The sequence below is a fragment of the Patagioenas fasciata genome, chromosome 1 (genome assembly GCF_037038585.1).
Source record: "Patagioenas fasciata isolate bPatFas1 chromosome 1, bPatFas1.hap1, whole genome shotgun sequence".
Taxonomy (NCBI): Eukaryota; Metazoa; Chordata; class Aves; order Columbiformes; family Columbidae; genus Patagioenas; species Patagioenas fasciata.
The window spans coordinates 19,058,250-19,346,607 of record NC_092520.1 but is presented as its reverse complement, the minus strand read 5'-3'; the positions used below and the strand labels follow the sequence as shown (position 1 = coordinate 19,346,607).

The 288,358-nt window shown below is 40.6% G+C and overlaps 1 protein-coding gene and 1 long non-coding RNA gene across 3 annotated transcripts; one reads left to right on the top strand and one right to left on the bottom strand.

Annotated features, from left to right (window-relative positions):
* Positions 1–97,809: 97,809 nt before the first annotated feature.
* DDX10 (DEAD-box helicase 10) lies at positions 97,810–278,170 on the bottom strand. Its single transcript, XM_065831453.2, has 18 exons — positions 277,941–278,170; positions 270,514–270,574; positions 270,165–270,295; positions 268,348–268,506; positions 266,679–266,799; positions 265,396–265,585; positions 263,889–264,015; positions 262,523–262,685; positions 260,874–260,958; positions 245,750–245,851; positions 238,699–238,786; positions 231,451–231,539; positions 222,008–222,482; positions 168,260–168,373; positions 166,048–166,209; positions 150,657–150,713; positions 112,123–112,256; positions 97,810–98,480 (listed from the first exon to the last, which is right to left on the bottom strand). Exons 1-18 carry the CDS (start codon positions 278,139–278,141, stop codon positions 98,288–98,290), a joined length of 2,652 nt encoding a protein of 883 aa, XP_065687525.2. The 5' UTR covers positions 278,142–278,170; the 3' UTR covers positions 97,810–98,287.
* Positions 278,171–278,431: 261 nt separating this feature from the next.
* On the top strand, positions 278,432–282,143 carry LOC139827131 (uncharacterized). Of its 2 annotated transcripts, XR_011737352.1 has the most exons (4): positions 278,432–278,610; positions 280,387–280,612; positions 280,706–280,975; positions 282,034–282,143. It is a non-coding gene; the product is annotated as an uncharacterized lncRNA (long non-coding RNA). The 2 variants fall into 2 exon arrangements; XR_011737351.1 differs by lacking the exon at positions 282,034–282,143 and having other exon boundaries at positions 280,706–281,162.
* The last annotated feature ends 6,215 nt before the right edge of the window (positions 282,144–288,358 follow it).

Genomic DNA, 288,358 nt, shown 5'->3' with positions numbered 1-288,358 from the left:
TATATGATTTGGTGCAGGTGAAAATGTCCCTTAATGGACAGCTGAAATGCTTTCTTAGCCTCTTGCCAGGTATGGATGCCAGCTGCCGGCAGCCCTCCTGAGCCTCCAGTGCAGTGCTGCTCTTGCACTTTTAATTGCCATTGCTGCTTCTACAGAAAAGCCTTTTGACAAATTTCTGCCAAAGCAAATAAGGGCTCCAAGGATATTCATTCATTCTTCATCTCTAACAACTTTCTTTATTCTCTGAAAACTAACTTATAATGGCCTCAAGTTGCACCAGGGGAGGTTTAGATTGGAAATTACGAAAAAGGTCTTCATGGAGAGGGTTGTCAGGCATTGAAGAGGCTGCCCAGGAAAGTGGTTGAGTCACCATCCCTAGAGGTGTTTAAAGGACGTGTAGATGAGACATGGTTTAGTGGTGGACTTGGCAGTGTTAGCTTAATGGTTGGACTTGATGATCTTAAAGGTCTTTTCCAACCTAAATGAGATTCTATGATTATTTCTCCTCTTTTCAGCTCTTTGCAAATGTTTTTTGATGAACAGTTTGGGCTTGGGCTTTCTTCCTTCAGTGTACATACCGAGTGATCCCTCTGGTTTCTGAGCCACTTACCTGCAACAAGATCAAGATTTTAAATGAGCAAGTCAATAGAGTTTACACCACCATATTCTGGTCTCTCCATCTTGCTTTGCACTGCCTGCTTATCCCTCCTATCCTAAACATACGGCAGATTTCTCTGCATCTTGGACTTACTTCCCTATGGATGGTATTTCTCAGGTTGTCAGTTCCACATCATCTCCAAACCCGCACATCTTGTTCTACATTTCCTTCTGTATGATAACTGCTCTTTCCTATATATAGCAGAAACAGAACAGGCTCGACATATTCCTACTTGTCACTCTTATCCTACTGTCTCTCTCTACGTCTCTGCCCCATTTACCATCTCTGGTTTCTGTTAGCAAACCAACTGAGCATTTCAACATTGGTGTTCATTTATCACCCTTACAGATGACTCTCTCAGTGGGCATTGAAAGCTATCCAGAAGTCCTTGTGAAGGATGCCCACACATTCACCCTGTTTAGCTTCTCCACCTGGGAGAGATTAATAGAGATGGCTAAGTCTGAACTAATTTTCTCTGCCTGTGCTGAGACTCTCTAACTAATCTGTTGCTGTCCAAGTATTCACTGTTTGCCCCTTACTGGCTTTCCCAAGTCTTAGAATGAAAGCCAGAAAAGGGATCTGTAGTTACCACTTCTTTTGAACTGTTTTTAATTCGAGAAGCCAAAGTAGATATCTCTGTTCTCTAAGTGCAGTAGGCTCAAACTTCTGCTGGCATCAGATCAATAGACCTGCACTGGTTTTAGCCCACTGAAAGTTTTCTGCATCTTCAGCTTCTAGTACACCTGTCGCTGTACAATCTGAGATCTGTGAACAGCTCAGAGCACTTTGCCAAGGTACCACTTGTTACTGAGCATACACATGCTTCTTGCTGAGCTGAAAACCAACATGCACTAGCTTCAATTCTGTCAAGGTGGTTTAAGTTAACACATTTTTTATCTTACAGGCAGGGAGGGCTAAGAGCATGCACACACACACACTTGTGAAGGCTCAGCAGATGAACTGCAATTTATGAAGTGGCAGAACCCAATCACATTCAATTAGTGCCTGTAGTTCATAAGCAAAGTACTGTCTCTTCAAATTCTATTGGGAAATTTAAGTCCTGTACTCAAGTGTCTTCTTGGAGTTCAGGTTGACTCTGATCTGGCTGTATTGCTAATCCTTCAGTCTTCATAGATTTTTAACCATTATAGGCTTCTTGAAGAACATGTCAGACAGCATGAATCCTTTGTTTTGCTTTATTTTTAACTGTTCTCATGCAGTTTTCTTAGTAAAATCTTTTACTTTTGGCTACTGGAAGACACAAATGAATGCTCTCTCTGAAGTGCTAAAGTCTACGCTTGATGGTGATGCAGAGGTGACAGGAACACAGTAAGTGCTTTAGTTTCCTTTTTTGTCTACAAATGTCAAAAAATCCACAGGTGATTGTTTTTAAGGGAATCAAAAAACGTGTTCGTTGGGTGTCAATTAACACGGGTACTTACATTATGTTTTTTTTCTCCTATTGTAGATGAGGCCTTATTTAGCTCCCAGGACATGTTGGAAGTGCTCCAGACAATATAGGAAACCTTCCTCTCTGCACCTGCTCATCCCGAGTGCAGTCTGAAGGAGACTGCTTGGGAAACACACAACATCATATTTTGGATGCCTACAGAATATACTGTGAACAGGATCCTCTTCATGATGGGAATGCAAGTCAGACCATAGCCCATGGACAGACAGAGGGAGAAGGACACTTTTTTGGCCTCTCCAAGTCTGACCTCGCTGGAGACAAACCTGATCTCAGGCATCTAAGTGTGAGATGCGACCACTCAGAACAGAGCCTGGGCACCATCTCCATCTACACCAGAGGGCAAATGGTTGGCAAATGGTTGGCAAATGGTTGGCAAATGGTTGAATGATTGCTGACTCAGCTCAAACTAGCATTTCTGGGAAATTTAAGCTGTGCAACATTTACTTTATGTCAAGATACAGGATTTTCACCTTCCTTGTTCTGTAAACATTAACTCTCCTGGTAATGCTCTGGTCTGTTTTCTGATAGTCTTTTTACATGAAGCAGGTTTTATCCTTTTTCTAGTCACTGGCCTTTATTAGATTTCAGAAGTTTGATGATCTACTGCGAAATATAATCCTTTCAGGAGACCATGCCGCCTGTTGATTTTCCCTAAAGAATTTTTGGGTTCTCACCATACATATGTACATGTGATTTCAGTCGTCTACATTTAAAGCAGCTTCTGGAGGCCCTTCATTTACTTGCAATCCTCTAGCTATTTTCTTAACTGGTTGAATCAGTCTTCATATTTGTGCAGCTTGAAATATTTTTACCACTTTTGTTTCCACTTCTGAAGATAATTTGGAATTTACTTCCTAATGTTCATTTTATAAGCTGCTGTTACACGTTCATCTTAAGATATATCCTGTTTTATGTGTTTTTGTTTATAACCTCTTTGGAAACCTAAACTTCAATATATTTGCTGACCAAAATACATTTCTTCCTGATTACAAAATACATATTGCTTTACGATGCTAGGATTACTCATATCTGTTGGGTTCCAAGCAACTTAGCAAGATTAAAGGAGGAATCAGATTTTTATTTGCACAAGAATTACATCCAGAGCTATAACAGTTAATGTTAAAAACATTAGCGGGGGGGGGATGTTAAATGTCATGTCTTAAAACAATCTAGCTTTCAGAGATTAGAATAATACCAAATGTGTGGGCCATATGATCTGCCTACTACATAGTTCATAATGCTTACAACTGAATCACCTCGTACCGCCGACTGCAGGAGGCTGACAATAGATCTGATCCCTCTTCCCACCATTTGCTAGGATCCAGCTACCTCTTCAGAGAAAGTAGTACATGCAAAAACACAGAAGTAGTGCAAGCAACTTCTGCTCTTGTTGCTCTTTGCTCCTACCCTGCTGTTCAATCCACTTAACTGGGAGTCTGATGACACAGATGGGCCAGAAAAAAAACTCCCAGGCAGACTATGAGACTGAGGTAGGGTCTGTGTATGAATCTATTTCTGACTAAAATTATTTTGTGAAGATGCTGGCAATTAACATGCCCTGTGGTAGCAAAGAGAGTTTACTTCTGATTTAGGAGGATACCTTTGAACTACCAATTGAAAATGCAAAAGAAACATTATAGCCAGTTGGTTAACTTCCTTTGACCTGAGTTGCAACACAGAGGAAAATACCTGGGTCTCATCAGCCAAAAATTACACAGCCTAAAATCAGATTATCCTTTGATGTTCCTTTGACCATACACTTCCCAGAAAAAATGAACTCACTTGTATTTAGGGTTTGACTGCAGAATGGTGTAACAGACATGATGAACCAGAGGTGGAAAACACATTTGATTAATTCTAATTAATAAGCAGTTCAGTTCAGATAAATAAATATATATATAGGTGTGAGTGGAAATAAACATGCAATTTGAAAGACCATAGATACAAAAAGGATATTTTCTATTATTTTTGAAAGCCAAGGCTCTAGTCTGCCTTGGTTCACAGTGATATTTTTAGATAGCGTTGTCACAGTGGGTACTTTCCTTAGCTGTATAGCCAGTCCTTCCCACATCAGGGTACAACTGAGCAACGTATAAATCCACCTCTGAATGATCACACTTTATAATGCAAAGTAAAGCCATCACTTCTCCATCCTAGCTAAATCCACTGTCAAATGTGACTTCTCATCCTGAGATTACCAGTGAGCTCAGTAGTGGCTAAATGCATTTTTTGCTGTTACAGTTCTTACTTTGTGGGGCACTGGAAAGGAAAATTAACTTAGTAATAGCAGTAGGTTTTCAAGGTTGGATGGTGAAGTAAATGAGAAACCATGGTTCAGAAAACATCTGTCCTGTCTAGAACCCACAAACCCAGAAGAAAATATGACAGAATCGCAGATAGAGGACCCCAGTAAAAACTTTGCCCTCCTCCTTTCCCAGCTGCAGGTTGTACAGCTGTAGACAGCAGTGTAAAGCTCTACTCAGCACCACTAAGTAAGAACAATGAAAGAGATGGGTAAGTTTCTTACATCAGGGGTTATTGTGGGGGATAAACCTAGTTTTCCAAAGTACATCTTTCTTTTTCAGAGGGGTACTCAGATGATTACATAATATCCCAGATTAGGATTCTAGGAAATGTAGCTCTGGCTGAGCTTGCTCTCTAGGCCTTTCAGTATTTTTCTTAGGAGGGGAGAAAGGTGCTGTCCCAAATGTGTTGGATCACATACTAGTCCAAACCAGTTCAGGGACTCAACTGTGCCTCTTAGGCAGCTTCACCTCCCCACCTCAAGGCAACCTTATCTTACTTTCTAAATGGCTGGGCTAAGATCTTACATGGAAAATAATGTTTTATGTGCTGATGTCTGGTAGTAGCCAAATGTGCAGTGTAGCAGAGGAACTGAAAAATCAGTCGTGTTGCTCTTGTGATAATATGATTCAAAGTAATGTCAGAATCATTACTTAATTTCTATTTCAAACTTGCACAACACTGCAAAATATGTCAGTAATAAATTATGGGGCAAATCTAGCAGTGTTTAACTAAGTGTACCCTAATAGTTTGTATCTGCATCTTCTGCCGTAGGCTTAGGACATCCACGCTTTGGTAGAACATCTTTTGGGGACCTTTGTCACTTCATCTGACAAAAATCAATTGGTCATGACAAACTGAAGTCATAGACACTTAGAAAATGAACATGTGATACAACTAATTCTTCCTGGATTCTCCAAAATCTGTTATAATAGTCACCATAAATTATTTAGCAAAATCTCGAGATTTAGAAGTAGCAGTGATGGCCACACTGCACCACATCGCCTGCACCATCATGTGGCTGGAATCACACACCACACGTAGAGGTGCTAAAGAGGGGAAGGAGACAACTGCTCCCTTATCTGTCCTTCTTCCAACACTGAACAGAAAAGCAAATGTGGCACTGTCTCAGAATTCATAAAAGGAAGATCTTACTAATTACAATGCTATACATTTAGCTTCTAACCCTGGTAAAAACAATAGGCAAAGTCTTAAGAAACAGTCACTCCATTTACAGAGAATAAGGCAATGATGAGCAATAAGAGGCAGGATTTATAAAGAATAGATCTTGCCTGACAAAGCTAGCACGCTTTTATGAAATTACTGAATTAATGGATGAATGGAGCAGAATAAATGTAATACTCTTGGATTTAAGCCATATTTTTGAACAATTGGTCTGATTATCCTCTCCCTCAAAGCCAGGCACCTACGTTGACACAAAACTGGAAGCGCGAGAATAGAAGGTTGCTTCCTGCATTTCACAAAAATATCCTTAAAAATCTCAACTGAATGTGCTTATGCAAAAACTCATTTGGTCTGAAGTCTGGAATGAAAGACCAAAACAAGGCTAATGAACACATGGCAGAATACCTATTTATAGAAAGAACAGGTAAATATTTAAGGATCTGTCTTGGGTCTTGCCTTATTTGTTACTTCCAGTAATGAGCCAGAAAGAGGAGTAAACAACATATTAATGAAATTCAAGGTTGACTAAATTGAGAAGAGACAAGAAAAACAGGGGGCCAGAGATACAGGACAGAAGAATTAGAGTAATTAGTAACACAGGCCAAAAATAACTAAACAAGAATCACCTTGGAAGAATACAGTGAAGGACATCAGCACAAGAGAAAGGAAAATTAGCATGGAAAATGGTTTCTATAAGTGGGAGGTTCTTGGATGACAGAAACTTGATAAGGACTAAGAGGACAAAACCCAGCAAGATACTTTCAAGGTTCTAAAAATATGGTGGCAGAAATGGTTGATGTAATTTGTACGTGTATGTGCAGCAACACAGAGCAGCAAGAACCCTTCTCTGCGAGACTGAGGTGTAACATGTGCGAACTGTTGCTTCATTTCTGGTGAGATTTTCACAGATCACAGGGGAGTTCAAAGAACCATGGCACAAATGAGAGTGCTAGAGGAGCTGGCCCCCAAGGAATGATTAAATTAGAAATCCATAGGGTGAGCAGTGACCATGAATGTGACACAAACATTGAAAAGGTACAATCAGCAAGGAAGAAAATAGTGGAAATAGAGGCAGGAATAGGAACAAAAAGGCATTACTAAAAGCTTTGTGAGCAGGACCTAGAGGCCTTTTATCTCTGGACCAATCTCATGATAGGTATAATAGATATAACAGCTATACAGCTTGGACTTGGCTAGAGATCCATGCCAGTCGTGGGTTGCTGAGTCTTGCTATTTCCTTCAGTCTTCTGATTGTACCTTGGCATCAGTTCTTAGTGTCCTGGCTCTTCCTCCAATTGCCCTGGCCTTGTTCCCAGCCAGCTCTCTTGGCTTTGAGCCAGGTGTGCATATTCTTTATTTGAGATACTATGCTATAATGTGAAGGTCAAATCTCACTCCCAGCAGGACCTGTTTCCACAGGATCTATTCCCCTCATAGCAGTAGAGTACTTATAGTAATTTCTGCATCAGAGTTATTTCAAGCTCTCAAGAGACTTTTCTGGATATTTCTCACATAGACCTCATTGAGGTTCTCTCTAAACATATTTCCAGCATGAAAGAAGATGCAGAATTTACAGGTAAAGTTGTGTTCTTAATGAAATAAGGAATGGGAGTCTGGTGAAAATAAATGGATGAAACCTCAGAATGATATTAAAATCTATCAGAGAAAGTGCTGGTGGAAAAGGGAAATTATACATATAGAGGAATCCTATGGAGTGTTTGGCACAAGTCAGTAAGCATAAGGGATGGCACATGAGAAAAGGTGACCGAAGTATCTAGATGGAGCCAGGGTCAAAGTAGACACAGAGAATTTTCTAAAGGGTTAGGACTAACATTGGCAGGGTATGTTAGGAAAGATGAAAAAAATTGTTTTTTTTCATCCGAAAATGCTAAAACAATATCCTATCTTGCTCCCTTTCTCTTGAGAGGCAAACTTAAGGTCACAGGACACATGAAGGGTCAGATATTTCATCCACTGCAGAAAACCCAAGAAGCTTCTCTCTAACATTTTCTCACTGGAAATAGCTCTCTACATTCCCAATCTTGCTTTTACAGAGTGAATTTTAATAAGTATCCTTTTTCCTTTTGTTCCCCCTGATTGTTTCAGGTTTATTGTGGCTTTGCCTTTGTTTTCATTTCACATTCTTTCCATTCTACTGCGTTATGCCTTCTCATTTTACTTGCTGAAAGTTAGAGCTACTGTACATATATTTAGAATATATGGGGGTGTATGTGGTTACAGATATTAATAGATACATGAGCATCACATAGCTCTCATTACTGTTCCAATATTATCAATTTTATTTGCCATATGTCATGCTATACAGTTCTCACCTTCACTGGCTTTAGATGGCTGTTTGTACGTGGTCCATTAAATATTGACATACAAATGGCCAGTATTCAGGACAATCTTTGATTATATTTGTTGGCTCAAATGTGATACAAAGAAACTGGTATGAGAAGAATCTCAACCTAATGTGACTGAAGTTTGCCTTGACAAGGAGATTTTGTGATAACTAAAACAGTAACAGCCTAAAGCTGTTTTGTCACTTTTATATGAGCAAAGACATTGGCATGGGCAATCCGAAAAAAAAAAAGTCACATCCTACTAATCAGAGAGAATTCATGTTCATTTTCATTCTACAGCATTTGTCCTTGTTTGTACATCTTAAGATAAAGAAAAAAAATGGTCCACAGTCATCTAGTACTTTGTAAATCATAGCGTTTGAACACTTTGTTCTGTATGCACGACTGATGTCCATAAAACCAGAACATCTTGCATTTTAAAACTTCATTTTACATGAAAACACTGAACAAAACACAACATACTGCCATAATAAGTAGGAACTAATGTTTCCAGAGTTCAGCTCTGTAAGTAACAAGAAGTTAAAAGACAGGAATAAATTCCCTTTTTGATATAACTCAAAATCTCAGAACCAGATACTATGTTTCATTTTTATCTCTATGCACTGCACTTTCAGCTTCATTTTCTAAGGTATTATAATCATTCATCCATTAATATTTATCATCCCTTTCTAAACCTCACACCAGATAAAATCAGTCCTGGGGAACATCTCCAGAAAAGGGGTTATGGTGGATGCATAGAGCAAAGACGGTTCCCTGGACCATCATGTAGGATCATAAAAGGAGAGAGAAATGAGCACATTTTAACCCGTATCCTCCAGCACCAGCATATACACATAATTGCTCCACAGGATGCAATCACAGCCATGTATCTTCCCCATTAAGATCCAGGCTGCATATCTCTGATTGTCATGGAGACTGTTTCAGAGTCTTGCTGTGCTTCAGCAGCAGCAGCAGCAGCAAAGAGGACAATAGTGCTTGGTCTTAAAAGGCTGTAAAGAAAGCAACAAAGTACAGTGGCAAAGAGAAGGAGCTGTGACTGAAAGGGATACGAGTACAGCAAGACACACTTCAAACTGTTGCAGAGGGCTAGAAGTATAAGTTAGAGAAACCAACCAGCCACTCTGATACAATTATGCCCTTGTATTTCTGCATAGATTCAAATAATTGTGCCTTCAAGATAAACACAGGAAGAGCATTTTCAAGGATAGCACATTCCTCCTTCCTCTTTCTTCCCCTAAGCTGAGATACTGGAGTGTTTTAGATTAAATGTGTTAATTAGGAAACTATTTGGTTTACGACGTCTTGTCTGGTTTTCCATTCCTGTGGGCATTACAAACACACAGAGTATTGAAGCAAGTGATATACAATGACTTTGAACAAGAGACAGGCAGAGACCCAGATAAGTAGAAGGTGTTAATAGAGTTGATTTTTTTCAAGACCTGAGGCAAATAAGTGATTTGCAGTAGAATGAGGAGACAGTCTTGTGTCAAATAGCAAAATGGCTAAGAATTGCAGTTTATGGTCCACTGTAAGTTATTCTCAATTCAGGTCAATTCTTACAAGAAATGGGAGTAAAAGTTAAAATTAGCAACATAGAATACAAATTAGTACAAAACATCTGGTTTTAATCACATCTCAGGAAAAGGAGTCATCAGACTAAACTTTCGCTGCAAGTATAGTTAATAACACAGTTAGAAGTATAAGCCTCCAAAAAATTTGCTGGTGACCTGCAAGTCAAGATTTATGCTCATATTACCACAAAAATCACAGCACCTCTCCAAGGTCTGAGCAAACACATTAAGAGTGATACCAAGGTTGTGATCTGAATCAGTACTTTGAAAATGTGAAGGACACAAAAAGATTACAATGAAATCTGAGAAATAGTAGAGCAAAAGATACTTCCATAAGCTTCTTTCAACAGCATTTGGAGCAGACTTCCTGTAGGAAGGAGATGGGCTGTGGAACAGACCAGTACGCTGGAAAATCATGCTCAGAGTAGAAATGAAATATTTTCCTTTGAAAATGAAGAGGGTGAGTTTGGTGAGTACATATGCAATCTCATGGTAACAAGTAAATCAGGTCCCAGACCTCTTGGGAACATCCTAGGTAAACTTCTGCAACATGAAAACTTCACTGCTTGATCTTTGTACAACTCTTTGAGGGGAGAAAATTCCTGTAACAGATCTATTCTGAAGGAAGACTTGGAGGAACAGAAGCATGTGATAAAACAGTTGTTCATGTCTGCTAAAAGAAAAAACTACCAGGAATCATGAGGGACTAACAACATAGGGAGGTTTCTAAAGAAAAACAGTATGGTCAAGGCAGCCTGCACAAAAACAACTTCCAGGTGATACCTGTGACCTGGAAAAACTGTTGACTGTGGACAAAGCACACGGAAAATCAGAGAAAATTAGTTTAGGTGCTGTTTAGGAGTCTAGGAACCATATGGATTTAGGAGCCACATGGGACATGTGTAAGCTGCTTAGCTTGGGACAGTGGAACAGTCTGGAGAGAAAGCACTGTTTTGGCTCCCTGTGACCACCAGAACTGGCAGAACATCACCTAGGCCAGCACAAACACCAGGTGACACTATACAGCACCTGTGGATAATGTGCAATACTTAATTCAGCTGAGAGAGAAAATTCCACCTAATGAACAGACGGCTCATGATAAGGTCTACTGCCTCGAGCAGAAAGGCTCTAGTTGGTATCTGCAGACTTCTGCTGTTCAGAGGACAAGTATGTTCTATTTGCACACAGACAAAAAGAGAGAAAAAATAGGTTAAAAGGGGTTCTAGGATGCTGGATTTTGCACTCTCCATTTTCCTTTCTCCATGCTAGGCCAAGCAGCTGAAAGTGGTTGTCATGTTTGAAAATTCAGAAGATTGCTTATTTAATGCTTTGCTGTGTGGGTTTCCATCCCTGGGAGCACTGCCTTTGAAGACACGGCAGATCTCAGAGTGAGAGGGTCAGATTTTCCACATGAGATATTTCATTTAATTCTGAGAGATTTCACTCTGTGGGCCCCTTCCCAAGATGCCATTTTCTACATATAACAGATCACAAATCCCTCTAGTTTCTCTCATACGTACAAGACACCCAGTAAAACAAATAGCAGTTTTATTTTTAAGAGTCAAATCATGTGCTACAGCTTACACAGAAAATTACCTTTAATATATTGTGCACAACATTTTTTTTCATCCAGGCAATTTACTTGGTTTCATGTAGAGAAAATTAGTAGCAGTATAATTTGCCCTGTCTCTCATGGACATAATTACACTGTTTTACATGTCAGATACCTGTGTGGTGGAGGACGCCCAGGAATGCTGTGAAGCTTTTGATGCCTGTGTACTTACTTGCCTGTTCCCAATCTTTCTGATCCAGCAGAGAGGCTGCAGCCATTTTGTCCCCAAACGTCACTGCAGCTTGTCAGGCAGAGGACGCATCTCCCACATGGGAGGGGAGAGGGCTGGTTGCAGCTTTCATTAATATAAAATAAAAGCTGCTTTAAGACCAAAAATGTAAATTTTGTTCTCTCTATTCATAGAGCATAACTGCTCAGACAGAAGGTGATTGTGTTAATAAACATTTTTGGCACATCTAATGTAATGGTGATAAAGTTGTTATTCCTGGGAAAGGCTCACGAGGCTTGACAGCTCAACAAATGACCTCCTCATGCAAACTTGTAGCTAACATCTGCTCCTAGGACAGGTCTAATAGATACATGGCATAGGAAAAATCAGTACTGACTTTCTGTCTGCATATGTCCCACAGTACCGTTAGGACCTCAGAAGCATCATTACCAGCATTTAATCCCAAGATCATTCTGTGAAATAAAATCTCTGAAGGACAACAGAAGAAGGCTGCTAGAGCCCAAGTAAATCCACGCGGAGAAGGCATTGACAGCAAGACACTTGAAAAAGACAACATAAAGCTGATCAAAATGAGATTTGTACATGAGTAATGTGAGAAACTTCTTGCCAGTGATTAGGTACCAAAAATACTGAGGATTTTATGTATTTTGCCTTGAATTTCTCTGAGAAGCTCAGTCTTCAGAAAAATAATTTTTCTTACACATTTAAAACGCTACTTTTCCAGGCACAGCAAAGCTCAGGCCCCACTTGGCTCTGAGATTTCCTCAGATAAGGATAATGTATTTCTCTCCCTCAGTCAAATTCTTAAAAAAAAAAAAATATAATAATAATAAACTTAGCTTTATCCCAAAAGTGAACAGTTTTGAGCAAGTTCTCTTCAGGTGTTTACACAGCCTGGAGGTGCCCCCTACAGTCTGCGCCAGGTGAGCCTGCCCAGGCTTGCTGTACTTTCATGCATACAGCTAAATGCACACACATTCCAGGAAAGAGCGATGACTGAATCAAGTGACAGGGATGTAGAAGGAGATGCATTAATCATCAGCCTAGAGAGACACACACCATTGTTCCCAGAAATGGAAAAGCTTTTAGAAGATTTTTCGTTCTGAAGGCAACAGTAATTACATTCCTACTTCCAGCACACTTTGGAAAGGGACTGATTCTCCACTGTAGTGTCTTGGGGTAAGACAACAAAAGCAAATAAACTTGAAGAATCCTGATTCTCCTCTTCAACATGCATCACACACACTGGCTGCTCAGGACTTGGCACAATTCCTTTCCAAACCAATGGAAGGTCTTCCAATTGACTTGGGAAGGACAAGGATCAGTGTTTTTTTCTATAAAACATCCACGGCAGATAAATGTCACTATCCATGGCCAGCAGAATTGGAGATGAGCAAGGCAAGGGATGGCATAGTGCCATGGGAGTCAGCAAGGCTAGGGATGGAAAGCAAAACCCTCTCGAATCTGGGCAAGCTGGGGACCAGTGACTGTTGCTGGGGACCGGTGCCCTCTCCCTACAGCCGGGCTGTCTCTAGCACTTTCACTTTCCTGGCTGCTGTCACCAGGTTTGCATGATTCCTCCTTGGCTCTAACATCAATAGATGGTTGCTTGGTTTGGACGAGCAAGTCATGGCTCACTGGTAGAAGCCAGACTTTCCTTGCCATAGTCTGCACAACAAATTATTGAAAGCAAAACTGAAACAATGCTTTGCAAAGTAACTTTTCAAACCCACAATACCTTTTTTTTTTTTTTTAATCCTCAGCACATTTCACCTCTCTAAGCCTCACAATATTTTAAAGACACAGTGATTATGTGATTTCACCACACACACTGACTCTTATCTTGTTCCTGCAAATACATAGATTTATGATGAAACACAGCAGCTGTTAAAACGTTATGCACTATTAGCAATATTGGAAGCTTGTTTTCTATCATATCTCAAATCAGCTGAGATACAGGACAGGAGAGATTCCTCGGTTGTTGATAGACTGGCTGTAATACCAGGAAAAAAATATTATTATTAATTCAGGCAGAATTTTTTGTTTGGTTTTGCAGTTCTGATCGTCAGTGAAAATAACACATACGCTCTACAGCCTCCATAACCTAATGCCATTAAGTAAACCAACAGAGCATCTTTTCATTATCTACTACTTTCAACTCTGGCCAGCTCTAGCTCAAAAATCACGTGGAAAGTGAATTGAGTGACAGAGAGACAACAAAAGGATTAGAGACAAGGAAAAGCTTTAGGACTTTTTAATTTCTCTTGAGGAGAGATTAATAGTATCAAGACCTTCTGGGGAGTGCCTCTGCTACAGGCAGCACATGGAAAGAGGCACTGCTGGCAGGCAGCCCCCAGGCCAGTTAGGATTTATAGCATAGGTCAAACCAAACACTGTAAACACCAGGAAACTAATAAGTAGACAGCACAGGTCTGTGCAGCAGTGGTGTCTTGGTTTTGATTAGATTATTTCCTCAGTATGTGAGCTGCTGTTCTGAACCCAATTTTTCCTTCAGGTGGAAACCTGAAGAAAGAAGTTTGGGCGCAGCGAAAAGGCGCATGTCCCAAAGCAAAAGACGTGGCCACAAGGCATGAGCAGAGCACAGAGACGGCAGCCTCCCGGGGTGCTCCTTCTGTACAACCAGGCAAGGGACCATGTCATGTCCCCAAGCTGGAGCTCTGCTGACAGCCAGTGGGATCCTGTCCCCCACCACATGGCCGGACTGAGAACCCCACCACATCTCCCAGAGGCCACTTCAAGCTGAGCCATAGACTGGGATGGGGAGCTCTAAAGCACACGTTTTGATGGGGGGGTAAAACAGTTTAAATAACCAGGTCAAATTTCCTTGATACAGTTGACATTTACCCAAAGTGTGAAGCATTTAATTTTTTTTTCATGTTGTTTCACTTTGTGCTGAAACCAGAAGGAATTGGCAACATGTGAGGGTGCTTTGATATGTAGAAAGACTAGCAGAGGTTCCTGGGGCCCAAGGGCATGCTAGTCAGTCAAAATGGCTGGAGTCTCCACCACTGGTAGCCATTGGGGCACCACGCTACCACAAGGCTATACTGTTTATGAGCATCTCTTGCCTTTTCACATTTGCATTTTAAACCCACTGTGAAAAGAACTGATAGAGGTGGGAAACATCCGCACAGTTCCCCAGCCCAAATGTGTCACCAAGCAGCAGGGTTGGCCAGTGCCTGGGCAAGGGGCCAGATCCAGTCAAATCCAGATACAAAGCTCTGAAGAAATACCCAGGCCTTATACTTGAAAGAGTTCAAATGAAATTTCAGTTTTCTTAATTTCTAAGATTTTTGTTTCCTATTCCCTCTCTAAAAAAGCTCTAAGACCACTGATATGAATGTTGACTGTCACTTAATTTACTTCTGTAATTGCTTAGAAGTTCATTTCCAGCATCTGCAGCTATTTGTGGCGATTGTTTGCTGCTGGCTTCACGGATGATTTTTTTTCTCTCATGTTCATTTTTTTCCCCAGTTCCACTTCATAGTCACAGTCTAATGGCAGGATTTGTCTTCTCCAGACTCTGCCTTTGCTCCCATCTTGTTCGTTATTATTTCACAGCATCACAAATCCTGCTTTTGCGTCTTGCAGGCAATGAGATTGTTATGGATAACTGGCTTCTCTGCTCTGCAGACAGAACTTCATTTAACTGCTCTTTTCTCTTTCGGTTCTGCCATGCAGACAACACGTCTTTTAAGACTCTCTTTCTAGTCTTCCTGACTGTGAATAAGTAAACTCTTGTTTGAGCTTAGGATTACCATGGTGACAGGTTTATTATCTACACATTTGGATGCAGGTTATCCTTCTTGCAATTTTTGGCAGGTATTAGTCAGTCTGTGCTGATGTTAATTGCTGTTTTGTTGGGATACATTTGGAAGCTCAACATCCATGGGGAAATGTGGAAAATAATGTCAATTTGTAGCAGCAAAAAATGCAGACAGATCTAGCTTTTAACAAATGCATTGCAGGGTAGTCAAGTCATGGAGGCTGAATCTCTGAGTTGATCTGCTGTCTGTGATACAAATTGTGTGGACAGGATTTTTCTCTGTCTGCTTCTTCATCATTCCACATCAAATAGAGATGGTGATGGCAGGATTGAAATCTGTGTTGTTATTATTACCACACAGAAAACACCAGTATTATCACACTTCATATCATCCAATATTTTCTTTACTGGGCCTCCCTTATATTCCAAGAGCAACAGACTGAATGCTCTTAGCATCCCTCTCTTCAGTCAGTTGGGTTCATTTTACAAGAGGATCGATTGATACATTATGACTTACCCAAACCCAAATTCACACCAGGGATATGCAGAAGCTCTGAGTCACACAACAGCCAGTCTGAGGCTGCAAATATGTTATCAGCCCTTCTTTGCAGTTCTGCTCTGGGTCTGTGAGGATGCCCAGCTGATCCTCTGCTGTTTTACCACATCTTCCGCATCACTCACATTCCCTGGTTGGTCTTATCCACCTCTGGGAAGTTTCTGTGGTGACGTTACAGCCCAGAGGCTCTGCTGTCCTGTAAATATACATATAACCAGTCTTGATCACAAATAAAATATGAAGAATGCAGAGTCCTTGTTCTGACCCCCTCTGCCACAGTAGCCCCAAGAGGTGTCAGCTTCCTTCTTCAGCTGGGTGGGATGTTACTGCACCAGGTAAAATGCTGAGCACCACCTCTTTGGGTTTTTATTGTTAATGTTTTTCTCGGTGAGGCCATTCAAGCCTAAGGTCTGTGCTTAAATGTGTCTAGATATAAAAGCAATGGTCCAATGAATGAGAGTACCACATTGTCCTCTTATGATCCATCAGATTGTATGTCCCCATGGAGGTTACTTATGTTTGCAAGTTCTCGCATTGTCTGAAACTGGTCTCAGGCATTTCCCTCTGGCTTGTGTACCTCACTCTCTATCCACTGCTGACAAAGTCAACAGGTTTTCCCTCCTTATGGCCTGCCAGCTGCAGTCACAGTCTAAGAGCCTGTGCTTACTCTGCAACTAAAAGACACTGAGGAATGTTTTGAATGGGAGAAGAATATGCCTTTCCCTGAATATTATGAATAATCCTGAAGATATTTATCTTTACCAATAGCCTTTGTGCATTTTACCCTTTGACTTAGGATGGTGGGAAGTAAAAATCCTCTGGGGTGAAATGAAAACAAATTGAAACCGTTTAGAGACTTTTCTTTAACAAAATCTTAACAAGATCTTGCTTTCCAAAATTTCTGAACAGTCTTTCCATTATTTGATAATTGCAATTACAGTATGGGAATTGATTAGATGTAGAAAAATAATTATACATCCAACAAAAGCAAATTGAAATAGACTTAAATTGTTGGCATCCATTCCTGCTGTCCCCAACAGGAAGAATTAATTTGACCAGGAAGGTTATATCGCCAAAATGTTTGACTTCAGATAAAGAACTACATTTCATTTTTTGGCATTGCAACAATTAATTTTAATGAACGACTTGATTGTGGGGCAGTGCTGACTGGACAAAAGGCCACACGTGGTATTTGATTGCAAAAATCAATAGTTAGAAATAGAACAAAAATTAATAAATGCTGGGAAAGATCATTTGGTCCTGATTCCATTTACACAGCTCAAACCGGAGTTAGTGCTGCTTAGATCTGGCAAGCAAATCTGGACCTCAGGATGAAGCCCCAGAATGGGAAAGTTTTTTTTATTAAAGGTGTTGCCCCCTTCCCAGAGCAGTGTTTTTTTGCAGGTGTCGCTCTGGGCTGGCACAAGAGATGTTCAATGCATTTTCATTTGAACAGGAACAGCGTAGTGTGATCAAAGTAAGGTATGTGGGAATTAAACAGAAAGAGGCCAAAGAAATGTCAGTCAGATCACACACTAGCCAATTCCAGACACAAACTCCTCCAGGCTGCAGAGTCTGGTGTCTTAAAAGTAGCCCCTCTGACCCTGTCAAGGACCTTTTGTCAGATTTGTGCCAGATGAAAGGACATGAAAAGCACAAAGGAGAAATCCTTAACTCTTCCTTCGGATACTTGCCGTCAGCCACTATAAAGTATGGTTCCATCTCATCAGTACTTCCTATTACCAAACACACCAGTGCTGGGGGCCAGAGCATCTTGGAGACAGCTTACCCCACATGTTGACACACAACAGTGATGCAGTGATGAGGGTTTCTGAGGCATGAGTCAAGTGACAAATACCGGCTTGAGAGCTGGTGTCTTTCACAAGAAATCAGCAGACACTCCATCACTGCAGTACAATCCAGTCGCTCAGAAAAGCGACTTGCAATCTGACTGCTGGGCAGAAACTGCTTAAAAACAAGCAGTGAGGTAATATGCAATGATTGCCTGATGCAAACGTGAACAGTGGTGCTCGCATGGAGAACCTCAACCTGTCCTCTCCTGCACAGAACTGTGGGGCAGCAGCAGCACCAGCATTTTCCCTTTCCAGCTTGCAGTCTGCCACACAAATGGGGGACAGTACCTTTTTATCAAATATCACTTTTTGTTCATGTTTTTGTCTGAATAAAGCAATTAGACGAGGTTTTTAGTCACGTGGTCTATTACTAGAGTTAAGTTAGGTTGTGCTTGGACTCAATGATCCTGAAGGTTTCTGCCAACTGAAATGATTCTATGATTCTATGAATAAAGAAAAAGGTCCCAGCTGCAGCTTTCCTTTCACACCTCCTATCCTCCTCCCAGATAAATACATAAAATTTTGCACCAAGGCTCCCTTTCTGTTAAGCACCTTGGCAGATCTTGCCATACTATCATAGGAATATTGCACTGTCCTAAGTTCTTCTTCTTCCATTATTAGCTGCAAAATCACGAAACAGTTCTGTACACACCAAACTGTTTCAGTCCACTAAATTTTAGAGGATGTTCAGAGTAATGGGTGAAACGGTCCCAGTGAATTAGCTAAGCTATAGATGCCTAAAGAACAACAGTGACCACTGCTCAAAGCACCAACAAAACAGTTGTATAATCACTACTCTCTGAACTAAAACCAAATGTTGTTTCAGCTCTGGTTTATCAGCCATTAAAATAAGTGATTACAGAAATCAAAAAAACCATTCAAACCTCCAATGTGTTTGGAGCCTTTGACGGATTAATTTTATTAGTTCATCACAAATACAGCAAAGAACACCTGCAAATTAGAGCTACTTTGAATTGCTAGATGCCAGCAGAAAAAAATCCACATGGGAACATTAACTTATTAAAGGATGCTATTAAATGTCAAGGAGAATATCATAAAAACCTTTAACTTATTGAATAACTATTTGCGCTGAAGGGCATCAATGTGTTAGCATTAGTGTTTTATACAAAATTAATCCTGCAATACAGTAACTTTACCTCTAAAGCCTATTATAGCTCTATTCCCTCAGGCAGAGTCTGGAGAACTGTCATTTAATTGTCAATGCTATAAATTAGGGGAGTGCTTGAGTCAGATGTCATACAGAGCTTACAGACCCAGCAGAGTGCATAAGAAATGCTGACAGGGAGTATCAGCCTGGTGAGAACCTTCCCAATGGCTCTCCCAGCACTCCAAGCATAATTAATCCTGCTGATCTTTTATGTGCTTCTGCATTTGCATTGTGTTTAAATTAAATACAGCTACGTGCACTGAGTTTGGCAAAGTCTGGAGAGCTAGGAAAGGAAAAGCATGAAGGAAAAACAGTGATTCTGTTTTCTCAGCTATTGTTTAGCACAGTACAGAGGAAAATGTAAGTCAAATAGCTTACAGAATGCTACAATTCCCCCAAGTGTTAAAAATTATGTTACAACCCAAAGAAAAGAATCATTTCTAGGAAATTTTTGAAGACATGATTGCCCGACATCTGAAAGTCAAAATCCTAATTGACAGGAGAAGTAAAATAAATCAAATTCCCTACTAAAGTCAGAAATCATTGTTGAATGGCAGCACTGTATCTCTTTTCTGTAAAGCACAGGTAATAGTAACAAGCTGAAGGTACTGAGTAGAGCCCATCAATTCACCCTCAGAAACCACTACATTCACACTCAGCTGCCTGCTCCTACGATTTGAGCTGTTTGCTTGCTTTTTTCACCAAGATCTATCAAAAAGTGAAAAGGAAAAAAAAAAAAGCACAGTCTAGTCACTGCAGCCCCAACTTTGTATTTTCAGATTACGATCAGAGTGGCAGAGTTAATAAACACAGATTTCCCACTGCAGATGTCACCTCACCTTTGTCTTCTCACGTAAAATCTTGTCTTAACATGAACTTCTTACCCTCTATTTTGTAAAAAAATACAGTTTTAATCTAACAGATTACTCACACTGCAAGCCTATGGATAGAAATCAGGGTTTGCCAGTGGTGAGTGTTGATCCTGGATTCGGGCCTCTCATTTTGTTTCTTGGCTAAGATGAAATGACAGCACCTAAGTGTGCAGCCGTGGCCATCTAACATTCAGTTACTTTCATTTGTTAGTTATGTGTTCCTGGTGCTGGTGGCCAAGTTCACAGGGGAGCTATGTTCCAGCAAGGCTGAAGGTTCCCTCAGAGCAGGATATTTTATGCTGAGAGTGTGTCATCAGTGAGAGTTATTTAAAAAATTTCCCATTTATTTCCCGAACTGATAATTACAATTTTATTTCCAAGAATCAAATACAAGATCTAAGAGCTTCCTTCCATTCAAGTTCACCTAAGCTACTTGCAGAAAACAGCCATAAATCAACGTTAAAAAAAAAATCTGAATCATTATCATGAGTAGAGGCAAATGATACGGAAACACTTGAAATTCAGCGTGGCTGTGAGAAAGCTGCCTACACTTCCTACTGGGTTTGTGGGAAGTGGATGCAAAATAGAAGTTGAACATGCACAGATTTACATGAACACAAAAATAAAAGCTATCATGCATTTAAATTAAGCTGCATGGGGAAAAAAAAAAAACCCTACATAATTAAATTCACATAAGTTCTAAGGGCTGTTCCTACAGAAGGACTTCGGCACTGCCACATTCCTCTTTGCCACGCCTAAATACAAGGCATCTGCAGTCAGGAGTGACCAATAGAGGAGGTAGAGGAGCCTGCAAGGGACTCCCATGAGCTCCTGACATGTGGGATGGCTAAATCAACCAAAGAGGAATACTGCTGAGAACCAGGCCTGGTATTTCTGTTCTCTCCAGAGCTGAGACCCCATCCTTGCGCCCTGAGTGAGGTATGTATGGGAGACCAGGTGTCACAATCTACAGCCCCAAACTAGACCAAGGCAATCATAACATTCCCTATGGGAAAAAGGCTCAGCAATTAGGGTGAAAAAGGCTCAGCAATTAGGGTGAAAAAGGCTCAGCAATTAGGGTGATGGAGACAAGAGAACATGTCCTCTTTGGTCTGAGAGATTCAAACCCTCAGTTCTCCTCACAGCAACAGCTCTGGGATGGCCCAGATGGAGCACAATGACATAAAAGTTACCTGGAGTGCCCGAGAGCTGTTGATCCATGCCTGGTATATCTCTGATCACACTGGAAAATATGCAGGTTTGCAAAAAAAAAAAAAAATCAAGGAATTCTTACACAGCCAAGATTAACAATTAGGGTCAGCCTTGCTGTTGCTTGCACTTTTTGATGGGCAGGGTGAGCTGGCACATGGCAAACTCTTCATTTCACTAATCCTTGAACAATAAAAAGACCAAAACATCTCCCAGTATTCTAATAATTTGGTAAAGCTTGCCAAGGGAAGATATGATTTTCCGTGGCAGGACATCCTAAGTGACCTTCAGTTAACTGATGGCAGGGCATTCTTTTTTCTGATTTCTTGTTCAAAGAGTGCAATGGTATAATCAGTACAAAAAGTTACTGACAAATGTAGGCTATTTCCAAAAGCATCAAATCAAATAACTCAATAATTAAAAACAAGATGCAAACAAATATAGTAATAGAAAAAGGTAGAGAGTATATTTTCATTCAATATTCAGAAACAGAAATTATATTTCTTTCAGCAAGGAAGCTGACCCAGAGAAATTAGGAAAGAATGAAGGAACCCTGTCTTCCTTCATCAAAGTCTGGAAAAACTTGCTGTATCACAAAATATGCAAAGGTACTGAAAGCTTCATTTTTTCCACAACAACCAGAGGATATGAATCATGGGAAATCAACGGTGCGGACAGTAAGAAAATTGAAGTTTTTGCACTGTGGTAAAGACAAAGATTCCTGTATCTCCTAGGCAGAAAGAACAATGATTGTTTGTAATAGATATATTACTAATGCTAGCGTGGAAATGCAGACTATGTTTGAGATCAGTATAAAAAGATCCACACTTTTCGTTTATATCTATCAAAGACAAAGTGTAAGTACACGGAAACCAGAAAATGCTGAGAAAGCAGAGGTGCGAGGAGAAGATATTGTAACAGATGTTGTGTGGAGTGGCATCCAGTGTGCAGAGTTAGTAATGGGACACGGAGCTTTCTAAAAGTTTAGCTGAGATATCCCTGGTGCTTCATTGTGGGCAAATGGATTTTGACTAGCAAGTGCTGATCTAAGTTTTGCTGTTTGCTTTCTTGCAGGAGATAGCAAGGATCACTCTGAGCATGTTCATTGCTGAGATACACTGTAGGATGCATCCCTTACAGTCCCCCAGCCATCAAAAAGCAGCTTCAGTAGTCTGGTCACAAGCATTTCCCGCCACTGTAGGCACTGCAGGTTGTCCTCTGGTGACCAACTGCTGCTCGTAAAGGCTGTGGCCCTACCCTAGACCCCACATCACATCTGCTGAGCCCATGCAGATGTTTTGAGCACGCTGGGGAAAATGACTCTAAATTCCTGGGAACCACTCCCTAGACCAACGTGAACGCTTTTTGTAGGCTCTGAAGCAACCTTGGTATCGCTAACAAATTTGCCCATGGTAGGAGAGAGGCTAACGTACCATAACGCTGCCATCTGCATCTCAGCTTCATCAGCCCCTCAGAGAGAGCAGGAGGCAATCTGAAGGGGGAGATGGTCCCTCTTCTGTCTCCTCTGGATCAAAACCAGGGCAGCCAGCACCTGAATGCAAAATCGCTTTTATAGGCATTAATGTACACTTATGTCTGCTAACATGGACACAAATGGGATTTTGCTAATAGGATGAAAGCTGTTTTGTTTCCCTTTGTGGAGAAGGGTTCTACTGCACACAAGACTATTACTCTTCATTTGTTATTCACAATTTACCTGTTTAAAATCTTTCAATTGTCTAGTCAGGGAATAGGAACACTGTCGTCTAACAGCTCAGTTACACCATCTGAATAATGAATTGTTGAGGCTTACCAGCCATCAGCAGGTTCCTCCAAACTATCTAGAAATCACTTATAAATACCAGACACACTTGCAGAAATCCCTGCTGATTCAAAACTATTTTCAAATAGAAGCTGGCACATTCATCAGATTATATATTTCAAATAAATAATTTAGTCAGTTCCAGCACCTGCCAAACAACAGAAGACTACTAAGAAGTCATCAGAAGGGAAAAGAATTGTAAAAACCTCAGTTTTTTCAAGAATCATTGAAAAGATGAGGCAACAAAAGACATATTGGGTAGCCAAAAGATATTGTTACTTGCTGAAAGGTATTTCATTAACCAGCAACAATGATTTGCATTTCTATAGCACTTCTTGCAAAATAACCACCCCAAAGAATTTCAATGAGCTGCTTCTCTGTGCTGAGCAGCAAAGAAAAGTGATGAACAGCTCAGTGCTGTTTTATCAATCAAAAGGAAGGGACCCAGCTGGCAGAAGCAAGTTTAATTTCTGATTGAGAGAAATCAGAGAGCTGGAACCTGTACTGGCATTTTTACTGTGCTTAGCTAGACAAGGTAACTAAGAGACTCCACAACTAAATAAACTGTAGGCCATACTCTACCTTTGCTCCATTTCTTCCTCATCCATAAAAGTGCAAAGTACAAACCTGAATGTACAAGTTTCTAGCTATTGCAGTAAGAGTGTCTCAAAAAAATAATCACTAAGGAATGGGTTCTCACTGCTGTCCTCATTAGACAGCAGCAAGTATTTTCAGTATTTTCATAGGGACTGAAGAAAAGCAGACTGGAAGAGGTTTAGAGGTCATCTGGCTCATCATGATGCACAAGGTAGGATCAGCTCAGCTCTGTCTGTGCCAGCCTTGTATCAGTTCGTTTGTTCTTAAAAGGCTCTGGTGATGAAGAAACCCCAGGCTCCCCAACAGTCAGCTCCAGAGCTTAGCTAGCTGCACTGATAGCAAATGTAGCCTAATGTTTAAGTTAAATCTCCCTTGTTGGAATTTAAGCCAATTACTTCATCTTTGTAATGGATACGGAGAACATTCAACTGCCTTCTGTGCAGTTCTGTTTTACATATTTTAAGATTATTGTGTCTCACTTCAGTAACTTCTCTAATTCCTTCCATCCAACTTGGTTCTTTCAGCCTTCCCTTCGAGTCTGCAGATTAAGGTTTCTGGCATTTTTGTACTTCTCCCTTGACTTCTTTCCAGCTGTTCTACCTCAAAGTTGTGGAATGGTATCTGAGAGAGGACACAGTGCTGCAACAGACATCTCAGTGAGGCTGAGCAAAGTTTTGCTTCATATGCCCTTTGGTATTCTGTTCAAATATCATAGTTTGATGTGTTCTGTCTTATTGCAGTTTCAACAACATAATATTTTTGACTTATATTTAAATTCAGATGCAGTTAGGGCAGATCAATTTATTTATTTATTTGTTTGTTTGTTTACTGCAAGAATGCAACTTATCACTTGCACATGTGATCATTTTTACCTGTTTGAGGATAGCAATTCAGACGTATATTACACACCTGAGAATATAAATCCTAGCCTCCCTCCCTCAGTGTACACCGGTGTCATTATAGGACTTTATTTTCAGATATAGCTCAATAGACACCATTAGATGAACTCTCAAAGCTCAGACAATCAAAAGAATGGAAATATTCAGGTTATTGAGTTTGTCTGCCTGAATAAAGCTTGAACACAAGACCTACTGACAAAATGTTCATGAAAGACCTGGAAGTCTGCTTAAAGAATGGAAAGTTCAAGCTGTCACGTGACTGACATCACAATACAACAGTTAGTAAAAAATGGAACAAAAATACAGAAAATATGATGGTGCAATCATGTAAGCCAATGGAAGAGCAGAAATTCTCAGCTCATCTCAGTCCAGCTCAAGAATAGCAGAAATTGTAGGTTTATTTGGAAATAACAAGCAATTATTTTAAGTTTAAAAGTATACATATTCAATGTCCATTCCCCAAAGTGACAATTTTGATACGAGGTAAAATACAAAGTCAATGAACAGAGCATTTTCCAGGGTAGTAAAGTTTTAGTTCAGTCAGCTTATTATAGAGAAAAAAGCATTTGACAATGCTCTCACACTCCCAGTTCTGTCCTGCAGTAAGTGCCTTCCTAGAGAAGTGTATTAGCAAATTCTCTCACGTAGTCCCAGCAAACAATTCTGCTCTGATATTTTTTGCAGAGGTGCCATTACAGTGCTGGGAGTGAGCTGCCGATGCCCTCAAGTGCTGTTTGCTGTGGTAGTGCCAGGGCACTGCAGGAACGATTTGCGTCTCCTTGTTCAGAGCGTAGTGAGTGATGCAGAGTAATGAGACATGACACTGAATAAATTGATGGAATGAGATACAACAGAAAGCGTGGGACTGAGTCCTACAGAGGAGACCTTTGTGTTGGTTAATCTGAACCTTTAATTTAATTAGATTTATGTGCAATGACAGCAGGGCATGAGGCTTTAATGCACAAGTCAATCTCTAAGCTACTTTCTGGAAGACACAGTTCTCACAAGATGAAATAAAATACTGTAAAAAAGTCTTTTATGTAGGGCATGTAGCAAGTTCTCATATTAGGCTTTTTTTTTAATATTATATATCCTGTTCCTAATGAATACAGAGCCTCAATCTGGGAAGTAGAAGAGGACAACTCCCAGCCTAGGGCCAAGCAAGAATATCACCTTGATTTGTCAGAGGCACAGAAATTAAGGGTTGCATTTGATCCAGCCACTACAGAGCCTAAAATAGACATTGGTATCTGGGTTCAAATGAGTGGCCAGCAATTGCATCTGTGCAGCAGGCAGCACAGCCAGGCCCTGGCTCTGCCTTGGGACAGCGGGGACACTTGCTGTCCGTGCTCCAACCACAAGCAGCAGTAGCTACCAAAGACAGCCCTGCCTACAAGACAGACTGAAGCACTTGTCTCTGGTTTTGAGCTTCAAGCCCATAGCAGGCACTGAAATGGCTCACATAGGGTCCCACAGTACCTGTCACACCTGGATAATGGGTCAGGAACTGAACATCTGACATCTATTCCTCCTGTCTCCTACTTTTTTCTCCTTGGCCAACCAAAGATGAGGTGGCTTGCCGCTATTGTGAATCATGTTGTAATTATCTTTTTACTTCTATTTAAATAAAGGTTTTTAAAGATGAATGTGAATCCAAATAACTTATGTTCTTTTGCGCAGCAAACAGACACCCCCACTGCACTGGTGGAACCTTGGAGCAGCTCTGAGGCTGTCCCCAGCTGCTGTTGCCTGGTACCATCTGGAGCTGAACTGCAGCACATGAAGACTGCACAGACCTGGTAGCCTGTCTGCAGAGTAATGGATAAAAGGAGATGCAAACAAAAAATCCCAGTTTGACACCAGTTCTTGATTGCAGTAATGACAGAAACATCCTACTTCATTGATTTTTAAACCAAAGTCAAAAAATATGCAATGACACTCTGCTGATACAGGGTAGAAAAAGAGCTCACTTCTGTTTTTATTCCCTGCTAATGCTCGTTTGTGGTCCAGGTCAGGCCCAGGCCTGATAAACTGCAATGCCACATCAGCAGTGTGCTCAGCCAGATTCCTCTGGAGAGCAGGTTTGCTGACCTTGGCTGACTGGAGGGTGGAAGACAACTGGACTTGTGAAGACAGTGCATTAAAAAAGAGGATAAAATCCAGCACTACTCAGTTAGAGAGATCCTGGAACTGTAAGGTGGGGAGGACAATCGAGATGAGATCTTCACCACCACTTGGGGAGTGCTCACATCCAGTGTGTAGATTCTCTCCTTATGATGAAAGCGAGCACAAAGTCTGTACAGTTGTGGAGCATTTGGATTTGAGGTTTTAGTTTGGATCTCTTGCTCATTTGCTCTTTGCATTGCTCTTGAAACAACTGCACTGACTCTGACAGGCTGGAATTTGGTCTTGCTGGTGCTACATTGGATCCTTTCAGCTCACTCCTCTTGAACCTTCATAGACAAGCACCTGCTTTCACCCCCAAGACACCACAATGCAAGGCTTGTACCGAAGTGCAATTGCTGTGGAGCATTTGAGCAGTTTGCAGAAATGTGTCAGCAGGCAAGATGCACAGCTCTCACATTATCCCAGTAAAGCTCCATTCCAAACTCCAACACAGATTTCCCATGAACCAGCACATAAGAATATAAGAGTCTTGACCCCAGCTCTTTCCATCACAAAGCAGGGCAGGTGAATTGCCATTTCAATCTTTCCTTGGCACTCATTTCTACAGAGATCAAGCAATTTTTCCCCTACTTTTCTGAATTCTCTTCAATTCATACACAGCTTCTGCTCTTGCAGATCACTGGCCTTTGTATTTACTACTTAGTATTTCTTGAGTTTTATTTTAATTTGGTTTTCTCTGCTCAGGTTTCTGTTGGTCTAGATCCCTTTGTAGCATTTATTTTCTGCATGTATTCTCCCATCTCAGTAATGCTGCTAGTTTCATTATCATGCAGCTTCCTCCCTCTTCAAGATCATTAAGGAAAATATTTAATAAAATTGGATCAAATAAAATCCCATACAAGCTTCTCAATAACTCAATCCATTTTGAGTCATTAGGGGACACGTGTTTATTTTCGTATTATGCCATAATCTTTATAATAAAGATGATGCAAACTACTTTTTAACTGTAAAAAAACCCATGACATATTGCATGAAATTATTTCAATCCAAATATATTGCATGTATTGCTCATTTATCCACTAATTTTACAACTACTTAAAAATAAATGAGATTGTGCATTGTAACTGCAGGTTACTAATTGTTCATAGGTCTATTATTGTCTAAATGTTTCATGAAAGTTAATTAAGTTCCCATTTTCTGCCAGGTCTGGTTTTATCACCAGAGAGACCTAATTAGCATAGAGCAAGATGGATTCAATAATTTAGGAAGAATGTCATAACAAATCTGTATCACCCAGGTTGCCATACCACACCCCTCACCACTGTCTCTGAGCACATCAGTAAGAGGATCTGTTCATTCGTATTTAAATCATAAAATGCAAATATGTCAGGATACTCGTTGACGTTAATGTGAGCTTGCAGCTCTGCAAAGAAGAATCGCAGAATAAGCAATTGCAGAAAATGTCTGTGCACAAGCCAGAACACTCGAGCACATGTGCAACAGGGTCATAAAAAGCCAAGTACATGCTGCAAACGACAAAAGGGAAAAAAAAAATTGGAAACCTAATGGCAAACAAACTTAATTAAAACCCATTGCAGCATTGTGGAACATATGGTAGAAGCCTTTCTTTCAGGAAAAACTGGAAATGCTCAGGCACCTTGACATACTCTGTGTCACTCGCTCAGAGATTTCGCCTCTGCACTTCACAAGGATCAGCGGAAGGTTTCCTCATGCAGACTCATTTTGGCACTGAAGACACCCCATTTCCCCCATCTCTTTTGCCTCATGTGACACCACCGAGGTGGCCGGCACGTTTCCTGTTCCAGTAGCATCTCCCGGGCTGCTGGGGGTAGGAGAAGCGGAGGTGGTGGCAGGGACAGGTCATGCTTGGGACTGACAGCCTCACCTGGGAGCACTCTGTGTTTGGAGAGGAAGAGATTCCTGTTGTCTTGGTGTTTGGTGTCAAAGAAATAACATTTTATCTTGTAATTAATGAGTTCGGTTATATATTCTGATAATGTTATATAAATATAGTTTCATAGTTTAATAACTTTGCTTTAAAATAACAAAGTTTCTTTGAATGGCAGCGAGACTTGGCCAGACCAGACTTCTCTGTCCTTCCAAATAGATCTCCATCCTTCTTTCTGACCCAGATATGAACTGCACATCAAAAGAAGACAGAAGTTCAAAAGCTAACAGCTGTCTTGGGGAGTCAGACATCCAGGAGTGAGCAAAATGAACTTTCCACAATGTAAGGCAAAGAAGGCATTAAAGGGGGATTAGATATGCATTCAGCGTGCTTTACTGTCCTGAAGATGCTCTTCTTTGGAAGTGCACTCATCCTAAACAACAAATACAAGGCTTTAAGGATGTTATTTGGCGACATTGTTACTATTTTTGCCTTTGATGGAAAAGAATTGCATATTTGAACGTAAGTTTAACCAACTCTGGCATGAACTGAGGGAAAATTGCCTGCCTGCACAGCACAGAAGGAGAGAGCTGAAATAGGTGTGCCAGGCACTGAGCAGCACATGCAGTACCATGTCATGCATTTGCCCCTTGCTAGACAGATATTACTGTTCCAGGTCAGAGGTTCACTCGCCTTCCTAATAAATTAAACCAAAAAAAATCTGTGTGATGGCCTAAAGCATCTGTAATCTCTTACCTTAGCATTAACTTCAGCAGCCCAACTGTACAAAAAAATAAAAAATAGAGATGAGTCCATATCAGTAGAAGCTCTTACATAACATTTTTACCTCTGCCTGTGCTGTTTAGAGACCAAAGTACCATAAAGCGCTGTAATCCAGAAGAAGAAATACGGGATGTGTATGAATCACTACTGTATCATTGCAGTTACAGGGTCCAATATTGAAGAGGATAAAATTAGCTAAACTTCATCATGAGTGAATAAACAGCCAAAGCCTCAGTGAAGGGGGCCAGCTCACAACACCTATAAATTACTGCTCCTGAGAAACATCGCAGAATAAGCATAAAAATAACTGAGGGTTGTTCTGCTGATCTCGCTCACTCATATTGCCCCAGCACAGAAAAAAAAAGAAAAAAAAAAAAGAAAAAAATCTGTTTGCAAAGCCTTTGACAAACTGCACAGTAGCACGTTTACAGTAAGTGATTTGCTTATAATTGGAACTTCGCACAGAAATTCCAGCTTCTTAGATGGATTTACAAAGCAACACGCATTCAAGCACAGCAAGTGTACTATGCAACAGCAGGAAAAAGGTTAAACCTTCATTTTTTTTATTTAGATAAATGGCCAGGTGCTTTTCTGCGCTCTCTCAACAAGAGGTTACAAAATGGAGGAAAGTCTTGCCCATTGACTTTTCAGCATCACTTGAGTCCAGTTGAGATAGACGTAAGCTGACTGTACATGTTCCCCCTCTCTGTATTTTAGCAAATCAAATTCTGTTTGTGCCTAAATGCAAAAATCAAAACCACTGAGGAAGATATATGTCTGTGTATTTTTCTCATCTGTTTCTAGGTCCAGCATGATTTCAGAATCCTGGGGTATTGGGAATTATTTTGTTTACCTCTAGTTATTTTTGCAGGAAGATTCAGAGGTTTATTGTTTATTTCTGTTTTTCCTCTCTTTTATGAAAACAAGAGACTTCTTAATGATGATAATGTGTAATAAAGACATCTCTCTTTCAGGAAAGGTGACACTTTTCCCTTTTCTCTTATCTAAATAGCCTCTCTAACATTGCTCTTTATTGAGTACTAGCTGCTCATGGTTGAATCTCTCTTTATTTCTCCCCTTAAATTCCAGGACAGAGTGCTCTCCACAGCTTGGTTGCCATTTCAGTTGCTGGGCCCAGTGGGCATGTTAGGTCAATACAGTGATATTTGCAGTCTGCTCTATGTGTATGTGTTTTACTGAACAATTTTATATCAATTGCACAAGTTAGGCCTCTTTGACTTATGAATGTTTTATTTTCCATCTCCCACCAAGTGATATAACCTTTAGATTACAGAATTAACACATCCTGTGATATTTTTGTTATACGTTTCGCATGTCCTTTCTAGCTGAACAAAGAGGAGGAAGCTTTTGGAGAAGCAAGTTTAATTCCTGGCTCTGCCAAAACCATTCTCTGGTTTTATCTGCCCTGCTCAACAGCCTGTGATGCAGAAGTTCTTGATTTACTGGTCATTGATCAAGCTAATTCTTAAAGCAAACCTCAGGAGCTGGCCCAGGACAACAGTGGTGCTCTATTCGCAGGCCACTGTGGCTGCATCATGCTGTGTTGAGCAGCTGAAGGTGCTGGCTGAGATATCTCTGTGTGTCCTGTCATACTTTCTCTGACTCAGTCCCAGGTTCATTCTGGTCCTTATTCACAAGTAAGACAACACATTTTTACTGTGAGGGTGACCGAGCACTGGCACAGGTTGCTCAGGGAGGTTGTGGAGTATCTGTGGTTGAAGATATTAAAAAGTCACCTGGGCATGGCCCTAGGCCACTGTCTCTAGGTGGCCCTGCTTGAGTCGAGGGGCTGGACAAGATGACCTGCAGAGGTCATTTCCACTCTCAACTATTCTATGATGCAATGCGAAGCCACTGGATATCACCTGAGGGCCAGGACAATTGAACTCCAGGCTCTGTGGACTAGGTCCCCATCAGCTATAACAGGAGCTTAGATATCTTGCATACATGTCAGCATCTAAATATCCGTCTTTGAATCCAGAGCTGAAATTCACCTCATGTCTCTCAGTGTCACATCAGTAACATGATGACAACACACTGTCCCTTTCTGAGAGAAGTGTTAGAGAAAAGACGTTTAGTATTGGAAGAGGTGTATAGATAATACTGGTAAAGGAGTTCATGACATTTACCTTACATTGGCTAATAGCTGATTAAGTCCCATCATTTCTAACTAATTCCAAACAATTTGAGGGGACAACTTGTCAAATATACATATGCAAAGCCAACATAGATGTGGTTTTGTGTAATGTGGAACAGGTGGTAAACCTGTCTCCACAATGTCATTTAGAAGGGCTCAAGAGAAACCAAATAAAACCAGACATGGTGTAATTAATGTGGACAAGTAATACTTGGGCCCTTAGTCAAGACAGAGTGAAGTCAATGGGAGGCTTCAAAATGCAGCTCTTTCTTTCTGGACAAGTTTTTAATTTAAAATGACAAGATCAGCGTGCAGCCTGGGCAATCCTCGTGTCAGCAGTGCTATCTCCTTTTATTTTCTACACATGATGAAAGATAGGGCTTCTCCAAAGATTAATATTACTTTGTTAATTAACTAATATATGAGCAGATGTTAACTGCTCCAGGAGTGTCAAACATTTCTGTTGTTATTCACTGCACAGTCAGATGTTTCTAGATTTTTTTTTCAGAGCAATGAGCAGGGTTTGAAAGCTTAGTGACACAAATGTCATTGGCTTGAACTGCAACTGTGTGGTTAAATCTCCATACCAGGATTCAAAAACTGCCCTCAAGGCAGGGCTCTATTCTGCCACTTCTATGAGTAAGAAGAAAGGCAACATTCACAGAGTGCTGCAGAATATGGCCCATAGCTAATTAACATTTCCTCATTTATCTCTTCTAGATGAGAAGTGGGACCATTTCCTGTCACATTTTCAAGCGATGTCCAATAGCTACAAGTCATCAATAGGGGACTGAAGATGCAGTATTTGAAAGGCTGTGTCTGATGTAAGCTGAAGCCCCAGAATCAAATGCCACTTACAGAAAAATGAAAATCTGAGGCTTACTGAGCAGATGAAAGGAAGAAAACTTTGCAAGCATCATGCTAACAAGGCTGCATTTTGTAAATTGCTGTCAGTTCGGTCTGAAAGGATTAAGCCTGAGTCCTCACTTCAAGGGATGACAGTACCACAGAGCTCCATTTTGTTGGATGATTTCCGAAAAAAGTCCTTCCCTCTAATCAAACACTGCTGTAAACAGCAGTCTCTGACCTACTGCTTCTGCAGTTTGAATACCAATCTCCACATGCAGATCTGAAGTGCCATGTGATGTTTATCTAATTTGTCATTCCTTTATAAAATGTTCCGCACAAAAGAAGCATGTAAAAGACCAAGGAGGAAAGAATCTAGTACAAAGCAATCAATTACAGCCTCCCCACCCCTTGACTTCTATTTGTGCTGCTGAGAGAAGAAATGTTAAACATGAATTTTGATAGGCAACCACCCAAAGTATCCTACAAAGTTTTTAACTCTAGTGCAGAGAAGCTGTGAAGTCAGTGCAAGTCCTGCTGCTCCACTCCCACAGGCTGTATTCTTGCTGCCTGTGATAAGCTCAGTAACACTGTGTGTACTGAGGTTGAGACTTGCTATTAAAACCCAGTTTCTTTAAAAAACTGTAACAGTTTTAACATTGCAAGATGAGCTGTGCCTCTTTCCAAAAAGAGAAATAGAAATGAGGTTCTAACAAAACTCTTCTCTTTCTTAAAGATGCTGCATCACTCTGTAGTAGTTGCACTGCTCAGACTCCAAATGGAGAATGTGAATTCTGCCTAATGAAGTTTTCCCTCTGGAGCTGTGTGTACTGTGCTGTGTGGTTTTGTAAAACCCCAGTTCCTAATTCAAGAATTTGCTATGTGTCACTGCTGTCTCCATGTCTTTGAAAAACACTTGGGCATTTTCTAGAGAAAAAAAATAGTAAGTGCCGTAAGTATATGCCAGACCAGTGATTTGTAAATCTGTATCATCAAGCAGTGCATGATCTGTGCAGCCTACAGTAAAAATGTATGTGAGGAACATTCCCAGGCCTAAAAATCAGCTTGAACACAGCTGAAGATAAGAAATTTATATTTACTCAGGTCTTAGATGACCTACTCCTGAATTTCTTACCAGGTGAGCCACCCCTCTCTCACCAAGGAAAAGAAAAAATTTAAAAAAAAAAAGGAGAAAAATAAATAATTTCCAAAACATTTTCAGGACACTGTGATCAACAAGTGCATAATGCCTACTAAAAAAAACAAAGTGGGGACAGGGGGGAGGAGGGCAGAAACAAAACAAAACGCAAAACAAGATCACACTCAACCAGATGTCACTTCCAGAAAGCTGAAAGTTTAAGGCTGCATCTGAGTTTCCTGGCTCACAAACCAGCTGCCAAATCGAATCCCAGAGGCTTGCCCAGATGCAGCACAACGAAGCACAGAAACTAATGGGGACCCATCAATTTTCAATCAAGATTTTCCCTCATCTGCTATCTATCACAGACTATCATTGTTATTATCTCAATTGCCAATATGCTCTGTAACTCCTAAAGCTGTGTCCAGAGATTTTCAAGTGTTTTTTATCCTGCTACAATATTGAGCTGCTGCAATATATGGAAGATTAATGACCCTTTTTAGCTCTTCCTAATAATCTTTTTCTTCTGACCTGTAGCCAGCAACATGCTCAGTATAACTTTGTTTTTCCAAATTTACGAATCTGTAGTGGTTTTTAGAAATGTAGCCCAGCAGTGTGTTTGAAATGCATGGTGCAGCAGTGTTCAGAAAAGCTGAGTATGACAGTGCTCAAGATCCCAAAACAGTCGTGTATTTTTTTATGAAACAAACCTCAAATTAATGAAATCTTGAGAGACACCCTGGCTTTCTTGAAACGCAGAACATACGTCAGCCTGCCACAAGGCTAGGGAACATCCAGATTAATAAACATCAGGTTTTAACCTAAATTTCTGGGATTTTCTTTATGTTATGGTAGAATCAGAATGTACTAGCTACTAGTGACACTCACGAGACAAGTCAGTTCTTGCCCTTAAGGCATTAGAAAAGTTTCCTCTTCAAAGAAACTTTGGAATTATTACCACATAAGAAGTTGCTGCATGTGAAGCTACCAGGAATCTGGTGCTGGAGGCAGAGATCGCTGTCAGGAGCACAAGTATTGAGTTGTACTGACTGCTTATTTATTTCCCAGAAGAGTTCAATCTTTAAAGCTCTCTTTTGCCAAACACCTGCACATCCAAACGACCACTTTTATATCATCTTCCCCCATTCCCTGAACAGCCAGAGGTCCCTCAGCCTTGGCCTTCTAAATCTGAATGGAGCTGGAAATATTCCCTGACTGGGGCACAAAATCTCAGGTAAGCTTTGTGAAAGAATAACAACAACAACAACGATTCCTGATGGATGCCTGAAATAAACTGAAACAACATCTGTCGTGACCTCTAATTTTTTATGTATGTCACGTTGTTCCTGAACTTTCAATCCTAGAGAGTTAAATTCAGTCCTGATCAGGCAGCCTAGGTATTAGATTAACTGACTTAGGTTCTCAGAAATAGCGCTAGCCATATGCCATGGAGACACAGTCTGGTTCCACCTCACTACCTTTTAGGAAATAGCTCCTCCGGATCTCTTGGACCTTTCTTCACAGAGCCAGCTGGCTCCTTCTTGCTTCAGAGTCTCTCAAGACCTTCTGAACTAACCATTGCTCACAGCTGCTCCAGTTTTCCCTGCCAGACCCCACGCAGTGTGGCAGTGACCAGTGAGGTGTCACAGACATATCAGCATCCTGAAATACTCCTCTCCCACTTCATCCATCATCACCCAGAGTAAATGCCCAAGAACCACTCTTCTTGCTCAGGGGAATCATGCTGCTCTTACCCAAAGCTGTCTACTTGCGCAGAAGATCTCCCCAAATGTCTCTAAGTCAATAATTAGAAATACCAGTGTTTCTAGCAAAAGCTTACCATGAACTCATAATCATCAGTTCATTCTTCCACAAACCTTACCCTAATCACTGGCGATCAGTGATGCCTATTATATTTCTATTAGCAAACCAAGCAGTCCCAGCAAATGGAATCACTGAAACTAAATCATTTGGACTGTTGAATTCTCACTGCAGCTCCTGACAGAGTTTTGGTCCAGGTCATCTAGGAGCCTCCCAAACATTCCTCAGCAAGGCACAGGAAAGAGGAACACCAAGAACTACAGCCACCAACTGGCCATTCTGTGCTGGAGGGATGAGAGTTTGACGTCACGGACCTGGACAACCCTCTCTCGGGAACAGCCCCGGGCATCACAGAATGTTTCATTTCCTAACACAGACATAGCTCCAGGGTCTCCCAAAAAAGCCACAGAAAAATATATGAGATTCAAAAGTAAACATAATAGGAGACATGCAGGGTAAGACAAAAATAAGAGTGAAAAATTTGGTGAAGAGGGATGCAAAGTCTTTTACATTTAAAACCAACACTTTGAATTGCATCCAGAACCAAACCAAAAGCCAGAAAAACTCAAGACCATATATGTTATCAAGTCCCCTGAGGACAGCACAGCTGAGCTGAGAAGCAGCTGTGTCCTTCCCCAGGCAGAGAGCATTGCAGAGGTTGATACTCATAAGAACCGCCTGGATCACTGCAGCAATGCTTGCATCTAATAAATTGGTCAGAATTTTCTAGCTAAGGACAGGTAGAAAAATGGAAGAGGCCTGTTCTATTCTACCTCAAGAAGTGGTCAAGGACTCATCTTGCCTCCCATTTAGGGAATTTTCTTTCAAGAGAGGAACTGACTCTCAGTTGTTTCCTTACTTACGTTGTTTCTTTTCTATTTTTGCCCATAAGTTGTTTTAATTTTACCTCATTTAAGCTGAGTATGAGCCTGGTCACTCTTGCCTTATTAAGACCCCAGGGAAGCCTGGCTTGCTGCTCCATTCCTTTCTCCAGGAAGCGAGAAGTGAGGGTTATGTTTGCACCCTGCTTGGTGGGCAAAGGTGCTCATGCTGGGTGAGCTGCTACAATGAGAGACTGTGGACACTGAGGAGGCGTGAAGAGAGACTGTTTCAGGCTGGGTCCCCAAATGCAGCTGCACACAGTGCCAGTAAGCTCTCAGCACTGTGCTGACATGTTCCTGGCGGCTTAGCTAGCCAGCAGTTCTGCACCACACCAGCAAACTCTGCAGCCGTGACCTCCTCATCATGCTGAACTATAAGCTACAAATCACAACCCACCTCACCTCACTAGCTTAATAAGAAAAATCAAACCCTTTTTCTGCAATTATTTGTAATGGCACTTTGGAATTCAGTGCCACAGGACATTCTGGAGGCTGAAGTGTTAAGCAGGTTTGAGGAGGGCTTAGACAAATTCCAGGAAGATTAGCCATTCATGGCCATTGAACACCGGGGTATGGATTGGATCTCTCAGAAAGTCCCTAAACCATTGAGTGCTGGGGGCATGGGTATTACTCTCAGGCAATTATCACTCTTACCTTCTTCATGCACTGTTGGTTCTTGGTGGAGACAAGATGGACTGAGGTAGCATGGCCACTGTGTACACTGATACAGCCTGGTACAAAGGACTGAGATAACCCACAGGGAGCACTAAGGATAGCTGAGCATCTACCAAACATTATTGCACGAGTAGCCCCAGAAAGAGCAACCCCTTCTCTCCTTGATCATTTCGGAGGTATCCAAGTGCCAGATCCTTTCTTAAGAAACAGCAAAAATAGTCAATAGATGCAGCCAGAAAGCAGTTCAGATCTGGCCTTCCTTTTATTTGAACTATCTGAATGCTCCCACTCACAAGAAGAAATTTCCTGTGTTGAGAGACAAAACTTTCCAGTGCTACTACAAACTCAGTCCACTTTCTTACTCCAAACAGTAACTAAACAGGGCTGTAGAAGTGTACTAGACTTGCGTTTGCCCAGTGAGATCAAACAGTTAGAAGGGGCTTCACAAACAAAACAATCTTTAATTCCACCTTAACGATTCTTAAGCCACAGCAAGTGCAGTTTGATCAACAGGCTACTCTTCTCATCTTGCTTGTGTCCTCCCCACAGGACACTCCGGACTCCAGCAGCCTCGTGCATGTGAGCGTCCTTCTGCACCCAGCTTAACCTGGCAATAAGGGGAAAGTGGACACTATGGCTGCCAGAGAGCACAGATCTCCCACACTCTTGTTAAAGGATCCCATTCATATGGTTGATTATGACAAAAATTTGAGAAATGGAGAAGTATTGCTTGTCACAGAAGCAAGCTTGATACAGACCAATGTCCACTGAAAAATCAAAGATGAATACTTGTCTAATTATACAACATCATAATTTATTACACCTAATTTTGACAATTACAGCAAGGTATGCAAAGGAAAAGTCTGAAGGAAGGGATCAGGGATATTGCAGCTACAATGAGGAATTATCATTTTTAAGGAATGGGCCCAGTTACTGCATATCAACTGCATATTGTTTGGTTTGCTGGAATTACATGGACTTTACCTCCTGTGACGGACAAACTATTTCATCAGCTTCTTACTAACAAAGCATGGCAAATTCATTTTAGTAGGGATATTAAAAGTGGACAGACCTCATCCACATTCAGCCTCAATGATTAGCTGTCTTCACCTAATCTCCTACCTCCAGACCATTTTCCAGTGCCCTTTTTAACCCAAAAGGCACACAATAAAATATTACTCAGAATAAAATGTGCTACTAAGAAAAATACTTTATAGCTAACTAAGCTTGTTTAACCTGCCTGAGAACTGTGAAAGGAACCTAGATCCAGCACCCACTGCAGTCAATTTACAAGCTTTCACTGACTTCAGCCATGCCTCAGGCATAAGATAATGTTCTTGTCTTACTCAAAAAATATGGATCTGCTGAGGAAGAGAAGTGCTACAGAAGAAACCTTGAAAAAGGAACTGAAAGACAACTGTACATGGCTCTATAATATAGCTTTGAGTTTTGCGGTGTTTTCTTTTACATATAAATATTTTTTTTCAAGCACATTTATCAGAATAAAAAAGCAGAATACGTGAAGACTTTTGGCACCTTCAAGTCCTAGGTGCTTACAAACAAAAACCAAAAAGAAGAGGAAAATAAACAACACAAACAGTCTTCCCTTCCTCAACATTAACTTGAAAGGAGCAGAAAGCTCCTTTTCACCCATGGTACCATTAGCATAAACAAGGCACCACAGTTAAAACAACACTGAGGATGCCTTGCTAGCTTAATAACCACAGCAGAAATTCTGAAAATAGTCTCAGAAAGAAAATAAATCTGGCAGTCAGGCCTCCTTTGTAGTTTGAGAGAATAAGAACTAATAGGGAAGAAAATCATGGTAGAGGTGCTGGAAACAGGAAAGGTCAGCTTCATTAGACTTGACCATCATCCACTAGTCCAGCCAAATTTACTCTGTGGAGAATCCTTGTGGTCTGAGTGACAATCAAATTCTTTAAAAATAATGCAACAAGATGTGAAAGAAAGTTCTCTTTATTTAGGTAACTGCTACTGGATCCATAATCGAAGGGAAACAGAGACAGCTGGAGGGTAATAGCAATCCTCTAAAATACAAGAGATAAGGAACATCTGCTAGGAAGGACCTGAATGAAAAAAGATCTGTCTGTGAATGGGCATAAAATACTAATATTCCCATATCTAAGTTCCTTTAGACAATGGAAGAAACAAAGTGTAAACCTTGAACAAACAAGATTTCTGCAGCAGATCTCTATTCTGTGAAATTTGAAGCCATATTTTGTAGTATGACATGATTCACAGGATGCTGCTTCACTGTTGCTCTTCCCAAGAGGAATCACAGCACACAACCCTGGAGACTGCGGCAGCACCAGTCCTGAGCATAAAGGACTAGACTTTAATGTTCTGATTTTGTGTTGGTTGCTTGCTAACTTGTTTTTGTTTCCCTGTGTAATTTAAATTTTGCCTGTAACATATGTACATATTACAATTAAGTGGTCAGCTCAGCAGAGGGCTCAGCAAGCCAGTGCATATGGTTACAGAAAGATTAATGGACCCCTTGCCACTTTGGTGATACACGCTCTGTGTGCATGCCATGTTTTCTTTATGGTGGCTACATTTCTTTGGAGAGGAAAATAACCGGCACTTAAAAGCAATTTTAACAAACAGATATACAAGAACAGACCTCCCGGTGACAGAGGTCTGCCACTGGCACCACAGTGTATGACGCTGTTTCATAGCCACACCAAGCTCATTCACTGTGTTTTGGTTGGAAGGCTCTTCCAGGCTGTAATAACGGGATGACACTTTTCCATTTCTAGCCTGAATTTGCTCCTGGCCCATTTATATACCTTCTTGTACCACATTTGCTATTTTCAGAACATTTCCATTTGTCCCAACATCATTTTCACAGAGAGCAGCTGTATCCCCTGCAGCCTCCATCTACCTAAGCTAAAAGAGTTCCTTTAGTGTTTTCAGATACAACATGCTCTTCCTTCTCTTGCTACCCACAGTAATCCTTCTGCATACATGATCCCAGACACTGTCAGAATAAGCCCTCGCAACAAATCCTACCGTCTTTCCACTGGAAATGAGGGGATATTATTCTCTTTTACATACCTGCACTGCTGCTAGCATCACACTGAAGTTTCCTCTGGAAAAGCAGCCCTGTCCTCAGCTCACAAAACAGCTGGCTCTGGTAGCTTCACTTCCCTGCAGTTCTGCCTATTGAAGGGGCTCAGGCAGGACACAGTAAAACTGTTCCTGGAGGGGAATTAATGCAACCTGCATTTTAAAGACCATGTACCAAGCCCTTCTTCTCAGAAATCGGAAGCTTTGATTTTGCTCTCAATCTCTACTACTAGTTCCACAGTATTCCTCAAAAACAAAAGCAAAAAAGTGTTATTTAAGTTTCATTATTAAGATACCTAATAGAGTGACCAAGCACCTGGATTGATCCACAGAGAGAGACTGAGTGCCTTTCCCCCTGCAGTGTGGACATGAGGCCAGATTGACTGGCAAGCTGGTTAGGGAGTCTGCGGGTATTCAGCATCCCTTTGGGTAGTTCACAAACACTGCAGATAATTTCAATGTGATCCACATGAAAAAATTCTTACCATTTTTCTTTTTAAATCAGAGCTCTCATTCACAAAGCCCAAGTAAAGGCAACAAACCATGAATAATCCCAGATTAACGATCAGCCATATGCACTTGCTCTGCCTTCCCTTTGTTAAGAGAAGACAGAGAGTATTTTGCACATGAAAGCAATTTCATGCAAACTTCTAAGTGCTGAAAAGGTCTGGTAAGTCAAATCCAACTTCAAATCTTCTCCTTATCTTGATTTATAACCACAATAATTTTCAGGCAAAGATAATTGTTTGATTTAGTTTCCCATCCATTTAAGCACAAGTCTCAGACAACGTCTGCATTATCAGAAGAGAGATGGGCAGAGCAAACTGTGACCACACACAGACCACACAGGGCTGGAAACCATCCTTTTATTGCACTGGGGAGGACAGGGACCTCCACATCATGTCAGTAGACAAGAACCAGCTACAAGAGCCATAGGCTGTTCTCCAGGCTGTGTTAGTGCTGAAATGCTTGGGGACCAATTCCACGTGGTTCATCACCCAAGGGTTCTGGGCCAGGGTGACACCAGCAAGCGCCCAGTTGAGGAGGAGGAGGGTGATGAGGAGCAGCTGCAGGGAGCACAGCCTGGGGCAGCAAGATAGGAGCTGTGCAGGCAGCAGGGGAGCAGAAGGGGCACTGCCAGCTTCTGCCCTGCCAGGATGAGGAGGCTGTTGCATTTCAACAAGGAAATGAGCTGGTGAGTGCTGGGTTGGTCACCACAGCTTTCCTGACTTGTTTGAACTAGCAGAAGCTCTGATCCATTTCTCAGTGGTCCTAGCTCTTGGGAAGGTATTTCATCAGGCTGAATGACCAAACATATGTTCCATATGGTTTATTAGCTAAAATTGATGGCAAATGTATTCAGCTGCCGGATATCAAGCCTGTGTTATCTACTTGGAGCAAAATCTGCATTGCCAATTTTTCTCAGTCTGTCTATTCACGTCTGGGTTCAGTTCTCACTCAGTCCAGCTGACACTTCATGAATCATCTCCCACCATAAGCTACTCAACAATTTAAGAGATACTGACTGAATTTTCAGCCACATAGGTGAAGATTTACAGGCATGCATGCTAGGTAAGCTAGAAGATTTGCAGTGTAATGCTTCTGACAGTAGAAAGCAAAGCTATGATAAAGCACCAATGTCTGGACAGTATGTGGGCCTGCAAATATAACTCAGACACATCAGCTTCTCGGCTAATGTGAGTCTCTGCACATCAACAGCCACTCCTCAGCACTTCCCTACAACCTGACAAAAGGTTTTTAATAGTGCACACGTGTCTACTTTTTGCGGTGTGATGGAGAGCTTAATGCAATGCACTGGCAGAGGTTTGAGCCATCATAGAAACAGTGAAGAAAGAAGGTCAGCTGCAGTGGGAATCTAGTGTACTCGGGCAGGAGCACCACCACACCCTGGTAGGTCCAACAGGGCGAATGAAGGGAAATGAGGCTCAGTGTCGGACTTCCCACTGAATTCACTGTGCTGCCTGCAAACAGCCTTTGTGCACAGGCTGCAAAAAAAAAAAAAAACAGCTGGAGATTTTGCAGATGTGCAAGGCTCTTCCCAGACTATATGAGAGGAAATAAAAGCCAATGTTGCTAGTCCTGGGTTTGGCTGGGTAATGACTCTGAATGCACAAAAGGGCAAGAAGAAACACCAAGGCCTTGTGTGGCTCAAGCATACTCACCTGAGGTACCTGGCATCAAAAGCCTGGCTGCAAAATGCCTGAGAGTGAGCTATGCCCGTGTGAGGGAGAGCAGCTCTTGGCAGGAGTGGTGAGCCTGTCTCCGCAGCCTTCCAGCAGCACTGCTTCCCAGGGGCTGCAGCAATGCCGAGCCCGTCTCAGGTGACAGAGCATATTTCATCAGTAGGCACCCAAAAGGCTGCACAGTAGACAGCACTGACACGTTAAGACATTTTCTTGACATAAAAAGTGCACAGACAACAACACAGGTGCCAAAACGATGTGGTCAAATCAACCACAGCAATTGTACTTATCAAACTTGTCACTGAGAACTGAGCAGCGAGGGCTACAATCTACACATCCACTACTCAGAAACCATGAGGGAGAAGTCCTCAGTGCTGTAGACTCCCTGTGCATTGCTCAGTACTCAGGCTCCTGGGATTGGAGCTATTTTTCTACTTATTTATCTTACAGCTCTGCAAAATTGCTCTACAGTACTTCACTTTGCCTTCTATTTTCCCACAGATGTTTCAATGTAAATTATAGTAATTATCCCTTGTGAAGAAATTAATTGGCATTAACAATTGCGTGAAATGTAATTGTTATCAATTTCATGGGATTTTTCTTTTCTTAGTAACATCTTACAAATGTGAGTTGCAGAGATCAATAACTTCAATTTTTAGAATTCACTTGTTCCATGAGCTGGCAGAAGCTGGTGTAATCCAAATGACACCTATTTAACTGAGTACTCTGGACTGAAGTTCACCCAGCTCATAAAGACATTGTATCACAGCATTTACTTTCTAACAATTTCCAGCAGCTGTTTAATATAAGTTAGATATTGCTACTTTTTGGTTGGTTGGTTCTTGGTTTATTTGGATATTTTTGTCCCTGACCTCTGGAAGTTTGTTAGCAAATGTGATTACTCTGATGGATAAATAACCACTTTTGACTTAAATTTCCCATCATCTATGACAAGCATAAACCCAGCTGTTATTGTGTGATCATGGCCTTTTGCAATAAATAGTTGCCCTCTCTCTGTGGTGCTTACACCTCACCTTCCAATACTGCATATGGTTTTTAGATAGAAGCCCTCTGAAAAGGATTGGCACTCTAGGACCCTTCTCACCTCAGTGACCCCTCTCTGCCCTCATTACAGCCTGACTCCATCTCCTGTGAATCACACAAGCACAAGCCAGCTGAGGTGGAAAAGCCCTTCTTGAGGTCCCCTACTCCAAACCCTGCTCAAAGCAGATTTACCTCAACTAGATTGCTCAGAGCCATGCTTGCTTGGGTTTTTAATACCTCCAAGGATGGAGACTCCACAGCCTCTCTGGGCAATCTGTTTTGTTGCTTAGTCATCCTCGCAGTAAAGAAGTTTTTTCTCACATTCAAATGGAATTTCCTGTGTTTCAGTTTGTGCCCTTTGCTTCTTGTCCCGTCACTAAACACCACTAAGAAAAGTCTGGCTCTACCTTCTTTACTCCCTCCATCAGGTATTATATACATTGATGAGATCCCCCTGAGCTTTCTCATCTTCAGGCTGAGCAGCCCCAGATCTCCCAGCCTCTCCTCGTATGTCAGACACTCCAAGCTCTTAACCATCTTTGTAGTCCTTTGCTGGACACACTCCAGCATGTCCATGTTTCTCTTGTACTGGGGAGCCCAGAACTGGACATAGCACTCCAGATGTGTCTCACCAAAGCTGAGCAGGGGGTCAGCTTGGTCTGCTGACAACATTTTGCCCAGTGCAGTCTGGGATGTTAGTGCTGGGATCAGTATTTCTAGCATTCCTCACATAATGGCACTGATATTCTCCTACCACCACTGCACACAGCTAGCCTACTTGAACAGTCTTTTCACAGACACATCATTTTGGATACTTACAGGCACTCTCTGATCTACCAGTGCTTCCAGAAGCTCTTCCTTCTCTGTCATTTACAGCTCATAAGATCCCAATTTGTAATAAAGGTTTTGTTATTAGCTAGCGAGTACCTGACCTTTCATTTTGTGCTGTTAAATTTCAGTCCCTTTCAATTACTGCAGTCCTCAAGGTCACTCAGTTCTTTCTGAAGATGGTATGAATATTTTACATTTGTCCAATGCATAACCTTTCTCTTTGGAAGTTCTCATTATCTTTTAAAAGTCTCTCTAGATGGAAGATCTCTGAGTTTTTACATTCCTTATTCATTTTGCTGCCCTTTTCTCAACTTCTTTTATTTCTGCTTTGTCCTTTATCTTATCTGCAGTCATGCAGCATGGCAAAGCCCCCCACCTTCCTCTGATATAAAGCGCAATGCTTGGCACCACCCATTAATTTTCTACTAGGCAGGCACAACTTGTATGCACCCTGCAGCAGGAATAGTGTAGGTAAGTAGCACAGGTACTTCTAAACTACCAACCCAGGTCAAACCAAACTCTTTTCAATTTGGGCTGTTAAACCTACTTAAGCAATAGCCTTGTGCTTATGGTGTACTTAGAGTTCAAAACTGGGGCAGATGGTTGATCCATATATCTGAAAAGCCAGCCTGGTTATGTCAATGTAAGACCTAGTATCTAAGCCACAGGTCGCATTAGCCTGAGAACTTCACTGAGCTACAAATGATGACTGAGTTTCTTCCTAGCCTTACAAATAAATCAGAACATAAAAATTCTGTATACAGAACTGAAAATGTTGTCTGCGATGGATATATTTTTGCTTATGGAATTGAAGCTGCTATTCTCTTATTTCTTTTAGGAACCTCTTCAATTAGACATTAGTATGTAGGATGTGTACAGTCTAAGAACAAAAGAAGAAAAGAGTATTCTTAACAAAGCTCTCCATCTAGATTATTTACTAAACATTCAAGACAATTCAAAACCTTTAAAAATCTCATTTATAATTAAGATCCTTGCCTTTGGCAAAAGCATGACTAGACTTCAGATAATATGACAAACATCATATATGCTCTTTGGGAGGGGGGCCAAATGGAGGCAGAGTTGTTAATAGCTATGCATTTTTAGATATTGAAATGGACATGGCATAGCCTTGCTTTAAGGTATTGTAGTACAGTTTTCTCTGCTTAAAGCTATTTGTAGCTCCATGATCAAGAGCTGCAAAATGGTCTTTCCCGAGTGGCTGATAAAATAAATGCATTTTTTTTCTCCAATTTTCCTTTGGTGTCTTTAGGTTTTGTTTGAAAAATTGAAAATCCCTTAACTCAAAAACATATCAGAGTACCAACAACTGAAAACATGTTTGGGTTCCAATCTGTTATCAAAAACGAATAAGTAAATCTGGATTTCTATATTAAAATAGAAAGGCATTAGTCTTGGCAGTCTTTTTTCAGGAAAAAAAAAAAAGGCGTGAAGGGAAACTTGTTTGGTTCTATGAAAGCTGAATACAGACATACTTTCTGAACTTGCAGGAGCCTCACAGTATGTCCACACTGAAAACAACAGCTCTGTTCCTCCTGCATAAAAACCCTTGTACAGAATCACACAGAATCAGAAAATGTTAGGGACTGGAAGGGACCTCGAAAGATCATCCAGTCCAATCCCCTGCCGGAGCAGGAACACCCAGATGAGGCTACACAGGAAGGTGTCCAGGTGGGTTTTGAACATCTCCAGAGTAGGAGACTCCACAACCTCCTTGGGCAGCCTGTTCCAGTGCTCTGTCACCCTCACTGTGAAGAAGTTTCTTCTCAAATTTAAATGGAACCTCCCGTGTTTCAGTTTATATCCATTGCCCCTTGTCTTTTCACTGGTTGTCACCGAGAAGAGCCTGACTCCATCTTCATGCCGCTCACCCTTTACATATTTATAAACATTAATGAGGTCACCCCTCAGTCTCCTCCAAGCTAAAGAGACCCAGCTCCCTCAGCCTTTTCTCATAAGGGAGATGCTCCACTCCCTTTTATGGTACATTCCTGATTTTTTAAGGACTCAAAGAATGAAAAGTAAAGAAAAACACGGCCCTCCTCATTACTGCAGAAGGAATTCCACACAGTCCTTTGTCTGTGAGCATCAAACACCATCAGCAATTACTGGGTTGGCGAGGGTGGAGCTGACGTTGTCTTCGCTGGCACAGCACTGCACATACACTCGCAGAGAACACGGGCACTGGCCACCAGAGACTCTGCATTAACTTCTACACTAGCAAATGTGATTAAAAATGCAAGACGTCGTGAAGCAAGCAGCAGCTGAATTTGCTCTTGTGGCAGCATGTTCTCGTGCCAGGCAGCTGAATGCAGCTTTCCTGGGCAGGGGGGAGGAGGTGAAGACACCCTGCCTGGCAACACGGCCCTGGATGATGGAAGGAGGGTGCACAGGAGATGTAACTAGAGATGAAGAGCCTGAGGCAAGCAGAGGAAAATAACTGAGGTGAAGGGAGGGAGGAGGGAAGACCTCCTTGAAAAGCCTTTGGAAAGGCCATCTTTGGAAAAATGAGTAAATAAATAAATGAACATACGATTATCCAGTCACCTCTGTCAGGAGTGCCAGAAACCTTGCAGATAGTCCCATCCTTACCACTGCTGGCTTATATTGTGTTTATTGGTTGGGAGGGGAGTGAGCAGAAGCTCGGGAGCCTGATGAAGCCTGGCTGGCAGACGTCTGCTGGCCTTGGGGAGGTAAAAGTGGGAGCGCTTGCCAAGGTCCCTGCAGGCTGAGCTGTGAACAGACATAATGTACCAGACACCTCTCAGACTTTGCCCACATGAAACATGGAAAGTACTGCTAAAAGAACCAAGTTAGCACACACCATCTGATCTGGAGGAGGTGCCTTTGTGTCCATTCTCGCTCCATAGCAAACAGGAGGTATCAAAGGTTAGTTACTGCTCCTAAAGAAGGAAAAAAGTGGACTGGTATTTACCTTGATATATCATGAGATAAGAACATGCTTATGGGTTTCAACCTTCCAGCAGCTCACACACACAAATACAAGATCACAGAAAATTTGTGGTGATCCTGTTTTTCAGATTTTTTTTTTTTTTTGGTGCACATGTTGCTGCCTAAATGATTGGCTTGTAGAGAAAAGTCTTCCTGGCCATACAGCTTCCCTGCAGCAGCTAAACAAACTGCTTACAGAGAAAGGCAACAGCAGGAATAAAATTTTAGATGTCCTCTTTAAATTACAGCTACTTGCCTGAGCCAAAGAGGAGGCAGCTGTTGCCAAACAAGCTGTCTGCTTTCTGCAGAGCAACATCAAGGATTTCACAAAACAGTTTGGGAACCTTTGAATTAACATCTTAGCCAGCGGGTCAGCAATGTGGAGAGCTGTAAAAAGAAAGAACAAAAGAACCCTCAGCATTCATTTCCAGATCACAAGTTTTCACATACGTAAACTAATACTTTCATGAGTACATTCGCTCTTTCCTCTAGCAAGGAGTGTTTCTATGGTGAACACAGATTTTCTACTCTAGAGAAAAAGCATAACTTTTCTGAAGACCAAAGTTCCTCAGAAATGTGAAAACTATTTATGACAATATTTATTTCTTTTGCAAAAAGTGCTAGAAATTTCGAGCACAGCTAAAAACAGCAACAAATATAAGCAGCCAGTGCTACCCACGTAAGATGCAGAACAGGCAGGTGTCTTCAGGCTACAGGTGACTGCTATCACTTCATTTTCATGGCTGGGCCTTGAAATTTTCCAACACGCACACTAGTACGCATTGTCCTTATACTGAGGTTGAAGAAATACATCTTCCAGGAGCTCTTCTCATGTGGCTCCCTTACTAGTTTGACGTTTAGGGCTAGAAAACCCTAAAGACAGCCCAGGTTTCATCTGTCAAGACATTATGGCATAGAGCAATTATTACAAATGGCCATGTGGCTTCAAAGAGTAATGATGGTCTAATGGGGTACATGATGAGTAGGTAACCTAGCTATTGCTGTTTAATAGAAGATGCTGTTTCACAGGAAAGAACCACTTGGTGAAGGATAGATATTAAAGAAAGCAAACTCAAAAGAACATAAGCAAAAAATATTGAGAAAATATAATATTAGAAAAAGCCTTGAAGATTAGAAATAAGTTGTGACACATACAAAGAGCTGAGGGAGGAGCTCATTTGCATCCACCACAACACATACATGATAAAAGCAGTAAAACAACAGCCTGGCAATAGCCACTTGCAGCACTGAGTGAGAACCAAACAGTGCAGGAGTGCAGGACATTTGCAGCAGGTACAGCATGTGCCATGGAAAGCGACATTGTGCCCAGCAGTGGAGGAGAAAGTCCTGAAGGACGCAAAGTGCAGCACATACAGTACATGCAACTGAAGGCCATCTCTTAGGAGACTTGGTCTCTCTGGCCACCCCAGAGAACAGGAAAAATGGTGGTCATGATCTCGATACAACTGTTCAGAAATACCCCCGGAAGATCAGAACTGACAGGCTGGACAGAAAGCTCATCATTTTAAGCACTTCCCGCTGCTGGAAAGACAGAGGTAATGCTGAGTGCCCTTTGGTATATCCTCCAAATATTAGTTATTCCATGAGGCCATGCTACAAGAAGTCATGAGACTCTGATAAGATTGACAAGAGGTGAGGTCACCCAGTGATGTTTTAGCAGCTGGCAGCACCAGAAAAAAAAGCACAATACAACCTAGAAGCGCTTCTCCCTAACTACAGACAACATGACCCAGAGGCAGACTAGAGCAGATGATTGAAAACCAACATGTAGCAAAGCAATTTTTAGGAAATGAAGGAATCCAATTCAAGTGGAAGTGACAGTAGTTAAAAATACCAACTCCCCAAAAGAACTGGGAAAGGGCACTGCTGGAATAGCAGTGTTAAATACAAAAGAGACAGTTACCCTCATAGAAAATTCACTTTACCACTTCAGTGATCTACTTTACAAGAACGGTTTGAGCAGAATTGCTGCAGGAGAGTGACCCAGTGGGGAAGAAATCCAAACAAAAGAGACCGTATCATACTCAGACTGAAAAGGAATTATTTTGTTTTGACCCTGGAAGTCAGGAGTTTGATAAACACATGCATGGCCCCACAGTAATGGTTGCAACAGGTAATGAATCTACTGGAAATACCCTTGGGATAAAAGACGTCTTGTAACAGATTCTTTCTCATAATGCTAAAGAGAGGGGAGACTTCAGAACAGGGACAAATGATATTTTAACAGTTGCTAGTGTTTGCAAATATGAAAACCAGCAAAAGCCATGAAAGAAAAAGTAAATTATGGTACAAGTGAAACTTCTAAGAAAACAGGTGTCATCAGGCCAGCCTGCAAAAGAACAAGCTTCCTGCAATGTCTATGAATTCTGGGATCGAAAAACAGTTTCCTGTGTACAATGAAAATGGCTAAAGCTGATTGACTGCAGCTGAGAAAATCTTAATTCTGAATAAAGCAAAAAACAAGAAAGATTCATAAGGAGATTTCTATTTAAAAAAATTGAGAAAACACGTATTTGTCTGGCCCTACATGAACTCAGAAAACAGAACACATGTTAAGAAATGTTTGTGTTTGTACAAAATGCCAGAGATAGAACTACAAGGACCTGCTGATAATTTGTGACACTCCTCACGGAGTCTGGCAGAAATTGGCAGCTGATTTATTTGAGCACAGGAAAGCTTTTTGTGATGATAGCTGATTATTACTGTCATTTTTTTCCAAGTAATTCAGCTAAGCTTCATGTTATGCTGCACAGTAGTGAATGACATAATATTTGCCAAACCTCCGATGAGCTTGAACAGAGCACAATACACAGGACACATCCAAGACTGCAGAGAATTACGCTTCATACAGAGAAGTTGCAATCTAACCAAAAACAGATGTAAAAAGACAAGAATGGGGGTTCCAAAAGTGCTGGTCGCAGGCCCCAAAGTCTTTGCATGTGCCCATGAAAGGGACTTTCGAACTGCAGTCATTCTCAGTGGAGCCAGCTGAGCTTGAGGCCACAGTGGCTACAGCCCCTTTCAGTTGTCCAGGACCCAGTGCTGCTCATTCAAAGACACTTCAGTGTTGACTACAGCCCCAAATCCCACTTCTGCAAAGCTGCCAGCCAGCGTGAGCTTGGAGATCCCCCAGCCACACTCACATTCTGAAAATGGCATGCACGCTCCCTTCATCATCAGCTGGAAATGTCTTCATCACAGGAAGCACCTTCTGCCATCTCCCAGTAAGGGATCATTTGAGGGAAATAAACTGCAATGTTAATTGCACAGCTTGCAAATGTTGCTGCAAACCTAAAACCACCTTGTAGAATAATGTTTTAGTTACTTTATTATATGGCCTCAAGAACTCTGCTGTATCTGCAAAACTTGGTTTGGTCTGGAAGATCAGGAGTGTCTTCTCTCCGTATCTGGATATATAAAGACCAACACAAAAGCATAACAGTGAGCAGGTGTAACACCCTGCACAGACAGAAAACTCCACTTGCCAAATGAGCATCTGCACAAGGACTGATCATCCCTTGATCTGGTCTTTTTCACAACTCAGCATATGAGCATATTAATGCACAAGGAAGCATTATCAAGAACTGCCTAGCACAAGGGAAGTGCTAGCAATTGTCAGTGTTTTTATTCAATTTTCTATAACGCAAGAAGCACTAGAAGTCAGTCCTTTTCTACCCTGCTTGCCCTGCCCCCGGTTGGGATTTCAAAGCAGTGCAAGCAGCTTTTTTCTTGTAACAAACCCCCAGTTCTTCCACACTGCAAAGCTGATGGGGAGTTTCAGCTGCAAATGAAAGAGGGGATGTAATCCTGAGCAGGGGGTGGGACTGGGATTCCTTATGTACAAGGGCTGTACATGTGTGATAGCAGATGATGCTTGTTACAGCTGTTGAATGTAGAGCAGTTCATTGCAACCTTGCCTGTTGGTAAATCATGAGCACCACTCACATGGATTTCGCTAACAAAAGGCTTCAGTCTAGAACAACTAAAAGAAATATCATTGTATTGACATGGTTACAAATCGCAACAAAATATGAACTCAGAATTTGGATTCATGAAGAAAAGAAAAAAAAGGGTTTCTTGTTACAATGTTTAAAAACACTGGAATATCATGACTTATCAGAGCTGATAGCTGACCCAGCAGCACAAACAAGGACCAGTGTCACACAGTCAGTGCATACACAGTTCTGTGGGACACATCCCAGGGAATAAGGGATCTCCTTCTGCAGCTGCTGACAAGGACAAAAATGCCACTGGTGACTTTGAAACAGGCATAAGAGTACCTGATGCCAGCAGGATTTTAAATGCCAGAGCAGGGAGCACCTCAAGCACAGTCATTAGAAAGACAGTGATCTATTTCAAGAGCTGGTGTAGAAACAGTAATAACTTTATCTGCCAGCTCCCTTTATTTGCAAGGAAGAATTGTATCCATGGCTAAATTTCAGAGTTTAGTACCTTCTTCCTTTAAATCCGTCATGGAAAGGGACAAAAGACACTACTTTTTGTCTCTTTCTCTTAAGTACTTATGTGAGCTACAAGGAGGAAAGAGTGATTTTCTGAATCTTTTTTAATTAGTTTGACTAGGTGATCATTTTAGGTCCCTTCCAGCTGAAACCAGTCTATTCTGTTCTAACACTGACATAGTTTTTACCATTCTGCTCCAGCTAAGTCATGATGATGCCACCAGGAATTTATAATATTGCTGGAAAACAAATAAAAAATGAAAATTATAATCCCACCAGTGTACAGTCTCCCAGTCCCTGAGGAAATGGGCATGAAAATGGATGTGCATCCCAGCAGGACATCTCTCTGATCACAGGAGACACACTGCAAAATTGCTATTGGGCTGGATAAAGAACAGAACAAGAGCAGTCTTCCTCCACCCTGCAATGGAGTAAGGCAGCCCCATGCCCCAGTAGCACCTGAATGTGGCAGCAGCAGGCCAAAAAAGAACCAAGGACCTTGAAACATGCTTCAAGATAATTTTTGTTCCCTTCTCACAATACCCCTATGGGAAAGAGGTCTTTCCACTCTGGTAACCACTGTATTGATACACAGCCAACCTGCACTAAACAGTGAGTTCACGCAACTCCCTGATTACCAGGGTAACCTCATCTGTGCTGAAGTAGGAGCAGGAGATAAAGTGCAGGCACCAAATGACAACACGTGGAGCCCAGGTCATTCCACTAGGAACAAAGCAGACATGGAGAACTAAGGAGGTGAAGTACAACAGCAGATCAAAAATATATTGGAATTGGTGTTACTGTAAATGTATTAAGAAGAGCAGAAAAGAAAATAAAAATGAACTATGGGAAAAGGGCAACTCTCAGAGCACCCAAAAGAGTATACTATCCCTACATACATTTTGACTACAAACCCCAGTTCATTACAGTGAGTTTCTTCATCACGGGCATATCACAGAATCATAGAATGGTTTGGGTTGGAAGGGACCTTCAAAGCTCATCTAGTCCAACACCCTGCAATGAGCAGGGACATCTTCAACTACATCACATTGCTCAGGGCCCCGTCCAGCCTGGCCATGACTGCTTTCAGGGATGGGGCACCTGCCACAACTCTGGGCAACCTGGGCCACGATTTCAACATCCTCATCATAGAAGATTTCTTCCTCATGTCCTGCCTGAATCTCTCCTCCTTTAGTTTAAAACCATCACCCCTTGTCCTGTCACAACAATCCCTGATAAAAACTCTGTCCCCATCTTTCTTATAGGCCCCTTTTAAGTACTGAAAAGCTACAATAAGATCTCCTCTGAGCCTTCTCCAGGTTGAACAACCCAACTGTCTCAGCCTGTCCTCACAGCAGAGCTGTTCCAGCCTCTGATCATTTCTGTGACTCCTCTGGCCCCTCTCCAACAAGTCCATGTCTTTCCTGTACTGAGGCTCCAGAGCTGGACACAGGACTCCAGGTGGGGTCTCACCAGAGCAGAGCAGAGGGGCAGAATCACCTCCCTTCACCTGCTGGCCACGCTGCTTTGGATGCAGCCCAAGACGTGATTGACCTTCTGGGCTGCAAGTGCACATTGCCAGCTCATGTCCAGCTCTACCATGTCATCATGAAAGTACAGATTATCAGAGCCAAAACAGCTATGACAAGGATTATGACAGTATTTATTACTGAAAGAGGAAAAAAAAAAAAAAGAAACAAAATTTTTAAAAATACCTACAAGTCACCCCAGAGCAGAGGAAGGCTGTCACACAAGCCTTTAGAAGCAGTCTCATGAAGTTTTCAGTTTCAAAATGTAGTCTTGCTTTTTAGCTTATAGACACAACAGCATTAGCAGTAAAGGAAGGACAGTTGTACCAAAAGGTAGAGACACCCAATGGCCAAAATATGTTGAAGCCAAAAGCCTTGCAGAACCGCCATCAGGGAGACTGTCTTGGGAAGAATCTCCTTCCTGAAAATGAGTTGTGGTAAGTACATGTATTTACCAGTTAATCCTCATTCCAATAACTGAGTAGTGGGTGGGCATACATTTCATTAAAATGGTAAAGGCATTCACTTACTGTAAACCAAAATTCTAACCATGAATATGAAAAGCCATGAATTATGCACTCTGCTATCTTTGATCATCAAGTAGGGAAGAGAGCTTGAAAAATTACTTACAGGAATCAGCTGAAGTTATCAGAACACCTCAACATCACAAGCATTAAGTAGGAGTCAATCTCATAGCTCATCATCAAAAGCTGATTTGTTGCCTGCCTTCACAAAAGATTTGCATTTGTACCACATCAAACTGCCTGTAAAGTGCACAGAGTATATTTCCCAGTAATCAGATACAAAGAACAGCTTTTTTGTACCTATAGAAAAAAAAACCTATAAATTCCCAATTAATTTCAGGCTTAATTAAAAAAATGTAATTACTGATAGAGAAGTGAAGAGACTAGAAGACCACTACATGCTGGTAATGATCTCAATGCATAAATCCCTCTACCATACCTGAACAACCGCACAAAACGACGCAAACACTTGGGTCCTCCTCTGCAAAGCAATGAGCCAGGCTCTCATATCCTGGGCCAGGCACTGCTCTGCTACTGCTGTATCACTTTTTTGTGCATTCAGCTCAGTCAGTATCAAAAGGCTTCTCCATTTGCCAATGGAAACATGCCCTTACACAGAGGCTGCTGGTTGTAAATGTGGAGGAAGGAGAGAAGCCCAGATGTCATGTAGCCTCTTACTTTAGGCTTGTACCTGAATACATACTATTCAGCTGGAGTGCTCCTCACATGCAGCCACATGGATGCCAGGGGATGCACTGGTGACACAAACCCTGCCCTCCTTCCTTCTCACCATCACCATAAACCACCATGAGGGAGAAAGCCTGAGAGCTTCCAAGCACTAAAGCGCCCTGCAAAGTCTGCTGAATTCCAGGACAGGCACAGCCATGCAGGCAATCGTCCACTGAACACATAAAGTGGGCAGCAGGACCACACATCAGCACTGGCTGTCAGCTGCCTGCGCTGGGACCTCCTGATGTGCCACCAGCCTCCTGTGCTCCCTGTTCACTCGTATCTACAGGTGCTTGCACAGGGCTGCTCTCAGCCATAGGCATTAGGGAACCATTAGTCCCCCCTGGAAAAGCAGAAAGGCTCTGATGTTCACATAGAGATAAACAGTTTTAGTGAGCAGCAACACAATGGTGATCGCAGGTGCTCAGACTGTTTAGAGTTAAGAAGGACCTGCTGGTCTTACTATTGGGCCGGCAACCACCATCACCGTCTCCTCACCTACCTCAGGGCAGAGGCTGCTCCTCCACTACGCCAACATGAAGTGATTCAAACACACAGTGCTGCTTCAATGTATGTAACGACCCAATGTTACCCACTTTTCATCTTTATAAGCGGGTCAGTTCCTTTATATTCCTTCTTATCCTCTTGCCATTGCTGGCTCCTGTCAGAGATAGGTGTTGATCTGAAAGAAGCGTTTTGCCTGACCCAGCCCATCAACAATGGAACAGACAGGGCACTGGAAAATCCAAAATGTTCCTCTTTGTCCTCTCTTTTCTTTCTTTTCCCCTTTGATCTAATGAAGGGAACTTTTCACAGAAATATATGTGGAAATGATAGTATGGTGTCAACTGGAACAAAATGGCTCATTTATGTGTTTATCAAATCCCAGGGGATTAACTCAATTGTGATAAATTCATGTTAGGGAAACAATTAAGATTTTCAGTTGAGAAAGTCAGGCCATTGCTCTAGACACGGAATCCAGCGGGCTTATGACCATGTCCATGTCTAAAGGTAACTCATAAGCAGAGCATGTAGAGCAAAGCACAGATGTGAAATGACAAAGAAAACCTAACAACATTTTGCAAAAGCAAGTTCAGAGGTGTTGGAGGAATGAGATGCAAAGGAAGACTTGTCCACCTGCTCCTTAACCCCACTTTCCTTGTCTTAAACAAAACAGTTCTTCTATAGGTCTGCACTGAACAAAGTCCAGGGACAGACCTCCTACATTTCCTCTCTTTGAAATAGTTCATCACCTAATCAAAAAAAGGTTGACTCCATCTGACATGATCTTTCCCCTCCTGCACTGAATGAGAGGCAGCCTCACAAGGAAACAGGCAAGGAACCTGCCACATTTGCTCCAGGACACAGACGATGATTTCATTGACACTACTATCATGATTCCATAACCCCAAGAGGGCTTCTGAACTACAGGCAGGGTTTGACTTTGACAGGAAGCTGATCTGGCACTAATGATGTGCAACACAGAAACATCATTTGGCCCAGCACAGACAGAAATTTCAATATATACCCTACATCAGAAGGCAAGATCAGGAAGACTATTAACTAAATTGGTAAATATAATACTTCTTCCATGTTTATTCCTGAAAAACTTAATTATGAGTGTTAGTTCTTATACCTACCCGGTTGTATGTTCACCGATACGTTGTACTGAATGTCTCTATAATGGCAGCAGAAGCCTAATGACCAACAACCATTAAATGAGGCAGCCCTCCATTGAAAATAAATTTCCTTAAACAATTATTTCGATCTCACCAAGCACATTGGTCTCTTGCAGGACACAGTGCTTTTGCTGCAAAGAAGCCCTGCAATCGTCAATGTCCCAAGCCTTGGAGCTGTCCCAGGGGCATGTGGTCAGATGTTGGCACACCAAGTGGACGGTGTCGCTCTCTGTGCCTCTCCCATTAGCCATGACGTGCAAACAACAGTGCTTTTACTGCAGCTCTGCATTGGCACACCAGGAACTTCCTCTGAGCCCTTTAACAGCCATGTGATGTTGACATAACAGTGAAGGAATAAGCTGTAATATCACTGCAAATTCAACTTCATTTAATTCACTTCTGTGGAAAAATTCAGCAAGGCTTTCAGTATTCGTCACAGGCTGAGGCAGCACATCTCAGGGTTCCTAAATAATGCATTAAAAGCAGAAGAGATAGGTTTCCCTTTAGTTTCTATGGCTCTTTTGTCAGCATCTAACATTACTGATCACAGGCTCTCTTTTTTCATTCATGGGAGGTATATTGTAGGATTCTCACATAGCAAGGACTGTGTCAGAGTTGTTCCAGGACAGACAGCCTTGATAGTCTGCAAGATGCTCCAGTGAGACCATACGGCAGAGACATTTAGCCTCTAGTGTGATGCCAGTTTTCCCCCTCTGGGACATGAGGAGCTTTCAGCACGACTGGAATGTGCTCCATATGCTGCTTTGTGCTCAGGGCATGTTCGTGACAAACTCATGTCAAGCAGAAACCTCCTTCGGACTGGGCATCTGAAACAACTCAAGTAGCATTATCTGCTTTGATACATCAGCCCTGTATCTAGACGTGAGTAATGAGCAGGAATATCTTCTTTCACCCTGACTCCTGTCATATCTTGTAACATCAAAGCAAAGGTCACTTAGCTTAGTTCCAGTGCCAGCCACCGCAGCCTTATCTTTTCTGGTTTTCCTTCTCATTGCTCTTCTTTTTATTTCAGCTGAACATAAGCAGGGTAACTCCATTTGCTTTTCCTATAAGATGATGAATTTTCATACCACTGTAGGAACCTGCAAGATGTATTCTTAACCAATCCTTACCCACTAAAGGAACCATCATCTTATTAGGCTGCTGTGACCATTTCCTTGTGGGAAGCACAGCTAACCCAACTTTTACTTGTACACACACCACTGTCCTTCATCAGTACCATACCAGAGTTTTTCCACCCTGGCAATGTCCTCCAGTGTATTTGTACTTTGGGGAAGGTTAATAGCGGTCATCACCAGGCAATGGTAACAAAGAGGACAATGGCCAGCATAGGGTCTGGAGACAGGTGTGTGAAGATTAGGTCAACCCCATAACATCCGTAACTCCTCTTTCAGAGCAGCAGCTTCTCCCTGGCCAGTCACTTCTTATTTGTAGGGAATTATTCAGTCCAGAGGAGTAGTTGGCCACCTGGAGTCTCTTGGCTGTTTCCACATCTTATTACTGGATACACATCAGAAATAGTTTAATCTCCTCAAAAAAAAAAAAAAAAAAAAAAAAAAAACAAAAAAACAAGATATAGGATTAATGTGATGTGGATTTGTTTTAGACACCACTTTTCCTCCAGAAACACTGACCTGAAAGGACAGAAATGATATAGAAATCATAGAAATTCTTCTGTCTTCAGTGAGCATATGCATGTGCATAACCAAGTTTTCGAACTAAATCAGCTTAAAAATTCCTGGGGTTGATTGTTTTCTTGGAAGGTAATTTCTAAAAGAGTGGTGGTAGGTTGATGTATACAAGACTCTGCTGCCTTCAGGCTCTCGGTGCCCCTGCATGGATGCCTCTGCAGGTCTGTGCATCTCAGGTTGCTCTGTGGAAGCCTGTAGTAACGCAAAATTTACTGACCTGCAAGTAGCTCAGAAATTCCAATTACAACCTTGGCAGTGGAGAAAAAACACCTAGTTCTCTTCAACTTCTGTGCTAAATCAAAAATCATAAAATTAATAAGAGGTGCCTGCTAAAGCTTATTCTTTTGTATCCATAATATTCTCTCCACAGAAACCTGCACTAACTACAGGAGATTTTTTTTCTGTTACATAAACCTGGGTGAGGGGAAAACCTATCAATCAAAAAGTGCATCTGCAGCATGGAGGATGGAGGAGTTGTTTGTCCAAAGCTTGTCTATGACTACTGCAGATCTGTTAGTTGGACACCTCTGGAAACAGATTTGGTTTAGCACTACAAGTTAACACTACAAGATATCAAGTGTGGTACCTGAGCTGTCTTGGAAAGACCATGTCCTTGCTGCAAGCTCTGCCTTTCCCTGATGCTCCACTTTACACAGAGATACTGGCCAGCTGCAGGCTCAGTACTTCTTTCTTTCAGTGCCCTCTGCATTGCTTGGATATGACTTTCCACACCACATTTCATCATGACAAACACAGGACTGACTTAAGCAAACTACAGAGAGATTTGAATAACATTAGCTTGCATTCCAGGCAAGCTCTGACATGGGCATCATTTCTTGTTTTACCGATAACAAAGAAGAACAGGTGGGACTGACCTTGTATTTGTGGGGGGGGAGGGGGGGAAACAGTCCACAACAAAAACAACCCAAAACCACCATCAAAACCAAACAAACCACAAACAAACAAATAAAAAACAACAACAAAAAATGGAGTGCTTGTGATAAATTATCCTCTTTTCATTCCTTATTGGGTAAGTTGTAAGAACACTCTCCTGCATCCTCAGGCCACATCGTGTTTCTGAGCTGCCCAGATGCCTGTGAGGACAGCACTGTAGACAACCTCATAAATAAATAATACACAGGTGCCCAGCCAGCTGCCCTGAGTGCCTGAACATCTGCTTACGGCTGTGCTGATCCCCAAAGGTCTTTCCAGGATAGAAAGTCCCTAGTGTGGCCTTCAGCCAGATAGTGAATCTCTAGGCAGGAGACAGAGGATCCATCAGGAAGACCCGAGGCTGTGGATGAACTCCAATGGGAAGCAGGTGCCATCACACACCTTGGCACCTTCCAAACTGTGGCAAAACAAGCAAAACTCACTTGCCTTGCCTTTCCCTTTTCTAGCATATGGCAGGACAAACAAGCCACTTTTTCCCTCTGTTGCGGGTTTAGATTGCGGGGTGACAATCAAACCCTGGCAGATACATTGTTAACCTCCTCTCACCCCCCCTCCCCCCTTTTGCCCCTTCCTCTCCCCTCTTCTCACTAAGAACAGGCAATCGGGAGGAAAAGAAGGACAGAGAGAAGAGAGTTGGAAAAATTAAAATGTTTTACTAATGCTACTAATAAGAATAACAAAAATAATACAAAATATACAAAACCGATCTTGAAAGTCTCAGCAACTGCAGAGTTGACACCCAAAGTCCTGGATTGGACTCTGCAGCCAACCGGAGCTGGATTCAGTCTCTCACTAGGCCTCACTTTGCAGGGACAACTAGCAAGGTCCTCTCCTAATGTCAGCCATAAGCAGAAGGGACAAGATCCTTGTGATCTCCCACTTTTATATGAAGTATTCACGTGAATGGAATGTTATACACAGTTGGTCAGTTTCTTGGTCACCAATTTCTCGTTGCCCCTCTCGCGAGATGTCCATCCATGCTTATCAATAAGTTTGCATTCCATTGCTAGGTTTACCAAAACATGTGTCGGGTTCTCCAGGAAAATGCAGCTAATATGAAGGCTTTAGCTGACAGGCAAATTCACTAAAAGAGAAACTTGTTTTTTAACAAAACCAGGACACCCTCATTCACCAAATCCCTAATTGCTGCACTGCAAACTGAGAGACAGAGCAAACATCATCCACCAGAGATTAATCAGGACTCACCATGTGCTGCTGCCATATTTCCAGGTGCTGTAAGGGGCCAGTGCAACAAAAGAACCTGCAGAAAACAGGGTATAATAGCCACCATAATCTTACTTTTCATGTCCTAGTGTTACTTCATGACAAACGTGGTCTGATCCTTTAGAGAGGCAATGTTTTAACACCAGTGAGAAATACCAAGTTGTATTTATTCTGAGGGTTACAAAAGAAACAAAATCCAGGAAGATATCTTGGCACAAAAGGACTCTTAAGTTATCCTATTTGGAATCAGAGTGAAAAATAAGAAAATTCTTTCCCTTTTATTGTCACAATCTGGTTACTACCAACCTTCCCCTTTCCACTGCCAGAGCTCCCCCAGATAAACTGGGGCTATCACTCTGCTCTCCTCCACAAGAAGCAAACCAGAGGTATCCCAATGGGGATTTGCCTATTTTTCATTCACAGGAACGTGGCACTTGACAGACATGACTATGAACCCATGAACAAGGGCATAAATCTGGGAAAGGACTTGGGTTTATTCTTGTCTGTGAGGTGGTAGCATGCACCTTGCTTGCTAGTGCCCCTGCCTCCCCTCTTGTCCTTTGCTCTGTGTCATTAGCATGGAGACTCCCCAAGCAGAGCCTCCTTATGTCCCAAAGACAACAGAAACAGTGGTCATGAGCAGGATTTTCAGTTACCTGCCTATCCAGTCCTCATGCTGTTTCTGCCTGTGCAATTCTTGTTGCCTTGACTCCTTCCCAGTTCCCTCTAATCTCAGCCTCTACTGCTACTCCTATGTCCCGAGGCTCAGCTTCACTTTTATGTCTCTATCCCTCTGTCCCCACAAGTCTTTTCCAAAGCCTTTTCATCTAGATCAGTCACTAATCTAAACTGTCCATTCCAGACTAGTGTGGACCTGAAATGAAGGGAGGGAACAGGGAAAGAGAAAGATGGAGATGTAAGACAAAGGAAGAAGGAGATATGTGTAAGATCTGAGGCTCGCCACAGCAGTTTTCTGCTGATCTCCACATGTTCATTGCCTCTCCAGAACATTTGTTCTTTCCAAATGGTCATTTAGTTTTTGTGCATAAAGTGGTGTGCAGTATTATGGTATCATGGAAATAATAATGAATAATGCAGTCTCTCACCTTCCCACTGGAATAAAATCATCATTTGATTTGTGAATAATTTTCTTAAACTCCCACTAAAAGATTTCTTCCAGAGATGAAATACATATTTTTTAATTATTAATGGTACTTCCCATTAAAATAAATAAAACAATAAGTTGAGTTTCTAAATGACCTGGTGATATTCAGAGAAAACTGCAGAGCAAATTATTTGATGAGGCTGGTAATAAAAAAAAAAATGTCAAATTTTCTTTTTATAAATTATAAACACTTACAAGGGAACACACCAGAAACATCTTAATTAAGAGTTTTAAGATCACAGTACAGCTGAAATTTCTTCACTCTCTCTCTCTGGTGTTTTTCTATATTGCCAAATATAAGAATCCTTGCCAAAAGATCCCAATTCAGTCCATACTGAAGTGAGTGAGAGTTTCCCTTCCATCTCAGCTGGTGTTGAATGAGACACAGTGTCCTCATACAGGCCACAGCAGGACCCCTCCGTGCCTTCGCTCTTCTTCCAGGAAACTGCCAGGACTCTGCTGATAGAACATGTGATTTCCTCCTCCTCTCCTCTCCTCTCCTCTCCTCTCCTCTCCTCTCCTCTCCTCTCCTCTCCTCTCCTCTCCTCTCCTCTCCTCTCCTCTCCTCTCCTCTCCTCTCCTCTCCTCTCCTCTCCTCTCCTCTCCTCTCCTCTCCTCTCCTCTCCTCTCCTCTCCTCTCCTCTCCTCTCCTCTCCTCTCCTCTCCTCTCCTCTCCTCTCCTCTCCTCTCCTCTCCTCTCCTCTCCTCTCCTCTCCTCTCCTCTCCTCTCCTCTCCTCTCCTCTCCTCTCCTCTCCTCTCCTCTCCTCTCCTCTCCTCTCCTCTCCTCTCCTCTCCTCTCCTCTCCTCTCCCCTCCTCTCCCCTCCTCTCCCCTCCTCTCCCCTCCTCTCCCCTCCTCTCCCCTCCTCTCCCCTCCTCTCCCCTCCTCTCCCCTCCCCTCCTCTCCCCTCCTCTCCCCTCCTCTCCCCTCCTCTCCCCTCCTCTCCCCTCCTCTCCCCTCCTCTCCCCTCCTCTCCCCTCCTCTCCCCTCCTCTCCCCTCCTCTCCCCTCCTCTCCCCTCCTCTCCCCTCCTCTCCCCTCCTCTCCCCTCCTCTCCCCTCCTCTCCCCTCCTCTCCCCTCCTCTCCCCTCCTCTCCCCTCCTCTCCCCTCCTCTCCCCTCCTCTCCCCTCCTCTCCTCTCCTCTCCTCTCCTCTCCTCTCCTCTCCTCTCCTCTCCTCTCCTCTCCTCTCCTCTCTTCTTTCCCTTTCCTTCCCTTTTCTCAATAATATAAATTTCCACTGTAAAACTTTGGTGGTAAAATTTTCAATGCAGTAAGCGAAAGGCGGTTCAGTCAGATGATAACTTCCAGTTGAGTTTATTAAGCTGGAAACCACAAAGAAGTAGAGACAGACAGAAAGCTGAAAGTAATCAGAGATGTTAAGCAGGATGGTGTGAGAGCATGTTATGGTTTTGATTAAATGGAGAAACAGCTAGAAATTAATAACAGAAGTTTCATTAGGACAAATATAAAGTTACTCACTTCAGAAAACATTTCCCTACACGCAGAAAGACTAATACTAGTAAGAGATCTTCAGAAATTTATTGGCAAGCCCTATTGGTAGTGCTCTCATGAGGATGATGTTGAGATAGCAAGGAACAGCTGTATAATCTGATCAGGTTTTTCATAATTTACTCTTAAAAAACACCCCTCAAAGTCCTCTCTGAACAGCGAAGGAAGGGCCATTTGCCTCACTGGTTTTCATTCTCCTTTATCTTGTCCCAGAGTGCTATAAAATCCACAGTAATCATATTTAAGTACCTCTAATCAAGAATTTTGAAGGAGGATATATGAGAGAGCATAAGCAGCAGTGACCCTGGTGCCATCACTGTGACAGCTGCAGGCAGAGAAGAGCCAGGGAAGGGGGAAGGAGAAAACTCCATTGCTCCCCCTCTGCACCCCTGCAAAGTGACCCCCAATGCCAAGGCCAGCTCTGGGGACTGATACCAAGAGGGCAGATTGCCAGTGTGAAACTTGACTCAGAAAGATGGCTTCTCCTGAAAAAGAACAAAGCAGCAGTTCATCCAGAGTGTGGTTCTCCAAAAACCTGATACTATACCTGAAACAATCTCTTAAACAAACTAAAGAACAGCTAAGAATGTGTACTCAGGACCATGTAAAATCAGAATATAACAGAAATTCAAGTGGTAATCTTACGGTATGAATCAAATTTTAGTACTAGTGACCCTCTTTTCCCCAGAGGGTTTGACACTCAAGTTTTGAAAACGTTGCTGAAAAGATCACAGGGATAAATCTGGAAATACATTTAAACTGTAGGAGAGCATTAATTTAAATTATGATAATATGACCTATTAAAGAAAGAAATTAAAATCTCCCAATTGATTATGTCAAAAAAATTAAACTCCAAAAGGGGCTGAAACCAGTTATGCCTGAGTTTTGAAGAGGCAGAGAGAATATGAATGTTTAATTCTCTGACTATTTACAGAAGCGATCTAGTGGCTTTCAACCTTCTGCAGTTTTCAGACCTCTAAAAATTTACAGGAGAGGATCCCATTAAAGAAAACACAAGACTAGTCACAAGAGGTTTGCTTTACTTGATTACTTTTACTGATCTCTTGGAAATTGTCTGTTGAAATTAAAAGCATAAAGAGCAGAGTCAAACCCCAATAAGGACAGATGCTGCTTCTGCAACTAATCGATACAAAGGCAGGTTGCTGTCAGCTTTCAGCATGCCCAAAGTGTGACTTGCATTTGGATTTCCAAGGCACATGCAGGCTCAGGTCCTGGCCAAGCCTGTGGATGGAATGAAGGGCTCGGCTGTGCTCACCAGCAGATGTAATTAGCAGAAGGCTTCACCCATACAAATTACCTAATGGCAGGATGAGGCAGCATGGGCTGCAAGAAAATGTTTGCTACCTAGGAAAAGGGCAAATGTGGTAAAAGGTAGTGGGGAGACCTGACTATGCTACAGCAGGACTGAACTGTAGGGTCATAATGCCCAGTTTCCTATAGACCCTCATCTGTATACATTTGCAATAACAAGTCCCATAAATCAAAGGTTTTTTGGAGAAGGAAGTCTAGACCCCTTGAGGAAGTCCAGACCCCTCTGCTGCTGACAGCTTGGCTGAGCACTGGCACCTTCTCTTTCCCTTCACCCTGTGCCAATGGATGGGGCAAGAAGAGCAGAGCAAACAGCCCCAGAGAGTCTCTTACTCCCACCTGAGCACTTAGTTTTACTTCACATATGCAGTTAAATATTTCATTGACTCCCTGGCACAAGGCAGCAGAGGCACAGGAGAGACAAGGGCCTGTACTGTGGAATCTGGGGACTCAGGTCCTTCTTTGACCCACCAAATCCACTCCAGGACACACAGTCAGCTTGGCCCTTCTCCAAAACTGTCAGCTGTTTCAGATGTTTTCTCCCTTTTCAGGTAAAATCTAAGGTTTGTTCATTTGTGAAATTTACACAACATCCAAAACCTTTGTAATTCTCACAAATCAGAATTTTTACATTCTAGGCAGATAAGGTCACCCAGATCTTCCTCTGCAGGGACCAGGACAAACAAAGTGACTTCATCACCATTGTTCTCATCCTTGCTACTTGTCTTCTCTTTTCTGGTCACCTTATGCGTTTATAGCAACTCAGCACCACTGAGAGCAGTATGTGCAATGTTCATCACCAGAACATCATGCCAGTTATTCTTCATCTCTCTTCTACAAAGAACAGGTAGAAAACAGAAGGAGTTAAAATTCTCCTATCCTCACTTTCACAGCTTCCTGAAACTTATTATTTGTTGTTGTATTTTTAAATGTTATATGATTATCTAAGACCTAGAAGGCCAGAACTAGAAATTTACATAGACATTATGCAAATAAAAAATACAATATCAAGTTAATAATTCAGACTAGTGAAAGTTGCCCAAAACTTGACCTTCAACTGAATAAATAAGTGTACCAGGAATGGCCCTGCTGCGTTGCTGTAAACACTTTATTTCCACAGCAGTGATATCAGCTGTGTCCTGTGTACCTCAAAATTAAAGGAACATATCCACTGGCATATGACTAGAAATTATCCAGCCAGGCCAGCACCACAAAAAGGAAGACGGTTATATAAAGAATTAGATCAGTACGACTCATCCTGAACATTGGCTATGAAGAATGTTAATAGTACTATTGTGGTATCAAGCTGGCTGCTACAGTTAAATTTGCACTTGGAATTTCCATTATAAATCCTATTTTCTAGGATTTATAACTTGGCTATAGTATAAATTCAATCACAACTGAAACTCAATATACAGATTCTCATCATTGGAAGTAAAAGGTTTTTCAAATAAATCTTTTAGTTTGTTTGAGGTCAAAAGAATGAAAAAAAAAAAAAAGAATCCTTTAGAGGAAGAGTTGACACTTTTCTGCCCTTCTGTAAACTACAAATGACCTCTGTATTTAAATTCAAGATTTCATAAGTCAGAGAGGATGCTATCTCTAGGTGTACGGAAACAAAACTCACCAAAAACTCCTGATCCATTACACTGAAAGAACTACTAGAAGTTACATTCAGCAACTTCTCCAAAGTTTCACTAGAAGTTCTGATATTCAGAGGACCAAATTTCAGCATTGGTATAAACTGCAGAGCTTCCATCAATTTCTGAGTGACTAATGACAACACATTCCAAGCTTGAAGTTGTCTCCGAGTACGTTCAGCAAAACTGTCCTGTTGACACCAGGATGGATCTTACAGGGATAGACAAACAATCCAGGTTTCCAAATGTCAGCTCAGGTACATGCATGTCGTCAAACTCTGGCTGCACCAGAGGCTTTGTGTGGTCCCTGTGCTTTCTGTTTAGGTCCACAGGACCTATTGCAGGTGGACAAACAGTGTTTTAGACATGGTCAGCGCCTCCTAGGTGTGAAACAACAGAATGCATCCCAATGAGGTTATCTTGTTCAATTCACCACTTACCTGGACTCTTGCCTACTCCCTTCCATATTCACACAGCTGGCTAATAATAAGCATTTAAGCCACCTGTTAATACTGCATTTTCAGTTCCCGAAGCACACACTTTAGTTGAGAAAAGACCACCACTTCCATCAGCTTCCAGGAGATACACCTTCCAGCTAGTCTTTGGGCTTTGGTCTTTGTTTCTACGCACCTTATATGCAAGGAAAAGAGTAGGAATCCATTAAATAACGATTCTGAGTACTCCAAATATGCAATATGCCACACGCTGACCAACTAAAGCACAGATCAACAGTGAGGAAAACCTCAGCCCACAGGGCTGGTATAAAATCGGAGGAGCCACCTTTGCATTTTAAAAGGGAGGTCATAGGAAGTATCCAAGGCTTCAACTATTTCTAAAAAGAGGGGACATTTGGGAGATACGGTACTGACGAAGCAGGAAGGGTGCAGCCATGCCGCAGGATGCAGCTCGGTGTAGGGAAGCCCACACCAGCCCTGGCAGAGTCTTTGTACCAGACCTGGCTGGTGGGGTCCCAAAAAGGCTCAGCAGCCCCAGCCCACAAGTGGGCTGAGCCCAGGCTGGTCCTGCTGACAGGGCAGAGCACTGCAACGTGCTGTTGTATGAATGATCTACATTAGAAAGGAGAAGAGTGTTCACATCGGCACCTAGCAAAAACATTTGTCATAGGTAAGCAGCTTTCATTTCAGCTCAAGCTGTTTACTCATTCCTAGTCAGATCTTTAATGTCAGTGGCAGTGGTTTGGAGGGTTAATGGCCCTTTAATGATACAGGTTGCAACCTATTTGGAAGCTTCTAATTGAGTGAGTCTAAATGGAAGGAATTAATTGAATCTATGAAAATTTGATGGGGCTCTTGTCAGGTGTCCATCTAGATTGGAAGTATTTCCCCAAAGCTACTGAGTTAATAAGCTTCTTAATTTCATTGAAGGAGATTTTTGTTTCATTAACTTTCCTCACCCGCATCTCTCTAGGCTTGTCAAAAGAATTTCACATGAACATCAGACCACCTCGATGCATCTCAGACACTTAACTGCTACAAGAAACCGGATCGCAAGCTCTTGAGACAAAATGTACAAAACCCTTAAATAATGGCTTTGATCTTCAAATTCACAATGTTCTTTCTTCCTTTTTTTTTTCCCCTTCACATGAAACACACATCATTGGCTAATGAACAACGCCTGCCAGCATCCACGGGAACCACAAGGTTCAGGCAGTGGGAGCAGCTGCTTGGCCCCTTGCAGGGACATCCCCAGGTGCTGGGACAGTTGGCACCCAGCAGGCTTCATCACAGCTCCGAATTCCTCTTTCTGCTTCAAATAACACCACTCAAAACATGTGGTTTTTTTTTTCCCCTGCATTAAAACAATGTTAAGTGGTTCCACAACATAGGATGGGATGGCAGGGCCTCCACTTCATCTCACCCCATTTGGTAAGTGGTATTTCTTCCCATACATTACGAAGCAGTGCAATGAAGCAGAAGGGTCCAAACCTGCAACATCATAAGAGTCTGTCTGAGAGGAACTTAATGATCCCTTTAAAAAAATGATGATGAGGAAAACATGTGGGGGGTAGTTTATCGGGAAATCGAGGAGCTTACTGCAGAAACTTGTATTGCTGGCAATATAGTGAAGGATTGCAGTACTCTCTCCTTGCACGTGAGACAAAGCATATGGACAAGCAGAAAATAATTTTTCTCAGTGTCTGTGTTGGTGAAAAAATACACTTTTAGGCATTTGCTGTAGCCTCAAAACCCAGGAGCTGGGACCTTAGCAGCTTTTATAAACTTCAACAGAAACACAGTGTGTCAACCTGGCTGCAAGGCCATCAACTTCAGACTAAGGCAAAGAGGTGAGGGAAAGGCACTACTGCTGTGGAGAAGCAAGAGCTTAAAAGCAGTGAGGGACAGGTTCAGTAAATGTCTTAGAGACCCAGCTAAGTCAGTTGGACCAAATTTTGGGTTCAACGTTCGAGATACAACACTGACAGCCACCGTGAGGCTGGGGATGTGAAAGAATCTCCAGTACAAAATGAGAACAGGTGAAAAAAAATGATTTTAGTCCAACATCCAAGCACTCTGCACTGGGAAAAGTGTATATGCAGTCTAGAGGTGAGGAATGCAAATCCCCACTCCTGGCCAAGGACCATCACCAGCAGCACCACCAGCAGTGCCAGAAAGAAAAAAAAAGGATTCAGTTTGGACCCCCAGTTCTCTAGAAACACCTTCCTACAGACAAAGGAGCAGAATGAAGGAGACAGCAAGTGTCTTTTTACTCTGAAGGAAGTAAGCATAATAGAAGAGAGTAAATAACATGTAAAAATGAGACTTTGTAAAGTGACAGCAAAGTTAAGCTACCAGTTATTAGTAAGCGAAGTAGGTTCATGATCAAAACTGTGGGGTGAAATATTTCTGCTTATTTAGGTTCATAGTCCATCATTTCCATAAGCTGAAATCAAGGTCTGGCAAGTGCCTCATGCAACTGTTTTGGCTCATGTAACAGCCATCAAATAATAGCCCCAGATCTTATAATCAGAGTGAATAACAATTTGCTGAACAAGCATGTCCCTCTGTCACAGTTTCAAGTAATTGAGCAGAGAAAGACAGTCAAATGCACAGAAGTGTGTTTATGGGTGTTTAGGAACAAAACCGCCTCATTTGCTTCAAACTAAAACTGCCATAAGCCTGCTGGTGGGAGGGAAGATGAGAGCTCATCTGGACTTCTGTCTTAAAATAGAAGGGGAAATCTCTAGGAAGCAAACCTACGCACTGAGCCACAAGGAGAGCTGAGCCTTGGGGATCTCCTGGTGGTTTTCCAGACCAGGACGGGTGCAGCTTTAGCAAAAGGTAAGCTTCAAAATTAGCCCAAACATGCCACAGACCCAAGAGGTGTCACTACCTGCAGGGATGCCCAGCAAACGAAGCTGGGGAGGGGTGGCCACATGGAGAAGAGCCAGTCATTGTAGGACACTGGTTTGCAATCTGTTGAGCCAGTGACATCAACAGAGTTGCTGAACTGGTAGAGAGAAAAGAGGCTTTGCTTTGACAGGGGATTACTTCTACACCAAAATATTAAAAAGGGAGGGGTGGCATATAACTTCAGAGCATTTGGATTGGTATTACTCCTGGTCACTTCCTCACTGCTCCTTCTCTGGCTGTGATGCTACTTGGTGAAAAAGTATGTTTCCAATCCTCAGCAGCGTGAAAGAACGTCACCTTCTGAACTGAGCCCCTGTCATGGGGGAGTAATTTTAGGGTTCTGCTTACTGCAGAACAATGTTTAGGTTTCTTAAAGAGCAGTGCAACTTAAAGGAGGTCAGTGGTAGGTTCACTGTATTATTTACTGCATGGGGGAAATATGCCAAGCCGAATGCTGCTTGTCTTGTCTCCAGATAACCTTCTTGTCCTCCCTCCCCGATAACCATTCACTCTGGAGTCTGTGTCCTGGGCCTCCAAAGGCAAACTTTCAGGCAAGGCCAGTATCTGTCGTGGTGCAAACTGTTGAGATTCTTCTTTCCCTGATAACCATTCACTCCTGAGTCTGTATTTTAGAACTCCAGTAGCAAGCTTTCAGGAGACAAAATTCTTAGAAAAACAAAAACTTAATGGAGTAGAAGAGCAGGAGGGCTGGCTCAAGCTGGATACCTGCACAGAGGTCTGCCCAAGCATAGAAAACTACAAACTTTTATATCTTTACAGACCATTCACACTGTGATTCAGTCCAACAGCAATATTTCACCAGCAGGTCCTTTTGCTCTCCATTGGACCTTTTTTCTCTGACTCCACATGGGCCTTTGTTTTGTTCAGTTATAGACGTTGGTTTTGGTCCATATCCTTGCAGCTGCTGTTTTGTCTGGATAAATCCTTTCTTCTCAGTGAAGTGCAAAATAGGCCCTGCTTTGCAGATATCTGTAATGTCTCTGCACTAGCCTTGGATCATTGTTTTCCCAGTCAGTTCCATCTTTCTCAGCAAAATGCAAGCTAGACTTCATCTTCCAAGTGTTTAGTGTAGTCTGAAGTTGCCCTTGGTAAAATTTTAGCAAATCTAGTCTACTAAGTAGCATGAATCAAAGAGTATATTAAAAATCCTACAAACTTTTATTTCTAAATAATCCATTACATTCAGTATGCATCTAATTAAGCTAAATGACTAATATTGAACTTAAATTGGGTTCATCCACTGACCTGTGAGTAGTAAAACCATTGCCATACAGCTCACTTATTCAGCAGGGAGAGCTCAAAGTGGGCTCATCCACGCTGTCGTATTTATAGAATGAAGTGGTTGACTCGTAGTCAAATTGCATACAGTAGGAAAAGTATGCACGAGACTCCCTGCACCCACAAGTCACCGGTGTTCAGTTCACCGGTGTTCAGTGTGCCGTTCTGCTTCCCTGTGGGTCTCCTGGAAGGAGTTCTTGGCCTGGCTGTGGCTCAGGCCTCTACCTCCTCTGGAGCCTGGACCAAACTGCTGCTGGTTTGGCTGGGGGCGGTGGGTCGAGTCCATCCACCACAGCCCCACACATGATCCTCTTCAAATTCATTTTGGTGGCAGCACATATGGAGTGGAGTACAGTGCTAATCAGTGTAAACAAGGTTATCAAAATAAAATAAAGAATTATAGACTGAGTTCTCAACATATATAAAAAAAAAAAAAAAAAAGAAATTGCTTCTCTTCAGACTCAAATACTTCAATTGTGCTTTATGCATCGTAAAATTCTTCTTATAAGCAGAAACACTTAATTAAAAAAAATAAACAAAGAGATGTTTTCAAAGGACTTTAAAAATGTTTTGTTATTCTCTCAGGGTAATTAAGCAAAAATAAAAATGATGTAACTGTTACACCCAAAACTAGACAGAAGGAATTCAGCTATCTATACAGGCAGTTGTAAAACAAAATGAATCAAAATTTTGCTATCCATTACAGAGAACACAGAGTGGTGAATCTATCTATATCAGAAATGCAACAACAACAACCAAAAAAGTGTTACACCTGAAAAATAAAACAATAAAAATCTATGCCAGCTGTGTGTTCAATGGCTGCTATAGCACATACATCACTATGTTCTTGTGGGCTGTTGCCTGAATGCATCCTTACTGTCCTGTGTGAATGCAAGGGCTTTAATGATGCACTAGGTAAGTGCCATAATACACAGACATGAAAATTTGCCCATAATTTTTGATTGCATAAGGATTTTTTAAATAGAAAACATCACTATCCTTTTTCCATCTGTGAAGCTATTCCAAACAAGGGAAAGTAAAATTTAATTAAACCTAATTCAAATCTATTCCCTATCTCCCAGTGGAAAAGCTTTATCTACAAGGATCCAGCTGCCAGGCTTGCTGAGAGGGGCATATTCAGGGTGGATTATGTCAAGCAGTCATTGCATTAATATATAAACTGTTCACACAGCCAAGGCTGGAACCTAAATTTTTCAAGTGAGAACACAAGTGCCACAGGCATTTACTTCCATGTTATCTCGTCCCATGATTTACTTTTTTTTTTCATGCATGGGGCAAAAATCTCTTATTTGATGATGAAATGAACTTAATTTCTTCAGGCAAGGAAAAGTTTGGCCTTGACCTTCTGCATGACAGAAAGAGCATCTCTCCCATCCTAACTATTGGATTGTAAACTGAAGGTTTGATACCTGCTCCTTTTTATCAGCAGTACTAACCTTCAAGAAAAGCTTCCAGCTGTAAATCTGGGCTGATGAAGGTGCTTCCCTTAGTTCTGAGAAAAGATCTGGGGCCCAGAGAAGGAAGTAAGTTAAATAATTTAAAACAAATCCCCATCTGAAGTGGTCTTTGTTAACTGGCATAGCTACTGCCTGTTCAGGGTGCTGCTTCCTGCCATCTGTGCTTAAATCTTCCCCTATGCCTTGCAGAGAGACAGGCCTCTCACCTGGGGCTCCGGAGTCTACTGCCAGGACATAGCGACTAACACCACAAAATGCTCCACATCGTGGTGCACAAGTCCTTTTTTGAGCGGCCATTCCTGTTTCACAAATCACAGGCAACACACATCTGGGCAGCAGTCCCATGAGCCTCATGTAGTCCAGCACTGAGGACCTGGGGCACAGGATGTCACTCTGACCAGTCCACGTGTAGGTTTGCGGATGACAGCTCCTGCGCTTTGTGGTTCCTCCCCTTGGGCTTCAGCTTCTACACAGTGTTGCACACAGTGTGTGCTGCCCCCACTTTCTCCCCTGCTGTCCAGTTGTTTTAAAAATTATTTTTCCCCGTGTTAATTAGCATGACTACCAATGGCTTCACTAGTCACACAGCCCAAGGCAAGGCAATAGTTGGCACCATGTGTCCAGCTGTGTCCCATCAAAATTTCTGTAAAAATGAAATGTTATCTTTGTTATCCAGCTCACAGAGGATTAATTGGGTCTATGCTGGCTGGGCAGAGGCAAACAGGTCTCACCTGCCCAGGAGGTGCCCCAAGGCAGGCTGTAGCCACAGGTGGATCTACTAAATTGATGCTTAGAGACTGAAAGACCCTTCAGACAAAAAAGAAATGCACACTAAAGAACTTTCTGGCTGGCACTGATAATCAGAAGGCTGATTCTTTAGCCAGAGAATCTTCTACACACAGATCCACATTCTGGTCACAATACCAAGAAGTGACACTTGAAAAATCAAAAGAGGAAAGGTCTTAATAATCTCTCCTCAGTCAGACACCATCTCAAGACCCTTCTGCATCACCTCAGAAACTTAAGCCTATAAAAATGTGTATATGTAGCAGAACCACGAAGCTACACCTACTTCTCATTATAAGACTTGACTTCCTTTGCCTTCTTTCCATGGTGTGTAGTGCTCTCACCCCTCTTCATACCTCCAGATTAGAGTATATGCTTTCTAGGACAAGGCATAGGTTGATATTGTTTATTTAATTATTTATTTGCACTATGAGGGGATCACCATGTTTTTGTTTCTTTATAAATAAGTAACAGACAATGAACTTGACTCATGTATCCTAAATTTGATAACGTTCCAGATAACTCTGCAAAGACACTCTGCAGGTAAGTGTTACAGCACATGGATCAAAATAGGTAGTGGAAATACCGATTTTATTAATGATCACACTGTAAGCTGGAATTTAAGATGAGTTTGTGGTGGTACTAATTCAATTTCATTCATTCAATTTATTTCATACAATCTAGTAAATATGAGGTAACAAATCCTTAATTATTTTTTTCTGCAGATTGCTTTGTCACCTTCCTCCCTCCTATCTCTGAGTACTCTGTAATAATTAAACACATTAAAACATGCCAAGGGGTTATATTTAAGGCAGTGCAAGCAGAATTTCTCTCACTGAAAAGCTGGAGTAGTTGCTATAACATATGCTGAAACCATGAATGTTTGCATTTATAGAAATAAATTAAAAATCAATACTCAACATTAAAACTGTGAATACATTTTTGTACCTCATGGGGATTCCTAAACGTCTGGAGGGAAAACTTCAAACACACAGATAACCTCCCATGGGAGCCTTCTGGTTTAAAGAAGGGACTTCACTGGACACAAAACTCATTAGATGGATTTTAATTTTAGTTCACATAACATCATTCAAACATTGGAGTGTTCATTTACGATCTGGGACAAAAAGCGCTTTTACCCTGACTGCGAATCTCCCAACTTCTATAAGTTTATTTTTCTAACCAACACTGAGAGATTTCCTGCTCATTCACTTGCATTCAGAGGTGATCTCTGGTTTCTCTCCATCCTGCCTGATCTAGTCTATTCAGTCCATCTGCAGTTGAGTATCTACAGCTGAGTCTACTGCAGGCCTTGGTAGAGAGCTGTAGATGTTCTCTAGATCTGCCTGGAATAAAATGTCGGCACTGCCAGAAAATAGAGTAAATCAGAACTCAAACTGGACAAAAGAACTGACCCTGCCCAGGCACACCGGCCTCCACCAAGCTCTGTTGTGGAACAGCACTGACTCAACAATGTCCGAGGAGCACAATATACTCACACAATAATATAACCCAGCACAGCAATGTATCCCAGCCAAGCACAAACAACATAATGGAGCTGGCTGAAAAATCTTTTTGGGATTTTATGGCATTTTTTCACCACTTCATTCGATCAGCTTGCCAGAAACTATGGGAAGCTGAAAGCCGTTAGAACAAGATGTTCAGGATGCAATGTAAGGCTGGAGAACAAGAGCAATTTACTCTATACCCAAAACAGGACAAACAGCTCAGTGTAACACAGAGGAATAAAGAGAGGGACATTTTTAAGCAAGCTGGGGATCTCACTTTCTGCATTTACTTTGCCTGCTGCCAGCAGGTCACCATTCCTGCGGGGCAGGCAGGTTTGTGGAGCCAGCCTGAGCGGCACCGAGTGCAGACTCAGCACAGGCAGCACGGTCTGTAACACAGAGCTGGCTGTGAGCTCCCTTTGTATCCACATGTGATGTACCCAGCAGCTTCCCCACAGCGTCAGAGGTGCAGGATACTTTGGAACAGAGTCTTTGGTCACTGCAGCCATGGTAGGAACTGAGACCAGCCTGCAGGGAGGCAGAGGAAGGCATGCTCATACCCCCTGTGCCAGGGAACAGCTCTGATGAAGGCAATCAATCACAACAGCACATCCGATTTCAGTGAAAGGATGGAGCAGGAGAAACTCAAAGTAAGTTCATCTTGCACCTCACGCTTAGCACTTCTAGATAAGAACCTGCACTTCACTCTTCTGGTTGAGACGGACTTCTGACTTACTCAGAAGATTTGCCAACCCACAAAACACATCGTACCAGACAGGAGAAACCCAGTGGGACTTGGAAAGCAGAAAGACGGGGTATAAAAACCAATGGCTCAGGGGACTAGTCTGTCAGTCCTAATCTCTCAACCTTTTGAAAGTCTCTGTGTGAGACTGGTACGCACCCAAGACTCCTCAAGTTACAATTGCCTTCATCCTTTTACCCAGTGTTTCAATTAACTGGAGGTGTATTAAAGTAAAAGGGACTTTGACCCCATCTTCAAAGGGTCCCTAACTTCACAGGAGTTATTGAAATTGAAAGGATATTTTGAGTCATTTCTTTTTGCTTAACTGCCTAATCAGACAGATACTTTCGCTGTCTGATTTGTGCCAATACCGAGATCGAACTTAAGATTCACATCTCATAGCTCCTAATTTTATCACATTAGGGCTCTAATGAGATACAGCAGCCCCCGCTCTTTCCAAGCGGTAGCCTGCAGGACTCCGTTATGAAGTGGGTTAAAAAAGACCTTTGATACTTTCCTAATAGATAGCCTTCATTATTTACAGATTTTAGAATGACAAAAAGATTCACTGCAGAGCTAGAGCAAGCTGACAGGCTACATTCAAGTTGCATCTAATAGATAAAGAGACATGCAGTACAATGGACTTCAAATATTTCTGCAGGTCTGCTTTTCAAACTGTTTTTAATACATGGAGAATTTGCCACCCTCCTCTGCTGGACTTTTGATCATAAGGAGGACATCTTCTGGGACAATTCCTTTCCTGGAGACCATGTGTTCCATTTAGACTGAGACATGATTTGGCTTAGTGTTGGGGTGTTTTAAAATAATTGACAAGGGGGAAAAAGGCATTTTGTGAGAATTTCTATTCTGATAGCTAACAAGGCAAGAATAAAGGGGGCTTTACAGCACTATTTTCTACTGAAACCTAGAGTATGGCATGTCCCGTCACAATCCAATGCTCTTTTGATACAACACAATATGCTATCCAATGGACTAAGAGCAAAGATCAGACCACAGGTTAGAGGACGACATTCTTTCTACTTTGTCTTTTTTAATCAGGAACAAAATAAGCGAGGAAGCTGGTGACTGATTCTATGCTATGAAGGGTTATCCATTTCCCTGGTCATTAGCTACAATTAACTGTGTAATTATACCATTTGCTGTTTTATGTTTCCTGGCAGTCTAATGTCATTTCATCTGAAGCGGAGGGTGCAATGTGGGAGATTTAATTGCTGGACCTTTCATCAAACAACTGTTGTCTCTTCCGTGTACACAGTATTTGGCATATTGTAAATCCAGTTAAATGAACAGGTGACATGTTTCCTCTCCATGTAAGACAGAAAATAATAGTAACCACTAGTATCTCTTTCAGTGCTGGCATAGAAAAATTAGAGCATGTGTTGCTACCTAAAAGATGAAGAGCACCTGGAAACTTCAGCCAAAGTGTGTGCCCCACTGAGTGAGATCCTCATCAAACAAATAAATAAAACCTAACCTCAGCCTTTAAGCATCTACAGCTTCAACACAGCCTGGACAGGGAACAGAGAGGAAACTGGGATCAGAAAGGGAACGTTGTTGCCCATTATGATGGTGAGGTAGATGATGTTTTTAACTCTCTATTCCATTTATGCTTCCAACAGTACAACTGATCCTGTTGTATTGATTTCTTGTTCATTAAACATGAAGGATAACACTTTCAAACATGTCCCTTTAGCTAAGGCTCCTGAGTCCCATTTACAAAGGTGATTTTTGAGACACCTGTGTCAGACAACTGTTTGCCCAAGTCGCTGAGACACTTCAGACATTTTTATGCAGATGCTTAACTAAACCAACAAGATGTGCAACACCAGCACTGCAGTCTTCCCCCATTCCACCCTAGCAATGGCCCTCAGGCTTTGCTTAGAGAAGACAGCAGGCCAGCCTGTGGCACAGGTCCATGACACTTGTGCAGCCTCAGAAATCATCTGTCATATGTGATAGGAAATATATTCATATGTGTGTAGACTCAAACAAGAGAGAGGACAGACAGTAAGGGCCAAGTCCTGTTTGCATTATTTACAGACACACACCTAGCTTTCACACAACAGCAAGTCTCAGAGTTGTGTCAGGGACACAATTCCACAAGTATCACCAAAGAAGTCCATGTTCAGACACTAGCAAGCACGTAGGAGGCCATTCAAAGGCAGCCTGAGGCCACAAGGGTTGATGGTAACCTAGGGAGCAGAGATCTGAAGAAAAAACAGAACTGATGCTCAGACAGCTCAGGTACTTGCTGATCTTCCTTTGCCTTTACTGGAGCAGGGCTCTTCTCAACATGAGGCAGCTACCACCTGTGTGCACACAATAGTGCTCTGACAGTGTTTCTTCTGAAATAGTCTTTGACACTATTTGTCCTAAATGCCTGATTATTTCTGTTTAACCACCAACACAGTAAAGAACTACATTAAGTCCCAGCAGCACTCATTCCATTGCCTAAGGTATGGTTTTAATGCAATATGCTTATGATCCTTCTATTCTTTTAATGCCCAAAGGGCATCAGGGTAGAGCACCAACACAAAATAAAAAGACCCTAACAGAGCATGCAGAAGGTGGCAAGACACCAGCTGAATATCGGCTATGTCTTTTTACGTGCTTCTGTAAGAGAAACCTTCAAGTAAACTCTGCCTCATCCATTCCTTTTGTGCCATTACCCAGGCAGCCTGGCCCACCAGAACAGGTCACATTTCCACCATTGTAATAATGCTCTGAATACTTGGGCATCACTGAGTCCAAACAGCAGGGAAAGAAAACAGTTAAATCCTTGTACATAAAGTCAGATACAGGATGAAATGGTCATCCTGTCAAAGGACGATGAAAAGTCCAACGAGAGCATGTATATGACTCAGTGCCATCTCGTTATCAGTTAACACAGTGTCCTCAGTGAACAGATTTAAATTAACTAAAATTAAACCAAAGATGCTAGTGCACAATGGAGATCTACTAAGAAGCAGGTTGAGGGGGTGGGTGGTGGTGATTCTGAGCAAAGAAATAAGAGCATTTCCAAAAACCAGGATGGGTCTCTGGTGCTGGCAGCTCTGCTCTGAAAATGCAGAGCGGTGGTTAATGTTGCAAGCAGATGCAGCAGGAAGATGTGGATAAAAGTACTTGTAACCTTCAGTTCCCATTGCTCCCCACATCTCAGATTGCTGACCTCCGCTGTTCTTTGAAGGAATCAAAAGAGCCATCTCATTCCTAACCTACGTGCCGCAGTTTAGCTCTTGCATACGTCATGGTGTTATCTGTCTCCTTGTAAAAGAACAGAGATAACATTGTCCTCCAGTTCATCAGCGTGTGCATCCCCAAATAAATTAAATACAGCTGCTGCTTTTGTTTTTCTCAAACTAATTCTTAAATTAGGCGACAGCAAAAACATGTACAGTACAGAGACAAAGAGATTACGGGCTTCATTCTCAGGTTACTTTTTTGCTGCTCTGCTCCAATGTCATTTCAGAGGATTTTGTCTCCATTTCCAACAACATGACAGTAATCAGAATCTCGATGTGCCCCAGTTCTCCTCCTGGAGAAGGTCAATGAGTTTCTGTTCTAACCTCCGCTACATAAGAAAGAAGATGATGCTTCACTCCTGTGATGATAAATTGCTCCCATAGACTCACTCAGGGTTTGATCTTCAAAGTCAGAGCTGGCATTAACTTCACCAGATACAGAGCATGACCCTCACCTTTAGTCTTGCAAACATGAGACCTCTACTTAACAAGAGACTGTGCAGTGGTTAAATATTTGAAGATAACTCCTAAATAAGGCTGCCTAAAGCTCTGAATTTTCCATGCCTTCCTGTTAGTTCAACAGCATATAAAAATCTTCTTGGATTAAATTGAGTGGTTTGTGTCACTAGGAAAAAGATATGCAAAATCTTCCTGGTGAATATTATTCAGTAGCTAAGCTGGAGGGCCGAGGTCACTGCCCACGGCACTGCCAGTCCTGGCCTAATGTCATGAGGTGTTTCCCAGCTCTGTGTATGTATGCTTTTGACTCCTTGAACAGACTTTAGGAAAGAGTTACTGCATGGTATATGAGGCAAAGCATACATTTCAGCATTATAGGGTTGAAATGATAAAAAGTAACGCTCTTAGAAGCAAGAAAATTATGAAGAGCTATGAAAATGGAGTTCATCTGCCAAAACCAATAATTTTGCTAGACACACCACCTACATCAGTAGACACTGTTCCCAGTTTTGCCAGCAGGCAAAACTTCACCCGAGTCAGAACATTGTGTCAGCACTGTAGGAAGTACCATGGGTCAATCAGTAAATGGCAATATTCCTCCAGGTGAATGTTGAGCTACAAACAATCTAATAAAAGCCCTGGATTATTCTTTTCACCTTTGTGCAGATGTCCTGTGGGTCCTTGGCACTCACTTAGACTGATTCAGCTCAGCAAACTTCAGGTATCTAAATTTAGTCACCTGCTTGTTTGGGCTCTTCCTGTAGCAAATGGAGAGCAAAACACCTCCAGATTCATCCCTCTTTCTTCGGACAGGTATCTCAGATTGGCTTCACTTTCCCTTTGGGGGTGCCTGTCTCCCACCCCTCACCCCTCCTTGTCTTTACAACGGGTAGAGAAGTTATCTGCTCACTTTGCCCATTGAGATTGCAGTTCTGTGTATTGGTTACTTCTTCTCCAGTTTCTTCACTGGACAAAGCAGGCAGACAGCACTGGCATGGCCAGGGGCAACAAACAAATGCTCAGCTCTATCAGCCAACAGCACATACCCCCCAAGAGAGGCACCAAGGAACTAGTGTGGGGAGGAGGCACACAGCCAACATCCCACTGCTGCCGGACCTGCACGCTCATGCAATAAAAGTGGAGAGCAAGCTAAATTTTGCTGGTAAAAAGACTGGTTTCATTCTATTTTGTGCTCAATTGCTTTGCAAGTAGAAGACATTTTGGTGTTCAACATGGAACAGTGCTTTATCATAAATTCCCTGCACAGTACCAGAAATGTATGATCTGCACTTTGAATAAATATTTAACACCTAAAATGGAGACTCCAACTTTGATCAGGGACCACATTTGGGAATAAATTGTCACTGCTTTTTAAATTGCTGCAGTTAAGTTACAGCAGGTTATATACAGCAGTTATATAAAGCTATATACAAAGAACAGTTTCTGTGCCACCACACCAGGAGCAGAGTATGAGTTATACAACACTTAGACTGAGAGACTCTGTCCATGGGAAACCATATTCCTCACTCTGAGATTTCATATTGGACATTTATACTCTGGGCAAGAAAATGGATTTTCATAAGAATACATACTTATTGCTCTTATTCAAACACAGCATTAAAAATGAGCAAAGTATTTTTAACTCCAGATTAGAATTGAATTGTCTTAACTGTTTAATGCCAGGTCTTCTTTTCCTCTGAACAAGACCATATTCAAGTTATTAGGGGGTTTAAAACGTTCTAATTAATCCACTGCTGTTCATTAAGAATATGCCACAGCAGCCATAGTGTCTGTTGTTTAAAGAACACTGACAATTGGTAACCAACACCGGCATCATGGTCACTGACTCTGGGTCCTTTCACAACAGTAAACCCCCAAAAAAACTTAGCATTCAACTCTGTTACATATATGTGAACATAATCAGTGGGGAGGAGAAAACAAAAAACTATGATGATTTCAGGACTGTTTTATGCCACATGCAGCACTACAGAACCATGTAACTGTTTCCAAACACCTGACAAACCTCTGCCAGGAGCACCAGTTCTTTCATCTTTTAGACTTCTTGCATGCTTACAAAATAAAAAAATCTTTCCTCTCCAGAGCCTTAAGTCATCACTACAATAAAGGCAGCTTGTCTGTGATAGAAATATTTTCAGTTTCCACCAGAGAGCCAGTGCAGCCAGCTGCTGTGTCCCCAGGATGGTGGTGAGAGTCTCCATGGTCTGGAGGGGGATAATGTGACAATGTCACCTAGTAAATCAGTGAGTTAGTATCCTGCAGCAAGCAGATGCTTTCCAGCTGTTTCTCAGGCAAGCTGAGCTGAGTTTCCAGGGTCGTACAGCAGCCCCCATGCATCTGCCTGCACCATGCATGCACAGCCCTTGGGCACGCAGTTGGTCAATGAGCTGTGGGTACGGAACCTCCCTGAGAATGTCCTGTCCAGAGCAGAAATCCCAGCCACAACCCTGCAAACCCAGGAGAAGGCAGTTCACCAGGGTAGGTGGGAGGCCCTGCAGGAACCAGTCACACAGCCCACCAGCAGATTTCACAGGACCTTGGGACCTCAGGTTTACATCCCATCCAGGCAGTGCTGGGCTGCCATGATATTTGGTTTTGCTTTGTTTTCTCTCCTCAGGACCAAGACACTGCTAAATATGTTGGCAGTTCTACCTACTACCCTGCCCCAGCACCATTTCTCCTGGGAAGGATCTAAGGGGAGAGAAAGCAATAAGTCAAACTGCTTTCCTCTGTCTCCTAACAGAAGACAACTACAGTCTCACTGTGCCATTTCAAAGAAAAAAATCCCGACAAAGTGTGTACCTGCAGCTGCTTCTCCAAAACCTTTCATCATCCACAACTCACAGCACTCCAAAGACCAAACTGGAGAGCTGAGATTCTGTCCATAATTCCCATGTCTTGAGAATTATCAAGGGTGATATCCTACTACTTTACTCAAGACAGCGTATCCTAGGCCTTCATCAGCTTTGAGAAACATTTCCATTCGTCCTGACTAAGGAAGTAGGCCCAGATCCAGAAAGGTTTTTACCTCCTACCTCTCACCAAAATCAACACCCTGTAGGAACCTGCGTGCTCTCTTGGCCCCAGCAAGCCTCACGCTCTCTAAGTCACTGGTATGGTAGCCCATTTGCCATTAAACTACACCTTAGGTGAGATGGAGAGCAGCACTTGGAAACTCCATCAGTATGTGCAGAAATGCAGCTTGCATATTAAAGCTTTATCTAGCACAGTTACTGTATAATGTATTCTACCTTGCAAGGTGAAGAATTTAAGTCTGGCTCTGCTTTGAGGTTTCTAACAGCCATTTCTGTTCAATGGTATTTCATTACCTAGTGCATGATGCCAGCCTGGAAAGCCCAAAGCTGCTCCCTGACGGGCACATTCTGCAGGCTTTCAGTCACACCAGCAAACCTGCAAGCATCAAATGATTTATTCAGGCATTGCCTGTCTGCCCCATCATTCATTGCAAGCAGACTTTCACAAATGCATTTTCTTTACATCAGGCTCTATTTGTGAATAGCTCATTTGTAGCCATAGGCATCTGATCCATCAAGCTTTACATTTCAGTGAGCAGACTTTCAGCCCCACAGGGCAAGGCGTTTTTTGATGCCAAGTGGCTCTGGAGCACCAGAAATCCCTCCAGCCATTCCCAGCAGGGAATGATTTTGTCAGTTCTGGCCCCCATGGGGCTGGCTGGAGACCCTGCTCACCTCCACCTTCTCCTCCAGCAGAGAATTCCTGCAAGTCCCATGGGCCAGGCTGGACAGAGCCCTTTGGGGAAGCCATTGGTAACATACTCCAGCTCAGGAACTACCAGTGTAAAAGAAGCCCCAGGTCTCAGAGGACTTTGGAAAAAGGTGCTGAAAGCCGTCATCCCTGTGCTGAGGCTGAGAAGCATGATCAGTTCTGGGCTGAGAAGGAGGAAAGCCTGCAGGTTACCCAACCAAGAACCAGTCAACGCTGGAGAGCAATCGCTACAGGACTAGGTTTACAATAAAATGATAAACCATTGGGAAATAGATGATAATACTGGCTTCATGAAGATTTACTAAAAGAGAGCATTTCCAGGAGAAAACATTAATTTAGTTTCATAAACAAATCCTTGCCTGGACTAACAGAAACAAAATCTTTTCTTGATGATTTTTTGTAGCTGGGCAGAAACAAAAAACCTTTCTGCAAATGTTGAGGAGATTCTCTCTCCTCTTGCAGCTGCCCCAAGCATCAAGGGAGATGAGATTACATCTGAGAACAAGAAGAGGCCAAGTATTAGCAGAAAGTAAGAAGCGTTGTCTTGAGAGGATGCTGCAGCCACCTGCCCAAGCAGGGGACCAGTGCCACCGGTCCGTGATGTCCCCTGCAGGACAACACCACTCTTCCAGACTCCCTCTCTGACGTGAGCTCCTGGAGGCAAAGCTGGGATTTGACAAAATCAGGAGGGCTACAGCAGAAGCAACACAGAAATGAAGATAAGTTCAACTCATAGGTAGGTAACCAAGTTTGCAGGAGCTAGAGAGTATCTTCTTTGGTGCCTGCTCACCTCCTTAACCTGGATGAGTGACTTTACTAGAGCAGTAAGGGTTGCAGAAGATCACCCTGGGGAACTGGAGTTATGTGCTGCAGGCTGGAAATTGAGAAACTCACCCTGTGTCAGAGACACTTGCAAACAGTTCAACCTGCCCTGAGCCCTCGCCCACCATTTGCCCACTCTCAAAGACAAAGCAGCCCACGATGCCACCAAGCGCTGATGCCGTTCATGCCACCGGTGGGTCCCAGGGGAGGTGAGGAAGCGCGGGCAGCAGCCGGGATGCCGCGGGCAGGCACTGGCAGCTGGGCAGCGGCAGAGCTCCAACGCCTGCTGACGCTGACTGAGCTCTGCAGAGCACAAAGCTCATCTGAAGGCAGGAGGAGAGAAATGAGAACAGGAATCAATTACAGAAAAGCAGATGGAGCTCGTACCTGCCACAAATGAAAGAAAATTGAAAAACAGTCACAGCCTTCAATAGTAATAAAAAGAAAATGGTTCATTCTGTGGATGAGAGGCTGAGAGCAGAAGCACACAAGGAGAAGGCAGGGCTGCTTGACTTTGCTCTTTGCAGGAGAATGGATGTGCTGTGGGTAAAGCTCACCTGCAATTTTCAGTGAAACCCTTTAACCTTGTTATCATGAACACCTCCCCTCCAGAGAAATAAAACAAAAACTAACATAGTAAACTGAAAATGCAGGGAATTCTTTACCAGAGACATCCAAAGCACTGGAGGAAATTTGGAAATATAATTCTTCATAGCAAATTATGAGGTAGATATATAAAAGATCCAATAGGACAGAACTAGTGGTGGGAATCATCTGATGAGATGCAGACGGCTACATCTGAGCTAACCATCCCAGGCACCCTGTGTGCTCACCAGAGGGATTTTGTGGGGACAGGGTCCCCATGTCATTCTGTCTTTCTCTCCCTGTGAGCAATGGGAAGCATATACACAGGAGATGGTATACATGAGTTACAGGAAGAAAGAGTTGTTATATTTTATAAGGTGAGAAATATGATCATATCAGAGAAGCTGCACTGTAAGATACCACAGGTAGAAGAGTTAAGATTTCCTGACTCATCTGTGCTTCTTGTGACCTTAACAACCTCTTCTCCAAGAGTTTCTAGACAAGGCTGCACATGGCACATGCACACACATGTCTGTGCTGGTTAGGGGGTGACTGACAGTGAATAACTAAAGTGCTGCAACCATTATCCAGCTATTTCACTGACTGATAGATAGACAGAGATGTGTGTGTATGTGACAGAGCACGAAGTAATTATACACATCTAGGTCTTCACTCTTTCTAGTCTCGGCTGCTTGGCAGTTTCCTCAAGTTGTCTATATTGGTAGCCAAGTTTTAATCACTGTTAAATCACACCATATGACTTGTTCTTTGGAGCACTTTGTCAACATCAGAAATAAATATTATTCCCACAAGGAATCCAGCTGGCTTCTAATTAGCTTTCAGAATATATCAATTAAGGTGTTAATGTGCTGTCCAATGATGAAAGCTGCCATCCCATCAGCCTCTAGAAGATCAATACAACTGTATGATATGAAATATCCACCAATTTATTTTCCTGGCAAATGAATCAATACAGCAATTTTAATGGGACCAGTCATTAAACAAGTGTTATCACTACCGAAGAAGACCCAAACAAAACTAGTTGTATACATTCAAGCAACATTTTTCAACAGTTCCAAGCTTCTTTCTGCTATTTCTCATTGCAGAGAAATTACACCTGTATAACAGCAGCACGATCACTAATGGAGTTAATCACTGTACTGAGTTTCAAGCTATGTATTACATGGCAAAGCTGTCTATTTTTCTAAGGAGCTACCTCCTACCTCCTTGATGCCAAAGTCATCCGTATGTAATACCAGAAAAAAAAAAAAAATTTGCATTTGCCTCAAATCCCTCTGCTATATCATATTTCTGGTAAGAGAGTGGGTATTAATGTTCTCTTCTTTAGAAGTCTCATGCCTTTCATGGCCATCTGAGCAGCAACTGAAACTCATTGAAGCCAGGTTTACTGCACTTGTGCTTGATTTTGAGACTCATTTTGGCCTGTTCCATAACAAACAACAAACCTAGTTTTGCTATGTGATCCTGGGGCATGCCTGTGCCCCTGGGAAGCAGGTGTGAGCTCCAGCATAGACGAGCCTTGCTCTCAGAGCCACACCACCCAGGGCACATCGCTAGGGATCAAACAAGAGGTTGTTGTCCCCTGAAAACATCTCACAGAAAAGTTTCTACACACTAAAGGAAAATACTTGAAAAATCTCTCATCAGCCCTAAAAACGGATCCCGAGTCAGCACAGCTAAACTGACAGAGGTACAAAATGCTACAAGAGCACCTTGGCTGCATCAGGGTCTGTTGTCACCTGTGTAAAGCACTTGTCAAACCAGAAGACAAGCTGAGACAACAGCAGATTTCTCATATCACTGGTGAGAACACATTTGTGTTACTGCTCACAATAAATGATCGTTAGTATGAAGTGTTTGAATATACACTGAGAAGCAGCAGCAAGCTCTGAGGAAGGGCCATAACACCACAGGTCATCACAAACCAGAAGGCTTCACAGTGCTTGAAGCCCAGCATCCACTCCAGGGCACCCCTTCCCACCTCCCCCTTCTCCCAGGCAATGCCCATCTGCTTTGATTTCCAGTCCCTTCATCTCCTGCACTGAAGACTCCAGCATTTTGCTCATGCTTCACATTAACTTAGTGAGCAGACAGACCCACAGCTGGTCTAAACTGACACAGCTCCACTGGGTCAATGCTGGTAGCCACCAGCTACATTTCTGGATAGAGAAGAGTCAACACAGAAGTCTCTTGGTACAGGGAAGAAGGATTTGCCCCCTTGTAAATCTTTCCAAATGGCCCTTCCTCCCAGACTACTCCTCAGAGGCTGGAAACACCCCTCTGGGGACATGGCAACTGGTGCCACCTACCACCTTCTAGGCAGAGAACGAGCCCAGAAACAGCCTGCCTGGATCTATGTCTTCTGCTTGGCAGAGCCCTTCTTATGTTTAATAAATAATAATTAAGACCAGTGCCAGAGCAGGGATTAGGATGGAGTTTTCGCATCTGAGCTCAGGTCTCACAGATGCAAAATCAGTCCCTTGTCTCATTCCAGGAGCTGCTGCATCCTTGTCTTGCCAGTCATGAGCTCCAATGACAAACCTGCTGTTTGCTTCAGGAGAGAAAGCAAAATGAGCTTGGAGTGAGCTCAGGGGTTACGTTTGACGCTAATGCACACTACTATTGTCTACAGTAGCTCCAGAGCAAGGTCCTGCCTTGAATATTTTCAAACCATGGTCAAATCAGACTAAGGAACTGTTTTCTCTCCTGAACACAGGGCACCTTTGAATAGCTTCCCATTTTTAACATTACAATGAATTATAACCCCTTACTGACCCTGTGTAATTACTTCTGTAGTTGAATTGCATACGTATCAAGCGCAAATCCCTGAAAGAATAACAGATACAGAAATTGCTCCTAAACAAAAGGTACAGGCTGGTAAAATTAATGAGTCACCTTTGCAGTTTCATATCCACACATACAGCTATGGTCAAAGTGTGCCAGAAAATAGCAAACTACTTTTCTGTCCTTCAAAAATAATTTATCCATCAAACTCAGAAAATGCCTTTGCAAGGCCAGCAATCAAGTGATGACAAACCAATCAATGGTGTCCTAGCTAATTTACAGATTTATTTTTATCAGTGGTTGATTATTGCCGAATTCTTGCAAAGCTGTAAGAAACTTCAAAGCCTTTCAGCACACAGCCTGACCTGAGCACGCTTCCCTCCTAATGCATCAATTTACACAGCACACAGTTTTCTTTCCAATAGCCCTCATACAGCCCATCGCCACCTGGCTGTTGCTGCTGCTCAGATCAACATCTGAAATATAGAAGTGTTAATTAAGCAGAATTTGATTCATAAAATACATCATTTTTCATAAGCCATAGAGAAAAAAATTTGAAGTGACCTAAAGTGAAAAAAACCCCTTTTTCCTCTGTGTGAACCACCACATTTTCTGGGGCAGCACAGGTAGTCACCCCAAGGGCAGTAAAAGGCTACAGCCCCATCTTGCCCAGTGCCTCTGTGCACCATCTGTCTCACTGAAATGGCCACAGGTCCCCTCTGGACTCGGTTCAGCTACGCCAAAAGCAGCCTGGCAAACCTCAGCCCTACACAGATGATGCTCTTGAAGGCCAAAAAAAGAGAGGATTTCTCATTCAAGGAAATTGTCCCAAAATCTCCTATCGTCAGCAGCCCAGTTTCCCTATCCTTTTTTTGAAGAGAAATATATATATATATCTCCCCACCATCACTGGTCGGATAGGGCAGATCTCCACGATGCAGCAGGGCTGCGCGTCTCCCAGCAAGGAGGGCAGAGCAGCCTTAACACACCCTGCAGAGCTCTACCAGTGGTTTATCTCAGTTCTTCAGCTCTGAGGTTACTGCCCATAGGTGAGCAACCTACCAGAAGGGGACAGACCACAACCATGGCTTTAACAGCCTTAAATGCCCATGATCCTGCCACATCAAAGTGCTGGTGCTTCTGCAGTCATGTTCTCCAACAAGATCAGCTGCCTGGAGGAAGAAAGGGAGAAAGGAGATAACCCCAACAACTCCTCCTCGAAATGCAAGGGGGACTTGGTTGGCATAATTCTGCTTCAGCACTGGTGCTGCTGGAAAGCCCTGGCAGCTTCCTTCTTTCAAGATGGGAAAGGGCTTGGGGGAAGGGAGAAATGAGCACAAGTCCATTGGCAAAACAGTAAAGCTGTGAGAAACTGGGATTTTGAAGGACCAAAGCCAATGTGCACTGTCGCATCAGACTGGAGTGTATCTCATCCATCATCCCAGCTCATGATCACAGCAGGACGTGCTCAGGACTCCACCCTCACCACGCCACCAGTGAAACGCGTGTCTCTTCCCTCCTCCCTCTATCCCAGCCTGAGGAACCCAGGTCCCCCGTCCCCTTTCCAGCCCCACACACAAGCTCTGCTGGGTCACAGTCATTCCCTTTTTCTTGGCCAGGTTCACGCTCCTGACTGTGTCTTTGCAAGAGACCTGAGACAAGGAAAAGTCTTTCCCAAAGCCTTGTTACCAACTTACCCTCCCTTCTCCCTCCCATGCAGGTATTCCCTACAGAGACTTTTTAAGAAACCTAGGCCAATACTTAAAGAGGCATCAGGAGCTGAAATCCTCCTCTCCCCTACATCCAGGCCTCCCCACCATCACTGATACCACGAGCCACTACCCAGAAAACAAAAGCATTTCCCCAAAGCTGCCCCCGGGACAGCCTCGCTGGCTGTTTTTTCACAACACTTTGGCTAAATATAGGTCCTTGAACGCAGCTCTAACCAGTGAGCGCTGCTCCGTGTGAGCACAGGTGACAGGTCACAAGCTGGGGGATCATTTCTCTGGAGCTGAGGTCAAAAGTGATGCTTTTTTCAGATACATCAGCCCTGAGGCCACCTCTGCTTTTAACAAATCAGCAGGACTTTTATTGCTGACCTTGAGGAACAGAAAGTACCAAACATTTCAGAGTCAACCCAGTGACTTTCAGATGTTTCAAGCAGTGCTTAAAGCATTATCATAAATACACAGAGAGGTCCTTGTTCATCCTGCTGTTTTCAAACAAGGGTAGTTCTCCAGGCACTGATGTGCACAAGAAGGAACTAACAGCAGACACTCCCAAGGCACACAACAAACCTGGTGTCTCCATTTGGAACAAAAGCCAGAGCCACCTGCAACATTTGCACCTGGAAGAGCAATGCACCAAGACAGCTCTCTTCCCAGCTCTGTCACTGGCTCAGCGTTCACCCAGGGTCAACAACACGGCTCATGAATCAAGTGTAACACACTGCAAAGCAAGATCCTTAAAACCCTCAGCAGAAACTGTGCACTTTCATCAGCTGCAGCTGAACGCAGACTGGCAAATGGCAGCTGAAACACCTATTTTTAATTGCAATGAGCCGTGCCGGACAGATTTTCATTAGTGGCCATGCGGAATACTAAAGTTGCTCTTCGCAGGATAATGATCCATTAATCTGATCGTGATCATGGTTTTCTTAATGATGTGGCAACTTAATGCAACATTTTCAGTAAAGTGAAAAATTTCTCTTCTTTCTCCAAGTTGATCGTTGTTCACTTCCATTCACTGTAATCTTTCTTACGCTGTGCATAACATCAGCCTTTGAAGAACTCACATCTTTTTCTCAATGCTTGTCCAGAAGGCTCAGTGTCCATGTAGGGCACTGCTTGTTCAGAGAAAACCTGTTGCACCAGGGATGCACTCCGGAGTTGCAAAATAAAATCAGGAGGTTCTCTCCACAGCTCTCACAGTGGCCCAGAGACCACCCAAGGACAGTGATGGTGCTGGAGGGGACACTGGGTGCCAGGGAGCACATCTGCTCCTTCACTCACTGGCCTCTGCTTTGCTGAACCTTACGCACTTTTCAGATGACATATAGTGGTCAACAGTGAGAGCAGGCAGCCAAGAGGTGACATGTCCCTCACTTCAATCTTACATTAATCATGATGAATTTGTGAAGTTTTATGTAGTTATAAAGTAAATACACAAATAACCAAAGCCACTCTCCACAGATAGCCCGTTTATGGAATACCTCATGTATGGTCCATGAGACCTGCCTGGACACAAACTCTGACCTTGAAGTACACAAGGACTAACGGGGGGAAGCTCCATCTCTGGTGAAAGGAAAGTACACGATCCTGATCTGGGAGTCCGAGACCCCGCATTTCAGAAAAGATCATCCTCATATGGGTACGTATACATGGGATCATCGCCAGAGGTTTGCAGCATCATCCTCTGCCCTGTATGGCCCCAGTGGTCCGCAGACAGACTTCTCCGTCCAGATTCAAGGGCTGTACGTGGAGGGGGACATGGCACTTGCCCATGAAACAAAATCAAACAGCCAAGAAGAGTCAGGGCTGTGGTAAATAGATGCAGAGAGGGTGGATATTCTGCCCAGTGGGCCTGACTGCCCAGCTGGTCCATGGAGGTTTTGCCACTTGGAGGTTGTAGCAGGAAATGAGACATCAGGAACCAGAGGGGTGTTATGGGGGCAGAGCCACTGCAGCTCTGGGCGGACGGACCCACACAAGCTCCCTCCTGGTCTTTGGACCACTGGTCCCTCGCTGGGGAGCACAACAGGTGTTCTCCTGGGCTGCTCCATATTGCCCATCCAATGGGCAGTAATGCACAATAACAGACAGCAGACCAGGAAAATGGGGAGGTAGGGAGCGGAGAGCAGGGTGGGGGGTATTTTAGGTGATTTACCATAGAGGATCAAACACTGAGTTCTGTATTTCCCTAAGCATTTCCCTAAGTATTTCCCCTCAGCACACGATTTCACAGTGTTACTTGTTTCTGCAGAAGCCGTGGCTGCTGCAGCGACATACATCAACTGAGCACAGAATGGATGCTAACATCACTGCAGAGCTAAATAGACAAGCTCATATTTTCACTTATTTGAAAAATACTGCCCCTCTTAATGCTTTATGACTTGACTGACAGAAAGAAAATTTCAGTGTCTGTGCAGGCAGTCAGGAGTAGATGGGGAAAATGATGAATATTTACAATACAGAGGAGAATATTTAGGTGAGATATTGAATATTACCCACCAGAAATGTGTGAATTGTTGTTAAATGTCTAAGACCTTATATTATCACAGAGAAAGTCCTATTTTGAACACTCAAAATAATTCTAAGTAGCTAATACAATGAAAGAGCTTATATTAAGTACATAGGCCTGCAAAATACCATAGTTGGCCAGTCACACTTGTCAAATAACCAAAGAGGACATGATCGAATTTTGGAACAGACCAAATGACTGTGTTGGCACTGGCCACCGTGGCAGCCCTGTGGGACAACTACACATACGTGCCCCCATGGCTGCATCCACAGGACAGAACCAGCCACTGTCCAGATCAGGCAACCACTGACGGCCAGGAGAGGACATCTCCCTGCAGCCAAGCCCTGCCCAAGCCATCTCTGAGGGGCCCAGCCAGACTTCAGTGGGCAGAAGAAGACAACGACCACCTCCAACCCCAGTGTCTTACCCCTTCCAACTTCTCTCTCCTTGGTGTTTTCTTATTCCTCATCCTGCCAAGGCTCTCCAAGTGCTTGTTTTTCTTCTGCATTGCTCATCTCTACACAGACCACTCACTGCTGCAGACACCACTGTTGGGGCTGAGGCACCTTCCCGGTGCCCCCCTTAGCTGAGCAATGCTACTGTCCAGGTGCCTCTAGGTGGGACGGCAGCAGCTGCTCAGCCCTGGGCAGAGGGGTTTGCAGCAGGCTGAAAGGGGCCAAGTCCTGCACTCCCGTCCTTTGCTTCAACCACATGAAAGAGAGGATAGAAATGAGAACCTCAGATACTTAGCAGGGTAAATCTAGGGAGGGGAAGAAAAGTAAAATAAAATTAAAAAAGCTTAATGAAGAGGTTTACCCTTTCTTGATTTTATTTAGCCAGTTTCTAGAGGAGAGATGTTCTTTTAGCTGTGCAGTTCTGCATCACTAACAGCTTGGCATTGTTTATGCAGAAATTAGGTGCTGAAGAAGCAAATCAGTTTGCAAAAAATGTATCAGCATCCACAAGAAGCAGCAGAAAGAGTAAATGGGCTTAATTAGCCACTAGACAAGGAACTAGATGAGCACATTTTTACATATATTTAAGAAATGCAAGCTCTTCATCCTACCAAGTGCACTGTATTCCTCACGCTGGAGAACTCATCTTTATGAAAATGACTGTTTCAACAGCTGCGAGGGTCAAGGACCATCTACCCCGCAGCCACAGAGCAGATGCTGGACAGGAGAACAGCCTGAGGGAGGGCAGCGGTGGAGCCTTTCCCCTGCGCACCGAGTTTCCTCCTATGTTGATCCCTTGTGATCCCCTCCACTGGCTTTCTGCTGGGTGTAAGATTAGCAAAATTAATTTATGAAGTTAAAAAAAAAAAAAAATCATCAGCGAGGATGGAGGCTTGAAAGAAAACTGGACTGGACACAGCAGGAGTTGCCTTGGGGAAAATTCCTAGCACTGTCCAAAATTCACACCTGGAGTCAAATGGTGAATCGTGAAGGTTCAGTCAAGTGTTTCCTTTCAAGCTGGCCCATGGGCTCCAGCCCCTCCATCACCTCATGGCTGCAGAGCACGGCCTGGGGTGCCCAGAGCACCCAAGGAACTTGTTGCACTGGGTGTCCACATCAGCGCAGCCTGACACCCAACATGATAGCCATGCTTGTCTTATAATTTAAGCTCCATAACTCTCATCACCTTGGTCAGAAAGGGCTCCATGGAGGGTTTAAGAGGCTTTTAACCCTCTCTCATGTTACTCATGAAAGAAGTTGCCTACAAGTAGAGTAACTGTGAGGCTTCAGCTGCTGCGTCAGCCTGCCCAGGGCTGGAAGCCACAGCAGATCTTGCACCAACTCAGACCCAGGGCCAGGCACATTTGCCCACCCATGAGCAGCCCTTTTATTGACAAGTCAGAGCACCAATTTGAAGCGCATCAGCGAGATTTTGAGAGCAACTGAGCGTACTGGAACAGACTCACCTCATTGCTGGGGGAAATGATTCACATCAGTATCTGCTTTAAGAAGGGAACACAAAGTTCTATGAAAAAAACAAATTCCAGCCTTTTCCACCAAGGCCTGTTAATGTCTCCAAATAAATAAAAATTGTACTTGGGGCAGTGGCATAAAAAACCCGTAACCTGCTGAGATGCAATTTGTAGGACCGTTGTGGTGACTAGCAAGCTTAAATTAGTTCCTAAGCTATATTCATTAGCTTTCACTGAGCTCATGGAAGAAAAACAAGTTGTATTTCAGTATAATCAAATGCAGTTGGTGGGAAGGATCACATAAGTGTGGCCACTAAACATAGAGATCTGAGGAACCATTACACTTCCTTCTGAAGTGCAGTACAATGTATACATTATGGACTTGGAAAAAAAATGGGCCAAATTCCATTTCATGTTAAGTGTGATAAACTCATGCACATCAACACCGGTGACAGCAAGTTCAGTTTGCAGCCTGTACTTACGCACAGCTTTTCCTAACAGCTTAGGCTTAGCATCAGAGGGACAAGCTATGCATGACAGAGAGGATTTTTGTAGCCCTGGAGAGGCCATAGCCAGGTACATTATCTTCCTCCAGGATCCCATATGTGATTAGGAGAACAATGCTCATTAGTTTCCTCTTAATGCAGCTGAAATCTCAGCACGGCTACTTCTCAACACAAAAGGATTTTAAAAACTGCTCAACAAAACCAATTTAGTTTAATTAAACTTATCTATATTTTATAGACAAAACACATCTCAGATGATGTGCAAAACTTACAGATAGCATCTACCCAAGAGATTCTACTCCTGGGTAAATCCACTAGCTGGTAGCCCAGTGTAATTTAAACAATCATTTTTACATGACTGAATCTGATTAATAGTTTTCTTTGCAAAAAATGGTTTCTGGCCAGACATGGACAAAAACAGGCAATAACCAAGGAATTCTTGGAACAGATCAACTTCTCTCTACTGATTTAATCATAGCAATACCTCCTAACAGGCCTGAAAAGAATCGTCTTCTGCATTAGGCTTTCTAATTTGTTGATGTTCTTGACTGACTCATTTGCCTTTGAAGTTTGGTGAGTACTTCATTATAAAAGGGTTCACATGGTATAGACTAAAGCCTTGAGAGCAATTTTCATGATTTACAAAGATGAAGGCAATGCAATTTTCTGGCATCTAGTTCCACCTTCTAAAGATAAAACTTGCAGATCCTTCTGAGAATAAAATATTAATCTGAAAGGATGAGACTAAATTCAGAACTGCAAACACCAGAGAAGAGAGCAATAAAACAAAGAAATCTAATGAAATATGGTGCAAAAGTGAAGGTAACAGTCTTTTCTTACTAAAACTATTGATTGGAAATTGTATTTCTCCTGGAGTTAAGATGTGTTCTGGATCTTCTACCTTGAAGCACACTGGGTGTAAGGTTTGGCTACGCTTTGCTCAAGGTCCCTATCAATTTAATAGCAAAAGCAGCTGCTGCACAAGAGAGTGTTATCATCCTTCAGCTAGCTGCCTGTTACCAGCCCTCAGCCCAGTTAGCAAAACGGACAGTGTGAGGATTCATCTGTTTCAGGACAGAACCAACCAGCTGAATTTAAGCCTCAGGTTATTAGTCAGAGGAAGGATATGGCTGGGGCTGTGACATCCAGCATAAAAGCAGCAACATCCTGAACCACAGTGGCCATTCCTGCAGCAGCAGCATCTGCCACAGTTCCGCAGCCCTGAGACAGCTCAGCATCCCTGCCACAGCTCAGCATCCCTGCCACAGCTCAGCATCCCTGCCACAGGGCATACTCAATCTCTCATAGGAAATAAGCATTAATCAGGTCAAACTAGAGAGCAGCACGATAAGGAAAAATATCCATTTGTAACCTCTACTAAGAGACATTTTCTTCTTGTGTTTTGTATCAGTTTTATCATATGTATCCAGGATTACAGGAACCCACGGGGTCGCTTCAGTATCTTCAGATCTTGTGCTATTTTTTATAGTCTGAATTGAATGTTCTCTACCACAGCTCTCTGGTTTTTAATGTTTTGCTTCAGGCATTTCTCTCCGTTTATGAGTCTGGCCAGACAGCAGGACACACCAGTCAGTGCTGTAGCTGGATTCAGTCAGCTGCAGGAGGAATAAGAATTCTTTTTTATTTCTATTCACATAATAAAGACAAATACCCATTTAAAATGTTAAATATTACTTTGCAACCACTTACGTTAGAGCCTAAATTTCTTATGCTATTCACACAATTTAATGTGCTGCATCAATAAGGTCTTTACAAAGTGAACACCTAACAGAAATTTGTGTGAAGCGGAGGCAGAACAGTATCTTTGCGATGACACGTTTTATATGCCTCATGAAAATACTGCAAGCTGGACACATTTAGTACCTAGCACATTTTGTGTCAGTCTATTTAATTAATCTAAAAACCCCAAACTCTTCAATGCTCTCATGACTTTTACCTGACTTCCAGTTTCCATCTGAAAGAGACTTCAAGCAAATTGTAATAAACTGTCCACTAAACAAATGTCTCTATTATTTTGCGTGCAACAAGGAGAAAATTTGACTCTGAATAAAAGCCCACTGAACTATACCGTTATATAAATGCTTAATGTATATCTTCAGAATTAGATAAAATTTAGTCTTAACGCTATACCCAGCTATAAATCAACACACTGGAGCCATTCCAGCAGCAGCAGGAAATCAACCACTATTAACAGAAAGTGCAAGCACAAACTAATATGAAAATCCATGATTTAAAACAAGATTGGAAAATACTAACCATCATACTCAGACCTTGCTACCCCTCCTAAAGGAGTCCCCAGAGGGGGCTTTCCCTCCCCCCATGGAGTGCTGCAGGGTGTGAACAGAAGCCTGAAGCCCACCCCAGGGTGCTCCCAGCACCAGACACCTCAGCACCGGCAGGTTGGGGTCCCGCACAGAAGGAGGTTCAGACACCAACTTGGATGCTGCTCTTGCTAAATCACAAGTGATTTAGTTGTGGATTCACCTGCATGAAGTCAACAATGCAGTCTTCGATTACAGGCAAGCCAAATGAATTCCACACTTCCATTTCTCCTGTGTAAAGCTGGGATTACCACACATGTGAAGTACAAGCTTGCAAAAGCTTGGCATTTGTTCTGATGCTACAGCAGCACCTGCCACACCTGCGACGAAGAGAAAGGGAGATGCTGGGTGGTGTCCCCAGCTGGCCGCAGTCCAGCTGCCCGTCAGCCCTGGACACACACTCCAGGTCTTTTGGCAGCAGGTTGAGAGGCCCATGAGTGTGAAATCCAAAGGAGCTCCCTGGAAACACCCTCCAGCCAAGTCAATCCTTGCATTTTTGAGATAAATATGTGTGCTTTTCACTTTTTTTTTTCTTACTCCAAAAGCACAGCTAAAAGCAGGGCTGGTGAGGAGCCTCTTAAACCAAATCTACAGCTGTGTGTTCTCTCTGGCACACACAGCAGTTCCCAGATCTTGGATACACTCATTGCATGAAGCATTTGCTTTGAGCCCCTTCCCTCTACTTTCTCACAAGTCTCCATTTTTCTGGGAGTCACACTCCAGGTACACACCGTCCCCTCAAGGACAGTCACATCTGAAGCAGACAGACTAACTTCATAAGGATTTGAGAAACAATAGCACTACATCAGACAACAAAAATGCATTAGAAACTCCATTATCCCAAAATACAAAAGTAAGACCATTTGAAGAATTATTTTACACAGCCAATGAAAATAGCATGAGAACAGAAATGCAGTACAATCATTCCAATATACATAATTCAATTTTTTAGTCTTACTGCTCACTGGGTAAGAATATAGAGTGTTTCAAAACAATGGACTCAATTTCAAAGCAGTAGTGACTTCAAATTGGGTCCATCTTTCTGAAACACCTTGTACTTCTCTCACACACATACAAGTGAAAATATCCCAGTAAGAAACAGCAAATCTTTTGGGTTTTTACTTACCTGCCGCAAAAAACTACATTCAGCATTCTCAGAGCAAAGATTTGAATTGAGAGACATCAAGTGATGCACAAGACAAGTGATCACCACGAAGTACACAATGAATCTATAAATATCTCAGAATAAGATGTATGCAGCACTGGATGTATTTCCACCTACATGCAGTTCATATTTGAACAGCTTTGGGGCTCCTTGCCCCCACGTTTACCACCTCCCTCCATGAGACCACAGGAGCAGCACCTCTGCCATCCCAGCGCACAGGCATTTGTTGACATCGCTCACTGCATAGACCGCAGCCGTTCACATGATGGAGCCTCAGCACAGCCACAGCAGCATCACAGCAGATCCTTCTTCATTAGCAGATTCAGCAGCAATACTATTCCCAGATCACAGTATTTTCCAGGCCAACCGTGGCACCAGACTACACACTGCTGCGCATCAGCTGCCAAGCAGGTCCCATCTTTCATGTTTAGCTGTTGGTGAAACGTGGTCATTTCTTCTCGTTCCATGTTGTCAGGAAGGAGCAGATAGCAGATGTGCTCTGCCCATAATATTGTTTTTATGATACCCTGCCTGCTGGCAGAACAGCAGAAGCAACATTTGGAGACAAGAATTTGCAGTATATTTTCAGTTTTGGGTGACAGCTAAAAGACACCAGGGGGTGCAGGGAGAGGAGGAAAGGCTCATACTGGTGTTGATAGACTTCTGTAGCAAAAGAAACAAAAAGGAAAAACTGATACTGAAAAAAAAAAAAAAAGGAGAATTTACTTAAAATGTTCTTCATAGAGGTGATGGGATGACCAAGGAGACACAGCTTTTTGAGACGTGTACTTCATGATTTGCTGAAGGGAAGCGACAGGGGAAAGCCCTCAGGCATTTCTACATACTCACTGTTTTACTCTGTATTTTGCCGTGTAAATGCCGTTAAAGACATGAGTCTGCTGAAAACAGACAATCATCACTTTACATGTCTGTTTGCTGTGACAAAACTTGGCTCCGCAAACAAAGCACTGGATTTTCCTCCTCTCCTTTGTTTTCTCGCACAGCAGCCTTCCCTTTGCCTATGTCATTGTGGAAACGTGTAAAACTCTCAGCAGTTTTCATCTCAGCAGTTTACCACACTTTTTCTGAAGGACGTGCCAATATTCTTGAGGGGGTAGTCAAGCGAATTTGGCTCATAGCTGGCATTTGAGTGCAAGCAAGAGAAGACAATCTACTTAACTAAGAATGTGGTATTGTATTAATATTTTGTTTTGCTTCGGAGAGAATGCCGCCTTCTTCCCTTCCTGGGAAAGGACTCGTGTACCATTATGTCTTGTTGTTGTTCATCAAGGTGCAGCAGGTCTGGGTAAGCATGCACAAAATCTGCAACAATCAACCACGGTTTGATAGGATGAAACTTGAAAATATGCTCTAAAATAAAATATTTTTCTTCATTATATTGTGTCGTAACAACAACAACAACAACGTAGCTCACTCCCAGTTTTAAGTCTGCCACAAAATCTTTTAAGCAACTGTGTCTGGCAGCGTTATGCTCTCTACCTTTTTGAAGTATCAATGTGTTCTCCTTCATATGAGATTCAAATGCAAGATTCAGCTTTAGCTTCTAAAAGTGGTTTCCTGAATTGGCTAACACCAGTGACAGAATCATCATAGAAATTATAACTGGAGGATAAATAAATGCTGTTACAACAACGTTGAAAGAAACACCATAAGTTCACACCATGGCTTCAGAAATTTTTATTAAAATATTTCTTAAATATGTGAAAAAATCTATTTTAAGTAATATGACTTAAGCTGCCAACAGTATTTCTTCTTTAATAATTTTAGTACACATTTATCTTCGAAAATAACAAACCTGACACAGTCAAGAAAGGAGCACCTGGTTTTCATTTAAAGCAAGATTAAAATAAAAAACGGTAATTGCTTCAAAACTTGGAGATTTTAAATTATGAATGTGTTGCTGCAAAATGACATCTGGGGATTTAGGTTGGAAAGTTCATTTAGAGAGCCTTATAAATCAAACTAAATCCTGTCTATAATCCATGAGCCAATCTAAGGCAATCCCGCTGCACATGGAACTCATTTATCTACGTCCACTGGTAACCAGCTGCCCAGATGCCAAATTAATTTTGTGTAGACTGCTGACAAAATTGTGGAGATGTCCCAGAAAAGAAAACGTGCAGGAAAATAATTAGCTGTGACTGTTGAGCAGATGTAGTACAAGCTCTTCGTCCTCTGCCAGAGAAAGCCCAGTATCTAACGGCAAACAGGGCTCCTCCTCTTGGCTGAATTTCACCTTCTTTCTTTTCGGTGGCATTTCTTCTGCTGCTGCACTATTGCTGCTATAGTTTCTTTTCTTTCTTCCACTCTCCTCCTCAAATTCACTGCAAAAACAAATCAATTAGTCTTTTTAACAACTGTGGAAATCAATATCATCATGTAATCAAACAATTCATTTTAAACAAGGCAAATTTATGTCAAGATAAGAGCAAACAAAATTACAATTCAGAAGGGTGAAGCAATAGAAGCCGACGAACTCTGAATGTCTAAATTAGAACTGCTTTCAGGCCGAGCTGGTGGTGGTTGTTCTGCTGTCTTAATTGATTACAGTATATCAGGATATCGCTATCAGTCTTACCCAATGTTTGCTGCCTTGTAGAGTGACAAACAACTTGACAAAACTGATTTAGTGATGTGTCAGTGGACCTCGACATGCACTCAAGATCTTTACTAAAATAAATATGTGACAAAAATAGAAGTATGAGAACTGTCATTTCATTAGCATATCTTACACTTAATACAGTTTTGATTTGAGTCCATCTCATTCAAGCTGCTCTTTTCCCTTCTTTCAGAAGCTTTCCTTGGAAGCTCTTAACCAGCTCTTTGCCATGAATGGAATAGGAAAAACCCAAACCCAGTTATTTTCCCTGGTGAATTCTTATTTCTTCTACTGCTTTTCTTAAGACCTGAATGAAATACCTTTTGCAGACTTCGATCTGGATGAAACCACCTTGTAACTGTTTTAATACTTTGACTTTTATCACATTGCCACATGACAGACAGAGGAGGAAAGCCCAAGTTCCCATTTATCTTCATGTGGCTTTTGTCCATAACAGAAAATTTGCTATAAATCATTTTATCTAGGATAAAAATAATCTAACAAAATCTGTTCTAAAATATAACATCCATGCACCAGGTTACAGAGAGCTGTTTGTCCTATGCTGTAGGGTAGAATTCATACCAAAAAAAGCAGAATGCAAACCCTCAAATCCCAAACCATTCTCTCCAAACAAGATAACCGAAATGAAATGGCACTCTCAGTCTTTCATGTTAGTATTTTAAATAATATAACAAAAACGGAACTTCAAAGACTGAGTTTAGACTTTTGTAAAATAGATGGTTAAATTCAGATTTCCAATTAAAATTCGGCAAATTTATACTCAGAAAATTTAATCTACTTTAAAAAAAAGTTTCAGCAAGATTTGTTTAAGTCTAAATGTAACATTTGCGAAATGTCTCACTTAGAAATAGCATTTACAGATTTAACAATTAGAAATAGCAGTTACACCAGATAGCTTTAATTGGGAATACCATCCTTTGCACCAATACAGCCCAGGAACCCAATTCAAACCACCTTCTCCCCACCTTGTTTTTCCATTAACAGGACTAGTTACCACAGAATCGCAGAATGTCAGGGATTGGAAGGGACCTCGAAAGATCACCCAGTCCAAACCCCCTGCCGGAGCAGGAACACCCAGATGAGGTTACACAGGAAGGTGTCCAGGCGGGTTTTGAATGTCTCCAGAGAAGGAGACTCCACAACCCGCTGGGCAGCCTGTTCGAGTACTCTGGCACCCTCACTGAGAAGAAGTTTCTTCTGAAATTTAAGTGGAACCTCCTGTGTTCAGCTTGTATCCATTGCCCCTTGTCCTATCATTGGTTGTCACTGAGAAGAGCCTGGCTCCATCCTCGTGACGCTCACCCTTTACATATTTGTAAACATTAATGAGGTCGCCCCTCAGTCTCCTCTTCTCCAAGCTAAAGAGCCTGTGAAAACACTGATTCTGTGAGACGCCGGTTTCACCTCTCACTGGAGACATTAACCTCAAAGCAGGGCAGCGGTCAGGAAGTTCCCCAACACTCTCTGAGCAGGACCAGCCGCACAACTATTCCTCCTGTTCTGGCTCCTAACGCTGCTTTCTGGCTGCCCCTCCACGGAGAGGAAGGAGCACCCCAAGATCTGATGGCCTTGCACTTGACTGCAGACCTGTCACCCGTCTCCCTTTCCCATCCATCCCACCTTCCAGAGAAGAATGGGGCCACCTCCTGCCTACTTGTTACCGCACAGAGAGAGGAGGGAAATCCTGTGGGAAACACCTGGCATTCCCACAACTAAAACAAACAAAATATCCCACCTCTGTGTTGTCCTTCCCTGCCTATCCAAAAGAAACAGTGCAAAGCAACCTGACTTAGCAAGAGATGTCCCAGCCCATGGCAGCAGAGTTGGACTAGATGATCTTTTCCAACCCAAATCTTTCTGTGATTCCACAAACAGCTAAAAATTGGGACATTTCAAGGGATACAGCAGCTTTGCTGGCTTTACCTGCTATTTGCATGGGGGTGGCTTTTCAGTGCTTGTTACCAATGTTTATTTTATTCCTTTTCTGGGGAAAGGACTCTCTATTTGTCTCTGTACTGCTCCAGATATTCCCTAAATGCTGAAGCTATACTAACAGTATATGAAAATACTCTGAAGCATGATGACTTCTCACTTTGCAAGTGCCAGTGTGGCTTTGAGCTGGAGTTTCATGGTGTTGGCTTTGATCAGGACAGAGTATAGGGGTTCACTTTAAAAGCATTAAGGTTGAACCCTCATTAAGTAAAAACATTTTAACTTGTCTGCAAAAAAGTAAATTATTTCCAGCATTTGAATGGACTCTGAAGCCCAGTTTGCATTCATAATTGCCTAATACTTAATTTAGGACACCAGTTCAAAACATCTTAGCAATTAAAACAATGCAGAAATCTCACAAGTGACGAAATAGCAAACTTTAAATACCAAATATGATACTCATTTTTGGAGTTCCAGAGGCTTGTAGACCTAGGCGACTGTAAGGCATAACATTTAAATATAAAGCACATTCAGAAGAAACTGTGAGATTTCTAACTTTTTCCACACACAAGAGCACATCACCATAATTACAATTACTCTTCATCACAAGTTTTGTGGGAAGACTGCTGAGTCAAGCTGTTTCTTATCATTAGTAAGGGACTGTGGTGCTCAATTAGTAGGACATACTAAAGGTATATGTTAGCAGGTGTGTTTTCACACTAATTTGACCCCTACTGGGCTGTAAGCTGGAGAGGTGAAAGCAGAGGAATGTGAAACACAGGAAACAGCAGCAGCAGTGCCACCAAGCAATGAAGAGCCAAAGGCTTGCGTTTTCATGATGCACAAAAAGTAAAAACGAAACAGTACTTGATAAGGTCACCTTAGGAGGGAAAGCAAAGAATCATGTAGAACATGTGGATAAGAGGTTCATAATTTTACAAAGAGTGAAAGTGGCAATTTTAAAAGGAAGCTGGAAAATCACCAGGAGAGATGTCTGGCATCATGATGCCAAGGGGTATCCCGTACTCCTTCCGGGCGCTTCTCCCTAGCTGCTTGGACAGAAAGCTCCTGGGAGGAGATGTGATAGGTGTAATTCTCCGGGGCACAGGTATGAGGGCTGAGTGTGTGAAAGCAGCTCTATGGGGATGACTTTTGCATTTATTGTGAAATGAATTCCTCCTGGGTCTCCATTGACCAAAGGCCTGTCAGTCCACCCTGCAGAGCCAATCTTTCTATCCTTGGTCACTTCCCATGGACATAAATGGCCCCTTATTCCTCACAAACACACAAACTGATGCACTACCAGCTTATGTTCACAAATAGCCAAAACAAAATGGAGTTATTCTAAAGTGTACTATTTTCTAACAGAACAACGCAGTTAGACAGCAACCCCACAATTCAGATCCAAACCAAAGCCAGTGCGCCTTTTCTTCTTCTATTTATAACACTTAGAAAGCAGCATGTGCAGCTGGATTACAATTCCCTTCTTTTACCATCTGGTGCAATTTAGCTGTTTAGCTGCCTGAATGACCCACAAGGTCTGAAGCTGCCTGATGGAAGGATTTACTGGGATGGGCTGTGTTTGCACAGAAGAGGTGCTCACAGCCGCCCTTCCAACAAGCACAGGCATTTCTGTGCTCACCGCTTGCGCAGCTGTAACAATAAAGGGAGATACTATCATTTGATACATAATGTTTATTACTCAAACACTAAAGCACGGTTTATGAATCCTGTCCCTTAAATAAATGCCAGGATATACAAATGGTATTTGGAAAACAGGGGATCTAACTATGACCCTGACAGCTATACACCAAGAAACTCCAACTACTAAAAATCATCTCAAAAGGGTGTGTTGACGTGATACCAGGAAAAAAATAGAAAGCTTTTAATTGTTAGTATTAACTCACTCCTGGGCTTCAAGGTATGTCTTGACAAGCTGTAAGGTTTAGATTTTAAGTGCTTCAGATTCAGCCATTTGAAATCTGTGGCCACGCAGCCAAGTTGCTGTTGTTTAAACAACATGGTTCTGTGAGATCTCTAGACAGGCTCTGCTTCAGTTCACATTTATCAGGGTTTGCTTTGGAGACCAGGTTTACCAGCACTGCTGGAAACAATCTGCCCTTGATGCTGATCTGCAGGCCACAAGTCAAGTGTCCAAGCTGCAACAGCACATATGAGGTCTCTCCCCAAAACATGTACAGGAATAATGAATGAATCTGCTAATAAAATACAGTTCAGGAAAGTTAGGAATAATTTATCCCATAAATATTGGCATTTTACTAATCAAATATGTTGTGCCACAAGCCTTCTTCCACATAATAAATTTTAATTCACAAGGCCATGGCAGCAATCCTAACGAAGATTAATTACTGCAGTCCCTTCCATAAAGCCCAGCGTAGCTTCTTTCTTACTTGCTGTCAGAATGCTACAGCACATAGAAATGGTAATGAAAATATATTGCGTTGCATTATTTTCCTTACTGGCCATTCCACTGATGTAAATCAAAACAGCTCTAAAACTAGATTTATAAAACACAACGGCAGGAAAAAGGATGAATAATCTACTTGTAATGAAATACCAGTGTAATAGTACTAAAAGCAAAAGACAAGTCTGTCTTGGAGCTGAAGTACAATAATCTGGAAGAAGAAAAAAAAAATGTAAATGGAAAACGGACCAGCAAGAGAGTATGCTTAATACTTCTTACCATTGCATGGGAATTATACAGAAGATTTGATGGGAAAAAGCACCCAAACTAACCATCTGCTCTGAGGTCACCGGTACCTCCTAAAGTACTTCAAAGGGCCGAAGGTAATTTTAGGACTGGATAAATGTAACTACTCCTACATTTTTTAACTACTACATTTATCCAGTCCTAAAATTACCTTCGGTCCTTTAAAGGCAACCGTGAGGCTGATCTGGCCCCCGGTGAAAATGAGTTTGACACTGCTGCTCTAGCAGACAAATGGTAGTGGACTCAAATCAGGTGTCTAAGGCTGTAATAGCACTTCCCTTCCTTGTTCCTATTACAGACATTGCTGACCGTAAAGCAGCCATACCTGACCCAGCCCTGGACCACTGGAGTTGCTGTTCAGCATACTTCGGACAATTTTAGCTTATCTTTATACACCAGTCTGAAAACTGAAATAATTTAGAGGCTGATTCTCAAGTGGATCTAGCATCACTGCTCTGGGTTGAAACGGCTTCAGCTGGATGCGACCATGGCTTCAATGAAACCATTTTGATTTGCTGTAAGTCCCTCTGTCAGAGGTTAAACCTTCTCTGAAATGTGCTGCTGCTTTTGGAGATGCTGCCAACCACCTCCCCAGCCCTCCCATCTATTCACTCCTCCTCAGCTTCATCTGACACTGACGCACTTTAAATCCGTTCCTCTCCTTTTCTTTTGTGTGACCACTGTCATCCTCCAGGTGTTGAAAGTCGATTTCTGAACTGCAGAGTTTCAGTAAATACTCAATCCATTTCTCCTTCATTAATACAGACACTTGCTGATGACCTACTGAATTTGTTGTGGTTTCTTTGTTTTTGTGTGGGGTGTTGGGTTGTTGTTGTTGTGTGGCAGGTTTTGTTTGTTTGGTTTGTTTTGGTTTTTATTTCTGTAGCTGCCAAGTTTACAGGAACCACAGGAAAGATCTAGTCTGACCTGCAGAACACAGATTACCAAAGTTCACTAGGAAATTCTACCACATAGGTAGTGAACTAGAGTGCAACTATTATAAGGACTTTCATGGCATAAGAATTTCACATCTCTACCAATAGCAATCCCATGTCCCAATGTCCAATTTTGCAGCTGAACACCACAATCAAGCCCTTAAATTGAGACCTTTTACAGTGTCTGTCTTACGGTGCTTTTCTGGGCACCATGACATTAAGTTCTGGCCATCACAAAGTCACTGATATGACTTGAATAACACACGTTAGAGGGAGCACCATGACTAGGAGATGAATCATCTCAACAGACGATGTAATGTCAACCACACTGGGAATCACATAAAACTTATCAAGTCAACATCAGCATCCTGGTATAAGAAGGTACAAAAACCTACAATTTGCCTATAATTTTAATAAATAAAGGAAGGTACTCAACCAAGCAGTTCCAACTGCTGACTTGCACGCCTGTCAGCTGGTGACCAGCCATAAAATCTCAAACAAAACAGGACCAGAACTAAGACACTTCTCCTTTCCCCTCATGTCCAAGATCTTTTCCATGCTGATCTAAGAGTTAATGCGATCAGTTGCACCTATTAAAAATTTAAAGAAGGTAATGATGAGGTCAATCGTAACTTTGTTCTTCCTCAACATTTTCCTTTGAAGAGGTTGAGGGATTAGAAATATCAGAAACTCAATTTGACTGCAAAATGAATATTTAAGAAATCTAACTGCTTTTCTTCCACCCTATTCGATACACTTAGATTTTTCACCTCATTAACAATTTACATTGATAGCCTTAAACCAAATATGATGAATGTTGCCAGATATACAAAAATTAATCTCATATTACATGCTTGGAGTCATTAATTACTCTGCTTGTAGAGGTATGGCTGGAAGGGAATTTTATTCAAAGGCAAATTTAACTCATGATTTTTTATAGCTCCCCCAATTAAAAAAAAATGCTGAGGGGGAGGGAGAAAATATTAACAATGTTTTTGACTTCTTAAAACTATGGACAGATGGTCTATTTTTAAAGACTGTTGAAGGGAGATACCCTAGGTCTCACATGCTTGCTTTGCATTATTCCTTTTAGAAGCATTTCTCCCCTTAAAGTAAGCAGCAGCTAGTATAGCCCAACATATTTCTATTTTAATCCAACAATTTGAGCAAAATCACTGAATTTTGTAAATATAAAACAAAAGAGAGTTGTACTTTCTAATCTCAAAGCCTAATTTCACTGTGTGCTACTCTCAACTGATTTGTCTTCGTTAAAATCATTAGGTCAATATTTCCTAGCCCCAAGAGCAACTCATCATACACACTCATCAGGGACAGCTCTAAAAGATGCATGAGGCATGCTGATTTAACAGAAACTCCTCCTTCCCACTGGCAGCAAGATTTCTTGCCTGTTCTCATGTTTCATCTTCTTAACCCACCAGATCTCCATCATCCTCCCTTCTCCTTTCATGCATATATCCCTTCCACCTCTTTTCTTCCTCATGCAAAATCACTACCACTTCTCCATGGCCTTACACTTGCCACCAGCCTCTTCAGCTACCACACCCTTCACCCATAGGCTTATTGGTCATTCCAATTCTCTTGCTTTTATTGATTTCCTCTTTTTCCAAACCTTCATTAATTTTCTTCACTGCATCCTCCTCTTTCAGTTGTGTTTCTGCTTCCAAATAAACCTCCTATGTGGTGCTCAGAGCATCTCACAAGTCTCCAGACATACCTACGCTGAGCCTCAAAGCTGGCTTCAGAGCCTAGAAAACAGACCACTACATTTTTCACCCACACACCTAACAGAAATGTAGCATCCTCAGCGCTGCCTACTGGAAACAGTCCTTGACCTGTCCTACTGCACAAAAATAACTGGGACGTTGGCACCATCCAAAGTCACAGCACTTGAGGACAATACGGACAATCATGGTACTTAAGCCCAGACCCTGGTCAAAGATGTTGAGCCTGTAAAGTCATGATTGATGCTCCCTTCAGCACAGCACTAACCACCACATGTTGTGCTGCAATGGCCTCAATTCTGACACCTTCCTTTCACGCACTCCTAGAAATACAATTTTGTCCCGGACCCTGTCATCTTCCAAATCTATCAATCGGCACATTACTGCCCAATGCTCTTGCCCTCACAAGCACCCCAGTTTTTCACTCTCCTCTACCTTTTGCACACCTGCCCCAGCTGTTCTCACCTCTCACTGCAATTTAATTACTACCCTTAGCAGTGATTGGCAAAGCCACTCCTGGCCTGTCCCCAGCTATAGTAATACAACAGCACTGTCTCCACTTCTGGAAATTGCTGCTGATAATAAATTCCAAATAGTGGTCTCTGACATTGCAGGTTTACCTGTACTACTTTTCCCATCGGAGCAGTACCTAAGCTGATGCGGCCTCTTCTAGAAGGCTCTGAATGTCAGGTCTAGCTAGGCTGTTTGAAACTGCTCTCCGGGTCCTTGTTAACTCACATTCAGCCTAAATGTTGGAAAATAACTTGAAGCAATTTGACTCACTTTCCAAATTTTGGTCTTCTTACCTTCTTCACAAAGGCGGAATGTATTATCCATTGCCCTAGTCCTCCAGCAAACATAGAGAAGACTGAAAAGGAGGAAAGTATTCACAGTCCTACTGGGTATAGATGGAAAAATGAACAAAAGCCTTTAAAAATCCCCTTGGAGGAAGTTAAGGACCTTTCCTATTATTAAAAAAGTCAATCAAAAGTCATAGCAAACAACGGACACCAATACTGTGTCCTGAAGTTGACAGAGGCTGGTTCTACAGCTCATGGTGATGGCAGTTCTCAAGACACATTTGTTACCCCAAGAGTGTCCTGCTCCCTGCCAGGAAACACTGAAATCCCCAAACTGATACCAAAAAGTGACCCAGACAGATTATAACCCCCAAAGCACTAAATGGGCATTACAGATTTACACAAACGTTTCATTTAAGGAAGCAAAACCAAATTGCAACTTTGTAGTCATAAAACGAATACAAAAATACGTAACTGTGTAAGTCAGCAGGGTTTGCATGGCAAGAATGTGCCAATATTGCATGTGAAAATTATAACAAAATTTGTGTTTTAAGAGTTTATTTGCAAGATCACCTTTTAAAGAACCGAATAATGTTGAGATTTTAAATGGCCATCAACTACATTTTCAAACATATAGATCTTAAATCCATGTATGATCTTAAAAAAATTATAATACAAAATGTGTTTTATTTGAGGAGCCTTGGTGTCTCCTATTTAAAACCTGAAATACGATTTTTAGACAGATCAGCTTCCATGCATGACTAAGTTCCTAAGACCAAATAAAGTCCAGCCTTCCAAATAAATGTTCCTTGCCAGGCTCAAGGCAAAATTCATCATTAAGAAAAAAAAAAAAAAGAAAAATTTCATTGCTAAAACTCTCCTTGATTGTAAATTTTATTTCAAATACATGGTTACAATGTGGATGGCAGTGGACCACGGAAAATGTTCTTACATTGCACTGTGTTCTAAAGTCACCTCCAAACATAGTCCAAACACCACATTTAAAGTACATTTAGTAAATTAAAACCTGACAAGCCTTAATACATGGCAGAAAAAAAATCCCTATCTCAACTCCAATTGAATCATGTATGCAGAGCGTATTTTTTGTGCTCAGAGTTACTCTCTTCAGCCCAAACTACATTCAAGACAAATCTCTTTGGGATCACTGAAATACTGGAGACATCAAAGTTCCAAGGAAAGTAACTCAAGTAAATACAAGCCAAATACAATGGAAAACCAAAAAGGATTAAACTGTGTCTTCAGGGTATTAAATTTACATGTGTAAATCTGGCATATCGAAAACAAGAAAAATATTTTGTCAGAAATTATTAGTACACTCCTGTTTTCCTTTTTTGTATTTTCTTTCTTTGCCAAGCTAGTTCACAGGAAGGGGAAACGACCAAGGCCTTAGGCCTTCTCTGAGTCTCAGCTCTCCCTGAGAGCAGACACTGACTCTGGGGAGCCACAGCAGCCACTGATTGCATATAAATCTTCATGGATTAGCACTGCCAAAAATCTGTCCATCTCTGTCAATTTTTATGCTTAAAGCTCAGCTAATCTGGAGTCTAGCTGACATCTTTGGGGAAAAGATCAATAAGAAAAGTGATGTATGAATACATAAAAAAAAGACAAAAGTGATCTCCCCTAGATAAATGGGAACTTAACGATACTGAAAGTAAACTAGACAAAATTCCCAATTTTAAACTGACTGACCCTTTAACATTTTCAAAATACTTATTAAGTAGTCATGCTACAAAACATCGTACTGACAAGATAACTAAGCCTAGGTAAGGCTAGAAGTTGAAATAATGCAAAATCTTGTTTAAGAAATGCGGCACTAAACCACTACCTTTTTCCTACATGAAGTAGGCAATGGTTTAGCAGTAATTAGGAAATGCCTGAGGTAATTAAACATTTAATAGGTAGTGTTGTGACACTAGGTTTCCTACACTGGGCTGCTGCTAACTCCTTCCCACCAGCTCAGTTGTCCATTAGCTTAATGGATTCCAGCAATCTGCCCCTTCAGCAGCAATGTGCACACCAATAAACCAGGCAAGGGTTGCTCAGTGTCCAAGCACCTACCAAAGCTCTACTTCAGACTTTCTCAGTAAACTCAGTTTTACTCTTTCCAAGAAACAAGCTACCAATAACTACCATGATTCCCTCTCTACTTTGGTACCTGTGGCAACGCATTACTCCAGAAGACAGCTCAGAATTTGATCTCAAAGGCAAAATGACAGAACCACCACTGCTCTGGTCCCCAGTGGAGAAGTGTTAGTATCTTGAAGTACTTCTCTTTGAATCTCTGCTGTTGTTCTATGTAAATGCAGAATTGCTAAATACACTTTTCTATTGGTCCTTGCCTCATAGCTAATATTAGGCCAAAGATGGTCCTTCCCAACAAAATGCAGTTTTACAGGATAATCTAGCTGCCTTATATCTAGGTTTTACTCATCGGAATCTCATATATTAAAAATACAGTATTAACCATATTACTGATGTTACCTGGGGGAAGCTGAGAAAAAAGTTTCATCACATTAACCTGGTTTCACTCCAAGCAATATACAAATACCATCAAAGGATGCATTTATCAAATATAGATAGATACATTTCAAGTCTAGTAACATGTGAAAAGCAACCTACAAATACTCTTATACAGCCCTCTCCAATACATACTGAATCCAAACTTCATTAAAGATAACTTATTTAAAAATTATGCTGTTTCCTCCAACAAAAGCAGAAGGGCAGAGTCAAGTGGTCATAAATACAGAAGGAAATGGAAGATTTTTGTTTCAAGAACAATGGGCCTCATTTTCTACTTGTTTTTAGAAGATGTATTGATGTACTACATGGTTTTTTCATTCATTTTACATGGAGTGGAGATACAATCAGTTTAGGAAAGTGAAAAACCAGAAGGAACTAGAATTGACTTACAGTTACCCTCTTCCTCCCACTTGCACAAAGAAGCAGCAATTTGCTACTGCTCAGAAAATGCAATGTCTTTCTCCCATCCTTGTCAGTTCTATTGACCAAGACGTTGGTCAATGGGCTACAGGGGACATGGTCACCAGCTTTTTTTTTTTTTTTTTAGGGGTATCCAGTCCTTTAATCCATGTCCCCACGCCCAGTCCTACATACTGCTCCCACAACGTGCAGTGACACAGGGCCAGGGACAATCTAGCCATGAGGATTTAGCTGGTTCAGATGTGAAAAGCAAAGGATTTATGAATCTAATAATCTAGAAGAGAGCAAAATAAAGGTTCATACTCCTATGCAAGTGTCAAGATCATATTTCTGAATCTGTTACATGATAGGCTGTTTGTCAGAAACACACAGACAGATTTCTTATTGCAGTGAAGCCAATGACAAAAACGACACACGACTTCATGTAGTATTGCTGCTTCTTCCTGCAGTGTGTGCTGAAGGAATATGTTGCCATGACCTACAGATCCTCATCCCCACCCTGTGCTTTTCTATTAAACTACAAGAAACAAAATCTTCTGGTTTATATAATCTAAAACACTTTTAAACTAAGAAGAAAAGTTTAACATTGCTAATTTTATTATATATTTACTTCTAACTCAGATTCCACTTCATTTGTAGTGTGGAAGTCTCTGAGCAACACTGAATCAGAAAATTCAGCAAGTTTCACTGTGCACAAATTTATTAAATATAGCACAGGTACAGAGGGCTCATCCAAATCCTCGAACATCTTTTCTTTCAAACAAAACCTATAATGTGACAGTAGAGAAATGTATTTCTGAAACTGTATTGAGTTTGCATGGCAAGGTTTCAGTAGCAGATGGACTACAGTGGTGGCTTCTGTGAGCAGCTGCTAGAAGCTTCCCCTATATCTGACAGAGCCAAATGTCAGCCAACTCCAAGATGGACCCACTAAGCTCATCAGCGATGGGGTTAGTACCTCTGGGATAATATATTTAAGAAGGGCGAAAAAAAATGTGCAACAGCAGTTGGGGGAGAGGAGTGGGAATATGAGATAAACAGCCCTGCAGACACTGGGTCAGTGAAGGAGGAGGGCAGGAGATGCTCCAGGCACCAGAGCAGAGATTCCCCTGCAGCCCGTGGTGCAGACCATGGTGAGGCCACCTGTCCCCTGCAGCCCATGGAGGTCCCATAGTAGAGCAGATCTCCACCTGCAGCCCAGGGAGGACCCCACACCAGAGCGGGTGGATGCCCAAAGGAGGCTCTGACCCCATGGGAAGAGCACACTTGAGTAGGCTCCTGGCAGGACCTGTGACCTCATGGAGAGAGAAGCCCAGACTGGAGCAGGTTTTCTGGCAAGAGTTGTGAACCCTGTGGGGGACCCAGGCTGGAGCAGTCTGTTCCTGAAGGACTGCACCCTGTGGAAGGGACCCAGGCCAGAGCAGTTCATGAAGAACTGCAGCCCATGGGAAGGACCCACACTGGAGAAGTTCATGGAGAACTGTCTCCCATGGGAGGGACCCCACGCTGGAGCAGGGGAGGAGTGTGAGGAGTCCTCCCCCTGAGGAGGGAGGAGCAGCAGAAACAACGGGTGATGATCTGACTGCAACCCCCATTCTCTGTTGCTCTGTGCCACTCGTGGGGAGGATTTAGAAAAAAAACAGGAGTGAAGTTGTGCCCAGGAAGAAAGGGTGGTCAGAAGAAGGCATTTTAAGATCTGTTTTTATTTTCTCATTACCCTACTCTGATTTGATTGGCAATAAAAAAATTACTTTTCCCCAAGTTGAGTCTGTTTTGCCTGTGACGGTAATCGGTGAGTGATCTCTCCCTGTCCTTGTCTCAGCCTACAAGCGTTTCATTCTATCTTCTCTCCCCTGCCCAGCTGAGGAGGGAAGTGACAGCAGCTTTAGTGGGCACCTGGCAGCCAGTGAGGGTAAACCCACCACAGAAACACATGAAACCTCCAGAGAATCAGTCAAGATTTTTGCATGTGGGACCAGAACAGTCTCACCAAGATTCCTTCAACACTGCCTCAAAAGTCTGTCTCATACAGCTTCACAAAATAAAATAACTTTTAGCAGAGATTTCTGTTCAGCACTTACCTCACAAACCAACTTAAATACTAAGTCCCAGGAGCAAGAGGATGAATATAAAATTAGTTCATAACTTCTAGACAAAACAGTTTCTAAAAAACATGAACACTTCAAAATGAACGTGGACAATCCAGCCCTAACTGTTTAGTGATTCTGTGGTCTGTACATACCTCTGGCTGCTTCTGCTTTCCGAATCCTGCTCTTCATCAGAATCTTTGTATTTATCAGGATCTGGAAGAGTACTTGGATCAAACTCTTCTTCACTTCCACTGTGAGCAAGAAAGGCCACTGTTTCCTCTTCATCCTACCAGGTGAGAAATGGAGAGTTACAAGAAAAGCAAACAAGTCCATGTTACTTGCCACAACCATAACGATGCCATAACAAAAACCACTGCCTTCAATTGCAATCAAAGACCACCACTATATAGCCAGGAAAACTGAATAATTTCTCACATCATCAGTGCTCTCCTCTGAGGCTGTTTGTTAAAGGTTTAAGAAATATTATTCAAAAACAAAGCAGAGGGATTTACATTTAAATTCTACCTTTCCAGTACTGTCGTTTACCCAATCTAAGAGAGATTTGGGCAGCAACTAATCAACAGTCATCAGAGAGCAAGTGTTTATGTAATATGAAGCTTTAGTGTCTCTCAGAAACACACTGCTAAGAGATACGAGCTTGTGGACACACTGATCACTGCTCCAAGGTGCATTCCATGAAATACTCCTGATTTAAAACTCATCTGGATGTCCTTGCCATTAAAAACCAAAACACTGCTTAAGCTGAATTAGGTGCTCTAAGAGAGTTCCAGGCACCCACCAGAAGAGATGCATGTTCTCCAGGCTCCCCCCAGACCTCTCATCCCTCCTCTCCGGGGCTCAGCCCCCGCTGACCCCCAGCACAGCTCGGCACACGGGCTGTCAGTTTTCGCCAGGGAGCGAGGATGCCTCACTGATTCCTTAACAGAGAGGGCACAGAAGATGCTGCTCCGTAAAAGTCCTGGGTAATAGAATAAAGCTGACTGCTTTTGCAGATACAGGTTCTGCTCCACACAGCCTGGAACTGATAGCACCAGTTTTGTAGATTTTTGCTAACAGGCAAGAAGAAAGCAGATGGACTGGAGGCCATGTGCAATTGTATATACACACAAAAATGCAAAAAAAATAGCTTACAGGCATTTATAAAAAACGTGAACCCTAGATCCACACATATTTATGCTGAAAAGCAAAAACAAATGCAAAGAAAGTATAATTAAAGACATCACGACCTTTTGTTTACATATCTAATCAACATGCACACAGTTGAGTTTCCAGAACAGTACTCATTTAAACAATCCTTCATTCTACTAATAACTTCACATCATTAAATATTTAAAGTTCTTTTTTGTTCTGATTTTTCACCATTTCCATTTATCACCAGGTTTTAAAAGAACACTGTCTTTATGTGCACACAACTCAGCACAATAAAACTAATTAACGCCTCTTCCCCCACAAAATCTACTACAACAACAAAAACACCACCCACAAACAAACCCAAACAAAAAGAACACTAAAAGTCCTTTTGATTTCTGGAGGAGGGGTGAAGAGAAGGGAAAAGAGCTGCTGAAGGGTAGGATTAGTCACCGCTGCAAGAGCCCCTTATTGCCTGTCCAGTGACACCCCTGCAGTGCACTGAACACAAGCAGAAGAAGGGGATAAAAGCCAGATTTGCAATCAGAAGGCAGAAGAAAAACATTTTAACCACACATTTTGTTCTTGACTACTTTGAAATACTAGTAAAGGTAATTGTATAGCTGGGTGTAAAAAAAAATTATCACTGAAAGCATTGTCAGACTCAGCAGCACCATAAAGTGCCTCAGGCAACACAACCACCCACTGAAAGCACCTTGATTACCAGGAACCTCAGGTGCTACTTCACAACAAAGTTGGATTTCTTTTTGCAGTGGTTTTTTTACAGCATTTTTTTGCTTACCAAAAAGTATCTCCTAGCTCATCTATTAGTACAATATTAGAGAGCACTACTAACTCAACAGAAAGGTATTCTGAAGGCCATCTTTGTGCTAATTAATTTCCTTATTAGAAAAGCATTCTGCAGTAAATGATAGTTTATTTCAAGTTCTTTAAACAATAAATATTCACTCTTTACTTGTCCCTCCCATTGCAGCTATTCTTACAACATAAGTGGTGCATACCAATTATCTATATATATTTTTTTGAAAAAAAAGAGAACAAAGTATTTCTAATATGTATGTGTGACAGAGTTCTGCAATTGGCAGTCATCCTTAAGCTGTTCATCTGTATTCTCAGTTATGTCAGTAAAATGTTGAGACTGCATTTGTTTCTCAAGCTTTGCCATTTAAATATGCACACATAAGACAATTACACATACAGAGATCAAAGCTTCTCTTTCATTAAACATTCATGCTATTTTTCCAGCAGAAAATTTGCAGAGATGTGTTCAAGGTAATGCTTACTATAACAAAAGAAATAAATGGCAAAGATGTCTCTTTAATTCATCAGGAATCATGAGGTCGTATTTCTTATAAGTATCACTGATTACATATTTATTAAAATATTTGCAAGACCCTGAAATTGGTAAGAGCTTGAACATGAACAATTATAATCCTCAGCTCAACAACAGAAACTCATGATTTTCACCTTCTTGTTTCAAATTTATATCAGCCAGTCAGGAAGAAGAAGTCTTGTGATTTAACTTTGTATTACCACAAAAGCTGGAGAAACAAGGAAAATCATCATTCAAGATAACACTTGGAAAAGTTCTTCAGATACAAATAGGATGCAATTTACAGATTCAAGATTAGGTCCTTCCTAAGGCAATTGCTATCAAAGAAAAGATCAACTGCAGAACAGATTTTGACTACCTGTAATTTGTGTCTAAGGATAGCGACAATGTGCTTTTTGTATTTATTACAAAGTTCAGCTGTGGAAGGAAACCCATTCAGACATCAAACCAGGCCGGGCAGGTGAGCAGGATTCAGTGGCAATCACCTCGCTATTTTCATTCTGCTCAGGGGTGACAAACTCGCTCGCTCTTCTTTTTTCAATACCAGATTAGGTTATGTATTTTGTAATCTAGTTCCATATAAACTTTGCATGAAGATTTTCAGTTTGAACACGATATTGAGATGAAAACATTCCTGCATTCACATAGTCTCCCTCTGAGGCATGAGGAGATTCTTCCTATGCAAACACAGCATCTTAGAAAAATTCAGCAAAATTTCTGTACTGAAGGATTTGGAAACCTTATTGTCTTCAACCTTCCACACTGTACCACGTCAACCACGGTCACACTCCACCTTACTGAGTCATCTTGGAAATGCCTCATTTGGGCAGATTCCTCTAGACCGTTTGCCCTGCTTCTTGACAGAATATCTCCAATTCAACTTCTAGTTGTTCTTGGTCCAAGACATAATGACCACCCCTTCTCTTCATAAAGAAGGCTGAATGGCTGGTGGAGCTCAGGTAAATGTGTTAGGCAGGCTAACACAAGCTTAAAGTGAAGAAATGGATGTACCTTTTTAAGAAAACACGCACTCAAGGGACTCTAATGTTCAAAATAGTAGAATTGTGTCTCATTTCTACCAGGCATTAGGCACTCAGGAGAAAATAATCTATTGCCATCAGACAAAAAGGGAGGACTGAAAAAACATACCATGAAAACCTACACATATTTTTTAAATGTTGTATTTTCCACAATTTAATTGACCGATTACATACGGTATTTAGTTTATATCTAATTTAATAGGGGGTTTTTTAATCTAATTAAATTGCCTGGAGTTGCAATTTTTGTGTTCAACCCTTTAAGCAATTTTTTAGTTCCTAGCAACCAGGCTGAGGGGGAAGAAATAATTGTTTTGGCACTACCAGTTTTGTCCATAGTACTTTATAAAGCACAGCGGGGCAATATTTCTGATCAGCTAAAAACAAAACCTTTAAGGTCCACTCAGAAGTTCATCAGCCTTCATTTCAGTCCATCAACAGCCATATTTATACAATTTTGAATTCCTTTTGAGCTACGTCACCCTTTAGCTTTTGCTAATAATATGGTCTCTCCCAAGTAAGTGCTGCTTGTGATTTTAATGCCAATAAAAAGTAAGCTTTAAATACTGCTAGGAGGTTACCCTACACAAGTACACAACCTTATCAAACTCAGCATATTACAACTCATATAAAAGGATATTTTAAAATATAATCCCTTTCATGATCTGACAGTATTCCAACTTCTATTAGTTTTCTTCTTTTTCACAATTATTTTTCAGATAAAAATGGAAGTGAAAGTTGCTTCAAGTTTAAGATGGAACACATTTACAAATTAAAGTCTTGTAGCACTTCCTTTAAAACTTCTTAATCTGCAGTCATCTGATCTCTGTGCAGGTTGTCAGGGTTTTTTGTTTGTTTGTGCATTTGTGGTTTTGTTGTTTCTTTGGTTATTTTATAGCCTACGCCCCCAACCCACAACACTGTGTCCCCAGCTGATGCATGATTGCTCTGATAGTTCATCTACATTGCCCCAAAGGAATACAGCTATTCTGGCAGTTCACAAACAGAAACACAGCCTTTGATGTAGCTGGTGTGTTTGATCCAACAGCTGATTTGAAGATCAAGACCAAAGTCTTAGACAACACTGACAACTGACTGGGAGTCAGTGGAATGAACCAAGCGCTGATCTGACATGCAAAGAGCTGTCTCAACCATGCCAGAATTGAACAACTACACTCCATAGCATCTAATGCTCATCAAGAGCCTTCTAATCCAAACACTGACAGCATCATTTCCACTGAAGGAAGGATCTTGCAAGTTAAGGGGGGAAAGGCGACCTTTAACCACATTTCTAAAATGTGTGCAGTGCATGTTTAAGAGTCACAGTTCATGAAGGTTAGTTCACAAGTCATGTGAGCTTTCTTCCTGTAGTCATCTACCCTTTGTCATCTGCATCAACACTGAATATCAGTTCTAACAGGTGACATCCACAGCCATTCTACAATTGGCGTTGCCACTCCTCCTAGGCTTGTTTGTTCTTATGGAGAAGTAGAAAGTGATGTACAAAAGGGTGTGAGGCACAGAGAACAGGTTGTTGTTGCAGGACATCCTGTTCTCTTGGTCTGAAGCACACAGATGCAGTCAGGGCACACCGCAGAAAGGAGGTGATGTGGACACAAACATGGTCAACTGTTTCAGAAAGACTGCCCAGGTTTCATGGATCTAGCTAGAAAGGCTGGTACCAAACGCTGGAGAAACCAAGGTTGCCGGTTAGTCAGACATAGTCTCTGCACTAAGACGATCTCACTGATCTTCAGGCTCTGGGAGCAGTTAGACACAGCTCCTGGTTTTTGCATCACTTTGCAGAATATCATCCTCGGTTTTCAGTAGAAGGGACGGATAACTCTTAGCTTCATCTTCAAATTGCTCACCCTTCCCAATCACTAACAATCACACCAAGGTTCAATTTCATCCAGTCATTCTTGATTTCTTTTTAAGCAATCTGACATCTTCAATAATACTATTAGCCTAGTTTAGCCAGCAGAATCTTGCTTCTACCAGTGGTCTCAAATAATGTACATGAAAATACTTAATTTTATTTCTTGACATTTGCAAATGCCCCACAGTCAGTGAATGGGTAAGCCTGTGTTCCAAACTAGCACACACTGACGCATAAATACCAACATTTACATCTTTGCTGTGTAACTACAGCAAAGCAATTAGTGCTGGAAATGGCTCGTGCCACAAGCACAGTTCAGAACCACTGAAACCACAGAAATTGTCGAAATTTCTAAACATTCACTCTGGCTTTTTATATTAGTAAAGCTTCCGTTGCTTTCACAGTATTATTTTCTTTTATCTGTAGACTTGATCTCTACAAAGTACTTATAGTCCATACCAGAATTAACAGTAATATAATGAGTGCATACAGAGAAAGACAATATCATTTCGTAAATTTACACTTACAAACTCATCCACCTCAAAATGAAATGCTGAGAACATGAAAACACAACTTAAAACAGACTAAGTTACTAGGTAGGTAGCACCAGAAGCAAAATACACACTGGAATATATAAAATTTTGACAAGCAGAAGTGTTTAAACTACTACATACAGCCTTGACTTTAGAGAGTGCTCATAAGCTGATTTCACAGGCTTGCGAGCTAATAGTTCTGGTGTAACAGAATATGGGCACGAGCACGCAGTTGGCTTATGTGCCATAACAGATCAAACGTAGGATCTTTAGTACCATAAACAAAGTGTTCCACTCCTGCCGTGCCAGCAGCTTGGCAGAGATGCTGCCATGCACACTAAACCCATGTCTGAAACAAAATTGGTTTAAAGCATTAATCATTTAAAGGTTTCAAACCAGAAAAGTCTAACCAATTTTTACTTTGAAATGTTTCTAATGCTAGGTTGTCAGGTATCATTTTGCTTGCAAGTGAGCAAGGAGTACAGAAAAAAGAAAAGGGGGGTGGATTTTATTTGCTGTGCCTTATAAAAAGAAATGAGTAAAAAAGCCTGTAAGAATTAAACGTGCCAACAGACACATCGAAAAGTCTAAGGCCCTCTCAAAAAAAAACAGAAAACCACAGTACAGGATGCTGTTTTTAAACTTATATTCTCCACATGTAATCCTTGGACTGTCTCTTTACATTCCCCATTTCTCTTCCCTTTTAGTATCACAGGAGTCATGGCTGTCAGCTGGAATACAGAAATTCTCCAAAGTAGTCTCTGTGTAAAAACATTTCAACACGTCAGTCTTCTCCAAGGAACTTCAGCACATGTCCACAGACAGGGTGCCTACACAAGAGAATTTTCTCTGTATTACTTTCTGTCACTTTTGAAGGAGCCTGGAGGGGCTGAACACTCTGCTGGGATGTCCCACCAACCACCACCGCTGCCAGGACTGGGAGCAGAGGCCACTGTTTGCTGAGTGACTGGGCTGTTGATCAAGAACGAACGGATCAATGGGACACTGACATGAAACAGTCAGAATGGAAGCCTCGTAAGTCACGGAATTCTGTAAAATGGTTAGTTCAGCTCTTTTTCGTGAAACAGCTGATCTATATTCAGTGCACAGGAAACAGCAACACCAGCATTAAGTGCTTGTCCCATGACAAGACTTTCATGTTTTCACTGTACTGCTTAAGTCAGGTACTGTAAGCACTTGTACAAAATGCATATGTAAAATAGCACATTTACAGGCAGAAAAGTATGAATCAAATTAATTCCTCACAGTGAAAGGTATTTTAACCACTACTGATGCTTCTATGTACAGAGCTGAGGAGAAGCCCAGAAGCAGCACTGCTGCTCGCAGCACTGACGCAGCTGCTCGCTGCGACAAGAAGAGCTCGCCCGCCTGCATTCAGGATCTATTTAGTAACAGCAATAGATTTGCTTTTGTTCAAATGTGCAAACAAGCAACCCGCAAATCAGAAAGTGCCTGACTGATGCTGCACACTGGTTGGGTCATTTATTATTAATTTTTTTGTTGCTGTTGAATCCACCTTCCCAAGTGCTGAAAGGTAAGGGCCTGTGGGGACACAAGCGGTAACAGGAGCAGGAACATTTTGAATAAATACTAATGGAGCAAAATGGCATTCATAAAGGAAGGCAGAGAAGGCACTGCAGAAGTCAAGATATAAAACCATAATATCCTTTGATAACAATTTTATCTACGTGAACAAACAGGAAAGGCAAGTCTTAGAAATGCCAGGTAGGAAAACCAAGAAATATTTATATGAGGCAAGATCTTTTAGACCAACTAATTGAAAGAAACACAATTTTTAAAGGTCTAAAATAATGCAAAGCAACTTCAAAGAAAAAAAGTCTAATTACTGAGAGTTAGGTTATTCAGGGAACTGAGATAAAATCTAACATCATGTGTACAATAGGGTTGGGGAGTGTTAGTACAGGGAGAAGCTGCAGAAAGGTTCTCTCCAGGAAAGAGAGAGCAAGTAATTAGTCATCTGTGGAAAATGAAGGGGCAAAAAGAGGCTTAAGAAGGATTGAGATAAGCACCAGAAAGTGACCATGGCAATACTGAGGCATCAGCTGAAGTGAGAGATAGTGGTGATACAGTGACTGTGAAAGAAGATGGCAAAGAAGTTTGAGCTTTTTTTCCTGAGAATTACCTAATCCATGAGACATCAACTAAGATTTTAACCTGGACAGAAAGCTACAGCTGGAGTAGAGAGATTGAGATAAGACTCATTAGTACAGAGCGGAGGAAAAAAAACATGGCAGAGCTGTGCAAATTGTTGTCACAGGAGACTGAAGACTATGAGATTCCTGAAATTATGAAGAAGGAACTACTAGAGAAGACAGACACCAGAACAGAGGGTGGTTATGTCTGCAGACCTCCTAAAAATTGGAGCAGACATGGACAGGTCAAGTGAACAACCACCAAGTGAGAAAAAGTCTGATTACCAAGGTTCACAGAGAAGAGGAGCTGTGTAAGGGAGAAATCAGAGAGCAGCTGCTGGAGAACAGGATGGAAGATGTCTACCGAGTAGAACTGAAACATGTCTACATGTTCAAATCAACAGAAGGAAAGTCCACACTTGCAGAAAATCAGTCTCCAACATGCCGTGAGCATTGAAGGCATATTTACAAATGTTAACCTAGGAAATTGCAATTTTCAGCTAAGGACATACGACACCTTACAGTTGTTCATTTGCTTGCCTGTTCATTTCAACAACATCCGAAAAATCTTTATACTGCATAAATAATGCATTATACGCATAACAACAGGATACAGTACACTGTATGATTGATTACCTTGGTATTTAGCTCTTGTGGGAATAGTTTTTGTGAAACATAGCTCATTGGACCCCCAGAAAATTACATTTTGGAAAAACTGTCTCAACAGTCAAACTTTGGTATGGCTAGATATAATGTTATTAACATCGCACAGGCAGGTACAAACTTGAACTTTACATACTGTACCAAACCAATACTGTTTTAAATTTGTTTCTTGAGGAATCAGAGAGAGCAAGGTCAGGGTGGATCAATTTAAATCAGTATTTTAAATCACTAATTATAATGCTGATTAAAATCAGCAAACTTCTAACTCACACAGTGGTTTACACAAGTAGTCATTGCTACTTTTCATTTCAGTATTCTGAAGCATAGATATTTTACACTGGATTTTACACAAAATTTGGTATTATTTTATGCCAAGTATTTAAAGTCCTAATTTTTCCATTTTTCCTTTTCTCTGATGATGTTAACACAGTATAAAAGGGCCATCACTTATTTGCCAAATGATTGCTATTCATTATTTAATCATGGTTAGTATCAAGATGACTCTTATTGCCTCTGAAATTGAAACAGATTTCAACTAGTGTTTGAATTATTTTCTAAAATCTATCTTACACATATTATTTGAAAGTTATTAATTAATAGTTCAAGTAGAACCATACAGATACACAGAAGAAAATTTAAGTTCATGCAACCAGGTGATGTATTGTAAATTCAACATTTATGAAGGTATACATTCTCTGTTGCTAACAAAATTTACTACTTCTGAGCATTCCATCTCATGGGATTTTGGTACAGCTAACAGCCTCAAACCTCATTTATATTCACAGACTGAAAGAGGACAGTAAAAATAAACAAACACATCCAGTTCCTCAAATCCTAAAATTTTTCAACCTTTAACTGCACACGAAATTGAACTTATCAAATATATCTAAATGAAGAAAATATTACTTCAGAACTAGGAAAGGATACAACTTGTTATGAAGGCACAGTTAACTTTACCACTTAATGACTGTTCTCTAAATCACATCACTATCTAAAACTTTATCAGTAACTTTGCATCTTGAATTGTTAATTTTTAGGTTATTCTAACATTTTTTTTTCATAGAACATTTCTTAATACCTTCATTTTACTTACCATTTTTAAGTTCTCAAAAAGAAAATAATGTATCTCACAAATTAAAATATGTGTTTAATTGTTTTGGTCTTTTTACTGAGCTGTTGATTTTGAGTTATCATGTTCTTAATAATTATAAGAAGGTTCCATCCCCCATTCCTCCAAATATTTGCAACATACATACAAAATATCATAGAAGGGGAGAACAAGTAGTATAATTGTTTACCTCATTGATTTAAAAATAAATCATAGCATGCTTAAAAAGCTTTCAACGTAATTTTAGCCTGACTTTACTGCTCATTATGAATTCCAGTGCAAACAGCTCATTTGCTTTACTGACTTTTTAGTGTTAAACAGTCTGCTTACAATTACGATTTGCCTTACATTAGTAAATACGGGAAACAGAAACAGCAAACTGAAAACAGGATCTGCTGGTCCGAGTGTAGACATATTGCCAGTTCTCATTAATTCTTGGGCCACAACCGATATAAAGGCGTAAGCTTCTATCACCCTTATAGACCTCTACCAGCAACAGAATTTAGTACATCTCCATGATATGCTTTCTCTATAGGTCACATAGATGAAAAGCACTATCTCCACTACAAATAAAAATAAATACGCCAAATAAAACATAGGCTTGACACTGTAATATTCATGAGTTCATACAGTGTTATTCTGTAAAGTTCAGGCTCTAATTCTGCATTATATCATCATCCTCCAGAACATTTGCTTGTTTTAGATTAGTAAAATTAATTAATTCTGGATTTCAGATTTGCCATAAGAAGCTCAAAGACATGAACTAGCGGAGCTGCTGTAACAACAGCTTCCTGAGCCTGACAGCAACTGGATGATCAGTTAATCTCTACATTGATAATTTCAATACCAACAGACAAATACTGTTAAGTGCCCTCTGACAGGAAAAAGTCAGTGAAAAGCTGTGTTCCAAAAGCCACAAAGACTGTGTCTCTCACCTTCCTGTCTGGGACATCTCCAGTCCTGACACAGAAGCCTCTCTGACACGTGCTGCAGGAAATGTGGAGACTTACAGAAAAACAGGACCAGTGGTCACCATTCCATCTCCCTCCCCAGTGAATAAGGTATAATTCCATCATTTCCACCTTTGGTTTTGAAGCCTTCAGTAATGAGGATCCCACAAGTCTCCTCACAAACTTACCCCAGCATTGAGATGATCCCACCACTGGAACATGTTTCTCAAGTGTATACTGAATTTCCCTGTTAGAAACCTGCTACCTTCTGCACCAGTCTGAGAAGAGATTGTTCATTTACTTTTCAAGTATTTGATCTACTTCCTTAATTTCTCTCCTGTAGATCACATCAACTGAGGTGCAAGCTCACCAGCTTGGGTATAGGTTTGAAGAACATTTTTTGGCCTGCTGAAAACTGAGATGCAGAGTTGCTGCTTGTCCTGCTCAAGGACAAGACGACCCTGCAAGCCTGCTTTCTGAATGGATCACCAGTCCAAAAAAACAAACACATCTCCCAGCTGGTTTGGCTTCCAACCAGCAGACAAAGAGAGACTGACGGATCAGTCCAAAAAACGCTCATGTTCTTGTGTATGAGGAGAAATGTAGCACCTGGGGAAGGCGAGAGCAGCAGAGGGTGGGAGAGGTATGTGTCAGCCACCCGCTCCAGCTGGGTGCCCCTGCTCCAGGCAGCCCTGCCCACCCCCTCCAGTCCTCAGGGAGCACCGAGAGCCTCAGCACAGCAGAAAATATATAAAACAAATAATGGGGGAAGCTCCCCATTATTTGTTTTCATATTAAAGGAATCATAGAATCATTTCAGTTGGAAGAGACCCTCAAGATCATAGAGTTCAACCATTAACCTAACCTACCTCTACCACTAAATCATGTCCCTAAGAACCTCACCTAAATGCCTTTTAAACACCTCCAGGGATAGTGACTCCACCACTTCCCTGGGCAGCCTGTTCCAGTGCCTGACAATGCCTTCTGTGAAGAATTTTTCCTAATATCCAATCTGAACCTCCCCTGGTGCAACTTGAGGCCATTTCCTCTTGTCCTATCACTTGTTACTTGGGAGAAGAGACCAACACCCTCCATGCTACAACCTCCTTTCAGGTAGTTGGAGACAACAGTAACGTTTCCCCTCAGCCTCCTTTTCTCCAGGCTGAACAGCCCCAGTTCCCTCAGCTGCTCCTCATCAGATTTGTGCTCCAAACCCCTCAGCAGCTTTGCTGCCCTTCTCTGAACTCCTTCTAGTATTTCAATGTCCTTATGATGAGGGGCTCAAAACTGAACACAGGATTCGAGGTGCAGCCTCACCAGTGCCAAGTACAGGGAGACAATCACTGCCCTGGTCCTGCTGGCCACACTATTCCTGATACAAGCCAGGATGCTGTTGGCCTTTTTGGCCACTGGGGCACACTGCTGGCTAGGTGTCAATCAGCATTCCCAGATCCTTTTCCACCAGGCACTTCCCAGCCACTCTTCCCCAAGCCTGTAGCGCTGCCTGGGGTTGTTGTGACCCAAGTGCAGGACCTGGCACTTGGCCTTGTTAAACCTCTTACAATTGGCCTCAGCCCATATTGAACCAATTCAAACCGCACAGAAAACCGCTAGCAGCCCCAGGATCCAGGCTGGTTCTGCTGGTCTTGGCTTTATCCCACAGCTGGAACACCCAGCTCAGGTGGGCTCAGCGCACACCCCTGGGAGCTACAGCAGCAGCACACATGCCCTCAGCTGCACCTCTGTGCTCCCTGTGGGATTCCAGCAACAATCCACCCGCTGCATCAGACTGCAGGATGACACTTCAACACGTAACTTCTGTTTTTAACACATATCACCACTTCTTCAGAAAAGCAAACCCACCAACCCTACCAAACTCAGATTGATAAGGTTTTACCACCGGCAGAAATAAACATGTAAACATCTTTCCTAAACTGTCGAAGAGACATACGGGGTTTCCTGTGGCAATATTGGTGCCTCCTGGAAACCCCTCTTCAGCATTCGTCTGGGTCTGAGAACCCACAAAGCCACGTAAAGGATTGGTGAGCAGTCACTGGTGCTTACCTTTTCAATCTCAACAAAAATCCAAATCCAGCAACCATAACATACCCCATACATAAAACACATACTCAATTGCTATGTTCTCTACTACCTGTCATGCAATGATTTAGACTTACCTAATTCTTCAATTCTTTACATGTCTAATAATTAAAACAATAGATGAAAACCAATCTCCTTTATTTTTTTGCTTAGAAACTTTTTCCATTTGTTATGTTGAACAAACAAACAAAGAATCACGACTCTGAAATAACGTTAAACATCATTATAATTTTAGAGACATAGCAGAATTTCTTTGTATGAGAAATGGTGGACCATAAGTGTCCAGTTCTCTTTACATAAGTCATGTGTCTTTGCATAGGAAATATTTTATCTTGAAAATAATAGTTTTGCTTTCTTCAGGGCTACTGTTTTTTGCAACAGACAAGTTTAGGATTTCAGTTCTATCGAGTAACTAAAATGATTTCTGCCTCAGTAGAGCCACCCAACTATAAAATTCAGTTGTGATTTGATTGTAACCAAAACCTGTCTCCTCACACGTGTAACCTAAATGTGTTACGCTTCCTTTTTAAGTTCTTGCAGTTTCACAACATTTTGAGGAAAAAATTTAATCACCTGTTGAAAATAAATAAATCATTTGTTATATCACATTCTACCTGGCATACAATATAAGCATGGAGAACATTTGCTAGAGGTACTGTTAAGTGAACATCCTTGTTACATTATGCATGACTTCCCAAAGCACTGAGTACATAATACCCATCATGAAATTCAGAATATCTAACTAAATTTAGAGAGAGGTACATTCAGACCTGTGATCAGCATTCTGACATCTCCAGTTATGAGTTTTAATTAAACTTGCTTTTTGTAGTAAGTCTATTTTTATTAAATGGGCACAGAATCATGTTTTATGCATTATGCATAACTTAAAAGAGATTAAAAGTTATTTGTAAATGCCTCTACTTAAAGAGACTTCATCATTCAAGTCTTTGTTCCATAACTCTTCCTTGTTGTGATGAAGAGGCATCACTGCTGAACATAATCTACCTTTCCAAGGGCTTCAGCCACCATTTTGGCACCCCAGGCTGTACTGCCTGTGACAACAGGCTGATAAATGACATGGTTGGGCAATACAGGGTATGGATTACTTTTCTGTCAGGAAGTAAACTATCAAAAATTAAAAACAAAGAGATTCTTGGACATCTCCGATACATCAGACTAACCCTCAGAGGATCTCTCACCACTAAGTAGATGAGGTCTCTCTCTCTCTGTATTTTCCCACATGATACATCACATTTGAAGAATCTTTGTAACTCCCTGCTGCCACAAACAGGAAACACAAAGATGCCCTAGATGAAGCTCGAGAGGCTGAAGTGCTAACTGCCCTAAGCGTCTCCTTTCCCTGGGAAGCTGTGTCTCCCGGCACAGAGGCAGCAGAACTGCAGCCCTGGGCGCTGCCAGGTGACTGTCCTGGGCACCAGAGCCACGCGAGTGTGATCTGCACCGTGCCCTGGGCTGCGGTGTGAACCAGAGCTGGTGCAGGTTCATCACAGCCGCTTCCACCGCAAAGGCAGAAACTGCCAAGAGAAAAGTGGCTCCCCTCCAGTCAGCCTTTCAGCAGGCTCATCCCAGACATGTTCTCTACTACATCATTCCTATAACAAACAGATTGTGTGCACATGCTGATGAAATGCTGCCTATATGTGAACAGCACAAATAACCGGTGGTAAAAGGTTTTACAGATGTGTGTGGATAAACTCAGAACTTCCATCAGATAATTAGTGTAAGAATAAATTAAGCTATTTTGGTTCTAGCTTTGCTGTTTGTGTTCCGTTGCTAGAGTGTTGTTAACTTCATTTTATCACAGACGTGCAGCATACTGCATTTTCAAGATCAATTTAATTTTGTAAATGTGAAATACCTAGAATTTCAACCTAGAATTTTCCTGGAGAGAATTTTGGACAACCAGTTTCTCAAATTTGTCCTTAACTTTATTTTCCTATTCCTCCTCACCTTGTCAATCTCTTCAGTGCTTTGATATGTCTTGCATAATGCAAGTTGCAGTCACTTTCATTTAGTTAAAGAACACTTATTTGGAAATAAAGATGCACCAAATCACATTCCATAGTGTTCGGAACAAATGAGAAGTGAACAACAATAAGCCTCCTGCATGCTAAGCAGGGCCACTGACTGCAAGACATACAGGAACTACTCTGCCAAAATGTTCTTGCTGCTGTTCCACTGACATCTCTGAATTTGAACAAATGTGGCTCATTAAGCTGAGGCAGAATAAAGACAAAACTGAAATGGAGATTTTCCAAAGTGCTCCACTTGCAGATACCTTATTTATGAATCTTATTTTCCTTCCAATGCAGGTAGAATTGCAAGAACCAATGTATCGCATATGCTGTAATAAGTCTGAAGAGATTTCAGGCAATCAGTCTTAAATCTCTGGTTTCTTCAAAGGTGTAGAAGAGTTAAATGAGTGGCCTAAACACAATCATTCTACAAATGTGAAAAACTAGCATTTTAGAGGAAAAAATAAGAGTCATCATAGCACATCTGCACAAAATGTAGTTGAGAGGAGTTAATTCTGGAACCTTTCCAGCACTGAGAGGATGCTCACTTTTTTTTTCACTGAATGGTGATGTGAGTGTAACAATAGTGTTATCCTGTGTGAACGCTCAACTCCCTATACTTTATTAATATTGTGATTTTTAAAATAAATATATATATTTACAATACAACTCAATTCAGAAAGAAGAATATTATGTAGGCATTTTTCAGCAGGTCATACACATTGTTGAGAGAGACCTAACTCTCATCAGTTTTCTCACTTTTACAAAGCATTGAACAGAAATTGCTCAATGCAGTTACACACGCACAGACTGGGATTGCCAAGCATAATATCAAGCATTGGATGGAAAGGGCCAAGTGAGGTACACGCTATTTCAAAAATCACGGACTATGAGCAGCATATTAGTCTCACGCAGATGCCATACGGAAGCCTGACGTTCCCTCCTCCTCTGCACACTGACCAAATGAATTTTCCAGGTGTTAAAAGACAAAAAGTGAGCTGCACGTATACTGAGCCCTTTCATGCTTTTGCAATTTAACAAATGCTTTGCTAACCTCTCCAAAATTATCATTACTAATTTTCTTGTCATTTAACAAAAATAATGCATGTTGCTATGTGACATTTTCAATATTCCTTTATTGCTTTTAATTACCTGTTCTCTTATTCTTCTCATTTCAACTCATTTCTGTTTAGTCTGCTAATAAGAGCAGCAATTTACTCTGTCATATATCAGATATTTAGAGAACACTTGCATAGCTACACCAGTTAGATGTTTTCCTCTAGTAAGGAATTTATAATTTTTAATGCGAGTATACAAAAGAAAATCCAATAGGCTGCACTGGAAGGGCTGAAAGTCTGATTATGTCAATGAATTCACACACAGAAAAAAAAGCTAAGTTTATTATCCACTCTAATTTAAATCAGGCTTGTTTATTTCTCCAGGAGTACTTCCAACCAGAGGTAAACATCTTTTTCAAACAAATAAATTATCTTCCTATAAAACACTTCACCCTATTTGAAGTTGCCCAGAACCACAATAAAATGAGATCTCTCATGGTCCAAAGCAGAACAATACACAACCACTTCAGTTACCTTCAGTCAATAGTTGAGCTTCTTCAGACTACTGCACAGCCTAGCACTCCTATGGAGATGGTCAGCAGCAAATGTATGTCAGAAGATAAGTTCAGTATCTCTCAACTCATTCTTAATTAGCTGAACTGACATATCTTCATCAGTAATCAACATTCACAAGGTGAGTTCAGAGCAGAAAGCGGAAAATTTCCAGTTAGGATTGGGGAAACACGCGTATTTGCTTTGATCTGCTCTAAGTGGCAGTATAAAACACAGCCCTGTGTTCCAAAATACAATGCTCATGTGCCCATGTTCTCCTAGATGAAGTTAATTCTGATTGCACACAGCCAAGCGCTGTTTCCTTGCTGCAACAGCAGCTTCTTGCAGGATTTCAGGATCTCAAAGGTATTTCTAAGTGCTAAACTAGGTATATCAACAATCAGATATTTCACTTAGCTGATCAAATTTCCAATCTAAATAACTTCTACAATCCATACTGAAAAGCCTGGAATTTAACTCCATTTGCTCTGTGACTATTCAAGCACTGCTGTTTGGCCTGTAAGATTTTAAAACTTAACAGTGCCCTGCCTTTAATCCTAGCTTAGGTAATGCTCAAAAGACGACTAGGCTCAACTGTTATTAGCTAATTACCCAAATAAGTATAGGTCTTTAAAATAAATCCTAATTATAAATGCTAATTAGTAGAACATGCATTTATTCACAATTTCCTTAAAAATATTAGCAGGCATCATTAGGATCAAACAAACTTCTCATGGCTTTGTCACAAGCTGCCCAAGTTTAGTACTTGTTTTTCTAAACAAGTAGGCCAGTTCCATAAAATAAAGGTGCTAATTTAATAGGAAAATATTTATGTTTTAAAGAAAACAATTAGCTACTTCCCTAGAAGTCAGTCTGACAAATGACAGGCTACTTGCCAATGTGTTGAATTTACAAAAACATCATAAAGTCACTTCCTTCATTTCAGTCTCCTTACTGGGAGATGAGAGGAAAACTGTAAATTCAAATTACTAAACTCATCTGGAATATCTGAGACAGGCTCTGCTTCAAAGTGTTTTTTCTTAAAGCACACCGGACATATGAGACTTGCACCCTTTGGTTGTTCAAGTGTTTGTGGCTGTGTCTCTTGACAGTGTTTCTTGGTCAGTGATCATGTAGCCTGGTCAATTCACTGGTCAGGTGGTAGTAGGTACAACTTCTCCTAGAAAGTCCACCGTGTCTCACCCAAGAGTTAGCTACATGAATCAGATGATGAATGCTTTCATTTATAATGTTGCAATACTTAAAGAAATGCACTATAGAGCAGGTCTTTTATGAACTACCCATTAGAGAAAAATAAATTAAGAACTGTCAGCATGCAACTCTCTTAGTGCAGTTATGATTAATGTAGCTGCCATAGAGACCTAGGCAAAAAAATACGTTTAATTTATTAAAAAAATTTTTAGGAGAACATTTGGATGGTTGGAGGCTACAGCAACACCTCCAACTAAATACATTTGCACCAAACCACTTACTTTACAATTATGCTTTCTCTTTATTTAAACAAAGTGTGACTCCACAGATCTGATCATTTTGCATTCTTTTTAACTGGAGCTGAACTCAAACAGGGGAAGTCACAACAAGTGAAGAAATAAATCTTTTCAGTGCATTCGGGTCTTCAACGTCAACAAGAAATCACCTATCACCATGAAAAAATAATCTAGGGATCAATCATTTCAGCTTTTTTCTTGTCTGATAAGATATGTCACAGCGAAAGAGAGATTAAACACCTGCTCTGAGTACAGTTTCAAGTAATTGAGATTACAGAGTACAGAAAATCTGAAGCAACTGGTTATAATTTTTATTGAAACTCTGATACCAGTCAAACTGTATCACATCCAGAGCAACAGTATTTATAAGCAATGCCATACCAGAAGTGCTGCTACATTGACAAATATTGCAAGACATTCCAACTCAGACAATACTACAATATTTTATATACTGACATATTTAAATTTCCTTTCTGTTTTCCATCCACAGTGTCATCTGGTTTCCTGAACCTCTTCCCACAACTGCCCTTAGGTAAGTCCAGACAGTAGGAACTTGCCCTAAGACAGTAACATCTTCTGCAAGTAAAAAGTAGAAGAAAACACTACAGTAACCTTTACCATTTATTATTTGGAAACAACAATTCAACCTCTTGAAAACAAAATCTAAGCTAGCACCAAAAATTGAAGTAACATAGGAATGACAGTGGAAGGCAACCACTCTGTACCATCCTTGCTGCCATTTACTAAAACACTTCACAAAACTTCCCAAGAGGAACCTCAGATCCAATATGAGCAGCAAAACCCACAAACATACAACGTCTCAGGAAAATTCTTCCTAGTTCTTGTGAAAACTAGGAATTTGTAAAGAGACATTTTGAGAGGATGCCATATCTCTAATTAGAGAGCAAAACAAAAAGAAACCTTCAACCTTAATGATCCAGAGGGAAACTAATTAACTAAACAGATACATAGATAAATGAATATATAAATAATGAGGAAATCTGGTAACTGATTAAATCCTGAGCCCAAGAGCAAAATGCATGCATGAGGTATCTAGCAGACTTTAAAACATCCTCAGCAATATATTCTAACTTCAGCTTCCACAGAAAGCAGAAGTCACAAAAAATGAACATTCAAATGTATCATTATTATATTAAAATATATTAATGTAAAAGATAAATACACAACTTGCTTTCAATTTTAGCCCTAACTTAAAGACCTGATTACAGAAGCCAAACCAACGTATTTCATCAGGATTCCTTTAAATGCAGTTTACTGATATATGTTTTGATAGCCTCTCTAATTACCTCACTATGGAAACAAATGTCATTGGTATTAATTATTTTAATTACTTTTAAGATTATTTTTATCTAATAAATCAACATTTTTGTTCAGTTTTTGTTGATTTTAAGAAGCCATCACAATCCATATCTGCATTTTTAATTGTAATCTACAGGCATTTGAAAGTCAGTATGGTTTGTTGTCAAATAATTGACCAAGCTGTTGAAATTCTGGTACCCACCAAGTCACAACATGACCTGGAAGACACTTTTGGAAACACCTTTCAAAGGGTCATCTTATTATCAGTAACCAATCCTGAGAACAGTAGAAACTTGGCCTAACTTAGTTACTAATCAGCTGGAAGAAATGTTTCTATCACCATCACATCATGCATGCATTCTAATTCCAGCTTTGCGTTTTCTCTCTTTTTAAAAGCCTTTCAGACATGAGAGAGGAAGGACTGTCAAGCAAGCAAGCAACTAGCCTGACATTCGGGAAAACCAGCAGCTCAGTTGTCTGCTCCAGCCCAAAGTCAGAGAGAAGCCTAAGGAATTCACCCAGTACCTCCCCCTGCTCTTTGCTTTTACACATGAACAGAACTACATCCTGATCACTGACTGTGTGAGGAAAAACACATTACAAGATCACGAGGCACTCAGTACTACAGTCACAAGGTCTGCAAAATTTAGATAGGCTAAAATACTGCATAACAATTTATTAACCTATCTAGGTAGCATGCACAGGAATAGCATTTCAGAATTCAGAGCTAAATGACAGTTTAAAAATTCAGTTCATGAAGACTTATGTACTTCTGTTTTAAATGAGGCTTACATTCACCAGCAATGAGTGTTCTAGAAATACCTTCAATTAGACTAAAGGCAGACTCGCTTCGTTTAGCAGCTCCTCACAGTGGGAAAGCTGTTCTAAGGCCAGTTTGTTAAATATGACTGGAATTACAGAGGACATCTCCTGCTCCTTCAGTAAGTTAGATGTTGTTGGTACTGCAATACAAATAGCAATCACCACTTTGTGACAATTTTCCAATAGGCAACTCAGTATCTTTTCTAACAAATATCACACTTAAAATGCATGTATTGTAGCAACAGAAGAATTGTAGCTGTAATGGCTGACAGGCAGAGACTTCCATGCTGACATCTTCAGCACTACAGAGTTGTCTGAAAGCAGCAACAAGCAAAAACTGACTGAAAATATTTCCATCGAATCATGAGGGTTACAAATTAATAACCTGAGCAGCTATAGAACTATTTAATGTTTGAAGGTGCCAATAATTAAGACCCAGTAAAAGAGTAAAATCTTCTTAAAAGATGCTGCATTACTTTGATAATGAAACATACATCAGGGCAAGCAACTCATTTTTTAAAATACTGTTTATAACACTATTTCACTCTAGTATAGAGCTTGTTATTCAAATACCTGTAAAGTGCTCGAGTTAACGGTACATTTCTAAGGATGGCACTATATAAAGACAACTTCAAAGTTGCTAAGCACTTTACTAGCAAAGGTAATTTTGGAGATCAGTATGCAGAAGAACAAGCTACAAGTCCCACTCGAAATCACCACAAAGACAGTAGATCAAACAAACAGCAGTCAAACTTGAACACTTCAATTTCATACTGTGTGTTCGTAATTATTGTGCATATTCTGGATATAATATCAGACACCTTCCATGTTGGAAAGATCAGCAGTTTGTTTTGAGGTCTAGCTGATAAGCATTAAAAAAAAAAATCATAAAACTTCAAGACATAAAACTTTCACCATGGTCAAAGTATCTTTGCTCAACATACATAATTACAAAATACTATCCTTCTTTGGAATACTTCCAGGCTTCAGCAAACAGAAAATCCTTGCTGCCACTACCTGTTCAGGAAGCAGGCTCCCCTTCCTCCCCAGACCTGCTGCTCAGGCTGCAGCCAGAAGCCACACAGAACAGGGGAAGCCAAAAGAACACAGCAGCATTGCTCACACACAGCGAAAATATAATGCTTGGTCAGTCAGTTATTATGACTAAAATTTGTAACTTCAAGCTTAAAATGGGATAGCAAACAACAGCAGGATCTGCAGGAGTCACTGTGCTGGATTAGAGAAGGAACTAAACCCCATTACACAACAACCCCAGCTGGGCACAGAGCTTGCACTGGACTTTGCCATTCTCTGAAGTCACTAAGCAGAAGCCAATAACAGAACCACAAAGAGGACTAAGCAAATCACTGTCCCGTTTTCTACCTGTTAATCAGAAGTGCTCCAAGCAGCCCACAGACAACCCAGTTCAGATCAACACTGCTTCTGTCCTTTCCTGGCCAGGAGTTCTCCCTGCCCCTTGCAAAGTCCCGTTGCTCCATCTCAGTTCTCCAGAGGAGCGCATGGCCCTGCTCCCAAACTGGCAGACCCATCACAATCTGGAAAAGACTTCGCTAGGCGTTAGCCATAAGTGAACAATGGGCTGCTGAGTCAGTCAGAACAAAGGTAACGGCTATCAGAAACCAGATCTGAGGGAAATTTTTCTGATTCCTCTTGCTAACATCAAAAGTCAAAAGCAGGAAGCAGAAACCACATCCTTTAACGCACAAATCCATCCTTATATTCACAGATTTTAACATGAGGAAGGCCTCTAGAATATAGGTCTCACAGTCACAAACTAATCCTTCTATTAAGTCAACACCTGCTTATTGAGACAGAGCAGAGCCTTGGATTACACAATAATTTATGCATACTAATATTCTTTTAACCAATTTTTAATAGGTGCTGTGATATTTTGTTACATATCTTTTAGGCAGTCATACAGAAATTTGAAATATTCTGATGCTACTGTGAATGTTCTCAGTGACATAGACAAAAAAACAAACAGAAAACCACCCACACCAAAAAGCACTTTTACATATGCAAGCTGTATGAATCTTTTTAATACTCTTTTATGTTCCTACTGAAAAGCCCTTTAGGAGTTCAATTCACTCAGTGTCTGACAGTCAAATGCAATTAGCAATCTGTAAAAATATGAATTTGTAAAAATTTCAAGGAAAGACTGGTTTTGAAATGCAATGCCTAAGGAACTATACAGACTTTCAAATGCCTATCAGAAAAAACAATAGAGCAGATTTTCTTTAGCACCTGGAATACTATTCACTTGGATTTGTAATAATGAATTATGTCACCTCCTTTTTAAGCAGAGCTAATTAACAGAATTGATCTTTTACTTGGTGGATCAGAAGTCACTAGTATTATCTAAAAAATGTCTCAGTCTTTGTCTACATTTAGGTGTTTTCTGAATGTTTGCAGTATCTCTGGCATTGCCAATTATGAGAATGGAGATATTAAAAAACACCACAGGGTAAACTCGCACTGACTACCCATAAAGTGCTTTCATCCCATGGCAATCAGACGAGACCACTCTCAGAAGAGCAATGGCTGTATCCAGCCTTTTCATGAACAAACACGTTCGCACAGAGAAGCCAGCATGCAGCAAAGTGTGACCCAAGCTTATTCCTGACCTGTGTCCATATGGCAACTCCGTAGAACAGAAATTAAATACAGGAACCTGTTTTCTTCTGCCATTGTACAGATGAACTCCACATTCACCAGCAACAGAGGGAATTGGATGGAATTTCCCCACAAATACACTTACTAAAAAATTTCTTTTGGGACACAATACTACGTCATCAAAAGACCTTTCACCAGCTATTCAGTGCATCACAAAGCTGCACATTTCTGATGAGTTTTTAAGTAAATTATGTTCAAAGTTCATAAGTAATCTGTCGTCTTCTCTTGAGACTCAAACTGTGGAGCTTCCTTCTGCCAAGGGCCAATCCAAACATCCTGGCTGTATCAGCCCATTTTAAAGATGTTGACTTTTGACAGACTTCAATAAACTTTTAAATGCATGTTTTTCAGCATGACACCTTTTTCTTCTCTATGAACTCTGCCTGAGCTACAGTCTGACCTAATAAACAGAGCAGACCTAACTGGCAGAATTCAGCATAAATATGTTGCTGATAAGATCATTCAGACAGCTTCCCAACCTCTATTTTTATCTCTTCTAATTTTAGCTGTTTCTTTGCTCTACATCTGTCAACTGGGACCTTTATATAAGTTTTGTATAATTTCACTGGGAAAAACGCAACTATTTAAAGAAAGAAAATATCATATGTAGCCATGTAGTGCTAAGACATGAGTTCTGGAGAAACAAGCAGGTGGCACAATCATTTTTTTCAGTGCCAGATTTAGCTCCTGCCTGCTATCTGCTCACCTCCTACTGACTGAAATCTCCACGGTCTAACTCTAGAAGCAGAATGATCAGAGGAAGGAACAAAAACTAAGTATGCTGTTTAAGCAAGACATGGAATGGGGGGTGGAAAGAGGTATTTGGAGGTCCCTAGGCCAATTTCCCATAAAAACTGGTGCTATCACCAACACTATATGAGGTCAGCAGAGGTTTTGTCCACCTAAGTCTCAAAAACCATCAAGCAGGAAGGTTCAACCTGCCCCAGTAATCTACTTCACACCAGCACTACCCTCCCTGTAAGCAACATTCTCCCCAGCCCCCACTCAAACTTTGAACTCACAATCTTTGGAAAATCGACATGATTTGCCACTAGCAAGAAAAGCTTGGCTCCACCTCTCTATAATTGCCCTTCAAACATGCTATTAGACTGTGTCTTAGACTCCCCTTCACCACACTGAACAAGCCCAGTTCCCCTACCCTTTCCTTATAGATCATTTGCTATAGACTCCAGACCATCTTGGCAGACATCACTGAACCCTAACTGCTTTCTCCACATCTACCTTGAGCTGGAGAACTCAGAACTGGACACAGTGTTCTGAATACAGTGCCAGAGGCAGAAAAGCAAAATATTAACTTTCCTCATTCTGCTAACCATGCATCTTCCAAGGTAATCTATTTTGCCTTATTCTCACTTGGCTCATATTCAACTCAGTTTTCACTGTAATCCCTGGTGCCTTTTCAGCAAGACAGCCAGTCAGTCCTCGGTCTGCAGGAATGCTTCTCCTGCTGGACTTAACAAGCTGCAACAAATAGACCGTTTCATTCCACACCATCCCTCCAAAGCTTCCAAATGAGAAATTTGTAGGAGGCAAGGCCGAAAGTCCTTCTGAAGTCAAGGTGAATTGCATGCACTACTTTCCACATGTAGACACTTCATTACAGAAGGCAAACAGGTTGTCAAACATGGTTTGCCTGCTGGAAATTCATACTGACTGTTCTTGATTACCTTCTTGTCCTTCACATGTTTGGCAATGTGAAGTTTCATCATCTTCCAAGGGACTGGGTGAATAAAGCCAGTCAACAGACCCAGAAGTTATCTTCTTGCCATTCTTAGGGAGGAGTATGACATGGGCCTCTTGGCCAACTTTTATGATGACTGTTATCATGGCAGCAAGGTGTTTTTATAGACCCCTTCATATGATACCTGAAAGATTATGTTTTTACTGAGGTTGTGATGGAAGTCAAAGGAGAATACACAAAGTGCCAAAATTTCCAACAAGGCTCTTTCTTCATTTTCCTAATTCAATGAAGGCAGTTTCCAATACTTGTTTCAACTCTTCAATGCCAGAGCATCCTTCTTCATGCTGCTTTTTAATTCTGGGTACAAGGATGATAACACAGTAATTTTGCCACTGTACAAAGCTGTGCTGTTCAGGACAGAACACTGAACAGGTACTGAAGTAAAATACCCGCACAAATGTGACTAGCAAACTCTAAACAATCTTTGTGGGTCCAAGCTTTGGCTAGAACCATTACATAGACTTTATATTTGGTAACTGTTCAGTTATATTGTCACAAATAATAAGAACCATAAGAACCCTAAGAAGTAATGTTACTGAAAATCCAATATGTAAATAGAAGTGCACCTTAAAGCAAAATATACAAAATAACCTTTTAAGATAGCACAGTGGGAAACATTTTCAGATGCTGCAAATAGACAGTTAACATGTTCACATTTTATCATAAATAAAGAAGAGGAGCAGACTTGAACTGGGAACCTGGCCCTGTATATTTGTCCAAAATAGATATGATGAGTACATAATTGAGTGCCTAACTGAAACTCCAAAACAAAGAGATTTAAGAAAATGCTCATACATCAAAGGTATGAATCCAAAACTTATCTGTTTATATGTAAAGGGACATCAGAAAAGAATACCTGTCAGAAAAGCTAAATTAGTCACTTAGGTAGCACTAAGCACCAGTACCTCTTCTTTGAAAGCACTTAGTAGACTCTTATTCTTAGAATATTTTCAGTTGCAGTTCTTCACTGCAGCTGTATCAGAGCACAATAATAGCTATTCCAAGCCCCAAGCACAGTTCTCTAGTGCTGTACAGAAGCCACAGCTCTCAAAATAAGGTACAACTAAGACTAACCAGCATCTTGAGATCTGTGTTATTCATGTCATCATTCAATCCCGCTATTCAGTTTTCCTTGCTGTTGCACAGGAAACTAAAAACTAAGCTCTAGGAGTTTAAACTATCTTCTGGCCAAAGTCTGACAGGCTACACCTACATTCACCTACAGCCTCTGCTCAGAGAAAAACCCACTTCCCAGCACTCGCTACTCCTGTGTGCTCAGAACACAATCCCTCCCAATGCCTCACTGGCCAAACCAGTCCAGGGATGATTATTCCATCTGCACTTCTCATCAAGGTAAACTAGACTTCACTCCAGCTCAACTTCCTAGCAGTAACAGCATCACAGAAATGGTGGCAAGTTTTAACCAGGTATCAGAAAAATAACACCAGTGACCTTGAGAGTTCTTCTACAATAAATATAACACCAATAGCACACAAATGATTTTATAAATTAAATTAGAATAATACTATATTAACCAAAGATGTGGCTTATCTTCTGTATTATTCATAGAATTTTGCTGCACAAGTGCCTGGGAAGGATCAATTTCATAAACTCTATGCATCTCTTAACAGTGATAATTACCCTAACCACTACTTCTGTAGCTATGTGATCTGCTAGAATATTAGGCGATGCGAAATAAAAAATGCTAATAACTTTTGACATTTTTAACAGCGCATGAATTATCAGAGAAAATGGACTGTTTGCCATTGCCATTTAAAACGAACCCTAATCTTTATGAGCTTTCAGCTCAAGTAGCCATTCATCTAAATCATGTAAACGTAAGTTGACTGTGACTGTAATTAATCAATCACCTTCCCTTGCCCACCCACAATTTCTTTTGCTGAAAATTTCAAAGCTTTGGCAGACTGTCCATCAAGAAGGAACAGAGGAGAGCAATAATACGTGGCTAAACCAAGTCTAACCCTATTACATGCTGCTGACTTATTGTTTTAAAATCAATCTTCGTGAACATCCAGTTGAAAAACTGATTTTGTTACAATCATACATTAATGGAGCACTTCAGGAAACTGCTATGTTGCTATCCATATAATGACACATGGAAAAAACAAGTAGGAAATAGGATTAGAAATGCTCTTTCAGCTTTTCATCAAGATTTTTCTCCTTACTGACAAATGGTCAACTTACCTTTCTATCAGTACTAACTGTTTTGCATAACTGCTTACAAGGCAATTTTACTTATTTAGAAGTATTTTCCACACAGCAGGAGGGAGGTCAGTGTCAATGTACTCTGGAAGTGCAGTCACTCATTTTTTGAAATATGGAACTGCTTTTTCTCCCATGTCACAAGCACAATGGCACTCACATTAGTCTGAAGGATCAGTTGACTGTATTTAACATTTGCCTTCATACAGGCAATGGCTGGAAAGTTCTGCACAAGAGAAGTCCTGAACAAGTACAAAACCCTGTAAGTACAAGGTCCCTTTTCCAGTTGTTGCTCTAAACATAAAACAACATGAGAACAAAAATATCTCAGATTATTATAGATAAAGTTCAATTCTGTGGCAGTAATTTAGAAAATCTCACATGGGACAACATTCATTTCTCCCTTCCTCACTTAAATGGAAGTTTGAAGACAAGGGCAAAATCAAGTACCCAACAAAAAGGGAAGAAACTGCACAAATACAAAAGAGGAGATTGCAGGCAAGTAACATGCAAACAGCAAGGCAGGCTGTGATTATCTACGAAAGAGAAATCACCACTAACATCTGGGCATCTAAGGAGTTACCACAAAGCAAATCTGTTTCCAGATCTCGAGGAATTTCAGGCACCATGAGAAAGGATGGACAGGAATGGCACAACACACTCTTGCAGGGCCCATGTGTGCAGTTCATCGTGTGCACACTCACCTCAACTGCACATTAACTCACACACACGTCGCAGTTCTCAGCCGTAACAACAGAGCAAACTGCACTGCCCAATGATAACGAGGATAGAAATGGTATTAAGGAAATTCAAGAACCAAGCTAAGAAGCCCAATCTCAAACGTTTGGCAATCAAAGCATTTGCAAACCAGTGATTTCTGGCTGTCGATAAGAAGCTCTGATGCATAAGCATAAGCTCTGAGAACAGCACCCTGCTGCTCCATGTTCTCCATGTCCAGCTTCATACACATCCTTCCAGTTTTGAATGGCACCTGCACAGGGTGGACAAGTTAGACAAAGGAAACTGAGCTCCAGCCTTTCTTTGGGCCAAATCCATGCTGTGATACTGCAGAATAAGCTTGGTTTCAGAAAGAACTGTACTTGGGGGGCTTTTCCCTATGAAAAATAAAGAGCTGTACTTTCTTACTTCAATCAGTTAGGAAATGTCTTGGTATCTGAGGGTGACAGAGCACTGGAACAGGCTGCTCAGGGAGGTTGTGGAGTCTCCTTCTCTGGAGACATTCAAAACCCGTCTGGAAGCCTTCCCGTGTAACCTCATCTGGGTGTTCCTGCTCTGGCAGAGGGATTGGACTGGATGATCTTTTGAGGTCCCTTCCAATCCCCGACATCCTGTGATTCTGTCATCTCCCCTCATTTGTCGTCTTTCTCTACTAACATCAGGCTATTTTGAATTTTTCTTCGTGTCTTCTGGACCTCTGTCTAGCACATCCTTTCTGAGCTGAGAGGGACCAGAACACCACATAGATCCACAACTGCACTGAGGCTCCCTAGATTGACACCTCCCAGAGAAAACTTAAAAAAGCAAACCAAACAAACAATCATCAGGTGAGTCCATGCTACTTCTAGCAGAGTTTAAAGGACAATCACAATTTCTAGTCCAGAAAAGAACTCAGGTTTCCTGATCCAACTCCACTAAATAAGTGTTAACAAAGAAATAAACCTGAGCATTCTGGGAAATACAGACAAAAGATACAAAGTCTAAAAAAAATACTAATAAAAATCAGTAAATGCTAGAGATAAGGATGTTAAGAACAGTCTAGCTCACAGTTTATGTGTACTTATTGTTTCCTAAAGGATTTTTAATCAATTTATCTAACAGATGGCACTCACATTGTAAGTAAATTAAAACATGAGTTGGAAAATGTAGAGTCTCCTCCATCCGTTACTACACACTAAGTAAACTCGGAGTTAAGGATCTGTCTCAGCTGGAAGTGCAGGCAAGCAGACAGGGAGAAGCACAGTCACCTCGCCTGATCTGCATCACTATATACAGCAAGGGACAAGCACTGACAACTTTAATTCTGGCTTTTCTCAGCTTACAAGTAATTAGCTTTGAACCCTTACTGATGCTCTTTTATTAAAAAGTTTCTCGTGAGAAGATAAATGTGCGCATGGAGTAATAGAGTGAACCTCTTCCAGTTCTCCGTACAATGAAAGAACAGTCAGACTGGAAAAACCAACATTGATCCAGCAGTACCAGAACTCCCCAGCCCAGAAAAACATAACCAGTATATTTATTCGAAGGAATATCAGGAAAGAAGAAAGAATACAGTAAGAAGAAAACAAAGCAAACACACACAAAAGTTTTCCCTAAAAATACTAAGCACATTTCCTAAGGCTTTGCTCCCAGATGATGCTATTACCTTTCTTCCTGCTGTTCCCATCCTGCTTCTGCTCTCAGTTTCCACAAGGCAGAAGGCAACCAAACAGAAGCAGTAGCAGCTCAGATTTAACTCCAGAAGAAACAGAAAAGGGGATGAGGGAACAGCAAGAGATAAGAAACCTGGAAATCCTCAAAGTTCATAGTTGACCAGAGAAAAAAAACGAAGAGAGAAAGAAAACATTAAATGGAGGAAAAATAGAAAATAAAAAATGTGCATTGACTTAAGGAAAAAAAAAAAAAGCAAAACTCAACAACTTGAGGGAGATCTGGAGTCAACACAGGACAACAGAGGTCGTGACTGACGCCTCCAAACAGCAGGCAGTGCTCCATTTGGGAAAGTACGGGCCTCACCATACTGCCCCGTGCAGCTGGTTAAATAACCATACAAGTTAGGTACTGGTTTGGCATTTCCTAATTAACAAACGGGTTTATCAATGTAGTGTTAAAGAACAGAAAACCTATTAAAAGCACTGCACACTGTGGTAAAACATGGGATGCTGCACTGCTTCTGATCTAGCACATCTGGCAAAGGGGGACTTTGACAAAACACTGAATCTTTAAAACCTGTCTGGCAAAAAAATACATATTGAGGGAGACAGTAAGAGCTTTTTCCTTTTCTTTTAATGCTCACATAAGATTAAGCATAAAGCAGCTGGTATCGTGGTGAGTGCATGACCCTGGCCTGTTCTGAAAACAGCCATGAGAAGAATTTTAAAATGTTGGTAACTGCAGCATTATCAGACAGAATGCAGATAATGGTTTTCTGATTGCACAAATCAATTTTCATCGCTAGTAGCAATTACAACTGCTGAGAGTGGCTATAGCAGACTACGTACAATCCTGCAAGCAATACATTCTAGGAATATAAACATGGAGGATGCTGAGAAAACAGAGCTGCTTAATTTAAAACTATAATTCCTTACTGCATGAGGATGTCAGCATCATCAAATCACATCTGAAAGATTACCCCTGCTCATCAGGCAATTAACTCATTCTTAAGAAGCTCATACCCAGGATATGCAGCAAAGTAAGAGTCTCTGCATGTGAAGTCTATAATATAAGAAAGTTTCAAACACATAAGGAAATTTCAAATATTGGCTATCAGATACTCTTAACTAGTAGCACAGAACAGATTACAAATGAAGTATCATTGTAATTAACTTAATATAGTGGATCTGTTTACATTAAAATACCTAAAAGATGGTTTATAACACTTCAAAACATCCCCTCTTTTTATTTTCTTTTTCTCTTTTCCATACTGGTGGATGTGCTGGTTCAGCACTGTCCATCACCTCTTAATCCTTGGCCACAGTCAGGCAGGGGCAGAGAGACCATTCGTGTTCTGCTCAGACAGGGACTGTTGAGGAGGGCATCAAATTGGTGAAGAAACCGAAAAAGAAGTTTTGGAAACCCAGAAGAAAATAATTTCCTAATTTCGATATAAATTCCAAACCACACTGATGTGACTTGTTATGTTGAAATTGTATACCTGTCACCTTTACAAGAGAGCATATTCAAAAATGAAATGCTTATATTGATGGACAGTTATCACAAAGCAAAGCCTGAGTGTTATCTTCTTCCCCTTTATAGAGCACAGTGCTATACAGTCAGCATGAAAACATTTAATCAATGAAATGGAAACCTGAAGCTCAGGTGGAAAGGTCTTTGCCCTTCAATATATGTGTTTGCACTTGGCAATGCACAAAGAGTTCTTGTCTGGTTTCTTGCATACCTGCTGTTTATTTAGATACAGGTATTGAACTATGTTGTCTGAATTGATGAAGTGTGTATTCAAATGGAAAAATGTGTAGAAACCTGAGTTACTGGGGTTTAATAATTAGCCTTGGAAAGGCATCTGTGCAAGACTAACAGAGTTCTTGTCTTTTTTCCCTGTGCTCCACCACACTGCCATGTGCAGGGAGGAACCTGGTGGTGGGATCCTGCTCCTAACATCCACAGAGACAGGCAGAGGCAAAATAAAGAATAACAATGTTTAATATACCTCGCTTGTTCAAAGGTGACCCAGACCTGAAGCTGCGACTCAAGTAACCACTCAGTTATTTGCTGATCCCTGTTCAAGAGCCTGGGGGAAACAGTGCCAAAGCACTCCTGAATTCTGCTGCTATCAAGAGTTATTTGCAACTAAACGATCCACATAAACAATAACAAACCCCACATAAGGCAAGAAGAAGAGAGAAATGCATATATGTTGGCACATACTTATTTCAAATCGCCGTCTTGCAATTTTGATAGCCTGCGCCTTTAGTAAAAAACTACTCAGCTCTTTTTTCCCCCAATGTCAAAATACTGTTGATTCTGAAATAAACAAAAATGTTTAGTCTTTAAGATGCTGAAAGCTCTGAAGCTCAGCAGTGGAAGTCTAAGATGGCTCTGAAGCTCCTGTTCCAGTGCTATGAAATTTACATGGACATTCTAGAAACAAAAAATTCCCTAAAGAATAATGAATTAAACAGTGTAATCTTTCCACTAGCTACTGGAGAAATTTTTTCAGTATTTTCCTAGAAATTTAAGAAAATAATTCGCAAGCAAGTAAGACAATAACCTAATAACCTTTGTGCTTCCTAACACACCAGAAATCCTGTTCCTCTGCTCTTGCAAATCCACATTTCATCAAGAGCTTCCCTTGAACTGCAACCTCAAAAAAATAAGAAAACCAAAAGAAGTTTAAAGAACAAAGAATTTTCCTCTATTTATCATAAATTTGAAAGCGAACACCTAACAAAGCACAGACACTGTAATGAAGATGCATTTGTGTTGATCCACTGTGCACCCACCTCATGCCAGCAGACCTCCAGAGTACAAGAGGGGACACTTGAGGTCCACAGCCCCCCTCATCTCTGCTTCTGCCAGGATGATAAGGAAATCACTTCAGCGACCAGTATATCATCAGCTTACTGCATGCAGAGCAGCTGACTGTCACACACCCCGTATGATTAAAAATAACAGTTGTGAATAATACACTCACAAAATTCAATTGCTGTGGCAAATTAGTTTAAATGGTCAATCTGATAAACATATTTAAAATCCTCAGTGTGCTGGCGGCTGCAATGAAAAGGTTCACAGAAGCGTGTGTAATTGGCAACTCAATCCATCAGAATCCTTCCTTGCTACTTGTTCAAGGTTATGACACAGAAATATTGGTTTAATCACATACATTCTTAATGGTAGAAAAAGCAGGACTTATTACAGCTTTACTTAAAGCAATTTAACTGTTATATTAACTGGAATCATCAACATGTTCTTTTCAAAGAGCAAACTACATGTAACATTTCCATACAGACACATAGTAGGCATTTTCAAATATTAACCTAAATATTGTAGAACATGTTGGTTTTAAAAATATTTCAGAATACAAGTAGTTCAGGATCACTGTTTTATTTCTTCTCCATTTAATAACTTGAAATCATGATACTGTCTTAAGAAACCTGGTTGAAATTACTAAATTAGCAGGTTAAAATGTTGATATTCCAAATTACTCTGTTTATCCAGAGAGGTTCTCAAGGAAATTCAACACAAACACAAACTTGTAATGAATAAATAAATAAAGCTTCTTACAGTTTTCAGTATGTGTACAGAATACAACAGCTAACAGACAAGAGCTACTTCTCAACTAAGGTTAATTAAATTATTTTAAGCAAGAAGTTTGACTTAATTAAAAGGATCTAATTCACATGGTAACTTCAGTTGTAAGCTCCCCACACAGGAGATACTGCAAAATTTTGTAGTTGAACAGAAGTATTGTTGCTTAATTTTTTGCATTTCTTTGTGGTTTGCAGAATCAAGAATACTTACTAATGAAGAACAACTTTTGAGTCCTTTGCAACTATGAAACAGCAGTGACAAGATGTAGCCTGTCCTGAGACTGTATCAGGACAAAATAATCCTCTCCTGAGGTCTTCTATGAACAAAATAAACTCCAGAACCTCCACATTCTGCAGATCACCAGAAGGATCTAGGCCTGGCCCCCTGCTCTGGCTCCAGAAATCACAGGAGCTAAAGCAACAGCTCCCCAACACCATCCATGAGAGGGTCATAAGAGGTGATCCAGAACCAAAGCACCTTCACCATTAACCATCAGTATGACAGGCACCCTTGAGACTTTCCCAAGAACACTTAGTGACCAAAAGGATTTGGAACTTGTATGCACAGGAGACGTAGACCAAATTCCTCCCTCACTCCTGTAAACCCCTTTCCACACTGAAATTACTGTTCACAACCACACCAAATCTAGAGCCTCCAGCCTAAACACCAAGTCCTGGGTTAGATCTCAAGGAAAAGAAAAGTCAAGGCAGAAGGCGAGCTGGCAGGTAACAGACATCAGTTCCAGTATCCACAGGAACAATACACACAGTGGATGCAGAATTTCCATCATATTTCTCCCAGTGGATTATCAGCAATAGCTACCCAAGAGTTGTGACTCCATCTCTTTCTTGTTTGAATTTTGCCACACAGTACAAAGATTTCTTGAACTACATTCAGCACATGTATCTCAAAGCCCACGGAGGGTACCAGAGATTAAAAGAAAACAGTGTTTCTGAGTATTTTTCTCGTTAAAATTTCAACAGAGCATGGCACAAGGTGCACAAAACACAATGCTATGTTGAGGATTATATCTTACAGTGATGTGATACAGGCAGATACAAATGCCTGAATCTATCATATCTTTAAGCATGTGGTATATGTGCTCATGTAAATCCCTTCATATCAGAGTAGAAAGATTCCCAACTTCATTGTGACTCCGTGAAAATCTTAAATTATATATATAAAGTATATCAAGTATATATTTTATAAAATATGTAAAATCTCGCACACAAGTACTAATTCCTTTGGGAATAGCAAAATATGTTGGGGAGAGGGCAGGGGAGGAAGCAAGGACATGAGAAAAGCTACAGCATACTTATTATCTTGCTGCTGTTGTTGATCTTTTAATGTTGTACACTTATTCAGCAAGAATTCACTCCTATGAAGAAGTGCCCCTGACAATTGAGTGCTTGGATCTCTCTCAGAAGAGGCCAGTTTTCCAGCCTGATAACAATCCCCATCCTCAACTTCATTCCAATCATTTGTCTTCTTCATTATCTTCTAAAACAGAAAAACCCCCTCACTAAGGAGTATGCATTCAAGCTGGATTTCCCTAGGTTTTCAGCAGGTTACATTTTTCTACGGACCTTGGATAAACAGCCTCTGGCCTGCCCATCACCCCTTTTTCAGGTTTTTCTGTTTTGCTTTGGACACCAGCACGGTGTAACTGCTATAGTATTGCCAATGGCTGAACTGATGCACCAGCTGTCATGGCTGAGCAACTTTTAGCTATAGGCACTGCTTACAGATGCTGTCTGAACTATTTCTAGCAGATACCGATGCCTTCTTTAAGGGGCTAGTTATAATTTCTTGCATGATGTGGGAAGTCAATGGGTGAGGAACACAAAGCACGTCAGTTCTGGGGCAAGAGACAGCAGCTTGTCCTGATTCCTGCTCTGCTCCCCCACCTTGACCCACAGATCTCTTCAGCTGCTCCTGGAAAATGCCATTCCTGCAAATATATATATATATTTAAAAGAAACCAAAACCTTCCTCATTACTTCATTTTTAGCACATCAGTACTATTCTAAGGCATCAGGACAGCAAAACACTAAATTCACTAAAGGAAAAACACAGTCCTGTTTAGCTTCATTGCAGTCAACAGCTGCTTGCAGAGCAAGGACCTTTAAATCCTGATGGAAACCTGAAATTAAAGTCCTTTGTATACTAAGAAATCAGTACACGATAGATCACTAGAAGTAAAAGTGCAAAGTGAAGACCGGAGCACTGCAGAGCACAGGGATGTCCTGTGTGGGGCTGCTGCCTCCACACAATGCTGGACTTCGGGGTCAAAGGACGACAAAACTGCCTGATTTACTGTAGACCATGTGCAAGCAAACAGTATCAAAATTTGTTTGAGGTTCCAAGGACAACAATGTTATCTGTACCATGTGAGGACAAAATGTTTGCTTATTTCACCTTCAAACATTGCATTTGTAAATATCTCATCAAATTCTCCTAAACCGGGAAACAATTCAATAAATGATGATAAAAAAATCCTCTCAAAGCTAAGTTTCTAATTTTTCTTCAATAGGAATATAAATCTTCTTTTACCTGTTTTCACAGCCTTTTGCACTGAAATTTCATTAATGGTCATAAATTCCAAGAAATACTTTCTCCAAAGCATCCTTTAAGAGCCCTCACATCTTACCCAGTGGAGCCAATAACGCTGCAGCCATCTACTCATCGAATCCTGGGCTCCAGCACATTGAGCAGAAGGCGCCAGAACCGGGTTGTTTGGTCCCAGGTACAGGGAGCAAAACCTTCCCAGCAATTGCCCCTGTGGCACCAGAAGAGTGAGCAGGAGGCCCATTTCCCCTGTGATCTTTCCTTCTTGTTGGGACACGCACAAAAAAATGCACTCATGCAAGGCATTAAAACTTCAAAAGGAAAACAATAATCTTAAAATGGAGATATTCCTCCTCAAAATAACATGGGGGTATAAAACTGAAGGAAAGCTTTTATTAAAAAGGGTAGGCCATGAGTTAAGAAATTATAGATAAATGAAAAATGTCAAGAAGTCAAGATTCCTGGCACAGGAAAGCGATGAACATGTACAGGACAGAGTAATCCTAAAACTAAGAGTATCACAATTGAGGAATATAAAATTAAACTGAGTTAAGATTTAATACCACAAGTGTATGGTTTAAAGGGTGAAAATAAATAAACTGTAATTTGTAATGTTTTAGTTCCAAATAAAGTCACTTTTCATTTGGGGGAAAAAAAGAAAAAACAGCATCCATTAAGAATAACATGCCAGGCTCTGTCCAGTCAGCAACGGGACACAACCAACAACACGACTACAGGAACTACACTAAAGCAGAGATGCAAAAGTCATACTTGATGAATTATTATTTTATGTTTAGAATAGGAAAGTAAATTGCCGTTCTGGTCATGTCAGACCCAGCAGGCTATGTACTAGTGAAAGATAATAAATAATATTCTGCAACCCAAGGCGTTTATAATGTGAGAGAGACACAGTTAATAAAACAAGGTGAAAAAAGCAGGTAGATAAGAAACAAGAAATATGACCACAGCTGCTTTGAAGTGACTGGCTGCTCATAATTGTTGATCTAGCTGTTGACTCCAGCTGCTAAACAGCATTAATGTAACTAAAAATACCTTTTTGTGTTTTTTTGGTTCTCCTTACTGCTTTCCCTTTTAAGAAAATGCTATTAATTGCCAAAAGAGTTATGTGTGACAGAATAAATAGTTCACAAGCTATATTTGGAAAGCACCAGTAAAAATGTGAATGTTTTTGAACTCATGATTAAAGCAGCATATATTTTCTAAACCAGTTTCTGTTTCAATAGTTTGTGTTTTGCTGCTTCCTTCCCCCCCCCCCGCCAAGGTGTCTCCTAGGAGCTGCTTGAGTCATATCCCACACGGACTACAGGGAGCTTCAGCTACTATGGCTTCATGCCTAAGATTCTGCGAAGCAGGGAGTGTTTTTAATTAATTCCTCAGACACCCAGCAGACGGAAACTGCCACCTTTACCTACCGTCTGCTGCACCCTTCCACATCCAGGTTCCACGCTGGCCGCCTTTCCCAGCAGAACCATTTCCCCCTTAAATGAGTCCCACTGAAAACAACAGGGCTAGGGCTGCACAGTTCCAGCAAAAATAGGTTGTAAACAAGAAAAAAGCCCAGAAGTTTTCATCAAGGACACACATCAGCTCCTGAGGCTTGCACCTTCTTGCACAGAGTGAGGTAAGTGTTTCAGGAATAAAATTAAGACAAAGGAATAGCAGGTTTGCAGCTGGTACCCTCACACGGGGCACACAGGAATCTCACACTAGACCAGGACTAGTAAGTCAGCTTTCCGAGCCAAGCGCTGCACGGAAGAGAGGCAGAGGTGCATCAAATTGTGGCTTTATCTTACACAGTTTTGGGGGCCAGGCTCCATGTTTAGCCCATAACCACAGACAGACACACACCACACAGACAGATCATTCCTCAACAGATATCAGCTTCATTTGTTTTCCAGTAGGACAGGTAGATTCATCTGCCTGGCAAATAACAGGACAGGAGAAGTACAACAGCAAGCAGATCCTTTTGAAAGGAATGAGGTTATCTCTATGGCTGCTGAATAATATGGCATTGGGGGGTTTTATTCCTTAAAAAGAGGCAAACTTAGCAAGCGGCATTTACAAATGCAATACAGCCTGATTTGATCAGTGTTTTCTCCCTATATTAAGACGTCTGTCAATCATTCATTCCATGATTTTCCTAAAATGCTTGCTCAATACATTAAAAAGTATGCATCTCTATACATTCAATTACATGCAGAAAATTTCTATTGCTTGATTGGGGAGTCACGATGCCAACAGCTCTCATAGCTTGCCATCTCTAAAGACAGAATAATACTTAATACTTAGTATAACTAGGCTTTTCATCTTAAACTGTAATTACTTCCCACTTCAGAACTACAGAATTAAGTACCTTCCTATACTCAAGCCTCACAGCACAGGGCCAGCTTGCAAAAATCGGACACAGAACATTATTGATTTTCTCAAAGGAGTAAGATACTTGCCAGCTGCCAGGAACAAACCGTAACTATTTATGTGTAACATAAGGAGATGCAGCGTGAGAAATGACACACATTGCTCCGTCCATATTCTGGAAAATCATTGCAGCTGAACGAAATCTTGGTTTATCACAAACAAAGCAATAATGAAAACTAGAACAGTCTCTAGGAAATCAGTAACATACATATAAAGAAGAGCATCCAAAGGTTTTAACTGTGGGTATAACATGGGGAAGGAATACACTTTAATGTAAATACTTGCTGTTTAAAGAAAAGGTTCAGCAGAAATGGGTTTAAATGAGATTTGAAAAAAATAAAAATAAAAAAATAATTTAAAAAATCACCACAACCACAACTTACTATCTGCAAGTTATAAACATGATCAAGTATTCAGAGAAGAAAAAAATGGCATCAGCACCACAGCTGAAATTACAACTAACTAGATATACAGAATAAAGAGGCTGCAATTACAAAAGGCTTCCATACATTTTGTGTCTATATATATACACACACATACATATACACATATTCAGTATCATTGCTTTCTCAGTATCCTTCCACAGCAAGTCATTATAACCACATCGGAGCAAGGGAGTATGAAAAGGCAAGCAAACAGAAAATGCCTTTAAAGAGTCATTAATCACAATATTGCTTATTAAAGGAATAAAATGATTAAAAGACAGTTTCAAACCCACAATCAGTAGCTTGATCAAAACAACAAAAACCCTTACCTGTGCGTTCGCATTCCTGGCTTCTCTCCTTGCTGCTTTTTCTTTTAGCCTTTTCTCCTAAAACAAACAAGACGGACAATTTTAAACCAAACTCCTGGGTTTTCTGTTATTTCAATATTTTAAGATTAAAGTTGAGCCACCTAGATATTTTTAATGCATACATGCCATACTGGTGGTATTCACCCTACATGTTACTGATGAAAAATGATAAATAAAAAAATCTGATCGAGATATTATTCATTCATCTTGCTCTTAAAAGAAATAAAACTGCAAGAATGATTCAAACTCACATTTTATCTTCAATGAGATTTGAGAGGAATGATGCAGCTAAGTATTTTGACAAACTTAGCATTTGTCTCTAAAACAAGGTTGTTAAAATGGTACCAAGAGATCCAACTTTTCTCCTTTCTCAGTAGCTTGATATAAAATCCAATCCATTTAACAAACTAAAATGATGATTTTTCCAACTTCAGAATTGCTAAAGCAACTGGGGAGTGAAAGTTAAAATGCGTTTTCCCTGGCTTTCCTATCTCCATTATTAACAAATACTCTACAATAGCATTTGTTCAGTAATTGCATCAGTTCAGAAACTGCAACATTAAATTTCCTCCACCAAAGGGATTCTGCTATGGAAAAATGAGCAAAATGCAATGATAAAATTTATTCAAAGCTGCACACCAAATTTCTGAACATACGAAAGTGGTGAAGACATTTAATTCAATTGACATTTATTGGCTGCTTTGTTGTTTTTGTTCTTATTGGGATTGCTTTATTTTTAAACCAACTGAAGGACTATATCAAATTTAGACTTTGTCAGGTCCTTGCAGTTGAACATCTTTTAATTTTTTCCAATTTCCTGAGGTAAGGACAGATGTTCAGGTGAGGGCACATGTGCCCTAGGAAAAGCACACCACTCAGCACATTTAGCACCAAGTCCACACGAAAGGGGACATTAATATCAGTCCAGATGCAACAGCTCAGCACAGAGAAGGCTGCAGATCTGACATATTTCAGCTCACTTGTCAGAGTAACAAGAAAGCTCCAGCTCCAGCAGTTCTGGTGCCATATCATCACGATGCTACCAAAGCATATGGGGAGGTACCACACAAAATTGCTTGGAAAAGCAGTGTGCTTGAGTGCAGATCTGGGCAAAGGAGAACACAGCTGCCAATATTTTCAAAATTGGCATCTAAATTCAGTTTATTTTGAGCTATTTGTCTATTACGTGCCACTTTCTCTTCCCTTCATTGCCCAAACTGCAGAAGCGTTAGCTTACTTTCAGCCTCTCTGAGTAAGGCAATCTCTTCTTTCCAAATCAAAACTAAACAGATAGAGTTCACCCTCCAATAAGAGACAGGGATAAAACTGCATGAGGCTTGTGTCTCTTCGCTTCATACAGTTCTCCAATGCTGTGTACACAGTTGTCAGGTGCAAACATCTCAATACGCTCAAAGCTACATGCCAGAGCCTTCAATGCATGCTATGAAACAAAACAAAAACCCCACCACTGTAGAAAGATACAACACAGCCTTCTTATTATTTCAAGCTTGTTAAAGTAAGAAAGGTCAATAAAAATAACAATTGCATTTAAGGCAACAAGGGCATCATACGGTGCAGAAGAAGCCACAGGACCAAGTACTGTCTGGTACGGACAGAGGCAGCCTGCTCTCCAACAAGCCAGACCCACGCATCACGACCTCATGGTCATCCATGTTATGATTGCTCCTCTTCCAAGTCAAATTTGTACTAATTTCTGATCATTTTTAGATATGTTTCTCTAAAGATTTTACTCATTTTACATTTTCACCCACTCTGTTTTTAAATGGTTTCGTCATACATTCTTTACTCTTTAGGGTCACCACTGGGGTTCTCTCATTTTTAAGGTAAAACTGTGATCCTTTTCAAACTTTACTCCTGAACAGAGTGAACAGAGCTAGAAAGTAAAACACCAGATATTACAAAACAGGATAAAGCAGCCTTTAAACTGGATAGCCCAGAAAATTTTAGACAGAAAAATTCTATGGTATATGAAAAGACAGTGCCTTAATTACAGCCACAGGCATAAGCCAACCTAACAGCAGTCCAAACTCCTGCTCAAGGGATTTACAACAGAAACTGAGAAGACAGCTATGAAAGCAGGAGATTGACATAGTGCCATAGAAGAGGAGTATGCCAGACAGCATAATATATGTGTCTAAGGAATGGTAAAGACACAAAAAGATTCTGAAGTTAACAGGTGCTGAAACTGAAATCAGCAGTACAAAAGAAAAACAAGACAGAGAAGCAATCAAGAGAATATGGTGTCAAGAGTTGTTTTTGTTGTTGTTTTGGTTTTGTTTTGTTGGGTTTTTTTGTATTGCGGGGGAAGAGAGAGTATTTGGTTACTTGTCAATGAAAAACAAAAGCACATTAGCACTGAGTTGGAGTTAGGAGTGCGTTTCAGAAGCCAATGTCCAAACCAGGCCCACATCTGCTGTGTTTCACACCACAAGGGACCCCTCAGGAGCACAGGTAACACGCTCCAGCCAACGTGGGACATTCACAGGATCATTCCAACTGGGAGGAACCTCAGGGGGTCTCTGGTCCAACCTCCTGCTCACAGCAGGTTGGTTCTGAGGTCAGCACAGGGCCTCATCCAGCTTGGTCAAAGTCCCAAAGTTGAAGACTGAACAACATCTCAGGTAGCCTGTGCCACCACTTGACCGTCCTCACACAGAAAGTTTCCCTGATATCCATGCTGAACCTCTTGTTTCAACTTACGGCCATCATCTCCTGCCCTCTCGCTCTGCACCGCTGTGAAGAGCCCAGCTCCATCTCCATCTCCTCCATGACCCATGACCTCTATGCAGGCACAGGGCGCTGCTGCCAGGTCCCCCCAAAGCCACCACTGCCCCAGGCTGAACCACAGCTCCCCAGCCTCTCCTCGCAGGGCCACCATCTGAGTGGCCTCAGCTGAGATCGCTCTCGTTTGTCAATGCCCTCCTGTACTGGGACTATTGGTGGTGTGTAAGATGTCACTAGCACCAAAGAGAGGAACAACTTCCCCCAGAGTGGTTTGGTTCAAAGCATGAGAGAAAGAGCTAATCCAGCATAACCCCCCACGACACAGCGCACTAACCAGCTCTCAGCAGCAACTTACTCTGCAGTCTTGCTCTTACTGGGCTATTTCACTTGCTAATGCCGGACTAGCACTCAGTCTTTAACTTGGGCTTTAATTCCAGAAAACAAGCCTATTAAGGAACTCCTTAAATTTATACACAGCTTCAAGCACATGTAAGTACATACAGTGTGCTGAGCAAATGTTTAAATACTTTTCCCCAGTCAGGACCTTATTTCCTATCACCCAGAGGACAACTGTATATTCTACTGTGCCAAGGTAATATCCCCACATAATAAAGACACCCTTTCATATGACTGAATAAAACCCAGACATTAACTACCTTGCCTTAGGTTACAACAAAATGCTAGAGCACAGCCAGAAACACAGATCTCCAAAGACTGTGATGAGTATTTTAACTCCGATATCATTCATTCTCACTCTGCTACTGCTAAGAAGAAATATGGGCCCAGGCAGAACACACATGGACAATGTACTATAAGACAGTTGTAAAAAGCAATCAAATGAGGCCAAGTTGAACCAGTCAAAGAGTTTTATATTAATTTATTTCACGTGAATAGATTCTGTTTCTCTATGGATAAGCCTGTTACTATCTATAATTACTAAACTGTCCAGCACTAGTTTTCACACATGGGGGGGGGGGGGGGGGAAGAAAAAAGAACACACAAAAAAAAACACAAAACCAGAAAAGTCTGGATTTTCCTGGAATATCTAACATGTAACACAATAAGAACGCCAAGTTTATCACTGTTCCATCAAGCTATAAAGCATTACTTCCAAAAATAACACTTAATTTAGAGATCAAATGGATTTTTCATTTATTTCCATTTAATAGAGCACAAACCCAAAAATATTATGTTTCAAGGTATGAATACTTAATTATGTCAGTGGCTGACACCGTTACAGCACAACTTCATAACCCAGCACCATGAGGCTGTCAGATAAAGTCCTAAAACATCACAATCTGATTCACTACTCTTTTATCTACAATAGCAAAGTCAAACATCCATATTTTCTTTTGCAATTATATTGAATAGCTATTCTTTGCACCCATATAGCACCTTCTTCACAGTTGAAAGATCTAGTCATGTCCTTGCTGGGCTATCAACACTGACGATAAGAAAGAAGTTTAAACAAAAATCATGGCAATAATTCGTTGCAGCTTAACTCCTAAGAAAGTGCTGACAACCCCTTTAGACCAAAACCAAGCAACCTCACCTTAAAGGCAGTAGGCAGAACACTCATCATCCCACGTCAGCAACATGGTGGACGCAAGTTTTGAACAGAGGCTAAATGCAGATTATCTAGATGTCATTTAAGAACCAGTTTGTATAGATTGAGTACCCCAGATTCAGGGCCTTACAAAACAGGAGAGGTGATGGGATTGATGTGCTTGACTAGCACAACACAAGTTGTAGGACTGAATCAGTCCCACTGCAATGGTCATACCCTGGTTTAGAAAAATGTTCTATCACTGAAGGACAGTACACCACGATCTTCCAGAACCAGTTGCTCTTACTAGTTACTGCTGTTGCTAGTCTGAGCCTACTTATCTTTGATTTTTAGACCATGTTTAAACTGTCTAACTGGTCTCTCAACCAGTTTGAAGGAACCCTCATTATCAAAGTTCAGGTCCTTATGTAGATACATGCTTATCATGCATCCTGTTAACTTTCTCATTTGCAACATGAAGAATATCAACTTCAGATGTCTGTCAGCATACAGATCTACGTTCCTAAATATTTCAGGGCCAGACATATCTGAGACCTCACCCTCTCCCCAACCCTACCTGTCACTTCTGCTTGTACATTCAATAATTCTATCAGCCTTTCTGATCCTGTCAGAAATATACTCCTGCAATAGTTCATGTTGAATTGATCAACTGACATCACCCAAATCTTCTTCAAGGTCTATATCTCTAAGGGAAGAGCTTTCAGTCCTAAAACTCTATACTAAATTTCTTCTTCCTAGAAATTTGTATTTCTGCCTATCTTAAAACACAGCTTTCTTTGTTCAAGTCCAACTTTGCAAGAAAGCTTTCTTCCAGGTCACTAAAAAAACCAAATAAATCTTGCAATAATACATTTCCCATAGAACAAATCCTGCTAGAAACATCTACTTAATCAGAAGCCACTGGTTTGGGATGTTCCAATTACTGAGGTTTTGGTCCATTAAATTTGTGCCATGTTTATTTTTTAATCAAAACACTTAAGTGAAAGGACTTGCAGAAATGTCAGTGTATTCCACAGATGTATTTACAAACCAGATTCTGCTCTGACAAAGATACATTAACACACGCAGTCCACTACTTTCCAAAAACCATAGTGGTGAGCATTATATTCCTTCCATTTGGCTCGTCATTAATGGTATCACATAGCTCAGAGACCTTCTCAATCAGCTTATCCTGCAAATTAGCTTTTTTTTTTCTCCACAATTACACATCTAGTTAACAAGTATGGTTAACAACCTCGGTAATCACAGGGGTGAAAATTTTCAGTCATCATCGTGTAATATGGCTAAACCATTTGGCTTTCAACAAAACAAAGAAATGTTACAGTTATTGAAACCTTCTACCTTTCCTGCACTAGAGCCGACAGCAGAACCAGCTCTGCCCGACCAGGAGCCAAAGCTGTGGGTAAAGCAGCTCCTAATATGCAGAAAAGCTACTCGCTGTTGCTAACCCTGGACTTAAGAAGGCTGCTGCTGCCTTCTTTTCACACTCCTGTTTCCTCTTTCTTTCACTGTTGGGTTTTGAAACAAGAAAATCATACCCCTTTCACTTCTCCTCAAGACTCCAACACGCTTATTAAAAAGAAATATTCTGACATTTACATTTCATGTTCTCAAGTTGACACTGAAAAAAAAAAAACCATAATAGTAGCATAGCAGCTCACTCTAGTTGGTGAGGTTAGGAAGATGTGAAAGATGCATGTATAAACAGCTTAAAAGTCAAGTTTTTGGTCATAAAAAAGTAGATGCAGCAACTTTCAAAGCTGAAAGTTGTTCTCTGCTACACCCTCCACATTCCTGCTCTTCCTTTGAGTCTCTTCTTTCCACAGTTAAGAGTTCGTTTTACTTTGTCCAGAGGGTTAATTGCAATATTCAAAAAATACAGGGTTTATTGCCATGTACTATTAACAGCTTTATTTCATACAGTCATTTTTCTTTCAGCTTATTAATTTGTAAGATATCTGTACGATGAAAGTCTCCTTTCCTTCTCTTAAAGAATTTGCACACAGGTCATAATGGCTCAGACTTCCATTAAATCAATTCCTTTAGTTGGTGATACACAGCAGTTTTACAAGCCTGAAATGTCACTGACCTCTTCTATTTGCTTACCTAAAGGCAAGAAATAGTTTTAATCAATACAACTAATTAATCTGATGGCCTGTTTAGCCCTGACAGCATTAAAAAAGCCTATGGCAAACCTATTTCCTGTAAAAACTTCCTGTTCATCTGAGTCATCTGAAGTCTTTTTATTTAAATGCTCATAACTCCCACAGGTTTTGATCAAAGATTTTAATGCTGAGTTTTTAGTAACTGATTTTTTACATACTGATGCTGTGACTTGGAGCTACCAACCTGTTCTATGTAACAGCTGAGGTAGTGGTCTACCACACAACAGATCTTAGAGGTGGCCAAGTTTTGGAACAAATCACTCTGTTCTCTGGAAAAATCTGTCATTTGCAAATACATCTTAGTTGATATCAGTACCTGATGTAACTTCTCAGTATTTTACTATCTCTTGTTATTTTAGTGCAACATAGTCAAGCACAATCAGCTGTGCTGCATAAAATGCACAAACAGCTGTTTTGAAGTTCACAACATCCCTCATACACTGGCCTCATCGTATTCAAGAACTGTTTTCCACCCAAATTCTAAAGCACAAATGTGCTCTGAAAACTGACTTAATAAGTGGCATGGTGGTACCCCACATATTGTCTTACCTCAGATTTCACACCAAGTCTGTGCTGCTTACATGCAAAATATGTTGTTGTTGTTGTTTTGTTATTATTATTATTTTTTAAACTGCTCAGCTTTCAAGCAACTTGGTATCTGAAAATCTAGTTCTAATAAATATGGCAGCAGCCCATAAAGCAAGTTTACTAACTTGTAGCTGCACAATCAGCACACATGTGAGCCAACACGGATCAAACCGTGCCCTCGTCTATGGTGGGTTTGCTCTGCACATGTGGATGGAAGAAAAAACAGAATTACTGCGACCTCTTTATTAATTACTTAAAAATAAACAGAATGGGCAAGGACCAAATACAGGCTGAGTTAATAAATTCTGTTTCAGCAGTCACTTCTTGGCCACTGCTACATTTTATACTGCTATGTAGTTCAACATTTGTCTTGCTATACACATTAGCAAATCATCAACATGCAAGAAACGCTCCAACCACCAAAACAAACCAGCATTCGCAACTGTAAGATAAAATTGAATCAACTTATTAGTAGTACTTTGAATATTATTAAAAAAATATGGAAATTAAATACAAAATTGGTTCCTATTAAATACACAAATCTTAACACCTTCAGGGAAAAGCTTTCCTATTATTTTGTGTTTGTTTTGTTGTGGGTTTTTCTTTTTAATCTCTTAACATTTGGTTTTAGAAATCTATTAAATAATCTCTTCAAGCAACAAAGTATATAAACATAACAATGTAAACCTCATCTGTAGAGATGATGTCAGAGCTGATGTTGACTTTATAAGGAGGAAAACTGAAACACATGGGCTTAGTATGATATATTTAAGACAACATAGGAAGAGCGTGGCATCAAAGGCATGTGAAAGACGGCACAGTGACAAACATTAAACAAGCACTGCAAAAAGTCTTAGAGGCAGCTGGAAAAAAAGGCATTCTCATTTAAAAGAAGAAAACATAAACTAGCAGAAACTGACCCTCAAAAGAATGCTGTTAGAATGAAACCAACACAGGAAACCAGTGCACAGAACTGAAAATTATTCATCTCATTTAATATCTGAACACACTGAACATGTGGTAAGGATAAAAAAAATCTAAAGCTTTTAAGTACACTGTCTGGTTTAAATATATATATTGTCATGAAAGTGATTTGGGATGCTCATCGACTGAAGAGGAAAGTGACACAAGGTAGGACACATATATACATAAAATTTGTTTCTCACAAACAGTCTACCAATAAGACATACTAAATCATAGTAATCAAAATACAGAGGCAGTCCAGTAACCACCTTTCTTGTCTACAAACATCATCTGAGCCAGATTCTGAACCTGCAGAAATCAAAGGGATTCTTTCAAATTAATTCACAGAACCCTCCATTCAACCCTGTATACACATACACAGAGAGAAGTAAAGGTAACTCTAATTCAACTCAAAATACAGTTTCAACAGAATTACATCAGGAATTAAGTTAGCTAATGGCATTTAAAAGCAACATTTAAAGCTCTGAACTAAAATCTTAATGACAAAGCAAATGGGGGTTGCACTGCTAGTATTTTCTAGATAAAAGCAGAGGAAAAAGGCCGATGAAAATGCACTTCGTCTGCCCTGGCTGCTTCTGGTTTTGAAGGGATGATACCATTTAAGATCAGGAATTCATAATCCAGACAGGTCACAGACTCTTGCGCTGTCTTAAGGCAGCTGTTCCTAAGGTGACACCCGGCTCCCGCACACCAGGTCTGAGAAAAGACAGAAACCCCTGGATCCCTGTGCCTGCAGAGCCAGGAACCCGGCAGCACCCCCGGCCTCGGCAGCCAGGGGGCAGCTCCCTCAGAGCCTGCTGCGACAGGCAGGGGTCAGCATGCCAGCAGCCGTGGCACTGCAGGACAGGCAGGGGTCAGCGTGTCAGCAGCTATGGCACTGCAGGATGGGCAGAGGTCAGCATGACGGCAGCCGTGGCACTGCAGGACGGGCAGCCTGGTGCTGGAAGCTCCTCATAGCACTACGGCTGTGATTCCACTGCAGCTCAAGTTAAGCCTCCACACACAGCTGCGCTTTCCTGGCATTCATCCGATTACAGTTTACACAAACAACCTACTCGCAGTTATTTTTCTTTTTTTTCACATCAAGAAGATGAGGCCAAGAACTCTTGATTTTGCCAGAAAAGCTCTTAGACAACATCCAAGGGTACTTCAAGCTTTAAGTGTAGCCCATCCAGCTGTTGAAGTGCAAGAAAACAAACGATGAGCAAGGCCTTGCCTCCGCCATCAGCACAGAGAGGCCAGAGCAATGCTACTGAGAGTGACAAAGGATGGGATGCCTGTCAACTCACCTGTCAGTGTCCATTCCCCTTATCTTAATAGCTCTGCACTTGGAACACAACAGCGGCATTGCCTGCACACAACAGCTTTTATGAAAGGGCTCAGGTAGGTTTTCCAACAAAGCAATACTCTCTTGATTTATTTTACACATCTCTCCATCTCTAATACTTTTCTTCTTTGCCGTTCCGCTAAACGCTCCTCTCAGCAGCAACCTTTTCCCCATTATATTTTGCTCCTATGCTGGCACAGTCTTTACGTAAGAGAATGTTATCGTCTTCACCCAGCACCACATTAAACCAGCTATACAACTACACTGAAATCTGGCAAATTTCACCTCAAATGAAGGACTATTGAAGTGCTTTACTTAAAGAGCATAAAACTGCACTGTGATTTTTTTCCCTTCCTATTCTTTCTGTTGAAATATGATGCTATCTCTCTCCAGAATTAATGTACTGATTGATTTCAAACTACAAATACTATTTTTCATGAGTACATTTTTCTTCCAGCATACTGAATGGTCTGTGCTGTATAGCATCTATTTTTCTTTTTATTAATTGCATTTATTTATTTATTTATTTATTTTAATCACAAGTAAAAAATTGATAAAATAAAGAAAATCCTGCTGGAGTCTTTTCTGTTTCTTTAACTGGTTCTACACAGTATTTAATGATCTATTACAACTCTAAACCAAACATGCTTAAATCATAACTACTCTGTCATCAACAGAAATCATGTGCAGGATGGGGAGAGGGACAGAGCCCAGAGCTCTGGCCAGAGGGGGCTGCTGAAGGAAGGGACAGGCGTGGGGCGTTCCCCCCCAGAGCCTTCCCATGGGGCGCACAGCCACGGCACAGGGTGAGAATTGGGCAGGGGGCAGGAGAGGGACAAAGGCTACAACATCACCGCAGGAAATAAACCTTGAGGAATGTGGTGTGGCAAGAGACACATAGAGGAAAAATAATCTGCTACAAGAATGGGCTGACAACTGCTTTGGCCATACCATTCTCCTACTACTTAGAATTACCAGCATTCCTGCTTTTAAAAATAAACTCACAGTTTGATTACAACCTTTGGCCAACTGCAGGTTGCAAAAGAAGAGAATTCTTCCTTGATAAGTAAATTTAGGTCTCTTTTCTCAAATTCCTACATCAAGTGCATCTTTCATTGGATCAACTCAATTCATGCAGAGTCCAAGTCATCACTAGGTGACCATAGTTTTCCAAGTACTCTCTCCAAGCATGCTAGACACCCTGTATATCTGTATGGTACCGTCTTTCCTTAAATGCACCCAGAAATCATCATGGTTTTTAAACATCAGCTCTAATTCTCAGCACCGAGGCTGTTAAATCATCACTAGTATTATAACTCCATTATTCTTCCTTAGAGGAAGCATCCCTTACAAATTCTTAAGAACTGTGTGTGAATTAATATAAAATTAATAGTTAGTCTCTGTCCTACTCTCCCCCACATATACTGATGCAAAAATTATTAGAAAACACTCCTTTTGAACTCTACATTTCAATCTACCTGGATGGTCTCTCTAGGGATACCTTGAATCTAATAATGTGGTTTCTAAGGATACCCTGTTAACAGTGAGACAAAGATAAAAAGCAGAAAAAGTAATAAACTGAACACCAAATACGCTAATCCTGACGAGCAGTAAGGCAAACAGCAACAAGAGACCTGAACTCCTAAGTCATTGATAGCTGAACACTGAAGGAACCACACAAGACAACTTTGAAAAGGTTCACCCAAAACTTCGTAACGGGTAAGAACAAGATAAAAAAAGGTTATTTATCAGTCTCACATGAAAGAGCAAACTTGTAACAGAATATTTGCAAGGCACTGTGAGACTGTGTGGAAAGTCCAGTACCTGGAAAAACCCAAGGTCAAGGCCAGTGACTGTGTAAGAGCCTGGTAGTGTGGGTATGTATACTGGACATATTTAGGGCCCACTAACAAAAGCATTTAGGCAACAGGAAACAAACCAAACAGAGTTAGTCTCTCTCAATACAGTTTCTAAAATAGCTCTGTCTTTTTTTCCTGAATTAAGAACAGCAGGAGCAAAACTAAGAGACCACATAACTCTAAACTTCAGGTGGTACAAATCAGCACCATTTCAGTAGCACAAGGGCCACAAAACATCTCCAGTTTCCTCCCAGCAACAGCAGTATCACTAGAAGATTCTGCAAGGAGTGTTCAAAATACAAAATATATATGGTATTTAAAATACAGACTTGTGGTACAACGCTTACAGTGCAACATCTTCTGAAAGATGCCCCCGTGACCTGGAGTCTAACTGTTGTCCTACCACAACAGCTGTGGTTGTTCAGCATCTTCCAGGGAGGCACAGAACCGCCACATCTCGCAGCACCAGGCCCCTGAACACAGCCTCAGCTTGTTTGCTACTAATACCAGCCAAACAGAATAAAATCAAATGAAAAACACTTCTAGCCATTTTCTCATGTTGATCATCCAAAGTTCACAGCATATCTTACTTGCTGGAAAATAATGTATGAAATAAGGCTTCTATTCATTTTCCCTTCAGCACCATTGGGTATTTTTCTGAGCTTGGGCTAGTACACAGAAAGAGAGGTTATTAAGAAGTGAGATGAATCCCTCACTGCCACTATTTTCCTCCTAATAACAGTGCATTTTCAGTTGAAAACTTGAAAAATGGAGTGCAAAAACATGTTCTGAATACTTTATTCACTCTTCTCTTTACTGTTTTTGTAACATTTTACACACTTCAAAAGAGCTCAAATCTATACCTCTCACTGGGCTGCCATTAAATATCCATTAATGCAGAATTCTTTTCATACCATCCTGATCAGTGTTACTGCCCTTTCCCTTGTGCTCAACTGCTAAAATTTACTTTGCTTCCAAAACTTCAATAAGCGTTAATTAAATCATAATTATACCCCAGATTTTATTTATTTTTATCCATTTTCAATTTTCCTCCATTTGCATGGGAAAGAGAGGATAACAAAATGTGAGACTCATGAAGGAAACCTAATTATAGTGTAGACACTTTGCAGGTTTCTACAAGCCTTAAGGCAACTGCAACACACATCTCATCTAATCCAAGCATCTCATGAATGCATCAAAACATTTTTCTGATCATACTGAAAACTGCGCTCATTCAATTAAATGACATCCAAAATGGATTTAAAGCAATGGCCTGTGGATACTTTCTGAATAGTTTTGCTCTTCATCAGAAATAGTTTCTCAAGGAAAGTTCTTATTAAGCTTACAGGCCATATTCACCTAAAAAAAAAACCAAATTTTGTGCAAGTTTTGATTTTAAGAAATTATTTTTTTTCCCCAAAGATCTTTACTATTCAAGATTATATTGAAGAAACCATAAGAGAAAGATTCTCAGTGGAAGACAACCTATAAAATGACAAGCTTTATAAAATCACTGCTTTTTCTACACCATTGATGATCTAAATCAAAATCTGAACCCATGTGCAAGATACAAAAACCTGGATGAAGTAACATACGCTTTCATGGCGTTCCGTAAGTTATTTTGTTATTCTAAGTCACCGCTTTGAAGCCAATATAGACACTTCAGGTATTAGCATATATTCAGCTTCGGAGGACTTTTGGACTACTGAAGTACTTAACCATGTAGCAGACTGCTACATTTAGTTTATACAGAACAATGCATTTGTCTCTAGCGGTCTTCTAATCTACCTATATAATAACTTTAATAAATTTAGCATGTTTCAAAAACTGCTATAAAGAAAAGAAGTAAGAACTGCCAAACATACAAACCAGGAAACTACACCAAGCATCAGCTGCAGTAGGAAGAAAAGAAATCCAGAGGAATCAATATATGGACATTCAAAACTTGCTGAAAGTGAAGGAACAGAAGAAGGCTGAATTGACGAAAAAGCTAAGCAAAGATCTTGAACAAACCTGAAGCAAAAGCAGAGAGGAAAAACTTAACCACCTTTTTTTTTTTTCTTTTCAAAGAGCTGGGAGAGATTTGTAGGAGAATTCAGAAACCAAGCTGGAAAACCAAGAATCGGAGAGTTGTCACATCTGCTGTTAGAAAGGATGTCAAATGGACAAAGATCTACAGCAGTCTGCTTGCAGGAAGGAAATGCAAACAAAGATGGGAAAGAAATAATTAGTGTTATTGCAGAAAGAAAAGGTCAGACGACAGAGTTCTTGCTCTGCCATGATGTATTTTGGCCGACAGTGAAGTACGGAGGATTTTAAAAGCAGCAATGACAGTGACAGCGATGGATTTCAGACTTTGTATGAAAGGGACTGCTGAATGCCAGTGAGGGGATGCGTAAGATGGGATGAGAGTACGTGATTTTCAAAAGCTCCTCTTTCAATGACACAAGAAGGGGCACTAAGACATCTGCACTGAGGCAAAATCTGAAGTCATTAAAATAAGGTAAGAAAGTCTCGTCTTTTTGCTGCTTTCATATCCTTTGTTGGTAGCACATTCGAATCTCTTTTACATAGGTTACAAGAAAATTGATACTTCTCATAATTTATATATATATATATGATGCAGCCAGTTCTGCTCATTTTGCCCACCTCACTTCTGAAAAGAGGCATTATCTTTTCATAGTATCACCACAGTTGAAATATTTCATCATTTGTTCTCCTCAGCATTATAAGGAGGAAGGAAGTTGTGTTAAAAGACCAACTGATTAAGTATTTAATCATTGAAGTCTGATGTCAAACATGCAACTTTGTCACTCAAAGTGTATGAATTTGCTAGGGAATAGCAGATTGACTCAAAAGTCATAAATCTGTATCTCCTTCCTTACTTATTAAACTACATCCTTGAAATCTGATAGCATTGCTTTCTATAAAATTGACTATAATTTCACCTATAGCACAGTAAACATTATTTCTTTTCAGCTACATTCAAATGCAGCACTTGGCTAATGAAAAGGTGAGTTTTTTGTAGATGTCAAATGACTGTAACAGGACTACTAGAGTAGACTTTGGAATTAAATGTGTGAAGTATGCTTTGACTTTAGCTGGAACACTTATGTGCCCAAATATATCCTGAAGATTTCACAAAACCCCTCCAAACTATTTTATTCAAATACAAACCTTAAGAGACACTAGAAAATGTAGCACGAATCACTAGAAATCAAAAGTCAAACTGGATAAAGCCAGCACTTGCAGAGCAGGGTAATAAAACACTTTTTAATGCTTTGGAAATTAGAAGCTTTGAGCATAAAGCAGGCCTTTAATAACACACACACCTGGGATCTCGCATTTATCTGTTACATGGAGAAATACAAACCCTTTTCATGATGACTAACAGAGCGATCTCTGAACAAAATGATATCCAACTGCATCCCACATGACTCTTACATGACAAGGTCAGAAAACTGTGCTTTGGTCCACAACAAATAACAGAGAACCAGTTTGCAAAATCATGGTCTGCAATTTAAAGGTTTTTAAACGCCTAAGAAAAGCCAGACTGCAGACACTGAAGTTTTCAAATTACAGCCAAAATTATTTGGCACTATTTAAATAATTCATGAAATAAATTCTGATAGCTCTAATAAGACTGATGCAAAAAGTTAGTACTTTTACCTACCTGCAATGTGATATTGAACACTGAGCGAGCAGTAGTCTGAAGACAATTCAGAGACACTTTTTTGCTTTCCCTTCGCACTGAACATCTTCAACATTTGTTACAGCACATATACCAAACAGCACTCTCTTCTGTGAAACAAACCCTTCCACTCAACACTGCTTAAAAAAAAAGAATGCTCCCACTAAACTCTTACCAGATTTTAAAGCTGTAATTAAAACTCCACCATTACCAACAACTGGTACTGATTGCATAAGGCCTTGTGTTATCCAGCTACTTATGTCAGAACAGCCTTCTTGTCTGCACTGCAGTCCTGAGAAAACTGATGAATTTAAATGAACTTGTACTGCACTTTTTTCACAATATATTTAAGCATTTTTCCTCACTGAATAATCCATAGCAGTTTCTATTTCTGCACTTCAGTAAATGAGGTACAAATCCACTTACCCTGTGCTTTTCCTTTACTTTCTTCCTGTATGCTTCTTTGTCAAATTTGTCTTCTTCCCGCAGTATCTCTTTTGCTTTATCTAAGTTGATACCACTGGCATCATCTTCCTCATCTGCTCTTGCCAAACTGGATTTTTGCACAGGTGGCCACTGCTGTACCAACTGAATTACACATGTCAACAAGAAAAACAATGGTTAGAATCATTTTTCCAGAAAGTGTTGATGTCCTAAATATTCCAATACATTCTTTTTCTAGACTAAATAAAAAGGCCACTTGCAAAGGAAAAAAACAAACAAAACTTTTGCATAATACAAACTTGGAAAACTTATTAAATACCATATTCAGTCAAAAACAAGTATTTGAAAATAATGTCTCCATTATACCATATTACTGTTTAATGGATTCACTTCAACTTCTTCTCCTTGTTTTCTCTCTTTGCCTAATGGAACAAATCATTTATAATCCTGCTAGTCATTTTGGGAGAAAAATTATATTTGCTTTCAACAAATGACTCTCCAAAATATATCCAACAGAACAAAACACAAGTAAATCTAAACAGTATGTTTTCATATAAACAATCAATATCCCAGCATATTAACTGAGAGAAAAAGGAGATAAGCCTTCATTACACAGCACATGAAAAACCATGACTGCAGATTCATGTTTTAGGGAAAGCAAGAAGAATAAATATGGAGGGTTTCATGGGTTATTATAGGAAAACTTGATTGGAATTGTTTGATGATTCAAGTCTTTGCAAAATCATTCTTGCTTATGGATTGGTAGAGTAGTAAATCTAAAAAAGGAACTATATAGCAGAAAATATATCATTGAGATACAAATGCAAACCCAAACACCTTTAGGATTCCCTAATGCACACAGGCTGTTATTCACCTGGATACTGATAAACCAAACCTTTTCCACTTCCATTTGTAAAATGTAGTTTGTGTATTTGTATTTTCTAGAAAGAAGTATTTCTTAAAGGATCCTTATTTTACCAAAGAAAAGCATGTGCATTAGAGCAGTAGAACTGTAAAGCAGTTTTACACAGGTCAGAAGAACAGCAGGAATGACATCCACAGATGCAAACTACTTGCTTTGTTAAACAAGTCACCACTTCTCCACTGTGCTACTTTTCTAACTGTAATCTTTGTGCTATTTTTTCCTCCATCTTCAGTCCTTTTTGCTTCATTGCATAGATACATAAAGCATTTGCATATAAAATTTAAAATGACACAGCAGCTTTTGAATATCTAAAATACCTGAAGATATTATTTCCAGTCAATGGGGCAACCTCTGAAAGCTTTCAAATTTTGTCTAATGTCAGCAACTATATGGCTATACTCCCTTCATCTGCAATATCAAATGCTTTATTTGCTCACAAAAGCAAATTATATACTTGTAAAGGTGACCACTTTCAGTTTAAGCCTTACTGAGATTAATCTAGAGTAAAAAAAAAAAAAAACAACCAGTATCTACTTTTTTTCTTTAATTCTGGAAACGGAAAACCAACATATATAGCACGTGAAGCTGTGAAATCAAATGTATAGAAAAGTTTATGGAGCACGGATACTTGCAGCGAGGTTACTGCCACAACGAAACCCTAGAGTGCCTGGCATTCCCAATAGTTCCTTTCAGTATAAAATCAAAACATTTTCCAGGGGCTATCAAAAGATCCAGTTAAATTACTGACAAATTTCAGTGCACTGCTACATCAGCACCAGTAGGCAAAAATCTGGTGTCTCCTTAGCTTTCCTAACAACATTTTTAATCTAGAAATAGTGAACGCTGGAAAGAAAACCAGGGACTTCTTACAATTCCAGTACATTAACTCAAGATTTAGGGGAGCTTTAGCAAATATCTACAGAAAAAGTGTTTTACATTTCTGTAAGATAGAAACAGACTCTCGATTCCACCTGAAATTGAAGACAATAGGCAGAAAAGAGGTACAGTTCTGTACAACCAGTAACAGCTCTCATACAAGTATCTTTCACATACAAAGGTGACAAGAGGTCAGTGCTCAGCATTCTTCTTTTTCCCAGTGGAACTGAATTCTAAATGGAAAGCAAACAGTTTTGCAAAACTTAAACCAATTATGGAAACCACACACTTTTGTAAACTGTATCTTTTTATACAGATATCCAGTATTTTTGTCTTTAAAGAAACTACAAATGCAGTTCTCACTAAAATACAGTTATTTTGAACTGATCTTACCTCTCCATCTTCAGTAAAAACTATTTTTGTGTTGACTTTAAATTTCTTCTTCAAGATTTTTTTGGCTTCTTGGGTTTTAGTTGTTTTTTTCTTCATTTTTGATTTTGATGCATTCTGTATAAAACAAAATGAGATTTCTTAGGGGTTTTTTTCTAGTCACAGAGTATATGCGTTAAACTTTCTTAAAAGCAATTAGATGTATTAAAATGTAATTCCTAAAACACATGAGTCACTTCCAGTAATAATTAGCTAAGAAACCTTATCATAAAAGTGTTTTAAGCGGGTCATATCACAAGGATCTCATTTGCTTCGATAATAATTCAGCCTAACTTAAATCCTGTCAGCAGCAGGACACCGGAATCATTCAAACATCACTAACCTTTCTGGGACAAGGACACCAGATTCACCAGCTTACACTGTTAGCAAGCCTCATCACACATGAAACCCAGTATAACTGACTGAAGCCATTAGCTACTACTGATCGGTACCACTTCCATCTCACTTGTCATCACACTGTCCCCAGGCACCGCTGCACACCAGTTTGAGTTATTTCTGTGTCAATGAAGGACACAAGCGGCCATGCAAGAACCTTCCTATTTTGTAACTCGTGTCCCTTCCAGTCACATCAGGGTGCAGAACATCAGTGCCAGGAGGTGTTTACCCAACTTAGCATTAAATAACATTTAGAATCACAAAAGTTATTAGCACCATAGGAAAAAAGTTGTAGCGAAACGAAGTGGTGAAGACATCACAAAAACTAATAAAAGAGCCTGCAGAAACTGTTCAATCCAGACATTAACACCATTTCCAACAGCCTGGGGTTGTTCTTTCCTGGCTACAACTGAGAAAGCAACACAGACCAGAAAACGCAAGTATTATCAGCAAAACAGCATTCCTGTATAAAACACACCAATACCAAAGTTACACTTATTTTTTGTGTGTGCAATCTTGCTGTTAGAACAGGTGAAGAGGTCACTTCTATTTTTGACAGATTGAGGATTTATCCAGAGTATTTTTGCAGTTTGGAGGTAGTTTGCAACTCTGGGAAGAGCACTTCCATTACTTCTGTAAAACGCGGTGGAAAATAAATCGTGACATCCCCAGATGGCCTGCATAGGTTTCAGAGAGACACATGTCTGGTGGCAACACCACGGAACTGAAGAACATGGGGATTCCCACCCTCCAGCTCTTCTTCTGAGAGCTTTGCCTTTCAAGAACAAAGGTCAAATGTGTTCAGGTATCTAAAGGGACACAATACACACAGAGGACATTTTCAGTAATAACTGCCATTGCAGAAAGTACTTTATAGCAAAAGATACTCCACAGGAATATGTGGAGACTCCATAGGAAAAGACCCAAAACTCACTCATCATCCTGTAAAGATGCAAAGCTCCACTACTCAGGAAAAAGTGCCTGAAAAAGAGTCACTAAACTGTCTATACTTCTGATAAATAACAGAAAGTGGACAAAGCAACCAGAGAGAAAAAGGAAAAACTGAACTTCTTTTTCTCACTTTATTTTGGTCATTTTAATCAGTTTCATGTTCTAAACCCAATCTGCTATAAAAGGAAGCAAAAAAAAACCTCAAAGTTGCTGTCAGTATGGTCAGCACACTAATGCACTGAAATATGAACTACAAAAGAGAAAAATTACAGTCTTCCTAACAGGAAAAACGGCTTGTGACAGCTACTGCACTGTGTTATCAAGCAATAACCATTATCTATTATAGAAAACAGTAACTGCAGAAGCACTTATGTCCTCAGTATTGTCATACGATTTGTTGTACTGTGCAGCTTCTACTACTCAGGCATTCGCGTAACAGCTCAGAAAGCTGCGCTGTCCCCTCGTTCCTGCTGTTTATCCCACAAACACAAACTGTTTTGAGAATCTGCACAAACGTAAACCCCTTACCTCAAAATATGGACTACTTAGTAGAAAAAGAAGAATTGTCCAGAGGAAGAACTCAAAGAGAGATGTACTTCAAGGTGGTAGGATGATACTTGTCACTACCACATTTTCTTCAGCAGTTGCTTTTGGTTTTGTTGTGTTGTTGTTATGTTTGTTTGTTTTGAAATAATCTTTCATTTCTGCACTGCCAGTAAATGTTCGTACCAGCGTAATATGCTAATGAAGAAAAAAGTGACTGAAAGTCTCGAACTGAGGCATCAATATTTTGCAAAATTATATTTAAATGTCAATCCCAGCTGTTCACATTACTTAGTTTAAAAAAGGTTTTCCTGGCTAAAGAGCACAAATAACCAATGAGCTGTCATGGGCAACATTTCCAGTTGTATTTTTTTCCCCCTCCCTGCTCTGTGTGATTTTGAGAAGTATTTTGATGCTGCAAGTAGCACGGAAACAAATGGTATAGGACAAAATTTCCAAACCAAAAGAAGGAACAAGAGGAGGAAGAGACGAATGAGGAGCTAAACTCCCTCAGTATACACCTAAAAAGCATAGTATAAGTTCAGTGTGTAAATTCGACAGATTCACAATTTGCAGCATTAAGAAGAGTCAAGAGATCAGAATTTTAAAAAACATACAGGAAGAGAGCATTAGTATAAAACTCTACACAACTCACAGATAAGGAAACTGTGGGTTTTTTATTAGAATGCTTTCAGTGCTTTACTAAACTGAACACGCTTCCAAGAAGATGGCTATCAAGGCTCCCTCGGCTTCAGATGTCACCTCCTGACCATCATAGTTTAAGTCCAAATGGGCTCAGATACCAAAACATTATCATCACTGCTGCAGACACAATTTTACAAACCATGACTTCACTGTTCAGCAGATGTGGTGCAGCCCAGGAGGGCAGGTGGGTGGGTGAGTGCAGTGGTTCCTGACACAGCCTCTTTGTCCCAAGGGGGAGGCTACATGGTCCAGGAGAAGAGGTCAACCATAAGGTCTATATAGACCTGAAGCTAGTGTGGGGTCCCACAAATGCTGCTTTGGTCCTCTCCTGGAGACCTCTCTCACGTTGTTCTGGAGTCCCTACATAGTCCTAAAAGTCTCTCCCTCCACATGTCTCCAGTAGAGTCTTTCAGAGCATCTATTCCCCACATCTCAAGTGCCTCTCCCTGTATCTCCTGTCCCAGTGGCTGCAACTCTGTTTTGAACACACCCGAGCCAGGAGTTCCTTCAACTGGCTGCATTCTGGATACAGGATGGGTTGTTGACATCTACCTCAGCTCATGGCCTCCTCCCCCACCGACACTACTCCTGGGACCCTCGCACGCAAATACTCAATGCCCTCACCCAAATTTCTAATGCCACTGCCTGTCTTTGCTTTGACCCCACATTCAAACAGCTACACTGAAACACCAGTTTCCCATCAAGCAGGAGTCTGATTCACCCGTTGTAAGCAACATAACAGCAATGGATAGCAGACCTCAGGCTTTCCTAATCTTCAGTGGCAACCCCTGGTTCCCTGTGTTTACAAGCCATTCTACTTGTTCGTTTCCCATATTCATCGTTTGCACTAGAAGATAACTGACAATTTACAAGCAGCAGGCTGGCATTTAACCCACATTCTCCATGGCTTCATCTCTTTTTTTCACAATGGGTTCACCACACCAGCAGACACCAGCAGCTGCTGGAGCCTGCCAGAAGATCTCCTCCATCTGCCAACCTCAACTGCTGCATGGGATACAGAAGCAATGACTCTAACTGCTCAGTAAGGAGCTGAGATCTGGGGTCACAGGCTCTGCAGGAAGGAGCCTGTCCCATCAGACAGGAGCGAATGGACGGGTTCTGCTGACAACCAGCCCTTGTCCCTAATGTCAGAGCCAGCCACAGGCTGAGGGGCACAGCAGCTCCCCACAGACCAGCTCACTCCAAAAACATTGCACATCAAAGCCTGCCCAACCAACATCCACCTCAGCAAAGGCATCTCTGGAGCCGAATTATACCACCAAATAAGCCGTTGATCAGAACAAAGTGGGCACACGTGACCTGGGCACAGGCTCTCGCGTTGCTGTGAGATATCACAGGGTTCTGCGTTGGACTTGGGTTGGTAACAGGAGTCAAAGCGGCAGTCGGTGCACACGACGAGAAGAGGCTCCCACTGCCCACCAGTGTGGACTCTGCGCCCTCTGCCCAATAAAAACTGGTCCTCAAGTCTCATCCCTTCTTCTATGAAGGTGTGCGAATAGTTAAACTGATCAAACCAGATCAGAGTGATAACCAGCCTCTTTCAAATGGTATATAACAGTTACGCATTAGACAAGGCACATAAGTTTATAAAAATTTCATAAAACATAGGCTCAGCTGCAGGGTTGAAGAATTTTCCATTGTTACTAATCAAAAGCCCAAATTTCTTCTTCCTTTTGCACATGCACATGCCAGATGGTTTGCTGGATTATTTAATGAGTTAGAATACAAGCCAGCTCTCAGAAGCACAGCAAATTCAAACATTTTTATATATAACCAGAAACAATACAGCTAATAGGCAAGTTCTTTTCTTTTTTTTTTTCTCAAGAAGGAGCAGGTTCTTGTTTTCCAGCTTCAAAGGTATGATATTCTTAGCTGAATCTATGACAACGATTTTCTAAATTAAGATACTTACAAGTTTAAGACACAAGATTTACTATTTTTCAATTATTTTTTTCTGAAAAGACAGGGCATCAGACACACAGAATAGCAAAATTTACTGACATCTAATAAGGAATAATTTTTATTCTTAATACAATTTTTAAAGTCAATAGTTTAGACTGAGTATGCAATCCACAGCAACTCAAGATAAAGCACTTACAGGCTCTTACTGTAACCAAGACAAATAGTTTTGCTTTGACCTTTGGATTGTTACAAATCATCAAATGTAAAGCTTATTTGTTTCTAACTACATTTTCCTTCTTAATTTCAATTCAACAAGCCTGTGAAAGCAAGCACAGTATATCCAGTACAGAAGCTGTCTGAAGATAGGACTACATATGGTGGTTTAAACATGAGTAGAAAAAAAAAGTTGTAATCAGTTCTCCAGTCACATTAGCTGTAACAAGCACTACTGCTTTTCTAGGAGTTTTGTGGGATTTCTTTTCTCCTCCCTGCTTATACCTTACAAATCCTAGGAAAAATGGTGCTGTAGCTGGAAATATTTTTCAGTCTCTCCTAGTATTAGTACATTACTTTATCCACTTTATGTCCACAATAGGAGCAAGTATCTATCACATTTTGATTATCACCAATCACAGCAACCCCCACTGCCAAGCTATGGTATTCAGACTCAGAAGTGATTCCCCACAGAAGGCGACACAGCCTTGCCAGACTGAAGCTACCGAACCTCAGACAACGAGAAGGGCCGTCCTCCTCTCCATGCCACGGAGAGTGCATAGACATGGTTTCCATCTGCAGGCAATACAAAACCTTAAGGAGACTGTGTGTCCTCCAACCACTCACCTAAAGCAGCCTAACCATAAAGCATTATCTCTCAGCCCCATAAACTCCCCAAACTCAGACTACAAGGTTTTGATTACCTACAACCAAGAAAAGGTTAGAGGTGAGAGAAATTTTCACTCCTCCTGGCAAATATCTAACCAGAGAAGCAGCAGTGAGATACAAACTTCACACCTTACACATAATTATAAATCTTAAGAAGGAAAACAAGAGATGCAAAATAACCAGACTTTGAAGTCCAGTACATATTATTTCAAGCATCTACAAGATGCTAAACACCACAAAGCTTCCTCTTAGTAATGCAGTTTGATTCAACTAGCAATTTGTCCTCCCCATTGAGTAAAGTGACCAGAGTTGTCCCAGGATGTGGCATGACCACAAGGAGATGTACAGATGCTGCTTTCCCTCATGACCTGTGGTAGCCAGGTGGCCTGTATTTTAATTTCCAGCCCACTTCTCTGCAATGACAGCTATTTCAGTCCTTCCTGATTTCTGCTCGCGAGCCACAGGCCACTTTGTGATGCTGTGAACACAACAAGCCAAAGCCACTGAGAAGCAGCAGCGCAAAGCTCTTCAAACCACCTCTTCACTTCCACAACACAAGCACCTCCACCCCTCCTAGGAAAACAAGCTTCTTTTGTTAACATCTGATGGGTATTTTAATGTAATACAAGCAAAGCTAATTTTGCTTTAGTGAAGTATTCTTAGCTTTTTCATTTTTAATTAAATGTTACAAATTGTCCCTTTGGTTTTGACTACCATTAGGGCAGAAGATTACATCTGAATCTGAATTGCATGAGAGTTTGTGTTTGGGTGCAAGAGTTCGGTTAGAGGGGACACCTTAGTAACCAACGTATTTTCTATAAACCAAATGAAACTAAGCCATTAAGGTTGAAAAGAACAAAACTTAAGGCTGAAATCTTAGTATTTAACACAAAATGCGAGAGTGAGGATTTAAAAACTTGCCAACTTGCTATAATGTTGACATTATACAACCTGCAATGTTTACATTATGAGCTTGATTCTATGTTTAGACAGGTATTTGCTACAATTCCTTGTATTTAAAAAAAAGGTATTTATTTAGTAGATAATTTTTACTTGTTTCTAGACTATGATAGCAGAAAAAAGGAGAAAGAGGCACCAGTAAATGGCTCTATGCCCAATATTGCAACCACAGACAGGAACCAAGTTTAAGAACAGAAATCTTTTTAAACGCTTCTTCAGTGATAAATTTTACTCCCATTTCTAACCAATACAACATAGCAGTATTTCTCTAGAATACTTCTAAAACAATGAAAACAACTAAAATAATTTTCTACTTAATAATTATGCTTTTTCTACGAATGAATGCGTATTCTATGTGACACCTGATTCTTCATTTCAGCAGTTGCTATCAACACTTAAAACGGGGAGTTTAGGCAAAGGCTAAACAGATAGAAGCTGAAGTCTCTCTTCCTATCTAGTCAGTAAAAAAAGACAAAGATTAAAAAAAATAGTTTGATATACCAATATTTACATTAAGTTACTGAACTTATTCTGTGAATTACAATTTAAAACTCATAACCATCTAAACAGTGGCAAAGACACCAACACTTTCAATATAAACTATCTCTGCAGGACACTGGAGAGTCCATCAGTAGCTCTGCACTTCCAACTATGAATTAAATGAAAGGATTATTCATTTCACATACACCCCCATTCATGTTAAGAGGTTTACTTCTGCTTTAATTCTTTCCTTTGTTTCTTTACAGGTAATTTAGAAATGCCTCAGTACCATTCCTGCTCCTGAAATGTCTTCTGAAATACAGTTCCTGTTTCTTCACAGCAGCATCTATCATCTACAAATTCAAGCCAAATCCTGGGGGAAAAATAAAATTTTAAAAAAAAAAAAAAAAAAAAAAAAAGAGCGCATCTGTATCCTTCCTTCTCTGAGGAAATTTTCATTGCTTTCATTTTCTATATTGAAGAAAAAGAATGATATTTTTTTACTCTGAAATAAAATCCCATGATACCAGAAGGACTCATGAATGAGCAGCTTTGCACAATCAGTTTTTCAGGCTTTTTTCCTATCGTTCCATCTCCCTCTGCTTTTTTTTTTTTTCCCCTTTTCCCTATGTATCTCCAATTCTGATTCCTCCACAGAACAGGAAGATTTTAAAGAATGTTTTAGCAAAGAGCTCACTTCCCTAGCCCACAAAACAAACATTTGATTTAAGTACTATAAATTATGTAATTGGACACACAACTTAAGCATCTGCATACGCCAACAAGCAGTTTGTGTCATTGATCTGCAAAATCACTGCACCTCATTTTCCCAGTCTTTAAGAATATTACATAAGAAATAAGGAGACAAAAACCACAAAACCTAAGTGTATCATTATAAGACCTAGTATGAACAAAACCACTATTTAAGAAATTTGTGAGTTATAGTGATTAGATACTATCTCACTCTGAAAGAGGTCTCCATTAAATGCACTGGACCAGAGGACTTTACAGTACAAGCTATTGCATTAGCCTGAAAATCTCCATTACTAGTGAGCCTAAGAAGCAGCGACATTCCTTTCTAAAGCATTAGGCCTTTAACAACATAGGACCAGGAATTCTCAGGCAGCTTATTTAAATGAAAGGTGTAACAGAGAATAATGAACTGCTTGACATATTTCTAGGTAAAAGAGTAATTTAAGTTATAACTGAGTATGCCTGATTAAATGAAGATAAAGTCATTCCAAAAGACTGTAATTCAAAACCAGATTTATTATCATAGCTTTCATTTATTCTTGGCGTTAAGGTTGGTAAAAAAATATATTTCAAAGAAACACGTACAAGCTAAGATGTCCTAATAACTCAAAGGCTGCCTCAGAAAATATACAAGAAGTATACAATAATGATTAATATCACTAGTAACTGCAGTGCCAGATCAAGACAGAAATGTTTTCATTCCACCCCTTCCTGCCATTATAAGGTAATGCATCATTACAACAGAGCCTTGCTCTGGTAAAATCCAACAGAAACACACAGTAACACCATCAAAATCTCCAGCACTTCTACAGCAAAGAGAAACCGATGAACTGCTTGCAGTTATCGTATGCTAAGGGTTACATCTTAGTAAATGAAGGAATGTTCCTCATACAACATCAATTACCAAGCAAAAACCATGATTTTGTTGACTCTGATTCATCCTCCCTCTTCTAGAGCTTCCATTCTTGTGAGCGAGAAGAGGCCATCATGAAGATGCTATTTCCAGCAAAACACATAAATGTGGAGCTGAGGAGCCAGGAAAACTTGCACAGATCTCCAACAATGACAACACTGAGACACTGTCTCACTTTCCAGCAGGTGGAAGACCTGTGTATCCACCCCATACTAATATCTGACATGAAACGAGGTCCACACTCAAAATAGGGGTGAGAGGAGGTGAGCAGGAAGGGGAGAGCTGCCTTGGTTTAGGTTGAAAAGAACACTTAAGCCCTTCAGGCATGCTGAAAACATGCTGTGTTCTGGAACTTGTAATTTTTCAGTCTCCAGAAGAACTAGAATTGTTCCTTCTCTCCCAGGCTGCCCTTGGTATCTTAGTGCAAGACAGTTATATCAAAATATTCAGAGAAATGTAATCACTGAATCATACAGCAAGAAGGCAACTCCGAGCTGACACGTAATGAACTGAAAATTTGGGGCTTTTTTAGTTAAAGAATAAAGATCCTTTTTTATAATGAGATTATATTCTCTAGTAGTTAGACACAGTTACTCTAAAATATTTTTTTTTCTTTTTCATAATCATTAAGGCAGCCAAGGCTTAAATAAATGTCACAACATTATTAAAATTATGGCTTAAAAATACTCTGCAGAAGAATCTTAGGTCAAAAGGTGAGATGAGAAGACCACACTTTCATGCTGCTTTCCTTTAAGGTTAGATACATTTTACCACCCGTGAGCAGTGTGACATTCCCCTTCTCCTCCAAAAGCCGCCACGCGTGGCCCCAGGAACCCGGACGCAGCCAAGGCTGAAGCTTCTTAAAACATTTTGTTCACTAAATTCTCCTGATCTGCCATCAGAAAGTAGTAAATGTTATTTTGCAAAGATAAATATATTTGTATTAGCTCTCTCTCCTCCTCTTTTTGCACATTCTAAAGCAAAAACTATGCCCATTTAATTACCACACCACAATGATATCCCTCACAGGCTATGACCACAAATAGCAAAGACCACATATTTTTTGAAAAAACAGCCCCAATTTTTTTGTTGTTCATTTAAGCAGTGTAGGTTTTTCAAGAGTAAATTAGTGTGATAATTATTATTTTTCAGAGCTTTTATCTTTAGATTTACATGGATTGCACATACGCCTTCCCCTTTAGAGAAGTCTCAAAGCATTTCTTCCAGTGCCCAAAAGCCCACACAAGTAAGAGAATTCACCTGGCCTCCACCTGGACACAATACCAAGGCTACTTAAAATATGAGAGAAGTGGTAATAATGGTTGGCAATCTGTGAGATTTTATCTTCCAGATGCGGCTTATTTGAATTTAGGCCGTGCACTCCCCATTTGGGGGCTATCTCAGAACCACATCAGGCCTCCTCTGCGATCCACACACCAAACAAACAGCTCGGCAGGGCAGACCCAGCCGGGGTAGTGGCGGTGGCACCGCAAACATGAGGAAAACACAACACAGGAGAAAAAAAAAAAAGAGAGGTCAACCAAGTGTATCACTGGCAAGAGACCCAAGAATAACATAGCCAGTTTCTTCCAAACAAATGTCAGTCAGGGACAATCTGGAAAGACAATTTCTTCACAACTAAAGGCTGATGGAAAAGCCACAATTGTAACTGTGAAAAAATATTTCATAACTTATTTTTCTTCTTCAAAAAAGGTTGAGTATTTTGACTCCTTTCTCCATGTATTCAATACAGCCTAAAGATGCCGCCAGAAGCGGGCTTGTAGTCCTTGTGCACCACTCCTCCAAACAGTCTCCTTGCTGCCCTTCTCCAGCACAGGTCCTTTCCCAACCCTGAGAAAAGCTGCAAATTGTACACTGCTGTTTGCACTCCTGTGGGCTCGCGGAAAGGAGCGGAGCTGGTGAAACTGGGGCACGCAGCCCTTCCAGTCACAGCCAGCACCTCGGCCATGCTGCAGGATGCAACGGTGCCTTGCACGCCTGTGAGAATCCCGGTAAGAAAAGTCGCAAAACTTACTCTGAGACCTTACAGTAAACAACGAGAAATTCAAGCACTGATAAACATGAGGAATAGCGCATCTATTCTCTGGATTCTTGTATAGGAAAAACACACACGTGTGCCTGGTGTCACTGCCATCTCATGTACACAAAGCACACACAGCAACACTGCTCTCCAAATCCAGTAAATCAGTCTGCTAGGGTATTACTTTTGTTCTACTACAGAAATGCCTTGGGCAAAATCCCTTGCCAAAAAGGATGTTCACATAGAGTTGTAAGAAAGAGCATGAAACCGTGAGCATAGCCATCTACATGAACAGGTACGAAACCTGAGCACGAGCAACTGCTTGTCCTAGGGCTCCAAAACTGACTGCAGTTTAAACTTGCCTTCCCATATCTTTTAAAACATTTTGCCTTCGAGATGAAAGCGTCCACACCTCCTTTCTTTGCAGGAGTCACCTTTTAACAAGAGGTTAAATTTATATGGAAATTTACATAATTAATATCTTCAACCTGTTTTTAAAAGATTATTTTGAAATCATACATGTCTCCATTTCCGGTAGAAGCAATTAAAAGTTTTCAATTGTTTCAGCAATATATATTCAGATAGTCTAATCTGCCTAACTCCCAGAGCTCAATTATGAGAGAGAGTTAAGAATCTAAGGACAAATAGGAGGGCTCAGAGCAAACTTACAAGTGAAGAACACACTGTCAGCCACAGTCAGCTGGTCCCAAACACCTCTCCCCAGAGCTTGTGCCTTCAGTACTTTTCATACAACTCAGTTTTGAACACCTTACATGTAAAGAGATGTTACTAGAAGTCATGAAGGTGATATTTCAAATAAAATAAATAATACTATTTTCTCATTCCTTCTTGCTCCTCTAGAATTCTATGGTGCTTTGTTGGAAGTTTTCAGTTCTACAATATTTAGACTGATGAAAATGATAGACTGATAAAAACAAAAACAAAAACAAAACACTCATTTTAAAAATACTTTCAGTTGCCAGGATACAATGACCGAAGTGTAACAGGGTGATACGCTGAAATACACAAAGATTTTCTCTGCTGCTTCTGAAGCAGCAGCAAAGGTAGAAAGATCTTTATCACTTCACGCAATTGGAAAAAACGTAGATTTCAAGAAGCCTGCTCAGTTTATTGTCATTCTCTTTACCTTTAAAAATAAGGCAACGAGGTGTAAAAATTGCATTAATTCAGCACAGAGGTCCTCATGGTAAAACATTCACGCAGGATTTAAGCCTTCATCTATGGAGAAAAGGACAAGAAATTCTGGTCCAGATCAAAATAGAATAATAATCACCTGAAAATGGAGAACAGGAGTAGACAGAAGGGGGAATGCCTGTCTCCAGCCAAGAACACGTATCGACTGTGAGAAGATGAAGGTATAAGAGAGGGTCATAAGCCAAGACTTTGTGAGGATGCAATAAAGAATTTATCAGCAACACAACTAAAATTAAAACAAAAAAAGAGACAGTTAAGCTGTATGAGTGAGGTAGATACTGACATAAACTTGCCATGACCTCAGTGTTATCTCAGCTCTCAGTAAAACTACTAACATACTAGATTTGCAAAGGCAACTTAACTTTCAGGAACTAGGACATTAAAACAGCCCACTCCCTTAGAAGAAGAAGAAAAAAAAATCCCAATTCAAGCATTAAATTATCAGATAATCCTCATCACAGAATTCTCAAAATATTAGAACATGAAATCATAAAGTTGACACAATTTTTTTTTTTTTTAATGAATGTTTCTTACTGGAAGTGACAGGTGATGTAGAATTGCAAATAACAATACTTACAAAAACAGTGAAGAAAAAAGAAATATGACCCAGGCTACTCCAGACCATTACAGTCTGACCTCAACAGGATGCAAAGCAGAAAACCAAGATTTAGAGGGATGATGGATTACAAAAGAGGAATGGAAATTGGAATAAGAAATATATTACAGCACAGGAATGCCACAGGCACATTTGCCATAAAAATGTTTCCTTGCCTCTTTAGACAAAGCCAATATAACAGGACTAATTCATGTAATTTTCAGTGGAACATTTAACGGGCTACCACACTAAAAAGTATTAGCTGAAGTTAAAAAAGTAGGTCAAGGATTAGAATAGTTACAAATGATGCTACAATGATCTGTGCTGACAGACAAATTACCAGGGCACCAGTAATTCTCCCTGGTCAGTCCCATAGTCTCTGCTGTGCCCAGACGAGTTCGCGATGAAATGTCCAACAGCACAACGCTGGGAGCTGTCACCAGCTCAGAAGAGTGAGCAACTGGTTACTCAGAAGAAAGAGATAGCCTTGAAAATGAGACATTCAATAGCACAAAATGTAAGGGCTATTGAGAATTTAAAGTGACAGCACAAACTGAAGAAAGTACAAGAAAAAGAATCGGGCACGTTCCATCCCAGGATGACTGTGAACCCCACTGTTCACACCCCGAGACCTCTTGGTCAAGCCATTGCGAGTAAAAGCCAGCAAGGATGAACAGGAGTGCAGAAGGCGGTGGGGTGAACTCACATGGTGCTGTGGGCACCTCCAGCTTCTCAGACCGAGTCCAGCTGAATTCAGATAGAGCATCTGCAGAGAAGAGTTACTGGGATGAAGAGCCCATCTTTTGAGAGGAGAGGAAAAGACCTAAATGAAGCATTGGAAGAAACATGACAGCTTTCTTGTAAACATATCTTGGACAAACACAGGAGATGGAGAAAAAACATTCATGATTAAGAACAGTCTTTCAATAGGAATAAATAAGTATAAACTCACCATAAATACCTGTGTTGGAAAATAAACCAGGACAGATAATAACCTCAAAACCAGCTCTTGCAAGTAGGAATAATGAATGCAATTCATCCTACCCATTTGTAAAAACACCTGAAATAATTTTATAAAAAGAAACAAATGCTTGATACATCTCTTTGCAACACCCCCGGGACTGGGCTCAAGTTAACCAGAGCATTACACCCTGAAAGGATATAACTGTAGTTAAAAACAACAAAATGCTGCAACAGAACATTAATTAAGAAATGAAAAAAACCACATTCAATCCATATATGAACCTATAAAAAAATCTTTAGTCACTTCAGTAAATGCAAGTATGCTAAAATTTAGTTTTAAATGTTTGAACATAATCAGTCTTTTCAGCTGTCTTCGTAAGTCACAGTAAACAACAAAAAATGTTCTACATTGTTTTAATTCTAATATTTCTAGTTCATATAGTAGTTCTGCTATCAACTTTTTTTAAAAAATGGCTTCATGATAAAATCCTACTCATCTATGATTCTATGACCCACCCCCTCTGCCCCATGCCTGCTCTCACTCCAGGGAAAAGCCCACCGAGCTCAGCTGGAGCAACTGCACACACTGTAATTCAAGCAAACTGGTGTAGTGAAAAATAAGGAGTTCGAAAAAGTAATTTGAAACAGATAAAAGAAAAGGAAGAAAAATAGGTTCAGGCATATTCCTTACAGGTAGTCTTTATGGGCTAACATGTTGGTCCTATTGCCATCTCACTAGAGGTCTCCTTTAAAAAACAATCTAGATAGGTAGCATAAGAGATAAGGGAAATACTCATCTCTTACAAAAAACAATAGTTTCTGAAGCCATTTCAAAGAATGCATGGGTCACATATGGCAGATGACATTGGTTCAGTTAAAAATAACCTGTCTGAAAGTGAAGATTTCTAGGATGGTGAGAAATGTTTCCCATTTCAATTGCAAGCATTTTCACATCGTGCCAGGAGCCACTCATTGATAATGGCTGGAAGAATCCCAAATACCACTTATCCAGAAAGTGCACGACTCCAGAATGTAAAGGCAGCTGGGGAGTCTTAACAGCAGAGAAAAAGTTAGGAATAGGAAGAAAATCAAGAACAATGGCAGATCACCTGCCAATGTGGAAAACAGATTTTAAACATGTGCATTCACATTGACACATCTATTCTACGTTAAGCAAAAACATACTCTTCAAGCTTTTCAGACGAAAAATTCTTCCCTAAAAGGATCCTACATAGGAAGCTCTGCTGAGTGGGAAGACATCCATGCTCTCCACATTGATAGTGATCTCTTTTTTTTATTCAAAGCAGTAATCCAAGATGGAACTACTTGAAATAAAAAGTAATTTAAATTCCTCTTCTCCAAACTAAGTATTTTCCCAAGTTCTGTAATCGCGACAATGCAGTCAGATACGGGTGCTGCGAACAGACCAGTTTGCAAGAATAGCCAATTTGAGCTTCTGCACAAGCCGCTGAATTGAAAACTACAAAGTATTTTACTTTGAGATAACATTTACAGCATTTCTTACACATGTATTTTTCCGAGATCACAAAAGATCATACATAACAAGAAGAAAACTCAAGGAAGGTTTTTTTCCTACTGTATCTATAGAAACCAAAGTTATCCCACTGTATTACTGCATAGATATTGTCTTGATTTGTCTCAAAACGGAGAAGATACTACACCTTACTCCTACTCTGGTAGGGAAAAAAAAAAATCTCAAATGCTTTTACAAGCACTTCTTCCAGTGCTTTCGTGCTTGAACAGCACAGCTTTTTATGGTGCAGTAACTTTTTATCACGCATTCAATAGATTTTATTCCTGTAGCCATTCACAGAAATGTGGGTAAGATTCTTTTTATCTATCATTTCCCACCGCTCTGAGGAAAAACATAAAAAAAAGCATATCCAAGTTTATGCCAACACAGACAAGGGGAGTTTGAGAGATCATTAGGGATAAAAGGTAATCTTTCATTTCAGTCTAGTGTGCAACTATCTCTTGTGCTTCGTCTAACATGAAACTTTCCTTATAAAGCGGGGAAATTCAACTGATTTGTTTTTGAATGGAAAAAGCAGCTCAGGGTATTCAGTGGTAAATAATCAGGACATGACAAGAAGCATGATAGAAAGGTCACACGACGTTGAACAAGAAAGCTTTTTTCAAGGACATAATCATAACACATTTTCTACCCGTTTACCAGTTCCCAGAAGATAACTGCCATAATTTATTACCTTATTTATCAGCTTTGCTGTATAGAACCTCAGTAGGTTTCAGTATTTAGTACAGCTACAGAAAAAAAATAATGAGGCAGCTACAGGCTGTCAGTGCAAAGAGATCAATATTTTAGCTAGGATAAAACTGCAATGTCCAGTAATAGAAACCACAAATCACACAGAGCCTGTCCACCAATAAATACTACTTCTTAATATATTTTATACCTACCTTTAATATAAGCTTATGCAAAACAGATTATTAACTTCAGAATCCATCTGCTCACTTATTTACACTGCTGTAATAAAATTTGTCTTTTGATAAGTCCCATTCTCACTGCTTAAAATAAAATGGATGTGAAAAAAAAGTCATATTTTTACTTTAAAAAAAAAAATCACCCCAAACCAAATTTTTAAAAAGCAGGGAGGGAAATATTTCTCTTCCTTTGGGGGAAAAACAGCTGCTGCAAGTGTCTGCAGGTATTTCCCGTTTAAAAACAAACTTGACTTTGAATAATCAAACTGAAAACACAAGCACACTTCCTACAGCAGAAATAAATTCCATTTCCATGAACATTTGCTCCGTCAGGTTTTACTTGTTCATGGTTTTGTACATTGCTCATTTGCAAGGATTGTGGTTCAGACACTCAATTTTTCATCTTTTGAGATATGGGGCTATTAAGTTCGTCACTTGCAAGATTATAACGCTTGGATTTTCAAAGGAGTCACCATGAGTTTGTTTTCTGACACGGAAGTTTCAAAATCACCATAAGGATGTCAAAACTCTGGACAGTTAGCATGATTCTCAATTGCTTAGGTGGTTTGAGAAATGAACTTAATTTTAAAGGGCATCAGACATGAGACTGCTTTCAACCTTCTGAAAATCTTATCTGGAAAATCACTACATTTCTAAGATGGTAAGAAATTGAGGGAAATAAAAGTAACCTAAGAAGGATTTCCCCTCCCCCACCAAAGGTGAACCAGGTGGGAAAAATTAAAAAGTCATCATTATGATGTTTGAGCTCCAGGGCAAACAGCAGCTCCAGGCAGAAGTGACTCTTACTGATGCAACCCAAGACAAAACCACAATGGTTAAGCGGTTTATCGGCCAGCAGGTACCTGCACAATAGTCACAAGTTCTGCCATCTGGATTATTATAAAGTAATTTTATTCCAAAGCATTACCACGAGATTTCAGACCAGATCCTGTTAAAAACTGCAATTATGTCACTTCCACGTCTAAAGGGACAGTGATTCGCTGACCATTTTGGTTAAACCAGCTATGCAGCAAACTGCTTCGTTACTGCGTCAGCCCATTCACTCCAAATGACCCAGCACACAGTCGCTGTTTGAGAAGTTAATTTTCAGCTGTAAAGGAGCCATTTTTACTTACGAGATGTAGGCACAATTTGTAATGCAAGTATCAACTGTTTACAAGGTAAATATATAAGCTTCTTTTTCTTTTCCCTTCCAAATATTCTAAGGAGCAAGCAGCAGGCATTCTGCAGAGAGCAGGACTGGATTTTACAGACTTAGTGCTTTTCCCACCTGAAGTGCAGAACACAGGAGACTCTGAAAGCAGGGACAAAGCAAAGGGGAAGAGCAGAGCAGCACACAAGGAAGCAAAGGAAAACTATTCTCTCTCGGCTTCCTCAGCACACAGAGGTGGAGGGATGATCAGGGGTCTGGATTATCTTTCTCATAAGGAAAGACTGAGAGAGCTGGGTCTGCTCAGCCTGGAGAAGAGAAGGCTGAGAGGAGATCTCATCAATGTTTATAAATATCTCAAGGGTGGGTGTCAAGAGGATGGACCAGACTCCTTTCAGTGGTGCCCAATGATAGGATGAGGGGCAATGGGTACAGATTGAAGCACAGCAGGTTCCATCTGAACATGAGGAGAAACTTCTGTACTTTGAGGGTAACAGAGCACTGGAACAGGCTGCCCAGAGAGGCTGTGGAGTCTCCTTCTCTGGAGTCATTCAAGACCTGCCTGGACACATTCCTGTGTGAACTGCTCTGGTGAACCTGCTTTAGCAGGTGGGTTGGACTGGATGAACTCCAGGGGTCCCTTCCAACCCCAACCATTCTGTGATTCTGTGATCAGGGACTTTGAATCAACTCGTGGAGAAGCACTACCTCCCCACTCCACTGCGGGAGTAACCTGGGATGACTGGCCTACCCAGGAGAAATTTGTGATTATCCTTATGGTCATCACTACCCACATTTTAAGATATACTGTGGCAATTTTCACTTGGAACCCCCCAAAATGCACCAGCTGCTTGCTAAATATTCTCTTCCCTAGAAACCTCCGTACCCTTTACATTCCCTCTGCTACTGTATTCCCGCCACAAAAATGTGGTGTGGTACTGGACTGCAACACGAGCCATATTTCAAATGGCACAACTTACCAGTATCAGTTTTTCCACACAAATATCTCAATTCTTTGCTATTTTTGCTCTTTCCAGAACCACCTTTCAGACCCTCCCCACACTATACTAAGCTTGCCCTCATAAGCAGATATTCATCATTAACAGACTTCCATTTAGTTCTTGTTGAGACATTTTCTTTCAGATTAAAGTCCCCCACATAAAATAGTCATACAACATTCTGATTCATGTAAGACAAAAGCTAGACTAAGTTGCAATAAACCAATACCAGTATTTATTATCTACCTTATCTGACTTGCTACATAAAGTCTGCAGATGACACAGATCGGCTGGTAGGGATATATCTATACATCTGATGTTACAAATTCTGTATGTGATGTGGGCCCTGCCCTGCAACCACCAGATCATCCCGGACAGGATAATGCCAGAAGTCCTAAAAATGTTTCAGACAAGATAAAACTTTGTTTTCATCAAGACCTATTAAATGACACACAGATGGGTATCCTACTGCCACATACCTGCTACCACCTACTACCACTGCCTACCAGCCAAGGAAAGAAGTTTTTGAGGAAACAGTGAAATAACAGTCTCACTATTTAATTATCCTGGACTCAGGGGGTGGGTGGTGCAGAAATCAAATCTCTTACTCAGGTGAATTGAACTGAGTTGGCCTATCAGGGCTTAAAGAACTATTTGGGCAAGAGAAGCCAAACACTAGATAGATTTTTTAAAATTCAAGTGAATACTCCATTTCAGGCAAAACTTGGGAATACCACATATCAGATAGAAGTAGTCTCACTTCTGTCTCTAGTACCTTACACTGTATGAAAGATGACAACTCTTAGCTGAGTAGTCAAGATAAAAATCTCAAAAACATCAGTCAAAACAGTAATGCAGCAATAGGAGAAAACACTTCATTGAAACAAATATTATTGTATTAAACATTAGATTCACCAATATCCCATTACCAGCTGTAATTCCAGTAAGCAGGTCCCAGGCAACCACAATTCTGGGTACTGAATGCAGCTGAGAGCTGAGAACAACTCTCTGACGCCATAATAAACTTTACCAACCAACACTGCTCAGGCATATAATTATACACACACATGCATTGCTACATCTTTAAGGCAGAATGAGAAAAAGTGCACTACAATTAAAAAAATGATATTACAAAATTTCTCTCCGTAGCTGGGTAGATGGTTCAATGCAACTACAGCTGATTACACCACTCATAATTGTCTCCATTACCTTGTGTTTCCCCATCTGTCTTTTGTGTCCACCTGTTTTCTCACCTTAAACTGGCAGCTCTGCTACAGCATGTACGCAGTGTACACACAATGAAGTTCCAGTCTTTACTTACAGATTTTATAATCTATGCTTCACAGAACAAAGTGCACTTAGACAGGACTTTGCATGGATTATTTAAAATGTACATTATTAACATCCAGAAATCATGTGGGTTTTCTTTTACTTAGGTAATAAAAGAAATACACTTTTAGTGTTCCCTTGCCTTCAAATGCAAGATTTTTACATTACATTGTAGAAGAGCAACTGCTTATCTACAGAATTCAACACAGACACTCTCTCCTTTTCATTATCTTACCTCTCAGCTTCCTCCAATGCTACTTAGTGTTCAGCTTGCCTCATTCCCTAAACTTTACAAATCAATGTTGATCCACTGACCAAAAGTCAGGAACCAGCAACTTAGACGCATTTTGGAGCTGAAATGCTTCACTAGATTCTACTGGACTCAGCCCGAAGTATCCGCAGACAGAAAATTCCCATTACTCATAAGACATATAAAAGTCTCCATTGCTACAGTAAGGGAAGGCACAGTGAAATACAAGGTGTTTATTTTTATCCTGCTGCATTCCCGTTGTCAGTGTTGTGATCACAGTTAAGTGCTCCTCACCCACAGTTTCTCCAGCTGGAGCCTGCAAAGGAAATTCTCATTTATTGTGCCACCGGGTGAGCATCGCTGTGAAGTAGCACATCTCCTTTGTGTCCCAGCCTTCTCCTTGACAATTTACAAGTCCTCGTTAGTTGTGTCCTGGATGCTGTATTATACAGAAAACACAACATCAAACGCAGAACCTTTATGCCCAGATCAGACAGCGCCTTACTGCTGAGCCATTACCAAATCACCCTGCAAAAATATCTCTCTACATTAGTGAAATATATGGCTAAGGCATGATGAAAGCACAAAATAAATCTAACATAAAGCATTTGATCAGTTGTCTTAATAAGCAGTTAAAAAGAAAACTGCATGTGTTAAGCCTTTATATGGCTTCTTTTTTTCAAATGCAAACTATTAACCTCTGAGGCAAGCTTTACGCTTAAAAATCCATTGCTATCTTTGCCTGTGCAACATTTAATGAAGGTACTAATAAGGGGGCTATTTAATACCTTAGATTTCTTTCCAATTATATCCATAAGGCAATTTTTATTCTGATTGCAAATTTAACATCCTACTATTATCATTTTCTGTAAATTCTTCTTAAAGAAATAAATACTTCAGTATTAAAAAGCTTAAAAACTGTAGCATATTGCTTCTTCTGGAGCCTCCAGGGATTTACTTCCTAAATATACAGAAATTTCAATAAAGCTTTACATCAATCCAAAATGTTTATGAAAATAATATATTCATAAAGGCAGGAATGCAACAGAGGTTACATAACACAGTAAATAAAAAGCACAGAGGACAAATAGCAAGCTCTGAGAAGAAAAGTCGTCTGAAAACAAACAAAAAGCATTAATTCAAACAGGCATCTGCTGAAATTCCTTTTCATTCTCTAAAGATCAGTTTACCAAAAAAAAAAATTTCATGCATTTTCTTGTGTACTACTTCTACATACACTACTTTTAGTGCTGGTGTTTCTTCTCATGCATGACTTTATTTTAAAAAAGAGATTATCCCAGCGAAACTTGAAAAAGACATGAAGTGAGAGATGAAAAACAAAAAGGAAATTAAAAAAAGAGTTAACAATAACGTCCAATCAGAAGGGGAACAAAGTTAAGATGCAGCACCACAGGGCAGTGGAGCTGTTTTGAATCACAGCATTAGCTCATTAGAGACCAAATCAGCTTCCACAGGTAGAGAATGTGGTGAGAAGAAAAAAAGAATAAATAATGTTTTTTAAAGCAATGCAGTAGGGTACAGCTAAAATGTAAAACCATTTTTACTGAAATTTACATACAAGAAGGTTATAAAAGAAATGCAAGGCTAAAGGTCAACAAATAGCCTCTTCAGAGGCACAGAGATGGTTAAAGGCCCACCGGTTGGGACAGGAATATACTGAATATAAGGTGACACATCAGTGGAGATAAACAGAAAGTTTACCTTTTAATTTGTACATTAATTGGTAACACAAAGATTCAGGATCTATTAAAAGTAGATTTGAATATTTGTCTCTGTACAGCCTATGACAAAAATGCTTGTTTATAGCAACTGTAATGATCATTTTTATGTGGTTTATTTATATAGCCTGAGAAAAGCTTCCAGTTTTGGACAAGTTTGATGTAACTATAATGGTCATTCAGAAGTAATAGCAAAAAAATGAACAAAAGAAGGAACATTAAGGTTTAAAAAGGGGATTATTTAGCATAACTTTTCACAAACTATATTTTGCTATTAAACTACCAAAAAGAAGTATTTTCAACAGAACAAAGTAAAATTTAAGGACAGAAATCCAGGATAACACACAAAAAACTTTTAAATAAATATGTAGTCAACAAAAATATCCCACAATTCCTACAGAGTCTGGTGCTATGTGAAATAAAGATTTATTTATTTATTGTGAGAACCAACAGGTTATAACTTCCCCACCAAATGTACGTTTCTCAGGTCTGGGGGTTTTTTATTGCCATCCTTGGCCATTAACAATCAATAAAGTCTGATAAGAAACAGATGTCGAGAAATCTCATTTCCTTTCCCCCAAGTGCTACGGAAGTCTGACAGGAAAAGCAGAGCAGTTTCACAGTATCACAGTATGTTTGGGATTGGAAGGGACCTTAAAAGATCATCTAGTCCAGTCCCCCTGCTGGAGCAGGAACGCCTGTCATGACACACTAAAGAAATAAGACCCAGGTAACAACAAAATTTAAAACCTATCAGTTTACACTATGGATAAACAGATTTTGGGAACTGCAAATACTACCCACAGAGTCAAATTCGGCCTGGGGTCCCCAAGGATGGTGTTTTATCCTCTCCAGGGAACGGGCCCCTCGGGGCCTACGCTTCCCAGGTGTGGAGTATCAGCGTCAGGAGCTCTGACACCTCCTGCCTTGGATCCTCTGAGCATGAAAAATTAAAGCTCCGAAAGGGCAGGCTGAGAAAATAAGCATCTAAGACCAGCTGAAGGACTGATCAGCTTCATTAGAAAAGAGGGCTTGCCAACAAGCATGGCATTCTTAAGAATACATATCTAAGCAAAAACCTAACTTGTAGGATTATGGAGCTTCTTGACTAAACAACCACTACAAGATAACTTACTGGACACCCTACAAGAAGTAGAAATAGGGATCTGTGTGAGGAAAAAAAATCATGCAAGTCAGCCAATAGGACTGAACCCAAACTGATTCCTAGGACCACACATAGACAGAGTAAGAACAATACTGGTGGCATTGTTATGCAGGAAGAACGAAGGATTACAAATTATGAGCGTGGTTTCAGAATGAAACAGCATAGTAACAAGTGGAGCCTAAGGAAAATAGAGCAACTATCACCAGGTAACTCTGTGGGATGAAAGGATCTGGAACAACATTTGGTAGAAACAGTAACAGAAGACAAAAATATAAAATAGGACAAGATTCAGCAGGGGTTGACCCATGATGCCAGGCTAAACCAACATTCTTCAATTATCAAAGAAACAGTTTTAAGAACAGAAATGCAGAAAAACCTGTTCTTCGATAAAGCATCTGATACACGGCCACATGGAAAATACCTAAGCTGAAGAAGAGATACTGGTATAGCTCAGCTACGAGTCATCCATCTACACTGAAGATAGCGCTACGGTGTTACTGTAAATTTAAGTGCAGGACTGCAGAGAAGGTTACACATCCCTTAAGCACAGCCTAAAACACCTGTAAGTGGCACAAGCAACCAATAGCCTGAGTAGCTTATGAGCCAAAAATTGTCCATGAAAAGGTAAGGAGACATGAACAGTTGGAGGGAGGAAGGAACTGCTGACCTAAAATGAAGTCCTATTATCTTGTTTGAAGTATAAAGAATAAAAAAGTGGAAAATTGTAAAAGACAACAAGAGTAAAGCAACTGCAAATGCACCTAAAGGAGCTGAATGCACCTGGATGGTTGACAGCCATCTCCAGGCCCCCAGCTGCCCTCGGGATTATCTGTGCCTCCAGCTCGGGATTATGTGTCTCCATTTTGCGATTATCTGTGCCTCCAGCTCGGGATTATGTGTCTCCAGCCCAGCTCAGGGAGCTCCTGCCATCAGGCTGGGCCCAGCCCAGCTCCTGCACCACCTACATCCCGCTCACTCGCTGCTCATCTGCCCACATTTATCACTCTGGCAACAGAAATATCGGTCCTGGCATTGCTGTTTTCAGAATTCCAGTGAATTACAGATTATGTTGATATTTTCTAAGGAAAAAGAACGGGGAGGCAATCACAGCCTGGAAAGACCAGGGCAGAACATAAAGGAAGAAATATTGCAGAGTGAGAGAGCAGATCCTCTTATATATTGATAACTAAGATTAGTTATAGAAGAGGGTGAAGGACATTTTTCACAACGTAGGAAGGTTGTTAACAGGATCTTCCAAAGATTTCAGTTAGGATTTATACTGCTCCACACATTCCTAAGAAATTTTGAAGCAAGAGTGAGTAGTGAGCTAAGAAAAATTTGTAGACAACAAACTTATTGAGAACAATCACAGTGACACTGAGCAACTTGACAATAAAATGCTATACTGAATTACAGAAAACACAAAATAACACAGAAAAATGGCTATACAGCACTATCCAAAAACTTACCAGTGCTACATTAGCTACATCACCCACTTAAAGATATTAAAATCATTGTGCATAATTTTTCACATACGAGCTAACCACTTAAATGCAATCTAAGAGACAAATCAAGAACAAAACAGAAAACTAAACATTACATATTCATGATACGCTCTGCATTTCGACAGCTACATCTGCTCTGATCATCTTGCCTCAGAGATACAGATCCTTCACAAGAGGTACAGAACAAAGCAACACATAATCAGGGACATGGAGTGGCTTCAGTACAGAGCAACCAGAAGCAAGTCCGACATGTTAGACAGACCACAGGGACAAAGGGGTGCAATATAATAAACCCTCTAGAACACTCTCCTTCACACACCACAGAATCAAATTATGTGCCCCTAAATTATTGAAAGCAAATACAAAATTTAAGTTATGTAGTTTTAAAAATAAAGCCTGCACTTGAAGAGGTAGATATAAATAAAATCTTGGGGGAGGGTAGGGGGGTAAGCTGTAAACCAGAAGATACTTTCAATCATTAGACAAGTAAAGGTGAGGCTTCCCAAACAATAATTCAGGCAAGAAGCCTAAGCCTGTCCTAAGGTGGAACTGGGAGGAGAATAAAAAAAAAGAGATTATGCTTCTGTATGCAATCACAGGAACCTGAATCCTGAAACCCAAGAGCCCATTCCAAGACTTTGTGTTCCTAAAAAATTCTCAAGATGAAAAACTGTCCTTTTATATTCAACAGTTAATAAAGAAAATGCTATGAATCGGTGAACTTTAACCAAATACAAGGAAGAGATTAAAAGAAAAAATGAGACAAAGGAAAAAAGTTTTGAAGGGTTGTACAATGACGAATATCCTGGTGGCGTACAAGATTCAGTGTGACCTTGCAGAGTAGAAATAATAGTTACATTCAGGAAGAGAGATAAGGATGCGAAGACTTGACAAACCGAATATTGCTTCAACATAGATCTGATACTAGAATCTTCTTGCCTTCTGGCTGTATTCTAGAAATATACTTTTTTTGTACAGAACTATTAAATTCAAACTATGCTATTTTATAAACTGCATCAGATAGCTAATAATATTTAAAATTTTGTGCTTGTCCAGAATTCAATATTAAATTTTTTCCATCCCTCCAGTGACACACCTATAATTGAAGAAAGAACAGAGCGGTGACATCATCTGCCTTATCTTCTCTGTAAAAACTGTGGCAGATTTTAGTGCTAGAGAAACCTTACAGAGCTCTCCTGATTCTTGATTCTGCAACTGCCATGCCGCCCAGGGGCACCGGCTGCAGCAGCTTTCCCTGGTTTGTCCCTGTCACCAGCACTGACAGACGGTCCTGAGCAAAAGGCCAAACACTTGACCCAACTTGATAGCTTTACTTGATCCCAACAAACCCCCTAGTAGAGTACTGAAAAAAACTGCTTGGCTCCCAGAGTCCCATTACAGGCCCTGCAGACGATCCCCACTTGACTGATACCACCAGCCAGTGTCAGCTCCACAGGCATCTGGAGAAGCAGCGATGATCTGTATTTGTGTGGAGGCTTAAATTCCATGAAATACACCATGGCAGACTGTTCAAGGTTAATTGTACACTGTAAGCCCCACTTCTGGATGCACTGACTGGTGCTGGGTGTGCTGTGAAATCATTTTTCTCTCATGATCCCAGTCTTACAGTCTTTTATTTTAAGAGCTTACCATTTTTTATGTCCCCAATGGAAGCACAAAATTTCAACTGAATATCTAATAGGAGCCTTGGGTATTCAAATTTTGCATTTGAAGCTTTCATAAGGAAATTACAGCAAACAGTTATAAATCCATCCCTCCTTTAAATTAGAAGTCACATTACAGTAACATCTCAATATCAAAAATGAGAACTGCATTATGGACTGCATAAACACGCAGTGAAAAAACACCGACCTTGTAAGAGAGAACAATATGTCTAAAAGTCACTATGTCCCACTGTTTGAAGTAATCTGTGCATGGCAAGGACTGATGAGAGTAGTAAGTCCTGAAAAGGTCCCCCAAAGGCCTGTTCAAGCACAGTGCTCTTCTCTATTTGCAGTAGAAGACGCAACCTGGGCAATGTGGTTACAACACCGACTTGAGGAGGATGACACTCACAGTCGGTTTCAGTGCAAGAACATTACCAAGTGTGTGCTGTTAAAAATTAATACTGGGACATCTCTCCATCCCAAATGCCTTTGTTAATCACTGCCAGGACTTTATTAGGTCAGAGGAAACAGACCATAAAACCTCCTGACACACAAACTGTCCACCAGAAGTATATGCACACGTGTTTGTGGGTACATGCAAACACATATTCATCTACTTTATACTCTGCTAAGAACAGAAGTAAACCAAAATAGCAGATCACAGGCATTCGTGCTTTAAAAATGTCAGTGATAATCAATAATATGTAGAGAGGAAAGTTACTGAAAGATGTATTAAAAAAGGCATGATTTAAACTAAGCCACAAAATATACCATCAGCATTACAGGCTGTGCTTCAGTTGTCATGAAAGGATGGATGCTTTTGAAATTATTCACCTGATCATTCCTACCTACCATGTTGTGGTGAGAACACTGGAGCAGTCTCAGAGCACATGAAATGGGCTGCTTTTGGACAAAACAAGACTTGCAGATGCACCTCACAGGCCCTGACCTGTCACGGTCAGACAGTCCGCAGGAACAGACTCCATCAACTCCGGAGCAAAACCCCATGTGAGTGGTGCAGCCGCGGGGTTTGCTCTGCAGATGCACTCCTACTGCTTTACACTGCTTGTCTCTGCAGCCGCAGACATGGGTAATTCAGTACTTCCACTCTACCAAGAAGGAAGAACAGAAGTCAACAGATTTCACAGATTTTAAGTGTCTTGCCAGTTCTTACATCCCCACTTCTCCCCTCACAGTGCCAGCTTGCTATGCAGTCCTTTACAGAACACAGCCTGCCTATGTGCTGTCACATATGGGAGAAAGTGTTAACATCTTGATCTGTATTTTGGTGGAAACAATCATTTAAGGGCTAGAGATCACCGACAGCTTCACACAGTATTTGCTAGTTAAATTCATGTTCACACCAAAAAAGCCTTGCAACTTGCTGACAGAGTTTCTTCTTCCAACTGCAACGTTAGTTCCCGTAAAACTAATCCATAATCACTTGGCTCATCACAAAATTCACTTTATGTACGCGAATTAGGTCTGCTGAACCCACTAACAGCAGACATGAAATAAAATAGGATCAGAGGATTTTGGAGAAACAAAGGCAATATACTAGAGATGGAATGTATTCATACGTGAATGAGACACATCTATGTTACCAGGGTGCCCTGCCAGAAAGGTTGATAATGATATATCTACAATTAAGCAAACTATGTTAGGACATGCCACTATTAGATCTCAGTTAAGCAGGTTCCTGGCATGGTAAATAATTCCCAAGAAAATAAAGCACTCCCAGAATAGGTAAAGAATGAGTATGAAAGCTCCAAAACATCCTAGGGACTGGATTCTTAAAGGTGTCATCTTTCCTAATTCAAAGAGAGAAGAGCATTTCAGATTATTAAAATTCCTGGTGTGTTTTCCACAAGTGCAGTATACCTTTGTCAGATTGTACTCTTCCATTTTTATTTTGTCTACATAAAATACGCCATACAGTCAGGCAGAAAAAATAATTCCAAGAACAATATTTTAAAGCTTAACCTGATTACGCACGAGCATCCTGTAAAGGGGAACGGCCAGGTTTCAGCTGGCGTCTAGAATCTACTTGCACAATCAGTGACTCACTATCCCGTACATTAAACATAATTCTGATAAAGTTTATAAAATGAACAACGGAACTTTATAACCTTGAAGAGATTGAAAGTTGTGTCCCTACCAGTGAAAATGCTCGGCACTATTTAAAACAGAAGGCACCGGTTCAGACCTCTCAGCAGACTTCTTTCCCTGTGATCAAGGCCAACAAGATAGACAACAACTGATGCTTCTTGCACATGGGACATACAAGCAGCCGGAGCACTTGGCGAGGGCTGAGTTGGTTTCCAGCAGCTCCCACAGAGCCAGGGGTCACACCACGCTCTTCCTCCCCCGTCCCCTACCATCCCAAGGGACTTGGCCTGCACGTGGTGATGGGGTCACATATACCTGCACAGTGCACCCCTGCAGATGGCACGCAAACTTCAGCTGCAGGGAAATATGAGGTGGAAATCAGCCAGGTAAGTCTCATTCATTTCATGTGCAAGATGTGGGCAACTGTGACACTTCCCTACTGAAGCCACTGCTCATTCCCCTTTCTAGCCTGAGAGCATTATAAGTGAACAACCAGTGTAAGGATCAGAACAAAAATTACAAGATTTCTGCTGTTGCTTCTAAGAAAGAAAAACACAAAGTAGGGAGCCAACCTGCACACCAAGTAAAACACTTGAGCTGTGCCTCGGGTCCTGACCAATAAAAGATCGCTTCGCTTTTATAATGTATATGTCTATACACATAATGCAGGTTGTGGAGTCTCCTCCTCTGGAGACATTCAAGACCCACCTGGACACATTCCTGTGTGATCTGCTCTGGTTAACCCGTTTTCGCAGGTGGGCTGGACTAGATGATCTCCAGAGGTCCCTTCCAATCCAAACCACTCTGTGATTCTGTGATCTCAGTACAAATCATTTTCTTTTGACAAAATAAACAGCATGTAAACCTATTTTTCTTTAAACACATTAAAAGTTCCAAGCTGAAGAGAGAAAACTAAGAATATATCCCAGAAGGTCCACTGTTTATCTTTAAAATATTATTACTATTTAATAACTCCTATTCAAACATCTTTTATTAAGTCATTACATCAAAATAAGAAAACATCATAACGAGTTTTCAGTTTTGTTTTGTATAGTTAAACTTTCAATAATTTCATTTAATATCAGCTAATTTATCAATATTTACGAGTGGAAAAGGCCCCAAATTATATATTATATTATGACTACATAACTTGCTTATAATGACACTGGCACAGAGGATGCAAACTAGTATTTGCTTTAATTTACACATAAGGTTATCTTACTACTACTTAAACATATACAAGCTAAAGGCAATTGAAATAGTCTGTCTCATCCATATCTCAGGTTACATTACTGGGGAGGGGAAAAGATCTAAAAACCAGAATAGCATTTTAAGACAGTAGCTCTTGGGCGGCAATGAATTTGGGGGTCAAGGGACTTCTCTAAGGACCCACTCTGGCTCTGTCATTTAAATTCTGTGAAAATAAAGGCATCATTTAAAGGAATGGAGATTGTACTGGATGCTCTGAAAATACAATCAAACCTGTGTGACTCCATGTAGTAGCTCTAAGTATGTCTCTAAAACACTGAAGTACCACTCAAAAATCCCTCAGAACAAGTATAGCAGCACTTATAAAGCAAAATTTGCCTTCGAGGTTAAGCCCAGTATAAGGTTCTCAACTTGGTTCTTAGTTTCCCAACTCAGCGTGGGGACAGGCAAGTCAATGGCAAGCTGAAGGCTGAATATTCTGCTGAATCAGCACACCACTGACCTGGGCAAGCGTTTTGTTCTAATCATTCCACAGAATGAAGGAAAGTGAGGCAGAGTAAATTATGCTGTTTAAGAGCAACAAAGTGGAGATTCACCACCAGCAGAATGAAAAATGTCTCCAGTCCTGTATTTTCATGATAAGCCAATTCCTCCAAACATGCATCAGCAAAATTACCTTCACAGACTTGATCGTGAGCACTTCAGGTTCTCCCAGCCATCCTTCTACAGGGACATTTGTGACACTAGGAAGTGTATGTGCTGTGCGAAACAATCAAATCATTCTGGCTTGGAGCTGAAATCCATACAATCTCAGGAAATCCAAAGAAAATTTTTTTTTTTTCTTTTTTTTTTAGTTACCTTAAAGACCCTTTTACTTAACCAGCTTCAAAACAGTTTTGAAATTCAACCATTCCTATCATACCTTAACATCTTTGAGAGAACAGAAATAAGTTCTCTTGGTGTTTTCATTATGAAAAAGCACAAAAAGGGTACAGTTTCAACTCTATTTCAGGGGCAGTCCAGCAATTCTGCAAGTTGTCTGCAAGTTTGCTTTTTTTTGTTTGGTTGGTCGGCTGTTGGGGTTTTTCTGTGTGTTTTTTTAATAAAATTCCCCCACCTCCCACTCCCCCAAATCTCCTGAAGGTAGCACAGTATCAAGCCTGAAGAAGCAGAACACTGGTCCCTAACTTTGAACTCTGTAATTTCAACTCCACCATTCACAGCTCCATCTAAACTAGTACACCAAGTTGCCTGCACTAGTGTCAATTTCCACTTGAACTGGGACACAAAGTCAAGAAAAAGAGCAACACAGTAATCCCAGAACTCTTCTGAGATCAGCAGTAATACTCACTTTTTGCTTGCCTCTCTGCAATAGAGTAAATGAAGGATCAAGCAACTCTAGGGCAAACCCCCATGTCGGGCTCACTCACATCTTCTTATCAGGTCTCTAAGGATGGGACAGTGGTGGCTCAGCTTAGGACAATTTAAGGTTGACTGTGCCACCTGCCACGTTTATGCCACATTCAGGGGTAAGCTGTTCAACCATCATCAGCTCTGGAATTTCTGCAGAGTATAACCATAAGGTTTTTGGCTTATTAAACTGTGTTCCTTCACCCTGAAGTGCCACACCAGGCAAGCTGGTTGCTGAGTGTGTCAGGTGTCCAGCAGCACCGGCTGTGCTGCAAATTAAAGTCATTGCCCTGAACAGCTGATGCTTGGGAGTCCTGATTACCCTTTGGGATGCTCCCGGTACTGCTCAGTTTACGTCTCTGTTCACCAGGTGTATTACCAATCTGTCACATAACCACATTCAAATGGAATCACAGAAAGACCTTGGAAGGTCTGGCCCAACCTTTCATGGGAAATTTATTGTTCTTAAAATACTTAGTTTATTTTTTTAAATATTTTATCTTATGTAACTCCCAGAACTCCGCTAATGATCGAGCAGGAGCTTGGAAGAATGACAACCTCCATCCTACAGATCCGCAACAATCATCTAACACGTTAACTCGGAGCACAAAGGCACCACACTTCCAAATCAGAAAGCATCCAACAAATAGGAATCATATTCACTAAAACATTTCTGTGACACTTCTGCAAATATTTCACAATGTGTGAATAGACCGGAGATAATTATAGTTTGAATCATTATCGCAAAGTCAATACTAACTATTCTGTAGTATCTTGAAAAGGTTTTCATTAATTTAGGTTTCAACAAATAGCCAAAAGTCTAAGAAGTTATGCACACTTGCAGGCTGGATAAGCACGCAAAATACATCATGGAATATATCAATAAAACTATTCCCAAGTGTCAAGTCCTAATTTTCAACTTCTCATTTTAATTACACAGTATTAATAAAATCATAACTTCAAACACTGGGAACACAATCTAACCTTCACTTCAAATAACAGTTGGCCATTCTGCAAATTAAAATCTGCTTTTTAAGCTATAACAAATATTTTTTTAGAATAATGAAGTGGTTTTAAACAATCCAAATCTTTTCTTTTTTTGTCTCTAGAGCTCATTCTTCTGCACCAGTCAACACTTTGAAAAACTACTTGTATGAAAAACGCTTTCATATATTTTTGTTAAAAGACGACAAAAACCACACATTTGCTTCTGAGACAACCTAGACAAATGCTAAAGCTCTATTTTGAGCACATATTGGCAACCCAACAATTCAGGATAGACTAGCTTTCTATCTCTGAACAAAGAGAGAAGATTTTGATATATGTATTTCATAACTCTGTTTATCAATGAATCCTTTTTTCCTTGGGAGACAAAGTGAGACACAAAATTGAGCCAGCCTTACCACTGTGTCACCCTCTCGAATGGTAACACAAGAGATCATCTAGAGGAGATACCAGAAACAATTATATCAAGATTTAAAGTTTACTTTGGCCTTTTCATGAACTTTTACCAAGTCAAGTTACTCTGCAAGTCCCTTTTTAAAGAGGGCATACAGAAGCTTTCTCTTGAAGGAGAATCATGTATTGAAGTTTTCCAGTCTAACACTCCAAGAAACACCATAAAGCACAAAAGCTTTTTTACCTGACACAAACTGGAGTGGTTCAAATAAATGTCTGCTGTGAAACAGATTTAAACAAGACAAAGCAAATAACATATGTCAAATTTTCTTGTGATTCACTTTGGCTCATTTTAGGCAGGAAAAAAACATCTCTATATTCTCAGGTTAAAATAGCTATCCACATGAAATTTATGCTGCTCTCACTAATCTCTTGACACCTGCATTTAAATCTTCAAAATGACATTATTTTTGAGTACTGGTATAGCTTGTTTTTCCATTCACTCCAGACAACTCACGAGACCAGGCATTCACAGCTCACAGGACTTACACTTCCTGCATTTTCCTGACGCTGCTGTGTAGCAACCATAAGCCAACCCATCGTATCCTTCACACTGGAACTCTTCTCAATATCTAATCTGTAAATGGATCAGCTGTCAGCACTGAAAACAGCACTGGAAATTACTGCTGTTCCCCTTGAGAATACCACTTAATAGGCTTATGCAAATTATGTACCTTTTATTTACTGCCCTAGCCAAATCTAAAGGGAACACATTGTCAGCAACAGCTCCTTTCCCCAGTCGCACGCTCAGCCCACTCATTAGGGTGGTTGAGCGCAGCACTTAGATTGTCATTCAACAAATAATAAAAGCATCTCTTGGGATGTATTGTCAAGACAAGTATACTTACCGAGTCCTAGTAAACTACAAAATTACAAATTCAATTATTTGATAACAACCTGCACAAGCAAAGTGCCTTTAAACTTTTGGGTTATTTCAAGTACATCTTCACACTCGAGTGAATGAAAGGAAATGCAACGATAGCTGCTGCAAGTTGGCTGCTGCCTCAGCTGCTGAGAAACATTTCTGAGGCAAGAATCATCACACATTTCATTACAGAAATGTCTTTTATACTTCTAAACTTTCCTGTTTCAGATATAAGTACCAACTATATTTTAAAAACATGGGGCATGGGCCAAATTGGCTGAACGAGGTTAAGACTCAAGTTCATGCAAGAAGAATAAACACTTTCTGAGAACATCGAGAGATCTGAGCTGTGCATTTCGCAGTTTTGACACCGTCTGGATAGAGAGAGAGGAGCTTTCGAATTTCAAGCTCCCTACAGGAGCATACCTTGCTTGAGCACTGGAAACATCAGCAAAAGTCAAAGCACATGCAGAGGTCTGTCAGCCTCAGCATTTAAGTTCATATGTAAGATCAGATTTGGTTTTCTATTTATGAATATTACAGTTGCCAAGGTATTACTTTCACTTGTGAAATAAGTTGCAATACTGCAGTCTGTGTCACAGAGGTGGTTTATGCTTAATGACAGAATGTAACATTTTCATCAAACTTCCCATAAAAAGCTATTCCTATGAAGTTATCAGGTTTTGCTTTCATGTAGGGAAAGCAAGGATTCCAAAGATTTGCATACATATAGCTACTGTCAAAGTAAATCATCCATTTATATTTTAAACTCAAGCTCTTCCGTGCATACCAGGTAACTTTTCTCACAGCTGTGAATTTATTCAGGGTTTCCTGTCAAAGATTATGTTCAATAATGACTTTGCCAGGAAAAGTTACAGGCATTAGTATAGCAAGTCACCTTTACCATGCACTACAGCTCTTTTAAGGCCACGTCTGAATCGGCATCCATTAACTACTGAGATACACAGGCTCTTTGGCGCTAAACCTGTTCACTTTCAGAAGGGGTGAGAGGATCACAAAATGTTTCTTTTACAGCAGCATTTTGAGAGGATACAGTAACTATCTGCAGCAGAACTGCTTGAGGCAAGACTAAATTCTAGCAACAGCATTTTCCAGTTCCCTGCTCACCTCTTCACAATGCAAAGACACCAAAGCTCCAGCTATGACTCCATTCTTTATCATTTTAATCTACAGCTGGGAAATCAGACTTTTCTGGTGAAGGAGGAGAACAGTCTCCTTCCACACTCCTGGTATCTCAAGGAGGCAGATGCATAAGATGTGACCATGATGCGTGTGACCCTGGCCTGGTTGCATGACTGGTTATTACTGCCTGGCTATATATCACTTGGTTTTTGTACTGTTTTCTTATTTAAGATAAAATTTTGAATCCAGTCAGACAGTATAAGAAGAATGTTTTTGTTGACTATTGTATCTCTTCTATCTTGTCTGACAAGTAACTACTCAAAAGTAACAGCCCACAGGAATATAGATGATGTAAGCAGGTAACAATAACACCAAAAAAATCACCAGCTAACAAAGGATGCTGATTCCAAATACAGACATTTGCCAGAAAGGGGAAAAAAAAAAAAAAAAAGTGTCCTTGCTTTTAAAAAGAAGAAGGGTGCTTAAAAAGAACTACGGAATAAACTCTGAGTATTCGGGGTTGGAGGAAAGATACCGCTCTAGCTAGCATGTAACTATGGAGCTAAATACAAAAGATGCCTCTGTTCTCAATCAAAAAGAAAAACAAACGGCAATAACTTCCTCATTCTCGCTTGTGGCTGACTGATACTAAAAAAAAAATCACCATTATTCCTAGAGTATTTACTGCAAATAAATTTTATGTGAACAGTCACTGATGCAATGGAACTTCAACATTCGTACTTTTGTTCTAATCAAAACCCTAGTCTTGCTTCATGGTTTTTTGATTCAAATAAATCACTTTCAAATTCTATTACTTATTCCCCTAAATTAATAAGTGAAGCTGAAAATTATATCTTAAGGTTGTTTCAGGAAAGCAAAATAATCAGTTGACAATGAATTGTTGACTAAAACTTAGAGCAGTTTTTTGAAAGAAAGGTTCATGCCTGCCTTTTATTCCAAGGGCAAATTCAAACAGCAATCCTTCTGGCACCACACTGAAATACGTATGTATCAAACAGGTTTCTTCACTAAAACAGTCCAGAGTTTAAACCTCGAATCTCTTCTCCTGGGAAATTACATCTGTAGATAATGTGCCAATTTATTTTCTATCTCCAAATATTGTGAGAAGTTTGGCTAGAGTTCCATTGTCTAATACATTTTGTTCTAGGCTTTGATTTACTAGAAGGTACATTATTAACTTTTGTGTTCTGAATACACATAGATACATGCAGAATTATAAACTGAAGGAAGTCCAGTATACATTAACGCAAACTCTATAGAATATGCTTTGTAAGAATATCCGCTGATCTGTGACTGGGGAACATTCTTCTTGCACAGGAGGAGAATTACTTAAGACTTTCATGTGTAGAATTGTAGAATCATTTGGGTTAGAAAAGACCTTTCAGATTACCAAGTCAAATCATTCACCTGACATTGCCAAGTCCACCTCTAATCCATGTCCCTAAGAACCTCATCTACGTATCTTTTAAACACCTCCAGGGATGGTGACTCCACCACTTCCCTGGGCAGCCTGTTCCAGTGCCTGACAACCCTTTCCATGAAGAATTTTTTCCTAATATTCAATCTACGCCTCCACTAGTGCAACTTGAGGCCATTTCCTCTTGTCCTGTTACCTGTTACTTGAGAGAAGAGACCAACACCCTCCATGCTACAATCTCCTTTCAGGTAGTTGTAGACAGCGATAATGTCTCCCCTCAGCCTCCTTTGCTCCAGGTTGAACAGCCCCAGTTCCCTCAGCTGCTCCTCATCAGACTTGTGCTCCAGACCCCTCATCAGCTTTGTTGCCCTTCTCTGGACTCTCTCCAGCACCTCAATGTCTTTCCTGTGGTGAGGGGCCCAAATCTGAACACAGGATTCGAGGTGCAGCCTCACCAGTGCCCAGTACAGGGGGACGATCATTGTCCTGGTCCTGCTGACCACACTATTCCTGATACAAGCCAGGATGCTGTTGGTCTTCTGTACTGCAATCCATTTTATGTATTTCCTTCCAGACTTCTAGTAATTCATTTCTAACCATAACTCTATTCTGGAAGTCAAGCATGAGGATTTTTTCCACTCTTGTTTGTTTGCTTGGACACCTCTAACTGCAGTTTCAGCCTCAGAACACAGCTGATGCCAACAGCTTTACAGTTTGTGCAGTACAACCTTCAATGACTTATTTATCAAAATGAAAGCATCATAAATACTACTAGAACAAATGATTACACTGTTGAAAGAAACCATATAATTCTATCACCAAGCTGCAAACTTCCCAGAAATTTATGCTTTAAAGCTACTACTTTGTACCAACTTTATTTTGATTTCTTGATTAATTTGGTTTGTCTCTACAGAGAAACAATTATAATAAGTTCAGAGAGAGGGAGTTCAGGGAGACTGGAAAGGTGAAGAACATTTAAAATAACTTTTATATGCAGAGAAAATAAAAACTTGAAGAGTCTTTGCCCCTAAAAAGAAAAAAAATATATTAAAAATGTAACAATGCATAAAAATAAGTGCAAAGGTGCACTCTGTTTCATAATACAAGAATGAGACATTATATGAAATTAAAAAGTCACAACTGAACTAGAAGGTAGGAAATTCTTTTTCATATAATACATAATTAGATTGTGAAACTCATGCCCAAGTCATAATGGGTATCACGAATTTGGTTTGATCAAAAATGCATTATACTTTACAGAACTACAGGGTATTTAGATTTAATACTATCTCCTAACAGAAAAGAAGTCTGCAAAAGGCATTTGTTCAATCTCTTTCTCTCCATGCATATTGCTACCTAATAAAGATAAAAATGAATGCTCTGGAATTCTTGTGGAATCAAACAGGTACTTTTTAGCAAAACATTTGACTTGAAATCAAATTTTGACAGACTTCTTTAACATCAGAGAAGGGTAGAGGGAAGACACCTTCAATTCAAGAAGATCATCAGCTGCATATTTTTGTGTTTGTTTGGGTTTTGTTAAATACGACAAAAAGTATCGGTATGCTGAAATTTTCCTCACAATTAGAAATACTTGCTTTTACCGTGTCCATTGAAGCCACCCAGCTCTGAAGCATGTGTCACTTGCCACCACTGGTCACACAGTGTGATGCAGCCAGCACAGGGGTTTCTACTGAGTAAAATGGGGGGGGGGGGGGGGAGTATGTCAAAACTTAAGCGGATCATCTGAGCACTCCAAAAATACCTATCGCTTATCCTCTCAAAAATACAGTCTCCTGTGAGTAAATACAGTCTCCTGTGAGTAAAGACAAATAATTTCAACATGTGCACCTATCAGTCTGTGAATGCACTTACAGGAGTAACTATTTAAGCTTAAGCCCATATGTTGAATGCTTTAAAACCGTGGGGCAGACTGGGTGACCTGCCCCAGGCCATGCAGAACAGCCTGTAACCCCTCCTAAAGCAAACATCCTCTCTGCCCTTGATGAAAGCAGTCACCTTTTCTCACCTTCTGAGTCTACCTAGGAAATTTCATCCACCCTAACCCATGTACCTCAATGAATCTAAAACACTGAAAAAGAAAAATATCCTATTTCATAGCCTCAAGAACTGAATAGTTCATTTGCCAAAAAGAGACATTTATTCTAAGCAGAACTTGGCTGCACTGAGTTTGGCAACACCTGCATGGAGAATAAAGGATGCTGCTGCTCTTCTGCCTCAGTGCTCATTCTCTGCTGAGCAAACTTCAAAAAAACCAATATTTTATGTACAACACTATGAAAAATGTTCTCTCCTGTGCTCCACCCCTCGTCACTCTGTCCCCAGCAGTCAGATGCCCAATCCAGGTCTGGGACAGGTGGCACATTTCCCTCACTGCGTAGCTGGGATTAGCACTACTTCTCAATTTGAATCTCTAGAGGGAATTCTTGGGTAGGCTTTTTGGTTTTTTTTTTTCTGTTGTTTCTTGAAGATTCTTTCAACTCAAGTTTTAAGTGCTTTCATCAACAACCCATATATTAGAATAGCCTAATTAGTCTAGAGCCAGCATTTAGAAATGTTTCTTGTTGTGTATGCAGCCAGCCACCAAAGCCTTCTGATACAAGCACAGCCTGTTCAGATCTTAGAATTCATTTATTCATTACCAATTTGGGGGTTTGCCAACTCAATATTAAAAGTGACAGATGTTCACAAAATAATGTCTGTCAACTACAGCAGCTTTCTGATAAAACAGAAGTAGGTTTCACTGACTTAACTGCATATCCAATGCAAAATAAGGAATACAATAAAAAGGTGAAGTATTAACAATTCATGCATTTTAAATTAACTCATGTCCCAGAAGAACTAAAAAATCCTAATTACCACTGGTAAACTCCCATTGCTGTTTATGTATCAGTGTTTCTGCCTTCTCTCCTAAAATCTACTATATCTCATATACTTTTACTTACATTATTATTGTATATGCCTTTTAGTTGAGCAATATCTTCTCTGAAATTTGCCTGGAACAAAACAAAACCAAAAAACCCAAATCCCTTCCCTCCCTGTAAGCAACCAGAGCTAATGCTGAACGATAGTTAGGTGACTACTGCCACTCCTGATGCACAGAGGACATCCACCAAAGTTCCAGCTACTGAGCACAATCACTCAGACTGCAGGAAATCACAGAGGCTGAACAGCCCAAAAGGGATGACTTGGTTTTCCTCAAGTCCAGCTACTCATTACCATACAGAGCCATAACATAAACATTTATCCTCCAGCACCTCAGTCTACAGCTGAAGGTAGACAGGATTGCTCATATTATGTTGCTACAATTACTCCTGAAAAGCAGTTCAAGAACTCCTACCACTGTTCCCTGGGATGAACTGGAAATCTTTGCGTTCAGCCTTGATGACAAACAAAAACGAGCTCAAGATGGTATCAGCTCATTCTCTTTTCTGAAAATCCAACAAACGGCATTTCTGCACAAATAAAAGGCTGACAGAGTCGGCAGATTTATCTTTCTGCACAAAGAGAACTGATTGGTGAGAAATTCTTTCTCCCAGGTCTGCTAACTCCTGCATTTGTGATGGAGTCAGCACTAACGGAAAGAAAAACACCCTAGAAGAAGCAAGGAAGTAGGGAACACGCAGTGAGGCACAGCTCCTGTAAACTCTCAGTTTATCCTATAACAATCATATGAAATATATACAATATAAACACTGCCTGGGAGGTCTACCCTGCTTCTCTGCAGCTTTTGCTCATTGACTTTTAGAACAGGGCATCTTCCAGACAATCACAAAACAAAACCCCGAAAAATTTCTGTTGAGAGCCGGTACTCCCGGCTGAGACAGTAAGAAATACTACAGAAATTAAAATGTTAATCATGAGACTCTTGCCACTTACATTAGCAAAATTAATCCTACATAAGATGCGCCGAATTCGGGGACTCACCAATAAAGTTTTTTAGTAAAGATGTTGGAGGTAAAAGTATTTGGGTAGTATCTTTTTCACATATATATACACACATACACACACACACATATGTGTTTTCAAGTTGAGCCAGGGGAGGTTTAGATTGGATATTAGGAAAAAATTCTTCACAGAAGGGGTTGTCAGGCATTGGAACAGACTGCCCAGGGAAGTGGTGGAGTCACCATCCCTGCAGGTGTTTAAAAGACATGTAGATGAGGTTCTTAGGGACATGATTTAGTGGCAGGCTTAGGTTATGGCTGGACTCGATGATCCCAAAGGTCTCTTCCAATTGAAATTATTCTGTGAGTCTATATGTATGAATTTTATATATATATATATATATATACACAAAATTATATACATAAAACTTAATGCAAGACATTTTATCTTTATGCATTATACACATATACACTTCGTATATGCAAAACATAAAAGAGTTAAATATTTTATGTATATGTTAGATATTTTATTTTTTAAAAAAGTTTAAGACAACCCAACCTGTCACACAACTTAGTCATGCATTGAATCCTGAACAAGTGGTAGCCCAGTAAGTCAGTAAATTAACTCAAGTGAAAAAAAAAAAAAACAGGGTCAATTCCAATTCATCTCTGATCTACTTGCTGACCTTATCCTTATGACAACTATAAATTTAAACTATATTATCCTCCCTATCTTATTAAAGTAGGAGAAGAATGCAATTTCATCAGATGGAGTTTGACATTCAGATGCCCCAGGTCTCACAGTACCAGCGCTGAATTTCTATTTTGTACCAAGTCCTTTTAGGCTGTGAATACAGCGAGTACGAGATCTACAGACTCCAGCAGGATCTCGGGAAGGACAGCTTGAAAAGGCAGATGATAGATAGGCCCGAACTGCTCGTGTTGACAGATTTCAGCCCCTCAGCTGAAGGTAAGAGAACAGCACAAGTCTGTCTCAGGACAGTGAAACTCAGTTATAATTCATTGATCTAAGCAGTCTCACTTTCAGTGTGCTCAAAAGATAAAAGCTAGAGCTTTTCCTTGCTAAGATGTACAAAAAGAATACATAAAAAAAAGAAAGGATAAGTTTAAAAAGCCTAAATGCACTGTTCATACTCACAGGTTATCATGAGACATAAGCTTTGAACTTCAACAGTTTCCTATCATTTTGCAAATGCAAGCAACAGGGGCTACAGACACCCAAACACCAGACATTTGTGTGCGCAGAACTGCCCCATGAATTCTAAGCAACCTACATGTAACAAAAAAGAATATTTTATATAACACAGCAAATGAGCTTATAGCACGTGATCAGAGCAAACAAACCAAATACAGGAAAACAAAATTGTCACAGGTTCCTAGTTAAAAATAACAACCTAGATTTCTCCCACCACCTTAAATTTCCTTAACCACAATATAACCTTTCATGGCTGAAGACCTTTGAGTTAATGTCACTATGGTCAAACATACAGCTACACTTGTGAAAGATTTCATGTCGCTCATATCTAACTAAACAACTCGTTTGGTATTGTGCTGAGCCACCTCATTAAACCTCCCCAAGGTAAACCCTGGTCACTGACATCTGTAAAGATACTCCTGAGCTCCGAGAGACAGGTACCTCTTTGCAAATATATTCACAGGTTGCAGCAAGATACGGTATCTTTTTCTGTGCTTCACAAATGCCCACCGCATTTCAAGGAGGATGAAATTCTAAAGGGATACATCAGAAGTGCCTAAGAGAACGAAGAACATGGAAGTTTGGGTTTAGTCTTCAAAGAAGATTAGTAGATGTGGCATTTGGAAATCAAATACTCATTGTACTTTACTGATTTTGGAGGCCCATTTTTAGTTTACAGGTTTCCTTCCCCCTTACCACCACCAAACTGGAACATTACTCTCCTCTCCTTTCTTTGGGTGTGCATGCAACTCTAAGTCCTTAGAGCTAACCTGAGACACACTTTTTGACCTACAGCGTTTCCTATGCTCCTTCTGTCCAGGTACTGAGCTCCAGGTTGCATCCCAACACAACCCAAGTCCTCTGAAAACCCACCCAAGTATAACTGAGGATTATTTGAAATACATGGAAGGAAAAGAACACTTTGATCAATAACCCAGATTTTAAAGTTTGAATATTTAATATTAACATTGACCTGCTGAATGTTTACTTCTATAGAACTTCAGTCTGAACTTAATCTAGTTTTGATGAAAATACTTTAATGTAAACTTCAGCTTTCCTGCTGCAAAAATGAGAACTAATTTAGTTGGGAATGTGTCTTTTAGAAGCACTGCTTTCCTCAGATGAAGAATCTTAGGAAAGAGCTAGTAGTTCTTTAGCTGTAGAAGCTTTATTTAGATGCAGTTATACATGCATAAAAATTGCTTTTGCTAATTTTTGTGGATTTGACCTAGGTTCCCCCTTACATTCAGACTTAAGAGCCAGAAGCAACAGTACAACTACGTATTCCTACAGTTTGAACACTGAACTCCTTGCCATTAGCTACCCATTATCTAACTCGGTGAGTATCTACAGAGTTCCCATATCACCCCTAAGGAACCATGCAACAAAGTCACTGCTTCAGGAAAGGAGGAACACTGCAGCATTCTGCTCCTGATAAAAACTAAAGGAGCAGGCAGAGGTGAGACACGAGGAAGCACAGATGTCTGCTATCAGGGTAGCTCTACCACTTCAGTGGCAGAGGCCAAGCGCCAGCTTCAGCACGTCCACCCTGGGCGCTGTGGAAGCAGCTGTGACCCCTCCACAGCACAACCCCAGCCCCGCAAACACGAGCCACTGGAAAAATCTTGACTCCCAGTTTGTCACCTGCCCCACCCCAGTAAAACTCAAGCACCCTGAAGAGCCTCCTCCTTAAGTCCCTTCTACTTCACCATAAGGGGATAGTTATCTCCTTAGATATTCTTATCTAACTATCAGTTGCTGTATCAACTTGGTAGCCAACATCTTGCACCAGCAGAGAACATGTCCCTTTATAGATTCCCTCCCAACGCTAAGACAGTCACAAAATCGTAAGGTAAAATAAGATCTGCTCCAATTTACATTACATCTTTTTTCAATAAAATATCATAGGAATCACCTGGCTCTGTCGATATTATTGCAGAGAAGTTCCAGTACAAGAGAACGTGGCTGGTACAGCCACACAGGCAAGAAATTCCTCTGAGGATTCACAGAAAAAACAAGAAGAGAGATCAGTTTTCAACCCCATCAGTTTCCACTCGCCCTGACACTGGCACAGCATGGATGCCAGGACAGCCTTACACTTCTTACGCCCCATGAAGGTGAGTATGGAACAAGAGCAACATTTAAAATCGCTTGCAACTGTTGTTTCAGCAACTAAAGCAAGAATTGAAAACAACAAACAAGACTTTTATTTCATTGAGATGCTCACACTTGACAGACAGACTCAACCTAAAATTACATTTCAATTCCCCAATGTTTTTTCACTAGAAGAATTCAACATTTCTCATATCACTATTTAATTGTGAGTCTCTTCTCAGTTTAGCCAGTAAAAATTCCATTACAGCTGTCTTAGTTTTAATCATTAGCAGCTGTTCTACATTACATCATGAAATGTTTTAGACTATTATTGCTCATAAATGCTTAAAGAGCATCCAAAGGTAAAATAAAATATGAAGATGTTATTTTTCCAACCATAAAAGAAGATTAGCAGTAACAGAGAAATATCAAGACTGATTAGCTTCAATGACCCACTGGAAAATTCAGCTACACTAAAAATAATAAAATATTTCTTGAAAATGGAAAGAAGTCAAAGTAATTTATGCTTTAAATTTCCCACATTAAAAAGGCATTGGGAGAGTACAGCCACAAGAACAAAACTGGCTAATGAAAACATAACATTTCCTTGGCTTAGAGTAAATGCTGATCTTGAAACCAAAGAGAGAAAAATTACCTGCAGACTTGATACATAAAACTTTTATTTTAAGGCCAGCCTTATTATGCTCATTATAATATTTGAACCAGCAAGGAGCAGAAATTTGACTCAAGTTCAATCAGTCAAAATATTCAACCTTGAACTCCCACAGCATCTTTTCCATATCTAAGGAACTATAGGATGCGTTCCAAATTACTTGCCACGTTTGATAACATTCAGTAACAGAGTGTCCCTAAGCTAAATGCTGCCGTAATTTGCATTTGCACATTGCATTTTCAATTTATATCATATCATTCACCTCCTCCATAACAGCATCACATTCTCTTCTCACATTCTCCTGCGTGCTAAAATAAAGTTTCTCTTGCAGGCCAAAGGAATATTTGCTGGAATACGCTTATTCTCAGAGGCTGTCCTCTTTATTATGTTCTCTGCCGCCTTTATTCTTCAATCCCATACTCACCTCTTCAATGCAATATGAAAAAATGAGTTAAAACCACTTGCCAGTAGTAGTGGATTTTGAATCTATTCATGTCTTCTAATCCAGACAGGATGCCTTTTGAAAGATACACTTCAGCAAAATTCAATTTTTTCATTCAATACAGGAGTGACAGAGTAAAATATCAGGATTATGATATCCAGGGAAGTCGGACCAGATGACCACTTCTCTTTATATCTATAAAATGTAACTACTGTAGCACTAAAGAGCTGTAAGGAAGGTGAGGGGGGAACCGCATACCAGATGAAGAGTCAATATTCTAAAGAAGTAAACAACACAGTACCACATATTTTAAAAAACAGAGCAAAAGAGGTAGTATAAATTTTCATGAAACATGACATTAAGACAGACAGGAATCTACTGGCAGAGTCCGACAGGCTCCCCAAGGATCAGGTTGGAAAGATGCCTCATGCATTTGTCAGCTCTGTAGGAAACCATTTGCATTAACACTCACAGACCTACCACAGTCTCTCATTGATAGCGCCTCTTGATTTCCGCAACTGCTCATTGTTCTTTCATTACCACAATTCATTCTGACGTAAAATATATAAAAATATATTCTAGATGTTATACTTGTTTTTTTTTTTTAAAATAGCTTTTTGTGGCCACCATAAAAATTAATAGTTAAAAAAGAACTTATACTTTTCAGACAACATTGTTGGGGAAGGTATCAGAACAAAAGCTAGAGAAAATAACAAATTAATATAACCCACAGCTGTTAAACAAATAGAAGAACCTACATCCTAGCCTTTTACCTGAGACCCTAGGATTGCCCCACAAATGGCACTGAAAACACCATGAAAACAAAGACTCTGAATTTTAACTTCATTCTGCAAATATACTCCCCATTTCCAATTCAACTGAGTCTCAAATTTCAACCTGAGATGTAAACTTCGAGAAACAGGACATTCAAAAACACAGTGAACACTTGTCCTGCAAACACAGCACTCATCTGTGAACCAGAGTGTGTAAACTTTCACAGAACTTCTTAGAAGTTGCCTTCTTCCCATGCCCAGTCTCATATTAACTGGGCATCACAGGCAATAACAGCAAGAGTTCACAGAGATTTATTCTTTATCAGAGATTGTGTAAGACCAAATCAGTGAATTCCCATGGATGGAATATAACAGAATCCAGCAGAACACACGCCTACTGCACTACAAGTCTGTAAACAGCTGTGGCTGAGGTACATTTTGGCTTTCAGCATTTTCTTAATGTCAAAAAGGCTCAAATTGAAAGGTTTAACACAAGAACATCACTCAGAAGTACAGACCAACAACATCCATACTAGTACTACATATATGATGGAAGAGTGATGGCCATAAAAATAGGATTTCCCAAAAATTATGAGGTATATGCATTATTTCTCCACCAAGACAGCAAGAGACCTATGGAGACAGAAATATATCCTGTCCTTTTCTGCTCTGCAAGACCCGGCCCTTCTGCCGTGCACCTGGTGTTGAGTTCCCACCGCAGAGTCGGTGTTTTGAGCACCGACTCAGAGGTAAGAAAGTGACAATGTAAACAAAATATCAACTAATATTATTTTTGCTCAATGCAGAGGTTATAGAAACAAAGAAGGCACTTTCAGCAACTCCAGTTTAAAATGAACAGTGGCAACACTTGGCTATTATTTCAAGTAGACACTGGTTCATATGCCCTTCACAGCACGCTCACAGCAAGGTTGGCATGGCACAAGTATCTCACACGCACTCCTCCTCCACACTGCTAGCTGATAAACCTAGTTCTAATCCCAATACTACGGAAGCTGGCTTATCTCCGCCAGCTGTGTTCCTGGTAACTTCAATCTCTCTCCAAATACACTCAACATTGCCAAATAAAACTACCATGAAACATATCATTTTAAATAATACTTGTGGAGTTGGTCATGGTAGGGGACACATTTGAAAGAAATCATAGCTGTTTATCTCCTCAAAAAGTTACCTGTATCATTTTGTTTTCCCATGGATTCCCCCCACAACTCGAGGGCACCACCACTACGTCCCACCTGTATGCTCTTCAAGCCTATTCAGAATCTACAGGGCCACAAGGAACAGGCAGAGCAGTCTGTCTTGAGCCAGCAAGCATAAGCTACATCAGATTTCCTACTGGAGCAATAAACAAACACACAGCTCGGGCAAAAGAGAAAAAAAAGACCGCCTTAAAACAAGCAGAGAGATACCACAAGAACAGCGCGATACAGGCAGTAAAGGATGGGAAGACTTCTACGACCTCCAAGACTTCCGTGCTAGGCTGGCCCAAAGCAATTTATCCTTCATTTACTTTTGACTCAACTAAGGCTAGCTAGCAGCTGTGGCCTTAATTGTTTTCTTTTCCTTTCACTCACTGAAAGCAAAGCTCCCTCAAGAGATTTCTATCCCCAGAGGCATTAGTCGTTTCTCTATCCAAGCCGGGAGCAGAGGGCCCAGCCTGCAGCAGGTTTCGGAGACTCCCCCCAGCTGTCCCGCCAACGCCACAGCTCTTCCCAGCTGGGACAAACCAGCGCCTCACGGAAACAAGGGGTATCAGTTCCCTGTGACCAAGGAGATTTTCTGTGATCACCGGCCCAGCTCCTGGTCAGTCAGCAGGCCACTGTTTGGAAACGGCATACTACACATATTCTCCTTTTTAAAGTAGTCATTAAACTATAATCTGCATGTTAGTGATACTGTAATGAATTACCCAGGGACTCATTTTGGCTAACAGCTGATGAATCATCACCAAATACACATTTTTTTTCTATAATTATCAAACAATTTTAGCTAAAAATTACATAGCTCAGATAAGAATACAGAAATCTGCCCCAAAATATTGTTGAAAATGTGCATGGATAGTTGGTTAAGCAATGCTTACAGTATCAGATGTCTGTATCAGAGAAGACATCCACATATACAATAAAGAATAATTCTCATCATTTTAACTACGCACTGTTTGTCTGATTTATTACTATTCCAGGAAGCAGCATTTCCTTTAAAAAATAGTGCTGTATAATTTCTAGTAGCATTTCACAATTTCAGCACTCAATTTCTAGAAAATCACTTATCCAAAAACTATGTCATAGTTATAGATACTTCCATTGCCATCACTCAGCAAGTATGCAGGCATTAATGATTTTAAAGGAAATTGAAGCATTTTAAAATCTACAAATCCTATGGCTTCACAGAATATTGATTACGACCAGGCAGTTTTAATGCAGACTATTTGGCTCACTCAACTTCATCTTTGAAACTGCTGCAATATATTAAATAAGGCTATAAATCAGTGATTAAGCACAACTAAAACTGAGAGTATTACTGCAGACTTAAGTAACCTAGTAAAAGTATTTAATAAATGCTATTTTAGTGAATCATATGAAATCATACAGTACCCTGATCCTGCCTGAGATGGACGAATGACACATCTTTGTCAGCCATTTCGGGTCTATTCCATCACGGGACAAAGCATGCCTCATTGTAACTGAATTCATGCCAGATACTGAAACCTGAGCATGTAAGTCATGTTCCAGCCCTGCACCAAGCATCAATCCACCAGAAAGATCTTCACTAATAAGCAGGTTCACAACTTACACAGTTAAGCATAAGTGTCAAAGTACTTCAGTACATGTTAGCCACAGAAACAGCACAAAATCACTTCCTCTCATCAGGACAGCAAACAATGCGATACCTGAGCAGGTTCAGCAGAGTGAGGACAACTCGTGAGGCTGCCTCTGATGGCATAAGGATGTTTTTTTTAACCCATAGCTTCAGTAACTAAAATGAAAAGGCGGCCCTGCTGAGTTCAGGATGTGCTGCAGCGGCTACTGCCCCATGAGCAGCCCCAGCCCCTGCTCCAGAGCAGCAGCAGCTCCTTGTGGCCACCTGGAGAAGCCAGTGACTTGGGAACACCTGCATAGGACCTGAGGAAGCCGCTCCTGCCTCAAAGGAGAAGGTTCTTTTCAAAGAGCTGTAACAAATGTTCAAAGCAAGTCCTCTACGCGTCTGCATCTCTCTATGCCAGAGTGGTATTTACAAAAGAAACACAGGCCCACAAGGTGGACTGTGGACATCAAAAATACCACAGTTCACAATAGTTCAAAAGCACTTTCAAATGCAAAACTTTCCACAGAAGCTAAGACCAGCACGTCAGAATTACATACTACAAAGCTTATGATACAAAGAGCTAAAATCTGTGATATGAGCAGATATTAAAACAGAATTCCTAAATTATACTTTCTATCCAGATTTAAAACATGATTTAAAACATATTAAAAAAAAACAGATTTAAAACAGATTTAAAACATATTCAGGATGACCATTTTATGCTGCACACATACCTTAAGATATTTAATAGCCATTTATTTGAAACATAGATTATCAGTAACTCAGAGAGAATTTCAATCCTACAGATTTTTCAGTTTTCCCAAACATCCTGGGGATTGACACAAATATCTGGAATGCTCCCTTAGAAGTGCAAGAAACTCAAATATTTATGGCATCATTTTCATACACTACAGAAGTTTTTAGTGAGTTGCTAAAAAAAAGTAACTGAAATAGAAATCATTAGAGAGGAAGTGAAGATGGATGTGCAGCAGGGGGTGCTAAAACAGCTAACCTGAAACAGCAATGAAGGAAGATTAAAACAGTAACTGATGTGTGGATCTGGAGTTTAACGTGGATTATGGGTTTTTACAAAGGACTCTCTGAAAAGCCTCTGTTACACAGTTTAACCTAGCAAGTCAGTCATGAATGCTCTACTTAAAAATAAAGCCAGGAGAATGAACATCCCTGCAAATCTCAGGAGCAGAAGTTGTCCAAGAACACAAATAAATGTTTTTGCTTTGTCCTTTCTGATGCTTACAGAAGCATCCTGAATGACAAGACTTTTTACAGATCACATAGAACATAACTAGATATCATAGACATTCTCAAAAAACAAGTTTTAGTTGTACTTAAGGTACTGAAATTGCACAGAAAGAAAATGTGAGTTCTTTAAAGTTTCCCATCCACTCTGTGAAATGTATTCTTCGTTGGCTGCTGTGCACAGAGGCCTGAGGTACCGTCAGCAGGTTTCACTTCTATTCATGGCTGATAAGAGATCTTTTTCATAACACTGTATTCTTGAGGCACTTTGGCTAATATCCAAACGCAGGCCTACTTCACGTGTATGCAAATATTCTGTACTTCCTATAAATCATGACTCGCTATAATTCAACTAGACTTACACAATCACACTGTTACTGAGCTGAGAACCGAAGGTACTTACATTCTGCAGGAAGGAGAATTTACGGTATATCATGCATCACAGCACTGACTTGCATTTAACTTGAAAATAAATAACTTCTATATTTTCTCTGCCAGAATGCTAGCTTTGCAACATGTCTCCAGGGAATAATGCTCTTTTTATAGCTACTGGGACACCTAGAGCAGCTTTCTTCTCTTCACACAACACACTGGTAGAGCAAAAGCAAAGAGGATTATCCATAAGGGAAACATCACCACTAACAGAGTCAGCCAGCTCACTCCATTGCTTCTTCCCTCCAAGGAGTATTTTCTAACTCACCATTCCCCTGAAAAGCATCATGGAGACAAAAGCACACATTTAGTATAAATTAATATGAAAGCATAAGAATAAGAGCTGGTAAGAGGAATGAGAAGATGCTTCACACAGAAAAAGCAGTATATAAACACAGGACTGGCTAAAATCTCTCATGGAACAGAAGGAGACACATCCCATTCAGAAGGAAAAGTTAATGTAAGAGAAGCAATAAAGATGAATCACAACTCTGAAAATAAATTTTTATTTCTCTGGGTGGTAACAAGCTTTCTCCTCAACATCACATAAGAAAACTCTAGAGGACTATGTCCTCATTTTGGTGTACATGGATTTATGTTTACTTGATCCATTTTCCCTGCAAAGTCCACACTACAACTAGCTATCTCTTCCTGTTCCTTGGCACAGACTCCCCTATCACCTCTAGTTAGGGAGATTTATCCTTGTCTGTTCTCTCCTGGTTTTATAAACATCTATTATACATATCCAGGTCATAATATTTCAGTTTAAAGTGTTCATGTGTCTGAGAAGTGTAAGAGAATGTCATTGTATGTAATATTACTGGATTACAAGGCAAGCCACCTAGCTGAGACAGAATCACAACAAATAAAATAATTTCCCTCCATAGGTACAGTATTGAACAGCAGGCTCGTCCAGAGTCCAGACTAACTCCAAGGAATGTGCGAGTATTATTTAAGGCAGCTCTCTGTAAGCTTATGCTTACTGCAGTGTTCCAAACAGCCAGTAAGTACCCTACTTGAAAAGTTTTAGGTGACCATAAATCAAGAGATGCGGGAATAGAGGAGTCACGGCAATCTTAAGAGCTCCATAGTTTAATTTTCTCTGTACTAAAACAGAAAATTCAACAGCAGAAGACAAGTCTGACAGTCTGTGATATGTCTGACAATATGACTAAAATTAAAGTATAAACAAAACCAATAAAAATACTATAAACTTAATCTTAGTTCTCAAATAATGTTTGAAGTTTAAGTAGTATAGCCTTTGCATTTCCAAATGCAACAACCAATTTCATAAAATTAGCATTAAAAACAAAGGTTGTAACCAGGGAGTACTTGCAGTCTTTGCAACATCAATACTGTTAATATTGTTAAATGCACTTTAAACTAATTATTTCCATAATGTTAACACAACAGCTAAATACTCCATATCTGGTAATGGCTTTATGCATACAGTTGACCTTCTTTTTATTCATAAGAACACCGTACTTCTAAATAAGTCCCATGAGTTACATCACCAGCTAAAAATCCTGACATATTTAAGTAAAATTCATAAGTAGGGCAGCTATTGACTACCTCTTAAAAATGAGCTCAGAAGCTCATAACAAAATTCTAATATCTGCCAAGGTCTTTCACCTTATCCAAGGCTGCTTCTTTTATACAGCAGTGCTGAGAGAAGAGATTTTTCTTTGGATCTGTTGTCACAAGACAGAGAATGTATGTGGCCAAGGGCCACAGAAAGAGGAAAGAGTGGAATCAAGCTGCAAGTCGTGCTATTAAGAGGAACTAACATCAGATGTGTCTCACTGCACACCACGACATCTCTTCCACTGTTAGGGTGGCTACCATGGGCATTCAACAAAAACTAAATGTTCTAAGCAAGTCACACAAATTCCCTTCCACCTTATCATCAACTTCTGCTCCTTTTGCCCAGTTCCTTTCCCTTGTTACAAAGACAGATGAGCCCACCCCATTTGCAACGAAGATCAGGGCACATCAACCACCCCCAGGATCCCTGGATCCAGCCTCATGCTGCCTCCTGCTCCTTCTGCTGGAGGGGCCCGGGGAGGCACAAGGACAAGGAATCAACAGTGTCTCTAACAACACCTATTCAAAACAGAAGCTGAACGCAATGTTTCCATTTACAAAAACATCCTGAAGCTCAACAACCACAGTGGGACTGTTTCGCTGTCAACAATAAGCATTCAATAAGAATAGTGAAATTGTAAAATCAATTATAGACATTAAAAGCATAAATTGAAACTGAATTCAACCTTTGTGGGCATAATCATTATCTCTCAATTAGATTATCACATAATAATGTTTCAACAGGAGTCCTCTCTTCTATAGCACACAGAAGATATTTAAAACCCTCCGAACCGATATAGCCAAGTAGATACTGTATGTTCATAGCCCTAGAATCTCTGCAGCATTTGATATTATTAATTAATGCACTGCCTCATCCAGGAAATGCAGCAATGGTCCCCTACACTGTACCCAGACCGGTTCCCAAATCCTCCCACGAAGGGCAACCCAGCAACAGCAACACCCCACACACACTGCCTGGTTCCTCACACCCCTGGGGAACCAGGTCTTTCTAACGCTTTAGAGACGAACCCATCTACCTGACTGAAGTAATAATCGCTTCTAAACCTCTATCCAGAAAAGAAACAAAATGGGAGAAAATACAAGATGTGATGCAAGTCATCAGTTTGTTTTGACAGCCATAAAATGTGGTGCTGAGGTATACACGAAATAAAAGATGCACAATGCCTGAATCTATGTAATTTCTATTGTGTACATTTGTCTATCAAAACATTAAAAGACAATACATGGTTAGTGATAGAAACCTTTACTCTGTTATCCTACTGAAAATAGAATCCTTACATTTAAAGCATTCCTCAATCTATCAACAATTTTCACAGTACCGTAAGGTGAAACACACCACACTACCATATGCACCTATCAAAACTAGTTCCCACAGTCAGGCATAGTATCCTCTGCATTTCTGTTTTCTGAAAATTACATATTGCACTACTGTAGGCATTTCTGTAAGAGATTATTTAAATTATATGTAAGTTCTTAACGATACAGATCTTGAAACTTGATTTTTTTGTTCTCAGATGCTTAGAAGAATAATTATTTCATTTTATGCCCCCGTGTACAAGAGGTTTCAGGTTATACATCTTCCACACTGGCATTTCAAGTACAAACCACTAACCCCCACTGCAGTTTATCAAAGCTGAATCACAGAAAATAATGTCTGACTTGCCTGAGCATAAACTAACCTATTAATGTTTAACACTGGAAAACTGCTAAGAGGTTACTCAATGAGGTTCCAAATTACTTTCTAAATAACTGGTATTTTTCATAACTTTTTTTGTTCATTCTTTTACATCGAAGTTTCTCCTTTTACCATTTCCTGATCAAAATTTCTCAATTCACTTTCCGACATACAAAAGCAACATGAAATTATATCTGTATTTCAGCATGGAGAATTGTGGGTGCAATATGAAATTCTTCATTCTTTATATAAAGCAGAAATCTTTCTACTCCACTTTGTTTTTAAAACATCCATATCTTTTCTACATGAAACTGAAATTTATTGATTAATATAAGCTACTGCCAGGCAGTGGCTGTGCCAGAGTACGACATCTCAGGCTTAGAATAACAGGAACAAAAAGGTAACGCCAGGAGCATCCTCCTCCCATAGTTCTGGGACAGGAGAGAAACCCACAGCAGCCTCCTAGTAGTAGAGGAGAGAGCATGGGCGGTGACTGCAACTGCTCTTCTTCAAAGTGAGCTGATAAATCTAGTTTATAACACTTCACTAAATACTAAATAAAGATGCTGCTTATAAATGCAGCTAGTGGGCTGATTAGCATAAGTTCATGCCCTGTGCTGTTAAGTAACAACACAGAAAAAGAAAGATTTAAAATACCAGTTGGAAAAATAAATACTCCCCTTAACAGGAGGCTCCCGTTGCATGCATATAAGTTCAGAAAAACATCTTGCTGAAGCAGACGGGTAGTTCACTTGGATCTCTTTACTACAGAGATATAGTTGCTAGATAGCAAAGCATATATAAAAAAATCACAACATGCACATACCAAATCTGCTTTATAGAAATAATAATTTAAAAAAAAATAACACTTGTTATAACATTGTATTTAAAGAATAAATGAAAGCAACATTTCTTAGAATACCAAGCATAGAGAAATCCTGAATTATAGAGCTACTCACCAAGGAAATGAAAGATCTACATGAATACTTTTAATAAGCCTTTATAACCATGCTTTACAAGAAATGTATGCACTCCCTCTCTCTGATACTGGCTCAATTCCTAATAGGAATTGGTCCTGTTGAAAGTAAAAATCATGGTTTGAAGGTTTTATTATTGTAAAGATCGCTTGTTAAAATTTGTATCGGGAAGTAGCTCATCATCTTTTGCAGTTTGGTTCCCGGTGCCATAAACTGCAGTTCAGCGTCAAAATCATGACTGAAAATGGCAGCTAACTTTAGAGAGGTACAAGCGAATTAGTAAGTGATAAAAATTAAAACTGTCAAAATTTCCCAGATACTCAAATCATGTTATTCGTACATGAAAGCAACTACAAGGACATTCAGTATGCAAATAAAATTACTTTCTGCTCATAACATAAAATGATAAAAGCATAAGTGACACCACTTATATTTTAGGAGCATTTCTAACTTTCAATACATATGGACAGCACATCTGAGTTCAAACGAGTTCTCTGCTAAGAGCAGAATTTTCTCTTTTCTCCTCCTCCTTATTTAGAGTACACCCAAAATAAAATCATTACAATTCATAAGCCTTAAAATAAAGTGAACTTACCAGTCCTGGATTATCTTGAGCTTCCACACCAAAAACATTCCGTCGTTTCACCGTCAGCAAATCAAGATCTTTAGTATCATCATCATCATCCTCATCATCACCTTCAAAGAACTGCATGGAGTCTGTGTTGGGAACCCTGCTTGGTACAGGAACTTCTTTTTCCTCCTCTTCTTCCTCAGATACCTGTTCTGATTCACCCTCAGACTGAGAACTCTCCTCAGCACCTTCACTGGAAGCAGAACATTCCTCAGTTTCTCTCCTTCTCTCTTTTCCTTTTGTTTTGTAACCAGACACCTTTCTATTGGCATCAGTTCCACATTTCTCCACTCCTTCCTTGTCTATTGAGGAGACACTATTTTTATCTTGCTCTGTCTCCTTCAAGTGATCCATTCCATTAGCTGCTTCCTTTGCACTCAGCTGTTTCTGAACTCTTTGAAGAAATCTCACACGAGGTGCCATTGCCAGACCAAGTGATCTAAAGCAAAGGATTAAACAAATAAATTAATCTGAAAGGTAGATACACAAAAGCTGACCAAACTGGAAGCCCTCATCGATGGCTCGAATTATTTGATTTTAATTAGGGTAATTCAGATTGATACATTTTGCCCAGCATATTTACAAAACAATATTTAGCCTACAGCTGGACAATCTAGCCTGAAAAATGCAAGTGAACACTGAGGGAGGAAGAGACGTGAAATAACTGAGAATTCTCAAGAACAATTACAAATCCTCCCAGGAAAGAAAGTAAATGAATAACCTGAAAAGTTGTAGACGCACAAATTATCTACAATTCACAGTAAAATATGGTGGGAGAAACACCACTGTAATTTGGCATTGAAGATACACAGATGTCATGTCAAGGAGCGAGACAGCATTGATCTCTTGTCAGTGTCCTTCACCACCAGAAATGCACCCAGAACATTATCCATCTCGCCATGATGGAAAGATTAGAAGAACAAAGTAAGGATAAATAACTAATTGCAGAAAAAGCTAATGGAGAGACATTTCCCTCTTAAAGGAAATCTCACCTGCCTGCACACCTCTACAGCAAGGCTTTACTTTCATGGCATACGTAACTAGCAGTGCCAACAAGACTATTATCTTACCCAGTTATTCGTGACAATTTGGTTATGCTAATACTCTACAAAGAGACAAAAATTAGCCCAAAAGAAAAAATACTGTATAGTAACAATACCAGAGAGCATTGAAGGAGAACAGACACTCTGTCTCCAATGACTTCAGTAAACTTTGCAATTGCCCACTATTATTACACCTATCAAATCCAAGTTCAAAAAAGCAATATTGAAGTCCCTTTCAGACTTCATGAGCTGTCTCACTAATTGAATAAAAATTGTGGAGGGCACTGTTACTATGCAAGGAACACATAAAGATTACAGCTACATTTAAACATACACAGTACAGAACTCACAGTGTTTGTAATGCACAGGGCTTGTAGGTACACTCGGCAAAGGAGTGCGCTATTTAACCAACTAAAATGCCTGTATATATACATACATATATATATATATATATGCACAAACACATATAAAAAAACAGTCTCATTTGACTCAGACTGCGCACAGTGACACATTTTCCTCAAGCGCTGCTCATTTCAAGTAGACAGCATTATGTCTTCTCTTCATCATACAGCTCTCAACAAAGGAAACTTGAGTTATGTCAAAGGAGAAAAATCAAATCCATACTCCCTGGTGGAAATGTCTTTACAAACAGTCCATGAAGCACCCAAGTGGTTCTGCAAAGCGACAAGAGTGGACTGTAGGCCCTGGAGAGCCTTCAACTGTTAATAGCATCCTGTTCAAACAGCAAACAACCAAACACAACCACAACTGGGGTTAAATGGGGCACTTTCGGTACTGGCCACAGGTTAAAACACTGAAAAGTGGACTTGCAACCAAAAAGCAGCCCTCATCTTTAGGATGAGGAATAAGCTTTTCAATAAATAAAAGCACTAATTTTGAAGGAAAGTTGATTTTGTTTAAGTATTTCTGATAACCAAATACTGTTCTTTTATAAGCAATTAACATCAATAGTAAAGCAAATAGGATTTTATGAAAAGAAAAAAAAAAAACAAAGTTTTTATCCAGTGTATTTTGCACGTTTACTGACAGTGCAACGCTGAGGGGATAACACAACACATAGACGAATCAAAAGTAGAGCAACCAGCGAACGTAAACTTGTTTCAGGGTTTGACAGCTAGCACTAATTACCTTTGCAATGAAACCATGTGTTGAAGTTGGGCTTGCTGACTAACTGGAACAAAAATAACCAACGCAGAAAACGCTGGAGGAGATTCAAACCTGGACTGGGGTCTTAACACCAGGGTAAAACACATCTAAAGAGATTGCCTCAACACAGGTGAACATGCAACCTCTTCGGCAAGGGGATTGGAGTAGCATGAAAAATCCTTTGCAAGGTAAACATTTTTTGGCTTTTCCAGATTTCGCAACACTATTCTACATAAACTATCGCTGTAAACTGTTGACAAAGTACTACAAGTTGTAGAACCGTGCAGCAACTACGCAATGTCTGTTCATTTCTCTTTCTCATGCAGACAGACATATAATGTACACGGGGTTGCAAACTCCAATATTGTCACAGCTTCTCTTCTGTGTCTCCAGAGCTCGTATCAAAGATTATCACTACAGAGAAAAAGCTGACATGGTGAAGAAACTCTCTCCATAGGAAAAGTAAAAAAAAAAAAAAGTCAAAAACAGTAGCCCATGATGTGGAGACTTCAGCACAGCTTTTCTCATTCAAATATGAAATCGCACCTGTCAGATTGCTGTTCTGCACTGATGTCATCCTTAATAATTGCATGAAATTAATTACTGGTTAGTGTTGGCCAATTTTTCTACACTGCTTATCAACTCTACCAAAAAAGACCAGTGGTATCAGAATTCAATCGAGATCTGAACCGAAAGAATACAGCCCTTAGACTTCGGGGAGAGACAAGGTGGTATGGTCAAATTTGATAAGAAAGTAAGAGTGGATAAGTTCTAAAAAAGTTGTGTACAAACAATCCCCAAACACTTTTAATTACATAATTTCTCAAAGAAATGTCAGCATTTTGGCCCAATACTGCCTCTTTTCTTTAGCATATTTCAGAGAACAATTTCTACCACCATTAAGTTTCTTCATGCTGTAAGATCTGACAGTTTCTTTAGAATTTATTTCTTGATCATTTGCCAAATCTAGAGTTCAGTCAAACTAAAACACCCAAAAATATAGACCAGCTTTTCTTTCCATCAACTAGAAAGGGTAATGCTAGTTTTCATTACTGCATTAGATGTGACTCAGACCGCAATCCTACTCCGACTGAAGGTACATCTATTCTTTGATTTTCATGCTAGCATTCACACACTCTTATGGAATAAGAAATGTGCAAGGTTCTATCATAAATACAAAAAGCAGGTAAGTTATTTGGCGAGATTTCATAAATTCTAACAGAGAAAACTAAAAATATGCTAACACCCCAATGCTGTCCTCAGACTGTGGTGGCCTTAAAACAGCAACACAAATTCAGCTGATAAACCAAAACACAGTCCTGTTCCATATTTTGGTGTGAAATGCGATGACTTGTTGGGAGCAAGATCTTATAGAAAGACATTTTAAATCAGCTTCTAAAAGCAATACTGAAACCAATGGATTATTTTGCTACTACAAATGAAAGTACAGCAGATAGTTCTATTCATCAATAGAAACTTAGGTGGCCAAACATCATCATTCCCTAACATTGATCAGGGAATACGTAGAAGGAACTGAACAAAACACCTACAATGCTCAGATAACTCCTTTAATTCAAAACAGCTTGACAATGATTTTCAGGAAACAAATTAAAAGAGTAAAACTCTAAAGAAAGAACATTGTATGGCTTTAAGAGGAATATCAGTTTTGTTTGCTATTGAATAAGGAAAATCAAACCTTAAACATTTCTGAAAATTAATTCACATGAATGGTGTAACAAACTGAGGTTTAGTTATGTTATACAAAGATCCTGAGTATGTCTACACTAATATGGTAACTCCACTATGCCTATATTTGGGTTGGGTTCAAACTGGAACACAAAAGGTTCCACTTAAATTTGAGAAGAAACAACTTCTCAGCGAGGGCGACAGAGCACTGGAACAGGCTGCCCAGGGGGGTTGTGGAGTCTCCTACTCCAGAGACATTCAAAACCCATTCCTGTGTAACCTCATCTGGGTGTTCCTGCTCCAGCAGGGGGATTGGACTGGATGATCTTTCAAGGTTCCTTCCAATCCCTGACATTCTGTGATTCAGCATCTCTCTTAATTCTTTAAAAAGTCAGAATCTTAGATACTCAGAGCAAAATCTGTCCTTGCACAAAACATATTAAACAGGAAATTTAAGACCAGTACAATCTTTTAACTTTCAAGAGTTCCTTATCCACACCTAGAAGATTTTCAGTCTCTTCTGAAATATGAGCCAGTTGTAAAGAATTTGAGGTCACTTGTGTAAAATTAGTGTGCAGCAGTTTTGCAGAAGTCAGTGCTTCATTCTAATATTAAGTTACTATGTTTACTAAACATAAGACCTATTCTGTTAATGAACTTCTTCAGAATGATCTGAACACAGTGCAGTTGTCCTGGTTTTGTTAAAAAACAAGTTTCTTTTCTAGTGAATTTTGCCTGTCAGCTAAAGCCTTCATATTAGCTGCATTTTCCTGGAGAACCCGACACATGTTTTGGTAAACCTAGCAATGGAATGCAAACTTATTGATAAGCACGGATGGACATCTCGCAAGAGGGGCAATGAGAAACCGGTGACCAACGGTGTATAACATTCCATTCACGTGAATACTTCATATAAAAGTGGGAGATCATGAGGATCTCGGCCCTTTTTCCTTTCCTTCTGCTTATGGCCATCATTAGGAGAGGACCTTGCTGGTCGTCCCTGTGAACTGAGGCCTAGTGAGAGACTGAATCCAGCTCCGGTTGGCTGCAGAGTCTAATCCAGGACTTTGGGTGCTGGCTCTGCAGTTGCTGAGACTTTCAAGATCGGTTTTGTATATTTTGTATTATTTTCTCTATTCTTAGTAGTAGCATTAGTAAAACATCTTTAATTTTTCCAACTCTCTTCTCTCTGTCCTTCTTTCCCTCCCGATCGCCTGTCCTTGGTGGGAAAGGGGGAGAGGGAGGGGCAACAGGGGGAAGTGGGGGGGGAGAGGAAGTTAACAATACATCTGTCAGAGTTTGATTGTCACCCCGAAATCTTAACCCTTGACAGGAGTGATTTCTTCCACTGTAGAACAGGTTCAGACAAAGATTTAAAGTAGCCTGAAAAAGGTTAAATACTCCCAGAAACTATTTCAAGAGAAGAAGAGTGTATTACTTGCCTTCTACATTTAACATTTAAAATGTTTTCAGAAGACGAGCAATCACTTGAAAACAGAAGAAATCAAATCAACTGAAGTGACACAAATCTGAATTAACAGGCTTTCCAGATGGTCTGAATTAATAACCAAAACGAACAGAGAAATTGCTTTTGCCGTGCTATTTATTTGACTAGCCAGTTTTAGTCCTCTACATGAAAGAGCTCAAATACACGGTACTCTACTAAAAATAAGGAGGGCCAAGCTAATCAAGAATTCATGTGTCAGGATCAAAGAGAAGGCCAAAAAAGAGGATGTCATGGTTGGAAACCAGTCACTTAAAAGACTGAGATGTAGCCTTGTTCAGGAAAGCACAAGAAGCCTCCACATCGCAGTTGCAGGGTCTGGTGCTCTTGGTACCTGAGCCACCCTGACACCTGCTTGAAGGCCAACACAGCAGAGCACAAGCAAAAGAGGTTTCTAGAGTGCATTAAAGACCATTTCTCCAAGTTAACTCAATTAGCCAACACAGAGGCACTCTACTTGAACTGTTGCTTATGTGTAAGCAAGTATATTTACTTCTAAGGTGAGTGAAGGTCAATAGCGGGCTTGGCTGCACTATGGGAACAGGTAGCTCAAGATCCTAGAAGAAACCAGGATGAATGACCCTGGACTTTGAGAGAGGAGGCTGCAGCTTGTTCAGAGATCTTCACTGCAGGACCAGAAAGCTCCGAAGCTTACAGAGGTACTTACAGAAAGCTCAGAAAGGGATGGCTGGATCTCACAGGTGCTTGAAGGAGTTGCATGAGAAATGCCCAAACCCTACAGATCGTTGGAAGGAGTATGGAGGTCCACAGGAGCTATACTGTATGAGGCCAAGAATAACTAGGTAACAGCATGAGAATCACACAGAATCACAGAATGTTAGGGATTGGAACGGACCTCGAAAGATCATCTAGTCCAACCCCCTGCTGGAGCAGGAACACCCAGATGAGGTTACATAGGAGAAACACAAAGCCTGGTTACAGGTGTATGAAGACTAGAAATAACCAGGGAAAAAAGCCATAAGGGGCAGGCTTTTTAGTTTGAAGGAGACAGGGTCTAGAAAAGGAAGTACAAGGGCAGTGAGAAGGGCCAAGAACCAGCAGACGGATAATGAGATGTGCAAAGCCTGTGATGGGCTCTGTCTGGGTGACAAGACAGGCAGCCCTGCACTCGCTCACAGCAGCTGAAGCAAGACAATGAGCCAAACCCTCTGCCCTGAGCACGCGCTAAGGGTCAGGTCTATATCCACAGCCAGGGGGACTGGGGTGAGAGTACAATGAGTGTCTTCCCTGGTCAGCGAGAGGACAGACAGATGTGGACAGATGGGTCGTGTATCTTGGTATCACCCATTACAGACCTGACAGCACTTGCAGCTATCTAAGGCTTTGTAACACTGATTCGTACGCAATACTTGCAAAATTAGCTGGGTACTAAGTTGTGTGTATCAGACATTTCCCAAATAACTTGGATTCAACCTGATTTATTTATTCTCTATGCACCAATACAGGGACAAACAGAGAAAAATATGCTTCATTTCTCCTGGAAGACATGACGAAAATCACAGAGGAAATTACCTTCCTTGGCAACCCCTTAGAGCTGTGTCTAAACTGTCCAGCCAGCACACTCGTCTGTTAAGATCTGCCCCTGGAGACTGACATATACATATGTATGTCAGCATTTAACAAAATAAAGCACCTGAGAAACAGTATTTTGAATCCCTGCCTCATCTTTACCTTGTCTTCTATCCAGGAGGCCAGACTACCTAATTATTCCTTTCCATCCTGTTGCTTGTTTACAGTTTCTTATGTTTTCAAAGATGTCCTTTGCAATGAAGAGACAAATTTCTCTTTTATGCAGGCATCGAGGCTCTCCTTCACCCAACCTAAATGGTGCTTATGTTAACACAAGGCCTTTGCAAGTCTTTCTCCAGCAAATTGTACTTGATAGCAATTTGTAATGCGAGGATACTGAAGAGAATACTAATGTACCATAGCATAAAGGTGACCAGTCTCTAGAATACATATGCATATAGGCGTATAGACATGCACACACACCCTTTTTATTCTTTATATATATTGCTTTCTAGATATATAATAACTTTAAGATATACATAATTTTATGTAATATATAGAAATCAAAAATACTACTGCTTTTCTGCAGACTCAATCAACAGAGCTCAGGAGAATCTCAGTGCACAGATGTGCCAGGCAAGTGAGCAACGGAGCAAGTGGGGAACAGCCTGACAGACTGAAATGCAAACCTGACAGCAGCCTGTTTTCTCTGCAGGATTTTTAGCAGAGTAATATTTATCAAGCTAGCAGTAAATCTCCATGGAAAGGCTGAAATACTTTTCAGAGAAAACACACAGAACGGAAAGGGAAGAAAGGATTCTCGTTCCAGGTTTTGCCCTGAGTTTGTGCGCAGAACATAAGCCAAGGTTGTTTCTGAATGCAGAATTCAAATGTACCAGACTTGGAGGGCCTCTCGGATAAATTAAGCCGATCAATCCACTGTATCAGTGGATGTGCACTGAATTGAAAGCTGGGGACTGCAGGGTGTATTTTGGTAAACTAGCAGTCTGAGGAGCAGGGAAGAAGTGTGACAAACCATTCATTCAGAGCAGAGTCCCCAGATTTTCTCCCAGATTTATTATCTTCTGACTTTTTGATTACACTTCCATTTATTTCACAGTCTTGACTAGGCCTCCGCTAACCCCTCCAAACAACTGTCTGGTTTCTTCCAGTTTTGTACAGGAATGTCTTCTTAGTAACTTTGCAAAGCTGGCATTAGAATTGACTTCGATGAAGGACCAAATCCTGGTACAGAAGCCTGAGAAGAACAGAACTGGACCATTCTCCGCACATCAGCATCAGACAATAGATGGCACACCCTGCTGAAATCCAGAAAGAGGCACTGGGATTCCAGAAATTCAGCATTACCACCACCTGTCAGTTGCTTTCTTAATGCACTGGTTAAATCCGTGTGGTCACCCCTCTTTGCCCTAATCTTCAGCCACTACCCCTTACAGTCAGCACTGTAAGACCTACAATAACGCTTTAAGGATGCTGACAAATCACAGAGGTGAAGCGGCAGGCACTTCACATGGTGAAATGTTTCAAGTTTTTGTTATTTCTCCTTCTTAAAAATTTCTCAGTCCATAAAGTAAGAAAGCATCTTTTACAATAGGCTTATGTACCTTAAAAAACATAATTGTGTTAACTGCAGCACAGGAAGACCAGGTGTTTTACAGTCTAGTAATTTGTCACATTTTAGTTCATTATGCCACGTTCTGACAAGTTTGAAGACGTAAATCTTCTCTGTTTGAAATTCTAGAGATGTAAAATTAATTTACCATGCATCTTTGAGCACCTTACTGCTCCCTTCTGACTTTCCTATGCCCCATGAGATTATTCAAAAACTTCACAACTTAAAACAATCTCAGATGGCTTTCATCTGTAAAGTCAACCTGTCATAATTAATTTCCCTCTCATACAAAATATGGAATGATTCACATATATGTACAAAAGCAGACATAGCAAAATAGATGCTATTCAGTCCAGTGCAGATGTTTCATCTCTACCAAGTGCACTGGATCTTCTGAAAAATAATTTATGTCCAAGGAGCAATGTCCCAGTCACACTCAAAAGAGATTGCAACGTACTATATTTAGATATTCCAATTTCTTTTTAAATTATACGCTTTACAGGTTGGCATTTAAATACGAGGTTGAAAGGCAAATATGAATTAGAAAAAAATAAGAACTACTGTACTCTGTTGTTTTACTTCACAAATTTTGTCCTCTATGTATACAGTAAATGTAACTTCTGCTGTATGAGCTCTCTTCATAGAGATATTCGTTTTATACATAATTTCTGTTTAGAATGTCTTTGCAATTATACAAAAGTACAGCATAAATGTGAAACTGTAAATACGTTACAAGAATGTCCAATTTTGTGTGTTAATACAGACAAAAGAGCTGTTTAAAGCTACCACACACTGCAAAACTTCTCACTATACCATTTTCACTTTCCAAGTCAATCATACTTACAGTGCATATTCTGCTAGAGGTAATTTGAAAACATCAAATACTTCCTTATTCTTCATTAGGTAAACAGAACGCAAGTAGGATACAAAACACTGAAAGAAAAAAAAAAAGTATTTAACAAAAAAGAAACCATTAAATTACCAACACATGAAACTAACATTACACTGTTGCTCTAAACAGAAAATATAATTCCACTCTTAAGTGATCTAACATTGATTTCAGACTGAAATTTTTCTACCCAATACCCATCAGTCGAAATTTATCTATACTACAGAAGTGATGTGACTTCAAGTATTCAAATATTCCATTAAATGCACATTAGTTGACTGAATTTCCCAACGGTATGTCATGTTATTTTTGCTAGAAAGAAAACATGGCAAATTACTCAGAAGGAAACATCAGTAATTCTTTTTTATTTTTCTCCCAGCTTTTATGAGTGTTGCTCTGCTATTCTGACACGTGAATTGCGTGGAAGCAAGAACAGACTGTGCTTCTACCACCCTGAGGTGTCCTTACAACTTCAGCCATTAACAGAAAGTGATTCAACTCGATGCAGCTGCCTTCCACTGTGACCCAGGATAACTCACATTGCCCCGCATCTGCCATCAGCTCATCACATACACGCTGTCGGTGAATGCGACTCAGCTGAACAACAAATTCACTACAAAACATTCACTAAGTCCAGTTCAAGGTTGAAGTTTCAATTAATCCCAGACCTACACCAAGAAAACTGGAACCGATGCCTAACAGAATAACTTAATCTTGTGTTGTATTTTCCCTTCATCCTTCCCAAAAGGAAAAACTCTTATTTTCCTCATGTTTCTTTTACATAGTCTATTTCTGCCTGTCATTGGAAGCATAAATACTAGAATATTTTAACTATCAAAAAAGACCCTTGGATTTCTGCTGTTTGTAACCTAATTTCTAAAACATGCCAAAACTCCTACCACAAGACTTAAACCAGCAAACACTATTAACAACAGCAATTTAAACTCATAGTGTTATTTCTAAGCATACTACAATCACACCCTTGTTCTGCTATGTACAGGCACCTGCCGGAGAAAATTATTGTATCAATTCATGTGGGATTTAAAAAATATATACGTATTTCTTGTTAACCTGAGGTACAGGTGGGAAAGGTCCAACAGTTAGGAGCATCAATCTCTTATTAGTATTCTTTAAAGGCATATAAGAGAAAAAAACATTTCCAAAGGTGAAAAGATGAAGCAGTAAATTAGGCAGTCATGTCATACTTCTCCCCGTGGAAAACTGAATAACAACTATTAATTTTAAGATAGGTAGAGCTAAGAGATGCATTTTGCAACCTGTTCAACACCTCATTACAGAAGTAAATTTTGTTTATTTTTCCAAATGCTAACTTTTGGCGTAAAGTTTCCTGTCCAGATTATGTCTTTCAATTAATTTCAGCAGTGGAAGACGCCAGCACAATCCATACAGCTGCTACCAAGAACAAAGTGTGGAACGGAACACGCATGGAATGAAATGCTTGCTCACATTAAATTATGAATCAGTTTACAAAGATATCTAAAACCTTACGAAAAGGCTTCAAATTTGACAGATCTTTTTAATATATTGCTGTCTAGCAAGCAGTGACAAAAATAGATGACAGAGCCTCTTACTTTTCTGTAGCAGCAGATGGAAAGAAGCAGGTTAAACAAAAACTATTTCCTGTGAATCTGAGAGTTGCAACATCAACAAATCTGAAGATCTGTGTGAGTCGCTACATCCCACAAGGCAGAAATCTCATTCTGCCTTTTGGATAACCTACAAACCTGTATTGCCATCCAGTTCTGTTCAAGAAGGATAGGGAACTGCTGGAGAGAGTCCAGCGTAGGGCAACAAAGAAGATTAAGGGAGTGGAGCATCTCCCTTATGAAGAAAGGCTGAGGGAGCTGGGTCTCTTTAGCTTGGAGGAGACTGAGGGGTGACCTCATTAATGTTTATAAATATATAAAGGGTGAGTGTCAGGAGGACGAGGCCAGGCTCTTCTAGGTGACAACCAATGATAGGACAAGGGGTAATGGGTTCAAACCGGAACACAAAAGGTTCCATTTAAATTTGAGAAGAAACTTCCTCTCAGTAAGGGTAACAGAGCACTGGAACAGGCTGCCCAGGGGGGTTGTGGAATCTCCTTCTCTGGAGACATTCAAAACCCACCTGGACACCTTCCTGTGTAACCTCATCTGGGTGTTCCTGCTCCAGCAGGGGGATTGGACTGGATGATCTTTTGAGGTCCCTTCCAACCCCTGACATTCTGTGATTCTGTGACTTACTTGACTAGTATGTCTTTGGTACACATGGTCTAGAAATTTATAAATGATAAATAAGGGGCAGAAAGAACACCCCTCTAGCACATGTCTCAGGTCCTACAATGAATCATCAAATAAATGCTAGACATTCTAACTCACATCTATCAGCTGTCAATAGGGTTCAGCCCACTAACACTCAAAACAATTTTTCAAGCTTGTCATGGACTGGGTGCAGGATAGTATTGCTCTGTATTCAAAGAAATAGGCATCTAATTATGGTAAAATGATTCAAAGATTATTCAATATTAATATAATGATGATAAAAGTGTTCAGCCAACCTTATTCTCTATTCTTTTAGGCATTTTAAACACTTCCAGTAATAGATATTCCCTACTCCAAGAGTTTATACCCAAACTAGAAAAGTTACATATAGCATAGAAGAGTTGTTCTACTTCACAAAAAGATAAATGAAATACAGAAAGAACAAATTACTCCTTTGATTGTTATTTGATTTCAGTACCTTCACTTCAACCTCCTTCTAAAACATTGTCTGTCACCTCTCTTGGATTTTTTTTCCACTCTCCTAAGACTTGGTCACTCTGGGCACACACACACTGGACAGCTGAGGCACAAGTTCAGTCTGTCTGAACTTTTTTCTTGCTCTTTTATCAGCTGCTGTTGTTCACCACTATTTTTGCTGTTCTGATATCACTTTCAAGGGTTTTTTAAATAACTGAACATTACAAAAATATTGTATGAATTTAACTTATACCATTATGGTAAATGTTAAAGTTGGGCATCAGAAACATATTACAGTTCTATTACAATAGTAGCTAAAGGCCCCAAAACCACCTGAGATCATTGTACTAGAAATACATAAGGCCACAAGCACTATGTTGTACTGATCTGATACATTTAATTTCTGAGTTATTGATGTATTTCTTAAATAATTATTTTAAATATGAAAACACATGCAATTCAACTTGTGTGATGTTTTGACAGAATTCGAAGTACCAGGGCGTGCCGGGAATCTCAGGCTATAAACACCCTGCACGTCCCCGTGGGTGCAATGAAGAATTCAAAAGACAGACGTCACTTCAGTGTCCCAACACCCCCTATACAGTAACCTTCAAACTCGCAAGAAAAACACATTATTTTTTAAACTGCTTGTCACAATTCGAGGAATCACCATGTTAAATACTAAAATTACACAAAATGTCAAAAGGCAGCATCAGTCCACGAGAGGAATTGCAAAGTTTCAAAGGAGCCCCAGTCTGATTCACCCTCTCTCTTTCCAAGCAAGAGCAGAGGAACCACGTCCTATCAAATGAATGATGAAGTTTGTTGAAGCAATTAGTAACCAAGAATCTCCTTTTTTGTTTTTTAAACAAATTAAAAGCATCCTGAAGTAAATCGAGAAGCTCAGAGGACACAATCACTTAGACCTCATCCCTCAACACAGTAAACTACATCTCACATGAACTTCAGTGTGTAGCTGAGCTGTTTCACTGCTATCTGATCCACTCAGGGAGGGAATTACTTTCTTACAAATGTCAAGAATTTGGCAGCTTGCAACAGACAGGCTAGACAGCACAAGAACCATGTCTGAAAAATCCAGCACTTCAGATAAGGACCCAAGGACAGGATTTCATTTGCATTATTTTTATTGTTTTGTTCACATTGATATGTAAGACTACTGAGATACATTTGTATAGTATGTCTGAACACTCATCCTTAAATCTTATTAAGGAGGGATAGTTCTGGGATAAACCACTTGTCCATACTTCAAGATTTTAAAAAACTGAATGTACATACAGTTTGTCTGGAAGATGACACTGCATTGCTACTCATAAATTAAAAACTGCAACAAGAATAGCTTGAAAGGCAATGGCAATTTTAAAAAACTCAAAATGAATTTGATTTTTATCTGTAACATTGACAGGCAGCCCATGTTGAAATTTACTCTCGTGCTATTTTTAAACTTTATCATTATTTTCTTTTGCCCAATTCAGATCTTTCTCTGCCTTCTAAGAGATCTTAAAAGGCCAAAGCCAGAAAGAAAGAAGTTTGATAGTATTTTTATTCCAATTAAGATAATGTTCACTTCCTCCTACTCTCATCTTCCCCCAACCAGATGCTCTGTCACTTCTAACACAAACTGGTGTAAGCGCAACTTCCCATGGCAGCTGCAGCTGACTGTAACGTGCCACCAGTACGCCCGGCCTGTGCGATGTTAGGATGAAGCTTACGCTGATTTTCCACATACTGTAAGTAATACTTTGTGCACTACAAAAACCTGGGATACCTAAATGCCAAAAATAGTTTTGAAAGTAGTCCCTTGAACATTGCCTTTAACATTTTCTTCACAAAGCTGCCACTGACTTCCTTGGGCACTCTGATTTAAGACTCCTTGTTCAGGAAAGTAAGAATGAGATTCCTCTGACACAGTAAGTGTCTTTACTGCAGGCAATCAAGCGAGGTCACATCATGCAGGTTACCTCCAGTTCAAAGAAACCCCCATTCATCCATCCCAAAGTCTTTTTAAGGTATTAATATCTACGTCAGGATACACCCTAGAAATGTCTATTCCTCTCTATCAGCTGTCAATGAAAGCTCAGGCAGAGCATCTCACACGGGACATCTAAAGACAGGTGAGATGAACCTCACCTTCAGAGTTTTAACTATCGCAACTTGCCTCATTTTACATCTGAGTTCAGCAAAAAGGCTACAACTCCTAGTCTATCTTTAAGCATTCATGATCCCCTTCTCATTTTGCCCTATCACTCAGGTTTACGAGCATATCTTCAGGTGTCGTCAATCCCCATGCCAGCTCAGACAAATAGAAGGTTAGTTACACTAACCCAGAATTCCAGCAATCTTCTCCTTGGGTAGAACTTTCATTTCTCAGGCTTTGGCCTTTATGGATTTCTGATCATATGGCCTTTGGTAGTGCTCTTTAAATTGGACCTACATGTATTTAAAAAAAATTACCTAAAAGATTTTCTTATGTTATTTCTAATCATCTTGTTTTCCCACATTTCAATTTTAACTCCTGATTTTGCATAGTTTGGAAGACATTTAGCACAACTACAGAATTCGTAGGCTCATAATATCCCCACTGTTTAGAAACAAATGAGCCTCAGAAAACCAACATACTGCAGCGCTTCAATAACACAAGTAGTAAGCTCTATCCCAAAGGGGTCACAGCCTGAAGATATTACAAAACCAGAGAAAGGTCAGCAAATATGTCTAGTGACAGCAAAAAGAGGCAGTGTGATGCCCACAGATGTTTCACAGGCCATCTTCCGTGGAAAGTATCTTTAACAACTAGTTCACTCTGGTCCAGGAACCCATACAGTTATTGTAAGTTTTCCTACCTCCCTCAAACCTGCTAAAATCTTGGTGGAATTCATGTATTTTTAATGGAGTCCCTCAACATTAATCAGCACAGCAAAGAAATCCTCTTCATACACTTCACCATCATACCTGGAAGAGCTAGTGTAAGCTATTTTGCTTCTCCTTTAAATCCAAATGAAAGCTAAAATGCATGATTCAATGCATTGGATTTTACCACTGAGAAAGGAAAACAAAAATTGATTAAGTGGGCAAGTGAGGCCTACATGGTTTCATTTTTTTTAAGTTTTTAAGGCAAGAAATGAGATCTGCTACTTTTCAGTAACCATTTTTAATTATTATTATTTCAATAAGTTCTATACCAGCTCCGCAAGAAAAGTCCTCTCAAGAAGAGCTAACAATTTACCTATCCTCTTCAACCAAAAGGGTTACTGAACAGAACACAGTACACAGCCCTACTCTCCATTGTGCTACCAAGGATACATGATGAAAAAAAAAAAAAAAGACATTTGTACTGATTTAACAGTCTTATGCTTTACAGAATCACAGAATAGTTGAAGTTGAAGGGGAACTCTGGAGACAGTCTAGTCCAAACCCCTGCTTAAAGGAAGGTCAACCAGAGCAGGCTGCTCAGGAACGTGCCCAGATTTAATATCCAACAACAGAGACTGCACAGCCTCTCTGTGCAACCTGTTCCACTGTTCAACCACCTTCATGATAAAAGATTTTTCTTGTCTGTTCTCCTGTCACTAGGCACCACTCAGAAGACTCTGGCTCCATCTAATTTACACTTCTTTCCTAATACAGGAGATACACTCCAAGTGCTCAGTCTTCTTTGTGGTTGGTTCTTCATTGGTCTTGCCTCTAGTAGGTTTGTATTGGACATGGTTTAGTGTCAGAGTTAGGTTATGGTTGGACTCGATGATCCTGAGGATCTCTTCCAACCAAAACAATTCTATGATTCTGTGTCCATGTCTTTCTTGCACTAGAAGCCCATGATCAAGCTTTGCACTCCAGATGTGCCTCTCTACAGGGCTCAGTAGAGGGGAAGAGAAAGATCACCTCCCTTGACTTCTGAGCAATGCTCTGCCTGATGCTACCCAGTGGCCTTCTTTGCTGCAATGGCACATTGTTGGCTCATGTTCAGCATGTTGTCCATTAGGACAACCTGCTGCCCCAGGTCCTTTTCTACAAAGTTGCTTTCCAGCCATTTGGTCCCAGCCTGTACTAGTGTATTGGGTTACTTCTCCCCATATTCGGGTCTGAAACAGCTGGAAAAGCCTCAAACAAAACAGTAAAAAACCCTCAAACAGCTAGTGACTACTAAATCAAAAATTACTTTCATACCCAAGACTCTAAAATAAGTATGTCCTCACCTATGACAACATTTTGGTACAGCAGCAGTAGGCTCTTCAGGCATTCAGGTCCAGAGCCCACGTCAACTCACAGAGGCTACACAGGCAAACCCACCACCAACTGCTAAACATTACTATTGTTTCCACTGATGTCACGCTTTAAAGCTTAAAAATCAGAACAATTTAGCAGTTCCAAACACTGCTGCTAGGGTATATATGAGTTGGTCAGTTATTTCAGTAGCAGTTCTATTCAACTGCTGCAGATGACTTACCCTTTGAGCTTTGTCTTTTAACTCCTGATCTTGAGCTAAGAAAGCTTGCAACCTCTTTTGGATGTCAGTAAGTTTTTCAGGGTTAATTCTAATTAAAAAAAATAAAATAAAATAAAATTATCTTATTAGAACATGCAAAAGTAAGCACTTATTAAGTTTTCAGGAGTACCTTCATGTCTTTTGCATTGCTTTAATATGCTTAAGAGTCTTACCACTCTGAAACAGCTTAAAATGGAGCCATATTGAGGATGAAGCATACACTCCTCAAACATATAATACAGATAATATGGAAAGACAAATGGAAGCTCAGACTTTTTATCCAGAGACAATTTTCAGTGAAGATGGCAAAACTTCTTTCAAAGCAAAGCAAAAATCAGCAGTAAAGAGCTTCGTGAATTTATAAAAATGCTATTAAAAATATAGAAGAAGTATAATGAATCACAGTACTACTTTATACTGAGATAGCAGTCTTCATAAGCATTTTTGAAAGCTTAAATAAGATCCATTGCCCTGGGAACAGCAAAATTTAAGAACTTCTTTCTTACAGCCAGATGAGCAAAAATAAAGGACATTGGGAACAAACAGATTTGAAAGCTCCTCAAGATACTGATCAGGTGAATAAAGAACAGTGACTGTCTTATAGAAAATGCCACTAAACCTAGTAAGAAGGCATGCAAGTACTCTCCCAGACTCTGGATTTCTGCACTTATTCCAGTGATACCTACACTATTCCAGGTGTATTTGCCCAGATCTTTTCTTACCTACTTCTGGGTTTGATCTGCTAGTCCCACACAAGTGTATCTCACAACCTACCAAACATGGTAGGAGGTTACCTCTCAAGTAGAGGTCAAATGAGACGCACAAGTACCAGATCACTTAATCTGGTTCTAGCTGCTGTGTGCCATGTCATCCCATACTGTACAACAAAACACAGCCTTTGCTAAAGGAAGTTAAGAAAAAAAGAAGAATCAAAAGCATGGCTCTTCACATAGCAGTAAGTCAGTTTAAAAAACATGACTGATTAAAATATAAGGCAGGAAACATTTTACAAACATTTTTTGTAACATAAGCCATGATGATCATCTATTATTCTTAATAAATATAAAAGCAGCAATTAAGCAAGGGGTTGGAGGGTATTAACAAAGAATACTTTAATTTATAAAGGCATTGAGCTTTATTCTCTCACCACTGCAATTTCTTATCTCTGCCAGATACAGCCAGTCAAAAACTGTAGTGCACACAAAAGCTATTTAGCTGCAGTTTTAGTGAAAGATCAAAAAGCTGAGTTTCAGTTTCAAGACAGCGCATAATTTGCTTGGAAAGTGTAAAGACGTAAGAAAGAAAAGAAGAGGCATGAAAAATTTAGTGGGGAACAAACTGACCAGCAATTCTTTGAAATGCAATGTAGGATAGAATGCATACAGGATACCAAAGATAGAAAAAGTAAATAGAGAGAAGGCTCTTTCAGATTTTATTCTATAAAACAAGGTTGAGAAGGTGACAATGAAATTATTTATGATCCAAACAATGAAAAAATGGTAGAACAGCAAAATAAAAGCAGTAGCTTGCTTAATACCAAATTGTATTAGAAGATAAAAACACAAAGCATAACCATTCACTGTAGAGGAAAGACCAGAGGAAGAGTAACATGTTCACAATGACATGAAACTCAAGAAGAAAGTATGAAGTAGAACTGAAGTATAAAAACAGCACAAATACACTGGGATAATGTAAGACTTACAAGAACAAAATGAGATACAAAAAGAAGGGAGAGCAGGAACAAAGAAAAAAATTAATATGAACACCAGTAGTACGACATCTTAGAGACGTGTTGGATTGCTGTTAAGTTATGGGAAAGCTACTGAGAGATGACATCAAGGCACTCAAATTAGCCAGTGCCTTTTTTCCTTTGTCTTCACTCTAAGTGGCAGCTGCAATCACACAACTATTGTAACAACAGCTACAGCAGAGTCCAAGTTCACATGAGAATTGCAATCACGGGATAACAGTTACACAGATAAATCAGCTGGGTCAAAAGAAATTCGCTCCATAGCAACTAGAGAGAAAGTCAAAGCACTTTTGAGTCATAGTTGTATCTATCTTGGATGAGAGGAAATGGCCTGAAGTTCTGCCAAGAGAGGTTCAGATTAGGAAAAATTTGTTCATGGAAGGTGTTGTCAGGCACTCAAAGGGGCTGCCCAGGGAAGTGGCTGAGTCACCATCCATGGAGGTGTTTAAAAAAAAACGCGTAGATGACGTTCTTAGGGACATGGTTTAGTGCCAGAGCTAAGTTAATGGTTGGACTCGATGATCTTGAGGGTCTCTCCGAACCAGAATGATTCTATGCTTCTGTTCTTGAGAATTTATCCAAGATGGATAAAAAAGTATGAGACAGGACAGGTAAACACAGTGCTCATCTTCAAAAGGGGCAAAAAAGGGGATAAATTAAATTATTAACTTTTTTCTTGAAACTGAAAAACAATTTTTAACATGTAGAGAAAATAAGCAAGCACACAACGGTCAAAATAGCTTAGTCAGAAACAAAACACGACTAATCAGTTTGATTATCCTTCATAGCAGCATTAGCAAGCTTTAAGAATAGGAAAGAAATGGGAGGTGCCATATCTGACATCAGCAAAGCATCTTGCAGTTGCACATTTTCACAAGCTTGGGAAACATGTTGTACATGAAATCTTCAAGTAAATGCAAAACTGGCCTTGGAGTTGCACTCAGAGTAGTTGGGACTGACAACTACTCACTGTTGTCACTGTCAAATTCAAAATGCGAAACCAAGTTCCAATTCTTACCTGGGCCCACTATTACTGATTATTTTCATTATTATTGTGGGAATAAGATTCCTTGTTTATGGGAGACAATACATCCTTGGGGCTCTAAGCATAATGGAGAATAAACTCAGAGAAGGTAACATTTTGTTGACTGCACATAAATTTTAGTTTGAGTGATTTTGTTGAAATTTGCAAGAAAAGGGTTTGAAAAAGTCGAAAAAACACAAGATAAAAGCATGGCAAGATAACATGGTGTAAACCTAAGCAATGTCAACCAGGAATTTGGTGCCTCGATCACATTTTGAGGCTATGTGCTTTTAATGAATGAGTAAATTTGTAACACAGCAGAGCCACAATACTGGATTTTCTTATCTCCAACACTGTATCATGATTACCACTCACTGTCGTCTCCATCTCATGCTGGGAATCCAAAAATAAAGAAGCTGCTCATTGTTAGATTGGTATCTAGTTTTAATGGGTTTGTAAGTTATTTCTTTCTGAACGAATAAAAATCTATAATAATTACATGCATGTGACTATTTGGAGAGAGAAACAAATCTTAAATCTAAACATTTAAACGAATTATCATAATCTATAAACTTGCCTAAGCAGCTTAGAACTAGTGAGCTAGAACCAACTATGCAAAGACTAGAAGAGGATTTTATGACATTGTCTGTGATTCTAACTAGGCTGTTTCTTTTCTTACTCTGTGAGTAAAAATCTCGCATTTAAGGAGCAGTATAATCTTTTGAAACTGTTGTTTTGTTGAGCAGTTGCATAAATTGACTGTGCCATGATATAAATATGAAATCAGCTTGCTTGGTTTTACGCACTGATCAGACAGTAATCTCCAAATTCCCTGCTCGATACTCTCTGCTTTCCTCTCATTTCCCATTTTTAACACCAGGGTACACACACTGCTTTAACTAGATACTCTTCTCTTCCCCATCCTCTCCAAAGCACAATTTAAACAAAAAATCTCAACAACCATCAAAAAGACTGTGCTGCAGGAACAGAGTTTCCACATTTCCCCCCGCTTCCAAGCAGCAGGTTTTGCTCTGTGCCCTCAGCCCAAAGGTGGCTCCCTGGGGTTCCAGGGGATGCCCTGGGAGGCTGGAGAGAGGAGGAGGAGCTGGGAGCCAAGGAAGGTTCCTCAGGGCTGCCAGTGTCACACCAGCACATCACAGACCAGCAGGTACCCACACTGCTCAGGGACATCAGTGAATTGTCCTACAGTAACCGTGGTAATTGGAAGGCAGCAAGTCTTGATGGATTCCCTAGTATTAATATTACTGTCATGTGAAATACATTTCCAAGTATTCTCCACTGTGACCAAAAAAAAAAAGTTTTCTTGTTTTTGTTTTCTTCAAGAACCATATTTTTGCCATAATATTAAAGCAAGTAATATTACATTGAGAGTATCTATATAGTTGCACTTCCTTTGGTAAAACTTTGTAGATACAAAATTGTTATGAGAACCCCTTAGGAAGCAGGTCTTATCTTGTTACTCAACAAAACCGGATGCCATGAAGTAGTCTCAAGGTATTATCAAAAATATTTTCAGTTCATAGCCTGCACCTAAAACTTTGAAATTATAGACTCCTTATAAACACGTTATACCTTCAGAGTAGCTTTTTCCTACATTTGAATGTTCTAAAATACAAAATTTCTTATTGCATACTTCGCATTTTCTCATGCTGTGTTTGAACAATGAAAAAGAGATGTATTGTTGAAAGCACTACCTGTAAATTGGCAGCTTGTGCTGATTAGCAAGGAATGGCACACTAACAGGCTCTACAGGGAGCTTAGGTTTTAAACTGAAAATTAGGAAAATAGCCCACCAAACGCTGGCCTTTTGAATAGGGATTCAGGAAAAGAAAAGAGTTTTTCCCCCACTCTTTGCTTTCAAATTACGGAACTGTTTTAACAGCTCTGTCTAAATGAAATAAATGTTAAGAGGTCTTTTTAAGTCAGAAAATACAAAACAAGAAAGTAACAGAAAACCGGTTCTTGTGATCCCTACGCAAGACAACAGGTTCACAAAAACAGGTGCACAAAAACACACACTTTAAATGACAGTGATGTTTTCAAAATGAAAAGCTTTCAGAATGGATTTCAGAAGTTTGAAGAGTTAGACTCTGTGGGCAGAAAGCAATGTTCATTACCTTCTACCTCACAAGTTAAAGCAATTCTTGAGAATCTATAATTAGGTAAATATGCACAAACATCACCAGAAGACTTCAACAGAAGACCCGGAACATGATCCATGGGTTGATGGAACTTCTTTAATAATTTATCAACTGCCAAAACACACCAGGGCTGTATTAAATGGGAAACCAGCTAGAAGTAAACAACCTAAGAAAATTTGTAGTTAAAAACTTTTAGGATTAAACTGTTTTGCAATCCATAAGTAATTACAATAATTTTGTCAAGGATTTTAGCTAGTCTCTTAGAAGTATGATGCTAAACCATTTAAGACTGAACAACACTAGGTAGACAAATTCTAAATTAAAGCATTCCCCTTAAGATCTTACAAATACCAATATGGTATATTTTGCAGATAGAACAACAGGTTCTCAGGGTAGACTATTGACACATCTTACCAATCAAAAGCCCCAACTTTGCTTATAATGACTCCAGTTAAAAATGTTACACAAGTGGCTTTGTAAAATAATACATTTTGGGGTTAAAACAAAAATCTTATTAAAAAAACCCTTACTTTAATGCAACCTATTATTGAATTTACAATAGAAAAAGCTAATGACATGAAAAAGATTCTCATTTAGTAGATTTTAACAAGGCCTGAAGTATGTGTTCACTTCATTTCTTAACTCAAGTTTTGACATAAACATATATAGGAAGTGTAACAAAAAGAGCAGATAGCCATATAAGCAGTGGCAATTTCTTACCATCCTTTGTTACACTATAATTCAAAGAATACAGTATCGTTAATTTTGAGCAGATCTAGAAGTTTAAGCAGTGAGGTAATAATAACCATTTAAAGTTTCATCTTATTTTGATTTATTCTCAAAAACAATTATCCCCAAACATTTCCCGCATACAGTTAATTATCTTCTTTGTTTAGAGATACATATCTTCACCTTCCTACCAGAGCTTTTCAAAGTAAGAGATTCCTGGCCTTGCTCATATCCACTTGTACAGGAACTTACTTTTCTACCTTGCAATCCTCTGGCTTTATTCTAGCTCTACTCTATGATCTTTGGCATGGTGCAACCTGAACTATGGAAGTATTCAAAACAGAATCAGGTTCATACAGTATTTTCTGGTTTGCTTTCAATTCTTCTTCCATATTTCCTTTACATTCTGTTTCCTTTTTCGATTTAGCATTAGATTGAATGCTCAAAGAACAACAAACTCCTTTCTACCTATAGCTGCTAATTAAAAAATTACCACCAACTCTTTTTAGTGATGTAGGGGTTTTTTTTATTATTCTTACAGTTCAGGTTTGGGATTTTTTGTGTTTCCTGCATGTTCATTACCCTGCATTTAATAGAAGTTGGAAATAAAAGTGCTTTTTTATTTTTACATGGTATCATTATATGCATCTGCAACCCTTTCAAAATCAGTTCTCTTTTGTATAGATAACAGATTCTACAGGTCTACACTGGAATACACTCTCCAGTATGTAAAATAACCATTTAGCCATATCTTCTATTCCCTGTTCTTCAACTAACTGATTCAGAAAGATCATGACAAATCAGAGAAATAGTCTAGAAAGAAGGAAAAGACAGCTAATGAAACGAGAATGATAAAAGGTATAAAAACATACAGGACAGATTAAAGAAATTGTAATTGTTTAATCTCCAAAAGAAAAGAGAGAGATAGCATGACGATGTTCAATTACACAAAAAGTGGTTGCAAGAGAACAGTTAAGTTTCCATATATTCTTGGCACAGGACAAAAGAAATATTTCACTTACAAGATTTATCAGACACTTGAAGAAAAAGCCTTAATGGCAGAAACTGTTGAGTACAGATGAGATCGCTTCAGGAAATTGTGAAGACATTCACTAGCAAGTTAGATAAGCACCTGATAAGAATGATTTATGTAGCTGATCCTGCCTTTGGGAAAGGGGATGGAATAGGTAACCTCTCAAGGTCTTTTCCTTCTACAACACTATAAAAACCTCCCTTGTTTGTCCAGCTCGAGGCAATTCAAGCACTTTACCAGGATTGTCACAGACTCATCAGACATTATTCCTGTAGAAAGAAGGCTGAATAACAGACAAGTCATTAGTCACTTACTTGATTTCACTGACAGGTACTTTCCTCTGTGCCAGCTGTTCCACCATGCCTTTTTCTTCTGAGGGAAGCAATACTAACAAAGCTTCACCACCTTCTTTGTATCTGAACAAGAGAAAAACCACAAAAGAGACTTCAAGCAAACACGCAAAAAATACATTTTTGTTGATGTTTTCAATAACCAATGAGAATATACATTTGCTTCCTTATAAGCAGCCTGAAGAGCAGACAAATATGCTCACTTTACAAAGGGAAAAGGCAAAGCAGTTAAGGGATTTGCCAACATCTCCTCTTGAGCCAATTTCAAACCTATGCCTCGAGCCCTAAACACCTGGGACTAAGACACTGATTTAGATTGGTGGATCTTTTCTTCCCTAGATTAGAAATACTTCTGTAGTAACCAAATGGCACTTGACCAAAGCTGGCAATGCTACATCGACCTACCTACATTCATCCTTTACCAACAGGGAATTCTCAATACCTGACAAGAACTGATTCTCCTTTGCGCATCCTGCAAGCGAAAGAAGGTAAAGGCTGGGAAAGGGTAAGTGCCTTGATCCCAAACAACTCCTACTTGCATGTTCAATAAAGACTACTTTTCTAACAGGTCACAGAGGCATCACTGAAAGAAAAGCATAAAAAGAGGGGTTCTCTGATTTATAGAAGCAGTTTTTAAGTGTAAAAGGAAAAATACAATCAGACTGATTCCATAAGAACATATCTAGTATTCACTCTTCAATGCGCTTAACAGCTCTATCAAATGAAGGTGACTTGGTAATTACTCAAGATTGGGGAAAGAAATAAAAATTGTTCTATTTTATTAATGAAGCATCTCCATGTTCACTTCCTTTTTGTAAGAAAATATCAGTTCCTACTTTTGGCAAATTTAGCAACTTGAGGACATTCATGGGAGGAAAAAAAATACTCAACAGCATTAGTAAACAAATAAGACAATGGTTTTAAGTCCTACTGAGGAAGTGACAATGATGAGCTAGCTTATCTGCACTAAGTCCATATCTGTTTTAACACAGATATTGTTTCTTCATTTCCATTTACAAATAGTTCTTTAAAGTACAGATTGATAGCAAAATATTGCACAGAGTCCTCCGCTACATAAAAACCACCAATTGAACTAATTTTCCAAAATATGCCAAAATTGGACAGAATCCAACTCACAGTCAATGGATAAGAGCAATGTGTGGGACACAGTAAAATAAGGGAGTGGTAAATTACTACAGAGAGCAGTTCTAACTGCCAAGAACTACTCACAGGGAAATCCCTAGGCAGTAGCAGATTGTAAGCCCATACATAAGCTGCTGTGACTACAAGCATACCATTTATTTGTAACAGAAAATCCTCACTGTGTTGTTTTTCATGTGTCATTTTATATCAAATTATTTACTACTCTAAAAGGCTTTGTTTTGACTCCTACTCCAGTCATATTTGTCTTTTTTTCCTATGTTGGTATAACTTTTCATCCATCTTAAGCACATCTGGTTTGTCCTTTCTCTTCTCTATAAGAAAGTTCACTGTCTTCCTCAGTTGGAGGCAAGAGAGCTCAGAGAATGTTCTCAGGCACACCAAACAAGAATCATACCATTAACTGATAAAAATCATTTCAGATGGAATGTAGGGAGCACACATTTCTCCAAGAATAAACAGTTATCACTTGGCAAAAACAGTACTGCAGATCTGTTTGAAAATTATAAACACTATCTGTCACAGCATAGTAAGCAATGCAAGTAGCAACAAAATCTGCAGTTACAACAGTCTGACAGCTTTTATTACAGCTCTCTGCTTTCATTTGATGAATTTGAAATATCACAACAAAACGCTCTCAGATGCCTTTTTTTTCCCCAGTGCTATACGTGATGGGTTTGGGGACTGACTTTTAAAGATAGTTTTAAAACATTTATTAAATGTTTTCATCATTAGATTTCAACCCTTACATTCTAGATTTTGAAATTTTACATGGAAATCAACTTGATACAAAGAGGAGAGTATCTGGCACACATCAACACTATGCATATTTACTGGTTACATATGGTTTGGTAAGAGTACCAAAACAAATAGTAAGACATTTGGACTTTGTGCCAAAAAAATACTTCTTTAGGTTTGTGGGTGAGGGAGAGATACTGCACAAAACCTTTATTTTAATCTATTTAATTAATAGACATAAAATGTTCTTAATGCAGAAATATCAGCCTGTAGAATTTCTCTAAAAACGAGTTCTAAAGCAACACCATGCTTGGTTGAAGGCAATTTATTATCTTTACCAACCGCACAGAAGGAAATAAGTGACTGCTGACCAAACATCCCATGAATGTTTGGGCCCTTTACATAATAATAAAGGTTAGGAATGACTTGCTTACATAGACCAAGTGCACCCTGTAAGAAAACTCCATACATTTTAACCCAGACAAATTCCACATGATATTTCCACAAAGTGGGTGCATGTCAAACACTATCACTGCTTGGACAAGCAACGAAATCCTGGAAAGCCACTGAACCTTAGAGAACTTTGCATTTTATGGCAAAAATTGATGATCACAGTCCCAAGGCAGCTAATTTTTCATCAAAACAACCTGGTCTCTCAGAGCACTGTTGGAAAGAAGGATGAAAATATTTTCTTTTATCTACCCAAGGCTTGTATCAGACAGGAAGACAGAGATAATACTGCTGCCAATACTACAGTCACCGATTTCGAGCACAGAATAACGCACAGCTCTGCTCTTCTCTTCAAAACAGATGCTACGAAAGGAAACAATTCCAAAAAGAGCTCTGAGAACGATCCAATACCTGGAAAGAATGTCTGTTTAGTCTCTTAACAAAAATCTTCCTCATTTGTCAAGAAGACAAAAAAAGTCTTGATCACACTATATAAACACCCACAAAGGATAATTTTTGCAGATTCCTTAAATTTAGTCAAAGGCATGAAATGATTTTCTGTAGTTTTGTTGCTTCTGGCATTTCTTATCCTGGAGTGCCTGACTTCACATTCTTAAATTGTTGCTTTATTGTATTTATTCTATTCAGTGTCCAAAGCACTACAAAAGACCAGTGCCACAAAAATAGTAGAAGAAATACCCAACATGGATTAAAGAGTGCAGATATGCTCTCCGCCAGCCACAAACCCAAACTCTGGAATGACATAGTACCAGAAATATCATCTTGCATTAGATTTGCTTTTATAGCTTTTCCTCAGTACCCACGAGGTCACCCTCAAAGCAGGATGCAGGATCAGACAAATCTTCAATGTGACCCTTGAAAGGTGTTCTTGTGTTATCAGTGCTAAACACATTTGTGGCAGATGCACCTGAGGCCCCTTAACCCAACCAGCAGCAGTTTGGCCCAGGCTCCAGAGGAGGTAAAGGCCTGAGCTGCAGCCGGGCCAGGAACTCCTTTTGGGAAACACACAAGGCAGCAGAACAGCACATTGAACCCCAAGAAGTTGTGGGTGCAAGGAGTCTGGTGCAGACCTTTCCCACTGTACGCAATGTGGCTACGAACAAACCACTTCATTCCACAAATGTGACCTCCTGGGCGAGCTCCTGAGAGCTCTCTCTGCTAGACAAGCGTGGCTGTCGGGCAATGGTCTTTCACTCATCACAGATCACTGGATCAGCCCAATTTAAGTTTCATATTAATACTTTAGCTTAAATAAGTACGCTTTAAATAGAATTAATCACTTAGAACTATAAAATTGTGTGATTTCTCATACACTGTCTGCTTTGAATTACTTAACAGCTAAATTTGCTGAAACCTTTAACAGTATGTTGTAAAGTTCCGTTGATATTTACCAAACTTCAGTAAAACAATCAACTTCAGTAAAACAAAGCGGCTAACATCTGCAAGATAAGGCCTGTTTTGTACCTTACTGAGCAAAACTAGGACTCATTCAGACAGAACACCACTTTCAAGTCCAACACGAAGCAGCTTTGGACTATCAACAGTGTCTGCTGCTGAACAAAACACGGGCCTGTCTGAAGACAGTGAAAGAGTCCAGTATGAAGCAAGAAGACCCCAGACTCACATATTACTATTAGACTGAATCATCACATAAGGGCCAGGTAAATAGTCTGTAAGGGTATAAGTACCTAAGGACTTCCGTGCTTGGCTCAGAACCTCTGCAAAGGCACCCAGCTGGAGCTGACCCTGCTGCTGTACTACTCCATTAAATTACTTATTTCTATGAACTTTGATGCCTGAGAGTTTGCTTTGAAAGATGCAAGATCCCATCCTTGTTGCCAATGAACTTTGACACCTGAGAGCTTGCTCTGACAGACCTGGGATTCAGGTTCCATACGACCTGGCACCAGACCCCAAGAGAGAAGGTAAAGAGGTGCAGAAGCAGAATGATGAAACTTTGAAATCCTAGCCAAGCGATATAAAGAATCGGGTGTGCACATATAATTCTTTGGCCATAAATACATATAATCCCTTATTTGTTTTCCCTTTACCCTCTATGTCTCTTAGACATGAACCATTAACCAAGTCTGGGACTAAGTTTGAATCCTGCCACCTGGACTCCTCTCTGAGGAGGAGTTTAGAAAGCAAGAGGATCCATTCTGAACCTCGTGACAACGGGAGGGCCTCCCTCTGCCCTTCTGCATCTCCTGTTCCCACAGAAATCACCCTAAAACAACTCTCACCCAATTCTGCTTGGCATATTTCCTCCATGCAGTAAGAGAGTGAGCCTTGCCAGACTCTGCTAAGTCACACTTTCTTTAAAAGTGATCTAAATATTGCTTTGCGGCAAGCAGGACCCTAAATCACCCATCCACGACATTATATGCTGAGTCAGTTATCTTTTCAGAAAGTACAAATTCAGGAGATGTAATTCTAAAGGCACTTTTCATAGATCATTCGCAAAAAAGAAAACAAGCATTAAATTTGCTATCTATAGACAAAAACAAATTCAATGTTTACATTAAGTCTTGCAAAGCCTTTACACAGAGAAAACAGTACTATAGCTAACTAAAGAAACAATCACATAAAAAACGACCAAGAAGAGACAGAGGTTTCCAAACACCTATATTTTCTCACCTTTTGGCAATTAGTAAGAAAAAAAAAAAGGTAACATTAAAAATATTTCTCAGAGCTGATGCCTTCAAAAATTCAAAATGACTTAAAGATATCTGGTAACTATTGGCGCACTGTAAATCTCTTTGCTTACCTACTTTGGAAACATTCAGCCTACTTTCAAATGCCAGTATTTTAAACATATTTGAAGGTAGGGAGAAACAGTTTTGCCCATTTTTATATTGTGTGATTTAATTAACTAAAACAGACAGTTTAATATTAATGTTGTTCTTCAGAGCTAAATATGAAATCATTACAGAATAGAGAAAGCTGAAAACCAAATGAACTTAAGTACCATCTGGGAAGGTTTGTATCTCTTCCACATCTCCAGAGGCTGTTTAGTAAAAGAAAGCAAAAGGCAAGCCTACCAAAAAAGAAGTTTATTTGGGCAGAGTATTATCTTATTTCTCAAGAAAGAAAATAACTTAGTAATGTGCTAATAAGAAAGTTGTGGTCTTAAAAGACAACCTCTAAAAGTGAGGTTGCAGTGGAAAATTTAAGTTTTCAAATGTGTTTTCTCTGTGTCTGTCATACTAACAGCTTCTGTATTGGCAGACCCACAAAAGCACAAGCTACTGAAAATTGGCATAAACAATAAAGAATAGAACACTTAGATCTTCTGCTCAAAACTTGCTTCCATTACAATGCCTGCGACAGGGGAGAAAATAACATCCCTCAGTATCCTAAGGGAATAAAGTTCTCTACTTAAGCAAATAAAAGAACATTTCTGTAATTAGTTCCAGTAGATAGATAAAACCTTTAAACCGTTAGAGATGATAAAGCAGCTAAGAGTCAACCTCAGCTACTGAAATTCTTTAGCAGGAGGACTAATTCTTCTGCAAATGAGAAGACATTAAGAGAAGTTCTCCCCATTCTTGCTGACTGCAGCCTTCAAGTTGTCCATAGTCAATAAAACCAAACATCTGTTCTAAAAGGCTAATTCACTCTAGTGATTTATTATCCATTAAGTATGCACCTCAATGGTGCTGGAGAAAAGTAAATTAAAAACCTCAAAGTAATCAAACTTCCTTGGATTGTGTAGTAATTGATGACATTACTTATCTTGTCATCTCCTCAAGGTGATCAAGAGACCAGAGCAGAGACTCATCTTTGTATTGCAATTTTAACAGTCTATTAGGATACCAGATACAATTCATTTCCGTTCTATGGAAAATTGCATCCTACTTGCAGGAAGTCTTTGGAAAAGAAAAATTCACATACTTCTAGTTCATATCTGTCTTATTTTCTAGAGTGTATTGGCTTCAATGCCTATCAAAAAGGCAACTAACTTCTCTGAATTTCAGTCTAGACTTATAAGCAAGAAAACTGTGACAAATCATCATTAGCACTATAAAGCAGAGTGTAGGAATGATATATTTACACTGACTGCAGATGAGAAAAAGGATGTCTATAATCAAGGGCAAGCACCGAAGGCTGGACAAGAAGAAAATGTGATAAATTGCTTGGGGCACTGTGCTACTGGCTAATTAGAAGCAGAGAAAAATAGTTTAAAATGTCAAGAGCATCATTTCCCTAGCAAAGAAACACAAAGAGTTGCCAAGTAGTTTCATTTCATGCAAATAACATAAAATAAAATAAAATAAAATAAAATAAAACACTAAAATCAAGAGGATGGTTCGTTCACCATGACAGAATCTATCTTAAACTTCTGCTAAAAATCACCCTGAGCTGACAGCTGGTATCGAGCACGAAGGAACAAACAGCATGCAGAAAATTCACTGAGGACAGGATGAGAAAAAAATGCTCTTCCTGCATGCCAAATAGGCGCTCACCTTTTGCTAATCCTAACCTATCTTAACCTGTCCTTGATCAGGTCCAGCCAAAGGCTGCACACACCCCTAGCCAATACTACTAAAGTAAACAATACTACCATTATCACAAAGGCAACAGGTGAAAACGTCCTGTGGTTATTAATCAATTCCACCTTGCCATGCAGCTGCAGCTGGGCTTGTTCTAACTACATTCCAAGTAATTTTACATCCTTGCCACAACCATAGTAACATATACTTCAGTACAATGCACTGTATTTTAATTGTCAGTGACATCTGAGTCCGCAGTGATACCACAATAAAATAGGAATGGGAGCCAACTGATCAGTGGTCACCAGGCACCACTGTTCTGCTGTAGGGCAGACATCCAGTAGGGAAAAAAAAAAAATGATGGGAAAGCAATAGGGAGAGAACTGGAAGGACAGCTTGAGTGGATATGCATGCCTTACTGGGAATGCTATACAGGTTGGCTTGAACAGATGTACTGCAACGTATTTCCCTAACATTTGTATTTCAGAAGATATAACTTGATGCCAAATTTTGAGAGAGTTAAAGGCGGTATTTCTGCTTTGTTTGGCAAGAAAACAAATAATCTATTTTAAAAACTGGCAAAGGAGAAAATGGAGATGATGAGATAATTGTAAAATTTGGGGGAAGAGGGTTGCAGATATAAAGATACTTGTGTTACAGTTTCCTGATTTGGAATATTTCCCTTTACAGAAAAGTCAATGTAAAGGAGGTGATAAAGTTTTTGGACACATATGAAGATGGAAGGAACCATAAGTGTATAATTTTATGTTTTGGAGGTCACACATCTACCCCCATATTAAAATAATGTGTTTTGTGGGTTTTTTTAATCTGTAACTTAAGTGGGACTTTACAAAGTTGATTTGATTAAAGATCTAATTTTAACCTAACTGGGCCAAGATGGATAGTATCAGCAAATGTTGTCATCTTATCTGTCAAAAGACGTAGAAGGAAGTAAGTTATCACTCCAAAACTTGTGAGCTTAAATCAAAACCCACTCCTAAAAAGTCTTGCATTCCGAGCCAAAAAGCCACCTTCAGATACATTAGTATTGCAGAAACCCTCCACAGCAGATCCCTTCAGAGAAAGTAAATCAGGCATCAGGGAAGCCAAATCAACTTCTCAACTGTCTCTTTCTCACCCTGATCAAATTTGCTCAAGACCTACCAGAAGTAAGCAGAAGACCTCTTTCCTTAAGACATTAAGGTCAATAAGCTAAGCATTTGGAATAACATCAAAATCAAGCCCACTAACTTTGTCTGGTGTTGCAGGTGCATTTTGATACATTATAATTATGTATTTTCACTCTTCTTTTGCTGGACCCTTTGTTCATCATAGATGGTTGCAAACTATTAATACAAAAGTATTTAATAGTTACTTTCACTGAAAAGCCAAATTATCCTACCATGTAAAGGTGATCATTCATTCACTGTGCACCATTCATACCCTTCTCAGAACACAAATATTCTGGAGCACTTATTTTGCAACAATAATGGTCTTTAAACCTTTGCATACTATTTTAGTTGCCATAAAGAATCCAGAACAAGGCAACACCATCACATGGAATAACTGACAAGCAAAATTCAAAAACCAGCACAGATCCTTGCTTCTAGAGCAGAGATTTACCCCTGTGTGAACTCGGTATGCCAGTGATATAGTACAGGTATTTGTTAATGCACATGGTATTGCAGCTGAGAACTGACGATGATGAAAAAAAAAGCCCAGCATAGTACAGATTTTCATCTGTTATAAGAAGTACTTGAAAAGAGAGAATTATCATCTGAGTATGCAGATACAAGGTGTTTCAATTGGGTCCATCTTTTTGAAACACTCTGTACACACCTAGCTCCCAAAACCTATCTTTAAAAATTATTTTCAATTCCTTGATAAAATCAACTACAATAGTGAATGAGAAAACATTTCATTGATGCACACGTGTCTGTGTTGCACTTTTTATGTAAAGGAACAGTATAAGACGACCATAAAAATATAACCTAAAAACATCAAAATGGACAGTTTTGTACTGAAAATACCTATCCATATCTACCATTAAGGCCTTCCACAGAAATACAATAATTCATACTTTTGTCTAAAAATTCAACTATTAAACCTGATTTTAAGCGCTACTGTTTTTAAACATATTTCTTAAACAAAGTAACAGCTTTAAGTCAATCATATGGGGCCCCATTCAGGCAAGCCTTTGTTTCCGATTATACTACTTTAGGGGTCTTCTGACATGATGACGACCGGTGAAATGTAAGCTTTAAACCACGAAAACATTATTTCTCCAAGCCCAGGAGCAAGATGAGTTTTATCTGCTGTTTATCATACCTTCTGCACTGCTGAGTTTCTTCCCTAATGTGGTCATTTGTTATTCTATTTTTTTAAGTGACAAATGAGCACAGAAAACAAATGCATGTAATATGGGAATTTCTATCCCATCTACCTGATCAATGGTCCCTTTTTGTAATAGATACTTTTCTTTAAAACAACATATCTTTAACAAGAGATCTGTGTGCACCGCTAACTGAAGTGTGCATATACAGCAAGTCCTGCTCAAGTGGCACAACACAAATGAGAACAGACCAGAATGTGTTTGCCAGGGAGAAGAGCCCTTCTGCCCCACGGGTTCTCAACAGCCCAACCTACAATCATAGAATGTCCTGAGTTGAAAGGGACCCACAAGGATCATCGAGTCCAACTCCTGTCCCTGTATATGACAACCCCTCAGTTCACACCATGTGCCTGAGAGTGTTGTCCAGTCTCTTGTTGAACACTGTCAGGCTTGGGGCCGTGACACCTCCCTGGGGAGCTTGTTCCAGTGCTCCAGCACCCTCTGGGGGAAGAACTTTTTCCTAATGTCCAATCTAAACCTCCCCTGGCACATCTTCCTGCCATTCCCTCAGGTTCTGCCATTGGTCGCCAGACAGAAGAGTTTGGTGCCTGCCCCTCCTCCTCCCCTTGTGAGGAAGCTGTAGCCATGATGAGGCCTCCTCTCAGTCCCCTCTTCTCCAGGCTGAACAAACTAAGTGACTTTAGCTGCTCCTCACACAGCTTCCTCTCCAAATCCTCATCAACTACATGTCCCTCTTGTAGACACTCTCCAGTAACTTTATATCCTTCTTATCCTGTGGCGCCCAGAACTTCACACAGTGCTCCAGGCGAGGTTGCACCATCCCACGGAGCATTTAAAACAAACAACAAAAAGTGAACGGGCTTCATTTTTTGTATTGGTTTTAGCTGACTTCTAATGCTTTGTTCTCTCCTATTTCTCCATTGCACAGACCTTAGTTCAGTATCCCCAAAAAATTACCAATAAATATTGCTATGAAGTCAGAGATTGCTTCGGGGTTTGTTTATTTTGGGGTTTGTTTTGTCTTCCTCCGATCATTTAATATCCTTTTCCTTCTCCTGTCTGGACAGCAGCCCATTTATATCTATTGCCAAATTCCGAGAATCATGCAACTGCGTTTTATTCATACCACAAAACCATAATCCCTTTCATTCAGTCGTAATGTCTGGGTGTCCTCATTTGCCAGACACTTAGTCACAAGAAATAATGGACAAGAACAGGCAGTGGCTCTCCAGCCTCCTCCTGCTCGTCTCAGAACACAGTGAATTCAAAAGGCTTTGGGAAGCCGTCGGGTCCTCCGGTCCACACTGTAAGCAATGCATTTTCCACAGCAGCTGTGTCCACTCCGCTGCACTAAAATACACGTGCTTATTTATTTTTTATTACAGCTTAGAGGATAGCTTCATGTCAGTAGGTAACAACCTTAGCCACTTAATATTTCATTTCATTCGTTCATTCACACCAGGCCATTACGAAGGGAATTCTAATGGATAACACAGTGCCGGTCAGCACGCCTGCAGCATCGCAGCCCACTGCAGGAATGGAGCTAGAGTACAGCGTTTCATTTTAGAGAATTTAATAATGTGAACTGCAAATTAAATATGTGGTGTCAACAATTTCTTGTGACCTCCACTAGCTGCTATTTTTACTTAGCTTGAGTTAGGATGATGATTTGACTGCAATGTTATATGAGATGATCTAAATACTGCATTTCTTTTTAAAGAAACATCAGTAGAAGTGCTTCAATGGGTTTTCAATATAAAAAAAATAAATAAAATAAAATCAAGCCATCTTGACTCTACTGTTTAGCCAGGACCTAAGACATGTATCCCTGAGATATATTTCCTACTGGGAAAGAAAAAAAAAAATATCAAGCTTCCACCATTGAAAAAGTTCCATTAAGTCCCTCACATTTTTAAATCCTTTATTGCCACTCGCAAAGATTACTCTGAAGGCTTATTAGTCTTACTTCAAAAAACATAGTGTGTAATTACTTAAGGAGAACCCCAGTGAGCATGCTTCAAAGCATTTTACTTTATGGCAGAAAAAGATACGACCTGCCCCTTTCACCTTTCCAAAATTTAATGTGTGTGTACTCTGCAGTATTCACAAGGCATTAAAAAAAAAAAAAAACAACCTATAGGTCTTTGAAGTCTTTATTCATACTTCTTGGCTTTAATCATCACACCAGTCAGTACTAGAATGCTAGGGCAATAGAGTTTCCTGCTGTGGGAAGATGGACTTTTACTATTCCATTTATTTTCAGAATATAATTTACCAAAAGGAAAAAAGCATATGTAGAGCTAGACAGGACATCCATGCCTGCATGCACACTGTGTTTAAATGACAACATCAAAATTACAGCTTCTTTCCTAAATCAGTTTAAGCACCTAAGAAGCCTTACCAACAAGCCTGGATTAAATACCAATCAGAAGTCTGAGCCTGAGTCAGACCCAAAGCCTTTATAAAGTTCTGAACATACCACAGATAAAAACTGCAGAGCAAAAAGACTTATTCTGTTTAACATTCCGCTTGTCAGTTTCTTCAAAATAAAAACTCCTGACAGAAAACTCACCAAACTCAAGTTTTTAACAGCCACCTCCAAAGGGAAAAAAAAAGAATGGAAGGAAGAATATAATGCTAGGAAAGAAATAAATTAATTACTAAGATGTGCCAGGACACAAATACATCCAAAATACAAGATATTTACGCATGAATAGAAAGATAAAATAGATGTCAGTGTCTTTTCTACACATCAATGCAATCACGACTGAAGGAAAAACATGCCTATATATGCTTCTTTCATGCCACTCATTTTACAAATTATGTTCGGAAAAGCAGTTGGGGAAAAAAGTGAGTAACGGTGTGCCTCAGAAATTATTATCTTCTGCTGTCCCCTAGTGGCACTGTAACTTGTTTCACAAAACTGATCAAAGAATATTTTCAATTGTAGGTTTCAGAGGCTATGGAACAGAAAGCATCAACAGAAATTAAAAGTCAGAGGAAATCAGTTTTGCAGACAACTTCTACAAGTAGCTCTCATTTACTTAGAATTTTTAAAACTAAAACCCACAAAAAAACGCTGTGATCTAGTATTTTAAATTACAGGCTTTGCTAAGAGATTGTGTGACAAAAATACAACCAAAAATATTTATGGGCATGGCCATAATACTGTCAGTATTTTAGAAAGTCTGTCATTGAACTAGTTAAGACTTTAAAAGAAATACTTCAAAATCTAGTTGGAAGAAATAATGTCCAATCACTCCAATCATAGCATAAGTTATAAAAAATAAAAAATCAAAAAATCAAGATATGCCAATTCTACCCCAAAGTAAAAGCATTACTGGAGAACACCCAAACTTTCTTGGTCTTACTTTACCCGAAATCAAAAATGCAGGAGCTGCAATTTATTTTATTCAATATGATGAAATGCAAGTGAAATGCTACTTAGGGAACACAGTGGTCTTATCCACTTAAAAATCAATCATTATCTGTCATTTTAGATAAACGTTTGCAAAACTGTAAAACAGATGGGGAAACACAGCCATGATTGTTTGTTAGAGGTTTTTCAGCCCTCTCCCCAAAATAATTTCTCTCTTGACTTTCATACTTACTTTTGTATCACAAAATAATTTGATTTCAAAAGTAAACAGTATTTGGCATCCCAGTTTTAATTACAGTTTAATGAAGTCTCTTAATTAGCTGAGATATTTAATTTAGCTCTCATTCCATGCAATTATAGACTCTCATAACGCACGAAAATTTGTAATTATCTCTAACCTCATTAATGAGGACTACTAAACTGCAGTTCAGTTCATTTTTATCAAGTTTCTAGAAGAAACATAAGCTTCTCACACAAACTGTAGCTATTGAAAACAAATGAAGCATCCTGCTCATCACTTAAGAGTTCCCTGAGAAGTACATTCTCAATTACCCACACCTAAAGCTGCATTAGCATATTTATTTAGTGCACAGTATTTACTTAAAATGATTAGACAACTCCCTTGCTTTATTTTCAAATATTTATTTCATGCCATTAAGTTCATGGGACAAATTTCTTCCAAGGATTGCTTTAAGGACAAAGAGTGCCTGTACATTTGTCCCAAATGAAAGCCCAGTGTAGGCAGAACTTTCCTTGATCTTTGTATCGGATTAAGAGACAGAAAATACCCACAAGGCTTTCCCTGTGGAAGGAATTTGCTTTCAATCTCAGTCATCACCACCAGCTCAAACAACTTGCTCAGGTGCACTCCCAATTTCAGCGAGGTCTGGCTGCCGAAAAATTCACATGAAAGGAGGAACACGACCGGATGGTGGAGGCACCGGCACAGCTCACAGGACAGACCCTCTGCCCCCGGTTTCTGTCTGAATCTGTCCCTCAAGCTATCACAGAAGGTGGTGGTTAAGAGGCCACTGAATGCCAACCCTTAAGGCTGCAAGGCCTTCGTCAGCGTGACATTTTACTAAAAGCATTGTGGAAAAGGAGGGTTATTTGTCTTTATGTAGCTGCGGCCCCTCTCTAAACCTACTTAAAATCATTGGTCTCAGCACCTAGTGGGAACGGGGCCGAAGGCTGAGGACTGTAACGCCAAGGAAGCGCTTCACCTCAGTGACACGGCTCGAGAAGAGCTCAACAGGCCTTCCAGAAACTGCCAGTTCAATTGGGACAAACGTGTTGTCTTCCCTTCCACAATGACAGTATGCCATAAAGATAACATTATAAGCCTTCTGTTGAAGCCACATAGGATTTAAAAAAAGGAGAAAAAAAAACCCTTAAGCCCAGAATTCTAAGTCCATATGTTTTTCTCTCAATTGGGATGTATGAGATTACATCTAAATTTTAAATTACTCAAATAGCTACATGTTTTATCTTCGTATGTAACATTCGCTGATTTTGTTCATGGCTCTTTCCAAAGGCATTTAAAAATTTATTATTCCCTTCTATTATAACAGGTAGATAGGAGAATGGAGGACTCAGAAAAGAATGGGGCAGAAATGTTACCAATTACAGTGTTAAGCACAGTTAGAACTTCCACATTCTGAAAGAGGGCCGGAAGTACACACTCCTATTACAGAATCACCAAAATTTAATGCCAGCTGATCCAGAAAAACAGATTTCAAACTTCTATAGTGCAGAGAGTTGAAGTCTTGTTCTATGAAACTGTTCTGTCATTGCCTATGTTGCAAACCCTACTGCAAACAAATTAAATTATATACAAGATATAATGCCAGGTCTCGCATTTCATCCTTCAGATAATTGCATACAGTTTTTGATCTACTGAATTATATGCAATAACAACTCCTGTTTCTCTTAAAAATCTACTTCAGAGGTCAATGACCAGGTTTCCAACAGTGTATCTGGGTAAATCCCATCATAAAGGCTTAGCCAGAAGTATTTTAACTAAAGCTATCCCTAAGAATATAATTCTACAAAAGACTTATAAAAACAAAAATTTAACCTGCAATTAACATTACTTGATTCTTTCCTCCTCAAATTAAAATACAGAAGAAAATATTTCCATCCTTTTGAAGAGTCTTCAGTGACACAAAGAAATTGGATTTCCACAGTCTAAAGCCTTATTTACCTATTAATGGCAGCGGCAAAACAAGCTTTTCCACCCACAAATATGCTTAACTCAGCCTTTGAGGTAATTTGGGCCTATTTTTTCTGTCTGCTGTAAGGAGTTCCTGACGCTCACTAAGAAATGATTAAGTCAAATCACTACTCTTAAGCAATCAAAAAAGTCTTTTGGTGATAACAGCCCTTATTTCCAATCTGTATCTTGATGTTTTCAAGTGAGTATTTAACCAATCACCTGTCCCTATAGTGATCTAGTTTTAAACAATAAAATATTAATGAAAAGTGAAAACAAACCTGGCTGTTCTTCCCACTCTGTGGATGTATGTGTTTGCATCTTCTGGACAATCAAACTGAATGACCCAGTTCACTGCCGGAAAATCTGTATAAAGGAAAAAATTATGTCAAAATCTAAGCTGATGGTACTGAACATCCTCCTATTCAAGAGCAACATATTATTTAGGAGCATTAATTCCAATAAGAACCATCATTTAGACCAATTTACAGACTCTGGGTGCAACCTCTGAAATAAAAATAAAATTAATTGCATGTATTACCGTATCATAAACAATCATCTTCTTCATCAAAGAAAGCTAAAATTAATAGCATCTTCATTTTCTAAATTACGACAGTGCATTGAATGGAACATAATTTCACACTTGACAAGAACGGGCATGTTTTGTGTCACACAGATAATAAAACACCAGTTCATTTAATAACTAAATAACAATATCTGACCCCCTTTTCACCTACAGCATCAATATCCCACACCACCAGGGTTTGAAGTTAGCTGTGGCAAGACAGCACAACTTCAGTTGTCTGCATACAGAATTATAGTGCTTCTCAAAGACAGGAGGAGGTGACCAGGTCTGACAAAGAAGTCGACTCTGAATGTGAACGATAATACTTATAAGGTTTTTCAAGCTGCTGCACTTCATCGGGCAGCAGCATGCTTTGCGCTGGAGTAAGTTGGTGTTAACTCCTTATTGTGTCTGTAGCTGCGCTGTTTTCCACAATTACACCTACAATCTAAACCCAACCAACACCACCTGCGTTAGATCCTCACTACCGAGATTTCAGCAGTGGAGGTGTGATATAGAGTTTTCATTTCTGCCTTCAGTTTTTAGAGCAACTTCCTTCCTTTTGTAGCACAGATTGTTGTCTGAAAGAATGAGTAGACTCCTGAGAACAGTCTTGTGTCACATTTAAATGCCTCTAAGTACAAAAAAAAAGTCCAAAGTATCCACAGAAAATATACAGAAGTAAATCATAAAGTCAGCTGTAATGACCAGAGGAAATAAATGTGCAAGCCAAAACAGGTCTTATAAATATTGTTGCTTTCCCCCCTCATCTATTTTTCTGCCTCCTTCAGAATACAGCCCTATCACGCCATTCATAGTTCAGACATCAAAACTTCTTCAGGTTTTCATTTCCACATAGTACTAGGTTAGTCATTTTTCATATCCTTTGGAATAACCCACAGGATACAGGTACACCAGAAATACTTAAATCTGCTGAAATCTTGCCTTAAGGCACGTAGTAAGCAAATACATCACTATTTCCATTTTCTCTTGTTCCAGATATTTGCCATAGAACATGGCTGGAAAAACTAGATTGTCTACAGACTTCAATAAATAAACAAAGGAATAAATAAAGGACAGCTTCCACTGACTACCTCACTAACAAATGCCATTACAAAACTAGTGACAACATAGGTCAGAGACAAAAATCAAAAATAAGCACAAATGAAGTGAGCCTCTTCAGTAAAGAAACAGCAGAGTTCTAAGATGCATATATTTTCTGAGATACCCTAACGAGTTCTTAAACAAACTACAGCTTCATTTCTTACAAGTCAGGTTGGTCTTCAGAGCATACTGTCACTGATAAAATCTCAAAAGGGTTAGATCATCACTTTGTGAACAACTATTGCCTCTGTGGGTACATACCCAGGCCACGAGCTGCAATATCTGTAGCAAAAAGTACTGCTGCCTTTTTCCGAACAAAACAAGTGTAGACTTCCATTCTCTTCATCTGATGCTGCTTGCCATGGAGTGCCAGTACAGGAAGACCAGGTTGAAGCTTACAGAACACTCTGAATAGATACTGGACCTACCCAACAAATCAGGGAGATAAAAAAATCAAATTACTGTGCAACGTTAAACTTGTTAAGATCACATCCAGTATATAGTAACTGCCTTAGCACATCAAATAACATACACTTTTCTCCATATCGGAGACAAGAGACGCTATTTTGAGACTTTGAAACACACCTTGGTACTAAAAGAAGAAATGAACTTTGGCACAAGACTGCCATGGCTTTTGGTTGCATCTCCTAAAAGGAACCAGAGCAGGTAACAGGCAAGAACAACTTGGGACATGACTAGTTAGGTTGTATGCAGCGGACCAAAGTATCAAAGCCCACTGTTAGACAATGCTGGCGGGGTGCAGTATCTTCCACGTGCACTCAAAGCAGTCTGCACAGTCTTGGTTTACTATTCCAAGCTTCAACAGCTTCTCTCATAAAAACAGACTGTTTACTCTTACATACAGTACCACAATGCAGCATTATTTTATAGCAGGCAGCTATCTAATAGTTAAAGAAACTGCACAGGTTGCAGTACCAGCTGCAGCTCAGAGAATTTCTGTACAAATAAGGCCACCACCCCACTGTACTCACCAACCAACTGCAGAACAACAAAACTATTGTAACCTCTTGCACAAGTCGAAGAAATGCAATGAATGTTTACTACACCGCTGTATGTTGTAAAATATTCAATACACACAGTAGTTACAGGAATAAATACCTGTGCCATACAAACACATACAAATATCTTCAACAGAATAGTCCCAGGGCATTTATACAAGCTGATTTTTGAGGGATTATTTCTTATATAACCATAAGAAAAAACTTACTGTGCACTATTTCACAATTACAATTTCTTACGTAGGCAGATTTAAAAGCTTATAAAGAAACTAGATATAGCTATTAAAATACTCTGTAATCAAGCCACAAAATGTCACAGGACAAAACTGGCCCTTAGTGACAGAATTTTTAGTATTCCCTTTTAACACCAGAGCACAAAAATGGCTGAGTATACAGAGGTCTCCAGGACCTCCCTGCACTGAGCGGGGGTCGCTGAGCTTCCCAGCAGCAGGATCCTGCACGACATGAGGTGATGTTTGGTTTCCTCCCCCAATTCCCTGTTGCAAACTACTCCAGAATCTCACCTCTCTGGTGCCTTGACATCTGCATGAATATCTTAATTTTAATAGTTTTAAAATGCTACAGTGGATAGGGGGCAATAACCATACCTCTTTACAGCTTGCAAAAAACACAATGGTCTTCTTTTTCAAGTGAGTTCTCAGGAAAGAGTATAACATGTTTACTTTTTGCTGAAGCTCACAAACAACATAGTTCTGATCCAAAGTTGCCGGGGTACTAAAAAAAACAAGCACAGTTAGATGGCATTAGTTCCCATAACATTAAAATGAGAAACAAAAGAAGGGAAGAGAGTGAATATACAGCCATAGAATATCTACAGAGTTGCTCGTCCTTTCTTTTAAGTCAAGTGTCAGACAAATACCCAGAAAAAAAAGAGGGGGAAGAAAAAAAAAAATTGCAGGCTGGAATGTTCTGCAACTTTGAGGAACGAGCAGCAGCTCCACTAGAAAGCTATTCTTGAAAGATGAATCAATTTCCTTACTAAAAGCCCATGGGGAGGAAGGGATAACTTTTGACATTACTTCTAAATTCATTTACTACTAGCAAGCCAAATTCTTTCCCTGCCTAAGCAATGACATTCAAATTGCCTTGACTTACAATGCAATTTTGTCTATTAGCCCTATTAAAGCACCATTTGTGCCCAAGGCAATGTCAAAGCACAGCCTAATCACACACAAAAAGGAGCACTGATGTACTTCTACTGATTACACCCTGACATGCAAACTGACTTTGTAAAGCTCTGAATGATCATCCTAACTAACCTTTCCATTCTTCACAAAATAAAATAAACCAAAATAAAAGTCTTTGGCATATTTGTCCTTGAAATACATCTAAATGCTCACCTCTTAGTTCTTCTGCTTCACCCTCAACAGATCAAGAGTATTCAAAAATCATTTTTCTAAAGGTTTTTTACCCACCCAGGTGGCACAAGACACTACTCCAGTTTTTATTCTGCTAGTCAATTTGAATTATGCCACAGCATCTTTTAATTTGTAAGTCTTTCATAGGAAACTTTTTTTCAGAGAAAACCTTTTCATAAGGCAATAACCTACTGTACACTTAAGCAGTAATGAATACTTTCTTTTTATTCTATTTATTATCTGATCGCACTCTCCCAAATAATTTTTTTTAATTAAATGTAATTTAAAATAGCCTTCAGGAAAAAGTTGAGATCTGCAAAAAGATGTATAGTCAGAGTTGTACTTGTGCAACACATGCAGTGGTTCTGCACAGTGTACACACACGCAGGAGACAAGGAAGTCAAACAACAAAAAAGGAGCAATTCAGAGGTGAGTGATACAGCCAGGACACTGCTCCATCACTTGCTCTTGAGGAAGAAAACTCCCAGACTGCAAAGCTGCCTGAGGAGCCACAGGAAGGTGCAGGTTCAACCTTCCTGTAACGAATCAGTCAGAACTAGGACCCTCTTATCTGGAAATTCCTTCCTTTGAGGAAGGCACAGAACAGCATCACACACCGCAGGAAGGAAGATGCACAACGCAACTTCTGATTCAGAGAACTGACGGTCAGAGAACGACTTAAGTAGGATCACCATCTGTTTAACTCCCCCCAGAAAAAAAAACTATCCCAACATACCTGAATTTGGCTTTCTCATGAACCCAAACATATTCTGGATCTTTCAGACTCAGACGTGCAAGATCCTTCACAGATTTTGTTTGTGTTGCAGAAAAAAGCAAGGTCTGGCGTTTCTTAGGTAGATTTTCTATGATTGCATTCATTGTATCAGCAAACCCCATGTCTAGAATTCTATCAGCTTCATCAAGAACTGATTTGAGAGATAGTTTGAGAAAAATCTGGTTTTAGCTTCATTTATATATATTAAAAAAATCATACATCAAATCCATATACATGATTCTCTTTAGATATTCATGTGCTCCATAAAATATGTTTTTTAAAAAACTGTAATAGAAGTCAGAGCATTTCCCGTAATCTATACACTACAGCCCTCAGCTTCACAAGCTGAAGCATAAAAGAACAGCACTTGAAGCAAACAGTTGAGCAATTTGCAGACAGACTGCAAATTACCAACTCCCAGTCCTATTACTGAAACAAAAGCGTGGAATATAAAGCAGTGTTGTACTATTTATTCATGACAGAGCAAAACACTCTACTGTACCTAAGCTGAATTTACCACTGAAACACAGGGTATAAACAGAGTAGCACAAGACAAAGCTTTAAGAAAAGGGTCTATACTTAATGCAATTCTTATCTAAGTGCCATGAACAGTACTAAGTGTAGCAAGTGTAATTTCACATTTTATCAGCTTCATTAGCTTCTTAATTGCTTCTAAGGTCCTCCAGCTATGTTAAAGATTATGCAGTTCTTAGTGGGAGGCAAACCTTTACATTACACCAAAATTTTTTTCAGGTTGGAAGGATGAAAAGAAACAATGTTAACAATGCTAACAGAACAATGAAAGGAGCAGCAATCTGTCTTAAAATTCAAATATAAGTGTTTTGTAGAATCGGCCAAAAATACACACTACAATGGATATTCCACATAGTTAATTATCAAGTCAGGAAAAACACAAGAGTCATAGGCAGAAAGGAAAGGGCAATGTTAGCCAAGATACAACTAAAGGATTATATTGAATGCTACATTTGGGTTTGGGTTCCTTACTAACTCAACCACTTGTTCTTATAGTCCTAAGGAAGGCATGCTCAGCAACTGCTTGAGACAAAGTGCACACAAGAAAGGGGTTTTGTTGTTTTCTTTTTAATTTGTACATGCGTGAACTTTAATGACATTTTGTCTACATAACCTGACTAGGATAAATTTTTTACCCAAGGAAGTGCTCCATGCAATTATGAACTGTTAAAAAATATTTCTGAGTACTTCCCAGTACTCAAAAAACTTACTCAGCATTTGCAGATCAGAGGCATAGAAATATGAAGTTTCATCCATGTGCTGTAGAAGCCGTCCTGGAGTGCAAATTAGCATATTTATGTGATGGATTCTTTCAGACTCTTCTTTCAGATCCTGAAAAGGAGTTAAACCAGCTTAGGTCTTGTTCACACTAGGACCCCAGTACCAGAGATGGTCAGGGCAGCTTAACCTACTGATAGTTTTTAGGAAGAATAGTCAAGGATCAGCCATTCACAGAATCATAGAATGTCAGGGATTGGAAAGGACCTCGAGAGATCATCCAGTCCAATCCCCCTGCCGGAGCAGGAACACCCAGATGAGGTTACACAGGAAGGTGCCCAGGCGAGTTTTGAATGTCTCCAGAGTAGGAGACTTCACAACCCCCTGGGCAGCCTGTTCCAGTGCTCTGTCATCCTCATTGAGAAGAAGTTTCTTCTCATATTTAAGTGGAACCTCCTGTGTTCCAGTTTACATCCATTGCCCCTCTCCACCTACTAACCACCCCCCTTCTAATACACCCCAGGATGCCATCGGCCTTCCTGGCCACAAGGGCACAGTGCTGGCTCATGGTCATCCTGCTGTCCACCAGGACCCCCAGGTCCCTTTCCCCTACACTGCTCTCTAATAGGTCATTCCCCAACTTATACTGGAACCTGGAGGTGTTCCTGCCCAGATGCAAAACTCTACATTTGCCCTTGTTATATTTCATTAAATTTTTCCCTGTCCAACTCTCCAGCCTGTCCAGGTCTCGCTGGATGGCAGCACAGCCTTCTGGCGTGTCAGCCACTCCTCCCAGCTTGGTGTCATCAGCAAACTTGCTGATAGTGCACTTTATTTCCTCATCCAAATCACTGATGAATATATTGAATAGTACTGGTCCCAGTACTGATCCTTGAGGCACTCCACTAGATACAGGCCTCCAACCAGACTCTGTCCCATTGACCACGACTCTGTGGCTTCTTTCCTTCAGCCAGTTCGCAGTACACCTCACTACCCGATCGTTCAGACCACGCTTCATCAGTTTAGCTGTGAGGATGCCGTGGGAGACGGCATCAAATGCTTTACTGAAGTCAAGGTAGAGCACTTCCACTACTTTGCCATCATCTACCCACCTGGTTATGTCTTCATAAAAGGCTATGAGGTTGGTTACACATGACTTCCCTTGGTAAAGTCATGCTGACTGCCCCCAATGACCCTCTCATCCTTGATATGCCTTGAGATGGCACCAAGGGTAAGTTGTTCCATCAGTTTCCCAGGGATGGAGGTGAGGCTGACTGGTCTATAGTTACCCAGGTCCTCCTCTTTGCCCTTTTTGAAGACTGGAGTGACATTTGCTTTCCTCCAGTCCTATTTCTACAGACATATTACAATTTCTTCTCACACTTGTGGTTTGAGGAAAAAGAATTTCAGAATAATATAAATTAACAGAATAGCCTGGAAGGCTTGGCAGTAAAGTCCATCCAGCCACGTAACCTGGAAAGACTGCAAATATGCAAAAGTTCCAACAGACACAGAGTACACAGGCAGGAAAATGAGTGGATCACTGATAGGTTCCCATTAATTTCTTTTCCCTGCGTTTGCATTTTCAGGGTTTCCTTCCTTAACCAGCACTTAATATAGCACTCTATGCTTCCATACAGCAAACTCCACGAGAGGACGCACCTTTCCCCCAATGATAAGGCCAGCTGAGAACTCATGATTCTTTCCCACTTTCCGCAGAACCTTGAAGGTTTGATACGCCAGTTCCCGGGTAGGTGATATTATCAGAACTCCCAGTCCATCAGCTGAAGTCCACTGCTGGCGATACAGGAGTTCCAAAGCCTGAAAAAAGTTACCATATTCTCATTATAAAATTTCAGAAGGAAAATATGTACCAAAACTGTCATAAAATATATAAAGCACCATTAATTAGAATAATTACTTGAAGAAATATAATCAAACTATGTGAAATGTGTACTGATAAGTAAATTCTAACTGATGATAATAATACTTGTTGTAGCAAATTTCCCTAGTACCAATCTATGACAGACAGAAATGGATGGTAAATTATAAACACTTTACTGCACAATTAATCCTGCTCTGCTAAATTCTGGAAATTAAGCCTTAATCATTCATACAAGAATAAAAATCAGTGTAGAAAACATGAGAAACTTCCCTGCTTACAAGGTTTTATGGGAACCAGAAAGAGAATGAGCAACTAGAAGTAAATTATTGCAGTTTTAATTCCGGTTATAGCAGTACTATCCACACATGCTATATAGAGCGCATTCCAGCTGAAGTTGCCATACACTTCAAACCAGGATTATTCCTCCTCTTATGAATTCTCACCATAGAAACACTGCCTTAGTCAGCTAGTCCTAACACAAAGATTTCATAGGTACGAATATCTGAAGCATTCTGAAATACTGAAGGCTACTAAGCAGCCTTGTACAATTAATTTTTATTTTCATTCTTCATATCTCCAGCTCCCCCTTATCACTTTTCTCCCCTAAAACTGTTTTAAAATAAGGTTAGTGAAAGAAAGTACTTCTACTCCTAGATTAACTAAATGAGCAATCTCACTTTTGTTTCTCTGTTGAAGCCACCTACATTTTTAATTCTTTACTAATTAAAAAAAAAAAAATTAAAAATACAGCATAAAGCATAAACCTTCTCAACTAGAAAGGGTATTCAAAACACCTACTACTGATCTCACAGTTACTGACAGAATAGGCTCCAAAGAAATTTATGCTGACAGAAATGCAAGAAATGTTTAAACCAAAAAACCTCTATAATCTGAACAACATTTATTTTTCCCTTTATCTAATCATAACATGATGGGGTCCGTAAGCACTTACATGTGCACTTCAAACAAGCATCTCAATTATACTTTCAACTTGAATAAATGAAATGCAGAGCATGAAGTTTCGAGTAAAACAGTCAAAAATGTATTATCTATGACAGGGGTTTTCATCCCGTTTTCCCACTTGCACCTGGAATCGATTTCTAAGGAGTTCACAAAAGACAAGAAGGAAATGGAAGGCAACAATCACTGAGCTTAAGTTTGCTATGTAAGGTCCAAATCCTAACATTTTAAAGGGATGAAAACCACTTATCTAAAAAAACAAAAAGTCCGGGGAACTGAAGAAATATCACCTTCGCCTTTTTTTTCATGCACTCAGTTTTCAAATTTTAAAGAACGGGACAGCTAGAGTTGCACCAAGAAAACAGATTCCTGAGGGAAAAAACAAAGCACTTCCTAAATCATACAAGGTCTACTAATGTAAGGATCAATATAGAACTTCCATGTGTCAGAATATTCCTAGGGCCAAAAATATACTTAGTTCAGAACCTCAAACATCTTCATTAAATTACTTGGAACATTTAGATCAGTTGAATTATCACTTTTCTTCCAGGATCTATTAACCCAAGCTGTTTTATATTCAATACTTCACAGGTAACTTGGTTTAAGTACAAACGGAAGTATGCAAATTACTTACCGGGACAATAAAAGCCAAGGTCTTGCCTGATCCAGTCTTTGCAGCTCCAAGTACATCTTTACCTTGTAAAGCCAAACCTATGGTTTGCCTCTGTATCTCTGTTACCACACGATACTGAGCTTCCTGCAATCCTGGTATTTGCAGTGCGGGAAAAGAAGGAAAGGAGGAAAAAAAATTTAAAAATCATTATTTTTGTCTTGCCCAGAGTTATATTCATCTGTTCAGAAAACGCTGTACATGGCAATACTTAGCCAAAACTTAGTTTAAAGCAAAAAAAAAGTTCAGATGGATATAAACAATACATTCATTTTTACCTAAATTACTTTCCAAATAAAACTTTTGTACTCACCTTTTAGGGTTTTCTTCGACAATGGAAAATCTGAAAATCTTTGTATTTCACTTGCATTTATCTGAAACAAAATAAGCTTAATCAGTGCTTACAATCTAAGTATAACAGAGAAATCAAACAGCATTCTTTAAGTTGCCATTAAAATAAATATGTAGTAGTTCAGTACGACCTGATCCAACTTAGCTGGTCAGGCAATCTATACTAGTTGGACCTAAGCTAAACTACTCTTCTACCATAAATTGTTCAGTAAGTAATAAGACATACTTGAATCAGGCAGACTAATAACGTAATTTAAAGCTCAGATCGTCACGAAATCGCAGAACAATTTAGGCTGAAAGGGACCTCAGGAGGCCCCTGGTCCAACCTCCTGCCCACAGCCGGTCAGGTCTGAAGTCAGTCCAGGTTGTTCAGGGCTTGTTCCAGTCCCATCCTGAAATCATTCAAGGAGAGAGACTAGACAGACCACCCGGGCAACCTGTGCCTCTGCCTCAGTGTCCTCATGGGGGAAAAGCGATTGAGACTGAGCCTGTCTTCTCAAAAACTCTCCCAGTCAGACTAACTGCCAATACAAATTACAATAAAATATATATGGCAAGACACACAACTAGCCAATTATTTCATATTTCTGTGCGGCTGCAACACGCACCAAGTTTATGATTCATGCACACTAAGCATAAACTCATTTTCCTGGGAATATCCACAGACAAGCAGTTCAGTTTCAGATGCTACCGCAAATGGAATAATGACAGTCATATGTCATAAAATGGAACTCTGAGCTCTTAAGAAAGAGCAGCTTAAGAAAGAAACATTATTATGCTGCAAAGTACAGAGCCATTATCTTTATGAAAAAGAGAAGCTCATGTCTCAAAAACACTGTGGCAACGCAGACTGAAGTTCTGTCCCAAACGGTGGCTGTTCAGGTCTCCGGCTGCAAGGAGTGCCAGAGCCTGCTGCTGCCAGAGGGAGGCCAGCACTCCACTTGTGTGAGGTGTGAGCAGGTGCAAGATCTGCTCGACATGGTTGTGAAGTTTAAGGAGGAGGTTGAGACGCTGAGGTCCATCAGGGAGTGCGAAAGGGAGATCGACTGGTGGAGTAACACCCTTATGTGCCGGTCGGAAAGGCCCCAGGGAGGTACCCCCGAAAAGGAGATGGACCTCCTGCCCTCCTGGACAGAGGCGGAGGTCCTGAGACAGCCCCACCCTTGTCGCTGTCGGGCAGAGGTAAATGACCTAAAAGAAGATGAGGGTTGGAAGCTTATTCCAGTTCGGCATCACGGGCAGCCCCCCTGCCTGCCTGATTTGCCTCCCCAGGTGCCCCTCTGTAATAGGTTTGAGGCCCTGGATCTTGAAGAAGAGGTAGGTGAGGAGGTGGTGCCAAGCCTGCCTACAAGATCACATAGGAAGAGGCGGTTGACTACACAACTGAAGACTACCTCTGATAAGAAAGATAGAAGGGTGATTGTAATAGGATTCTGAAAGGAACAGAGGGCCCAATATGCAGGGTTGACCCTCATCTTAAGGAAGTCTGTAGTCTACCTGGAGCCCAGATCAAGGATATTGCTAGAGAGCTCCCCAGACTGGTGCACCCGACAGACTACTACCCGCTGCTGGTCTTCCAGACAGATGGGGAGGAAGTTGCTTCCCGTAGTCTGAGGGGAATGAAGAATGACTTCAAGGTCTTGGGAAGGATGGTGAAAGATTCAGGGGCTCAAGTGATCTTCTCTTCACTCCTTCCCTCTTCAAGTGACGATGTGGGGTGGAATGGGAAAATTCAATCTCTAAATGGTTGGCTCCAAGACTGGTGCTACAGGCAGGGCTTTGGTTTTTTTGATAATGGCTGGTTTTATAAGACTCCAGTCCGGACAGTGTTATGCAGGAAAGGCTTATCTCGCAGAGGCAAAGGATGCTGGGGCAGGAATTAGCTGGGCTCATTTGGAGAGCTTTAAACTAGGCTCGAAGGGGGATGGGGTTGTAGTTGGGCTTGCCCCAGTGGGGCAGCATTCTAAAACAGATGAGGACCGGGTTGCCTCCTGTGCCCCTACGGAGAAATTGGTGTGCTCTGCTCGCTCCCTGAAATGCCTGTACACCAACGCGCGCAGCATGGGGAATAAGCAGGAGGAGTTAGAATCCTATGTTCGGTCGGGAGATTATGATCTGGTGGCAATTACAGAAACGTGGTGGGACAGTTCACATGACTGGAATGTGGTCATGGATGGCTACACCCTTTTCAGGAAAGACAGGCCAGCCAGGCGTGGTGGTGGAGTTGCTCTCTATGTGAGAGAGCAACTGCAATGTACTAAATTCTGCCCAGGAGCGAGTCAAGAGTGTATGGGTCAGGATCAAGGGACAGGCTGGCAGGGGTGATACTGTTGTAGGTGTCTATTACAGGCCACCAGATCAGACTGAGGAAGTTGATGAGGCCTTCTATGCGCAGCTGAGAGTGGCCTCACAGTCACAGGCCCTGGTTGTTGTGGGTGATTTTAACTTCCCTGATGTTTGCTGGAAGGACCATTCAGCCAGCCAGCCACAGTCCAGGAGGTTCCTCCAGTGCATTGATGATAACTTCCTCATGCAGATGGTAGAGGAGCCCACCAGGAGAGGTGCACTGCTGGATCTCATCCTCACTAACAAAGAGGGTCTGGTCGAAGCAGTAAAGGTTGAGGGCTGCCTGGGTTGCAGTGACCACGAGATGGTGGAGTTCAGCATCTCGTGTGGCAGGAACAGAATAGCAAGTAGAATTGCAACCCTGGACTTTGGCAGGGCTAATTTCGGCCTTTTCAAGCAATTGCTGGGGGAAATCCCATGGGCAAGACTGCTTGAAGGAAAAGGGGCCCAAGAGAGCTGGATTGCATTCAGAGATTGCTTCTTCCATGCTCAGGATCAGAGCATCCCCACACGTAGGAAGTCAAGGAAGGGAGCCAGAAGGCCTGCGTGGTTGAATAGGGATCTGTTGGGTATGCTCAAGCAGAAGAGGCGAGTTTACAGGTCATGGAAGCAGGGACTGACCACTTGGGAGGAATATAAGGCTGCTGTTAGAGGATGCAGGAAGGCAGCTAGGGTAGCCAAGGCCTCCTTAGAATTACAGCTGGCGAGAGGGGTCAAGGACAGCAAGAAGAACTTTTTCAAATACATAGCAGATAAAACTAATACCAGAGGCAATGTAGGCCCACTGATGAATGAGGTGGGTGCCCTGGTGGCAGAAGACACAGAGAAGGCAGAATTGCTGAATGCCTTCTTTGTCTCTGTCTACTCCGCTGGAGGATGTCCTGGGGAGCCCTGTACCCCTGAGACCCCGGATGAAGCCAGGTTAATGGAGGAGTTTGCTTTAGTCGATGAGGACTGGGTTAGGGAACAATTAAGTAGTCTGGACGTCCATAAATCCATGGGTCCAGATGGGATGCATCCGCGGGTGCTGAGGGAGCTGGCTGAAGTCATTGCTAGACCGCTATCCATCATTTTTGCCAAGTCTTGGGAAACGGGAGAGGTGCCCGAGGACTGGAGGAAAGCAAATGTCACTCCAGTCTTTAAAAAGGGCAAGAAGGAGGACCCGGGTAATTATAGACCGGTCAGCCTCACCTCTGTCCCTGGGAAAGTAATGGAACAGCTTATCCTTGGTGTCATCTCAAGGCACATCAGGGATAAGAGGGTCATTAGGGGCAGTCAGCGTGGCTTTACCAAGGGTAAGTCATGCTTGACCAACCTCATAGCCTTTTATGAGAATGTAACAAGGTGGATGGATGATGGCAGAGCGGTGGGTGTGCTCTACCTTGACTTCAGTAAAGCCTTTGACACAGTCCCTCACAGCATCCTCACAGCTAAGTTGAGGAGGTGTGGTCTAGACAATAGAGTAGTGAGGTGGGTTGCAAACTGGCTTAAAGAGAGAAGCCAGAGAGTGGTGGTCAATGGTGCGGAGTCCAGTTGGAGGCCAGTATCTAGTGGAGTGCCTCAGGGGTCAGTACTGGGGCCAATATTATTCAATATATTCATTAATGATTTAGACGAGGGAATTGAGTGTACTATCAGCAAGTTTGCTGATGACACTAAGCTGGGAGGAGTGGCTGACACGCCAGAAGGCTGTGCTGCCATCCAGCAGGACCTGGACAGGCTGGAGAGTTGGTCGGGGAATAACCTGATGAAATTTAACAAGGGAAAGTGTAGAGTCCTGCATCTGGGCAGGAACAATCCCAAGTTCCAGTATAGGTTGGGGCATGACCTATTAGAGAGCAGTGTAGGGGAAAGGGACCTGGGGGTCCTGGTGGACAACAGGATGACCATGAGCCAGCACTGTGCCCTTGTGGCCAGGAAGGTTAATGGCATCCTTGGGTGTATTACAAGGGGGGTGGTCAATAGATCGAGAGAGGTCCTCCTTCCCCTCTACTCCGCCCTGGTGAGACCCCATCTGGAATATTGTGTCCAGTTCTGGGCCCCTCAGTTCAAGAAGGACAGGGAACTGCTGGAGAGAGTCCAGTGTAGGGCAACCAAGATGATTAAGGGAGTGGAGCATCTCCCTTATGAAGAAAGGCTGAGGGAGCTGGGGCTCTTTAGTCTGGAGAAGAGGAGACTGAGGGGCGACCTCATTAATGTTTATAAATATATAAAGGGTGAGTGCCACGAGGATGGAGTCAGGCTCTTCTCAGTGGCAAACAATGATAGGACAAGGGGCAATGGGATCAAGCTGGAACACAAGAGGTTCCACTTAAATTTGAGAAAGAACTTCTTCTCAGTGAGGGTAACAGAGCACTGGAACAGGTTGCCCAGGGAGGTTGTGGAGTCTCCTTCCCTGGAGACATTCAAAGCCCGCCTGGACCCCTTCCTGTGCGACCTCACCTAGGCGTTCCTGCTCCAGCAGGGGGATTGGACTAGATGATCTTTTGAGGTCCCTTCCAATCCCAAACATACTGTGATACTGTGTGATACTGTGATGTGCACCTGTAACAATTTAACTGTTACGGTTCCTGTCCCTAAAGGCAGACTCCTCCGTCTGCAGGGACCACACAAACTCTGCTGGCAGCCTCCCTACAGCCATACTAGCGCTATGCTGTCCTTTTCCCATCTGTGTTTTCAGACCCCCTGAAGCAATGAGCATCACAGAATCACAGAATGTCAGGGATTGGAAGGGACCTCGAAAGGTCATCCAGTCCGATCCCGCCACCAGAGCAGGAACACCCAGATGAGGTTACACAGGAAGGCGTCCGGGCAGATTTTGAATGTCTCCAGAGTAGGAGACTCCACAACCCCCCGTAGGCAGCCTGTTCCAGTGCTCTGTCACCCTCACTGAGAAGAAGTTTCTTCTCATATTTAAGTGGAACCTCCTGTGTTCCGGTTTGTACCCATTGCCCCTTGTCCTATCATTGGTTGTCACCGAGAAGAGCCTGGCTCCATCCTCATGACACTCACCCTTTATATATTTATAAACATTAATGAGCTAAAGAGACCCAGCTCCCTCAGCCTTTCCTCATAAGGGAGATGCTCCACTCCCTTAATCATCTTGGTTGCCCTACACTGGACTCTCTCCAGCAGTTCCCTGTCCTTCCTGAACAGAACTGAATGGCAATACAGATTTGTAGGTTATTCAAAAGGCAGAATGAGATTTCTGCCTTGTGAGACGTAGCGATTCACATAGATCTTCAGATCTGTTGATGGTTGCGACTCTCGGTTTCACAGGAAAGATAGCTTTTGTTTAACCTGCTTCCTTCCACCCGCCACTACAGAAAAGTAAGAGGCTCTGTCATTTATTTTTGTCAGATCAACCTTATAGGACCAAGCCTCCTACTGGCTCTGCATATTCTGAAAACTGAGGGTTTATACCTGTCTAAAGCACCTAGATGACACCATCACTCTGTTCAGCCTAGTTCTCTCTAGTAAAAAAAAAAAAAGTTAATGTATGAATTTCATCTCTAGAGAAAAGGTAATAACACCTTTATACAAACACACAAATACACAAAGCAATCTCTCATGTATATACTGCAATTTGGTATACAAACAATAAGCCCATCACCCTGGTATCTATGGAGAGAGTTCACAAACTTTGTACAGCCTCTGACAAGTTGCTTTAACTCAGTTTCTCTTTTGCTCAGACACACACCCTCCAGAGACCAGAGGCAACCACCTAAGTCTAGATTATAACAAGCAGCCAAACAGTGCTGTAGTAATGAGGTTTTTCATTCTACAACGAAAGACACACACCTACTAATGGTCGTTCCACTCAGAAGAATACAAGTTTCTAACAACTGGAGTAGTCTGCTTTCAGAGTCAGCATCTAAGTCCTCTATTTTTACAGTGAGTAGAGAGATATTCCCAAAACAAGTTAACTCAAATTTCACCCACAACAAAATACATTAATCATTTATGTAGTTACAATATTTATTTTTTATAATTAAAACAATGAATAATAAACCCACTTATTTTCCTGAGAAACAATCTGTGATTCAAACTAGTAATGTGACCATCTTTGGAAGAATACCATTTGCCTTCAAACCAGCAAAGCCAATGACTGTGTGAAGCCTCAGAACACTTGCTGAATCTTAACTGAAGGAGCTATCACAACCCCTTCATAATAACAAATATGTGTCTTCTATACCTCTTATCATTACTTTCTGGTCAAATTACAACCAACAAAAAGTCTCTACTATCAGCTGCACTGAGTGCTGTACAACCAAGTCTGACAGCCATGCTCCTCTCCAGCAGCAGCTGCAAATCCAGGCAAAGTGGGCAGGACATTGAGCAACACCACAGGCAGAACACATCTAAACTGTTATTCACAAATACGATACTTTCTACTAATTACTATGGCTCAAAAGCCGCGTGACAACACCAACACCACTGACCCTGGCTCTAATATTCAAATACCTGGCTTGAGGTTAAACAACATACTCTTCTAGAGAGATGTCTGCCTGCAGGGCATCTTCCGTGGAGACAAACGTGTCCCATTGGCCACAGCGAGACATTCATGTTGCCTGGTCAGAAGGGCCAAGTGCCACCGGCCACAACTGTTGCCACCATCTGCTCCAACCTCCTCCTCTTCCTCACCGCGCTCTCCAGCACTCACTCCCCTGCCAGGGACTCTCTCCCCCGGCCCCCAGGCCCCTCCTCCCCTGCCCGGGGCAGAAAGGGAAGGAATGGAGGGTCACGGAGGGGAAAGCCCTTCTGCCGGCCACTCAGCGGTGCCACCCAACACACCTGTCACCTACAGGCACCGTCAACAGCCAGAGGAGCAGCCCCGCCACCTAGGGGTACCCCACTCCCCTGCCCAGGAGCCCGCACAGATCCATCCCCTCCTCCTCCTCCTTCTCCCAGCCCAGCCCTGCCCCACACACACCACACGAGAAGAGGGGCCGCTTTTCCGACCCCCGCGGGCCCGCCATGGCCACCCGGGGATGCCCACCCGTCCCCGCCCTGGGAAGCCCCGGCTCCCTGGCCCTGCCATACCTCGGGGTAGCGCTGCACCAGGCGGCCGATGGCCTCCCGCTCCACCTGCCACTCGGGCCGCTTCCGCGCCTGCCGCTCCAGACGCAGCTTCTTCGTTCGCCAGGTGTACTTCTTCTTCCAGCGCTGGAAGCTCCGCACCGGGTCCACCGCCGCCTGCCCGCGGCCGCCATCGCTGCCAGACCGGCCCATACCGCCCCGCATGGGACACACACGCTGCCGGGGGCGGGGCTAGGCGCAGGCGGAGTGCGTCAGCCGGCCGCGCCGCCGGGGCGGGGTCGGGCTCGGCTGGGCTCGGCTATGCTCGGCTGGGCTCGGCTATGCTCGGCTGGGCTCGGCTATGCTCGGCTGGGCTCGGCTATGCTCGGCTGGGCTCGGCTATGCTCGGCTATGCTCGGCTGGGCTCGGCTATGCTCGGCTATGCTCGGCTGGGCTCGGCTGGGCTCGGCTATGCTCGGCTAGGCTCGGCTGGGCTCGGTTCGACTATGCTCGGCTCGGTTCGACTATGCTCGGCTCGGTTCGACTATGCTCGTCTCGGTTCGATTATGCTCGGCTCGGTTCGACTGTGCTCAGCTGGTTTGGGTTGGGCTCGGCTCGGTTCGGCTCTGCGGCTGGGTTCGGACCTGCCCAGGTCGGCAAGACTCGGCTCGGCAGCTCCCCCGCCTGTGGGAAGGTGAAGAGATTGCACAAGAATTGAAGGAAAATCACATAACAAAAAAAAAAAAAATTAGTTATGTGCGCAGAAATGCAGCATGCAAATTGTGCTCTATGATGGAGATTATAAAACGGGGGGAAAAAAAAGTCCTAGTAGAAAAGACAGAAAGGGACAGTGGGCTTAGTAGTGTCATAAATTTTGTCCTCTCCGATACAGTGTTGCGAAGGATCACGGAGAAGAGTTCTGTGACAAGTCAAGTCTGTTAATGCTTTATTTGCTAATTCATTACTTGGAAAAAAACTAACAAATTTGGAAAAGTTACAAAGCAATTGAAAGATGTACAGTGGGCCTTGTGTTTAAGATGCTGGATTTAAGCTCTGTCTGATGGGTGCTTTGACCCTTCCTAATGCAGTTACAGTCAATTGTAATGGCCTTGGCTCAGAGCCTTGAACTATGCCAAGGGTTGGCAGAAAACTACAGGGAAAACTACTAATAGGTAGAGTTGTTTTACACTATGTTGTGTAGGTGCGGTCTCTGTTAGAGGCACATATCTCTCAAAATAACGGGATTTAATCAACCTGCAAATTTATATTATGCTATCTTTACATGCATCGATTCTTACCCCCTTGCTATGGGGCAGGTCTGCATCACTCTGCAGTTGTGCAACAGTCGGAAACAATTTGCTGAGTCCGCTTTTAGCTGTTCATCAGCACACAGAATTAAAACCCCAAACAAGCTGCAGTCACTGTGCCGCATCAGGAAGAGAAAATTACAAACCTATTTATCCAATGTCATAAGAAGGAAGTACATGGATGAGGGGAAGAGTGGAAGACTCCCAACATAATTACTGCCTCTGATGAGGGTTTGGAATTCCAGAAAGCCAGGGAAAAGGGAGTGTCTCTTAATTAGTTCCACTATTGCCATACATACGTTGAGTGTATCACTAAAGATGTTTTCCCTCCTTCCTGATGTCAGGGAAACCTGTGATCATAGAAATGTGTATTACAAGGGGGGTGGTCAGTAGATCGAGAGAGGTCCTCCTTCCCCTCTACTCCGCCCTGGTGAGACCCCATCTGGAATATTGTGTCCAGTTCTGGGCCCCTCAGTTCAAGAAGGACAGGGAACTGCTGGAGAGGGTCCAGCATAGGGCAACAAAGATGATTAACGGAGTGGAGCATCTCCCTTATGAAGAAAGGCTGAGGGAGCTGGGGCTCTTTAGTTTGGAGAAGAGGAGACTGAGGGGTGACCTTATTAATGTTTATAAATATATAAAGGGTGAGTGCCATGAGAATGGAGTCAGGCTCTTCTCAGTGGCAAACAATGATAGGACAAGGGGCAATGGGATCAAGCTGGAATACAAGAGGTTCCACTTAAATTTGAGAAAAAACTTCTTCTCAGGGAGGGTGACAGAGCACTGGAACAGGCTGCCCAGGGAGGTTGTGGAGTCTCCTTCCCTGGAGACATTCAAAGCCCGCCTGGACACCTTCCTGTGCGACCTCACCTAGGCGTTCCTGCTCCAGCAGGGGGATTGGACTAGATGATCTTTTGAGGTCCCTTCCAATCCCAAACATACTGTGATACTGTGAAATGTTTGCTTTCTCTTTAAAATACATTTAGTTCCTAATTTCAGGAAGAGCTGCAAAAATCTCCATTAAATATGCCTTGATGGGATCTCTCCTCCCAGGTACAGCTTTGAATGCAATGGTTTCTTCTAGAGGTTTATTTGCTGTTAAGGTGGATAAGGAAGGATACTAAAGGTTTTATTCTTGAAACAAAAATGGTTTTATTTTCCAGAAGTACCTGGTGAAAAACTGTTTGCAGGAGGATGTGCTTCTGGGGATTGGCGCATCTTTCCCAAGATTACAGCACTTTAACTTCAGATACAAAACAAGGTCCCAGTGTAACAAAGAGACTGTCACAGGGATCAGCTGCCACTTCAAGCGTTTCTCTCTCTTCCTGTAACAGGAAAAGAAACAAACAGAACCCTCCCGTGTAGAATTCCTGCTGTTGCAGCACTGCAGTAAGTTTAGCCTTTTTGTAAGCAAGTGTACAGGTAGAAGTGTTGTGTTTGAACATGCTGTCTTTGCTCACCTGGTCTATGTTTTGCCTACAGGCTCATCTCTCATGGCAGAACAGCAGCAGTGGTCTGTGAGTCACTATGGAAATAAACAATCAATGAAAAAACTTTATGTGGAAAATAATATCTTACCATCGTATTGCTAAAACAACTTTTTAGCTGCTATCATGACAAACACTCTTAATTATGCCTACATGTTTCCAATGTTTTTTAATTATTTATTTGTTCATTAACCAAGAGGTCTATATACAAGGAAGGGAAAAACCGGAAGTCAAAAGCAGCCTGTCCTGTGTCCCATAGGAGAAGGTAAAACACTGGAGAGCCTCTGGGCCTTATTCTGGAGGTCTAGGATTTGATTTATTTATAATATGCAAGACTGTTTCAGTTGCCTTGTAATAATATTATCCCTAAAACGGTGGCAAAACGAGATATAGTTCTGAGTAATAAAAAGAGACAGAAAGAGAGAGAAGAAAAATTTGCTTTTACCAGCTGACAAATAAATGACTCAAGCACTGTTGTTTACTTGCAATTTGGGGAAATGAGGAGAGTATGGCTATAGCAATAAATGTAACAATGCTCCACACAAGACCACAGAGAAGAAGGCGGCAATTTTTTGCTTTGAAGAAAACCAATTTCACTAACAGTCATTCTCACATACATTTCACTCTCACGCATACTCAGGCTTCCCTACTCATCAACACAACCACGTCTGGGCAGGGTTATTTATGGTGACAAGGAGAACAAGGGGCACCAAGTATCAAGGTCAGTGCCCTGAGGGGACTTGTAGACCTTAATGGCCTCAGTTAAGGCCTCTCCCTACATCCCAGCTCAGGAGCCCCATTTTAGCTCCACGCTGGGGCTTCTGAGTTCATCCTGAATAGCGACAATGATGCACGACCTTTGCTGCCCTTTATATTCTCTCTTGACAAAACCTCAGGGCCAAAATGAGTTGTATCATACTGCTGTTGTTCCATATCTGTGTTATGGGGCTTTCTTCAAGGGATGGACTTAGTACAGTTGGCCCTACACCCAAATCCTGCCAATTCCCCATTCTTACCTTTCTTGCATTTCATGGTTGGTCTTAAGCTCTTGACTTGCTGCACGTGCATCACTCCCTGCACTCCTGCTGTGCCATTCCTGCTGGTGCCTCACGCTGCTGCATAGACTCCTGTTCACATGTCATGCAACACCATTAAACATTTCCTTTGCGAATCTCTACAGGAATTTCAGATAAACAGGGGGTGATTTTTTTAAGTGGTATTGTGTGTGCTTAAGTTACATTTTGACAATTCCATTAAATGTTTGTCTTGTACTAACCTGTTTTCTTTCCATTTTTCCATATAATATTGGTTGCCTACCTAAAGAAGTACTCAGCAAACCAGAGGAAGTGACCCCAGAAGCACAAGAGGTCCCTGAAACATCACTAAAGCCTTTCTTAATGAAACAGCCAAGTGCTAGGAGAATTTCCTCAACTGAGAGATGTGGCGGTAGCAAATTCGACGAATCCAGACGCCGGCATAAGCTCTTTGATCGAACGGGCGGGCCGGGCGAGAGTAAGGAGTCTAATTCAATGTGAATTTACCATCCGTACTCTTTAATGAACTCTTAAACAACACTGAATATCAATGTCCCCGAGACCACGTTTTTCCAAGCCTTATATACTCTATACCAAAAGGCCATGCGGCAAGCGCAGGCTACAATTGGTTACACTCACAGTCACTCATCCCCCCCCACTATGGTGATTGGCTGCAGGGCACTGTTCACAGACTGTTCATGCGCAGCGGCAACGCCCCTCCTGCAGCCTGGGTTGAGGGCAGACCGGCTTCTGTTTACTGTCCTTTTGTCTCTGGTGTCTCAGGGAAATCCTTCCGTGTAGCACAGCCGCATCAAGCCCTGGCTTGTTCACAGCACACAGCCAGTAACTCTCCACAATTCCTCCTTTTTTTTTTTTTTTTTTTTTTTTTTTTTTTTTTTTTTTTTTGGACAAGCCAGGATTGATTAGCTGTGTGTTCTAATCCTTTTTTGATATGTGATAAAAAACAACTTATACATAACATATAAATAACAACAACAATCAACATAAACAGTGCACTTTGCAATAAACCTGAGGTATTCCATTGCCATTTAAATATCGCAATGGATTGATTAAACAAATTCCAAGAACTTTGGTTTAAAGATACTCAACTTATAACAAACGATGTGCTGGGTGTTGATAAACTTACTCAAGAGCTAGTGGTGTTTAAAGATCTACTTATATAACTATAGTACGCATACATGTCACAGCTAAATCAATGCAAAGGTTACACCTCACTCTGTGACCTCCAAAGGTTCTGCTGCAGGGAGTTGATTTGGTTGAGTTTGTTTCAACTCCGGCTTTACTGCTCAACTTGGAACCCACAATGGACCTTGATCTGTGGAGAGACACATATACCCTCTACCATTAAAAATAACAGGTACTGGTCCCTTCCACAATCCAGTGGTGGGATCACGATATCTCACCATGAATTCCGGTAAAGTGTTTTTCCTTCCTAGTCTGATCTGATAATGATGAATGATCACAGGAGGCTCCTCATGATCTCCAGTTAGACATAAATAATTCAAGGTAAACAACACCTTTGCTAAACGCTGTTGACAATCTGACTCTTCCTGCTTCTGTTTGCTCAAATACCCTTTAATCATTTGATGTGCTCTCTCGATGATTCCTTGGCCTGTTGGGGAATGCGGTATACCTGTAACGTGTTTCACTCCCCATTTCATTAGAAAAGTTCTAACTTTCTGGCTAACATAGGCAGGGCCATTGTCTGTCTTAATCTTTTCTGGGACACCCATTACAGCAAAACAAGCTGTAAGATGTTTACATACATGTAGTGCTTTTTCTCCTGGTAAAGCAGTAGCCCATATCATTTTTGAAAAAGTATCAATTGTGACATGCACATATTTAAGTCTTCCGAATTCTGGCACATGTGTCACATCCATTTGCCATACTTCTAAGGCTTTTAAACCTCGAGGATTGACACCGATTCCTATACCTAACATCTGGCTTCCACACTGAGGACATGCCTGTACAATACTTCTTGCTTCATTTAAAGTTAAATCGAATTGTCTTTGGAGACCTCTGGCATTCTGATGAAAGCTCTCATGACTTTGTCTCGCTTGTTGGAATTTATCTGTTGGAGGCATGTGCTGTACTGAACTTACTAAACTATCTGCAATTTGATTTCCTTCAACTAGACCAAGATTCCATTGATGACTGCGGATGTGAATCACACAGCAGGGTTCTTTTCTTTGATTTAAAATAGCTCTCAATTGTACAAACAATTTTCCTAATCGAGGATTATTCGATTGTCTTAACAGGGCATTTTCCATTCTGGGTATTACACCTGCTACATACAAAGAATCTGTGACAACATTTAAAGCAGATTTCAGCCAATTATTTAAGGCCCATATTACTGCCGTGAGCTCTAAAGTCTGCAATGAATCCTCTTTTGAACCTTCAATTAAATGCTGTTTCCATTGACTATTCTCTTGCCAGACACATGCTGCCTGGTGTCTTCGTTTTCCTGCATCTGTATATACTGTAAGGCCTTCAACAGGTTTTGCTTTTACTTTGCTTCTCTCTAACCACTGATTTGTTCTAAGGAATTGCCATAGTTTACCTTTTGGTTGTCGTGAATGTACCTTGCCTATAAATCCTAATAATGCATTCTGAATAGGCACTGAATGTCTCAGCCACCATTCTAAATCGGCTCCATTTATCGGAATACTGATGTCATCTGGTTCCTGACCGCTAATTTCTAATATTCGAGATCTTCCTTTTCGAATCAATTCTCCAATTGCTTCTGGTCTCGTTTGAATACTGAATTTTGGTTGGACACTGAGAAAAATCCACTCTAATAATCGCAAATCATTTTCTGTTTTCAATCTGACAGTGGCACAAAAGGAAGAATCTGTAGCAACATCTATGGGGAATTCCCCGTTTTTGTTTTGCCACTGGCAGATGATTGCACACGGATGTTCTAGATTGCTAATAAGGAGGGAAATTGGTCGATCAGAAAGTCTTCGGCTAGACCAATTTGTCTGTACTTTTTGTGTAATATCAGAAAGACATTTGAGATGCACGGACTCTAAGCTTATTTTCTTAGCTGGATCACCTCCTTTTAGAAGTGAAGTAAGCGGTGCTATATCATTGTTAGTAATGCCTACGCAATTTCTAATCCATTGTATGTCCCCTAACAATTTTTGGACATCATTTAATGTCTGTAAATCAGTATGTAATTCAATTTTTTGTGAACGAATCTGTGCATCACAAATGGACCAACCAAGGTATTTCCAAGGTGCAGACTTTTGAACTTTCTCTGGAGCTATAACCAACCCCTTTTCTTTGAGTTTGATCGTAATTTGGACTATGGAACTTTCTGTGAACTCAGCTTGTTGACAGAACAGAATATCATCCATATAATGATAAATAATTGTTTGTTTCCATGATGCACGAATAGGTTGAAGTGCCCATGCAACATACATTTGGCACAGTGTAGGAGAATTTTTCATACCTTGCGGTAGCACTACCCACTCATACCTTTTAGCTGGTTCCGCTTTGTTTACTGAAGGCAGTGTAAATGCAAAACGCTGTGTATCTTGCTCATGTAAAGGAATGGTAAAGAAACAATCCTTTAAATCTATAATTAGAATATGCCAATTTTCTGGTAACATTACAGGTGATGGTAATCCAGGCTGTAAAGCACCCATGGCTTGCATTTGATCATTTACCTTTCGCAAGTCATGTAATAATCGCCACTTTCCATTCTTTTTTGGTATTACAAAAATTGGGGTATTCCATGGACTAGTAGAAGGCTTGATATGGCCTGCAACTAATTGCTCTTCTACTAATTCACGTGCCTTTTGCAGTCGCTCTTCTGTTAATGGCCACTGGTCAACCCAAACTGGGCTATCTGTTAGCCAGGTCAATGGAGGGTTGGGCAACTGCTTTCCAGTGACCACTAAGGAAAAGGTGAAGTAATTAACACGGCACCAAGTTGCCCCAAGACATCACGGCCAATAAGCGCCTCAAGGCTGCTTGGCAATTCCATTACATACACCCTAAGGGTAACACATTGACCTTCAGGGAAACTAATCGAAATGGGATCAACACTTATATTTGGAGTAGTTTGACCCCCTACTCCAGCTACAGTGGAAGAGATTGATTTTTGAAGTTTCCAATTTCGTGGCCATTTGAATTGACTAATGATGGAGACATCAGCTCCAGTATCAAGCATTGCATTTACCTCTACAACAACAGTAGAATCAGACTGAAATAGTTGCACACGTAACATGGGACGCTGAGTCATTGATGAGGTGAAGCAAACTGCAGGACCTGTCGATCCAAATCCTTTATCATGCCTTTCTGTTGAGGATGCTGGAGGAACTCCTGGAAGCATTGGTAGGCAGTTTTCCAGTGCTACTACCTGAGCTATTCTACTCCCAGAAGGAATAAAAATTGGCGGATGCAGAGTGTAGGCCAGGATTTGAACAGTTCCTGTGAAATCTGCATCAATTATACCTGGTATTACTATAAGACCTTTGATACTAGCAGAAGAACGGCCAATCAATAGGCCTCCAATGAGACTATCTTGTCTAAATAAAGGTCCTTTAGCATTCGTTGGTATTCTGTGAATTGCAGTATTGGTCAATGTTATATCTACTGCTGTCTCCACATCAACTCCGAGGCTTCCTGCGGTGCTTGGCTTGTTGAGGTGAAAGAAGCCTGGTTCACAGTTGGTCGCTGATTGGGATACAGGTTCAGAGATGTTCTTTGTGTCCGGTAGCTGCTGAACGTATACCATAGTTCATGATTGTTTGTTTTGCTTGCTGCAAAATTTTCCAATCGTGTGGTTCCCATACCGCTGTCTGAGTGTTCATATTTTGAATTACCGGTAGGGCTAATTTTGCTGGAGACCAATCACCTTCTAGAATGGCATCTTTGATGACCCCTGACCATCTGCCACGTCGGGGCTGCGGCTGGTCAGTAGAGTCTATAGGCACCTTTGATTGCATTGTTTGTGAAGGGCAAGCTGGTTTTTGAAACTCAATTTGTTCCTTATTTTTCTCTACATTTGACACTCTTAAGTTGTTCAAGCTTGTTGGTAATGACTTGCAGTAACTGCTCTACAGCTTGGGGTGAGCCCAATGATGTAGGAGGAGGCTCACAAAAAACTTCCGCGGGTGCTTGCGGAGGCAAAGTTTGAGGCGGCCCCGGCCCTGGCGGCAGCGCCGCCGCCGGTCTGGGCCCGGCCCCCACGCTTTTCTCGGAGGCAGGGGGGGCGTCCGGCTCGGGGCAGGGCAGAGGCGGAGCGGTAGGAGGAGGGCGGCACTCAGGGCCTCCCACATCCGGACAGTCGACTAGTTGCACTTCCGCCTTCTTGGGACATTGCCCCAGAGACTCGGAGGGGGAAACTTCCGGTTCTTTGTTTACGAGCCGCGCAGTTTCTAATCCGCGTTGCAGATCGGATTGTGAAAGTATTGGCTGAGCCGGGACCCCGCGACCACCCCGAACGGCAGGCAGACCCCACAGAGTAGCCCACAGGCCCCTCTTTTCTTTTGGACGACAAGTTTTATCAGTCCAGGTTTGTTCTGGGACAAGCGCCTCCGCGGCTCTTAGGGCGGCACGTTGTTCCGATTTCAAAACTTCTAATGATTCTAATACGGTTTTCCACAATTCTCTCACAGCTTTAATTTCTTTCTCTTCTTCCCCTCTGATAGTTTTGTCCCACATAGTGTCCCCCACTGATCTCCATTCCGTTGGGGAAAACAAAAGTGGAACTTCCCCAAAGTGTCCCCACTTCTGAGCTAAAAAAATCAATGTGATTAGCTTTTCCTGTGACGATTCAATACCTCTCTTAGAGAGAATAGTCGTCAGCAGTGCCGCGGCTGTTTCAATATCCATTATCTTATCAGCGCGGTCTTAACGTAGGATGCGAGTGGCCAGCTCGACTGGTGCCCGTCTTTTGATACCGGACTAAGCACACTATCCCACACCCCGGCTTGGCTCCGTTTTTTATGAACGCTGCTTACCGCAGTAATTTCGATCCGGAGCGATTATGCTTTGCTAACGATCCATCTTTCTGCTACCATATGTAGATCCGAAGCGTTATGCTCTGCTAACGAACCATCCTCTGCTACCAAATGTGGCGGTAGCAAATTCGACGAATCCAGACGCCGGCATAAGCTCTTTGATCGAACGGGCGGGCCGGGCGAGAGTAAGGAGTCTAATTCAATGTGAATTTACCATCCGTACTCTTTAATGAACTCTTAAACAACACTGAATATCAATGTCCCCGAGACCACGTTTTTCCAAGCCTTATATACTCTATACCAAAAGGCCATGCGGCAAGCGCAGGCTACAATTGGTTACACTCACAGTCACTCATCCCCCCCCACTATGGTGATTGGCTGCAGGGCACTGTTCACAGACTGTTCATGCGCAGCGGCAACGCCCCTCCTGCAGCCTGGGTTGAGGGCAGACCGGCTTCTGTTTACTGTCCTTTTGTCTCTGGTGTCTCAGGGAAATCCTTCCGTGTAGCACAGCCGCATCAAGCCCTGGCTTGTTCACAGCACACAGCCAGTAACTCTCCACAGAGAGACCCTGCCCACAGGCTTAGGAACTCATTTCACCTCAGCTTAAACATATTACTC

What these genes read in the sequence shown, in the direction of transcription:
- DDX10 (XM_065831453.2), bottom strand. Translation starts at nt 278,141, where the DNA reads ATGCGGGGCGGTATGGGCCGGTCTGGCAGCGATGGCGGCCGCGGGCAG. An exon ending in CTCTGATCTGCAAATGCTGA is followed by an intron (nt 265,586 to 266,678) that starts GTAAGTTTTTTG and finishes CTCTCAAATCAG; the next exon opens with TTCTTGATGAAGCTGATAGA. An exon ending in CCTCTAGCAGAATATGCACT is followed by an intron (nt 222,483 to 231,450) that starts GTAAGTATGATT and finishes CCTTTGCTTTAG; the next exon opens with ATCACTTGGTCTGGCAATGG.